Consider the following 257,402-nt stretch of genomic DNA (forward strand, 5'->3'; position numbering starts at 1 on the left):
AGCAAACAGTACAATAATTAATCACTGTCAACATGTCAGTCACATGAAAAGCACCTTCAGCCAATTATGCAAACGTGTCCCTCATACTTCAGAAGGCGTGAGCACGGCTACCTGCTGTTTCTGTCAAGGTCACACTTTGAATTCACAACGCTTTTCCCATAGTATAGAAGTTCAAATCTATTCTGATGGTTCCTTTAGGATTTTCAAGCCTTTGTTCAGCAACCATTATCAATGAATGAAATGCTCACTTTATATCTCAAATGAGTACTTCAAATATAACCTTTGAATAACCTCCAGTAATTGGTTGACAGATGACATACATGTGAGTTTGGATGTAAAAATTGTTCCAACAAAATCCAGACAAGCACAGAGATGTAGAAATTAATGATCAAAAAGGCAAGCCAAGGCACCATTCCAGAAGCCAGCTGTTCACAGGCTTTGTTTTACAGAAAATATTTTAGCTTGTAGAATTTAAGGGTACCTCATCACATAATGCAACATATTCATGCCTTCATTAACTTCTTACAGTATTAAATGTAACAGCAAACTGCTAGTATTAAGGGTCTTTGGGATTCGTAACAGTCTCAAATACATACATAAATGTATGTATGTCTATTCAAAAGAACCGTAAGAGATGTTGCTGGAGGTATGCCAACACTCCCAGCAAGAAAGCAGTCTCTGGGAGGAATGCAACTCCAAAGACCCATTCTCATAAATCTCTCAGGAGGCAGCAAGTACCTAAGCTTTCTTGTCCCTTTACTATCTTGCTAACTTAAAGCTGTAACCACACCTTAGTTCTCATCTAATCTCTCTCTTTAGTCCTCACTTTTGCATCCTCAGAGTCTGCAGGCCACCCAAAGGAAACCGGCATCTAACCTACACACATTTTGGACTCTGGTGCTGATGCTGCATTTCAGGAGCTAGCTAATACCATATGCAATCAATGGTGATTTTATGTGAGCCAGAAGAAATTTTTCTGGTTGACTCTTCTCTACTAAAGTAATCCTGTGTCTTTACACATCACAGCAACTTGAAAGGGGTTGGTGACCACTCAGGCAAGCATGAAAAGGTGCATTTGGCCCAGAGGCAAATCAGCAGCTCTCTGTAGAAGTTCACCACTGGGCAGCAGCAGAGGCAGCAGCTGGTACAGAGGGGAAGGCATGCTCTGAGGTTAGCTGTGACCTGTGAGAAATGGTTTTGTACATACTGCAGCATAATCAAGTAGTTTTGAAACTTTGAAAAGGATTAGAGAAGAGATCAAGAGCAAAACTGAATCTCCAACACAGGAGGGATGGTAGACCGGCTTAAGATGCTCAATAAAGAGGTCTGCTTCACACTCCTACATGCCCACAGCATGCAGTTTCAGGAATAGTGATTTTCCACACTGAAACTGAACATCTAGCCTACAAATTATTCAAAGCAAAGTAGGTAGCACTCTCGTCACTGGCAGGGAAGGACTGTCCAGGACCCTAGCGAGAGAAAGATACTGATCAAAATCCTGCTCCTCAAAGAACAGATACCATGGGACAGGAGTTCAGCTCCCTGAAAACATGAAGTGGAAGCAGCATCTCTCCAATAATCACACAAAAGAGGGGCAAAAAGGTGTTCGAAGTGCCCTGTGACTGGTACAGCAAGGAGGTGATCTTTGTCTTTTAGTTTCTTAGCCTTTGAGGAAGCAAGAAGGCTGTTACCACTGTACGACCAGCTACAGACTTGGGGCCTCGCCATAAGCCTCTAGCAGATGAAGAGTATTATAGGCTAAACATTGTATAATCTGGTCCTCTAGTAGAAAGATGACTTCCAGTGAAAAGGAGTTATTGGCAGATTACTGTTCAGTAAGAGCTCGTTCTTTATGTGTGCTCTTATATGCCTTCTCTATTAGCTATGAAAATTGCTGCAGTAGGACAAGCACTGAAAAAAAAAAATGGTTGTCTGTGTCTTTTTTCAGTGTTCAGAGAAGTGGACATCTTTAAAATGGAAGTCAGAAGGTATTTAATACAGACCATTACTCTCCAATACTGCGCATGCATCATTATGCAGTGTTGAAGTGACTACTTCCCACTCCTGTGCACAGACTTCAACATTCATTTGTGTTTAAGTCTTGCACTTAAATTACATTTGCACCATCCTTCTGAAAAGAAGGGACTTCGTAAGGGAACTAAACTCTGCTTGTACCTGCTCCTACTTCCTTAATGCAGCCAGAATGGTATAAGGAACATCAGTGTACACTAAATTTAGTCTGTGTGAAGATGTCCATCTTTCTCAGAGGGAGAGATAGATTACTCTCATATGCAAGGTTTTGTAATAACAAAATGTCTCACCTAAAATTGCAGCTTAGTTGGTAGATTGGGTAGAAAGAATTATTCCCATGTAGATTCTAACACTGTATTTTAATAAATGTTTTAAATAAAGGGAAAGCTACTTCCCATGCAGTTTTGCTTTGTTCTAATGAAATATTTACCATGCTGTAATTGCAGTCCATCCCTCAGGCAGAGGGATACTGTCAGCCATGTAATAAATATTCTACTATGCCTCAGCTGGTCTTTTTGAAAAAGAAACTTCTCTTGGTAGGTAACAGTTGTTTGACAATGGGCTGTTCCGAGATGAGTGCTAGAGTTTTGTTCACTAAATGGATTTTAGAAACAGCGGGGGTGTAAGATGCAGCACACATCATCACATTTTGCTAATCATTTACATCTTTAAAAAACTTTACTACCTATGCCTCACAGAGGAGAAATAAGCCACATCACTGAGTCAAATCACCGAATTACTTCTCAACTGCAAAAGTGCTTAATAAAGCCATTTAAAAAAAAATACAAGAAATTTTGAAATGAAACAGGAAAGCTAGAGAAGGCTATTGAGGAAAACACACAGAACTAGATCATCCCCCCACTGCTCTGCTACTCCACTTAAATCAACTGAGAGCCTAGATCTTCCTTCAGTCAATGTCAGAATACTTTTTTTTTTCCTCCCTATCCTTTCAAAGCTCTTTCAAAGGCACAAAATCTAATTTAATCAGAACAAAGGACATCAAAACAGGTCTGGATTTATTTCCACACCTAAGTCTGTAGTCAATGTGCAATAACACCTACAGTGCACTTATCTTTCAGTCACTTCCACAGGTCGTTCTCATCTGTTTCACTACTGCTGATATGGGCCCAACCTCTTCAGGCTCATGTCAGTTTTCAGTCTCAGTTTCCACAAAGCAACTTTAAGTACTCCTGTAAAACCAAATTACTTAGAATAGTAGAAGTTCATGTGGTCCTCTCAAGAAGGCAGAAGACCTCACAGGAACTCCCATGCTGCTTCCCATCTCCATTACTCAGCACAGCTCCTCTGTCATGGAAAAGAACATAGTGGGAATGGCAGGAAAAGAACAAGAAACAGCAGCAAGAGTGAAGCTATTCCATTTCTCAGTTCCCCCTCTTAGTCCCTGCCTTTTCTTACTGGGCTTTGATCTAATACTTCCATCTGACAAATGGAGAAGAACAGAGGATAGCCAGGAGGTAGCAATAAATATGCAGCAGTACTTTTCTGCCTTTAGTTTCCACCTTCATTCATAGCAGGAAAATTGCCTCAACATATTCCTCCTTACAGAATGGGGATGAGGACACTTTATGCCAAACAGAGATGTATTTGTTTCCCCTTAAAAGAAAAGATCAGCCTCTCACTTCTGTATTCAGAACTGCATATTTACAGAGTTGTTACATTGCCTACAACCAGACTTTAAATATTTATTGCTTGTGTTGTTGAAAAATAATGCAATCAGATGACAAGCAATCCTCCACAGATTCTCCCTCTGACAATATTTCAAGCCATGGGGGAAAGCATGCTACAGCTGTCTGGTACCTTACTCCACAAACAGCTCTGTGGGGACAGATCCTGCTTAGGTACTGGGTTCCTCCATGCTTGGGCAGGGAAAGTTCAGTGAGCAGTTGAGTTCAGTGTTTCACATCTCATAGAAAAGATCTACAGGCTTCCAAATCAAAGCAGGGGGAGAGAAAGGAGAAATGCAATAGTAATTTCCACTTTTGAATACTCTTGATGTGTCCCACAAAAGATTATGTTGGCTGAGTCTAGTAGGGCTCTTTATCTGCAGAGTCTGGACCGGTCAGTCTGCCAGCCTAGGAAGAGGCCTCCCTCCTCCCCATGTCTCCATTAAAGAGACATCCTGACCAGCAATGAAGACAGGAATTACAAAGAATGGGAAACATTCAGCTGTCCTGACGCATCCCACAACTCAACAAGTATTTTTCTGTCCAAGAACAGCCGTCCGTGTCACTGGAATAGAAAGCAACAACACAAGAATCAGCAGAAGATCTCAAAAGGGTCATATAACAAGTGGTGGCCGCCGTGTCACCACTGCTCACCATACCACCTCTGGGAAACCACTGGCTCCCTCCATGGTCTAGTATGTTCCGGGAACTGTGGAACAATTTCTGCTCATTTTGTTAAATATATGGAAGATAGAGTCAAGTGCAAAATGCAGCGCCTTAACTTCCCCCCCACCGTTTCTGGTGATTCAGATACATGTCAAGCTCAGCTCTATAAGGGTGTCCAATCTCTATTGAATTGTCTAAAGTGCATGATGAATTTTACAAGCAACTTCCAGAAACGGAAGCTCTGAACCAAAGACTGTTAAATACAAGAAATTTATCTTTTTTTTTTTTTTCTAAAAAGATAAGAGATACCTGCAGAAAAGTGCAGATGCATAAGTAGCATCTTAATACATATGACAAGTCAGAAAGCTTTCAATACTAATTTGATAATTTCTCTTGTGGCTATAGGCAGGAGAAGGTTTTTTTTTTTATTTTTTGTCTTACATCTTGGCAAGTTCAACACTGTTTCCAGTTTTTCCTGTCTGGGTCCTGCAGTTATGACACTCCTGATTTACTTTCATATACGGTGAGAGTAGGAATCTTTTTGTGCAGAGCATGAGTTGCCAGAGGCTTGTTGGCTTCTTCCAGAAAAGATGAAGTCATTACCTGCGATACTCTGTAAATACAAAGAGATGAGATCCAAGCACACCATTCATCTCACAAATAGGTGGTGATGGGCCAGCTGAAAATGAAAAGAAAGTCACTATGAAAAGACTATAAATAGGTCTGTTAGCAGTGATGCAGCACCCAGAAGTGAACTCCCTAGCTGGAAGTACAGGGATACTCAAATAAGGGACAGAATTGCTCCTTGCTTCTCTTGCCCTATCACAGGACAGGGAAAATTAATTTTTCCAATGCATTTTCACTCTTAGAAAATATGCAGGAATGCAGAATTGCTATTTATGGCTTTAAAAAAATCTAGAACAAGCAAAATGTTGGCAAGGACTTTAAACACAAAGAGCCAAACCCATGTTATAAGATAGCCATGGAGAACAGAAATAAAGGTGTAATGGATAAAGAAAGGTACAATACCAAAATTTCATCATTTCCCAAATATTGCAAAAAACAGAAACCATCCAAGAAAAAGTTATTTGCCCCAAAGTACATAGGCTAAATGCACACCAAAATGAAAAACAGTCAAGAGGAAGACAAATTTTCACATCTCTCATAGAAGAAATGTTATACCAGCTGGCAAGCAAGGATTGAGAGCAGCAAAGGAAACCTTGAAGTAATGCCAGTGCAATAGCACAGAGAGAGGACAAGGGTAGGAGGCTAGTGATGAGCACTGCGCTCAGAAAACATGCTGGGAAAATGCCAGAAACGAGTGGCAGACAGGATTTTCCTTCTACTTAAACTAGTTTCATTCCTTGAGATTCTACTGTGCTGAACTGGGTTAGGTCAGTTTTACTCCTGAGAGTAGAAACATTCTCAAAACCTTTTTGTGCATCTGACAGCTGGTATTACTTAATTAGCCCATTTTTTTCAGATTTTGTAATCATTTAATGCTACTGGATTGGACTACTTTATCCAGGCAAGATAAGGGATTTCACAGGCTTGGCGAGACGTCCCCTCATGCCCCCTGCTTTGGTGGTATCCCAGTCTGGGCATAGCAGACCCACTCCCATTTGCCACCCACCACATCCTCACAGGGCAGCAGCCACGGGAGACTCCAATGGAATGTGCTCATTTAAATGAGGAAAAACCACAGATTTTCATATGCAACGGTAGTAAGTATATTAATAGCTGAAAGGTTTACTGCAGGAAGATTTCCTCTCTCCCTCATGTCCCAGGCTCTACCACACAGGAGAGCTATGAGCTGCTTTCACCTTGCGTGAGCAAGTCATATCTTCAGGGAACAGCTTCAGCAACTTACCTTTCCAGAAGAGTCAGACCCCTCTTCTCATGGGTAAAAGGGGACAAAGCCAAAAATCCAATGCCCTGTCTAAGATAAAAATTTTCTCTTGATGACAAAGGTAAATGCCATCAATTTTTTCTTCTCTTTGGACAAAATATTTAGCTTTCTTCCTAACCCAAACAGCTCAATAGTCTGTATCAGGCTTACCTCTGCAGAGTTGGAGAAAGAGGGAAATTAAAATTCCTCCCTCCTCAGCTGCCTCCAGTGACTTCCAGCTGCAAACCCCACACCTCACTTCTGAGACTACTCCTCTGTGTTTGTACACGGTAGAAGCCAGCTTTATACGTCTTGTTTGGCCCAGCACCCCTTGCTACCTCAGTGTACAGGTTTCAACAGCTGTGCCCCAAACATAACCACCCTTCCCTGGGACACCCTTTCCAGGCAGGGTGTTTGTGGGGCAGGTTCCCGTTTCAGCAAGTGTCTCTCTGCGGCCAGCACAGCAGGTCCCAAAGCTGAAGCATCTCTCCCTCTGCATTGACCAGAAGGTTTGGCCTCAGACATGGGCACAGAAGGGAGCTGTGCTATAGGATGTACCGTTTTCATCGCAGAAAACCTCATCACCTCCAACTCGGACCACTTTTCAGGGCAGCTGTATTCGCTGCGGTGCTCTTCAAAGGCTTCTCACTGCCAAAAGAGTTGTTGACATTGTAACAACATGATGCTATACCCAGCAAGGAGAATGACAAACAAATATAGTCCCAGATGAAAAACAAAGAAAAATTAATTAAACATGTGTATAAAAATAATTATGTGCTGCAAAAGACACATGCAAACTGACATTCTACAGATGACTCATACTTTCCTACTTTCTTTTCAGTGTTTCTTTGAAGTCTGCTCTTACTCATGTTGAGGAGAGCATATTTGCTCACAGAGCCACGCTGCCTTTGTTAAGAGCGCTCACCCTGATCACAAATTCCCTTCCCTACCAGCACAGCCACATCCACTGTGACGGAGCACCTAAGATCTCAAGATGGCCTCACTAGATCTCCCTGTGTCTTCCAGAGCTTTTTCAATCCCTTGAAATAAAAAAAAAAAGCAGCTCAAAAAGAATACAGAACTGGAAACAGGCAGATTAATTGGACAGCAGCTTCTTTACAGACTGCTGCAAATGTTCGATTAAATTAGCTGTGACCTTGTAAGCATGAAATCAGCTTGATCACTATAACTAGGTCTGTATGTAAAGACTAACACTGCAGGAAGAATGGGATTGTACCAGACAATAAACCAAAGTTATTTCTTTTTTTCTAAGCAGCTTTATCAGGAACCTCAGAGGCCTCATTATAGGAGACACTGACACTCCTACCCCTCAGCTCTTTCACTTTTGACCAAAGCATGTAAGGAAGGAATTTTTAGACAGCCCTTGCAATGCAACACTCATTGCAGTCACAGATCCACGGGTGCTGCTTGTCCTTTGAGGCTCACAGTATTTCACCCAGGGAGTTGGATGGTTGCACTTTACTCCAAGAAGTCCTGGTAGCTTATATCACCCTGCAAAAAGCCCCCTCTGTAGCTGTCCTGATACTAAGTATCCCTCACTAACCCCCCCCCACCTTTTTTTTTTAAATTGTTCCCAGAAAAGATTTGCTGATGGGGAGCAGTATTATCACAGCAAGATGGGGATGTATTTCTGGTAAGCTTTAAATAAGGGAAGGAGTGGGACTGGTAGAAAGGGCAAGACATGCCAGGTATCCAATAGAAAACACCCCACAGCTGCTTTGGCTGTGGGAAATGATGATGATCAACAGCTGGTGCCACTGGGGATTGAAAGGGGATCAGAAGAGAAAATAGGGCCCTGAGCAAGGAAGAGGTTTTCAATTTAGATCTGAGGCATGTAAAGCAGAGAGAGCTAGCAGTGTTAAGCAAGACTGTTTAGCAAGTGATATTTTCTAAGGAATTGACAGAGCTGGTATTATGAGCCAGGAAACCAGGAGAAGGCAGTTGCAGAAAGGAGAAGAGGGACTGAGAGGGAAATGAACGAGTGCTCTGGGGTATTTGTTCCCTTCTTCTGTTTGAGAGAATACTTCTTTCCAGCAGTAACAACCTCCCTGCAAAGCAAGTGGGACTGAATGTTTTAGTGCGGCTGCAGGATGCTGCCCTGCTCCAGTGAAGCACTTAAGCACATACTTACTTTCAAGCTTAAGGGCAGTCCAGAAAGCCGACAAGACCACACACTTCCTGGGAGAGAAATACAAATAGAAATGCTCTGCTGGATTCAGACCTGGGAACCGGCTTCTGCCTTCAGCTCCAGTCACACAACTTTAGTGGGGACTGGACTGACAGCTGGGAAACACCACCCTGCATAGATGTTAACGTAATGAAAAAAATCCTCACCAAAGGAAAGCCACTAAAGTCAACTAATATATTTAACTTTTATGTAATAAAGATGTAGTTTCCAAGGTAGTTTTCAATGAGCGCCTGGGTATATGCTGTACATCCTTCTGCCTCTGCCACTCCTTAGGAAATAATGGTTTCTAAAAAGTGCTTATTGCTTACAGGGATCTATACATTTTGTTCTGTGTAGTTTGAATTGATTTACGTTTATTTTATTTTTACACTTGGACTATTTCATTTCTTAAAACTACTTCTCTGCAATGACAAATCAACAACAATATTATAATATAGGACTTGATGAATAAAAAGATGCACAGAAGGAAGAAACCATCTGGTTGAGCGGAAGAATATCCATCTTCTGTACAGGGGGGCAAAGACTATAAATAAAAACTTACTGATCTGAAAGGACATTGGAAAGTACTGGTCAGACTCTGTTTTACTGTTAGCCATGCTTCAGTACATCCCCCTGCAAAACCTGCATGAGTTGATGGAGAAACAGTCTGTGTGCTTATTTATTTCTTTATATAGTTTCCAGGCAATGTAATTACAGCACAAGGATCATTGTTTTTGGATCCTTTGCAACAGTCTGTGAAGGAGCAAACAGGTATATTAAAATTTTTAGCTCATTTGGTGATTGCAAAGATGTCTCAGAACCGGAACCATTAGCTAGATCATCGCTTTTCACATTAGGCAAAATTATGGTATTTAATAACATGGGATTTTCATAGAATCATAGAATAGTCTGCATTGGAAGGGACCTTTAAAGGCCATCTAGGCCAAACCCCTGCAAGAAGCTGGGACATCTCCAACCAGATCAGGTTGCTCAGAGCCCCGTCCAACCTCGCCTTGAACTTTTCCAGGGACGGGGCATCCACCACATCTCTGGGAAACCTGTTCCAGTGTTCAACCACGCTCATTGTAAAAACTTTTTTCCTGATGTCTGACCTGAATCTACCTCCTTCTATTCTATTTTAATCCTCTTCAGGTTTGGTGGCATCAAAGCAACCCTAATTTTGCCATTGATTATGTTAGCACCCTTTGGTTTCAGGACAAGAAAAAAAATTTAAATCAATTTAATGACTAACCTCTTCTATTCTGATTCTTCTTTTCCTATGTCATTATGTGTCTGAAATGAGGGGAGTATTCCAGTATTTACATCAAGGATTTGTGAGCACTTCAGGCAGTATGGATGAAACATGCTACTATCATAATTCTTACAATACCATGTCATGAGAGTGTCCACAAGTCAAATAAAATTCATATAAGTTATTCTTAAAAGGTGAGTTGGACTTAGAGATTATCCCTAAATGATCTGAGAACTGAAAGCCAAACAGAAACAAATTTTAGAGAAGGAAAGTCTCAGCTGAATTCACGGGCCTTCATCCCATAGTCCTCCCACCCACACTGCCATGTGGAGGTGGCAGGAGTCTGGGGAACACAAGGGTGCAGAAACTTGATCCCTTTCAAATCAAGGAGTGAGGCGGCATGTGTAGGAAAATACATGTGCAGGAAAATAAAGAGAGTGGAGGACTGTAGCATCACACAGCATTCTCAGAGGAGACAGCACAGTCTCGTTCAGGAAGACACCACTCAGCCCACTTGAGTCAGAGCAATGGCAACTGCTGGGGGTGAGGGTGACACTAGATGCTGCCAAGGGTCCTTCAAAGCTCCTGAGAGCCACTTCTCAAAAAAAAAAGATATATTTTGGGGATGGTCATTCAGGGGCACCTTAAGAAATCTCTGGCTATTTTTCTGTTTTACATTAGACATTGGGATTTTTTTTTTTATGGTTCTTCAGTAAAAAAACACTGACAAAGAAAGATGTGACAAGTTTTCCTTCTGAAATCATAACCTGGGAAGCATGAAATGGCGAGTTCTGGTACCAATGGGTGATAGATAAGCTCCGTGGAAGCATGAGGCGGCCACTGACCGTGGCAGGACTTTGATGCTGAACAGAAGCCTTTCAAAGCCCAGAGACACCCCAGCTGTGGTCCCCTGATGCCCTGGCCTTTGCCATAGTCCCTCTCACCACAGCAAAGGCAGCTGAGCATGTAACTCGATTAGGATGGGAAAAATGTGCACACTCCCCGCCACTCCCCTGAGAGCACGAGGGACAATGCGGCCAACAGCCAGGCGCAGGGGAGAGGGGGCTGTGTGCTCGCAGGCTGAATTTTGTACCTCTGAAGATTTGTTACAGGGTTGTCAACAACAAGCAGACATCTCATGGCATCTCGCTTTCCACCTCACTTCAGTGCTCCCAAACTCATCAGAGAAGCAGTCTGACTAACAGGAGTCATGCAGCGAAGGGTGGTCTCAGTTTACGAAAGATTTATGAGTGACCAAAAAAACCAAAATGCAAAAAAACCCCCAAACAAACAACAAATACCAAACATTCAGTGCTGTATACTGTTGAATACTCTGCTAATATGCATAGCAAATTTTATAAGCCAGGTCTCAGCCTCCTGCAGCCGGCGCTCCCTCTTGCTGAGCAGTTTTTTTTTGTCCGTGGATGGCATCCCCAGGGTGGACGACCGCAGGGCTGATGGCTCCAGCTGCCTGAACACAGGCTCTGGTTTGGACTTTATTTGATACTTTCTACCACATAGACAAAGACTACTGATGATTGAGAGAGCTGGTCTGAATGTTGTAACCTAAAGTAGTTATCCTGGTTTTATTTAATGGCGGGGGGCGGGGGGGGGAGGGAGGGTGGTGGTGGGTACAGTGGCAGTTTCTGTAAGAAGCTTCTAGAAGTTTTTTCCCCTTTGTCCAGTGGACTTGGCCGGGCCTAGGGTTGACCTGCTGCTGGCCAGGGCCAAGCCAATTGGTGGCAGAATGTTCCCTGATTATGCCTCTGCGATAACGTATTTAAAAAGAGGAAAAAAAGAGAGAAAAAAAACAAAAAGAAGATGTGAAGAAGCTGGAGCGGAGACAGAGAGGGGGAGGCGCGAGCCTTCTGGGCCTTGTGGCCCTCACCCTCTGGCCTCCCGCCAGGCGGCTGTCTGGGCTTGATATGACCCAGCCTGGCTGCAAGAAGTGGAGAGATGTGAAGAGAACCTGAGAGGCATCTGTCTGCCAGTTGTGAAGAATTTTTTGTGAGAGGAAGGGCTGCAGATGCCAAGGTCAGTGAAGAAGGAGGGGGAGGAGTAATGCTGCTCCTGGCCAGAATTCCCCTGCAGCCTGTGGTGCAGCCCATGGTGAGGCCGGCTGTCCCCCTGCAGCCCATGGAGGTCCAGGGAGGAGCAGAGATCCACCTGCAGCCCATGGAGGACCCCACACCCGGGCAGGTGGAGGTCTGAAGGAGGCTGTGGCCCATGGAAGGCCCATGCTGGGGCAGCTGTTCTGGAGGGACTGCACCCCGTGGAAGAGATGACCCACGCCGGAGCAGTTTCATGAAGGACTCCCCCCATGATGGAGCAGGGGAGGAATGTGAGGAGTTCTTCCCCCTACCAGGAAGCAGCGATGTAAAGTGACATGTGATGGACTGACCATAACCCCCATTCTCTCTTCCCATGAGTGCCACTTGGGGTGTTGGGGAGGGTGGTAGAGATAATGTCAAACCTAGGAAGAGGGAGGGGTGGGGGGAGGTTATCTTGTTCTCTGTCTCATTATCCTGCTTTGTTTTTAGAAATAAATGAAGTTTTCTCCAAGTCGAGTCTGTTTTGCCCGTGACGGTAACTTTAAGGATTTTTCCCTGTTCTTGTCTCAAACCTCGAGCCTTTTTTCTTATATTCTCTCTCCCTGTTCTGGAGGGTGGGGGGAGTGAGAGAGAGACTGCATAGTCGGGTCCTGTTGGGGGCAAAACTGCGACAGTAGTTTTCAATGAGAAGGTGATCATTCAACAAAAACATGCTTGTTTGTTTGTTTGATTTTTCCCAGCAGAATTCTTTGATGCCAATGCAAATTCATTCAGGAAAAAAAAGATGAGCAAAGCATTATAGCTTTTTGGAACGAAGTTTTGATTTTAATCTGAAACAACTTTTCAGTTTGAAATTAATTTTCTGTTAGGAAAAGGAAAACAGCCGAAAACTCCGATGTTTAAAACATATCAATTGCAACAAACAGTTGCTTCTAAATGCCCTTCTGTGACAATCTCTGAACTGCTGAGGGTTTTGCTTCAGCTCAGGTCAGAATACATTTCAAAAAATACCAAATACTCAATGAGCAGAGAAAGCATTTTCTCAGCATCTCTGATGATGGGAGGTCACAGCTACTGCCTTGGTAATAGCTCAGGTGTTATTTTACATCTTTGCACCAATGGAAGCGGGCACACTAGCAATGGTGATATTTCAAAATTTGGAAAGTTAATTGTCCAACCATCATTGGCTTTCAACAAGTGTAAAGGGCAGCGGGGCTGCTGCCCAAAGGGGAAGATCAGCCAGGAGCTGAGCATCATCTATGGTCATCAGATCTTTTGGCTTGCTCTGTAAATTGCAAAGATGGTGCAATGCACTACTTCAAGGAGTTTGACAGCTGAACTATTTTTTTTCTAAAATCAAAAGAACCTAATCCTCTAGGACTGTCGTACTCAGCAGAGTATCGGGGTCACTTGGGACTGGCCATATGAAGAGGCTCGAGAAATAAGACTCCTTGGTTTGTGTAAAAGGCAATATACTTTCTACCTAAACTTGTAGTGAGGTTTGTGTAATTATACATTGCTCTAAGGATATGGTTACATTTCTCTTCTTGACCTTTAAAACAGGAGGTCAGGACGCACTACAAAGAGGCTTATTAAACTTAAGAACCGACAAAGGTTGCAAAAATCATTTGCTAGTGCTTGCACAGCTCAGTGAAACTGTACATAAATATTATTATACAATCAAATAGAAAGATGATAAAGCCAATAATGAGTTAGTGTGTTGGCTGATGGTGAATCATATAAAGGAAACTAAAACATTCAGCACTGAGATTTTTTTTTAATACAATTTAGGGAAATGTCTAGTTTGTAATGGAAGATGTGGATTCAATATTCCTCCATTGTCTTAATTTTTTCATTGGTTATATTAGACAAGCTTTAGCATCATTCTTATCAATCACACAGTCTCAAAGAAAACAACTGAAAATAAGGTCAATGAGGCAAAGAGAAATATCTCATTGTACAGGAAATTTAGTATTTTTCCCTGTTTGATTAGTTGCATTGCTGCTATAGCTGAATTGTCAGCTAATTTTCAGGTAATGCCTCAAACTTGTAAATACATATTCATATGCATATTGACTGTAAAGGAAGCTAGCCTCTCAATCTGAGTTATGTACAGGCACAGTCTTAGCAGTGTGAGCATCCAAATTATTGTTAGTGTGTATTATGCAATGTCACAGAGCTGTAAGAATGATAGTTTTGTGCTCTCGGTTTTGAGTTTGAATCTGCTAAAATGTATATGTCTGACATTGTCTTCATTTAGCTAATGCAAACATTTCATATGCTTCTCTGTCTGCTGAGATTTGAAAATACACAGCTTTAAATGCTGAATTTTTGTCCCACAGAATTCCTTTAGGCTCCAGAGATAATGGTATCTAATTATAAAAATACCGCTAACAATGTGCACTGGATGCGAAGAAAACCACTGACAATCTTCTCCTGCCCACAGTAACAAATTAATAAAACATTGACAATGTCATCTTCATTCTTTCCTTATGGATCCAATACCAACATTTTGGCATTAGCCGTTTTTATTACAGAAATAAGAATATCTGCAAAACTAAAATTGAATTGATTGGTAAGGTAAAAAAGGCAGCACATTAAAATTTGAAAATGTATATACTAAATCTTAATCAATATCTTAAATTGACAAAGTCAGAATTATTTATAAAGCTTTTCCCATTAAGTTTTCAGGAACTAAAGGTGAGAAATCACTCCCCTGCTACATGAATGTTTTATTATATTTACCCACCACCAATATCAATCCGCTGTAATGCCATTGCTCCTTAAGAAGGTAGGTATGTACTGTGGAAAGCAGCCAATCTTCTCTGCACAAACTCTGGCTCATGGTGGCTCCTGTCTGGTGCCCCTTGCTAATGCTAGCCCGTTAACGCCTTGCTGCCAGAGACTGACAATGAATGACACTTGCTATGGTGAGACCTTCATGATATCAAGGCCAGATTAAGTTATTAGGACCTTTTATCTATTCCTGAAGACGTAGCTCCAGAAGGCATTTGAGTATAACAAAGTCTCAGCATCATAGAATAAGCCTGCCTGAGTCTAAGTGGAGACCAAACCCGCAGAGAACCCAGAGGACAGGTAATAAACTTGCATTTCCCAAGTTATGTAGGGTGATGGGAGGGAAAAGTGCCTCCATCAGCACTCCAGGCAAGAGACCTGGCTGTTGTCAGCAAGAAATGGATACTGCTGCTGCTGTCTTGCGCTGGAGGAGCTTCGCTCCCTGTTCTGGGAGATCAGGGAAGCCCAAAGCTCTTTTCCTCACCCATATGGAAGGAAGCTCTGCCACTGCCAAGAAGAGAGTCAGGAGTGGTGCATGGATCATTTTAAGCTAAGTTTGTACTGGTTGCAGAAGAAGGAACGCCAGTGCTCTGAATATAGCTAAGTAACTTCTATGAACAAGGCAGGATGTCCTTTCACTCTACAGAGCTCAGCTTAGAATCCAGGGTTTTGTACAAAAGCCTGCTGTAGGGGACAGTTACAGCCCAAACCCCTCCCCGTCTCAGTAATGGATACTCTGTCAGTGAGAGACAACACGTGGAGGACAGCGTGCCACGCGCGTGGCACTGCACAGGCATATTTCAGGATGAACGGGCACCTTTATAGGTAACAGCTACGTTATGTAGAGTTGTGTCGTTGGAGACAGTTGGGTGCTTTCAACCCTACAAATTGCCTTTCGCCACCTGAGTTCCCAGGTGAAATGCAAATAAGCAAACCTAATGCTTAAGACAAGGAGACTCATTGGGTACCAGATTGTTCATGTGTAGATAAAGGCATGTGGATGCATGTGGGATTTCAGCCTGGCATGGAGGTTTCTGTGCTGAACAGGTTTTGTTTCTCTTGGATCATTGGTGGGGAAGGAAAGCTACACTGAGTCTGTAAGACCCTTTGGGAAGAGCCTCCAAATGCACAGCCAGGCATGGAAGCAGTGCAGGTTCTGCAGGGCATCTGGTGGAAATAAAGGTGAACAGCATTTTTTTTTCTTGGCTGCATAAGGTACTATTCCTTACATTTGTAAATCTTTGTAAATTTGTGCATTCTGCTGCAAAGAAGACAAAGCCTCTCAGTAAACAAGAAGTGCTTACATATATGTGCAATGTGCTCCTGGGCTGCCAAAAAGTACTCTTGGGAAGCAACCAGAGTCACTCGAAGGCCTGGTCAGTGTTTTCTTTGGAAGGTTGCTGCTGGAAATTGCTGCTGGAACACTTTCAATGAGGTTCTTTGTTTCAATTAGACATATTTTTTTTCCAGAAACTTTCCAAGGAACAAGAATATTTTTTCTCCAAAATACTAGCTAGCCAAAAACAAAGTACTTCAGCCAAACCTCAGACTATTTAATTAGAAAATTCTGCAGTGCTGCCTCCCTGGAGTTTTAATTCAGTTACTTTTTATCCCCATTCCCCTCTCTGGGCCAAGTTCTCTGCTTATCCCACAATGCACTTGGAAATGTCAATTCTCACTTAGAAGCTATGAGGCATCCTGATATTGGGGCATTGGGGTGAGCTCCAGGATATAGATTCAATGGAAATATGACACTTGGACTTTAGCAACGCTTCATACTAAAGTTTTTACCATGATGTGACTGAAGCTTTTTTTATGTATTTAGGCACCTACTGAATCAAGATTTTACCTGTGGGCCAGAGTAGGGTAGGGTCTGGGAATTCAACCAGCAGAGTATCCTCTAGATTATCAGACAAGGTGAAAGTGATTACTGGCTGTCCTTAAAATAATAAAACTCTTCCCCATAGTAGACCTTTACACCACACCAAACCAAAACAGCAGCTTCCAGAGGCTCTCAGGCTGGGTACGTGTAAAAGCTGTCCCAAGGTGCAATGAGCTGCGCACTGCAGAGATGTAATCGGAAGGAGCAAGAGGTACGTAGCAGTAAAGACCACCATGTCAGCCAGCACACGAGAAGGTATATTCCTGTATGAAGATTTGATTCCTGAGATGATGAATTCTCAGTGGCAGTTATAGGATGAGAGCAGTAGCCTATCTTTCTTCTTTCTCTACACTTGTTGTGAGAATAATATACTTCAAATAGTTTTATTTTCCTCCTTCTTGAAAGTCTTCTGTACCCACCATGCTGTGCTAAAAACACAGCAGACACTAGCAGGGAGAATGTTGCCTTCCTGTCACCGCTGAAAAATATTTTTCATTCCCATAACATAAACCATCAAACTACATAGGATAATTTAAAAATACAATCCTATCCTTAGTTTGCAGAAACAAAAGGTGTTGGTTTCCTATCTTATTAAGATATTGACTATTAATTTTCTTCTACTCAAATGCAAACATGAAAGTTCCTGTCACTCATGGAATAATATTTTATTTTTTAAAATTTACTTTGGAAACTATTTGCATTACCTACAAGTCAAGCTAAAAAGGAGACTTTCAGCTTTTTCCTTGCCAAAGCAGATTTACCCTTCAGCACCTGTAATGAGAAGTTTTATTCAACTATTTATATGGCAGTTAGTGACTATAAGGTATCATGATATATATGTTACCTAGCTGAATATTTCTTATAAGTGCCTGCTGAAAACTGCTCACATAAAAAAGCATGAGGCCAATTTGGCTCCAGTTGGCATTCAGCTGAAAGCAGGCTTCTGTGCGGCTGCCTGGGTAGGCACACATTCACATTCTTGTATAAAACATTTCCCTTCCACCGTCATTCTTGAAAACATACTTTTCTCATATCAGTGTTCATGAATACCAAATAAAAGGCAAAGACATTGCCCTCCAAGGAAACTCTTCATTTTTAGTTAAATGAATACTTAATGAATCTATTTAAGTACTTGCCCCAGGATATTTCTAGAACTATCTGTGAATAGAAAACTGTAAAATTAAAATATTAAGTGTTAAACTTTTTATGGAATGGGATAAACCTTTCTTCCTCTTTCAGGGTGCAATAAAAGCCCTGTGGCAAAGCACAGAGCAGATGGCTGCTGATGGCGCAGGGGGGTGGGCCCCTGGACGCACTGCCAACGCTAAGGCAAAGCACAGAACACCCTTGGCTGGAAACTCTTCTTTTAGAGGGTCTTCTGTTGGGAAAGGAAGAGTAAACACAAAGTCCTTAGGCTTTTTGATGCAACAGTTCAGCTTAAGCACATCTGGGCTATTTGCAGGGCCGGTGCTGGTGAAGGTGCTGGCCCATATCTGAAGGAGTGCAACTGCGATGAGCAGCAAAAGTTACTACTGTACTTTAGGGGGGTGAGGGTGTTATGTGTTGTTTTACAATGCAGAGATTTAATTTGTAATATTAATAGAAGTACTTAAGGAAAATTAATTCATTAAGAAACTTCATGCCTGCAGGAAGATGACAGGTATTACCATTTGATGCAGAAAGAGGCAAAGAAATATCAGCTCTCAGAGTTTATCTCTTAACTCGGATGCTGCCCTTTCTGAGGGTTCCCCTCTAGAAGACGGGTATGAGCCTTAGACAGATTGCTTTGGTGTTTGCTGGAGAAGGAGGAGGAGGAGATGTTCAAGAGAAATGTCTGCAGAGAGGATCCTGCCGGGGTGAGGGGCAGGCTGGGGTTACCCAGGTGCCTGCAGTATGTGCGGGTGTGCTCTGGGACGTGAGCGCCAATGCCATTGCCACATGCTGCGATCAGCAGCAGCTTCACCTGAAGGAAAACTGCAGGAGGGAGACAAATATATTTTAGCCATTTTTTTTTTTTTCATTGAGAATGATCAACAAGCAGAGTTTGCTGATTCCTTGAAACTACAAATAAATAAATATGAATAAAAAAGCAAGATCAGCCACATTTGGCTCCACTGAACTGTGCCACCAGTGCTTCTTGCTCTCCTCAACACCTGCAGCTCTGCCAGCACCATCCAAACACAAATGTCTCCTCAACTACCCCAGCGTGCTTGGTGCCCTCTTTCAGTGATGTTCCCTGCTTGTTCAAATATCTGCTCATTTTCTCACCTCTCTCACCCTGTCTTGTTTTCATTAACATGAGATTATTTTTGCTCTTTTTTTTCCCTCAGACTTCATATTGGATTTCATTTTAATTTATTTACTGACCTTTTCCCTTCTCCAGATGGTTTTGTTATTGAATGTGCGACACCACAAGAGACTAAACACCTCTCTTTACAAGGGGTGCTTCTCAGGGTTTTCCAGGCTTGCTTTTATATCCTGCAATGAAATTCTATATTTTTGAGACCAGCCCTAGCACCTGCAAACAAGTGAAAAGCTCATTGCTGATTCCAGAGGGACAAGACTGATCACTAAAACCAATGAGGCTCTAGGATCAAACTTTTTACAGCTCCAGCTGACTTCAATAGCAATCCCCTTTGTGCATCTGAGGAAGCAATCCAAACCACAAATCAGTAAACAATTCATTGACCTATTTTTAGGAGGATATGTCAGAGTTAATGGGCAACGTACTTAGGCAGCTTGAGGCAGAATTGAGGTCTCATATTTTTAATGCTTCATATATTTATAGGTATTGAACGCTGAAGAAAAATGGTGATCATCATCATTGTACATTCCTGCCAAAAACACAAGTCAGAGAATTTCACTGCACCGACTTTAGTTAACGTACATGTCAGAGAAATGTAAAGGGTTAATTATCCTCACATTTAAAATATATTCTTTATTTACAGTCTGGATTTCCCTTAATCCCCTCGCTACAGGCTCTCTGAATTTCTCTATTTAACTGCATAAACCTCTCTTGCTTCTCTCAGTGTAAGTACTTAGAGAGCGTGACCAGATTTTGAAAGCCATAAAGTCTGTGAATTTGCAATATTTTGTGAGATGCCTCAGTATTCCTTTCATTTGCTTCTTTTTTTTAAAAAAAAAAAACAACCTATAAATAGAGCCTTCTTTCTGCAACCACTCTCCAAAGGTCACCTTACAATGTTTTGCTATTTCCCGTATTAAGCAGCAATGCTTTTCAGCTGACATTCCAACTTCAAATCATGCATATGAGCATGATGTGAGCTTGCTTCTGAATACAGTGAGAGGGCTGCAAACAAGACTTGTGTATAATTGCTGAGAAAAATAACATCCATTGTCAAAAAGGGCACTTCATCAAACAAAATTTAGCTGCATGAATACAAGTGTCTCCAAATATTAGGTTCATGCTAAAAATATAGCACATTTATTAAAAATATATATTTATAAACATTGGTATGAACACACACAGATGTTAAGCAAATGAGAAAGGAAAAATAACCACATAATATATTTCTCCCAACATTTTATCAGGTTTAGGCAGACCTTGCTCAATGGAATTGTTTTTTTCATGATTGCACCATATGTTCATTCTAAATAAAAAGCTTGTCAGATTCAATGTAAGTAAAAGCAAAAACCAAGAGGAAAAAAATCATTTGACCTAGCAGACACGTGATCTGTGCTATGATGCTATCTTTGAGTTCAATCTTTGCGAGTATACAGTATACATTTCTAGTTGTATATAGTGTACAGTTTCTTTCATTATTTTTTTAATTGTGTTAAAACAACATATCCATGGTGGATTTCTTCAAAGCTACAACTTACATAATTGCAGTCATTTTCCCCCAAACTGAAAGGAAGAGGGCAGGACAGAAGAGTTAAGCTTGTTACTGTGTGAAAAAGTCTTGTTAAATTAATTGTGCTTCAGCCTTCGCTGCCCGCAGGCAGTGCTTTTATGATGTGTTAATATAATACACAGTCAATTCTGATTAAACAACTTGTCAATAGTCACCAATGTTTGCCGTTACTTTTAATGGCTGTTTTATCTGGTCTATTTGCATGCCTTCTAGTTTACAACGTTGTGTAAATATACACAAAAATGATCACAATGAGGTTCAGAATTGTCCCAATAATTCCAAGCATTGCCAAAATGGTTTCTTCTTTGCTTTCCTTTTCTTGACTGCCTTTATCTTCCTCATTTCCACTAGTGATTACCATCTTGGTGGCCAGTTTCTTTATCCTCCCCTTCAGGATAACCTAGATTTAGGAAGAAAAACATCAAAATGGATTGTTAGTTTGAGTTTCCAAGCTCATATTAACAGTGGAGCCAATTGTTGAATTTTTGCTCCATAACACTTCGTATTAAGAATTCACCTTAAAAGGATCAATATTTTTACTAGCTACTTAGTAAATGCTTAATTAAAATGATAGTTCAGCTAGCCTGTAGATGACATATAACCCTGCGTAACACCCTTTGCTTATGTGCCAGCAATCATTCATAACACATATAACTCATCTGCAATGTCATTATAAAACTGGTTAGAAGTGTACGAATGAGGTGTGACTCCCATTGGCGTCAGTGGAGACATTAGGACTGCAGGAGACCATCCTGCCAAGTTGCAGAGACCCTGGATTTATACTTCAGTTCCAAGAAGCAAGTGGATGAGGGAAAAGGGAAATAAAACTGGGAAGACTTAATCTCTTTTTAATAGGAAAAATCACCAAAGACAAAGGCATTTTGTCTCCCGATGAGAAGGAAGACAGCAGTGACTTCGTAATAAATAATTCAAAATAAAAGCAAAACCAAAATAACATCCATCTTGGCTTTTATTTTGCTCATTCTTAATGTACGATGAAAAGTTACTTGCAGTGCAGTGAGCTGAAATGTATCGATCTGCCTGCAGGGAGAATACAGCCGTTACCCAAGCAGCAGCCCCAGCCTCTGAGCTGCTTAAAAAAAAAGAAGATTCTTCCAATGTGGGACCAGCCCTGGCTCCCGGCACTGCTGGGGCCACAAACAAAGAAGCTCCCTTGGTCTTCCAGCCAGGTGCTGAGACCTGAGTAAACATTGGATTGTTCAAATGAGAAATGGATAAATTCTATTTATCTGTACTTATCTCACGCTGCAAATTCTAATCTCATGGGCAAACCAGATTGCCCCAGAAAACTGAAAAAGGCTGGCTGGTTTCCCGAAACCAACTGATCTGCCAATAGCTGGGTTCAGGCAATGCCCTGCTGTCATCTCCCAAGCTGTAAACCATATCCCATGATGTTTCTGCTGCAGGAAGCAGCAGTAGGATAGAGCAAAAAATGCTCCCCAACAGCTCCTGCCTGTAAGAGGGGTTTGGTTGGAGGAGAAAGCGGGCACAGGCTCTTCTCTCATTCCTCTCTCTGCTAACCTGCAGTGTAAAACCACTAGATCCCATGCAGTGTGGATGTTCAGGGTGGTGAGGACTCCCTGAGATCCTATGTGGGCGCACGTGCCCCCCAGCCAGTATCCCCAGAGGGGAACCCTCAACTGCAGCTCCACCGAGCTCCTGGGCTGCACAGCCACGGAGCAGCAACCAGGACACCGAAAGGATGGGAAGGGGTGGGAGACGTGAGGAAATCCTGCAACAGAGAAGCTGAGAGGAAAAACAGAGGATCCAGACAAAACAACCTGTATTATGTCATATCCACAAGTTGTTCGTATATAGGACAGCAAGTAACTGCTGGCAACTTGCTAAAATAGGTGTCACAGGTACAAGTCATTAGTGGTGAGTAAGGCAGAAGCGGGGGTTTGCGGAGGTGCCACTGGCCTTTCTACTTACACTTGCATTAGCATTTACCTGATTTGACTTAGCGTCACCAAATGATTCAGAGGAAAACAAGAACGAGGGAGTCAGTAACCTGAGGGTTCCCATAGCAGATGCAAGTCAGCAGGAGCAGGAGGCACCAGGCAGAGGTGTACTGCATCAGACATCAGAGCTTGCTGATCCTGCGGGTAGCCTGCCCCAGGAGAGCAGAGCTTCAGAGGCACCAGGTACCTCCTAAGGACAGGACGCTGGCTCCTACTGCCCTCCTCCAGTTTCCATTCCAGCCCACAGAAATTCCATGGTCCCCACAGTTCCTCCAGCCACAGCCACCTGCAACTCCTCCTGCAGGACCTGCCTCTTCTAGCAGCAGAAGGGCTGCTATTTGCCCCCAGCTCGTATCCAGAGGAGGATTTGTTTGCATCTGGTGAGTGCCCTCCCTACCGTATTAATTGCCACCATGCAATTAGTGATGTCTTAACAAGCAAATTGGCTCTGGGAAGTCTTAGGAGAATTCCTACCAAAGCCATTTACATTAACCCCACAACCCAAGCACATCCACGCCATGTGGCATCAGACCACAAACCCACATCCCAAGCTATGACACGCAACCATTACTTCACCCACAAAGCCATGAGTCATTTGGATATTGTGTTCTTTTCCCCTTCAGTAACTGGGAGGTTTTCCCTCTGGCCAAATGTTTGCATTTCACTGTTTATTTGGAAAATCAAGTGGGATCACAAATATGATCTGATAAAATCCCAGGCCTGGAACACAAGGATTTGAAGGGAGAGTGAAGTCTTTGCTGGCTGGTTCCCACAAGAGCCAAGTGCTCTCGATTCAGCACTCTGGCTCCCACAGAAATATGGTCACACCCAAGCATCTGTGGGTCAAGCCCTTCTGGCTCTGAAGGAAGCCAGAGAAAGTACAATGGGTCTCTCTGCATCCCACGGTTTGGGCAGAGTTTCCCATTCACATCAACATAAACCCACACAAAGCAGTGCAGAGCCCCAGCTGGGGTCGATTTGCAGATGCACTGCATCCACTGACACTTAACATGCACATGGTGACTCTGCACCACATGTGCTAGACAATCCTATTTCCAGGATTAATGTGAGCAGCATAGGAGCATCTGAAGCTCCCTTATTAACATTCTCAGCCTTTTCTTAATAAATAAAAACTGTGCAGCATGAAGTTAGTGTCAAAGTCTTTCCTACAGGACACTGTAGATCCTAAAATTAACATAAATCTAAAAAGTAACTAAACAATTCACAAAAGAAAAAATCTATCAAAGGCTGTTAGATACAAAGACAAAGCCTCTGGCTTAGGAAATCCTTGAATTGTGAAATTTCTGGAAGCTAAGAAAGTATTCTGGGAAAGTACCACCACATGCTTGCCTTGTTATTAAAGTCTTACCCAGGTATGCATTACTGGTTACTGTGAGAGAGGGGGTCCCTGGGCTGCACGATCTCTGATCTGAGGTTGCACAATTACTTTTCTCTTCTCTGCAAGTTCCAACTGTTAGCAAGGAGATACTGACTGGTTTCAAATCCAAACACTGCCAGTGTGACTCACACTGCCAGATTATATCTGTCTCACTAAGGGGCCTTAACTGAGGGAGAAGGTCCTCAGTGTGATGTAGTGAAATATGCATGGAGAAGCTGGTGACTGAGGCCATGATGAACATTAAGGAACAACAAGGAGGCAACAGTAGTTGAGAGTTTATACATGGGCTGATGCACAGTGCGATTTGTTGGAGGTCATCTCTGTTGCTCCAGCCATGCCTATGTGCTGTATTTTGCTCACACTATGATGCAGCCTGGGACTGCATGAAAACTGCATCCTTTTTGGATGACACTGCACCCAAAGATGTGCTCCAGGGGCTCTTCATGTGCTATAAAAAAAGTGAAAGAAATTTCAGTCCATGGGAGCAGGGGTCCAGAGAGAAGCTGGTCTGAAGTAAAACCCCCAAAACAGAGGTAGTGTGGACACTGGCATCATCAGTTTCCCTGGAGGGATTGCTCCAGCAAGTCCACACTGCTCACTGTTTTATACATCACCTAAACTATGAGAAGGAGACAGCATAATAGGCTTGGTATTAAGAGGCATTTAACATTCAAACGGGACAAGACTAGGACCAAATACAATTATATTAGTACTTTGCCAAATATAGCACTGTTGAAATCAAGGTAAGCATTGACTTTGAACTTTGAGGAGACCAGAATCAAAATTACTTCTCCACATTTAAGGATTGTCCTTGGGAGAAGAGGAGCACTCTCCTAATGGCAGACTCAAGCCTTTAACCTTCACGAATCTCATGCTCGGAGCGGTATTTCGGCCAGCTGGGGTTTGTGGGTGGGTTTTGCTACTGGGAAAATATTTGCTGTCAGTTTTAGTATAATTGCCCCAATTAAGAAAATAGAAAACTCTTCTGGCTTTCTGAGTACCTTTTTTCAGCCTTTATTATTCTCTTCTGGAAATTGATTTCATTTATTTGACATTGTTTCTTATTTTTAAGATTGTTGTGACACACTGCTCCTTTTGTACTTTTCTGGTGGGACTTCATGCTTGTCAGAAGCACTCCTTTTCCTTACACGGAACTGCTGATGGAAATGCTGAGGTAGGAGGGACAGAGAGCACCAGTTCTTTAATAACGATCCGTCTTATTTAATTACTACTTCATTAGGAAAGTGCTTTCCTGCTACATCAAAATTAATGTCTTTCCTACTCAATTTTTTAAGATTCATCATTAACCTAACATCAACCTTTTCAAAATAAGTGTTCCAAAAAGTTATCCACGTAAAGATATTTATTCCATGTATTCTGCATTGCACAGGGGAGACAAGGACAGTTAGGAGGTTAGGTCCCTCCTTGCACTACTGATGACTTTTTACGCATCTGCATGAAATCCACTTAGTCTTTCTCTGCCTCAGTTTCTCATCTGTGGGATTCCCTAAAGAACTGCCCAGATTATGTCAGAAAATGATCGATAACAAAAGTAAGGCCCCACAAACACTTCCAAAAGAGGGAGCGGCTAACATGAAAAATTTCAACTCCAGCAGTGCTATAAAATATAACCACTACCATCTCCCCAGACCTGTGGGACCTGTTGCATATCACAGCCATTGCAAACAGTCTGGTGGGCTAGGCAAGCACTCCTAGCGAAAGGAGATAATCCTTACTCGTCTTTTCACTCTCAGCGTGAGCAGTGACTGAGCTAAAGGTGATGGCTTAGTGGCAGGGCTTTGGAAAAGGCAGCAGCAAATCTGTGTTTCTGAGTGTACTGCGGTGTGTTTGTCACATCAAAGATACAAAGCACATCCCTTGTGAAGTACCTGCCCCAACATATCTATCCACTTTTGAATATGCTGGCACCTTGACTTGCTCTTGAAACAGTTTCGTAGTCTTAAATCATTTCTCTTCTAAGTCATGTTTTATGAGGTCCCCAAAGAGGCTGCGAGTGGAGGATGCAGCCAGCAAAAGCAGAGCTCCTGGGGAGTCAGTGGAAGGGAGGACGGTCCGGGCTCTGCCAAGGGCCCTCAGCGCTCCTCCTGGTTAGCCCCGTGCTGTCATGTATCATCTGGCACTTTGAAAAACAAGAATGAAAACTTCTGAGAAGCTCCCAGGGTCAGATGCTCAGCTGGTAGAAAGCATTCTCCCTCCCCTGACTTCAGCTGAGCTATCTCTGTTTACACCAGCTGAGGATCTGATTCCTTTTATCCAATCTAGCTTGAATATCAGCAAGCACAAATTTTGTATTCTTAATCCATAATCACAGACAATCACCAGCCAAATTGTTTTGATATTTAAACTTGTTTACAGTCCCCAGGCTATTAGTTGTGATGACACATTAAGAGATAAGAGAGCTTTAATTTTCTGAGGATAGTTTCACCCTCTCAGGATAAGAAACACACAGTGGAAACTTGTTTTGATTAGCAAACTGAAGAGGGCACAGGAATCGTACAAAGCGGAGCGCGAGTTCAGATGCTGCTGGAGCTGACATCTTCCCTTATCTCATAAAGAAGTGCTCCAGCTACCAAGCAGGAAGGAGAGGCTCCTCGAGGGTTTTACCCCACTTGAACATCACAGCCAAACAGAGTTTTGTTCCTTTCTTCCTAACAAATTCTTTTAACCTCATTTTCCGCCAAGGACAGACTTGGGAAAGCTGGGTACTGGACTGAAGTTCTGGACAGGCCCCAGGCAAGGTGCTGAGCCTAGGGCAGTTCAGTGGATATCACACCACTGCCAGTGGCCTGTGGGAGGACGGCAAAGTTAGCACTCACATTTCTGCTAGTTAGTAGTGTTTTTTTCTAAGGATTACATTGGCGTATTCTTATTTCTGTAATTACTTTGCATCCACATACAGTCCTTGTGCCATTTGAACTGCATAATTCCTCTTATAAACTCCACTAACCCAATGTGCTGTCAGCTATCAGTCAAGGTCCTGCTCAGAGAAGTACTGGAGGGCGCAGGGACACACATTTGCATTTATTTTGAGTTGGATTTCACAGAACTGAAAGGCACCATATAAATGCAGGATAAGGCCAAGAGCAGCTCTGGGGCCATAAGAAGCTTCACTAAAAGCTCATTCAGACGCAGCTGCTTGCACAGGCAGTGCACAGTACGTATGAATAGCAGATGAACTGAAATGGAATGAGAGGAAATTAATATGCATTAGAGACCAGAATACCCGAGAAAAGCAAAGATTGCCAGAAGAGGAGGGAGAGGGGAGAAAAGGAAAGGTGCCCAGGGAGAGGTCTTTCATTAGAGAAAAAAAGACCAGAAAGAGCAGGAATATGAGCCAGGTTCAGTAACGCTCCCCAGCAGTGAGCAGAGAGACCAGTGCCTAAAGCGAAGAGATGTCTCAGCGGAGAGAGGACACAAGCACTTATGTAGTCCTCAAGCAGGAAAATAAACCCACGTCAGGCTGCTGCTGTGCTGGCAGGTTTTAGTCAGTGGGAAATACATGCTATTTATAGCACTACAGCCAGGATATTTCCAAAGGTCTCAGCAATGTGAGACCTCCTGTAGAATACAGGCAGGCACTCAGCAGCAAAGAGTTTGTTCTGCGAGGGCAGGATTCAAGTAAGTGATGCATTTCAGGGCTCTTCCTGCTCTCCACCATGGGTCTGATCCACTTTGTTCTGGCAGCTGTTTTTGTCCCCCAGGCAGCTCAGAATTCGGAGGAGGCAAAGGACTTGCAGTCCGTTTTACCTTCCTTCTCCTGATTTATGTCTCTGGGACCACGCAGAACCCTGAAATGCTCAGGACATAAGAAGACCAGTTATTTTGAATACAGGTATCCCTACCTTAGAAACAAAGCTACGATCTGTAGCAGAAAAATGATCTTTAAATACCAGGCTGTTACTACAGACTCTCCTGTGCCTGCCTCTGTGCAGACAGTGCTGTCCATGAACTCACAAACAGCCTTTGGCTCCTCCACCTGCAGCAAGGTCTCCCATACCAGGATTCATAAGGCTTCACGAGTCCTGGTTCACGAAAGAAACCAACCCGACTGAAATGACAGTAAGTCACCCTTTAACCCATAGCCCTCTCCCCTTTGATACAAGGTGCACTATGAAGAATGAATTGTTATTGATTAAAATTAGCAATCTAATTAAAGTACAACTGGGAGTATTTACAATTGAAACTCTAAATGTCACAAATTCAGAGACTATTAATTTTCTGTGTAAAACCAAATGGTGGTAAAATTTCAGTATATTTCCTCTTAGTTTAGACTGGGCTATTTTGTGTTCACAACCCATTTTCCTGATGCACAGCACTGTGCTTGGTTGCTTGGTGCTTTAATGCTCAGAAGCAGAAGCATTTGACTCTCAGTTGGTTCTGCAGCACACACTTGTCATTTTCTTCCTTTAAATACTGAGTATTTCTTTTCAGACCTTTTGAGTCAAAAAAGTATTTCCTCCCTCCCACACTTCCCAAGATTAACTCCTGATGCCCTCTATCAGCAAGAAGAGAGGACAAATGACATGGTCTATGTTTATTTTGTTTGCATGAACCCCTCTGCAATGTGTGCAAATGTACTCGTTCTAAAAAAAAAAACTGATGATGCCTGTGCTCCATTTTCAGACAATTTACTGCTCTGCTGCAATGAACAGTTAGCATTGAAAGATAAAAGCTGCATATTGTGGACACAATGATGGGGAACAGATCTCCTAGGCTCCCTCAGCATCTTCTGTCCGCTGAGCCTCATCCTGGAGGGCCCGAGGGGCTCCTGCTCCTGAAGCAGCAGCTGCAATGGGGAAGGAGAAGGAGAAACAAACACCAGCCCTGAACAGGCATTTTGTGTCTCACTGCTGCTCCTTTCCCATCAGCGGGAACAGGACCAACAGAGCTAGCTGCAGTGGAGATTTCCTGGGACTGCCTTGTAAGGCGGCCGGTAAAGGCCAAAGATGCTGTGGTGTTAGTGGGTGTGAGAGCGGCCAAACGGATCCAGACCACAGTCCAGCTGATCAGGTGTCCCCTTGCCATTAGCTGATGCCACAAATGCACAGCACAAATGTAGAGTAGTGCTTACCCCACTGTACCTAACTGGAGTCCGGAAACCTGCAGGTAAAGGGCTTCCTTCCCCAGAGAAAGGATCTTTGCATTTAATATCTCTTCATAGACTTGTTTTCTCTAAGTTTGTCTAATTGCTGCTGGAACTTGTGTTCTTATTTTTTTTCTATACAATGTTGTCTGGCAATGAGCTCAAAAGATTATTAAGGGACATCTGAAGAAGTGTCCACTTGTTACTTGAACCTGTTACTTGATTCCTCATTATGTAATTTGAGAAATTGCGAGTAATTGGCTTTTATTCTGCAGGCCACCTAGAATGCTGAGAGTCTCTTACCATATCCCTGTAGTCATGTTTTTTCAAGACTGAAAATCATGGTCTGTCTAGTTTTTCCTTGTAGAGGAGCCCTTCCATGCTTCTAATTATCTTTCTTGCCTTTTTCTCTGCCTTTTCTAGTTATACTAGGAGGTTTTGGAGCAACAAAGGACAAAACCCTTCTGGACTGCTGGTATTAATGTGGAGCCTGTGTGCTACAGCCCCTGAAGATGCATTGTCCTTACTCCAAAGATTTTATAATATATACATACCAAGGTTTCTTTCATTCAAAGAAAAAAAAAAGAAAAAATAATGTTAACATCTCCCCTTCCCACATTCCAGAAATTATGACAGAATAAATATTTGAAGTCAGAGTTCTCTCTCTTAGTCCTTTGCTCATCTTCTCTGAGCTCAAAAAAAAACCGGAACAACAAAAAAATCTACAGTGAGCACACCTAGATGCTGGCATATTGAGATTACAAACCCCCAACTGTTAAAAGCCTTGAAATTTGCTTTTTTTTTTTTCCCCCAGATAAAAGTGGCATTAGTTGAAATATCTACGTGGAAGAATGAAATGTTTAAGTATCTCTTTCCATCATTTCAGATCTCAGCACCTCATTTTCTATTTCAAGGGCATCTTCAGGGTTCTCGTTTAGGAGCAAAAATACATTGAAGCCCTGAAAAGGAAAAAATACAATACTCAAGTCAGAGTGAAAGACAGGTCTCTTATCTGCCAGAAGGCACATAACCTCTGTCACAAGCAATTTGAAGATCTGCCCTCACCACTGCATCCTGGAATGGAAACTGAGCTGCTTCAGAAGACATTTAAGAAATATTAAGAGACGGAAAAGTGACACAAATTTGTATCAATTTTTTTTGCTATATAATATCTCTAAATTCAGCCGAGGCCAAAAGATAACAGCCTGTAATGGATCAAACTACCTTTACCTCAGAAGTGACCTCTCCTTACAAAACAAGCAAGCATCAGAAGAGCATCCAGAAGCCTGAGGGATGTAACACTAGTGTTTCTCCAGAAAAGAGCTGTTAGTTTGTAGGTACAACAACAATCTAGAATCTTTTACTTCCAATTATATCTTTATTCCAAAAATCAATTACAGCTACATTAAAGAGCACTGCAAATAGTTCTAGCCAACTGACACCTTCTGATTTAGGAAAGTTGTGTTCAGGATTTTTTATAACTTTAAAAAATTACAACTATTCGTTCTGAAATGATACATGCCAGCCATTTCTCTCAGGGATAGTATTTTCTGGGAAAAATTCCATTTTGCTGTTTACAGGAATGATGCTTGGAAACCAATCGTTTTATCCATACAGAAACCTGACAATTTTTTCTGTGATGTACTAAAGTATCTTCACTGCATTGGCCTGATATAAGTCCTGAAGAAGATCTTGTGCATCTGAAAATGTGTTTCTTTTTAAGTGATGAGTTTTATAAAATAAATTACCTCTATTGTATTTTTTTTCCTGTTTAATTACTCTCTTGTCTCAAAGCATCTTTGCAGTGCTTGAATAGGTTGAAATGACATTGACACTTGTTAATATGAAAATTTGAATAGCAAAAGGTTTGCTTTTCAAAAAGAAAATCTTTGGGTTTTTTTTTGTAATTATTTTGCAAAGACCAGCCAAAAATGCCCCAATTAAAGGTGATCCAGGATGAATTCAGCCTCCTTCTGTTCATGTGTTATTAGGTAGGTTTTAGCTAAGTACTATTCTGTCCACCAAATTCCAGCTTCAGTCACAGCACAGCACATTTGCCATAGAAGAGGACAGAAAAAAACTTTTGCTTGTAGGATGCCTCAATTTTATTTTTTTTTTCGCAGAATTTAGAAGGTGGCAGGAGGGCCTGAGAAGAGTAGCAGCAGTCTTTTGTCTGCAGGCATGAGATGTTGCTCTGAGGAATGGGACAACTCGTTCACACCACATTTTCCAAAGCTGCTCCCCTGTCCTGTATCCTTAATTTTCGGGGAGCCTGCCTTGCCCCTGGAGGCGTGAGCATCTGAAAGTGGCAAGTACTGGCCATGGCAGTGGAAGCCAACAGGAGCTGCAGTATGTGCTGCCAGGTACTCTAAAAAAAATTACATTGGGCACCCACAATTATGGATACTTGTAATCTTACTCTTTTTTCGCCTTGCGTTACCAGCTGTACTAGGGAGTAGCGATACCCAGAATTGCTATTAAGGTGCTGAAAACAGAAATAAATCAGTGTCTGCATGTGGCAAAGACCTGCACGGTGGAACACCCTGGAATGGCCCAGTGGGAAATAATTTTGCCTTCACAGCAGAGTCTGAGCTATGCATTGAACATTGAAAAGAAAATCAAGTATTGAACTCACAAGCTGTGTCATCTATTATGCTCACCAAGTGAGACTCGGATCCTGGGCAAAAATAGTCTGTGACTGATGCACCTGTGCAAGGTGGCAAATTAATGGAGTAGAGACAATTTTACTTGCAGCATTTTTTTAGCTTCAAGTGCTGAGCTGTGCAACCTTGATAATGTTCTTTTCATATACTGTTTTGTGTGTAATTATTACCCATATCAGCCCAAATTTAAAAATAGAGCACCTCCCTATTGAATGCCTCTTTTAGGACACAGTTGCAGCTGACTCTTAAAGGTGCCAATAACCTGCACCTCACGCTGAGGGCTACTGGCACCATGACAGCAACAGCATCCAAATTCTGAAAATTTCAAAGCCTCTTTCAAAGTCCTGGGATGAGCATTCAAAAATGGAGGCAGTCAAAAATCCCTTGCTGCTTTTGAAATATTAGACCTAATAAGATAAAATAACAGAGAGTTTGAGGGAGAAGTTAGATTCTAAAACAAAGTTATCAAAGTAGGATAACACTCCAGGCAACCAACTCCCACACCTTTTATCATCATCATTAGTCATTTATATTGCAGCAGCATGCGGCAACCCCTGCTGACGTCTGGACTAGAAACCAGACACTGATAGTAAGAATGATACCTAGCCCGAGCAGCTTACAAAATTACAGCAGGACAAAGTATGGGAACAGGGAGGGGAAAGAACAGAAGGTTGAAGCGAGTCACTGAAGGTTATTGTGCACAAACGCAGCACAGCCAGGAGAACCAGGCCCTCAATCCCCTCTGGCTTGTCCTCAGAGCAAGCACGGTGTGCGGGAGAGGTGGTGGCTCCACTTGCGCAGGTCCCACGTTCCTGGGGAAACAAGCTGGCTGTATGAGGAACAGCACATTGGGGAAAACACGAGTGAGGTGACACCTCTCCTCTTCAGGGCTCGATGTAGAGTTCTGTGGCACAGCAGAGAAGTGGGATTTGGGAGTAAAAATGTTGCAATTAACTCACCAAATGCTCTAGCAAGGCCATCAGGATGGGCAGTGAAGAAAGGAGTATGGGAAGAGCTGGATTTCCTAACCCCTGTGCACTGGTGTATTGCTGTAACAAGTGCTTGGTATTGCAAGTTGTGGATATCACAATCACAGAATGGTTGAGGTTGGCAGGGAGCTCTAGAGGTCACCTGGTCCAACCCTCCTGCTCAAAGCAAGGCCACCTACAGCCGGTTGCCCAGGACCATGTACGGCAGGCTTTTCAGTATCAGCAAGGATGGAGACTGCACAAGCTCTCTGGGCAACCCATGCCAGTGCTCGGTCACCCTCACAGTAACGAACTTCTGATGTTCAGAGGTTTCCATTGTTCAGCAAAGGGTGTCGCCTTGCATATGGAGCAAAGCCATTTGGTTTATTTTTTTTTTGTCCTATATCTTATTCCTATTCTCTTTAAAAAGATAAAAATGATGTGGCTGTAGATCTGGAGAGATTATTTGCATATGTCTTCCAACTCTGCACAGCATGTCTAACCACCCATGCTCTTTCTCTGTCTGCAGTGGGTACTGTACTATATAAGGAACATATTTTGATAGCTAATGTGATGCAACATACACATCATGTTGCCTCAAGGTCATGGTAAATTGTATCTGTTTATATGATGCATCTTGACATACTCTAATGTAGTGCCAGTAATTTAAAACAATGCCTATATAAAATGTGAATAAGACCAAGAACATAGCTACAAAACTTAAAACATTTCACTACTTTCTTATACTAAAAGTATTTGGCAGCATATTGGTAATTCTTAAGGATTTAGGGAGAGGAATGTGTATTTTGCTACATTTTTCTTCACTGGACACTAAGCCAAATTCTGTTCACAAAATCTTGAGTAAAATGATTGTTAAAAGGAAAATTAACCTGGATTTATGCCCCTAGATCAGAGAGCCAAATTTAACTCTGATCTTTTTTAACACATAATGCATTCTTTAAAAATATTCCTTGGAATAAAGAGGCTGCTAATAACAAATAAAATATTCACAGTATCTGATTTATGCAAAACTGGTCATTGGAATGGATTGTGTGTAAGTCTCAGTACCCTTATAACACACAGGGAGAGCACCGGGTTCCACTGAACTGGTGTGGTAAGTAAATTAATAGTAACATGCCAAGAAACAGTAGGTTGGTAATGTTTCCTTCAACTTAATTTTCAAAACAAAGTGTTTTTCTGTTATGAATTGTTGCCTGAGATCTGCTTGTTCCCACAGACCTGTTTTCTGTTCTACCAGCTGTTACAATACCCCTACAGGACTGATGCTTTCTCTGTTAAGATACTTTGCTCACTTTTTTAAAGTGTCAGTTAGGCTGTACTCATATTTTTAAAGCCAAATGGTCTTCTAGGGAGATGTTTATCCATTTCTTCCTCTTGCATGCTATAAGGTAGCATCAAGGAGTGCTGGAGTGAGCTGACTGGGAGCAATGAGCATATCAGTAAAAAAAAAAGCTTGTCGTCATGGACCACCTAAAGCCCAAGGAAGATGGCAGGCCTGCAGTGGAACAATGTTTTTCAGGCTCTGGTGAGAGGAAGGACTTTCACTTAAGAGGAAAAAAATGGAAATAAGCACTAATAATCGAAGAGATATTGAGGTTTTGCCAGTTCATTATATTTGAGGAAATTCTAATAGAAAAAAAAAATTGAAGCTCCTGCATGAGTAACATATCTGGGATTTAAAAAAAAATTAAAAAATTGAAAAGAGACACTTGGGCCAAACTCCTCAAAGGCATTTTAGAAGGACTAATTTAAAAGACTGAACTAAATATTAGTTGAAGTTAATCTGAAAATTTTGATCTGAATAATTCATACTCTAAGAAAAACTTCCAGATTCACTTCAGTATGTAGGAAACAAATGGAAGGCTGCTTGATGGGCAAAACTCAGTGCTGGTTCAATTCTGGACTGAGAAATGACACCTTTTATGAATATTCGCAGACACTGTAAACATAATTAACCTGTTCAATGATATCGTAGTATTCCTAGAGTTTATGATTTCAGAACCTATCTGTAACGCAAATTAAATAGGCAGTTGTACTGATTAATGTTGGATGTGAAAGGAATAAGGCTACGTGATTGAAAAGTTGAATGCGCAATGTGCTTTAAAATACAGCGTCATTGTACCATCCATCCAGAAAACCTGAGACAGAGCAAGATTAAAAACTTTATCTAAATTCATGAAGTTGCCTATTGAAGCTCTAGAGAACCAAACTCTTTTTGTCAGTTTCCAGATCTATACCCTGTTCTTTGGACCACACTGTCTCTCTGGACTATCTGGTTTAAACTGATGCAGCTCAGCTTCAGTTTATACCAGTTGAAGTCTTGCAGCATAAGCTTTTTAACAAGTCACTTTGCAGCACCAACAATTTAATTCAGCTTAACAGAAACATAGAAACAGAAACAGTAAAATGTCTTTTGACCTTTGCTGTTGGCTACAATCAAAACCATGCAACAAAAAGAGCAAAGAGGAAATGTAGGACATAAGCTCAAGATGATGAAAAAAATGTTTGGGTATGTAACACAGTATACATTGAAGAAAATATTCAAGAACAATTCATCCTCCTGAAAATATTATTCCCATAAGGCTGCAAGAGTCAGTGTCATCTTAGATTATGCACTGTACAAGTGCCAGCCATAGGAGAAGACCCACCCACAGGCCCTACACTCTTGGGCAGGAGGTCACTAAATACTAGCAGTTGATCTATGGCTCTAGAATCTCCAAGTAGTGGCAGAAAAGAACAAATAAAATGTGAAGATTTCTTTTTTTTTTTTTTTGCTGTTATATATACTATTTTGCTAAAGAAAAATATTAATAAATAATTAAGAATGACACTGTCCTGTTAATTCAATGTTAATCAATAAAAATGATGAATTAAAATAAATAAACACAACTCAGAAAAACATCCTTAAACCAAGGATTCTCCATTTCCTCCTGATACAGAAGCAACCTTCCAAAGATTGTTTGAAGTAATTTTTCTCTAGAGACCTTCCAGCTGGTTAACTGCATTCACACAAGTCTGTATAACTTAAGAACTCAAGCTGAGTCCAATTTTGCTCATGGTATCAGTCCTTAGCTTCGCCCAGACATCACTGATGCAGGTAACATATCCAACCCTTGTTCTCCTCACAGGGTTGGGACTTTGTGTCACCCTCTAAACCACTCTTTTTTACGCTGAAGCGGGAAGCAGTGCTGTGCATGCCATGGGTCTGACAGGGGATTTCCTTTTGTCACCCCGAGAATTTTTCTGTTGAGTTTGGCATGGGCATTGCCTCAGTCAGACCACAGACCTGGCTCTGCATCCCCAGAAGCCTTTCTAGTTGCAGTCTGACCATTTGAACCATACTTCTCAATTCCTTAGATCTCCAGATGCCAAGCACATTCCAATAATTCACACAGAAACTCTGCACAGTGACTGGCGACTGAAATGCAGCCAGCTCTCGAGTGAAGCACAAGCAGTGAAAAACCAAAAAGCCATGCCAAACAGTCCAGAGCAGAGGAAGGGATGAAGGTTTTTTTTTCTGAAGAGCAAGCATATGGCAAATTTATATAGGGGAATATCTTATTCCAGGAAACCAAAGATGTATCCTTTCTTTGCCAAAAACTGAAGAGCCTAAAAGCTCATAACTCTACATTAGTGCAGCAATTTTATTAGCTTTCCTGTATTTTAAAAACCCAAGACAAAAGTTTAATGCTTCTGACTTTGCTTTTTAAATAGGAAGTGAGAGTTACACTAGACAAACTCCAATTTAAAATCTCAGCGGGGCAGACAGTTGTGTTGAAGAAGAAAGCTTTTTCACGGTACAAGCCCGTGCGTTGAATTTAATAATGAACATTTTCTTTCCATAGATCCAATATTTGTATTCTTTTTGTTATTTGAAAACCTGTCTGGGGAAGTGTAAATCTGCCTGCATCATAATTACACTTGCCTACATTTCATGCCTATAATCAAACTAGGACCTATGGCAGCAGCCATAGGAAGACCAGACGATCTATTCTGGATGGGTTAGTAAGAAAGACTCTATAGTTATTTTTCCAAAAAGATAATCTATTTTATGGAGAAGAAATTAATTCTGTCAAATTTTCAGGAAGCTAAGGTTTGACGAGGAGTATTTTTCAGCTTGTTTCTGAAAGAAAACATTCAGAGGACTCCTGAGTCTGTCTTCACAAGCTTATGACTCTCTCTCTTCCAGTTGCTCCCAATTCCTTCTTCCTTTCTCCAGTCCTTTCCTCACTGCATCTTGCTTGGAGGGTACAAACCAAAGTAGGAGCTGCTTACTGGCAGGGAGTGGTTGCAGGTAGGTTGCAGACGAGAGCAGCATTGTTGCAGCTCAGTGTGGTCAGGGAGGAAAGGAAGATGGATGTAGGCTGGTGGAGTCCTTCTAAGAGAAAGCTTAAGGTTGCACAACTCATAGCTACGTTAAAACCCTCACAAATAATTCAAGAATCAGGCTTTTTATGGAAACCCGCTGGCAGTGTTTTACTTTGAATACCGCTGCTTCTTGAACTACAAATGTCAAAAGCACATCTGTAGTGATGCGCTGCTGCAGGCTGGCCTTGGGAAACCCTTCATAAAAATCTGTCAGTGAGGCTGTGTAACTTCCCTCCTCTGATGAAGTCATCCGCTCTGATCACCCTACGCTCTCTGCTCTTTCCCTGGGGCTAAAGTAAACATTACTGAGGAGGAAACCTGCATAACTTACAAGTGCACAGCACTTCACTGCATGCAGGTATTTGCAAATAATTAAGGAACAGAATAGCTTTCTCATGGATACTTGCATGCACACCATGCTTACCAGCATGAGGACTGTGCCACCATTCGTATGCATCACAATCAGTTAAGAACAAACTCTTCCACACTGCACTTGCAGTAACATTTTTGCTGCATTCCACTGCCTATTGCAGGAAGGATGGCAGAGTGGCCAAAGCACCCAGGAGGGGAATGAGGAGTTAGAGTCTATGGGGTCCCAGGGGGACACCTCCGTGAGCACGGGGACAACCTTTGCGGGCGGGAAGTTGGTCAGCATGCACAAACCTGGCTCTGAGAAACTGCATCTCCGTCTTCTCCGCTCATTAGCCCTCTGTCCCTGGGTAGGTGTTTTCTCTGAAGCACTGTATTTCCATCTTGTCAAAGCACGCTATGGGCTGCTTCTCCCTCACTGTTGCCAGGTGGCGATTGCTAACCAGCAAAACAGGGATTTGCAAAAATGATTGCTTTTCATAGATGGCACATTGCTCTCTCTCAAGAGTCATAAACCCTCTTAGTGCAAGTCTTTGTTGCCTTCCTTCTGTTTTCTCATTCCTGGCTTCTTGTAAATGCTAATTTTCAGGGTTTTTTTCTGTGTCAATTTGCTGTCAAAACTGTAAACACTGGAATATTACTAGTCATCTCATCAAAGGAAGATTTATAGATGTTTGGTCTTCATTATTTTGTTATAATTTTACACTTTTTTTTTTTAACAGCATAGTAAACAAGGTATTTAATACCTCCCAAACATGGCTTATAAATTCCTCCTGTTCCAACTTGCAGTCATTTATAACTGACATCAGTTATATCTCTGCTGCAGTCCTAGAACAGCTGCACACATAACTGTGCCCAAGGTAGGTCCAACAAAGCCAGGTTGGGAGAAGTCTCCCAGAAAGTACAAGGGGCCTGCACCCCCATGAGAAGCAGCTGCCTGAAAACACAGCCACAGTCCTGCTGCATCCATGAGATGCACCCCAAAGCCCACACCCTACCATCTTTCCTCTGCATTTTGCTTAATCCAGCTAGATCAGTGTGGGCTGGGTACATTTATACAGGTTGTTTAGTAAGAGTGTAAACAAACACCTTAAATAGAGATATGCAGTCATTTTATGAGGAAGAAGAAATCAGGTGCTTTCATTGTTCATAATTTGTGGCTGTTTTAGTGAAACTAAACAAGATATGTGCTAAATCTTGGAGATACCCAGTTGCAGAGCATCTCTGCTAACACCAGTGGAGATCTGCGTGCACAGGCATTGTGCAGAGACACAAAGATATGCCCTGAACATTTGCTGAAGCCCTAAATATGTGACAGATAAATGTCTGAAGCAGGAAAAGAATGGAAATAAAGTTTCAGGTAAAGAAACAAAGTGCAAAGCAACAGCCTGTTCATATTTTCTACCACAGCAACCTGTACCAGTGGTGATGATGAAACCAGCCAGTGGTGTGGTCCATCTGTGGAAGAGATCAGCAAAACAACTCTTGCTGACTCCACAAAGCACTGAATTAGGCTTTGAAAGCAAAAGTTGCTCAGAAAAGAAACAAAAAATGCTTTTTCATAACGAAGTCACCCAAATTGCTAGCATATGTATTGACCCCTTGTCCATGTGTTAGCCCCTGAAAATGACCCACACAGTAAGTTATCAGCCCTAGTAGCCTAAAGTAAGAGGACCATATGACAATGAAGATTCACAGAAAGTTCCTTTCGGCTGTCCCACTCTCATTTAGTAGCAGCTTGTACTGAGAACAGCCCCTGCTTCATGCTGCATCATTGCTTTCTAGCTTAGGTATTTAAGGAAAAGTATAGATAGACCCACAGGGACATCAGCAAGCATCAGTGGCAAATGATCTTTACTACAAAAAGCATTAAAGGTAATGAAAATATTAATCATTCATACCAGAAATCAACATAAAAATCCACATGTAACACTGAAAATTGGGACCAGGTAGGTGGTAAAGCTGCCAGTGAAACTAGTTACTCACCTTCTGGCCACCTTTTGTTGTTCTGTGTGCTTGCAGAGTTAGGTACGAAAGTTGCATTCACTTATACATTAATCCTCTAGAAACGGCTGTTTCTCTTGCTGTTTGTGCAGTATCTACCGCTGTCAGGCCCTCATATCAATAACTGATAACAGCTGCAACCTATCTCATGAGCACAGGACAAAAAGTCTCCCAGATTTCAAGCACATCCTCCTCTTGGGTAGGGATCACATTCTTGGAGGGGCTTGTGCTAAATCCTCACAGCCATCCTGAGCACCTGCAGCTCCTCTGGGTGCAGCAGGGCTAAATCCTGCCAAGGCTCACAGAAACAGCTTCTGCTGCTGCCTCTTGCCCACAGCTCTTGCCCAAACAGAGCACCGAGCTCTACTCAGCCTCATTGCTTTCCATGTGTCCTTCAGGACTCGAATTGCATGTGTGCTGTAACAGATCTAAGAGGTTTCCTTTGAGCTCATGGTCCTGCACAAGCATAAATCAATGTATTTATTGTATTCTAGGTTATGTGAATAAGCATCAGCCTTGCATATTTGTGCTGTATCACCCAATCGGTAAGCTAAAAGGAGGGCCAAATCCCAAGAGGGTTAAGCCAGTCAAGCTACATCAGTGAATGCCGTCTGAAAGCATAGACATTGTTTGGCATATATCTTAAACTGCCAGGAGGAACAACCAGTGAGCAATGCAGTACTTGACCTGTCAGCATGACACAGATCATTTACATAGCTTTTTACAAACATTAACAGATTAATCCTCACCTTGGGACACACAAGCAAGGTTCAGCAGCCCTGATGAACAGATCTGGAAGCTGACTCACATAGTGGTTGTAACCTGATTTCCAGGAGAATCCAGCATCTTTACATCTTATAAAAGCAAGGAGGGGATGGGGCTTCATACCTCCAGACCAGGACAAAGAGAAGTGTGAAGCATATAGCAGCTTTGGCCCAGCCATTTGGGGCTATGGGGAACTGCGGCTATAGTGTCTTTCTTAAGTGCAGATTTCCTGGCTCCTCTTCAATTTGCAATGGCTGTGACAATCCCAAGTAGGATGATAGCTCTCACACCAGCACAGAGGACACAGGCGCGTTCATGTGCAAAGCACTGCATTTCACACCCAAAGTGTAAAGTAAATCAAGCAGCTGAAGTGGAAAATTCTACCTGGCTGCAATTCCTTACCCAAATGGCTATCCAAAACGTCTCAGCTCATTGCATTTTAGTGGGATCTGTTTCTAAAAGGAGTAGCGGTCATCATATACTAACACATAGGTGAAAGTTGAGTCCTTTGCACAAAGCTTTGCACTTATGAATAGTAAGGGTCTGTGATGGATAGAGCCCACAAGATCACATTGACAGAGCTCACAGACCAAGAGAGAAAGTGAGACACGGACACGGCCCATGAGGCCATGCCGGCTTTTTCATTTAATCACCTGGGAGACATTCGTGCACACCTCACTTATGCGCCTGAGGGGTCTGTTCTTAGTAGTATCACCGAGGGCTGAGGAGTTGTCCAAAAGCCACAGAGGACTGGGAGATCAGGTCCCTCAGGTCCCTGGAGAGGCAGAACAGGGAGTGATCCCACAGCTGTGCCTCTTTGCAGGCGGGGCATGCATGTATGTACTGAAGGGGTGAGAGGCAGACATGTGCCAGGGATAGATGTACCCAGACACACTGTCATGTGGGTTAGCAATGCGTGTTCACATGGACTGGGACAGACACAAAAAGGAACAAGGGAGGATGTGTCTGTACAGTCATCTCCTAGAGATGTGTGGGCATGGAGGACATGCCACCAGATTCTTAAGACATATAGTAATTAATGTGTTGTAACTTGGTAAAAATGTTCAGGATTTGTCCCTAAAGAACCGGTGTCAGGATGGTCTCCTCTGTCTTATGAAGGAAATTGCTTATTGATCCTGTCTGTTTGCATCATATTCACACTATACTACTCCCATGCTTAACCTGCAGGCATCCAGAAAGGTTGTTTCTCTCTTCGTGCGCGACTTGACTTCTATAGGGAGATGCTGCACCTCCACGTGCGGCTTTAGAGAAGGGGCCACAGGTAGGAACAGGTTGTGAGGTAGGGAGCACTAGTGTTTCTGATGTTAAAATATCTGTGATGTCCACTTGGCGTGCCTTGTTCCTGTACTCATAAATCTACTGAAATTCAGATAAGAGATGACAAATTAATTTGGAGACAGATTCAGCAAAACTATTTTAGGCTTCTCTCTGTAACATTAAACATGGTCTACTTACTTTTTTTTTTTTCTCCAAAGTAATATAAGGCTTTATATCTATCTCTTCTTGTGAAACATCGCAGATGTGACTTGTGGTCTTTTACTAGCTTACTAAAATTCAGTGAGGAGTACTGGAATTATTTTGTGGTGAGCATGAATGGATGGAGCAGATGCTCTGTGGGCCCTTTGCATTAAACATCCATTGCATAGTTTTCAGGGTGGAGGCAGTGACTAGACCCAAAGATACCAGTGATCTCTTACAGTTCCATTAGAAAACACATAAACAAATGGAGGATTTGAGGGATAACAATTAGGAGCAGAAGTAACAGACCAACCCTTCCTCAATCAGCTCTGATGTGCTAGTGATATTAAAACCGTATTACAAGGTACATCACATTGCACACTCGGGATGTTCCCAGAACATAACACACTGAAACACTGAGCATTACATGACGCCATGTCAAAGGTGCTGTTCCCTTTATAATGAGTTAACAATATCTCAGAGTGGCTGCAAAGGAGCAGGTACAATGCAGATTGTCACACATTTCCATAGCGGTGTTTTGAGAATCCCTCCAGCTGTGCCAAGCTCCAGAACATTTTGATGCAACGTAAAGCATTTGCTATGGAACGAAAACACAGAAACCAAAACCAAATGGATATGACATCAGTGAAACGGATCACTCTTCCTAAGAAAAGCTTTGTTTTCTAGCTTTGATTAATACAGAGAACAAATACTCTGTTCAGCAGCACAGAAACAATACTATCCTAAGGGCCACTGTGGTCAGCCATTAAGAGCCACTTTCAAGAATGCTTTAAAAGCCCTTGTAGAATCCTACCTTCTCCTGCTAAGCATTTTGTACTGCTGCTATATTCAGTGAAAAGTTACATTTGCTGTGAATAACTGAAAAACCCTTTCAACCAGTTTTTGGTTTAGGCACAAAGTAAAAAAAGAAATTCCAACAACACACAGGTCACAGGTCTTAATAGCAGTCTTGCCATCTGCTTTCTCATCTAAAAAGTTAAGTACTTTTATTTTCAAGCATCAGACTTGCCTTCCTTTAAGGAAACTTTCTGGTACTCTTAACCATGAGTGTTCAGTAACATCTCTTTACAGACAGTATTGCTAGATTTTGGGATGTGTCAAAGTGAAGTCCTGATTTTTCTCATCAAACATATTATGGTTTCACATGGAGGAGAAAGCGATGCTTTTCAATATCTAAAGACATATGTATGAAATGGTAAGTCACAAGTTTTCAGAAGTCAGAAGTTAAGAATATAGCCTGTGTTAATATCCTCATTAAACAGGTAACAAAATATTAAGGCATGATTTGTATTCACAAACACCACATAGTTTTCTACCCACACCACTCTTTTCAGTCTAGCTTGGCTGAAAACTGGAACAGGCATTCCTCCACTCTATTTTCTCATACAGAGATGTACCAGACATCTGTACAGTTATTGCAATCTCTTATTTCATCAAAGCTTAGTGACCTCTTTGGCTCATCAACTTTTCTCCAGGCCTTTTCTTTCAGAGGCTTTTGTGATGAATGAAATTCTTTATTTATGTTCATGGACATCAGTGGTTCTCCAATGTTTCTTAGCCAACTAAAAACCACCTTACCTGTCAAAGTTCAATAATTATCCTACTATAATCATTAGATTTACTTTCCTGATCTATTAACGTTGCAGAAAATATACAAATATTTAAATCACATGCTCAGATCCTCAAAGGCATTTGGATCCCTTAGCACCCTGGGTTTAAAAAGGAACTAGGTGCCATATGATATGTTAAGTTATTAAACATCAGCATGTGTTTGAACTTAAAGACTTCTATGTATTCTAATATCCAAGGTTCCATGGAAAAATTGTCAGCTTAACTGGAAAAGCCTTTCAGAAGCTCTTTTATGATATTTACAGATAACTATGTCTAGTTTAGGACAGAGGGTTTGAGGTAGGCTGGGGATGACCCTATACACCATCACTGCTGATGAAAATAGCGTGTAGGTGATCCTCCTGGCTGCCCTGAGCTCTGTGTGTTGGAGAACCATATTTAGAAGCAAGTTATATCATTACTCACTATAATGGACTACGTATTGACTACGGCATTCCTTTCCAATCCTTTTCCATTGTAAGCTAGTAAAAATATAAGACTGTACTTGATGCAGTAGTGTGCATTTTAAATTTTCTTCTTAACATTTCTCAGGAATAAAACACAAGTGAGATGAGGTTTCCAGTGGAAGTACTGCTTTTATTCAGATTTTCATACTCTTCTACATTAATATGCCATTGGGTAATTGGGTAAGTATGGTACCTATCAGCATCCAGAGGTGTGTCACACCTGGAGCTGTGTAAGTAGACACAGCTTCTGGGATATTCTGCTGCAGAACTCATTACAAAACTCTGACACATTTGCAAAAAGCTTTTTTTCCTTCTTGACATGTACAAAATCTTCTTCGTTTTGTATTAAGATGCCAAGGAAGATTTTTTTCCTCAGTTTCAGACATAGTTTTAGCATCTAAGTACTTCTTGTACAAACCATTTTTTCCTTTTTCGTGAAGAGGATAAAAAGCTGAAAGATCACCTTGGACAGAGGCATACGGGGGTTAATAAGAATCACTGTTGGGTACTGTATTCTCTGTGTCATTTTCCTTGGGCACAAGTGCTGGATTCATAATGACCTGTGTGAATTCTAGATAGAAAACAATCAGTCTTTCATGTTTTAATTGGATTTTTTTTTCTGTGTTGAAACTTGACTCATTTACCAAGAGCCCTCAAAACCATTACATACCCCCACAGCTATCCCTAAACTCTGACAACATAAACAGATACACATGTACATCCTCCAGAACCTGTACGGCATGTTTCGGATATTTCTATTTAGTAATTTTCTGTTTAATCTAGGATATACTTCCTCTGTGTAGTAAAGCAATTACATAATTAGTGGTTACATTCAAACAGAATGGCTTGGGAGAGAGAAAAGAATTTCTAGGACAACTGTGTCAGACTGGAGAGGAAGTATGCATCAATAATTCCCTTTCACATTTGATACTTCAACTAGTATTAACTTAAAAGTCCAAATGCAAGTCATTAAGCAAAAAAAAATGAAAAAAATGAAGAGCAACCTTGTAGGGACAGTGATGAACTGAGAATAAGGACATTTGGGTTCAATTCCGAACTCTTCCCTTGCCTGTATAGCTTTGGGCAGTTTCTTTGTTCCTCAGTTCCTTATCTATTTAATAAGGATATTAATACTCGATTAATTCTACTCCTTGCCTGCATGCCTTTTGAAGGCCTCTTGAAGGTTTTTGTAGTAGAAGCTACCTCTTCTGTTATCTGTAAAACTCTCGGCAAAATGGAGGCCTGCTTTTTGTTGAAGACACAAGAAAAATTAAAGGAGGGAATTGCAATCAGAGCTTACAACTATCATGGACCTGGTAAAAACTGCTGTTTACTATCAGTAATATGGGGCTATACAATATGTAGTGTTAAAGATGAGCTTCAGAGGGCTTCTAGCTAAAGAGCTGACCTATGATAGCTAATAAATATTGGGACAGCTATAACAGATCTATTTAAAAAATAGACAACAAAACATTTCCCTGTCAAAAAAGAAAAATAGTTTAAAAGTGGTGCAAATTTTCATGGACAAAAACAGATAAATAGATATCAGTACAATTTTTCATAACAAATGAAAGTATGATTGAAAATCTTGTGTCATTTTGAAATCTGTATTTACATATATATGGATTTTTAAAAACATTATACCTTTTCAATTATTTATCCTGGTTTATGAAAAACACAGATGTTGACCTACTGAAATTTCTTGTCAGATAAATATTCTTTCTGTGGCTATTTATGTTTAAACAACAAAAGTTTAAGACTCACTTGGTTTTGTTTCAGGTTTTTTTTGCAGGCTTTCAAAAATCAGATTTTTGTTGCATCTTGAAACAGGACAGCTCAAGGCATTCCAAGTACAGGAACTGCTTACGTGTTTTATTGTTAAAGTACATTTTTCTTGGCTAGAAATAGTTGCTGCAAGTGTGGGAAGTCTTTCCATTGTTCAGTATATCTTCCCTGACAATGCAGATGGTTCAAGCTCTAATTCACACAGTTTATCTAAAGAAACAATTCAATGGACTGAAACGAAATACGTGTGCTTTCAGCATCAGATCTTTACTGAATAGTATCTTAAAATAAAAGGAAATTACTAATTTTACTTGCTTTAGAATTGACAGATTCAGCTGTTGTGGAAATATTTTAAGTAAATGATTAAAAATGTCACTAAAGAAAGAGTTCTATGTCACAGTAAATCATTGACAGAAATGTCTGCTAAAGACAACGAACATCCTGTATTGTGCAAAACCTTCTCTCTCAAAATTACACACTCTTTAGAAAATAATCCACTATTCTTGCTACGTATGTGTTGCTATTATAGGGTAAAAGAAACAAATGAACCTATAGCTGCATTAATGTACTGGGTACATTTTAACGGTTGCTATGCTTGCTTTTTCTAATCTTTTTCTTTCTTCCATAATGCAAAACCTAGAGCCAAAAAAAATCCCATGCATTGTATTCTGAAAAGGAACTGTCCTTTACAAACTACAATGAAGGAAATAATACATGTTACATAATATATATCCTAATAATATAGACCTTTGTCAGTGTGCAAAATTGCAGAGGGAAAGAAAAAACAGATTGTTTTATGCTTCCTGTTTCAATATATACCTATATGCTGTAGGAAGTTTACTATAATTATGATGCCATATTGTGTTTCTATATCCTAAAGATCAATATGTTCCCGGATCAAGTAAAGAGCGTATTAATTTAAAAATGAACATATTTAATGTAGTGGAAAGCTTGGTAAGTATCCTTGAAACTAATAATAGTGAGTACTTTTATAAGACTAGTGATATTTTAAAGGAATTCCTTTTTATTTTTTTTTTTTTTCATGAATTGCCTGAAGAATTGACAGTATCTAGTAGCAATGTTAATACTGTCACAAACATAAATAAGGCAATGAATGATTCCAGTAACAATACACTTCTCTCAGATTTGGAGACCGCTAATAAAAGTAAACTTTTGCATACTCTGATAATTTCTCACTAACAATGTATCATCTGTACAGTTGCATGATCTTTAAGAATGCAATTAACCTATTTTTCTTGTCCTAATTACAAGGCAAAAGGATTCACGTGGGTAAAAAGAAAAATTATTTTGTGTAGAAGGGAAACACAAATTATGCCCGAAGCCTAATAAATCTGTTGCCATGACAATCAAAGAGCCCGGTCTTATAAAACCTCTCATAATTTATTCACATGAGTAGTTCTTACTCATACGAGTTGTCCCATTGATTGAAATAGAACTGTTGATGTGAGGAGAGATTTGCAATGAGAAACTTGAATTTAGGATTTAGGATTTAGGAATTTAGGAAACTTGTTCACATAAAGAGGTGAGGGAAGTACTTCCACAAGTAAGAGTTTCTTTCAACAATGAAGATTGGAAGATTATATTTGTGGATTGTGTTGTCCTTCCTCAGTTTTCCGTATTGGTTCTCATACTAGTCACACATTTAAGATGGTAAAATACACAGAAAATCTACTTCAATACACATATATGCGTATTTTGAACCTTTGCTCCTAAAATCAAGGCTGATTCCTCTGAAACCTACTGAAAAATTGTCACACTACAGGAATGTGTTTATATCATCTCTGTTTCCTCCTACTGCAGTGATTTGAAAAAGCTGCATTATCATTCTGTCACTGAAAACTATGTTATGGAGTCCTCCATCAAACGAGGAGGAGATCTAAGAGAAACTACCAAAAAATTCCATCTTTTGAATAGGTTTTAAGCTCTAATTCTTGTCAAGTCCTCGTGTGGCCTGGCCTTTTTGCTTTGGCTCTTTGCATCCCTCCCACCCTCAAAACCTGCTGCCAGGAACCCATAATCTCCATACCAAGCTGAACAGCTCATGACAACCACGACACAAACCCGCTTCTGGTCCATTTCTAACACCATCAAAAGCAGTGGGATTTGCAAGGGATTGCCCTCAGAGTGGGGGCAGGCCCTTACTGCAGTTTGCTGTTCAAGAGGCACTCAACTTTCCCTCTTCCAAACTCGGTGATCAGCTAGAATGCATAAGAAAACATATATATCTCACATCACCACTCTTTCATGTTTTAGTTCTACCCTGATTTCTGAAACAGAGATCCAAGTAAACTGACTTTCTGGAAAACCAACCTGTTCTTCTGTCTCAGGACACTCGCTGTATAATTCCTGATCTGCTTGGCAGTTTCCTGATAACGACCCTAAATTTTGGTAAGCCGGGTAGTTAGTTAATAACATCACCTTGCACCCCTCTAGCATCTTTTATCCAGGAAGAAGAAAGAACATCACAGCTGTTAATGAAAAATATTTGGCAACATCCACAGAAGCTATTTATAATAATTCTTAACACCTCACTAATACATGACAAAAATTACTTTATATGAGAACATCTCGTACTGGATTTGCTCATTTTATCACTTGGGCCATGAAGAGTAACATTGTCATAAGTCACAGTGGTAATTTTTTGGCTTTCTGACGTGTGTAAAAGGATCTGCCTCCCACTGTGTCTAAAGCACAGCATCCAAGTCTGCATTTGATATTTGTTTCCACTGGGAAACAAAATAAAGTAAATCTTTTGTGCCTGCAGATCTTGCATACATTCAAAATCCCTCTGTAGCTTTTATTTACTCAGACAATAATTATGCAGAGCTAATCTTACATTGATACAGGACTTCTTTTACCTTCTATTTTTGCCTTCTAGTGGTCGCTGCACGAGTGAGGTGCAGGGAAGGTATAGCACCATGACCCCAGAGAGACAGAGAGAGACAGAGAGAAAGAGGAGGAAGGAGGAGGGGAATGGAAGGAGGGAAAAAGAGAGAGAAATGGCAAAGCAAATTCTTAAACATCTTCTTTAGCGTGGAAATATGTACAATACAGCTACTGATGTTCCAGTTCGAGCGCAAATGACAGCACAGGTGTGCACAAACACACACATGCACATACACGCTGTCACAAAGCAAGGGAGAAAGACAGAAATGATCTTACAAAGCTGCTGCAGTAATCAGAACACTTGCTCCTGGAAACAACCACACAAATAAATGTTCTTTCGTTAGCTTTCTACATTTTTCAATTTTCATTTGATTATTGCTCTTATTTTTAACTCTCACCATAACAGAAATACGGTTATTATTAAAAGGAAGCAAAAAGGCCTTACCATGCAGTGCATCAGGAAGAGATGAGAAGCACAGAGCATGCTGCAGAGATTAAGCTCAGCATGGCATTCAGATATCCTTTGGAATTGAAGAAAATTGTCCAACCCATTCTTCCTAACGAAGCAGACAAGTTTTCTCTAGGCTTGAATTTTTCACCAGAAGTCAGATCCTTACAGTGCATTATATTTTCTTCTTTAGGAGATATATTTCCTCCAGTTAAGTTTCAGCTCCGCAATGCCATTTCCAATCAGCTCTAAGAAGTTCTTTATTCCCAGATTCGTGGTGTCATCAGAGGGACTCCAAAGAAAATCAAAGAAAGAAAGAAAAAAAAAGAAAATAATACCTTACCGAAGCCCAGAAATTACTATGCAGAAAAGGAGAAAAAAAAAAAACCAGCCCCTCATTTATTCTATTACCTATGTGTTTCACAACAATCAGTACTACCTCTTTGGTCTCATATTTGCAGTGCTGATTACCTGTAATAAAGGAAGAGGCAAAAACTTTCCCAGTTCACACATGATGCATTTTCATTACTGCTGCTCAACTCTGCACCACCAAACAACCCTTCTTATTCTGAGGAATCTTTAAAACCATCTGACAAAAACATCGGCTGTCCCTTCCCCTTCCCAAAGAACATGAATATTAGAATTTCTAGAAAAGTGTTGGAGAAAGCTTGAAAAATAACCCAAAAATACAAATTAGATCTAAAAGCAAAGCCTTCAAAGCAGGAGAGTTCTTGAGCAAGGCGATACCTTGCCTGAAGGATATGGAGACACACGCATTAAGTCATCATAGGGAAGCAGAGAGGGATAAAGAACGGTGGCTAACGGGGGATTTGGAGAGGATGGAGTGGGACCGACTGGGTGTTAGGCGGGAGTGGGATCCTGAGTCACCCTCAGCCTCCTGCCTTCTCGCTGACAGCAGCTCGGGCTTCCCCTGCACTTTCTGCAAAGCATATTAATTGATTCTGGTTGCTGAGCAACTAACTCTGGGGAGCCACATCGACGGCTCCGGCGCAGCTTCAGCAACAGCAGCAGGGAGAGGGGATGGTCTCCCCAGCTGCCCTCCTCCTCCTCCCTGGGCTTGCCCACCCTCCCCAGGATGCCCTAAGCTGCCCTGCAGGGAAGTTTTGCAAGGAAAAGGGAAAAGCCCCCATTAGTGCAGCAGGGAGAGGTGGTGGGTTGCTCCCCCTGCCTTGCGTGGCACTGGCAGGATTCAAGCGAGCAGCCCTTCTTCACGCTGACAGCAAGGCTGCAGCCTCAAAGGGTATCCTCCACCCCACTGCTGCCCCGAGTGGGGTGCCTGGTCCAGGGGGGCTGGCACAGCCGTGGGAAACCCACCCAGGCATGCTGTGGGGTAGGCAAACCATGGTGGTACTGTTCCCTCCTCAAAAATAAAGCTGGGTTAACCCTCTAGTTCTCCAGGCATGCTGCAAAGATGTCATTAAAATGACCAGCAACTCCCATGGTTATGCCAACTCATGGGTTCAAAAGTGAGTTTCCAGTTGAAGCTGTGCCCACGTAAGCTCTGTCCTTGCAACAATGAGGTATACATATTACTTATTTCTGACGTCTTTATCATGTTGCAGTTCAGACAGAGCAGGCACATGACTGGCTGAAAAGACACACAGTAAACCAAAGCCACCATCCAGAGGAATTGATCTTTTTGTCAGAGACTGAAAAAAGTAGTGCTCTGACATAACCTCGTCATTGCTTTAACCACGGTTGTGTTTAAGGTCCTCATAGGAGAGAAGCAGCAATGAGGCCATTTAGTTTGGGCCCATAAAAGAAATGGGATAACTGGATAACTGGAGCTGGCTCCAAGGAGCTCCTCTAGAACGCCTCAACCGATGGCCCCGTAGGAATGACAGAGAGTATTTCTGCAGGGCTGATGCCAAGTAGACGGACCCTGAATAGGGCCTGACCGCTGCAATTTGTGGCAGGGCTTCCTCTGACTTCTGCAACTTTAGAGCCTGAAAAAAAGTCTCCTAAACAACACAGTGTGCAAAACAAGACATTTCTCTTGTGCTCTCGTTTTGGATAAATCCATAGTCAGATCATGGCATTTGTTCAGCACTGACTAAGCTGTCTTTCTCTTGCACAAGTAAGAGGTAAGAAGCGAAAAGACCTCAAGATTTCTCTCCCTGTGACCTGGCAGTAAGTGCAATATCTGATCTTGGCCAAACTGCTCACACGTGATTACTGTCAAAAACCTGAGCTAGATCAGCTCTTTATTTCTGTTATAGTGAAAGGACAAGTTAAAGGACAAGGCCCTGAGAACTGCCTTAGCTTGCAGTCACCTAAATAAACAGAATTATCTCATTCTCCCCTTAAAAAACTCCAACCTATAGCTTGCATATACTGCCTAAATGGCAAAGACAGAGCCTTTGTGCAAAGGGGATGTGTTATCTTAAGCAAAAGAGTAACTGTTCTGACAGTAGCTTAGCCCCACCATACTCTGCTTTCATGCTACAAAAACAAAAATCTGCAGTTTAGCCTCACTTTCTTAGCAAAGCCAGATGCTTCACTGGAAGGACCGCTGGATGAGGTGAGCAGAGCTGCTATATGAAACAGATAGCAGAACATATTCAGTTCATCCAGCATGTCTATTGATAGGAGCATATACAGGGTATTCCTAATCCCCCAAGTACAGCATGCAGAGAAATATGGGAACTTCGGTATTGATTTAGTAAATGAAAGTAATTTAGCCTCCTCCCAACAACAGAATATAGCAGGATATTCCTAAGGAAGAGATCCTGTAGTTCACCTACTCTGTGAAAATGTGTCTCCTGAGGTCTTCTAACATACTAAACATAGGTTACACACACTAAAACACACTAAAATCACACATAATAATCATAGACTGTCTTAATTTCTATGGTCATCAATTTATGCAATTAATATGGTATCACTGATTCTCCTATAATATGCAATCACTGATTCTCTTCTTCTGTCTCTTTGGACATTTATTTTGACTGTCTCTCATAGTACCTCATCTTTGTTCCTGGATAGGAATAAATCCAACAAGGTTTCCTCTAGCAGTGGTTGATGCAAATAGAGTATTTTGTTGTGTGTCACTACTCACATATGACATATATGATATTGCTTCCTTTAGCCAGCAAGTTTACTTGCTTGCAACAAAGTGCTGAGGAATGATGGAAAACAGGGTTGAAAGGGAGCTAAGCCACCTCTGTCTCACAGCAGGATCAATCACACACATGCTAGTCTTTGGAAATGGCTTTCTAATCAGTGCTTACGGGTCTCTTTTCTGGAGATTCCATGCTTTTAAAAGGTAATTTATTCCAGTGCCTCACTACTGTAACTACAAAAAGGGTATTTCTAAGCTCCATTGCTGCAAAGTTAAACACAATATTTATTGTCCTATTCACAACAATCAAGGAAAAGATCTCCTCCATTCCTCATTGGAACTATCTTTTATGTGTATAAAATTCATTATATCTCTTCTCAGTCTCTTCCCTTTCTAAACTAAAACCTTATCTGAGCCTTTACTCATCTATCACTTTTTAGGGAATGGTTTATCAGAAATTAGTCTCTGGATCATATGGGTACAGAAAACTGAAGATGAAATTGCATGTGTATAGGGATGCATATTAATGCATGCACAAGTAAAAGGTACCAAAGAGACACTGTCTGTCTTAGGACAGTGTCGCACAACATATAAACAGGGAAATATGGGGGGACTCCTTCATCTAGCTGTGATAATAAAGTTAAACAGTGTTTCAATATTCCTTTTTTTTCTGTCAATGAGTTCTTCCAATCTGTGGAAGAAGATGGTTCAATTTAAGGGTGTAAGGGAAAAAAAAGACTACTTTTTTCCTTTGAATTTGTATAATGATTTATGAAATACGAAGCAGACGAGGGAAGCTAGCACAAGATCTCAGGTAGATAGTACATGAAAAATATAGAAATAGAGAAAGGACTAGGGAGCAGAAGTGCTTGGGAGTGGTGAAAGGCTGGAAAACATATGAACATTTAGACTAAGGAAACAAAGAAGTGGAGATATTCCCCAAATTCTTACAAAGAAATTATTAAGTCTACATGAACATATTTCATCAAGCACATAGATTTGTTTCAACATGATAAGCTGTAGTTGTTTTATCTTTTACACTTTTACCCCTTTACATTCATGCCAGTGCCTTTTTTTGTCCTCAACAGTACAATCTTGAAAAATGGTGAGAACATTTTTTTTTTAAATTAATATTTTCATGTGCCTTGTTTTGTACTTTATTTTTACAATGAGGAATACCAAACAGTATTGTTGAAGCTCTCTTCATTGGACCAAATATCATAAAAAGTGCTAGGGAAGGGCAGTTGAAGGGCAAAGTAATAAAACGAAACCACCATAGAAAGGAAGCGAGTCAACAACTGGTGATTTCAAAATGAAAGCAAACTGTTTGGCATGTAAGAAGGAGCCATCAGATTATTTAAAAGAAATTGTAGGAGAGGTAGGTTTGGAGATGTCAACATTTATGCAAATTTTGTTTGTTTGTTTGTTTTTACAAAATGCAAATCTGTTTAGATAAAATTCAGTCTCTTACAGAAAGCAAGTACAGCATCTCTCAGTTACACCTGAATTTAATTTCATATAAATGCTTTTTATTATGGATTGGAAAGGCTGACTAATGCACATGTTCTGTTTCTATTACATTTTTTATTTATCTTTTCTCTTCCCACCTTTCTGTCCTTTCAATAGTAGCATTATCCTCTTTGAGAAAATGAGTGTCCTGTGAGCCCAAGAATCAAAGCAAGCTAGGACGCAGTCAGCCCTCATGCCCCCGGGGAATGGTACAACTGGTGTCACACCAAAACCATGTCAGTTCTGCAGCCAAATCAGACTGGCAGCATCCCTCCATGTTCAAGCCCTGTAGCCAGATAGGGCCCATACTGCAAGACTTTGGGCATCAAAATAATGGGGAGATGCAACAAGCCATGGCAACTGGTTGGGCAGAAGCCCACTCCAGATCTTAGACTGGCTCCTCTGTGTTGCTGAGACCTGATAACAAGACAAAGTTCCCAGCAAGACAAAATGGGAAGAAAAAAAGACTCATCCGTCATTATGTTCTAGTCCAGGGCATAGGAGAAGGGCCAAGTGGAAGGATGGCATTTGAAGAAGGCGAGTGAAGGCTGCAGCAAGCGCGATGTGGTGTACCAGTCTAGGAAAACGGTGCTTTTCTCTGGCCGGGTACGGATGCCCGTGCTGCAGGGAGGGAAGGCAGTGAGGGTGGGCGGGCTCCTTGCCGTGCTGGGCAATTACTGACCTCTAGCCTGAAGCAGAGCAGAGGCTCCTGGCGGGGGGGGGAAGATGTGGACACAGGGTGTTAGGCTTTAAGAGCTTGAAGTGGAAAAATCTCCCAGGAATATCCCTGCAAGTGTCAAGAGCAGGGAAGACAAGGGAACTGGGAGCAGAGGTGTGCCAGCACTGCTCCTTGCTCAGACCACCTCAGCAGCCACTGTCACCAGGAGATGCCTTCCCGCAGGGCAGTGCAGAGGGCTGCTCATGCAGGCTCTGAACTGAGTGACAGGGGAAACCTCCTCCCCAGTTCACCCAGCTGCCTGCCACAGCATTGCCTGGCTGCTAGAAGCAAATGAAATAGCTTGTGTACCAAAACATTGGCCTTCACCCCAATCGTAGTTTAACACTTGAAAGAGGACATCACTTTATTCTTTGCAAGCTGCACCTTTTCTCCTAACTGCCATTTAAAAACTGAATTAGATTTTTAAAAAGCAGTATTGTATGTAAATGATACAGTAATTTTAACGTAAATACAAAGATATGGACAGATCGTGGAAATTATTTAAAGTATGAAATAAAAGGTATAATTCAAGTATGAACAAAATTTTAATTAAAAATCTGTTAAAATAATTTGCAAAGAAGTCTTCTGGACTTGTTTCTCATTTTGACCTTTCAGTATCCTGTGTCTCAATTACTATTCAGTCAATTGCGGCACAAATGACTGAATTGATTTCTTGCCTTTTTAGTTTAAATGCCATAATACATGAATGAGAGTCTGGGGGTCAGTGAGTGCATTTCCAGATCATCATCATCAATTAATTAAAAATCTAATCATAATGAATAGATTTTAATTTTAAAAAATAGTTAAAAGCATGACAGAGGATGTACACATAGTTCCATCTATCTGCAGTATACTTAGCATCTCTAAAAACTATTTCTAATAAAATTTAAATATAACACTACTGTAATAATTATTTTCAATATTCTATATGACAACTGGTCTCATTCTTTTCTAGTTTCCATCAGTACAAATCAGACTAGGCCATCATAGCTGTCAAAAACTTGCAACAGTAAGAAAGTAGCACAATCAATGGTATATAAAGCCAGTAAAATGCACAATAATTTAGATTTGTTGTTCTATTTCTTTTTAAATAAATGCTGGTTTACTACAACTTAACCACAAACTGACTAAGGAATGATAAAAAGTTACAGCTTGTGGTTACTAATTGTTGGGCTTGCTCATACTTTCACAAGTTAGTCTGAAATAACTTTTAATGGATCTGATTTGAATTTCATTTATAGAAAATTAAACCTGCTACGCTCACTGATTTCGATAAAATCGTCCTTAATTTATATCAGCGTAGCTACTCACAATAGATACGCAGTAATAACTGTCCATTGCAGAGTTAGCTTCAGTTTAAATTCACTATGTACTGGTAACATAGCACAGCTTCCCTTCCATCACCCTAACACTAAAAATAGCACTTCAATATAGCTATATCAAAAATATATGCGCAAAAATGTGACTACCTGGCTAGTAGCACAGCCATATTCACTGCAGAAAATACATACACTTTCTTTAGAAAAAGAAAACCTAGTATGAAATGAACTTCTTAGCACACAAATGGAACGTAATGAATAACCTCAACTTATTTAAAAAAAAAAAAAAGGGGGATATCTTGACCTAAAATGCCATTTTGTATAAGCAAGATGCAGTGGCAGTTGTATTTTTTGGAGCTCATCAATACTGAACGCAAGTTACACACCAAAACGAGTGGTCTGTTCCCACTCCTCTGAGCTAGGTAGCAACACGCTCCCTGATTTCTATGGGAAGAGGACTGGGCTCCGTTCTTAAGAGAGTAGCACAGTCTCAGGTAAAAACTGTTTAGCCTGTTGCACCAAATGGAGACAGACTTGCACCTCTAATGCTGCTTAAATAAACCAGTTCCACATGTGCATTAAACTACTCCAGAAGACAGGTACTATTTTCTGAGAGGCTGTGATGTGTTTGCAGATCTGTGTTCAAACCAGAATCTCATTAGAAAAACAGTAATCTTGCTGTACCGCCGTGTAGTAAGATAGGACATGCAACGCCTGAATTCATTGACTCCCAAGGGTGATGATCTGCCTGAAATCCTTTTCTAGATAAGCATGTTCACACACGGTAAAAAACCCTCTCAAGCGGCAACAGTTATTACTGCTGAATAAATATTCACATTATTTCTCAACAGGCAATATACCCACCAAGCAAAAAAATAATAGTATGCTAATGAAGGATTAGACAGGCACTGGCTAAATTAGTGCTACTACAGTTTTGTTAAGCTCTTGGGTGTGTATTACATGACATTACTATTTAAAACCATAGAACAAAAATTTCTTTCTCTCTCCTCTTTTTTTCCTTTCTTTCTTCTTTCTTTCTATAACAGAAGAGGTGGAGATTTCCTTTCCTGGGTTAACTTCCAAGCATTAAGAAAAGTAACATAACCTGAATATTAATATGATACACACCTAGAACTCTTAATTACTGCACTACACGCAGGACATTGCTAGAATGAATAGTGCACAGCGGCCAAAGTAGTCCTAGACTCTAAAATGCAGAGTATGACTCTTGGCGTGATACTGGACAGTAAAAGTACACAGTAAAAGTGCTTTAAGGAATTTGACAGTAGCCAGACTTAAGTAACTGCTGGCGTTTCTATTCTGAATACCATTGTTCTCCAGAATCACAGTATTTTGGCTGGTAAAGCCTTTCAAAACACGCCTGTTTATTATTTGCTTCACAAAAGACTCATCAGCTGGTTTGGTTTTCTGTTTGCCTCTAGCAGAGGTATCTTTGTAAGCAGCCTTCTGGTGAAAGTCACTGGGAACAGCTCAGCAAGACCCTGAAGTTCAACAGAGAATGCCCCTTAGCTAGGGGGAAAGCAAACTCCATCAGCCAATTCTGTCAGGCTCTTTTAAATCCTTCCTAAGTAATTACTTGTTCTATTGAGTAATATTTTGAAAACTTTACAGATGAATAATGCACAGATATTCAAAAGGATGCATCAGAACCAAAAGAGAAAAGCAAAATGCACAAATATAGATCCACAAGGTATTCTGAGGTATCCCTTTTTACAAAAAAAAAAAAAAAAAACAAACAAAAACAAACAGACAAACCAAAACTGGCCTAAACATGTCAACTATTAACAACACATCTATTTCTTAAATATTCCATTTTTTTAGGCTTTTCCTTGGTACTGGTCTCTGTTTAATTAATTAATCACAGTGTTTGCACATCTTGAATGCTTTGTTTTCATGTCTCACTCCCTTTTGTGGATTGATCTGCTGTGAGATTTTAATGAGAGCCATTTCTCATGGTTTTATGCAGAATTATTGCATGGCAGAGAAAGTGATAATAACTCAGTCTTCTGTTAATTACACATCTAATTATTCTTAGAATTTTATTTATAATTATGTCTGCCAGCAGGCTTTGTTTCAATTATCATAGTCTGACTGGAAATGGAGCTTAAATTAATTGCTTCCTGTAAACAATCTTATTTTAAAACAAAAAATTAGCATGAATATTTATATTTTAGACCAAAACACTCTCTTCTCTGATAGTCATTCTTGTAAACAAAAATCTTAGCGAACCGTGTAAAATCTTTGCCCTTCAATAATGGTAATAATACTTAAAGCTAGCAAACATTCTCAGAGGACAACCAAAAAACTTAATTAAGACAAAAACTTGGTCAAAAGGTCTTTTTTTTTTTTCCCCTAAATGGTAATCAGGGCTTTTATGTCAAAAGTCTTCAAATAGGAAACTTCACCTCTAGAGGCACAGCAGTGCCATTACTCAAAGAGAATAAGTATTCTTTCAAGGGTGAAAAGGAAAGAAATATCTATTTTTGATGCTGTTAGAATCCCCCTGGTGAGCGAAGAAACCCCTTGTTTACCACAGTATTTCTACAACAATGCAGAACTCATCTGAAGGGTAAGCTGCACAAAGATCTCAGTTCAGGAAATAGTGTTTTCAGGAAAAAAAATTGTTCAGCAAAAATAATATTTAAAAAGTACAATTCTGTACATATTGTTGCATTTATCATGGCATTTTTTTAACCAGAGTAATCAATCTAGAAGTAATTATAGGATAAGAGAAAAAGATTTAAATACAGATATTTCACTACATACAGATAATTGATGTACAGATCCTCTTCCAATAGTATATAAATGTATACAATAGTTGCATATGTTAGGGATTCATTTGAAATGAGACTCAATTCTTGGCTATGGAAAGCAATAATATTTCACAGAAATTTTTCAGCTTATAGGTAATGGATTTATAACCCGACAGACAATGTGCAAATACTGTATGTTTAAAAATAAAGAAATACAGTTTGCCTTCATATTGAACACATTTTCCTTCAACATCAGTCTCTGGCAAGCCCCTGCTCCCTTACTAAAACAAACACTGGAAAAGAAGCCCATGACGCTTACCTGTTTGCCTTACAGGAGACGAAGAAGTTTAAAACATCAAAGTTCTCATGACAATCAGCCACCAGCATTTAGCTTACATGGAAATAATTAGATTCTTCCATCTTTCAGCTTTCTCAGTAAGTGAAAGCTGGTGATGGATGCCAGCAGCCTTGTTAAAATATCACTGTAATCCGTTCAGGCTCTGGAGATTGCTTAGAAAACCAAGTCATAAACATGCAGTGCCTATAGCTTCAAGAGCAGCTCAGCATTTTCCAAGCATGTACACATCTTCCGTTTCCAATACTGTATTTTACAGAGCACTCTACCTATCGTGAACTGAGCAGAAAGAATACAGTTGTTGAAAATAAATTCTACCGGAACAAAAGTGGTTTACATGTTTAAGCTTTCTCACATCAAATAGTTATGATTTTAGAAAAAGAGACAGCCTTCAGGTTTTTTGCTTGTTGCTCTTTCCTCTTAAAAAAAAAAAAAAAGAAAAGAAAAGAGCAAAAAAAGCAGCTTCAAATAGAGAAGCAAGAAGCAAAGAAGAGAATATCGCAGTTCAAGAAGCAGAAGGCAAGCATGGGTGTCTTGTGATTGCTTTCAGTTAATACTCCTCAGGGGAAGATGGAAAAAGCACAAATACAGCAAAATCTGTCTTACAGAGTAAAAATCTGTTGTATAAGCCACTCTTTGACAAAGTAAAACAGCATGTGCATTTACTTTACCATTCCAGAGTGCAAAGGAAACTGGAAGCTTTCTATTTTTTAAAGGCAAACAGGTAGGAAGAGGGAAAGAAAAATCAGTAAATGCAACTACTGTAATACCTTCTGCTCCCCTGAGAAATGTTACCCGATAGCTCTAAAATCTATCGGACATGTGTATGTGAAAGCAGCATTTATCAGCACCGCAGAACATTTTTTCATTTCCAATATTGTCTGGAGCATATGTGGAGAATGAACATTCAATAATGCTGCAACACTTAGATACAAATAAACACATTCATGACTACTCTTTCTATAGCCTAAACACACCAGGTCTTTGGACTCCCTGGAAAACACAACTATGAAGGTTGTTATAAGAATTACAAGTGCTGAACACTTTGGAATAACTGACCCAATTACTGGCACCAAGCAATGGGAACTTCAGCCTAAAAACCCTAATTCAAATCCCACTGAAGCACATGAAAATAGATTTTGAGAGGCTGTGGATGAGAACCTTTGCCAGCTGGCTCCTGTGTACCCCGGCATCACTACACAGCTAGACCACAAAGTCACCAAAAACATCTTGGAAGCAGCTGGTTGAAACCCTGCTCTGACCTGAAGCTCTCCTGGATGTAACAGTGCAATGCTGTGGCTGAATTTGCTCAGATAACATATGCAGCACAAACACATGCCTGTTCCCTTCAGGGCCAAAACCAAAACATTCCATTTATTTGTACGATGAGTCCAGTCACAGACCAAAATGCCACTGAGCCAAATGCTATTCAAGCATAAAACAAAGAAAGTCCCCAGCTGCATGAATTTACAGGCCAGCTGCCACCTTTCATACTTTCCACACACACTGCCCACCTGCAATGCCACCAAATCTTGCAGAGCAGAGGGTTCTTGGATCGAGAGCAGTCCTGAGGAGAAGGACTTGGGGGTGCTGGTGGACGAGAAGCTCAACATGAGCTGGCAATGTGCTCTTGCGGCCCAGAAGGTCAACTGCATCCTGGGCTGCATCAAGAGGAGCATGGCCAGCAGGTCGAGGGACATGATTCTCCCCCTCTCCTCTGCCCTGGTGAGACCTCACCTGGAGTACTGTGTCCAGTTCTGGAGCCCCCAACATAAGAAGGACATGGACCAGTTGGACAAGGTCCAGAGGAGGGCCATGAAGATGATAAGAGGGCTGGAGCACCTTTCCTATGAGGACAGGCTGAGAGAGTTGGGGCTGTTCAGCCTGGAGAAGGGGAGGCTCCATGAAGACCTTATAGTGGCCTTCCAATACCTAAAGGGGGCCTACAAGAAAGATGGGGAGAGGCTGTTCAGTAGGGCCTGTTGTGATAGGATGAGGGGTAATGGTTTTAAAATAGAGGGGGGTAGATTTAGATTAGAAATTAGAAAAAAATTTTTTACAATGAGAGTTGTAGAACACTGGAACAGGTTGCCCAGAGAGGTGGTGGATGCCCCATCCCTGGAAACGTTCAAGGCCAGGCTGGATGAGGCTCTGAGCAACCTGACCTAGTTGGGGATGTCCCTGCTCCTTGCAGGGGGGTTGGACTAGATGACCTTTGAAGGTCTCTTCCAACTCTAACCATTCTATGATTCTATGATTCTATAATCGAAACCCTTCTAAATATTAACACTACCATACTTTGGGTTGTGGTTTTTTTTTTCCCCCATAGCAGAGTTTGATCTAGCCCTTTCCAATCAGTGGAAACATCACGTTTTGGAAAAATAAAATTAAAATTAACCCCTATTTCTATTATCCCAGATGATAGAGAGGCTGCAACCAATGTGCATCTATGTGATACACTGAAAATATGAAAAATGGAAAAATAATTGTCATGTTTAACATCTGAGCTCTGAGGAACTGCATATGCCATATACAGCAAATCCCACATCCTTGGCACAGAAGAAATCATTGATAGCTCAGGGCTTTGCCTGAAAAAACTGCAGCACTAAGTTTAGTTTGCATATTCCTTTCTTTGTCATATTCACAAATCTATATTTTGCTGCAATCCATGTATTCTAAGCTTATATATACATAGAAAATTGCCTGTCCTTTGATAACGTCTTTGCTACTGATCTTCTTGTAGGGGAAACATTTGCCCATATGCCCCTAGGTATTAGATATGCTGGAAACTCCCTCCATATCTGATGCCCAGGTGGAGGGCAAATACTCTTCCTGGATGACCAGCAACCCCACTGCCTCTGGAAGAGCTGCAGATAGGAAAGTGGGAATGCAATTTTTTTGAGCATTTCAAAGGAAATGCCAGCCTGCCACTCAGTCCACCAACTTTCAGTGACATCTTGAGTTGCATCAACTCCACTTCTAGGAGCCTTCTAGGTCCCTAAGAACATTTCCCTCTTCCTTGTCAACTCTGCAATTTTGCTGGGTGTTTGCTCCTTTCAGGAGTCTTCCCACTAGCACAGGGCTGCTCTCCAGCCAAGCCTTTGACCGAGCATCACATGCAGTACTCCTGCAACTAAATGCAGTATAACAGGTGCACCATCAGCATAAGCAGAACTTCCACCCCAAAAGAAATCACCACTGCCACTGATGCAGCATGCAGTGCTTTCTGCACGCTAACATGTATTTCCCACTATGGTGGATTGATACCACAGGTGAAGGGTTACCCTCAGCACCATCTGCATGAAGTTTCTGGCGTTATATGGCACAAATCTCAATGCTCATGCTGTTTTCAATTCACATTCAGCTTATAAATGCGCTTATCATGCATTCTGTCTTTTTCGAATGCCTGGGTATTATTTTGGGTTCCCAGCCTGAGAAATCTTTGAAGCAGTCTGATGTCGAATGGACTTTTGAAAGGCTGGACCATTTTAACATTGGGCAGTAGGAGAAAAAATTAGAAAAAGAGATCCAAGATACCAGTAGCTTCTTTCAGAAACAGAGGCCAGTGGCCATGAAATTTGTCACTATCTTGTTAAGCATCAAGAACTTCAATGTTTTGACACTAGAAAGTGTACCTGCCTCTAAAAATTGTTTTGAATGTCTGAATTACACCTCTTCCATCAGGTCCAATAATCCTTGTGTAAAAATGCTTGCCTTATATTTTGTACAAAATACAGCCAGCACTCAAGTGTATGTTTTAGGAATAGAGGTCAATGTGTGTATGTCCCAAGCTAGGATATTAATAACACCAGAGGATCTATAGTTTTCCATGAGACATAGCATTTCAGTTACTGACTGTAAAAAATTGAATTTGTTCCAAGGGTTGTTTTTGCACAGGAAGGTGACACTACCCTTGCAGAGGGCTTATGGGTATCCCCCTCTTGTCCTCGGAGAGGCTGAGTGTCCCAGGAAGGACTCTGAGCTTCTTCAGCTCCTTAAAAAGTCAGCAGGAACTGAGTGAGGGTATGCAGCCCCTAACAAGCATGATATATATATAATGCTGTATGGTGTCATTTGGATTTTCCCACATACTGTTCCAGCATGAAAAACGCCTTTGACAGACCAGAATAAATTCATTTTAGATAATATGTACATGTCCCTGAGCACCAAAGACCTCCAAATATACTTTTTCCTTGTATCCTGCTCAGAGAATCCTTGCCAAAGCAATTCTCTCTATGTATCTTGGCAAATTATTGTCACTAAATAATATATCCTGCACAATTTCCTTGGTGAAATGTAATCAAATGGCAAAATATTCCCAAGAAGAAAATGTTAAAAAACCGTAACAACTACTAAAAGTTAGAACTGTCCAGGGTGCAGAGTCTTGTAAGAAGAAACAATAAACAAGGAACACAGAGAAACACAGAGGTGGAGACTGGTGTCTTTATTATGTTACTTTTTTTCCTAACAAGAAACATAAATCCTGATGCACTCTGTGCATATCCATAGTCATATCTGGAATAAATTTATTTGTGCTTAAAGAACAAGACCCTGTACATAAGGATGAGGAAGTTGAGTCAGCACGCTTAAGATTCAGTTTTGGCTTAAGCTGAGCCATATTTTAAAATAACAGTTTGGGATCACTTCTAGTAGGAGCAAGAGCAGCAAGAAATGCAAAATCTATGTGTGGTTTTGATTAAGCTCGACTGCTTGCTAAACCATTTCCATTATGTCAGATATAAAATCAGTTCTAACACTGCAGAGCTGGCCAGGTTGCCATTGGGCTATCTTGAGATAGTCCACTAGAGACCAAAGTATGTTATGTTCCCTGTAAAAGAGTAGAACACGTATATAAACACATCTAGATCATGCCAATCCATCTGCCAACAGGAATATAAACTGACAAACAACTTTTTATTTATTGTCCTATGCTCAGTGTTCAAGTGCCCAAATATCTAAGCCAAGCTTGAGAAGAAGGCAGCATTTTTTCATGGTCCAGGAAGAGAGAGAAACTCCTTCATCAAAGAAAAATTACTCTGATCTTTGAACTGCTTTAAGAGAAGGTTGCAATACATTTTTTGCAGACATCAAGCATGTGATGAATGAGGGGATACTGTAATAAGCTGTCAGGATACACGGATATAACGTCAGTTTTTTTCTCATACTTTTATGAACTATTTAGGGTACAAGAGACATCACACTCTGTAGTAAGCTAAGTCCATCAGCTCTTGAAAAAAAACTCTAAAGTCTTTGATTACCCTTCAGCCCCCTAAAGATAAAAGATAAAGTACAAAATGGAGGTGGGACAGAAGGAAGATAGATGATCGAATGCCAGCTCAAGGATCAAAGTAGTTGTGGGAAGGCTTCGGGCAACGAACAGAAATGTCAGGGGAAAGAAAGCTGAAGGAAGAGTGTTAGAGAGAACAGAGATATAGGCTGAGGAGGACAATGTGTGATAGCATTGAAACACATGCAAAAGGACGAAAGTGTGAAGCAAACAACCTGGAATGCTAGTAGAAACTACCTAGAATCAGGTAAGGAGGAAGAAGATTCCCCAAACTGCAATTTGATCATGCAATGGAATTAACTACCTGGATTAAATTCTCTTCTGATTTACTCTCCAGGAAGAAATCACCGGCAATAATTGAAAAAAGAAGGTGAATATTATCCTAATTTGGTCGTTCATCTTTTTAAACAGTTCTAGGTAATCTTCCAGGAGTAAGATTTTACTGAATAGTTTATCTGAAAGCATTTCTTTCAGTTCCTTGGTGTTTGCTACATGACATACAGGTGCCTGGAATCTGGATTAGAAGCAAATTGATTTCTCACTGAGGACACAGGCGTATTCTTGCAAACTGAGCTGGAGCAATTTCAGAAAATACTTCCCCACCCTTTCAATACCATTCATAAATTAAAAGTCACCACCAACAAGCTGACAAAGGGGCAGTTTAAGCTATCCAGTTTTGCATTGAATGTATGTGGGTTAGGTGTGCTCTTATGGATGGTTACTGTGTCTCAGCTGACCAGAATGGCAATTTCCAGCTCATAGCTGGTGAGCAGAAGTCACAAGTAGTAGCTCTTTAACTTATTTTGACCCACACAAACATACCAGTTTATATTTTTCCTTGCTTCAGTTTTAATATCATACATTACATTTTCCATCACGTGCTGCTCAATCAAGGCCTAGTGAGTGTCAGTGCTGCCCAACTAGAATCCCAAATGGATCACAACCCTGGATGCAATGGCAACAAAGTACTGAACAAAAAGAGTGGTTTAAAGAATACAGGCTTATGGGATAATTCAGGTTAGAAGCGATCTCAGAAGGTCATCTAGTCAACCTTTGCCTTTGATCCAGTTTTGCCTGTCTGCCTGCCAGAAGCACCCCCCTTTCTCTTAAGCATAGCTCTAGGAACAGGCTTTTATTAAAGTACATATCTTGAACAGATGCGACAGATTTTGTTGTTCTTTCTTTTCAATTTTTCTCTAATTTCATACCTTCAAGAAATGACAGTGCTTAAATATTATGAATATATTATAATAATTCTCACCATATGCTAGTCTGTAAGCTTGATAAACCATAGGAAAAAAAACCCCACAGATATTTCGTATCAGTTGCTGTCTTGATATATGTATTGCATAGGAAAGATTTTTGGGTTTGTGAAAAACAGATCACATCTGAAAGATTCAGCCCAGTCATCCATTCATGGTAACATTCACATTACAGTGAGCCTGTGACCATCACCTTTTACTGAGCACTTTGAACAGTATGTGCAGCAACATTTTTTAAACTCCATTTGAACAAAAAGAAAGTATGTTTGCATCTCATGTGACTCCTTTACTCAAAAGAACCATAATGTATCAATCAAGCCACATATAGAGAGGAGTATAATATCACAATGGGTCTGCAGTCCTGTTTCTAATTAACATGGCTTAATGAGATACAATGAGCAATCTCACTGTGTAAGCACACTCATGTGACTGTCACATAAAAATAATCTGGAAAGGTTAAAAGGATTTCAGTCCAAAAATCTTGCTATTTTTTCATCATCACAGCTCAATTTCATTTCAACTTGCAACTTTTGAAGGGAGCAGTTGAGAGCAGTATTTGAAGACTGAGAGCTAGTATCATCATTACTCATATGCAAAAGAGACATAATATTTACTTCCCACAAAAAGACATTGTGATCCTTTCATTATAATTAGTAAAAATGCTTTGCAATCCATAGATGGAAAACACTGCCTAAAGTAAAAAAAATTCTTATTCATAAGAAAGTTTTTGCTTTTCAGTCCACTTCTAGACTACCATTCACATGTTTTGCCCTTTCTTATTCCTACAGAGTCTTCTGCTGTTTGGTCTTTAGATTGTACTTTTGCCCTTATCCTTGAAAGCAGATTATGCTGGGTTCTGATACAATGCTTTGCACATTTGCCCTACTGAATATCAACTAGCCCCACCATTTAATAAAGTTATTAGGAAGCAAAATTTCAATTTCATAAATGCTAGTAACATTTGCATTACAAAATAGCTTCTTGCAGCCTTAGCTCTGCATTCCTTAACGATCTCCACTGAAGAGTAACACTGCTTGACTTCAGTCTACCAGATTTCCCGCCTAGTTATTCTATTTTTTAAGAATATCTCTTTTGTTTATCCAAGAACAACAAAATACAAAACTTAAGACAGGCAAGGAATAAATAAATATTATTGTTACCCATATCTGTACTGTAGCACCACTTTGTCAAGAGAAACCATCCTGAATCTTATGTCCTGAGGCATTAAAGCACAGGTCACAATAACTTGTGCTCACAAAAGATCCCATGGCTTTTCCCATAAGCTTCAGGTGACAACTGCAGAACCTTGGACAAAATCCAACTCAGGAAATTGCCTTCTAAATACATCAAATAATTTCTACAGATTCAACTGAGTAATGCATTTTTCTCCACTCTCCATCTTAAGCTCCCGTTGCTGGGCAGCCTTCAGGAACACAAACATTTTACCCAAGAGTTGTTTCAAATTCCAAACACTCCTAAATAGTTAAATTTCACAAAGTATTTTAGCAACTGAGTTCAAACGAGCTGTAAAAGCTCAAGCTTTTCTATTTGCTGTCTTAAAGAAATAACTTCATGTGCTAACACAGTATTTTTCTAAACTCTGTATCTAACTTCACAATTGTTTTTTCTTATTCATTTTTATTTATTTTTTCTCCTACAAATGATGAAAAATTATTTCTTCTTTAAGCTAGCCTGTTACAGTCTGACTGTGAATTCTTAGAATGAGGAAGGAAAAGATCTGTTTCTTTTTTTTTTAACAGAGCAGATTTAATGGACAATATGTTTTTAGTTGGTTATCATAAACCTGAATTATTTAGAGGAGGACAGTGATCAAAGACTAGATACTTTCAGCTGCTTGAAAATGCAAGTAGAGACCCTGAATTAACTTGTAATGCCATTATGAACCTGATATTTATGGGAAACATTAGGACTAAGGTTCTGTGAATATTATGGCTGAAGGTCTTGGAAAAAATTAACTCAGTAAAGCCACCAGAAAGCACCATCCAGGGCTGCTGTTCCACAGCAATGTCATGGTTGGACATTGTTTGCCTCTCTCCATCAGCAGCCCTTGGGCAGTGACTCCTTCTGAGAAGGCCTCTCATCTCAGCCACCTCTGATCCAGTAGGTTGAACAGAGTGGGGCTTATTGTCAATGAAGGGGGGTTTGTCCATCTTTCTTGGTGCATAAGGAGTGTCACACTAAATCACTTTTAATAGATTTGTTTTGCAGACACATGCCTAGACCTGTTGGAAATCTCAAACAGTTCCAGAAATCTATTTCTTTGTACTAGAAGGTATATTTTTAAAGCTATATCTTTTTAAAAAAAACATTCTGTTTCCACATTTCACTTGTGAGTTTTCCTCTATCTTATGATACTTGGATAAAAAAGATCTTCACAATCTGTGATGAAAATATAATCTCGTCTAAAGACAAAGCCATTGAGGTTCTTTTGGTCTGCATAGGCTTATTTCCTTCTAACTGTGCACATTTTTGTCCATAGCTAGTTTTAGATAATAATATTATTCTCTGTGAAGTATTTCAAATGATATATTGAGTACTTATTCTATCAAGCAGCTGCCATAAAACAGTCTTAAAATGGAAGATTAAGATCTCAAAAGTCAGTCAGTGACAGTATTATAATTGCATATACCAGCTTAATAGAGACATGGGCATACGCAGTTTTGAATACCATTTTAATATACTATTTCCTCAATATAGCATCTCCTTATGATCTTAAAAGTACATATGAAACTCAGCATGAAATAAAGACCAGGTAATATTTTCACTGATAACCTCAGAAAAGAGAACAAATTTTGTCCATGCATTTTGAAATTCCAAGTATTTAACAAATTACAACTTCTAATATGTGCAGGTGATTTAGAGTTTTGATGGGGAGGGAGACCTGGAGGGGTACATTTTTGTTTAAATAGGATAATGATATTTTAGAGGAATGATCATCTATGAGGAAAGTCTCATTTACTAGGAATTATTAGTCCCTAAATGCAACCCTAATAGGATACACAGTAAGTTGCACACTAAACAGTCCTCTTCTCTAAGGTTATCAGGAACAGTAGTATACTACATGATAACGCATGTTCTTTCATTAATCTTCAATATTCAAGTTTGGTTTTTTTTCTTTGCAACTTTAATGCTCTTCTAACACTTTGTTTTGTTTTTGTTTTAACGCTTATGAAGATGAAGAGGACCAATTACCAATATTTTCACAAAAATATATTTTGTTTCATAGACTGTAGAATAATTTAAGAAGTATGGATACATATCAGGAACAATTACCTGGTTCTGCAATAGATTTAATCTATTACATCGAATTACTCTTTCCAAACACCTACTATACAATCTTCTCCCAACCAATTCTCATAAAATACAATAGCATTGTCTGGATGATCATTACTGTTGTGGTTTTGTTTAGTGAGGGGGAGCCTAAGGTGGTAGCTTCTGTAGGAAACTGCTAGAAGCTGTTCCCCTTTGTTCAGTGGACTCGGCCAGGCCTACGGCAGACTCGCTGCTGGCCAAGGCCGAGCCAATTGGTGATAGAATGTTCCCTGATAACGCCTCTGTGATAACGTATTTAAGAAGGGGAAAACAGAAAAAAAAAAAAAAAGAGAGAGAGAGAAGAGAAGAGAAGATGTGAAGAAGCTGAGCGGGGGCAGAGGCGCAGAGGGGGAAGTGCGGGCCTCTTGGGCCTTGCAGGCCTCACCCTCTGGCCTCTCACCAGGTGGCCGACTGGGCCCGACTTGGCCCGGCCCAGCTGCAAGAAGTGGGGAGGAGATGAGATGGATGATGTGAAGAGATTCTGAGAGGCATCTGCCAGCCTGTTGTGAAGAACTTTATTTGTGAGAGGAACGGCTGCAGATGCCAAGGTCAGTGAAGAAGGAGGGGGAGCGGCTCCTGGCCAAGATTCCCCTGAAGCCTGTGGTGATGACCATGGTGGAGCAGGTTGTCCCCCTGCAGCCCATGGAGGCCCACGGAGGAGCAGAGATCCACTTGGAGCCCATGAAGGACCCCACACTGGCGGAGATGGATGCCTGAAGGAGGCTGTGGCTCGTGGAGGACCCGCTGGGACAGCCGTTCTGGAGAGACTGCACTCTGTGGAAGAGATGACCCATGCCAGAGCAGTTTCACAAAGGACTGTGGCCCATGGGAGGGACCCCAGAACAGAGCAGGGGAGGAATGTGAGGAGTTCTTCCCCCGACCATGAAGCAGTGGCGTAAAACAACACGTGATGAACTGACCACAACCCCCATTCCCTCTTCCACCTGTGCCGCTCAGGAGGGGGAAGGTAGTAGAGATAATGTTAAGCCCTTGAAGAGGATGGGGTGGAGGGAGGTTATCTTGTTCTCTGTCCCATTATCCTGCTGTTTTTAGTAATAAATGAATAGTTTTCCCCAAGTCGAGTCTGTTTTGCCTGTAACAGTAACTTTAAGGGTTTTCTCCCTGTCCTTATCTGAAACCTTGAGCCGTTTTTCTTACATTATCTCCCCCTATTCTCTCGGAGGATGGGGGGAGTGAGAGAGAGACTGCGTAGTCTGGTCCCGATCGGGGTTGAACTATGACAATTACAAAGAGTTATATTCTGATTTAAACTGCGTCAAGCTGAATAAAATAATAGAAATTCAGTTCTCATTTATACTTTAATGCAAAATTTGCTTAATAAATTATCATTCAGTGGAATTCCACAAAGCTTTTCAAATGAAATCCTGAACAAGAAGAGAGTCCTCAGTCGTACTGAATTTACAGAAAGGTTTCCTCTAATTTGCCAGTTTCTTAGCATGCTGTTCATCTCACAGTCTTTACACTTTCAAGTATGTATATATCATAAACTACAGTGGTATACATAACTAAACCCAAGAAAAGAGATTTTTCCCCCCTTCTTTTTTTATTCCAGTTTTTGCAGACTTTTGGTTCAGTAAGTTATTTAAAACTTCAACCTTTTCTGCTCTCAAAACTTATTTATTCTTGTCTCTCCTCAGTGAAGTTATAGGGCTAATTTATATGCAGTACATAAATAAAAATTCTACAAGAATCTGCATAAATATTTCCCTGTCCTTTTATACAATATCTCATTGTTACAGTACTTGATTTCTCTACAGTTTTAACAAAATACTTGTTCTGTACTTCTTAATAAATCATGAGAGAATACCTATTAGATAAGAAGCAAGAAAAGGTGTGAAAAGTTAAAAATGCTGATATGGATTTTTTTTCCCCATTTTCCTAAGGGAAAAAAAAAGACATTGAAAAAAAAATCCCTTCTATCCATTTATCGACCTTAGAGCTTATATTCTGCATAGTTCAATTCAACACAGAACATAGATGATTTGCTCATCAAAAACTTGAAAGCTGCATGGTTTTCCATCAGAAGGGCATGTTATAAAGAATAAGGCAACAAACAAATATAATTTTAGCAGTTTTGTTGGCCTATGCTGGAGAAAGTTATAACAAATATGTCGTATTTTTTCCTCTAGTCTGATATTTCCCACGCCCTCAAAAGATATTATATTTGGGCTTTTGTATAAGAAGGAAAAAAAAAAAGAAGAAAATAAATAAAAGAAAATAAATTTTAAAGGATTTTAGAAAGGAGAAGAAATATTAATTGCTTAACTTAAAGAAATATAAAAACTTCTAAATTATTTTAAAGTAGCGGAAGTATACCAAAAGCACTTTTGGGATATTTTTCTGTCTTACCTGGGAATTGACTTTAGTTTTACAGTTTCAGTTTTAAAATCTAGGGATGAAATTCTGTTCTATTTCCCTCTAGTGTCCACTTTCATTGAAATAGGAATTCATTCAGATTTATCGTGAAGTAGCAGAACAGCAGATGACCTTTTAAGGCAGCCACTCATTCTTCTTGCAGCCAATTATGTAATTCCTGAATTTGACTTCCAGTGCACATGAGGCACAAGATGTGTTTTAGGTAAGAATAACAGAGACAAAGATGAAACACAGAGAAGGGCTGTATTCAAGCATCCTACAAAGAAAATTCCAAAGATGTTTTCAGTTTTGGTATCTGCTGCTCTGTGAACACACTTTTTGAGATCAAAATCCGTGAATGCAAGTGAGACTTATCATTTACTTCCCAGTAGGATAGGTTTTAAACAACATTTACCAATTACTTCCACAGAAAAAGGCGAATGTCTATTTGAAAGGTGTCTGTCTGAGGTGATGCTTTTGCAGACTTTGGCAATTTTGCTCCAGTTGTATGACCTTTGAGAATGTTCCACTATTTTTTAGTTCTTTGGTGTTGGGAATATCTCTCAGAGCAGAAGAATTAAAAACAAACAAACAAACAAACAAAACAATTCTAAGCAAAGCACTGCTAGAATTTTCTGCCTGTCCCTTTTCCTTCCTATTAACAACACAAATTTTATTTAAAAAAAAAAAAAACCCCAAACAAATCAAAATAACCCCAGGCTTTTACTTAACAGCAAGAAGTTACATTTAGCAATTGCCATATGGAATGAGAGTATACAATTTATTGTGTGTTCAGCCCTGCCATCATTACTAAAGCTAATCTCTGGCTGAATTCAGTGGGAAATATCTTGGAGATTAGCTCATTGAATTTAAAGAAAGGATCTTGCTCCATACTTCTTCGCACTAAGAACTAAACTCACTTTCACATAAATTAGTAGATCTTTCCTGATCACATTTGAGAAGAAGCATTTGATTGACATGTGTAGGTATAACGCCTCCAATTACTGTGGCTGAATAATCTTCCCTTTTAGCTAAACAAGTTAACTCGGAAATAATGTATCAGTAATTCAGTTATGCAGGTTTTTCTTTTGTGTTGGTTTTGTACTAACCGGGAAACAGTAACTCCAGGTTGAAAACAGAATTTTCTGTCCTTCCAACCCTCACTGCATTCAGTTTGCCTACAGCCTGAATGCATCTTCAGCTACTAATAAACAAAAAAGTGATGTATCCACATACATCTTTTCCTGTCTCTTGTCAGGTGCTCCAGTGAAAACAGAATTATAGGAAGTACTTAATAGAAGACTCTTTTGTAGTGAACTCATTATCTTCTGAAATGTCTTTATTTCAGTACAACTTCCTTTCCATTCACATGATTTGTATTTCCTGTCACAGTCTAAGGAATTTCTGTATTATTTCTATCTTGTAAATCCATCATATGAGATAGGTTTAAGGAAGTCAATAATATTCTATTTCTTTTTTTCTCCATTCATCTTTAGAAAGAACATTTTGTTTGAACTTCTGTATTAGTGATGAAAAAATTGACTGCAGTTGTGGAGAAGAACCTAGTTATTAAAATCTAAATTTATCATAGAAAAGGGAAATTCTCATTGACTTTTAATGTAGTATCCACAAGATCTGATAAGTGATTCTTTTTGTTCTGAGTTTTGTCTTTGCTTTCATAATCTTGGGGTTTTTTTTCTCTGAAATACTACTATTTATGGTCTGTGAAGTATCCTGGATATAACATTTAAAGTAATAATTACATGGATCAGAAAAGATGTCACAAATGTTTTGTTAAGTTGTTAAATTCAAATCAAAACTTCAGATTTTAAGAAAAGACTTGTATATTTTTTCCTCCTTTTCAAGGAGAAAATATAGGCCACTCTCTGCTGGAGAAACTTTATTGAAGTCATTGGAGTTATACCAACAGACAATTTGACTCAGAAAGTATCAGCATTTGAATGCTGCTATATTGCCCAATTTAATTATTTAGCAGACATAAGTCTATATATCTTGTTCAGCTCTCACTAAACAGTAAAATAAAGGACATGTTTCTCTGTGTATCAAGGGTATACTGATATTCTTTTGAATCCCAGGAGATGGAGGAATAAAGACCTGCTAAAATGTTGATGGTGACATATTTTGTGTCCGGTGACAAAGTTCAGGTGGATGAGGCATTTTCTGGGCAAACAGCAAAACCATGAAGAGCACAGGACAGGTTTGTGGTGGAACTCTTTCATCATCCAGACAACCACTGGGAAAGGAAGGTACCAGGAACATATTGGCAGCAAAGTCTTGAAATGTCCTGGTGACATTTTTGTTTCTATGAAACGTGAAGAAAGTAAATAACGGAAAATGTCTTATGGCTGTCTTTCTTGCCAGCCTGGAAGAACTAGTTGAGATTGTGCAGATGCAAAATAACTTGTCTGAGAGTCACCATGAAACAGATGACAGAGTAACCATCCTCAGACAGTTAGACAGGAGAACACTAACATAACAAATCATGGAGCTTAGGACAGTAGAGTGCAGTAAACACGGGGAGGTGGAAGTGCTAGGTTTTTACATAATGTCAGTAAAAAGTAGAAAAGGAACTGGGGAGAGCTGGTAGAGGTGTTAAAAACAAAAAAAAAAAAAAAAACCAAACCACAAAAAAAGGGACAAGTCATAGGCACAAAACGTCCTGAACTAGAGTATCACCAGTCTAGGGATAAAATCAGAAAGTCAAACATAACTGGTGAGAAAACAAAATATAGGAGAAAATATTCCATATTTACATTATTAGTAGTAGAAGATTAAGAAAAATGTTGGTCTCTTCCTTGATAGGAAACTTGAGAAGGTCACAGTGTTAATGATACCTTTGCTGCTGTCTTCACTAAAAATGTCAGCTGTGATCTTACAGCTAACAAAACTAGCAGCAGAGACAGAGAGATGAGCAATAAAACCAAAACAGTGGCAAACAGATTGAAAAATACGTAAATGAGAGGTTTTTAAGATAAGATAGGCTCACTGAAAATTCTCTGTGTGTATTTTCCTTCAGCCAGCTCTTTATCACAGGGCTGATAAATGATTACCTTTTGAAAACTTTTCAAAAATAAGTAAGGCTCCACAAAACTGGGAAAAGGCCACTCCAACACCTTTTTTTTAAAAAAAGGAGAAGAGGGGAGAGACAGGAAAGAGGAGAGAAAACCACTCAGCTTAATTTCAGTTCCAGAAAAAAACCTGGAACAAACAGTCAAACAAATCATTCACAAACACCTAAGAGACAGTAAAGATATAGGGGGCGGCCAACATGGACCTTTCAATATCAAATTGCTAAGATGTAAAAGTGGAAAATAAGTAGACAAAAATAACCATAAAACATCAAAATTAGATTTCACTGAGCTGAGTATCCTTTCCCTAACAGAAGCCACTAGCAAGTGTCAAGGAAGAATATGAAAAAATATAGTAAGTATATACTTAACTTCCCTTTGGTAGGCTGTCCCAGTTTCAACAAATACATATCTTGATGACTTGGAGCTGGAAGTTGTATCAACAACTATGTTGGGCTATCCCATTCAAAATGAAAGGATATTTTAAATAAAGTTCTGCAGAATCTGCTATTACACTATATTTTCATAAATTATTTGCATGATATTAGATATAGAATATATATATTGAATATGGAGACCATACCAAAATAGAAGTTTCAAGTGCTGAAAGGTCTAGGACTAACACTCCAAATAATCTTGACAGGTTAGAGAACTCTCCTGCAAAACCAGAACTCATATTGGGGGGAAAAAAACATACAAAGTTATACACTTACATTACACTACACAAATGGAGGATAGGGAACGACAGATCTGCACGGCTGTAAAAAGTCCAAGGGTTAAAGCGGATCAGATCTGAGCGTGTGTCAATAACATTGCCAAAGGCAAACATGCCGCCTAAATGAAAGGCTGTCCACGAGAGCTGGTGCAGCATCCACTGGAGTACGTTTTCAGTTACAAGCACTGCTCCTCAAGAATAGTCTAGGCTATCTGGAAGAAGTTAAGAGAGCAGTAAAAATGATAGAATTAAAGAATATATTGTTCAAGAAATGTTGAAGGGGTCATTTAATCTAAAGGAGAGAAATCTGAAAGGTGATTTAACAGTTTTCAGATGTACAAAGGGTAGCTGTAAGGAAGAGACTCAGCCGTTCTCCACGATCCCTAGCAACAAAGTAATACGTTTCACACTTAAATACCAACAAGGAAAATTTAAAGCAAGACACTAGAAAAACTTTTGAACAACCAGAATTGTCCACAAAAAACCAGCTCGTTCTCCATCGCTGAGGCGTATTAAGGAAAGAGTTAGGCAAACACCTACCAAAAAAAGGCTTAGGTGTAAACGACACATCTTCGGGCAAAGGGGGATAACATCCCAAGTCTCTTCCTGCTTTATTTTCTGTGAACTTATAAGTTGATTTTCTCTATATTTTTGGATAAAGACAAATAACTACTAGAACAAATCACTCATGGATGCAATAGATTCTCATTTACTTCTGGTTGCATTTGAAGATATGAGTCCCTCCTATGAAATATATTGTCTTGCAACAGAAGATTATTTGGCTTTATGTGGAAATTACTGACACTGACTTTATGGTTCTTCTTCTGAAGGAGGCTAGACTACATGGCTCTAATGGTTTCTTTTTGCCTTAGCATTTGGGGAACTACAAATAGACTAACTCAAATATTCACTCAGTGTACTATCAAAGATATTACCGAATTTTTCTTTCACAATGCTATACATAAGGCTCCAAAAAGACCAGAGGCAGTGGTCTCAAACTGAAATATCATAAATTCTGTTCAAACTTCAGAAGAAAACTCTTTTACTTTGACAGTGGTCAAATACTGCAACACATTGCCCAGAGATGTGATGGAGTCTCATCCCTGGAGATATTCAAAACCCCTGCTGTAGCTGACCCTGCTTTGAGCAGAGGTTTGAACTGCAGAGTCTCCAGAGGCCTCTTCTAACCTCGACCTCCTATGACTCTGTGAGATGCTGTGAATCCTCAATTGCAACTACATTAAATGTATCTATTACAGATCAATCAGGTGAAAACTCTGAAGCATTCAAGAATGAAAGCAAAAAAAAACCATGTGAAGAGCATTTTCTCTCCTGTTGTGGTCCACATGGAGTTTTTGTTCTGCTGCATCCTAATTATTTTTGTTCCAATTGGATGTATTTTCAAATGAAAATTAGGCTGTTTTCTACTCTCAAGAGTGTGGGAAAGGGAGCTGCTGAAAGCTAAGTTACAGGCTTTGTAACATGCCACCCTATATGTATGCGATAAGCAGTGATGCAAAAAAACTATAAGGCTTGGTAAAAGGAGAGCATGATGAAATTCTCCACATGAATTGGAGGTTATAAAGACCAATTTAGCAAAATATTTTAGAATAGATAATATGAAATTACAAATGAGAAAAACAGAAATTTGCAATGGAATATGCTTAAAAGCAAAATGGACAAAATATTGGAAAATGTTCAGTTTGCATAGAAGGACACGGAATGGAGGAAAAACCAGAAGGAATCAGCTTCCACAGCCTAGTGAGGGATGCTGTCACATTCTAGACTCACCACTGAAATCTGGAGTTTTGCCGTATGCAAGTCACATCTTGTGACTGATACAAACTCAGTCATCCTGTAACTGAGGGTTCATCAATCATGATTCTTTTTAAAGACTCTTAAAGAAGGCTTGTATTTACTCCCAGGACAGTGGAAGCAGGACATCCTAACTAACCCTCTTCCCCATTGAGCTGATTTTTTTCAGAACAAAAATCACCTCCTTTGATTTATCTGATCCTTCAGAAGAAACCAGAGACATAGCACAAAAAAGCTCTTCCCATGATGCAAGGAAGAGTCAGATGCTTCTGAACAGGAGTGACAATCAGCAAATACATTGAGCACTGTGCCAATCACAGGTAATAGCAACAAGATGGCATGCTGTCCCCTTGCTGAAACTGTGCACTAAAAGCTTGTGCGAGTCAGAGACTTACAGACTCAAACTGTCTCTTAGATGTTGGCATTTATAGCAACTATTTTGGAAATAGAAGACTCCTTAATTAATTTAAATAGCTGAAAAATGGAAGCGGTGATTGTCCTTTATGTTATAGATTAGAAGTTAAGTGCTTTCATGCAGGAAATAGAAACTCTGTATACAAGACCTTCTCCAGCCTGCTGGTTCAAACTCAAAATTTCCATCTTCCACCACCATAGCTTAACCTTATTGTTAACGAAGGCTTGGATGGGAATCACTTTCCTGCAGAAATTGTGTCAAAATGCAATAAAAAATTCACAGTTCTCATATACTAATAAATTTACTACACAAATTTACTAACAAATTAAGAATGTAATTTCATTTGAAAATGAAAAATAAAGGCAAAGCCACTATTAAAGAGAATTCATCTGTGAATGGCAAATTGCCTCCTGGAGCAAATGCACTCATTATGCTTAAAGAAAGGATGAGATCTCCCACAGTTAAATAAAACTAGGAGGAAAAATAATTGCTTGATAAATCAGAGTAATTAAATTTTGCACATGTGAATGCTACCGCACCTCTGTCTTCAGTGCAACAAGGCCAGCCCTGTAGCACAGAAACAGCACATAAAGCTCAGCCCTTTACTCCCTGAAAAATCTATTACTGAAAAAAATGGTGCACCTTTTCCTTGTCAATAAGGAATGGGAAATCATGCCCCACAAAGCTACTGGGATCAGAGCATTCAAAAACAGTGGTGACTCTTCTAATATTCCACCAATCAATAGTGTGTCTTCTAGCATTTTAAAAACATCTTATTGTAAAGCAATAGACTCTGTTTCCCTTTGGGAACCTGCCTGAAGGCTCATTTGTTAGTTGGTCTGCCTCATATGTTAATTTTTGTATACAAGGTAAACACCTCTGTTTCCAGTTATAACCTTCCATAGGACAGATACTTCCCCACAATACTTTAGACTTTATAGGCACTCTGATTGCTCTGCATTAGTACTGAAAGAAAGCTTCTGCAATTAACCTTTCAAATTCTAAAAATTCATTCTCGACCATTGGAAATATTTTGTGTTTAGGCTATCTAAACAGAGTTATCTAAAGGCAGGCATACACACATGCATTAGTTGTTCATCCATCTGCTATACTCAGCAGAAATCTAGCCAATGCAGCACAGAGCACGGCTGGGTTCACCCTAACCTAGGGAACCAGTAGCTGCTGAGCTGAATCACTCAGCTCCAGTGACTCCAGGCTTGATCTTTATCGACTCTAATCAGGGCTTTGATACCAAGGGCTCAATTCATCGCCCACACTGAGGGAGACAGTGCCGTTTGAGTTGAGACAGTATAACCTGCTGTCCTCCTGCTGGCAGTGGTTCTCCCAGCCTCGTCAGTGTGTCCTGTATTCTCTAGGGCATCTGAAACGGCAGCAGTTCCTGTGCGTGGGTGATGGAAGCAAGCCTCTAGCCCACAGAGTCCTACAGGTAGGCATAACAAATTGAGGTTTCTCAGATGCCAGCTGAATCTCTGGAATTTAGAAACTCGAGCAGAAGTTGTATCTGGAAAGGCCATGTTTCTGCCACAGTGTATGCAGCACTCATAAGAAGTGGCTTATAATGGTTTCCCTCCTGTAATTCAAGAGAAGACTAACAGGAGAAAAGCACAGCACAAGCTCATTCATATATGTTCCTCAAGAGTATAAGGATGTATGTACAGCATATGCTGTCTTCCAAACCAATCAAGCAGAAAGCACCAGTAATCACTTTCAAAAGGGTTACAGAAGAGTGATCTTGGGGCTTAAGGGTCATTTTAAGGCATAGTTACATGTTCATATTTAGATGGCCATGAGTTAACTCACTCCATGTTTCCTCCAGTTTTCAAGCCATCTAGATGCATTATCATAGTATTTGAGCTAAAAATTCACACCTCTCAGCTTCTTCATGCAGGCTTAGTAGATGGCAAACTTGTCTACACTCCAAGCTGGAGCTGGCCTATGCTGCAGTACCTTGGAGCATGGATGGCATCAGCTAGTAACCTTTGATCATTTAGATGTATTCAGACACTTCGGTGCTGACCCACCTTACAGCAAAATCACCACAGTTCTGGTAAATTAAGATGTCAAGCAACAAAAGACTCATGATGCACTGAGGCAATGTATCTACATAGAAACACAACTTCATTTTTTGACAGTTCATATCTGACAAAAAAAAAAAAGAGAAGTTGCCATTCATTAAGAGAATCTAAGCAAAACATAGTTATTTTGTCAATAGCTTAATGTTCTGTAATAATCAGTTCCCTAAACCAATTTCCCTACAAAAGTTCAGACAATCTCACTACCCATGTGATCTCTGTGAATTTAGTCTCATCTTAACTTCTCCACTGGGATTTTTGTAGAAATTGACCATAACAAATGTGATTATGGATGCAGGTTTACACAGGTCTAGTTCCCAATGTAACTTATCCATTAGGTGCTTAGCTGTTCTATTAGATTAGATACTGCTAGATGACTGAGTAAGGTCTTTGAGCTTCTTCCCAACATGCATCTTGTGTGTATGTGTCATGTTTGGTGAAAACTATGGTGTCCACCGAGAGAAAGAAAACATGCAGCAGATGCTTGACTGTGTTTCTCTTCCTACTTGATTGTAGTGACTGCTCTGAGAAGTAAACTATCCACTCAGTAAAATAAACTGCTGCAAATGCTCACTATGGATTATATAATTTGATTATTACCTTGCTCATTCTCTTTATTTAAACAGCTTTGTTCAAATTCCCCTACCCATCGATATACTCCTGAATTTTTATCAGCTATATCTCTTATCTCTGGGCAAAGCCCACACTTCCTTTTTGCTCCCAGACTGTTTTCTCTCTTTTCCAAAACCAGTTCTCAATGTCTCTACGTAGGACTGTTTCACTGATTTTGTAAGGCACTTATACTTGGAATTAGTTCCTGCTTTTAGACTAAAGACGACATGTTTTATAAAGTATTCAGTCTCTAAATCAGACAGTGGGAGAAAAAAACTCTGACATCTCCTACTTTCAGAATTGAAAGAGCAACTGATGTCAAAAAAAGCAAAATAAAGAAAGGTGACTTTACAACAATACAGTTCACTGGGACACTGACTTTTAGGGTCTATGTCCAATTTATCTCAGTGCAGGTGCAGGGGAAGGAATGCAAAGTAAGACTAATGACCATGGCAGAAGCATACGTAGCAATTCTTCATCATCATAACAAAGCATAGCACAATTATCAGGAATTTCAGATGCCTGTAGGCTTAACACAATTACATGGAAACAAATTGTTTGGTCTGCTCAGTTAGAAGTGCAAGAATGCTGGACCGAAAAATAGAAATGGATTGTTGCCACCTATACACACAAATCATCCTTTTATGATATGACAAATGTACAATTTGGCTTTCTTTTTCTGTTTGTGCACTGAAATTGTATTCAGTGCCTGCTCAAATAGGTCTCCATGCTCTGTAACAGAACATGCCACAGAAAACACAAGAAGCAGCAATCTGCTGCAGGGGTGGAGGAGTTAAGGGATAAAACCATGACGCTCTTCCTGTGCTCGCCAAAGAGTTTAATACAGCAATAGTTCTCAAGTAAGACTGGAAGAAGGGAAACATTTAATTAGTTGGAATTTAGTTACTTCAAAAACTTTGTCTTTGCTTGGTGTTTCTTACTGAGAAAATACTAACATCAGCATTATCTTGTGAATAATTTGGTTTGGTCCTGTTCCTGGTTTTCAGCTACCCGGAGAACAGTTTAAGTTACTGTTTATTTTACTTTCCTCCTGGAGGATCACTATTCTGCAGGAGAATTAAAGCTACGCAATTCTTACACAGACATTCCTTGCACTTCTGATAGCAGAGAACAACATTGATTCTGAGTAAGCACTAATTACAGACAACACTGGAAGTAGCTGCTAGGGGCTCACATGCCTCAGAGACAATACTAAAGATGAAGTCACTGTTGGAAGGAGCAGATAGGTTGCATTTGCTATCATAGATGTCTACTGTGTTTCAGTGATCATGCCACTTAGGTAAAGTGGGACTTTGAGAGCAAAAGTCTAATTAAAATACGTGGGCGTTGTATAACCATGCTTGAAAGGCAAATTTTCTGCAATATTCCTTAGTGACTAGGAGCTGCCTTTCTTTAAAGCATTTATACAGCTCAGCTCTAGCAATTTAATGGTTGGGAAATGATAAGAAAATAAATTAGATTTTGGTACATAGTGGTCAAATTAATTTCAGGGGTATATGTAACTCTTAGCACTAAAGATCCATAACCACCTCATGACCCATATCAACATTAAAGTCTCAGTTTTTCAGGGAAGGCTGGATACCACACATCACACAACTGCTTTTTAGAAGACATCATCATGCTGCAGAAATGTCTTGTATACAAATGTCATGTTTCAGGGACTATCTTAGCTACACTAGGCAATCCATCATGGTTAGGACTGCACTGGTGAGACTCCAGGGACACATATGGCCTGGAGAGAGGATTTACCCCTTCGTCCATTTTTTTGTTTGTTTTAATTGATTTGTCTCAGTCACTTTCATGTTTTTCTTCCTTTCATCATTTACTTCATTGATTCTCTTTCCTCCTGTTTCTCTCTTTCCTGGTTACTTCTAGATTAGCACCAGCATGGGAACCAGCATGGGGAGCCACACTTGGACATTTTCTGCTGAGTAAAACAGTCAAACTCAGCAAAGACAAGATACTCTTGTCAGAAGCAATGGGGAAAATTGCTAGGAGGGTCCATTTTGGGTGTCACAGGTTTGGTTATAATCTGTCACAATGCTGCAGAGTCCAGGTAACAGTGCAGCCAGTATGCACTGCCAGCACTTCTCTAAATTACACCCATGAAGGAACCATGTAAGGTGCAAAGATACTTAAGCTCACTCACGATGCTGGAGCCTGGTTTGCCAGCACTGCTTTACTAAGGGGTGATGCACAGAATTCTGGTAGTCTCCAGCAAGGAGGAGCCTACTGCAATCAATAAACACCTTACAGGGGAAAATATATCAACTGTTAAAAAGAGCCTGAAATTAATTTCACTGGATGAATGAATTCTGCCAAGTTCTTTGAATTCTCACAAACCAGTTCAATCTACCCTTAATTTATGGATCTACTTTTTAAAATGTAAAAAACTTCGAAACAAGATTTTGTTGCATTTGAAAATCATTCTTGTTGTGTTCTGTACTTTCTGATTTCACTTCCAAAGAATTTTGTGATGATTAACTCACACCTTATGTGGTGCCATGTGTAATGCTTCCTTATGAGCATAATTCAAATTGCTATTTTCATACCATCTTCCTCTCTCTCACTCATTTTGGTTTTTACTGCAGTGTAACTAGAAGTTCTATACTCTCACTCATATGAACAGAAACATTTTCAAGAAAATATTTCTGGCTCCTTTTGCCAACTGACTGTCACTTCACATAGATTAGTGCAATGGCTAAGTTAAAGTATCCATCTACTATAGCTTTGCTTCCAGTTGCTACAGAGGTCACTTTCCCACAAATTCTGCTGGACCTTCATCTGCAGAGCTTAGGCACTCATCAAAACAGCAACTGACCAAAAGCTGTTCACTAAAATACTCTAAAAAAATTTGTGGGGTATTTTTTTTGTTCTTGTATTTCTGATGGGAATGAAGGAGTTTTATGTGAACTCTTCAAATGACTGGTTAGTCAATAAGGTATACAGCAAGCATTCAGTGCAAACAAGCAAGGAGGAAGCCCATCTCTTCACAACTTTTTTAAACAACAGCACAGTTTGATAGGTTGACTAACTACTGAGTTTCACCAAGATCACTCAAAATAAGGTGCAGCACTATTAAACCTTCATTCTGGATATCAACAGAGAAGGAGAACTCCTATAAGTAACTGATCATGGATAGAAACAAAATAATTTGTTAGAACATTAATTATTCTTGACCTAAAAAATGATGCAGACAGTTCCATTTAATTTTGTCATTTCAGTAGAAGAAAGAAGACTAAAGCTATGAAGTTCCATAATTCTGACAGTGATGTAAGAACACATATCACATGCACAGAAAACCTATAACAAGGGGAAATGCTGAAAAATCTAGGAGGGATGAAAGTGAGAGCAAAAGAGATGCAATCAAGGGAGAACTGAGGCTTGTCTTGCATTTTAGTTGTCCTCGATCACATCAGTAGTAGCCTCTTACTGTTCATCAACTCCATATCCCAAACCTACTAGATAACAGTAAGAAAATTCAGAGAGGAAAATGATACTACGAGAAGCAGGCATAGATGAGGCACTTATTTTCCACAGAGCATTCTATGCACTAGTGTCCCTACAAAGAAAAATCCCAGAATGAAAACAGCAAGGTTTGTGCAAATGAGTGTATGAGGTGAATAACTTTTTTGAGCCTATTCAGCCAGGCCTGACACTAGGAAACTCTATCATAGCAAGAAATACAGTCTAAAAGGATTTATTCAGAGTATTAAGTCCACTTCCTTGTGAGAGTAGGACTGTTCTCAAAATACTCTGAGAAGCAGTTTCTAGCTGAGTTTTAAATGCACGAAACAATGGTTTTCCTATTCCTTGCCTTGAAATATATCCAAGCTTGGGATTCAGTGTTCAGTGGCTTTTGCTGTTCTCCAGTTACAGATGCTACATAGACAATAGAAACCCAAAATTTACATTACCTGGGCATATACTGGTGTGCTTAATTGGTAAAAATATTTTCTTATCTGCATTTAGGGATTATATAGATGCAGCCTCAATAGCTGCCAGACACTAGCATGGAAAGGCCTTAGTCTTCTACATCACAACCTGATCACCTATTCTTTTATCCTATTACTTCTACATACGCAGCACCTGGAGGAACATCTCCAGACAGACTCTTCCTCTTTGCTGTCAAGGTCAGTTACAGACATTTGTAGATATTCACCTATCCTTAGTCAGTAAGCTGAAAGACAATTCACTGTCTTTTGTACTTCCTCATCTAATAATGCTTCCCTCTGAATTGTGTTCAGTTCACTGCACTGTTAATTAGCTTTTATGCATTACCAGGGATGGATGCATCTCAGCAGTGACTTAAGTGATTTCTCTATAGCTTGTGTTTCAGTTTCCATTCATAAAACACTTCAACATATATTAGTCAAATTTTTTCCCCCTTGTAGTACTTTAGCATTTACATAATATCTCTCATTCTAAAGTGAAAAAGGGCAGTGTATCTGAGGAAGTAAAAGTGCAAATATTAATATTTGTCTTTGCCTGAAATATTCAAGTTGCCCAGGATAATATAACATTTTCCGAGTGTTTGTCAATACAGTATTTTCTACATGTCATTTGGATTATTAAGAAGTATAGCTGAATTTTGCCTTAATTACCAACATAATGGGAACTTTTTACCAATATTGTTTTAAGCCAAAATTTAATAAAAAAAAAAAAAATCCCAAACCTTACAACCACCAAAATACCTATATAAGACAGTCATGTGTCACTGTCGCAAGGGTTTCTTTAACAGACTGTAAACAGCACACAGCTTTTCATGCACATTTTCAGGACGTATTTATAGCTCACATACACTTTCCATTTTTATTACCTAATTATTAGAGAGGTAATTTGCATTAGTAAACAGTTCATATAGTGTCTGAACCTCTTAGCACTACAATGAACATGTCTATAAAATTACTTAGCTACATAATACCAGAATGTTTCTGACTTACACAAATGTTGAGTCATTTAGAGATTTAAAGCAGAGGTTTCCCAGACTGGTGATCTACAGACTCCTGCCAGTGGTCTGCAGCTGAGGCTTTATAGCTGTCTGGTTACATGGTGCTCATCCCCTATGGACAGTGGGGAGAAAAGAGATTAATGAAGAACAAACATTGACCAAGAAAAAAAACATTTCAATTAATCAATAACAGTAAAACATTATTTTGCTAAAGACTGTAGCCCTGCAGTTTCTCCTAGTAACTTTCACATTTGATTATGATTTTGCCAATCAGATTGCTTATTCTGAAGTTTTGTCTTTCAACTTGTTTTCTCTTTTCCAATCCACCTATTTATGAGAAAAAGACTAGAAGATGGTAAGATATTTTTAACATGGAAAAAGTTCACAATCTCAGAAACACGAAGAAGAGATGTGTCAGTTGGCTTAGGAAGAAGCTTGCTGATGATCAAAATGCAAAAACTGAGAGTACAAGGAATGGAAGCAAGAAAAAGGCATACAATCACACGATTTGGATCCAAATCAGGAAAGACAAAGCATCTGAAGCTCAAATTATACATGCTGACACAAGGAGGGATTCTACAGGTCCTTGAGCCTACAAAATAACGCTCAGTGAAAACGTGGGTGTGCTGATGAGCAGAGAAGAACTAGTAGTGAACAACACTGGAAAGGCTGAATGCCTTTTTTGCCTTTGTCTTCACAGGCAAAGCCCGCTCCTGGACCTCTGCATATAGTTTGGATGCCCACAGAGGTGGCCAACATGACTGTGAGGCTACTGCCTATCACCTGTGAAAAACTGCAGCAATCAGAGGAGGTCCTTGATGACTAGAAAAAAGGTTAACATAATGTCCATTTTAGGGGAACGATGGCTACAACAGGTATCAAATCACCATTCAATACACAAGGACCTTAATAAACTCAAAGACTAGGACAGCAGAACCTTCACTAAGTTCATCAAGGCACAGTGCAAATTTCTGCCCCTGGGTAGGAATAGTCCCATGTCACACCCATGTCACAGTACAGCACAGGAACCTACTGGGCAAATAGCAGTCCTGCAGAAAAGGACCCATGAATGGCTTATCACAGTCGGTTGTAAAGAAGAATTGTATTTGTACTTCCATTTCACATGCCATGCTCTCATCTCTGTCTCTATATTATACTGCTTCCTTCATTACGCTGTTGCACATGACTAACACCTACTAGGATCCAGCTCTCCATGCCTTCACACCTCCCACCACATGTGTTTCACCATCTCCAGCTCTTGCCTTCTGCATCCCAGGTCCGTGTTAAAACCTGAAAACACAAATCTAAGTGCAGTCTTGGATGCTGCTCAAAGGTCCTAGGTGCATGCTAAGGAGTCACGCAGGAACAAGTTTCTGTTCCGCTTCTAATTTACCTCCTACCCTGCTGCCTTAGCGCAATCTTTTAGCTCCACGGCATGTTTGAGATAAAAAGCCAACCTCTATTAACTGAGAAGAGAAACATCTCAGACTACATCACTGTCCCCAGAAGGTAAGAGCCTAAACACAAGCAGTGAGGCACAAAGTTATTGTAGCACAACTATTCTTTAATTACTGCACATCTATGGACTATTACCTCCAACGTCTTCAGAATAATACAGAATAATTTGATTTAAGGTGATTTATCTTATTCTTAAAGGTGATTTACCTCATTGTTAAAGGTGGTTTACCTTGTTGAAGCTAGGTTACCTTCCTTGTGTGTTAGAGTACTGAAACAATTGCTATAGTACAGCTGGTGCATATAACTTGGCAAACATGATAAAAATGAAAAGCATTTGGCAGGACAGGTTTGGACTGTGGGTGGCTGAGGCCTATCCTGCATAGTGGATGGCCAACTGAGAGGTCCTTAGTGTCTACTGTTAGGCAAACTGGAATCATATCAACACCGGAAACTGGGTCCCCCAGTATACCCTGGCAGTAGTGATGCACATATGGTAGGGGCTCAAAGCTCTTTTGGGCAGAGGAGACACTTAACTTGAGCCTCAAAACATTTCAGAGGCCAACCCAGCCACACAGCCATCAATCAGAAAGGAGACAGGTACCAACCTAGAGTTCTAAGAAAAATAAATGTGTATTTTTTCAGTTCATTTTGGTCTAAAATGTGATTAGTTTCAGGATAGCTTCAAGTATGTTTTTTTAATGAATAAATGTTCAACAATTTTGTTTCATACTACTCCAGTAAAACATGTTATAATTTCAGTATATATCATTTGCATAAACAGCTGATGAATTTGGCACAGGATTATATGTGTAGAAGAGTTTCGGCCTTGGTTTTGTTAAAGCTGCCTCTATAACGTTTGCAATACCCCTTTATTTCTCTGTCATTGTCTCCTCATTCTATTTAATGTTATTAGTTCTAATTCCCATCCTAATAAACTCACATTAAGAGTCGCAGATAAAAAGGATGCAGAAACAACGTATACTACTACATCAAAAATAGGCCTGCAGATTGCTGGTCTCAAAAACACACTTCAAAGAACTTTTTTTTTATTTTTAAACCAAGGATAGATAAAATCAAGTTCAGGAAAACATTGAAGAATACTTGTTTATTAAAACATAAAAACTTTTCAATACCGCAAAATGGAGTCTCAATTGCTCAAAGATCACAAGCAATTCCAAACTTTCTCAGGTCTAATGAAAAACTGCTCTGACTATATTAGCTATCCAAGTATTACAACTTCCACTGCAGGATATAAAAGATTCATGTCAGTAGAGATTTAAGCTCACGGAAGTAGAACAATACTTAATGGCTAGTGAACTGCATTGGAATATTCCTTAAAGCAATTTCTCTTCTTCTATGTCTATGCTACAATGCATTTTATTTCACCCAACCCATGTAAAAACCATGAATTCTTAAACAGGTTAGGGGCTTACTACTACCCCAAAAGCCAAGCAAAACTTGTGAGCATCCACAGCTAGGTGTGTGCTTCATAGAGCAGACTGTTTTCAGAAAAGTAAGAAATTTTGATAATTACTAGTTAGCCCTAAGCTTATAAGAAATAATGAAAAATCATAACTCTGATGAAAACAGTAAATTCAGTAGGAAGAACATTTCCAGAAATGTAATTTTGGGCACTGAAATACACTGTAGTGAGAAGCAAACTTGCATGAAAGATACACTGCAGTTCTTTCTAATGCCTCTGTTTCAGTTTTCACCTAATGAGACATCAATGAACATGGAAACAATAATTACATTGCCTTCCTATATTTCTGGTCTTTTCTGGTCTCTCGGTAGTTTTTCCTTTCAAACATATAATGCCACAGCTGCATTCTCTGAATATTTTCAGCTTGAATATAGAGCTCCTGCAACCTGTTTTATACTGTTTATGCCAGGTAATAACCTAAAAGAACAAAAACAGGCTAACGTTTTGAGAGATGCTGTGAGTATAGCTTTCTAGCCACATGCACATAATCAGAATTCACAGTGCTATCTGTGAAATCTCCGGCTAATCTAGTGCTTAGGAAAGTACAAAAATCTTAATTTAGTTCTCCGTCTTTCACGTGAATTTATCACTAACTTTCTATTTCCTCTAGTTACCTTGATGTTCATAGGAAAAAAAGCTTGTCTTCAGTTGCCCCCTAGTAATTTTTTAGGCTGTTCAGACTGTGCTGCTGCTCTTACCTAACATACAGTGGGGTCAGGTAGGTCAAACATTGGAAAATTGGGGTTTTCTGCCAGGTTTGATGGATGGCATCGTTCCTTTCAGAGCAAACAATTCTGTTTTCCCTAGCCTGTAGATTTCCCTTCTGTTGTTTATCACTCTGCTTTTCACAGATATCACACTTATCCATGTACATTTTCACTTAAGCAGACTTGTCTGGGTAACCAGTGTATGTCCTGCTCCAGCCTCACTCTGCCTTTACCCGTATTCCATGTTGTCAGCAGCTACCCGTTGGGACTACTGCTCCCACTCTAACTCCAAATCTGTTTTGGTACACATAGCTCCTCCCTTCTGCCATCTCCAAAAACAGAGCATGTTCCTATGCTACTTCATGCTGCCACAAGAATTTGTGCGGGCCCACACCAAAACATGTCAGGGAACTGGTGCAGGTCAAAGCTTATTAAGCAAAAAAATAGCAATCCTTTTTCTTCAGCAGTGCATTATGCCATCTTCAAGTATTTATATTACTGTGTCATCAGCATTAAGAACTCTAGGTTCAGAAAGTCTGAGCAACCCTGAGTATGAACAATTAATATTCTAAATATCCCTTAACATACTCATCTTGTTAGAGATCATAGTGTCTGAAGCAGGAAGAAGTCCTTCCCAGCTTCAGTTTATCTGCCCGCAGTCTGATTTTTGTCTCCCAGGACTTGTCTGGGAACCATCACAGCTCGTTAGCTTAGAGTTAGTGACCTCTTCTCTGACAGCTCCTTCTCCAAAGGGGAGGGTGATGTGTCCAAGACCTGGGATCCCTGGTTCAGCTTAACCTGAAACACCTCCAGACCTTCTCCCATGGGTTCTCAAACTGATCCACATGTTTTACTTTCCTATGTATCCCTTATGTTGCCTGTTCATTTTCTGTGAGCTGCAATTTTTAAACATTGTTGAGACAGGCAGGCATCACAGGTCATTCTATTTCTGGAGACCAGTGTGGACAGACAGAAGATAAATGTATATTGTGGTCTTTCTATGGACTTCATTTTTGTTCTTCAACATTTTAGTCTCCTAGTTTTAATAGATAGATAGGTAGTCAAAACTTGGAGGGTCTTTTGTCTCACAAAAGAAACATGATCATCATCACTCTAAATATTCTACGCACGTGTAGTGATCCATACCAAGCCTTACACTTTGGAAGGTTTGTGTATCAAAAAGTTAATTAACAGATATAGTCCATTTCCATATGTCTTCCTCTAAAGGTTACTGCAGCAACATTTCCTGAATATCCTTTAACAATTTAATGGCAGCCTGGCAGTGGTATCATGACAAATAAATTTAAGTGACATACAGATTGCAGTGGCAGAATACAAAGTATAATGAAGCAATGTACTTCTTATGGAGATGGGACGTGAAAAACATTGACCTGTGGTCTTACGTCTTTTTCATAAGACAAAAGCTTTCTTGGTGATAAAAACAAATCAGTCAATGTTCTGAAAGACCAATATAATAAACCATCAGGGAAGCTATTCTGCTGTGTTAACTCCATTTAGCAAAGCAGGCGTCATTATTATTCCACCTTTGTACTTAAAGTTTGATGATAACATTAGCTGTACTATGATAAAGTAGCCTTCTTGATTAATGGGAGATACCTCCAGAAATGGCAGTGGGACTCAACTTAGAAACATATGCTGTCTTGCTGGTCATATTAAACAAAGCCAGCCTGACATTAGGAACACAGGGCTGAACTTAAATGACAGGACAGAATATTAATTGCAGAGAAGCTGAAGATAGTGCAGTGGCCCCGCATGAAATACTGCCAACTCAGAGATTGTTCGTATTAAGACAAGCGACTGGAACATGAGGTGGATGAAAGAGGGGCCACAAGTGCAAATATTTTGCATGGGAAGGGGAAAAAAAGGGAAAAGAATAAAAAGTGCCTCCAGTCTATGATTCCCAAACTGATTTTCAACAAATGAATACTATACTGCTTTGCAATAGAAACAAAGTTGTGCCTCATAATTTCCTTTGCAAGGTAAAGAAGTTGTATTGCTACAGGCACTGAGACTGGGAAAAATGAAATGATTTACAGCAAATCTGTGGTACAGCTAGAAGAGGATCACAAGCTATGATTACAAACTGTGCTTTTGACTGCAAGCTCGTCTTTCCACACACACTCAGCAGCCACCATTTCCTGAGGAACTGAAACATCATAATGATTCTTTTCTTTATCAGCCCCACTCTCATTTGCAAGGATCTCTGCCATTCTGGTTTCTAAATGAGACAGTATTTGGAAATATCAAGGTACCATGGCAGATAGCATTGAAGTATTTCTGATCTGAACTGGAAGTAACTTGCTGGGATTTTTTCAAGAAACCCAGAAGACCTCCTTTTTAACCACTCCTTTCCTTATCCTGCAGTGAGTTTTGGAGACTTTACACACGTAACAAATCAGTTCTGTCCTAATCTATACCACAAACAACTCCACTAAACCTAGTCAGGATTTTGTCTGATTGCACAAAGTCCAGTCAAATAAGCACAAAAGTCAAACAAAGGCTGTCAGCTGTGACTTTCTGGAATATACCACAGAAAGTTCTGAACCATTTGCTTAATAAGGGGATAAATGGACGGGCAGAGCAGAATAGAAGGGTAGAGAAAAGGAGGTAAATGAAAGGAGCAGATAAGATGGGCAGAGCTGAAGATATGCAGATATGCAATGTTTCTGCATGGTTAGCAAAATATAAGGTAGTCAGTCTATGACTGAAAGGGCTGCATAAAATGAGAGTGTTTGAAAGTTCTGCACAAATTCAGAAGAGTTGTTCCTGCTGATGCAACATGAACAGTTAATTATGATGGACATGATACTGAGAGATCCCACTTGAATTCCAGTCTACCAGGTGCTGTACAAGCATATTGGTACACAATTTCATGCCCTATCAGCTTAGGATATGAAATGATAGGGGTAGACAATAAAACAGAACTGAGAAAAAAAAAATGTCAATGCCCCTGTTATTAGATCTGTGTGTAAAACTAGATTATGAATCAATCTACCAAGAACAGCTGCAGGTACCATATCAAAATATATCATGGCAAGAAAATCAAGGGCTTCACCCCCACAGAAGATGAAACACTCAAGTATCCCGGACTGTGGGAAAAAATCCTGTCTCAGCAAAGAAGAAAAAAATTACTATTAATCTTTAACTGACAGTAATATTTCACTGTGACTCCTTAAAATCTTAATGGCTTTTCAAGGGGAAACTTTAAATGCTCTGGTATTTTTTTTCATATCATATGTCTTAAAAAATAAAATTAAATTTCCAGTGGAAAACTGAATTTACATAATCTAGATAACAACTGCAGTTTCAATTCCCCAGCAACAATGAATGTCAAAAAGCACTCTATGATTGCAAAAGAAGTGTGCTTTAAGAATTTGCCACTCATGCTAGTGATTACAGAATGTTGTGTACTTAGATCAGTTACTACCATTTGGATAGGTTTAAGTGATCCTGTGCTTGCTTATAGTCGTTAATCAACCTTTCATGAAACACGCATGTTATTCACAAGCTTGTGATCAATTAGACTTCAAATAGACTTTCAAAGGGACTCCTAGGATTTACAAAAATAACATATCAGTTTTTTTTTTAAGCCTCAGTTTGTGCAGTTGATATACATTTAAAAAAAAAAATTCATTTTGTCTAACCTTTGTAAGAGCCTCTGAGAATGTTTTTGTCTCTTACCATCACTCTTAGGACAGCTCCTTCTGTTACAGAACACAAATACCACAGCGAGATGGCAGAGAACACAGGAATGTGCATTGTTCCTCCGTCTGCATCCCGTGCTGCATCTTTCATATAGGTTCAGCACAAAAACTTAAGAAAGAGAGAATGCAATCATGTTATTGTATTTCTTAGAGGCTGATTAGGTGGGTTGCTCAAAATTATGGTAGTCTGTATAAATTCCCGGTGGGCTGGCTCTTGTGGCTTCTCTTGCTAACGAAATACGGTGATGTGACTCCTTTCCAGATGTCAGCTCTGCAACTCCTGCAGAAGCAGAAACAGCAAGCCTGGTTCCCCAGGGCTCATTCTCTCACCATGCAACATCCTCTCACATATCCTTTCTGTTTATCCCTTTTTTTCCCCATGGCAAAAGTGGCCTCAACTCTGTTTTTGGGGCAGCAAAATGCAGTTTTGCTTACAGTGCTGAGAAACCTTGAATCAGCTTTTTTTTTTTAGAAAGATTACACTGTGCCTTTCTCCAAATGTAGCAAAAAAAAAAGTGTGTGATCAGACACACTCTTTCTCTACTCTCCAAAATGGAAAAAATAAATACAAATGTTAAGTAGATCTCCTATTTCGGCACTGTCATAACTTGGGGAAACTGTATAGACAAACTGAAGGTAAACTCCCAGTGAATCACTTTACTCTGGAAGGATTTATTCTCTCTTGATACCAGCTAAATTTGTCTGGAATGCAAAGAGAGGCAAAAAGATCTCATAAAGTCAGATAATCAGAAATAAACTTAGCAATCCAAAGCAGATGAATGCATGTCTTGCCTTTTTATTGATTTAGCTTTAGCTTCTGCACAAAGACCTCTGCAAAACCTCAGAAAATTCAGCCAAGGATAGTATAGCAGTTGACCCCATTAAGGGAGTACAAGGATTGTAATGTGTTCAAGAGTCTCAATTCCTCAGTCTCCTAGATGATTTGCAGACAGGGAGAGGAGCAGTGGGACATCCTCTCTCCAGGCATTAGCTCCTTCTAGAAGGTGAACCACAGGACCATGGCCCCAGACACAGTAACTCTGCAGAGATTACTTCCACTGCTTTTCCAAAAACACTTCTCAAAAAACATTCCTCTTTGTCATAACACAACCTTTGGTAAGAATACATAAGTGAGTTAGTCAAAACTACCCATAGCATAGGCCCTCTGGACCTTCGCGAAGTGCAACAGGAAAGAAGTGGCCATTGTCATAATTAACAGATGTACCTAATGTGCATTCCAACAGCAGGAGAGCTCTGACCTCTGCACCACAATATTCTCCCTGTCCAGCACAAAGCAACAGCCTCCTTGTGCCCTAGGCAGGAGCCATATGACTCCTTCAGGCCGGTTTAGTTTGTGCCCAAATCCAAAAGATACTATTTTACTTTTCTCTGGTTCAAATACTACAAAAACTTTTTTTAAAAAAATCAATCTTAGATATTCTACTGAATGATTTGACTCTATACCAGCCTGACTGACTCACTTTCCAGAGGTGTCTGTGACACTGAGATGTTTTGAATTGCCCGTGTTATAGAGGGGATGACTGTTTACAGGATATTATGTATATAAGCAGTTTTGCTCTTTTAGTCTTAGCTCTGTGAACAGGGCTAGCCCTAAGGCAAAGCCTAAGGCAGAAAGTGAAATACATTTTTCAAAGGCTGTTTGTTAATTGAGCCCTAAACTGCTTCCCCGTTCCTTGCCAGTTTTATCCTAACAGAAGAACAAATCAATGTTAAGGCACTTTGTCAGATGCTGGCAGCTCAGACTACTCTGAGCCACCTTTCACTTCCTTGGCAGTTGAGATCTCTCAGCACTACACAAATTTTACTCAGCAGGAGTAAAATTTACTCACAAATTTACTAACAGGATTCAGCCCTAAATGGGCTGCAATCTGCATATGAATATTTTAATTACATGCTGCTATGCAGAATGAGAACAACCAGCAAATCATAAACAGCTCAACTAAGAACTTGTAAACTGTGTGACAGCAATGGTTTTATAATTTCAGCTTGTTTATTATGCTTTGGGCATCTCTCTCTGAAAGGTTGTGATTGAGGGCACTGCCAGACAGATGCCTTCTTTGCAAAAGAAAAGTGGCAGGAGTTTTGCCAGAACTTTGCTGCAGTCCTGCACTCAGTGCAGAAAATGGTGAGAAAATGAAGAGGTTTCTCAGACCACAAGACTGAAATTCACCCTTTTCCTGAAGGCCATTGGACTCAAGGAGCGTGATCAGTAGCTTTTATGAAAGAAAAGGTCTCCATATGGCAGCAAGAAGAGGAGGAGAGCAGAGAAGTTGTTGAGTGCCAGCCAGGCTCTGCTCTCAGACCTGCATCAAATGTACTGGGGTGACATGAGGCGCCCAGCTCTTGCCCTCTTTCCACGCTAACACTGCACAGGGCAAAAATTAGGCTTTGCTGAGGACTGAGCCAGCTCCCAAAAGCAGAAACTCTCCAGCCAGCATGTTTATGCATTTCACTTCCTCTTTAGGACACTGTGATCCACTATGTACATCAACAGATAGCTTTCAGATTTTCTTTTGACTGGTGATGCAATGGCTTTTGGCAACTGGCATCTCCTTTGTCACACCCATTGCTGTCCATGCTGCTACAGTGCTCCACTGATTGACATTTTACATATTAAAAAAAATAATTTAAATCTTCCTATTTTATTACATGTGGGGCTTTCAACATACTCCCAAGATTTCTGGATGCCATTACAGCTTCTAATGCAGTTTGATGGCAGGTTTTTCCTAGTTGCATACTCCTGTCCCTGTAGTTCTTCTGCTTCCGAGAGTTTCAGCAGCTCCATTTCAGAAGTGTCTGGTTGTCATCTGAGAACAGGTGTCTCTGCTGAGGACAGGAGCTCAGGATGATGTCTCCAACCAATGCCAACTAAAACTTGTGCCTGTTGTTTCGGTTCCAGTGTTACCAAGGTTCCAGCATTCAGTAGCTATTCATTTCTTTTAATGGGTAGAGCGTAAATATTTAATAGGCAGACTCAGTGTCAGGCTACCTTCTGTTCTTGTCCAGGACAATAAAGGTGAGCATATCGTCCAGTAAGCATCAAATACATGAGAGAGCTTAGTAAATTCTCCTACTTCTGCACTGGTAGAATTTTGTCTCTGCCATAGAGTTGGACTTGAAACTTCTTTTAATGGTCACAAAGATTAATTACATGTAAGTAGTTTTAATGGTGTCTTTCTAAGTCACCAGGAGGCTGGAGAAACAAATCAAAGCTTACAAGTGAATGAAATTTAATATCCAATGTCAGCTATTGGTGCCAGCATCGAAAGAGTGTCAAGGGCCCGCTTGTTAACATCAGGACACATCAGACAAGTGGTGGGGGTGCAGGGAGAGGTAGGGCAGCCCAGAAAGGAGCCAATGGGTTGCAGACAATCAGAAGATAAAAGAAGAGTCAGGAATAAAATAGTATGGAGGAGCTTTGTTGAAGAGGCACAGCCTAAGGCATAAAGGCGAAAGATAGGTAGTTACTAGAAGTCTGCATGGAGATTTGACCTGCAGTAACATACAAGGGGATGGTGAGGCTGTTAGGATGAAATGGAGTGAGGTGACCCTGGCAGAGGGGTCCCTATACTGTGGGTAAATGGCCTCTAAGGAAGAGCTTGACTGAACAGCTATCCAAATACCTTGACTGAACAGAGAGAAGTTCAGTAATCCAATAGGAAACAGCCTAAAAGACATTTTCAGTATTTTGTTGTTGAGTCTCACTGCAGAAATATTTTTTTTTAAGCATCCTTCATCTCTTTACCAGCCTACCAAACAGCCAGGCAAAGCTGGGATATAAGCCTGTTTGGAGCAGCAAGCGTCAAGGTGATTTAGAGGGAGAGAGAACTGCTTGGCTAGTTTTCCCTGTCTTTATTTTTAACTTAGCAATGAAAGGGAGGGAAAGTTCTTGATAACAAAAATAAAAACATTCCATGCCTTTCAGAGTCGTTATCACTTCATGAAAAGGGCTAAGCCAGAGTGTAGGTAAAAGCTCCAAGATGCCTCAAAAGATAAGGAATCTGACACTGGCATGATGTTTCCAGTTTAACATTGACGTCCTACTTCCCCAGTATTGAAAGGTTCATCAGTTTCCAAAAGCTTCTAAGAGTTTAGAGAATGAAATGATTTTTTTTTTTCCTCTTTAGATGGTCTACTTTAAACCATCTACAATCACACTTTTTTCTCTTGAAAGTCATTGTACTTTAGTATTAAAAAAGTTCTAGGTTGTAAAACAAACAAAATGAAAATACAGTATCATCCTGCAGATCTGGCTTGCTTTTCATCAAATGTTGCTGTATTTCCTAAAAGCCTTGATGAACCCAATGAGAAGCAAAGGTTGACACAGGGACCAAGTGAATCTCAAACACTTAGTAGAGCTTTGTTCTCACACTGAAACTGTGAGTGGATTTGGCTGAATTTTGATATAGGTTTGATGCTTGTTCACGTCCCTAATTCAAAGTAAATTTCAGAATGTGTGAAGTTACAGACTCCTATGGTCCATTAGTTTTACTAGATTTTATTTCATGCACACTGTGTCTATACAGAGACATAAGAAGATCTAAAGAATTTCCAAATCTAACATAAATGTGGTAAAGTACAGGAAGACAAGAGAGACTTAAATCGTAGAATCACAGAATCATAGAATGGTTAGAGTTGGAAGGGACCTTCAAAGGTCATCTAGTCCAACCCCCCTGCAAGGAGCAGGGACACCCCCAACTAGATCAGGTTACTCAGAGCCTCATCCAGCCTGGCCTTGAACGTTTCCAGGAATGGGGCTTCCACCACCTCTCTGGGCAACCTGTTCCAGTGTTCTACAACTCACATTGTAAAAAAATTTTTTCCTAATATCCAATCTAAATCTACCTCTCTCCATTTTAAAACCATTACCCCTCATCCTATCACAACAGGCCCTGCTGAACAGCCTCTCCCCATCTTTCTTGTAGGCCCCCTTGAGGTACTGGAAGACCGCTATCAGGTCTCCCCGGAGCCTCCTCTTCTCCAGGCTGAACAGCCCCAACTCTCTCAGCCTGTCCTCACAGGAAAGGTGCTCCAGCCCTAGGATGTCTGACCCAGTGAACTATTTATAAACCTAGACTGTGTCCCCACAGTCTTGGTAAACCTATGTCTGGTAATCTTTACCATTATGAAGAATCGTATCATCATCAATTTGACTCTTCCCATCTTTGGATAATACATTTTCCCTGGCAAGATCTTGGATGTCACAACAATGTTTACATAAGTCCTCTGTACTGTTCAAGACAAAATGTATTAAAACATTTAAAGATACAGGTTTTTTAAATTATGAAAAATAGCAATAGATGGCCCTGACATGAGTGCATGGCTGAATTCATTCTAAGGACTCTTTCTTCAAGACATCAGTGTTAAGCCCCTTGAGCAAATTACCTTCTTTGTACTCACTCTAGGGCCATCAGTTAAGCCTTCATATTTGTCAGTATGAGTAATCAAAAATCATTAGTACAGTCATAGAAGAGCAGATTTGATCTCTAGATTCAGAAGTGTTTGCAGTCCTCACCAAAAGAGGCCTCTCCCTCCTGATTTAGCATCAAGTTGCAAAATAAACAATCGGGGGAAAATCACATTTCTCAGCTTGGGCACTGCAAACAAAACCTAAACAAATGAGTGTTTATTGAAATGAGTTTGTCAAATAGTGACTTCTCACTAATGGACTATTCATATGTTTGTTACCTGTGGATCGTTAGTCATAAATAATGTACTACACTACACAGAGAGTGTTGACAGATTCCCTAATGGCAATCAGTGATGACGCAAGTGTTCATCAGAAAGGAGTTGAAAGTGAAAATTGTGCCATATATATTCATCTTCCAAAAAGTCCAACAGATAACAGCACATGCTGAATTTTGGTTCACATTATGCTCATTAGAACTACATTGTAAAGACTGGATTGGGCACACAAGTTATTTTGGTTTTGTTTGAGGTTTGGTTTTTTTTTTTTTGGCAGAACAATCTGAATATAGAACAGTTTCAGTCTTGAAAAGTTGCCTAGACCTGAAGAAAAACAATCTAATGCTATGTAGTAATAGGGATTCAGGACTGAAATCTATTAGCACCTATATTCATAACTTTTTGACAACACAGTCAGCACGTTCCAGTATTTGAAGTGAAGCTTGACCAGGTCTCCTCTTTGCCATAACATTTTAAGCTACTAGTTTATTTCATTCCATTAACAAAACACAACTGATTTTCTGATTATAACAAGGGGACAACTGGTTACAATTATGTGTTCCTGTAAATTTGAAAGAAGTCTGAGACAGAGAAGCTGAAGGAGACAGGGAGCAGTGTCCATTTCTCACCCTGTATTAACTCCTCTACTGACTTTCTATTGTGGGAGACCTTAAACTCTAGAGAGGGATTTATCTTACAGTGATGTAACCAATATGTATGCCTCTCTCTAGTTGCTTTAAGCTCACTAGAGGTGAGAAATACATATTTTTAGGCAGGATTCACTCAATTATTTTGCACACCTGCTTTACAATACAATAAGACTTCACTCAAGAGGGTTTCATTCCTCTACACTGACTGTAAAGGGAACCTCAATGATTCACTTAGAAGCTGAAGTTTATACTACAGATCTCTAAGTTTAGGTATGCAAAAGCTTTCCCTAGGTCTATAGAAAAAGCACATAAACTTTTCCAGCATGGAAAAAGATAAACCTTTGCCAGAGGAGACTGCAGGAATGTGTCAGAAAAAGAACTATGTAGTTTTCTGTTTGATGCTCTGTGATCAAGGTGATATCTGGCTCACGCTGTGCAATTTAGCTGTTTAACCTGAAGAACTGAGATCCACTTCTTGCAAAGCCCAGGCATTTTGGGTGTACAAGCGTCCCTAAAATGTAAGTCTGAAGTAGAAGGCTTTGGAAGCCTGACAAGGGCAAATCTGAGTCTCCCACTTCCCAGGAAAATGATGTAACCTCTAGGTAATCCTTTAAGGTGGTGGTGATGGCAGGGACACTACTGTTGGTCATGTAAATGAAAAGAGTCAATACTGACCAGTTTTTTTGAAAGAAAAAAAAGCAAGGTCCTGGCCCATGAAACTTGCAAGGATGGAGCAAATAGTGCTGGAAATTAGGATGGATTTCAGAATGTTTCTGCACTTACTGTTACTGCTGGGAGCTCCCGTTTGTATTTCATTTTGGATTGCCATGTCTCCCCAGGAATCCTGAATCCCACTCTGCAAGCCATTTACCTCACCAGGTATGTTTTGTGAGACCCAAGTCCTTTACTGGATGTAGCCCAAACCCTATATGGGGCTTGGACTGCCCCTCACTGATATTTTGGAAATAAGATGTCTACAGACCTTTGAAAACTGTGCCTTTATACCACATTGTAAAGTCAGGAATTTCTGTCAGTAGGTAAACAAACAACATAATACAACGAAATTTTTAGTCCCACTCTCGTTACTCTCCTACAGTATATTTAAGTATTCTCTTGAGCACATTATCAGATATATAATAAAACTATAACCGATGATAATGATGAGTGATGAGAGAAAAGTATGCTGGCAGGTGTCTAATAGAACATAATCACTCAACAGGAAGCATCCGGTACCATTTAGTAACAACGTTTCTCAAGCTTAGTATTTTTTTCAGATTTCAATATCTGTAAGTCATCCATCCTGGTTTTTTTTCCAGTTAATAAAATTTTTCTTCCTTTTGTCCACAATTATTGACAAGACTATTATCTAAATGAGTATTAGCTCTTTCTTAATTAGCAGGCAATTCAGCTGTGAATCACACACAAAACCTTGTCTATTTTAATAAATGGTTACATTGCTTTGCCAGTGCTGAGCAATTAATTACTTAGAAACTGCATTTGGTTTTTCATGTGGTATTTTCCTTATATTTGCATTGTGTACTAACCCATGCCACTGTCACATAGACTGAGAGTTTTATTCCCAATCTATGTTGCTTATGAAGTATCAAATCCCAGAGCCAATTAATGGCTTGGAACAAGAATTCTTTTGTGCCCTCAATTTTCCATCTTCTCCAAGAGCAGCCAGCTGACATCTGTCTGCTTCAGTGGGGTCCAGTTACCTGTATATATGTCTAGAAACCTGTACGCCTCAAAATAATATTTGAAGATCTTTACTTTCAGGTCATTCCACTGTGCTTTCCTATGGCTATTTAGTATCTATAAACAAGGCCTGGGACCTCAGACCTGATTCTTCTTTAGTCATTCACAGCAGTGAATATCAAGCAGGTCTAACCCTTCACAGCAGCTGCCCAGGACACATTTGTCAACTTCAACAGGGCTGTACTAATTTATACCAGCTCCAAACCTTGCTTATGCTATTTTACATTCACTTTCCATCACACGCATGATTACACAAGCTGCAGGGCAGAAAAGTGAATAATTCAGCCCTCTTCCGTCCTCCACCCACATCTTTTATTTGTATATAAAACACCTACTCCATTCCCTGAGATATACAGATATGCAACATCAGTAAACTAATGAGGTGTAGGCTTGAGGCGTGTCAACCCTGTGTGCCCAAAAACACCTACATTTGGAAACATGGGATTGCTGATCCAATGCTGTTCGTGTTTTTGTTAATTAATAATAAAAACACATGAAAATATAACACTGTGTCCCCACTGTTTGTAAGCCAAAATACCTCCATGAAACAACAGTAGGTAGCCTGGGTGGGCAATCTGCACAGTCTGTCCCAGGTACTAAGGCTTTTGGGAATGGCTTTTTATCATGCACCTCAGGAAATGTTTGTCTGATCAATGAACACTGCACATAGGCTTTCAGAGCATATTGCAGTCCCATTTCCTGTATGGCTGTTTTGACTTGCCAACTCAAGTAGAAGAATGCAAGTAAATTATATGAGTATTTTGCATTTCAGTGTTGAACACATTATGATTTTAATTAGAACAAGAATTGGTTTGCAACAAGATCTGACAAGCTTCTTGCAGCATAAAAGATGTCAAGGGTTCTCTCATTGAAAGTGGAGCATTGCAACTGATTCTGATTCATGACTTGCCACTCTTCCCTGGACCCTTCAGATATCTCAGCTGTGAGCTTCCTTTTTATCACAGTCACCCATCTTTCTTCTCTGTCCTCTTTCACGTGGCTGCTCAAACTGGTAGTCCACTCTCTGTCTCCATATACATTCTGTTGGGCTTGAAGCTTATTCTGAATCCTTCTGTGTTCTCAGTCTAGGGAAATTCACCCAAAGTCATACACTTCTTCAAAAGACTTGCTTGCACTCAAGATCTTCGACCCATCCTTAACTCCGAGCACCAAAGAGTTTTACCTAAGGTGAAAGATTTAATATGGGATGTACCCACACAGATGCAACCATCATCCCACCAGTAAGGGCTGTCTGTCTTGTAAAGGCAACTGCTGTATCTTTATCAGTCGCACACAGCAAATCAGTAACAAACCTTCAGTGTCTTTCCACTGAGCATTTAAGGGTGCTTCATAAACCACTGCTTACATACAGATGCAAAAACATGCCTGTGAGCGTTTGTAATTTTCAGATAAAAACTCTATTAGTCAAGAGGTTTAGCAAGATCTTTAACGTTACATAGCAAGTCCATAGCAGAGCTGGGAATACAGTACATACATTCAATTTCTGACATTGTATTTGCTACTTAACAGTCATGTCTTCTTTGTGTTTGCTACTTAATAGTCTTCTTTTCTTACCCCTGGAAGCTGCCTGGAACAGCAGCAGGATGCAGCTTCAGTGCTCAGACCCAGTTTTGCTCTAATTCCTGTTCCCTTTTACCCATCAGTATACTGCTAAGAAATCTAGCTTTGAAAAAGAATAGGGCTAGATCCTCAGCAGGTATAAAGCACCTGACCTCCATTACAGTCAATAGCTAGCCTGGTCTTCAGCATAAATAAAATGATTATTATTACATTTTTCTGTCAGGTACATAAATATAATTTAAATCCTTTGTAGGATGCCTTCTTTTATTAAGATGACACGGCATGTATTTCTGTAGATGAAGTCTCCTTCACTAAACTGTCAATTTGCTAGTTAACATAGGCATTCTTGTCTGCCTGACAAAAGGCTGATCAAATGTTCTTTTTACTTAATCAGTCTATTTTTATTCATATATTAAATATTGTCTCAATGATCATTTATCTTACATATAGAGAAACCACTATTTACTAGCAGAATATGCTTTTCTAGTAGAAGATTGACATACCGTAGTTCCTGAACTGGTAGGTTGGATTGCTGATAAACTGAATAATCTTATGTCGTGGCTTAACCCCAGTTGGCAACTAAGTACCACCCTCCCAGAGGGAGAGGGGAAAGAAGCAGAACGGTAAAAGTAAGAAAACTTGTGGTTTGAGATAAGAACAGTTTAATGGTTGAAATACAAAATTAATAATAATAATAATAGTAATTAAAAGGAAAGCAAGAAAAAAAAAGAGAGAAAAACAAGTGATGAAACTGCTCACCATCTGCAGACCAACGCCCAGCCAGTCCAAGTAGTGATAGCTCGCTTCCCGGACCACTACCCCCAGTTTACATGCTGAGCACAACATCATGTGGTATGGAATATCCCTTTGGCCAGTTTGGCTGTGCCCCCTCTCAGCTTCTTGTGCACCTCCAGCCTTCTCCCTGACAGGGCATGAGAAGCTGAAAAATCCTTGACTTAATATAAGCACTACTTAGCAACAGCTAAAACATCAGTGTGTTATCAGCATTATTCTCATACTAAATCCAAAAAACAGCACTATATCAGCTACTAGGAAGAAAATTAACTCTTTCCCAGCCAAAACCAGGACACCTTAGAAATTTTGTAGAGGTCTTCAATAAGCCTCACTAAAGTGCTGGCATCAGCATGCAGGCACATGCGTGCCTCAACCTCACAGCTGCCACTCAAATGCAATCCTGTTGAACTAATGATAGCTGCAGTGTCTCATCAAAATGCAAATTACATAACAAAGGACTGCTCTGATAAATGACACGAGACAAACAGGGTAGTCCATAATAAGACCAGGATAAGGAACTCTGACTCTTTCATTTGTAGCTGTTATCAGTACCTAAGGAACAGAACAGAGGTTCATTAGTCCTATTGTTGAGATGGACCAACAGAGACCAAGAAGTTAGTTGTCTCACCCAAAGCTAGAGAGGCACTGTTGGTTTAGATTAGGATCTTCAGCTCCTGGTCCTGCATTTAAATAAACATTTCTATTAATTTAGTCACACGTCTTGAAGCCTCTCTCCTTATTGAAGCAGTGAGATTGCTTAACCCCCAGATGCTATTTTAGTCCTGGTTTTGGCTGCTATTGTGAAGATGGCCAAGAGAGGGCACCCGGCCCTTTTCTACATAGCTCCCCCTGTGCGAGCTCCAACGAACTGCGTGGGCCCAACCAGCTTCGCTTTTGGGCAGAGATTCTCACTTGCAGGAGAAAACTAACTTGCCCACTGACCCGTGTGAATCAACCAGCTGCCATGCAGCAAACGCCCAAAATGCTCTAGAAGGGAATTTCTGGCCTGCTTGCGCAGGTGTTCCTGATGAACTGGGTCCCATGCAGAACTCCCATGAACAGGTCAATGGGCACCCAAAGTGTTTTCTCCATAAATACCTGCTTTTACTTAAAAGTGAGATTCATCAGAAATAGCCCTGATTATTTTCATGCCTCAGATGTTCCAAGAAGCAAGCATATGTGCTGGTGATGAGGCTGACAGGACAGGACAGGTTTATTTGCTTGCCCTTCTTGATATAGTAAGTGGCATTTGGTAAATTGTTGTCAGACCACTAAAATCTAATAACATGGATCACTACAAGACCATTACAATCCCTGAACACTACCGGCACTAGATGAGTGAATAATAACCATGGCATCTTTGACAAAGGGATATGTAACCCTCAGGGTATTCAGGGACAAGGTGTGATTTCCAAAACTTGGTCAGGAGAGTAATCCAAAATTATAACGCCATTGGCCAAAAAGCCCTCTCTGTGGATTTTAAAGATTTGTGACAGTGATAAATAAGATCGGTCTCTAAACCAACACTTTTCAATATAATTTATAAATGCTCTGTTCAAAACTGCATGTCATTACAATATAGAAGAATACTGGTGTACAGACACATCTACTTTGATGCATACATACATATATTAAAATATAGATATTTCCAATCCAGAGATGAGATGAAAAAAATCAACATTAATAACATCTGCTTAATGGCACTTTAAAAATTCAGTTTCCTAACACAATGTACCTGCCAAAGTGTTCAACTGATTTTACGTCATGTCAGGGAATAGCTGGCAATGCTTTCAGCTGCACAGGAAAGCTGGTAATCAATGAGAAGAAATGCAATTCACCATGCTTGATAGGTGAGCTAGTGAGGCAGTAATACTTCTGAGAAAATGTCAAGAGTGATGTGGGCACCCTCTGTCTGTCTTGAGTGCTGAAGCCAGACCTGCTTTTACAGGCAAACTGACACTATAATTACCAGACTTTTCCATTGATATCAGGCAGAAATTATTAATCACAGTCCAGCAGAAGGTAGGTAAGATTGCTCCATAAATATACATTTCCTTGTATTTGGAGCTGCAAAAAGGGATGTTAAATTTAGATGGGTTTTCACACCTCAAAAACCTTTTCATCATTTGCAAATAAAAGAAGACATACACATATGAAGATACTTCCTTCAAAAGAAGCATACTGAAGGTAGATACTAGATCCAATTTTAAATCTCGTTATTTTTAAATACTGTTCACAGCAGAAGTAATGTAACCACAACACATTTAGGTAAGAACTGGAATAATCACTAATCTGTAAAAGTTCAAGTGCAGAAATCATTGATGTAAAACCTCAGCTGTGAGGGTTATATTTTGCCTGAAGCAATACCTGCCAGTAGTCCCACCGAAAAAAAGAGTGTATTCTCAGAGGAATGCTATTAGGGGAATGACAGGGAAAAAGAAAAAAAGCTTGAACTTTAAAGCATCAAGTATAAAATTCTCATCGTGGCTTTCATAGATAGCTCTGACTGACACCACGAGCTCCTACCACATGTCTCAGCACATCTTGGCCTTGTTAGTAATGCTGACCCTTGTCTCAATCACTTCTCTTCCTCAAGATCCAAGACCTGTCCAAGTTACCACTCCTGCTCAGTCATCAGCATCCACCCCATCTCCTCACGTCATTCCCCCTTAAACAAGCCTCAGCAGCAGCTGTGTGAACCAAGGACTAATTTTGCTTGTAGAAACAGCTGCATCAGGCTCCATTAGTGCTCCATTTAGGACACTGCTTGGTTCTCCTGTCCCATTCTGTGTCAGGGATTTCAGATGATGGTCTGTGTAGGGCCACTGTGGGAAATTACAAGCGGCACACAGCTGTGAGAATGCGACCTTGGAGAAGGGAGCTAGGAGGGTTGTTATCTCAGTGAGGGGAACTAGGAGGGTTGTTATTGAGCAGTGTGTTGTTCCAATCCGGGAGCCGCCGTTAACCAGCAGGCCTTGTTGCATGCATTGGCCACGTGTGCATCAATGCCTAGTCAGTGCTCTTCCACTGCATCTGCTGAGGGTATAAACAGAGGCGGCTCAGAGAGGAGAGAGAGAGAAAGGACCCAGAGCACTCTACGAACAACAGGGGACACCCTGAAGGTGCTGTGCCTCCCTCCCTTCTCTGCTCTGACCCCGCTGATCATCATCCTCCTGCTCGGTGGTGTCTCCGGCATAGTCAGGTTGGTAAGACTCTCATAAAGGGAAAACAATACACTGGTAACAGCTTATGCTAAGAACTGTGACTGCTTATGCTGGTAACTGCTTATGCAAGGCTATAATAGAGCAATAAATACTGTTGTGTTTTTAAAATATCCTATGTTGGCTGAATTTTGTGCACAGGAATCCTACAAACCAGTTATATGTTCACGCAGGTTTTCTGGGTCAGGAGCTCTGCTTTTGTTCCAATCGCACTGTTAACACTAAACAAAGAAATGATTGCAACAATGGAAGTGGCATTTTGACTAATTCTTGTGTGTCTCAGTACCACCACACAGCAGCTCAATGTCTGATAACCACGTTCTGACTCTGAGAAGCCCCTCAAGACACAAAATAAACTCCAATGCCCAAGAAAGAAGAGACAAAAAAGTATTTGCCAGTAGCAAATTATGAGGACCCAAAAGTACTGTCCTCCAGGCCTCAAAAGTACTGTCCTCCAGGCCTGTCCTTAACCAAGCCTTATCCCCTCCCTACAAAGGCCTATCAAGCAAGATGTCCCTGTAGCAAAATTTGGCCACTAGACATCTGCAGACTACCAGTACATCATGGTGGAGAAAAGGCCCTCAGCTCTTCAAATCAGGGCTCCCCATATTTCTGCAGCTCTGCTATGGATGTATCTGAACATCTTTGTCTAAAAATACCTTGGGTGTTGAAAAAAAACGCCTCAGAACACCTCTATTTTCAGACAGGAGAACAAACACAGGGACAGTCAGCTGTACAAGAGACTCAGACCTTCATGGCAGGAGAGCAGAAAGACACTGTTCTAGTAACCAAGCTGAAACTTATTTAGAAAGAAAAAGCCAGACACAAACTGAATTTCTGCAAAGTGATATCTGAAACACACCCAACTTCTCTATAACTATCAACATGGGGCAATTATCATTAAACAGTTTCTCCAGAGCTGCCAAGACAGTGTTTAAAAGCAGTTATGAAGACTGTCCAAGCAAGGAAACAGTGACAGCCCCAAGGACAGTACAGATGCTTACAAATATCATGGAAAGAGGTCAGAAGCTAGAGCTGGAAGGGCTTTCTACACAGCTATCTACATTTTGCTTTTATGTTTTCCTAGATAAACGCATACGTAGGTACATATCAAAAACTCTGTCTGAAGGCTCATGCCAAGTACATCCCTGTTGTGTTCACATGATATAAACAGGCTTCCTCCATAGGGCTTGCCTTTCCTTTTTACTGAAGTTGAGATAAAAGCTGCAACCTGCTTTATCATGGTGTTAATCAGGCCTAAAGGCGCACCTTCTGCATCACCACTGACTGACAGGCATCCAGTACATCAGGAAAGAAAGGGAATTCCCCATTATCTTCCTTTTATTCCTCACCAGGGCTCAGAAACCACTAGGAGTAGAGCAAGTTCCTCATCACTGTACCTCTCCCCACCATGTTTCCTGCCATTTTATACCAGTAAATGCTGAGTTTCACTTCTTTAAGCTTCAGTGTATCAGAAATAGTGTGGCCAGCGCAACTGGGAAGTGATTGAACTCAGCACTGGTGAGGCTGCACCTTGAATGCTGCGTTCAGTTTTGGGCCTCTCACTACACTGAGGTGCTGAAGCATGTCCAAAAAAGGGCAACCAAAGAAAGGCGTGCCCAAATAAGGATCTGGAGAACAAGTCTTATGAGGAGCAGCTGAGGAAACTGAGGTTGTTTAGTCTGGAGAAAAGGAGGCTGAGGGGAGACCTTGTTAATCTCTACAGCTGCCTGAAAAGAGGTTGCAGCAAAGTGGGTGTTGGTCTCTTCTCGCATCTAACAAGTGATAAGACAAGAGAAAGTTGCAGCAGGGGAGGTTTAGATTGGATATTAGGAAGAATTTCTTCACCAGAAGGGTTGTTGAGCATTGGAATAGGCTGCCCGGGGAAGTGGTTGAGTCACCATCTCTGGAGGTATTGAAAAGACGTGTAGATGTGGTACTTAAGAACACGACTTAGTGGTAGACTTGGCAGAGTTCGGTTAATGGTTGGACTCGATCTTAAAGGTCTTTTCCAACCAGTGATTCTATGATGCTATTCTAGGGTCTTTAGATTGCACAAATAAAGACTGCTGCTGTATTGGCTACATCCATTTAGTGATTCACAACAGTGTCTGATTTTGAGGACTGAAAAGAAAGAAAAGGAAAAGGAAAGGAAGCTAAGAGGAAAAAAAAAAGTAGCCCTTACAGAAATTCTGATTACCTGCAGCAGCAGAACAGATCATTTGAGTTAAAGCAATAAAGGAGCAAAGTCACTAATGGGAAAGAGGCCATCTCAGGCTTCCACACTGCTCCCCCACAAGCAGCTGCTTCCCTCCAGCATCTGTATGGGAAATGTAATGTGGCTAACTCTGCTTTTCAAAACTGCACTGCAGCTGAATGCCTAAAGAAGGCAATGTAAAATTCCCATACAGAGTTGAACTGCTTGCAGAAAACAGAGGATGGAGGCCTATCCACTAAGGCCATTTGAGCTGAGAGTTGCTGAGGAACTTTTAGATTTGTTGCAACTGCTGCTGTTCCAGAGACAGCAGAATAGCATCCTTGAGGGACACAAGCCCTGGTCACAACCCCTGGTCCTCATGGAGGACTGCAGCCACCTAGATATCTGTTGGAAGGACAACATAAGGAACATTTTTTTCAGGAATTAAACTGAAAAAGCTGATTTCTCACTCAGGGAGAACAAAAACAGAAGAGTTCCTGGAGATAAGCAAGGAACAACAACAAAAATAATTTTTAAAGTCCCTTTGGTTTGAGTCATAGATGAGGTATCTTTGACAACAAAGATAGAAGATGTGTGGGGTGTGTGTCCTCATCCTTTATCACACCCAGTCTTGGCTGGTAGCTGATGGGAGTGTCTTGCTCCCAGGGCCGCTTTGTGTCAGCCTAAGGCAGCCTGTATGTGAGGCTGACCTGGGGTGAGATCGCCTGCATACCGCTGTTGTGTCACAGCAAGCCAAACCCTGCTGCAATAGCTCTGAATGTCTTTAGAAAAACCTCCCTTCTATTCAACACACACTGTGAAACAGTAGGGGAAGCATTTGTCTCATGGTTTTAGTTTGACTAAAAGAGCCTCTTTGGAGGCTCTGAAAAAAAAAGTCAAGGAGCTGATTTCCCTGCTATAATAACTACTCCATTTTTGTTTGACCCAGACAGTTACTTCAGCTTAAAGGCAAGAGAGAGAGAGTTCTCACGGATATTAAGTTTTATATCCATGTCAAGCAAGCTGTAGTTTCTGTTTTGCATATTATCTTTTATTAGTTCTTGAAAGCACTGCAAAGAAGAAAGGTCATACATGTGGAATGAAGCAATTTGCCACAAACAGGATAGAGTGGTGCTTATACAGAGTAATGCTATTTACAGTGTTTTTTATTTTCATCAAACAATGCATGAGGACCTCCTCTGTCTCAGTGAATCAGAGCACATGAGTGTTTCCTGCCCGTTCCATCACTTCAGTTTTCCTGTTGTTTCTCTGCAAGCCTCACACTCTTGGAGGTGAAGCCATGGTACAGGAACCCAAACAAGACCTCTCCCAGCCCAGCAATGCAGCTGGGGTTGCACATGTCCTCTGCTGCTGTCTCTGGGTTCACATTGGACCCATATTCTTCACATTTGCCCAGAAAAAAAAAGTACATTTCCCTTAAAATATATTAAGCATACAGGACCAATTATTTCTCTAAGCTTCCTTATAGTTAAAGCAACAGTTTCCAGGCTGTGTGAAGTATAAAGTTTGTTTCCTCAGAGATGGGGATCCATACATTACACCAATCTCAACTCCAGTTTTAAGATTCTTTCAACCAGCTTTCTGTGTCCTTTTGCACAGTTGCATAAGCAGGCCTGAGACATGCTATAAAAGCTAAATGAGGAAGTTTCCCTCTTTAATGTCGGCTTCACAGATCTAACTTTGGGACAGAAATGCTGGTATAGTCAGGCAAGCTTTTCACAGAGATGCATTTTGTTCAATTGTCCAGCTTACCCACATGATTTGCAGGGTTATGTTTTCCACAGCCTTTTACAGACGCTTTTGCATTTGAATTGCAGCATAATTCTTTAAACATGATGCTAAGCAACAAACAGAAAAAATCCAAACTAATAAGTTTAAAACATGATGGACATACCAGTTCTCAATGCAATGCTTTAGCTCCTGCTATGAAATCTAAATACTACCGTGGAGATGTTGTGGTATCAGCTACAGGCCACAGAAGCTTTATAGCTCTCTCAATATATTGAAATATGATGAAAGCTAGCCACATTTAAAGAAACTTTTTACATACTAGCTGCTATACATTGCTGGCAACACTTATAAAATACTAATTTCTTTATAGCTAATTTTGTTCTGATTCATCTATTGCTTAATTAGGATTTTACTCAGGAGCAGATGGCTGTTTTCATTAAATCATGATGTATTTACCCAAATGGAAGCAGCTGTTTTTTTGAATACACTGTAATTTATTTCCTACATGCCAGAAACCACTCTGAAGGGAATCCAGACTACAATCATTCAGTTTGTTTTCATTGGAGCTTATTTACAATAAACTTTGAAAGTTTTTAGCAAACAGAAGCCAAATATAGGTGACATTTGTTAACAACAAGGGCAAATTTATATTATTGAGCTTGGTACTAAATCTATATTCATGGGAGTACTTCCAGATATACATAGATGATGGTCCTATCATGCTACCTGCATACAAACATCAGTAAGAGAAGCCAACATGCAAAGAGCTTCCAAAACCTATAACAAAGCAAACGCAGAACAAGAAAAAAAGTTGAACTTTTTTTCTCCCATTTCATGATGGAAAACAGCAAAGAAACTTGAATGACAAAGAACAATGTCAGAGTCCCAGAGACTCTTTCTGGCAGACAGGAGAATGAACCTGCCTCTAAAAGGACCTCTCCTTTTTCTCGTGCAGTTTCACTGAACTGAGCAGGTAGCACAATTGGCAAATGCCACATACTCTGATATATTTTGTGATTCTTTTCAGTGCATTTAAGAAAAAGAAAGCTTTTCTTAAGAAAGCTTTTTCTGAAATCACAGGGCTCTAGTCTTCTCTCTACAAAAGAGAGCAGAATTGAAGCTCCCAGATTAGGTTCTTGTTACTTCATTTACCATGCATTGGTATGCAGAAGTCATGAGAGAGGCTGATGGTGCAGATGATGATCAAAAGCTCCTGCTTTCCTATGCAGAGAGATTTCTGTGGCAGAACCTAAGATCTCTTTATGCATCTAAAATTTCAGATGGTCCTCAAAGTACCGAGGGAGAGCAAGACCTCCAGATGGTAAGTTCCAAAAATATACTGTTTAAGTATGGTTTGGTAACCAGGCACTGATCTTACGTTCTTTGTACAGTATTACTCCTTCTGGATCCTTGTTCCTCCTTGTCTGTTTCCCCTACCTCCACAGCTCAGTCAGAAAAGTATATGTCAAGACTATGTCAGAAAAGTATATACTGTGATTCAATGCAAATAGAGACAAGAAAGCCTCTGGAGGCGTATCAAGGTATATATATCCCTCAAAAGTTTTCTCCCAAAAAAACCCATTACTGAGTTGCCTTAGTGTGCTAGCATTTTCCATTTCCCACTTAAATTCAATTTAGAGAGAAAATGTTGTTTCAGCTTGTGTGCTTGTTGGCAAGTTGCCTAACCCAAAAGCTAGAAATTCAGTGACTGACTTCTAAGTCAACATTCAAAGAAGGTTTTTGAAAAGGATTAGATTTTCTTTCGGAAGTCAATTTAATTTGGAAAAAGTTATGGGACAGGAAACCCTATTAATCTAAAATATAGGACACTAATTATTTGGAGAAAAAAAAAAGTGTAATTCTCAAAACATTGTATGACGTGCTAGCAGTTTGCTGAGCCTTTCATCATTTTGTCGCCTGTTCCATTAACGTGTACATTTATTTTATGGTTCCTTTTCTCTCAAAACTGGAGAACAAAAATATTCAGACTTATGTATCTAGCATGTCTTTATACCATTCCTTAGATAGAAGGGAACAGTGCAGATAGACCACAACACCTCACTTTGGTACAAACAGGAATGACAGTACACAAGAGTGAGGGCAGAGGATTTTGACTGAGAAATACTCCTGGGAAAAGGAGGTACACAGACTATTCAGCAAACAAGCAAACATCCTACCACACCCTCCTGTTTGTCTGCACTAGGTCTTATTTAGGATACATCCACCTTCTCAGCAGGTAAGAAAATCATACTTTCCTCCATTCCTGTCAAAACAGCAGAACTGTCTTTCTCAAACTTGCTTTCAAAACAGTTCTTAAAGGAAAGGTATTACCTCAGGGAAGGTACCGAGTGCTGGAAATTTCTGTTCACTTGTATTAATAGAGAATTGGGATTCCACCCTGCATAATTTACCTCATCCAAAAAGTGCTTACCTACTGAGACTGAGCAATTAAATAATCATTATTCCAGCTCTCTTACATCAGTGATGTGGAGCAGGCTCTTGCTGCCAGGGACAGAACTAGAGCCTCACAAACTTGTGGCTTTCAGAGTCCCCATGGCTGCTTGGGTCAACATAGAAGCCACCTCCCAATGACTCTTCCACCACTCTACTTCTTATTCCTCTATTTTGTTTTTCCCTGTCTTTCTCTTCTTTTTTTTCTCTTCCCCTTCATCTTTTTTTCAGTTATATTCTTCACACTCTCCTTTCCTGCACTTCTGCTTCTCTGTAAGTAATGCCAAGGAGTAACCAGTCCTTGAGGACAAAACCGATTGTGGAGAAGTGGCTTGTAATGTGGTTGCCCTACCCAGAACCACCACTGACTTCATTCCATATCATCTACACTATCCTTTGCCAGAAGGCAAAGAATGACACAGTGTGCCATGTCCTGCAATATATCTCCCCCCACTTTGTTTCCCCATTCCCAGCACCAGCTGTGGCACCAGACTACAAGTTTTCACGTGTAACAGTGGAGCTGCACCACATGCCCTAAAGCTAAGGGCATTAATGAACAATATAATTAATGAACAATACGCATTAGGTGGTACCTGTAGCACATAGAACATCATTTTGGTCAGTAGAAAAAGTGGTTATTTTGGATTACTCTTTTTAACAGAGGATGGATGTGAAAATAAATAAGCCCCACCAACTTCTTTCAGAGAAAAATTTTCTTGTATTTCACAGTAATAAAAATGTAACTGCATTTTTTAATGCATCTGGCAAACACAGCTAGAGTGATAGTAAAACTGACATGCTGAAGTAGCAGTGATATGCTAAATTTGACATCTTACTCTCCCTAATGCGTCAGGACACTAGAACCAATCATTCATAAAGTCTCCTTTGAGATTTATGGAGATTAGGTTGAAGTGACAGTCCAGGGTTGCTGTTTTACATCTATTGGAATGTAAAGCCAAAAAATAAAAGTATTCAGTACAGGGAATCTCCTAGGCAAATTGTGTTGCAGTGTTAGGTCAACAAAAGCTAAAAATTAATTTAAAATAACATTCATACAATTCTGTTTCCAAACAAGCAGAATCTACACAAAACATTCATCTTTTCAGCTATTTTTTCCATGTAGCCTAATATAATCTCCAGATATTTGTCAGGAAACAATTAGCTGATACAACTCCTTGTATTTTATATTTCATCTTAGTTCTTACTGCTGGAAGGAGACCCAGAGAGAGAAGGAGAGAAAGACTGATAAACAGCATCTGCTCTCTCAAGTAAGATAGCTTCACTGTTCGTTGACAGGTCTCTGCCTGATTATCTTACTGCATTATATTAATTTATTTCAGGACTTTCTTTTGAAGTGAAGCAACTTCTTCCCTCCAAGACAAAACTGGAGTGTAATTCTGAGACTATTCTGCTCCAGGAACTAGTTGCTTCAGGCAGGATGAGCAGAACTGTGCCCAGCTGAGATCTCTCCATCTTAAAGAGTCATTCAGCTCTCCCATCAGTCTTTGAACCTCCATATACTTTCATGCCACCTCCAAGGGCAGGCAACATACACCTTAGGCTTCAAACTACAGGAACACACCTCTGACAGACCGTGACACTCCTCAGAGTATTTCAGGAACTCTGGTAAAATTACCTCCAACTCCTTTCTTTCCATCTCCCCCCAAAAAGGACATTTTAGAACTAGAGGAGCATAAAGAAAACTGCTGTGGAAGGAACTGAAGCTATTCATACAGCGCCAGGTACCACTGAGCCCCAACACCTCCTCTCATGTTGTCAAATACAGTATGGGAAAAGATGTGTTTGAGAGTGTGTGTATGTTATTACTGGAAACAGCAAGGGGATACAGACTGTATTCATTATATTTGTACAGTGCTTAGCACAACAGAAGTCCAGTTCTCCAAGGACTTTTGAAAGCTGTCTTGATAGGGAAGGGATGCCATTCAGAGGGACCTTGACAGGCTGGAGAGGTGGGCCCGTGTGAACCTCATGAAGTTCAACAAGGCCAAGTGCAAGGTCCTGCACATGGGTCGGGGCAATACCAAGAACAAATACAGGCTGGGCAGAGAAAGGATGTAGAGAGCCCTGAGGAGAAGGACTTGGGAATGCTGGTGGACGAGAAGCTTAATATGAGCCAGCAATGCACTCTTGCAGCCCACAAGGCCAACCGCATCCTGGGCTGCATCAAAAGAAGCGTGGCCAGCAGGTTGAGGGAGATGATTCTTCCCCTCTCCTCTGCCCTGGTGAGACCCCACGTGGAGAACTACGTCCAGCTATGGAGCCCCCAACATAAGAAGGACATGAACCAGTTGGAGAAGGTCCAGAGGAGGGTCATGAAGGTGACCAGAGGGCTGGAGCACCTTTCCTATGAGGACAGGCTGAGAGAGTTCAGGCTGTTCAGCCTGGAGAAGAGGAGGCTCCGCGGAGACCTGATAGCAGTCTTCCAGTACCTAAAGGGGGCTTATAAGAAAGATGGGGAGAAACTCTTTAGCAGGGCCTGTTGTGATAGGATGAGGGGCAATGGTTTTAAAATAGAGGGAGGTAGATTCAGACAAGATATTAGGAAAAATTTTTTTTACAATGAGGGTGGTGGAACACTGGAACAGGTCTCCCAGAGAAGTTGTAGATGCCCCATCCCTGGAAACATTCAAGGCCAGGTTGGACGGGGCTCTGAGCAACCTGATCTAGCTGAATATGTCCCTGCTCCTTGCCGGGGGGCAGGGGTGGACTAGATAACCTTTGAAGGTCCTTTCCAACCCTAACTATTTTGTGAGTCTATGATTAACTCATTCTTTAAGTCTCACAACAGCAGCAGCAGACCCACTGCTGAGGAGGTGCTCCTTCTTCTCTGTACCATGAGTAAAAGGAATCTTCTCCTCTGTATTGCATACCTATTGTACATTTATAAAAGCTGTACTTCTGCACAGAAACTTCAGTCATTTTGCTTTCATAGTGGCTGACAAGAGGCCTTTATGAAAAGATATTTTTTAGGGCATTTTCACTTTTTTGAGATATGATAATTTTCTTCTTATTATTACTTACCTGATATTCTTGTGGAATGACAGTTCTTAGATGTTTGGGACTATGCCCTAGCATCTTCCACAGGCTCTTCATCAAGATTTAACATGCATGTGAAAGACCAAATGCAGGGGCAAACAAAGCAAAAGAGAAAAAAAAGAAAAAAAAAAGGCAAAAAAAAAAAGGTAAAAAAATTCAGCTTTGCTTTTACATTCAGATATATGCAAAGTTGGAGCAAAAATACCCAGAAGAAGAACAGACCAGAAAGATCACCAAAGCCCATCCAAAGCTGATACTGTTCTTTTCTTTGGACATGCACTGATCTAACTTATATTAACCAAAACCAAAGTAGTAAGGAGTGACCTCAGTGGGATAGAGGGATCAGAGCAGTAGCAAGAATTTTGGAATTTTTTTTTTTATTTCTGTGTTTATTAAGTTGGCTGTCTGAGCTTTCTCCGAGTTAATGATGCAAATGCAATTGCAGTTCAGTGCAACACAGGGACTATCCCAGTTGGAAGGGCCTCATTTAAAATACACTGGCTAAGATCTCATAGCCCTTGGTTGCATTGGGAATGCACAGCTTCAAATTAGCTCAAAAAATGCTGTACAAGAAAGCCAGAATCATCATGTTTACTACTTCACTTTGCTGAGCCTTCGAGTGACTTTGTGCTTGCTATTGCATTTCAAAGCATACGTTGTAGTTCTGAGTCCTGTTTCCTCAACAAACTCTCAGGTGTTTTCCACACTGCTTGTAAGTTCAAGGATCTGAGAATTAAGGGATATTTATTACTGTGGGAAACACCAAACTTTACTTCAGGCTTTTAGAGAAAGAAGCTGAGACCTGAGTTCCTACTGAACATTTCCAAAGGCTGCTGACGATTTGTTTCATGTTGCTGAAGCAACTTTTAAAAGGCAGCACTTGAAAATAATATTCTATTTTCCTTGAGATCTCAGTAAAAATTCACAACAGCAGTAATAATAAAAGAAATAAGATATGACCGAGCATGATACTGCCTGAATCTTCATTTCCTGCATAAAACCCAGATTTTTAATAAGTGCAAGTTTGATTTGATATAGAAAGAAGTTGCTGTCCCTGCTGATCAGGTTTGCAGACTGAGGGTCAATGGTGATATACTCTGCTGTTTGAAATTAAGGACAGTGATCTCAAGTAATCATGTTACCGCTTCCTAGCAGGTACTTAATGCATAAGCTAAACTTCGGTACCTGCCCATCTGAGTGTCTCTCATTCAGCCTAGCTGCAAATAAAATTATTGTGACTGCTTAATTGTTTACCACTTGCCACCTGAGCTGGTAACTGACTATTGCGTGTGATCTTACATGCACACTAATTGTGAATCAAAGTGCATCACCTTAACCCACCGCATATTTTGTGACTCTGCCAGGCCAAGAAGAGGACCTTGGTAGATTCTGTAGCTTAGTTGGTATAGGATAATTTATCAAGTCATGGTAACACCATTTATTTTTTGTAAGTTTTTGTCTATACTCAAATGAAGGCCCTGTGAGACTAATTCATTTCATGTGAGATATTGTAGGTAATACTTGAGCTATGTTTCAGACCAACTTCTGCAAATGAAAATAGTTGTGTGAGAGGCACTGCTAACTCAATCCACTCAAAATTCATGGACCAGACTCAAAATAAATCAGACTGCCAAAAAATTCTGATGTTTCTTACTTGCCTTCTGGGTTTGGTTTTCTGTTTCTTTTCTAAATCCCCCTAGAAGCTTTTCACATTTTTTTCCCCAAACTCTACACACTGAAGTCCTGCTCTTTAATCTATGATCTCTGAGATGCTTCAATTTTCATTCAAGAGCAGCGACTTGCAAAAAGCTATTCATTATCATGAGGCTTTAGGTAAAAGCATAGAAGATATGAACTCAACATGCAAGGCCTTTTAGTAGCATGTACTTCACTAAAGTCATATGTGAATGGATATTAGAAAGAGTAGCACTTTAGTACAACAGCAGAGGACCTAAATCCAGAGCTAAGCATGACATTTTCTTGCCTGGATTAAAGGGGCTAAGACAATAAAAGCAAGGCTGATTTTAAAAGGTTAGGGTTCCAGTTCACAGGAAACTTGTGAAAACACCTTGGGTGAACATTATCACTTTCCACAGAAACAGACAGCCAATCAGCAATAAAAAACAAAGTACAGTTAGCCAAAGGAGAGAAGCAAGTCTCTGACTCCGAGCTCCAGCCTGAATTTACATCCATGGACATTCCCCAGGGTTGGATTTAGCATCATGAAATTAACTTTCCCAAGTGAGAAAAGACACAGGCTCCTCCTCTAGCAGGATCTAACTCAGCAACCCTTTTCAGGCCCTCAGAAATCCTTTTCTGTCAGAAAGGATGTCTTAAATTACACTTCCAAGACAATTAATGATCTTCAACTTCTGAGTGGCATGATGAGATAACCCTTTTTAAAAAGGCCACCTATTTAACATTGTTTCTTTAATGGTGTGACTGGTTATACCTCAGCGTAATTGATCCCCTGCCACTTTAACAGTTGCTGTTAGTGGAATAAGCTGTGTAATTGATGCATTATTATTTTCATTCTTCTTCATTATGAAGATTAAGGTGCACTGCAAGTTAGAGTAATTGCACATTTCAATTAAATAGTTAAGGAGAATGGAAATAAATAACTCTAGGATCTAGCGCTGATGCCTTTGAAATGTACATCAAATGTATATACATAAAAATGGGTTGGTTTTGGCAGGGGTAGAGAGGTGGAAAGATATGAAAACAAGTGTGTGTTTAACTTTTTTGATTTTCATTTGTTCGTTTGTGCACCTCCACAAGTCTCTAAGATCTTCAGAGATGTTCTATCTCTGAAAGACTGTGAGATAGAGATGTACTTTTCAATTTTCCACAGAGAAGCTTAGCACTCGATGCACTACAGCTCAGCACTGTGAGAACTAAATGTTGCAGTGGTTAAGCATCTGGAGGATCTGCCTTCCTTTGCACTGTGAGTAAAGATGACGTTGTTCTGTCCGTACTCTGACCAAAAGCAGCGTGACCATGCATGCCTTACGCAAGGCACCTTGCTAATGCAGTCAAAGCTGGTTGTCTCCACATTTGATCACTAGGACTTCACAGCTACCTACACGGCACTATGGCCTCACATATTTACAATCCTATGCCCCAGAGTGGAGCCACCTGACCTTATCAGCTAAGGAGGTTCCCTCTGCAACATGTGGGAGACCAGATCAACCATGCATTTTAAATAGAATCCTCAAGAAGGTAGCGGGCTGAGGTGGGAGTAGACCAAGTGGGTGATGCACAAATGAGCACCACAGATCAGTCCAACAATAATGACACCAGCTGTGTATCAAAGCCACCAAGTTTCCAAGATTGAGTGCAACATCTTTCGGCAAACCAGAATGAATCAGCAGTCGTAGTATGAAGGACTGTCAATAAGGGTACCCTTACTGAAAGGTCTATGTTTAATCCCATTTCGTTTGGAAAAGGAGACTTTATAGGATGATTCTTATTTGAAGAGACAACCCTGTCATGGGGGATTTCAGTGGCAGCATTGAAGAAGTGGAAGACAGGAAACAATGAGAGAAGCTTCTTGATTGAGAGATGAAAGACTTTCAAATTAATAATCTTCTGTTGCTGACATTGAACCGGCCAGACCTTCCTGGCTTCTATGTGGTAGAAAAGGGGGGAGAGGGTGTCTTTTCACTGCCCCCTGAATTTCCATGCCCTGCTAGTCTTCCTGGACTGTAAGAAAGAGCACAGAGCTGCTTATGCAGCTAAAGGACACTGGTCATTGTACTGAGAGAAGGGTTCTGTCTTGAGAAAAGATGATCACATCTTCACACAAAATGGCTTGTAACAAATACATAATAGGTTTTGATCCCACAAGTAAAACTTTATGTAAGTTACTTGAGAATGCTGAATGATATATCTGCTGCCTTGTGGCAGGAGAAGGAAGAAGAAGCACAGCCATAGTATCCGAGGTCTCTAAGGACATAGCGAGACTGGATGGGATAAATTGGTCCATATCATAATGCTTCTGAAGACCACAATGCTTTAGGGATTAAGCTGACCAAATTACTATTCTTTTAATTCTTCATTCTAAAATAATTGGCATGTTATATCACATATGTAGTGAAAACATATATTGCAGACAATATTCACAGTCATAAATGTGGATCTTGGTAACCAAACTGTCATAAATGTTGCTTTTGCTCTCAGAGAGTGGACTCACACCCTTGCAAATGGCCAGATCATTGACAATCTTAGAATGACTGTATAGGAAATAAGAACAGTATCTATTGTATAGTATTCCAGTACACTGCAAAAACAGATCAATAAGACCACCACTCTACTGGTGAAGCGGTAAGGCACAGGAAGGTACAACACAATGGGGTCAGCAGGCCACACAAGTGCAAAATATAGAGTTGACGGGAACTCAGTGGGGTACATTTAGTATAACCAAGTCTCTGCCTTGCAGCTTGCACGTCATTGCTATAAAAGTTTCCGTTATTCTCCCATGTGTTTTTAACATAAGATTGTTCAGCATTTTCAGACAATAAAATAACCTTTCATCTGCATAGTTTAAAGGTACAAACCTACCTCTTTAAAAGAAATTATTTGCAAGGTCTTTCATCAACACACACTTCATCTTTTGCAACTGTGAATTTGCATTAACGCACACTAGCAAATATATTTTAGCATGAATTAACACTCGTTCTTTGGCCATTTTTGAGGTTTTATCCCTCATACTCATTTTCCTGACAGCTCACATAGTGGGGAGGATGAGTATAGGGAAAGCTCTCTCAGAAGCTAATTGCCAAATATCCCTTTGTGCAAGAGCTGAGGTTGAGGTGTACTCCAATTCAGTTGCAACTTGAATCATGTCCTTGTATAGGCTTCACAGGCTCCTGAGCTTGCCAGAGCAACATTTAGACTAAGTGATAAATTGCAGAGACAACTAGTTCTCTGTGGCAACGGCTTAGTTGCATAGACAAATTTATTTGAACTGCCTGAAACAGCCTAACTCAATCTGTGTTAGATGGGCAAGCAGATTGCAACAGCTTTCAATTACTTCCCAGTCATTCATGGCTGAATCAGAAACCTGCTGCAACAGAGAAGATCCTTTTTTTAATTTATTGGTGTAATATTCAGCTCACATGGTCTGTGTCTTTGCAGTCATCCTATTTGGGGCTACAAAGGAAGATTCCTCTTGCCAAGGTGAACAGACCCCCTTTTCCACCCTGGTTCTCTTGTGAAGATTATCTCTGCATATCTCATTTTGTGACATTATCTGGGCAATGGATATAGGTGACAGACTGTCTTTTCCAATGATTACTCTGCATAAGACTGAAATGGTTCAGGCCAACTGTGGTTTTGGCTTAACAGAGACATTTGTACTACTATCTACAGATGACCTTTAGATGATCAAACAGTCCTGAAAGTATTTGTGATTTGCTGAATATTTTGGTGCTTAATTTCTGCAAAAGTAGAAAGTAAATACTGGCCACTTCCTGTCTGTCTTCTAAGAGTTTTTTTTTCTGCCATCTTTTCTGGAACTCATACAGGATGCAATACATCTTCCAGCAATGCACTGAGCAATAACAAGTTATAATCAGACTAGTGGCAGACTGCATAAAAACAAGAATATGTTAAAATTTTTAGAGTCTAAGCTCAAGAACATATTAGTCAAACCTGATGCAAGGGCTTTTGAAACAAGGACACCAAGTGGCTATGTAAATATTTTATTTCATTCTAGAATTAACATCTCCCACTAAGCTTTTCTCTACCTTAAAAATGCAAATGTGACTGGTCACAAGAGTATATATTTCTATCCCATCCATCATACACAGGCATGCAGACAGCAGACACAGGAAAAGAAGATCAGTGAAACCATTCAGCACGTAGCTGGGTTCTCCAGTTGTTTGTTATGCATGTGTTACATATCTGTGGCTAAATCTGAGCACATGTAGTCACTTCAAGCTCCCCTTTTCCATAGCTAGGCATACATTCTGTTTCCCTAAAAACTACAAATAATTACATGATGGATTTACAAAAGAATAGCCAGACAATAGATCCATTTAGTCTTGTTCCCTTTCTTCTTTCTACAGTGAGTAGTGGCAGATGTTTAGTGTAAGAGTTTACAGCTTAGTTATTTAACTAACTACATATTTAATGTTAGGGATGAGATTCAAGCAACCTAACTTCAGTCTTGGAAGATCTAGATATTTACTCCCAGCTGCATGTTGAACCATACTCTCTGGTCAGATGGTGACCTGCAGATAGCAATTCATATCCTGCAAAAGAAGTATTAAAGAATGCACTTGATAGTCCTCTGGAGGTGCCAGTCTCTCCATACTGACTGCAGAAAAAGCCTGGATACTGATTTAGCTATTAAAATTTAACGGTTTCGCCCAAGAGTTAGGCAAGAAAAGTCCTGCCCCAAAAACTAGCACAGAAGCAATAAGAGCGGGTGGTTGACTTCAGCTTTATGTAGTCCCACTGCTCTGCTTACTGGATCAGCTTGCAGCTTCTACATGACACAAGAATACTCAGCAAGCAAAAAAAAAAAAAATTCAACTCTCCAGGAAAAGCAATTTGTTATATACACACATTATAGGACCTGAACCACTGGATTTACACCACAGGAAAACATTAACCCCAGATTTACAGAAAGGTGGAGTTAGGGAGCTGCCCACTTGCAAAGAAAAGGACGTGACTGGAACTGGCCTCCCCAATAAATGAAATATTTCTTTGGATGATCCAAGGATGATTCTGTAAAATACTGTTTCTAAAATTACTCTGCAGGTAATTTACAAGGAATTACAAGGGAATTACAAGGAAAGAGAATGAGAGACATAAAAGCTATATTAATTGCTTATGTCTAATACAGATTATCGGAGGGAAAAAAAAAGAATCTGATGGTGGCCAGTACATGGAGCATATAACAAAAGAGCAAAAATATTTCCATCTGTGAAATTATAGTGCTACAAGAGCTTTAAATTTTTGTGAATTGGCTAGCATTTCCCCAAAAAAAAATTTCTATGGCAAATTTCAGATTTTCCTTGAAAATTATATTTGTAAGTTAAGCTTAGTTTTGGTTTGTAGTTAATTTTCCCTGAATTTGTCTTGCTTCATGCCTCAGAGAAGCTTTGAGGAACAGTGAAGTCTAAGCACAGAGCCAAGCCCTCTGCAAGGATTGGATCAGTGTAGGAGGGAGGAGGGAGCACTGGGAGAAGCAACCTCAGAAACACACTCTGCCTTATGTTTATAGGTTTTTTATTTTCTGTGGGTGAGGACTTGAAACCACTCTGTCTTTCCAGCATGCACATATAAACATGACCCTGTGGTTCAAAATAAAATGCTTCAAAGAGGACTTCATGTCATCTCCTGCTGAAGGGTAAAGGACCAGCAAAACCTTCCAGCATGAGTCAAGACTGGTTTTATAAATGCAGCTAACAAAGGAGTGAATCCCCTGTGACAAGTGCGTGAGGTGTTTGTACTAGACAAATTAGAGGTACAAAGCTGTGTGTTTAATTCTGGCTGAAAGCAATTGAGAGGTACAAATTGTACCAGAGGAACTTTCTAAATTGAAGGGAACATAGGAAAGAAAAACACCACTAAAATGACCTCCACACAATGACAATTGAGAGATGATAAAAACGTAGCAATTTGGAAGGAGGGGGAGGGAACAAGGCTGGCAGAGAGACAGACAGAGAAATAGTCTGAAGTTTTTAATAGATAATTTGGTTTTGAGAAAAGAAAAGCCCTGCTGCCATGTCTTCTTGGATTATTTCCAGTGTTACAGATGAACCTGTAGTTTAGTGAATACAAAAGCCAGGACTTTTTTTCTTTTTTGTTTTTTTTTCCCCCCTCTTTCTTTTTTGTATTAGCACAAAGAAAGACAGTAACCACGTCAGGAAAGATTTGCTGGGTTTAATTGAGCTGCGGTTGTATCCTTTCCTGTGTTTTCTATCACGTCAATTTTCCAAGTGGCCATCAAGTTTTTGTCAGCTGAAGCAACCCAAGTATACAAGGCTGACATTTAGAATAGCTCCAGGATTTTCCTTCCTTCTGGCAGCACTATCAAGAGGGGCTTTAAGCATGCTTAAGTTGACTTTAAATCAAGATGTCAGCTTTGAAATTAGGCTGTCTTTGGCATTCTTGTCAATAATGCTGAATTTGGCTTAAGCCCTATACACCTTCATGCATTAGCCGGCCAGTATTTGAAGCTGTGTTCCTCTAATAATTATCACAATCTTTTGTCCTTTACTGAGGATTTAGGACCTTTACAGATTTGATTAGGTGATGTATTTTTTCTCCCATCCTCCTTTAACAGCAAAGCAAAAAAGTTTTCTGTTTGAGGTTTGGGGAGGGTCGGGGTGTTGCAGTGGAGCAAGGACATAACAAAAAGTGAAGAGATGGAAGTCTTTATATTTGTGTGTTTATATATCCTTATGTCTATTCTGTAGCAGAGGTGAATGTGAAATGTCTTCCCATCACCAAACACCCCTGGAGACTGAGGTGCTCATGACACTCTAAGGCAAAACTCCTGCAAATGCACACCGGGAGCTCTGTAACAAGTAGCTGCTGGATAGCCCGACAAGACAAAGGAACAGAATTATGCAGAAGTTTTCCTCTTTCATCAGTTCAAGCCTATTGCATTACTGAATTCCCAAAGTAGTTTGTTATCATGGGAGTTTTGGGAGGAAGTCCAACACCCAAAATCAAGATTTAGCTTTCTAGGTCATAGCTCATTCGAAGAGCCAAAGCCCTGACCATAGAGCTTTGGGGAGTTCTGCTTCAGTCCCTGAGGAATATAGGAGCACTTCTGAATTGCGGTTGCTGATTTACATTTGCATTTCAAAAGTCAGGCATCTGAAGACTTCAACTATCCAAACTGAGGATTTTTTTCTTGTTTCTATACCTTTTGCATTTAACACTATGGAGAAATATTTCAAAGCTTCTCCAATGGCATAAACTGGCATTGAAGTCAATGAAACCGAGACAATTCAGCCTGAATACATAAACTGCACTTTTGACTCCTACATGAGAGACAATTAATCCAGATTAAAGGAGAATAAAGGGGCAGAGCGCAGTAGCTATTGCAGAGTGTTTCCCACATGGATATAGTAAGAGTGTTTACAGAGGAGCTATTCTAGAATAGTCGCCCCTGAATACATTTATACTTTAATAACTTTTCCAGTTAATTGCATGGTGCAGACAAGTTCCTAAAGCAAGAAATTAGTAGTCACTGTGAACAGGACTGGAATATTATTCCTGTCCTGAATTGAAAACAGTGAACTAAGACTCTTTTCTTTTCTATACAGTCTCATTCCAGAATACCCAGGAGTGTTTCAGAATGTGTAGAACCTTAGGTATGGACATGTACCTGAGAAAAATTTTAGAAGGCAAAGAAAACCCTAAAAAGTGGCAAGAGGTGAATTTCATAGAAGTAAAATCTAACTGTGGACAAGATTTAGTCAAAACAGTAAAAACTCATTTTATCCAATCCTGTAAGGAAGAGAAACACTAATCTTTCACTAGCATAAAGCAGGATATGAACAAGAAGACTCTGGAGCTGAATGTTTATAGGGTACAGGGTAAAGCTTTTAAACAGTAAACTTAGTGTAGCTCTGACAGAAAAAGTTCATCGCAGTTTCATGGAGATATTAGATGACTTCTCCAGTCACTTTATTTAGTGAATTCCCATTAGTGTCAGTTTTTTCATCAGAACTGTTTATGGCAGCTTCTTCCAAAATGACCTCTTAGTATTCTGCAGGAGTTATTACTTAACTGTTATGCCAAATCAGCCCTGAAATAAGTCATGGACCCAAAATGCCATTAGTATTAGGAAAATGCATTTGAAAGAAATGTTATTTTTCCAACATCCTAACAGAACACAAACCCACTAAAGCAAAGGAGTGAAAGATTAAGCCATCTACTAATACCACACAGCAGAAGTCAGCACATCAGCCCAATCTGAGCCCTCCTGTTCACTCATGTGTATACCAAGGGGAGAGTTAAAACATTCCAGTTCTATTGGTCACTGCAGTGGGCAGTATCCGAAGACGGTAGTACTACAAAAAAAAAAGTGTTTACAGAGCAGTTATCAAAATTGGCGTAGGAAGACAGGCAAATTCAGAGTAATGATTGTGATGTGGTGTGCTATGTACAGAAGCAACATTGAGATGGAGATTTGTACCCAAGACAGAGTCAAATAGGAGAACTTATTTTCTTGCTTGTTGCCTTGCTTACTGGGTCCATGTCATTTAGAACTTCAGCTTCTCTCTAATGAAGTTCAGTAAGGATGGGAACTGGGCTGAAAGGGTGAATGGTTGAATCTTTGGGGAGACAGGAGCGCAGTTGTGGCAAGCAATGGTTCCACTTGCCAACAGCTCTAAAGGAAATTCTTATGTGTCAGCACTGGGCAGGAAACTCTCCTCTGTGATACAATAAAATTTGACAATAAAGAGTAGTTTGTGCCAGGGAAGACTTTGTGTTCTCCTTATCTCTATCACTTATATGGCATGCAGCACCTCTCATAAAGTTTTGGTTTTTTTTTTTTGCTATAAAAAAGGTGAAATTTCACTAAAACAGCCCTACATTCTACATTTAAAGCCAAATATCCTTCATTTTACTGAAGTGAGGTTTTTGGTGGCTAGACAGAGTGTTTAACACTCTACTGAGCAATGAAAATACCAAACTGAAACCGAAAGCTGTCTCTAGCAGTGTAAGGACAAACAGCACAAAATCTTCATAGAATCAGAGATGATTAAAGCTGGAAGAAGCATGCATGAAGCAGGCACTCACATTTCATAAGATCATAAAAATGTTGTCAGGCAAAGACCTCAAGAGGTTGACAGGCACACACAAGGACAGGATATCATAGAATCATAGAATCATAGAATCACATGGTTGGATGGGACCTATAAGATCATCTAGTCCAACCGTCTTCCCACTACCATTGCTGCCACAGCTACTAAACCATATCTTGTAGCTCCTCATCAAGCTGCCTCTTGAACACTGCCAGGGACGGTGACTCCACCACCTCCCTGGGCAGGCCATTCCAGTGCCTGACCACTCTTTGGGAGAAAAAGTTTTTCCTCACGTCCAATCTAAACCTCCTCTGGTACAACTTGTGGCCATTTCCTCGGGTCCTGCTTGTTGCCTGGGAGAAGAGGCCAAACCCCTGCTCATCACAACCTGCCTTCAGGAAGCTATAGAGTGCAATGAGATCTCCCCTGAGCCTCCTCTTCTCCAGACTAAACAATCCCAACTCTCTCAGCCGCTCCTCATAAGACTTGTGCTCCAGACCCCTCACCAGCTTTGTTGCCCTTCTCTGGACACGTTCCAGGGCTTCAATGTCTTTCTTGTAGTGAGGGGCCCAAAACTGAACACAATACTTGAGGTGCGGCCTCACCAGCGGCGAATACAGGGGGATGATTACCTCCCTGCTCCTGCTGGCCACACTATTTCTAATGCAGGCCAGGATGCCGTTGGCCCTCTTGACCACCTGGGCACACTGTCGGCTCATGTTCAGCTGAGCATCAACCAACACCCCCAGGTCCCTTTCCTCTTCACAGTCCTCCAGCCACTCAGCTCCGAGCCTGTAGCGCTGCATGGGGTTATTGTGGCCAAAGTGCAGGACCCAACACTTGGCCTTGTTGAACCTCATCCCATTCAGCTCAGCCCAGCAATCCAGCCTATCCAGATCCCTCTGAAGGGCCTCCCTACCCTCAGGCAGATCAACACCGCCACCCAACTTGGTGTCATCTGCAAACTTACTGAGGGTACACTCAATCCCCTCGTCTAGGTCATCAATAAAGATATTGAACAAGATGGGCCCAAGTACTGACCCCTGGGGGACACCACTTGTAACAGGCTGCCAGCTGGACTTGACTCCATTAACTACTACCCGCTGGGTACTACTGGCTCCCTAGCCAGTTCTTTATCCAAAGAAGGGTATACCTACCCAGTCCACGGGCAGCCAGTTTCCCTAGGAGAATACTGTGAGAGACCATGTCAAAGGCTTTGCTGAAGTCCAGGTAGACCACATCAACAGCCTTTCCCTCATCCACCAGTCTGGTCACCCAGTCGTAAAAGGAAATTAGGTTGGTCAAGCACGACCTGCCTTTCGTGAACCCGTGCTGGCTGGGCCTGATCCCCTGGATACCACACATATGCTGAGTGATCTCACCCAAGATGATTTGGTCCATAACTTTCCCGGGTACTGAGGTCAGGCTGACAGGCCTGTAGTTCCCCGGATCCTCCTTACGGCCCTTCTTGTAGATGGGAGTCACATCAGCAAGACTCCAATCCTCCGGGACCTCCCCAGATAACCAGGAGCGCTGGTAGATGGCCGAAAGCGGCTCGGCAATCACCCCCACCAACTCCCTTAGCACCCTAGGATGGAGCCCGTCCAGTCCCATGGACTTGTGGCAGTCCAGATGGAGGAGGAGCTCTCTAACTGTCTCCACCTGTACCACAGGGGGTGTATTCGGCCTGGCATCCCAGACTTCCAGATTAGGGCATAAAGTGCCCTGAGGATAACTGATCTGCCTATTAAAGGCAGAAGTAAAGAAGGCGTCGAGGACTTCAGCCTTCTCCTTATCCTCAGTGGTCACATTCCCCGCTGCATCAAGTGAAGGGTGTAAATTCTCCTTATTTCTTCTCTTACCACTGATATATTTGTAAAAGGATTTCTTGTTCTCTTTTACTGCAGTGGCCAACCTGAGTTCATGCTGAACTTTTGCCTTCCTAACTTCCTCCCTGCATACCTTAGAAACTTCTTTGTAATCTCCCCAAGTAGCCTGTCCCTTCTTCCAGAGGACATAGATTCTCTTTTTCTTCCGGAGCCTCAACAATAGTTCCCGGTTCATCCACACCGCTCTTCTTCCCCTACAGCTCGCCTTACGGCATTCAGGAACAGCCTGTTCTTGTGCCTTTAAGATCTCCATCTTGAGGAGCGTCCAGGCTTCCTGGACCCCTTTACCCTTAAGGAGCGACTCCCAAGGGACCCTTGCAACAAGCGTCCTGAACAAGTCAAAGTCCGCCCTCTTGAAGTTCAGGATAGCCGTTCTGCTAGTCATCCTTCTGACATCTCCAAGAATAGAGAATTCTACAATTTCGTGGTCGCTCTGCCCAAGACAGTGCCCAACCTTCACCTTCATATAAACCACTTATATTAAAACAAACAGAAATTTGTCGACCATGTACCTAAGGTCCTCAAGAGAGGGAGACTCTGCTGTACTCAGGCACAGACTTCACTACCCTTGCATTAGAAAGAGGTCGAACTTAAAAGGAAATTAATTCTTTCTTTGTACAATCAATACCTATTCCATCATTTCTTATCCGTCATACATATTCTCTTTTTTTTTTAAAATCTTTAAAGCTTGTTTCTGTTGTGAGGCAGCACTCTGCCCACCTTCCTAACAGAAGTCATCTCTCCCCTCCTCAGTATGAACAGATGTCCCACTTTACATTCTCTCAAGGGCAGGAGTTTGGCTTTTCTTTTGCTAATTGCAGGGCATCATGCGAGATGATGGCTCTTTTCCAAGTAATAATAATGCATTCTCTTATCATTCTCTTTAGCTGTTTAACTTTTAACAGAGTTTAAAAGTGTCTGGTGTCCTTCTGAGCCATATCATGTACTACAGAGTGAAAACTTTCTTGCCATAAGAATATAAAGCTGTGTACTTTTCCATTATAAAGTACTGATCCTGCAAACACCTCTGGATTCTACCACACTACTGGGAAAAGTAGATATATTGTTAATGTGTTTCATTTGGACCATGTGAGCAGTCCTTCAGTCCTTTTATAACCTCTTGCATGCATATGAGTCCTTTTAAGTGCATTAACTTGATTTAGAATAAGCAATAACATAATAAGGATTTGAGATTCTGAAGTTAAGGTTTATTAAGAAAGTAAATATTAACTGTGATCGTAGATGGAGAAAACTGAAGCACAATATACCTCATGTAAAATGACATAACCGATGCAAACAGTAAAGGAATTTAATTCTCCAGACTCCTGTTTGCACACCTCCACAATGTGGCATCTCCTCTTTTAAATTAAGGAAATAGGTCTTTTTAAAACGTCAAATTATGGATTCTGAGCAGCATACTTTCATGAGATAAGAAAAAAAAGGTTGGACTTTAAATTTGAAATGCACTTAAAAAATAGCTGAAGTGTTCCTATAGTTTTGGAAAAAAAAAAAAAAAAGAAGAAGAAGAATTTATTTAAAAGCATCCATTTTCATTAGTTGAGTTCCATTTTGACTGGTAATCAAATATAGCACCACTGCTGGTTTCTTAAGGATGTTTAGATGACCCTTCAAAATGCAGAAAGCTCCAAGATCAAACTATCATTTAATCTCATGATTGTATAGACGGGACAAAAATATTAATGTTCCTCACTTAAAGATAAAATAGGGAAGAGGTGTAGCACAGAATATAACTCTGTATGGCTGAGTAAACATAAATTATATTAGTTCTCAAAAGCAGTCAAAAAATCCTAGGAACAACGACAAAAGCAAAGCATTGCAGTCCGGTCAGCCGCAGCTGTTCACTATATTTGCTGGTTCCCACTGGAAGTTACTGCATCTCTTCCATTGCCCCTTCTCACAGGATTTTAAAGGCTGACCCATGCAAAAGGACACAGAGGATGGCTCTCCACACCTTGAGGTGAATGATCTCCCTGACATGTCAGGCAGAAAGCAATCCACAGTCCTGCTAAATTAGTCCCAGAAGCAGCCAACTACACATCGTAGAGTACGAATCAACCACTTCTTACTCCTCCTCTATTCCCTGTTTATCACAAGCCAAAAATATCTGAACAGAAGTCTTGGTTAGTAAGAGATTAAGTGACCAATGCAAAACTAGATTTTTGGGAGAGAAACACGCTGATGTTTTGGAGGAGAGACAGCTCAAATAAGTCAAATCAGTGTGGTGAACTAATTAATTCAGAACTAGAACACTGAGCAGCAAACATTGCTGGAGGAGGGAGGAATAGTTAAAGGATGCTTACAAAAAAAAAAAAAAAAAAAAAAAAGCCTGGCTATAATACCATGTTTTGGAAGTTGTCACTACCTGAGAAGAGAGCTACTGTGAAGCTGGATGGTGGCAGGACCTGTTGGTGCTCAAGTCAGAGAAAGCTAGGAATTAAAGGAGACCTTGATCTTAAGCAGTGGCAGAGGACAGCCTCACAGAGAGACACTCAGCTTAAAGTATGAAGTATTAGGATTGATCTTTTAGCTCAATTTAAAAACAAAACCAAACCCAAACATTTCCACTATGCAAAAAATAAACGTAATTTGAAGTAAGATTATCTAGAAGACCAGACTGCTTCTGACCTGTATCCACCCTGCAAAACAGCAAACAGCAAAATAACTCTGTGACTTCTTCCAGGAAGCAAAGTCCCTCTCCAGGAACACCTCAGCTGACAATACCAAAAGGCATGCAAGAGATAGTTGCTACAAGAAACAAAAAGTCTGCCAAATGCTCATAAGAAGTGCCAGGACTGGGGCAGAAGCACAGAGTTCAATTCAGCTATAATGATGTAAAGCAACACAAGGCTCCTGGAGCTGGGGAAGGAGCAGATGAGCCATGTTAGTCACTCTTGCAGCGAGTGCTGTGGTCTAAACCAAACTCTGAATAAAAGCTGCTCTTGCTTTCTGCAAGATTAGATTCTGTAAATCTCAATGTTAATGAGGATCTAGTTTATGCAATTAATAAAAACAAATTTCTTGCTCAAATCCCAACCCAGAATCCTTATTAAAGACTGAACTGCCACAGAGGTTCTTTGGGCTGTTGTCTGTCTACAAACAACAAGGTGAAACCTGGTTTAAGCAAGCATTTCGGTTGTGTCCAAAGCTGCTCTCATCATGAATGCAAAGGTTAGAAAAGCTTTGCACTTTATGCAGCCTGGTCCAGGAAGGAACTTTCTAAATTCTCTGTGCTAATGAACATTAAAAGCAGGATATGGTTACCTATATTCACAGATTTGCAGCAGCAAGTTTCTACTGAATGAAATGAGAAATCCCTGCCTTGTGCACAAGGGGAATTACATAGACATTGGTATTCAGTCAGTGGTGTGCCACACTCATGCTTGCTTCACACATACAGTTCAGCTCATAGAAACATAGAGACACAAAAATACATTGTGCTCAGAAGTCTCTGAACATAAAAAAGTATCTTTGCAAGACTTCAAAAATAAATACAAATTTTAAAGCAAGTCATATATTCCTTCTCATCCAAAGTGACCCTGCCAAACCATTTCCTTTCTCTTCCTTTGGGATACCCATACTGCCTTTAAAAGTTCTAGAAAGATGCAGCCTCAGGGTAGTCTTTGGAAAAAAATCAAAAGATAAGAAAACCAGTAACTTACTTGAAAAAAAGAAACTCAGTGCTAAAATGAAGCAACTTCCTGTTGGAAAGAAATTTTTATCACTGGATGCTGTTATATTCTCCCCAGACCCACTTTATTACTCTTTATTAGTGAGAAAACAAGAATGGCAGATATTGCATTCTGACGCTAGCCATCAGTGCCTGCTGTTGCACTGGAGCCAAGAGCTGCACGTTGTGAGGGCACAGCAAACCTTCCTCCGCAGGTCCAGAGTACTGGAGTACTCAATCAGCTTTCCTTGGGAACTACTCTCCCAGCTAAGGTTTTTGTTCAATTTTAATTATTCTTGATGAAACTTTGAAATACAGAAGCCTGCCTTTTCTGGGTGGGCATTAGAAGACATTTTCTAGGATAAAGGTTTTACCCCCCAACTCCTTGTACCTTACTCAAATATGCCTTGCAAACAGATATAGTTGCATGTTGGCTCTACCACCCTTGAAGGATCTGATTCTCAATTTTCCATTATTTTAGTCCTTTACATGAGTACAAGGTGGGTAAAAATAACAATCAGAATAACTCTTTCCCTTGGTTTACATTTATTAATATTAACAGTTAAGCCACACCTGACACTAACATTTTTACTCATTTACTTCATTTGCTTCCTGGTCTTAATTTTTCCTGTTCTTAATGTCTTTATTCTGTACTAGAAAGACATTTGTTCCAGTTTCCCTTCTAATGTCTGTATTTTCCTGTCTTCTTACAATTCCACATCAGAGATGGGTGATATTTTTCAGCCCCATATTTTCCCCATTGTTCTGGGGAACATCCCCAGAACCTTTAAATTCAGCTTGTCTGCTTAAGTTCCTTAAAAATAAATGACAGCCATTTTAAGAGTCAACACGTTTCATTTTGACATTTTCAAACTTCTCTGCTACAGTTACTGCTCATTTCAGCATGTCCTTCCATGTTGAACACAATAAAACCCCTTTTTCAAGGTTCCCATCCAAATTTAAATATTCCATCCCCCTCACACACACATTTTTTCATAACTTCTACTGAACTGAAAAATTAATTACTCACTCGACCCCCTAGCCCTGAGTGGGACTTGGCACCATCCCACTAACAGGAGATGGGGCTAAGGGCATGTCTGCGCTGGCGAGAGCGGGCAGGGCGATTGTGGGGCCGGGGAAGCTGCAGCAGAGGCACCTGCGCCAGCGGAGCTCTGGATCACCTCAGCCACAGCCCTACGGAGCTCTGCTGAGCTACCAAGCCCTGATTTTGAGCAAGGTTTATTAGCGCAGGCAGACCATTACACAGATGCAGCTATGCCATTTCCCATCCCCAGATGGCAAGCGCTCTGTGCTGACTTTTAAATGATTAGCAAGTCCTTGCTGAAAAGCACAGTTTATCAGGGTAAGGCTTCCACGCATGATGCGGAGGTCTGGTTGCTCTGATGAAGTGAGCGTTTACCGAGCTTTGCTTGCCAGGAAGGGCTTGCCATTCTGCGTGTACCATTTCTGTCTGCTTCAGGCCCTTTCCAGACAGAGACTTTTTTTTCAGGTGGAAGCCCCAGAAGGCCAGACATCGATGTTTTGAATTATATAGCTAGTTTCTGCTTTCCACAGTGAGGGGTCACCTCCCTGCCAGCAAACTCATTTGTAACGCTGCACTTGTAAACTCCCAATAAAAGGTTCTGATGGAACCACGCTTCGGTGGGTAGTGGGAATAAAACTGCATGGCCTCCTTCTCATTGTAAAAAGCTTCCAAAGACCTACCACTTCAGACTGAAGCTTCAGTGCGTGGATGGATATGAGCCCGTGCAGGTGAGATTTACTATAAAACCTGAGCTATTTTTAGGTCTTATCAACCTAAAGGAAAGCATCTTTAAAAGTCAATCTACAGAAGAATCTCAGTGATAGCGTGAAATGTTAAGTACATGTTTCTTTCCATGTTGTTCATGGAATTTCAGCGCATTGATTCAAACCACAGAGGTCAAGAATATCTAAAGAACAGTTTGAGGGGAAAGAAAAAAAAAGTTGTCTTATTCCAGGGGCTTGCCTTAAATACATGACAGAAGTTATCACAAATAATTAGGCTGATATTTGCTTCCAGTTACAATTGCCTTTTGAAAATTTCTAGTCTTGTTGTAGACTGTTTAATGGGGTGACACATACCACAAAACTGCCTCCAGGACATGTGAGATTGTTTATATTCAGGTGCCAATGCCACCCTGGAAGCAACTAAACAGTAGATAAAGATTGATTTCGTTTCAGATTTAAAAAAAAAAAAAAAAAAAGAAAATACCAGAAAACAGAAGAAAAAAACAAGAAAATAACTGGCAACATTTAAAATAAATCAGTGAGAGGGTGAGAAATCAATGGGTACATGATTTTGGAGCACTTCTTTTGAAGTTAGCGAACACTGGTCGCATTGAGACTCTGTCCGTGCTGAATGCAAGGGAGGACCTTGAGACGTCCTTTGAGACTGGACACCACAGATCTGTAAGCATGGCCCTGGGTACCACTCCGGCAGGGCTCCCGAGCACACAGCATCAGCAGAAATGCCTGGAGTTTCTACACCAGCGCACGGCGGGTCGCTGCCAGCAGGGCCAGCCCATGCCCAAGAGCGTGCACAGTGCTGGGATTTGCTCTTAGTGATCATGAAGGCAGATCTCAGCTTAAGCTGTTACTTGCTATTTCTACCAAAAGCTAGATTTGGTCATAACATAGATAGAAAAACATACCCCTTTCTTCTAGACATCTTCACCATTTCCCCACCAGACAGTCTGACTGACTCTCCTGAGCAGATCACTGTCCCCTGAGTGCAGGAAATTGATACAATTGTGTACAAAGGAAAAGATAAAAAAAAAAAGCAATACAGCCAGAAGACATTTATAATGCATATATTTTGCATCAAGAAATGTGTTTTATGTCAGAGAAGGGATAAGAGACAGGCCCTAGAGACAAGGTCTCCCTATTCCTTATTTGTAAGCACATCCTCTTAAAGAGATGCTGAGAAATCTCAGATTTTTACTAGATTGAATCTCGTACTGCATGTTCAGACCAAGTGTCTGTCTTGTCCTTGGAGCAATATCCCAATGGGAAGACTCTCACTCTGCCTAATAGAAGAGGTTCATCACGTCTCCAAAGTTTGTTAGCATCACTGGCACTCACAAATCCTCTTACACTGGGCCAACTGACTACAGGGTTTATGTAGTCACAGGTTCACTAGCCCTGTTACCACACACACACACCAAACATCATCCCAGCAAAGAGAAAGCAGCTCAGCAGACACACTGTCATCCTTCTCCTTCGGCTGCCCAGATCCCATTCCAAGTCCAGGGTAGCTCCTCTGCACTGGGCCCTGTGCACCCATGGCTGCAATCTACACCACCATCGTGGCATGGGGATGCCCGTCTGTCTAACCCGGGATGGCGATGCAGCTGCTTTACACAGCTAGCTTTCACATTCAGCTCCATGTGGCACACGATGGAGCTGAACGTGTCTAGTCAGTGTCACTGGACTGAGATACATGGAACATTTATAAACACCAGCTGCCTCAAGATCTGCTAAAGATCATTCTTTTAGAGGTGTTCTTGTGTGTCTTTACAGCTTGTACATTTTTAAAAGATCAGGATTGGTTCGGAAGATCCCAGTGGGAGAGCCTAGCATTTACACAGGTCTCCTGCAGTGACTCTGGATAGGGAAGTCCTAAAAGCCTTATTTCCTGGGTGTGAACCTGCATCTTGTAGAATGGAACTCAAGTATGGCTCTCATGTAGCCTATGAAAACATTGTAATAGATAATCCATGCATCCTCAGAGGCAGTATCACCAGAGTATAAGCAGTGCTTGTGTTGCCCGTATCTCAAATGTCCCTTTGTAGAACCTGCTGTGTGAGTCTATTTGGGCCATGGAAATTTCCCCTGATGGATGTCTGCGTAGGCTGAATTTTGGAATGTTCCCAGCAGAAATATATAACTGTTTTGCTGTTCATGTTCAAAAAAAAAAAAAAAAAGAACCAACAAAACCAAAAACAACCAACTCTTTCAAGGTGACACATTCAGAAGTTCTGCTCAACTTTTAAGAAGGAGCTTGGTTTTGGAAGGGTATTGAATTTTCCCATTTCCAGGAAAAACTGCCAAAGTTTTCACAGTTTCCAAACTGAGAAAAGTCACATTTAACACATAATCACTGAAGGCTTATTTGTGTTTGGCAGCTGAATGGTTTGCAGATTCCATCTGGACTGAGCATCCCCAGCCCAGAGACGCAAAGGTTGATCAAAGCTTCTGCCGAAATCTCTCAAATCTCTCCCACCAGCTGCTCAGGGTCATTTGTAACACTGGCAGAGTTCCTGTAGGCATTCAATATGCAGCCTTTTGCCTAAAAAGGGAAGGTATTTGATCTTAAAAAGTGGTAATATGACACACCACTGCATATTGCCATGCCTCCAGCAGTGACTGTAAAGCTGTGTGGAAAAAGCAAGTTTGTGCCTAGCAGGAATTAGAGCTATTTATTAGCACACCACAAGGCCTTCATGATACTCAGATAGTAAAAATAGGAATCTACAGCCTAGATTAGACGTGGAAATGAAGATAAGTTAAAGAAAAGGTTACAAAACATTAGCCTATGGCATTGTTTTAACATAGATATACACCTACTTAAAAAGGACTACTTTAACTGTGCCAAATAACAAAGCTATCTAAATAAAGGCTGAAAGTCTTCACTGGGACATGGATGATGGACATCTAGGCTCCCGCAACAGTCAGGGGTGGGAAATAGTTAGTGCCAGGACACAGTTCATCTCTCCTTGAGGCAGACATGCAAAGCAGAGCAGATAAGTGCCTGTTTCCATGGATGCTGCAGAAAGCTTTGGGTGATCTGCTAAGATGTGGCTTGTCATACACACATCTGAAGCTAGGGAGAATAATTTCACCAAAGCAGCCAAAAAAAGGTGAAAATTAACAGAAATTTTTAAGATAACTGAGGTAGGAATGTTCCATTCCCCTTCAATCAAAACAACAAGTCTTGGAGCAAATCTCTCAAGCAATCAAGACTTTCCCCACTCCTGCCCTCCGTCCCTTTCCTCCCTCCCTCCTGCCTGTGCCCTCAATTCAAGTCCCCATGGAAACTTCTCTCCATCTGTGCTGTTTAGCAAGCATTGAGAAGATTTGGCTCAGGGAAATAGTTGTGTTGCTGGGGGTTTTTGGTGAGGTTTTTTTTTTTTTAATTACATAAGCACCTAGCTGAGAAAGATCTTCCTCAGGCCTCTGTAAACATCTAGTTCCCACAGGGTACAGCTTGGAAACTCAGCAAGGTATTAACATAATCATTCCTCATACTGGTAATTTGATATTTTTCCCTATCCAGCTTCTTTAATTCCCTTCAAAAGAATTTGCAGCTTTACAACTTAAGCTGCAATCAGGTAAATTATTATTTTAAAACTTTTTAATTACTTTTTTTTCCCCACCTTTTTGTACATGTCTGACTTTCACCATGATTCATTCCACTGTGCCTGACCATCACCAGGTTTCAGCCAGGTGATTAACAGGTACTGCCTGGCAAGGAGCTCTTTGGACATCAGGTTTGACAGATGATCATGATGGAATGGAGGGGCTACACAAAGCACCACTACTTTGCATCACCCACTCTAAGCATGCCCTCCGGCCCTCAGTGCTGCAGGAAATGGGAGTCTTCGCCTTAGAGTAAATCCCCCCATCCCTCAGTATTAGGGTACCTCATAGAGAAGGCCAGGCTTGAGTTTGACTAACGGACCAAAGTTTGGGGCAGGATGCACTCCACATAGTTTAGAGACTAATCACATAAGTTTCCTCAAAACTAAACCCTGAATGATAAGGTCCTCCTGGAGCATTTCACAGCCTTTATCAGGATCAATCAAATTTTTTTTCTCTCCACCAACTCTAGGAGTCTAGGTGACATTCTTAACACAAGAATATAAAATTTGAATGAAATTAATCTTAAGTTTTGGTGACTTCAGAAGTCAAGATACTAATTTACATTTTATGTTGTTCACAGACATGGTGCAGATTCCAGTCCACGGACAGCCCACAGTCACCACTCCTTTGCATCTTTTACCATTCAATCTTTCTATGAATTTTCTGCCCTGAGTCCTGAAATTTTATATTCCTTGGGAAGAAACACTATGTAAGTACCAAATCCTAAGGAAAGTATCTCAGAAATTTCTGTTCCACCTTCAGCATTTTCCAGGTTACCTGAAGACACAACCATCACTCATTTGTGTCAGGGTTGAGTCTGCTGACATACCATATGTGTAAAGTAGACTTCTGTTAATACCCTGGGAAAATTCAGACTAAGCTTTACATCAAAGCATTTGGGAAACTGGCCTCCCAGCTTAATTAGCTGACCTCTTTGCCTTAGAAAACACCTTTAGCAATTCAGCTACGAGTAGTATAAAAATTTCTTTGAAAAAAGAAAGCATCAGTACGAGCACCAGTCATTCTGCCTCCCTAACTTATAACCGTAAACCTACTGGAATACACTGTCAATACAGCTGCTAAAAATTCCCACCAGACCTCAAAATATGTAAATTGATCACTGAATTTTTCATTTTTAATATTCGTTCCCGTACACACAGATGTTCTTATTTTAGGAGAATGTTTCATAGCTTAACACACATTTTTTCAATATATTTTTTAAAGCTTGCAATAAAGATATATTAGAAGAACAATTTCTATGTAAGATTTCTTACTGAAGACAGATAAATATTCCAGAGATGTCCTTGATTCGTCGGTCAAGAGGAGTATAGATAAATCTAGAGCCTGTGGACCCAGCTGCTAATTGCTTTTCTATCAAAATCTGATCAGAGTGATAACCAGGCAAGAGCTGGAAGTCTTATTTAACTGACACGTGTTCTGGGTTACCACTGTGGAAGAAAGTGTCAAGCATGAAAGCAGGGCAGTATCAGAAACAGTATCTTACCAATATCCTATTAGCAGGAAAGAAAGACACACTGAGAACAGATCAGCTTACCTACGAAAAAAAAAAAATTAACAGGATAAGAAAGAGGAGATTGGATAAGGTTCTGAAAGAAAAAGAAACTGAATGCAAAGCTTAGTTGATGTTGATACCTTCATACTGTAAACACAGAAATGAGAAATAGGAACTTCAAAGTTATAATGCTTGCTCTATCTATGACCCTGAGCAAAATTTACAGTCTCTGTGCCTTCCTTTCACAATCTATAAAATGTAATAGTAATTTTAAAAATCCTTCCTGGACAGCGTTAGCATGAAAATTTTACATTTTCAAGAAAGAATTTTAGAACCTTAGATTAGTCCATACTATTATGTCCATTTTTACCTAAATCACTTGATTGTATGTCTATGTTTTTTTTAAATCATATGCATTACACAATAGGACTAAATACAAACAACTATCTGATCCCTAAACCCTTCAGGATTCAGGCATTGTTATTTATTAAGATGCTTCAAAACAATTAGTCTATTACATGTCTGGGCTAGTGATGTTTATAACATTTTTATTTCCTAACAAACAATTATATTGCTATAATGGCACTGAAGTACAGATTTAAATTTAGAACCTTCCCCCCACAGTGGATATATTAAAACTGGATATTCTGCTTACTTCTACTAGAAACCAACAAATAATATCATAAGTGGCGTAATAGCTAAAATACATACATATCCCCTGGACCTGATGAGATCAGACATGCATAAAAGCCCCAGAGCAATATTTTGCAGAATAAAAGCTATTTCAGACATACCATATCAATTCACCCACTTTCGTTTGTACTATGACAAGTCCAGCACCAGCAAAATAGTTGTATTGAGAACAAGGTGTATTCAACAGGTGACTCAATTTATTTGACTTGCTGGGTCTCTTTGTGCCCATACAATAAGGCTTTGAATGTTAACTTTGCACTTCATTAAAAACTTCAGAAGTGTAAGACTAGCTAAAACAGCATATGTACTAACAATAGACCTCCATATCACAACAGACATTTATATAAATTGTAGTTTGAGGCAGTACAAAACAAATGCGGTTGATCCAGAGCATTTCCACATTTCCTCCTTAAAAGTCCTCTGAGAGTATTAACAAATAAAATTAATCGTGAAAAGATTTGAAGAAAATGACACTTGATTGCTCAGCAGATATCAGAGGGTTGTGAAGACAGAAGTCAGAAGCAGAGATCTGCTGGAGATGAGAGGACTGTTACGCAAGAGCTAGCATAAGGATAAAGGGCCATCACGTTCTTGTCAATGATCAGATACTAGGATCACAGACCAAGTTCAGTGCACTGATTATCACCCATGTATCTATCGACATTTAAAATAAACCAAATGAGGATTAGGAGCTGTCAGGATCTTGATTATTCTCCATAGATATGAATAGTTTATGCAATATGGAAGAAGCTGGTAAGTACATGTAACACATGGGTAGAGCATTCTGGGGAATTTACATCCACTAATGTATCATGAACCAGTGAATATGACCCTCTATTATCTCACAGAAACAAGTTAGATTCAAAAGTGATCTTTACAATTCACTGTTAAGTCATTAATTTATTTCTAAATAAACGTAAAACATTTTGCTATGATTTTGCCTACCTGCTTAGCTGTTACATCTTCAAAAAAAAAAAAGGTGTAGATGGTACTTACCATAGGAGATAACAGCTGAGGAAGAACAATGCCAACATATACCTTAGAACTTAGTAGTTTAGTAAGAACAGGGAGAGGATACAAATACTCTCAAGTCCATACTTACAAGTCCATATCTCCACTTTGCAGGTGAAAGTTGAACGGCTCATAACTGGCCTTACTTGTCTAGGCAAGTTCATTTAGGTGCCTAACAGCTGTTTGGTTTTACCTAGAAAGTTTCTACAAGAACATATGATGGATTGGATAAAGCATATTGGAGTCAGGGAAGTGCAAGCATAGGATTCCAGGGTTTTGGTATTGGGAGATTTTGTAGACACATTCACAATTTTTTTGTGGAAGTATATTCCACCATCCCTCAGAGCCTGGCCAGAATGTTATTTAATAATTCCATTCTACACTAGAAGATATTTTCTTAGATGAAATTTTCACAGAATTGCCTAGACTTCAAATGCTACATAGTTCACTGACCTCTACATCACAAGTCAACTCAGCAGGGTCTAACGGGCACCAAAAGGATTCTGCCCATGCCTGAGCAAGAAGCATGTAGTTTACCAATATAGCTCAGTTGTTATAAGCACACATCCCTTCAGAACAGATCCATCAAACTCTCTCTATACTGACTGTATTTGCACTTATTTAAAAGTGAGCCAAATTTCCCCGTGACTCCATACAACATATTATTGGATTTTAATCTCCTACTTTGTACAGCTGAAACTGGAAGCCTTCCTCAGCTGTAGTCATAACAAGCCATGCCACTGTTAGTATACACCTTTCCTACTATGCTTGGTCCTTCAGAAAGTTCTTTTATAGATCTATAAACTTAGAATCATGGAATCATAGAGTCTTTAAGGTTGGAAAACACCTCCAAGATCACTTAGTCCAACCATCAACATAACACCACCATGCCTATAGTTATTTGGGAGAAGAGACCAACATCCACCTTCCCAACTTCATCTTTGCACTGAGGTTGTAAACATACTGAGATCTTAAACATACAGATCTCTTCGGCCACTGAAATCCAGTCAGACTCAGCATTTTCTTTGCAGACACAGCATCTATATTAAAAGTAGAAAAAAATTAATAAAGCAACTGGATTCTGCCTTCCCAGATTCATTCCACTAGTGTCCACATGTGCTGCAGGCATACTGTGGTGAATGAAGCCAAGAACTAGTTTTGTAATCCACTTGTCCCAATTTCAGTCCATTTGGGCCATTCCCTTTTCTATTGAAATTAGGGCTGTATCCCTCTTCAAAGAGCAGAGCACATTCACTGGAACTCAGGACCTCTGAACAACAGTTATTGAGCATAGATATTGTAGGATATTATTTTTAAAACAAACCCAAAGAGTATCTAATTAATATTTCTAAATGGGAGTGCAAGACAGTGTTTGACTACATTTACACTTAGACAATGTGGTTTAGGCATGGAAAAGATCCCTGTAATTTTTACTTGAGTTATATGTAGAAGAAAATCCCTGGCTGTTGCACATATGAAGGTTATTCCCTTAGCAGTCATTGAAGGAGGAAATAAATACTTTAGAACACTATATTCGTTTCCTGGCACGTGCTGTGCTTCAGATAGAAATTCATTTGTACCATTTTTCTTTTTGTTGCCTGTTTTTATTTGTCTGCCATGTCTTTTTGGAGAGTTAATTCAGTAGAGATCATTTTCTGCTCTATGTTGCTGTGTTGCCTCATGTAATGTCAGCCTTGAGTCAAGTTCTTAGCTATACAATAACTTTAAATTATTAACTGCCATGACAAACATTTCAGGAGAAAAATATTTACTGAGAACAGAAAAGGTGACAAAAAAAAAAAACCCCACAAGTGCAAATCATTATCTGGCACTTACATTTATGGGCATTTGTGTCTTTATTTTTTTTTTTTTTTAAAGGACTGCATCTGTCAACAGCACATTGTTACAAGTATAGGAGTAGGAGACTGTTAACAGAGTACCTCATCCTTATTAAAGCTATTTTAACAACTTCATCTCTAGCTTCACCCACCTTTCCCCATCCTTGAAGTTGATGCTTCATTTTTCCTCTGCTAGGCTTGTCAGGATGGGTTCATTCAGAATTTAAGAATCTAGATGAATTGTATTCTCCTTCTCTACTGTTTTTAACCACTCCTTGGTCTCTTGTGAGTGAAGCCTGGAAACCTGCTTGTATTCCGAGATGTACTTGTACATAATAGATGAAGAAGCCATTTGAACTTCTATTGTACTTGGTTTTGTCATTCCAAGCAGTAACAAGGCATTAACCACTATCCAAAGTTAGCATATGTCCGCTCAGAACAAAGGCCCTATACATCTTACAGGTTTAGGGACACAAAAATGTTGCATTTAGCCCAATGTTAGTATGATCTCCCTTTGAACAAAACATTCACGATATTCACTCAGTAGCCCAGATCAGTGTTCGTTCTCCCATACTTAAAAACAGCAAAGGACTAGAGGAGCCCATAGGGACCACAGTCCCGGCATTACTGGCCATCGGCACAAGAACTGGCCCATTTGATAAACCAGGAACAGGCACTATTATCCACAGGATCAGCCACCATCTTCCAGCAGGTTGGCCTTCTGTTCAAATGTAAACCATGATGCTCAGATCAACATCCAAACCCCAACCCCCTTGAGCAGAACCACCAGCCCCAAGGGGAAGTTCCAGGCACAGGAGAAACCTACCCAGATATGAAAAGCAGATGAGATGTTTCATCCAAATTTAGTGTGAGAACTATAGCAAACAAACCCCACTTCCCAAAACCAAAATAAAATTAAAAAAAAAAAAAAGCCTAAGAAAATAAGTAGGCAGGACATGCCCTGAGAAGGGTACAGGGGAGAATGAAGTCAAGACCCACACAGCACAATGATGAATGACTAGAAAATATATTCTGATAAGTTTGACCTTATATCACTGTAACTCAAAATACTTTCCATATCAAAATTGAACTCTTAGATAGAAAACAGGGAAAAAAATTAATTGGCTTTTGTGAAAATGGCCAGGTTTAGCAGACTGCAATTTTTTTCTGGGATGTAAATCTATTTCTCTATTCAGATAAAACAGAAAACAATTACTCACAGACAGAACGCTTTTAAATGCCTATCTTTGGCAATCTAGGTCTCAAGAATAGCTTATTGCATTGTTTCTCAGCGGTGAGAGAATGTAATTATTTCCTTCAGGAATCTGTAGGATAATAAACCAACTTCTCATTTAGTAACAAGTTTGAGAATCAGAAAATCATTTAAGTTGGAAAAGACCTGTAAGATAGCCAGGTCCAACTGTAAGTCTATCACTGCCAAGTGCACCCCTAAACCATGTCCCTAAGCACCACGTCTACACATCTTTTAAATACCTTCAGGAATGGTGACTCAAGCGCTTCCATGGGCAGCCTGTTCTAGTGCTTGACAACCCTTTTGGTGAATAAATTTTTCCTATTATCCAATCTAAACCTCCCCTGGCACAATTTGAGGTCCTTTCCTCTCATCCTATCACTTGCTGCTGAGGAGAAGAGACTGATACCCGTCTTGCTACAAACTCCTTTCAGGTAGTTATCGATAGCAATAAGGTCTTCCCCAAGCCTCCTTTTCTCCAGGCTAAACAACTCCACTTCCCTCAGTTGCTCCTTATAAGACTTCTTGTCTAGAAATTCAAGTGAGAAATTAAAAAAAAACCACCAACCTAATTTATGTTTCATCCAATTGCACACAATAATCATGATAGAAAGATTCTTCTGATTTCAGTTACTTTGGACATAGCTTATCTGGTTACAACAGTTGTGCAAAGATACTCAGAGACTGACTTCCACCAGGGACAAGCTTGGCATGCTCAGAACAGGTTGAGGCCAAGGCAGATCTCATTGCTTACAGAAAGATACATAAACTCGTATCTCAGCTGTTCCAATATTGAAAATATACATGGGCAAAGGAAAGTCTACTGGATATGTATTTCAATTGCACTGGGAGACTTTTAAGCTCAAGGACAACTGTGGAAGGATTGTATACAAATTTCAGAGTGCAGCTCTCAAACAAGCTTTGAGAGGAATATATTTCATTGCATGGCTACAATGTGCATTGTGGTTTAACAAAGGGAAAATCTTTTGTTTCACAACCTACTTTAAGGATGCTGACCACATTTGTTGTAGTGAGGTGTGGGATATGTCCTTAACACTCACTGTATAATCGTGTATGGAGGCTTTCCTCCAGCACCTCTCCTTGCTTTCTTTTTTAAGCTTTATTAATACAGGAAGAAAAAAAAAAAAAGCACTCAAACACTACCTAGGCAAACTATCAGGAAGACAGAGACTCAGTCAGGCTTGACATCTCAAAGGGCATCACAGAAACACAGGTAGTCTGAGTCCCTACAGCAACTGCCACTGCTGTTGTCACTGTGTGACCAAAACACATTATATTTCTTGTCTTGTGGTCTTCTACCCCACTTTTCATAACACATTGCTTTGCAGATTAGAACCTCTGACTATCTCAGTATTTTGGAAGTAAAATTGTAAAATAGCTGTTACACATCAGCATCCTCGAATTCCTTTGTTTACTTTTCCTGACTATGTAGTTGTTTTTCCCATAGGAAGCTCTCTATGCATTGAGGAGGCTCTGACAACGTAGACATACCATTTGATTTTAAGTTAATTCCTTCCCTCTATTCATGCACAGTTGTTCTGCATTCACAAAGGACTTACTAAGCCACTTCACTGCAGGAAAGGATGGCTCATGCTGCAGCCAGAAAATGTTAGAAGGAGCACAAAAACCTCTGTGCTGTGAAGCTCCTAATCTTAGGTTTTCAGTAAAAGGGAATCCTTCATGAGTGTCATGGAAGAACAAATTTATGAATGCACGAGAAAAAGATTGTGTGGGGAGGTTTGTGGTGTTTGGTTTCGTTTGGGTCTTGGGTTTTTGTTTGTTTTGTTGGATTTTGTTTGTTTGTTTGTTTATTAACATGCAAAAGCTATTTCAATAGTATTTGTTTTCAACAACATTTTACTAGATAGTTGACTGACGCACAAACATTGCACCAGCTGGAGATGCATCTTCTCTTCTTTCCAGCACCAACTTCTTCTGTGATTAAGGGCAAGTGGTGGTGGAGCTAAGAATGTATGAGAACTTGGAAACACCTTAAAACACTTCAGACATCTCCTGCCAGTGGAATCAGTCAAAGGTGAGAAGAGGAGTTCAGGGGAACTAGTTTCTCCTCACCTTTGTATTAAGTGATTCTGCTGTTCTATGTGTCCCGTTACAAGGCAATTAACAAAAATACGGCTTGGATATTTTTACAAAACTTATTCAAATTACTCTAGGAAGTATTCCTCTAAAACCATTCTTATTAAAACCATGCTTCATTTCAGATTCCGTCGCATTGCTGAATCCATGTTTCAATGCAGTGACACATTTAAATGTAATTTAAATAAACATTAAGGATTGCAAAATTCCACAGCATCCACTTAGCTCATTTAGCCCCCACTTCATGCTTATCCATCAGCAATAAGAGACAAAATACCACAGCAACTGAAAGAGGTTTCGAAGGTTTTATAAGCAACTGCAGTTTCTTCCAGTACTTTTATTGTTCAGCATCTATTTTCATTCCTCGTGAGGGAAATCTGAGACCAAAAACATTTCAAGTCCATTCTCCTGTATTGCAGCATTTGGTTTTGCTCCTCAAGCAGTATTTGAGGGCCTTGTGGTTTTCTTAATTCCTGTCTATCAACTAAATATTTGCAGAAGTCCAGAATTTGTGGTACATGCTTTGGATTGCAGCTCGTACTAGATCCATTTGCTTCTGATGAGGAGCACGTGTTTAGATCCTGAAGAAAAGTGTTCTGTGTTCTGTGTGCTGGAAGGAGCAGCAACATTTGCTTTCATTACTTAGTCTGACTGCTTTTCTGTACAGCAAATAGAAATAAATCCTTGCAGCTGGAGGAGAATAAACTAAGAGATGAGAAGAAATTCAGATGCAAAGAACAGCCCTTAAAGTAACCAAAAAGAAAGTAACACTTTGTGCAGCAGATCCAAACGGGGATGTGAGATACACAAAACTAGAGGCAGGGTGACACAACACAAGATAAAGTTTAATGAAGGACTGTGTTTCAGCACAGGTGGAAAGATTAAGAGTAAAGAAAAAAGAAAGACTTTATTAAAAACTATCCCCTGATACGGATCAAATCATGCATATAAACATGCTTTTAATTTGTAACACTATAGCATTTCAAGTGTTTCATGAGTTGTTAAATTTAACAAGAGCTTTGTTGCTTTAGGCTGAATCTGTTTTGTTTTTGCCTAAATTACTGAGCCAAACACAATGTGTGGAGTTTCAACTCAATGCAGTGTTCATGTGTTATCATTTTCCCTGCTTAATGTTTTCTTACGTATGGACTCACTATCAATGGGAAGTGATTAAACAAATCAATTAGTTGTCGGCTACATTTGACTATTCTTTCCTCATCTTTCAGGAACTACGTGAAGTCTGATGAAACCTCTCCCTTTTAAAATGTCTCGGTCACTTCTGCATGCACACTTCTCCTGCGTGATTCAACCACAGGAGAGTGAATGCCACCAAACTGCTCTCTTCTTGTATGGACTTGCCAACTGGTGTCTCAAAACCATTTAAGGCTTCAGGAAGAGGTACGATGATACATTTGGGTTTTATTCAACAAGCTTTGCAACAGGAAATCACACCATGTCAAAGTTTCAGGCGTATATGGTACTGTATCTTCACAGAACTATGAAAGTATTTGAGCCAACAAAGGTGAGTCACACTGTTGTTCACTAATGCTTCTTTGAATGCAGTTTCAGAAATGTAGCTGTTGAGTCTATAAGAAAAATGAAAAAAAACCAACTAAAAATTGCTAGTGAAAAATAAATTTAAGTCCCTTTCTGTATGTTTTCTCACACACTAGAACAAGAAACATAAGAGAGAGTCCTGATAAGTCCAGTTTTACAGCTGATACTATAGACTAAAGATTATTAGCAGGCAATTGATATGACCTTCAACTCTTACACAAGATGCAGCTAAAAGGAACTATTCTTGGTTAGGCACTCAGACAAGAAGCCAGCCTGGAAACTCAAACAGTTCTGGAAATAAATGCTGGTAAAGCAGTATTCTTAACTGATAGGTATAAATATAGTAACCCAGCACTCCTCCAGAGAGCACAGAGCAAGCTGGGGACCATAAAATTGCAGTCCAGCATCACTGCCAGAGAGCCCAGGGAATTGCTCCCATGTTGTCGTGTTGGTAACTCTGACTCCATAGCCTATTTTAAAATATTGTCTGGTTATTATTCCAACAGTAGCAGTGCTGTTAAGGCCATGGAAATTGAATTTACTGGTATAGGGAAAAAAAAAGGAAGAAAAAGAAAAGGCAAAAATATTAAGACAACATAAGGCTAGATTCTGATTGGAGCTATATACTGCACACGTACATTAACCCCAGTGAGTTCAGAGTAATTACACAAGGTTGCTAAAATTAGCATCTTGCCCACAGCACCGAGCAAATTAGAAATGCATAGGCACAGATGAAAGGAGAGACAGGAACTGAGAGCAGCAAGACACTGCCCCCATTAATTTTTTGCTGTGCTGCTGGCAAGCAAAAGGAATTCAGGAGAAAAAGCTGTTCTATCCTAGCCGCTCCCCAGGAACCTGAGCAGGAGGGTGCCAGGGTGGAAGGTACGTTTTGACAAAAGAATGGAGCATAGTGGAGAGCTCAAGAAGCCTTTCAAAAGGAGAGACAGTGAGTCTGCCTGCCAGGCAGGTTTTTGCAAGATCTCATCGTTCTATTTATAACACCACATGCCATGTTGTGTTACATCACACCACGGGAGATGCACACCACATGCAACAAAACACATTAGAAACACTGTGGGTTCTCCCCAGAATAAACGGCAACAGCTCGCAGTAGCAACTTAGAGGTAAGTTTTCAGGGAAGGATATGAAATTCCTTGGCAAAAATTTGTAACCTTCGGAGTTCACTTTCACATTCTGCCAGCACAGCACTTGGAAACTCACAGCGTCTATCAACATCCCCCTGTTTTCCATCCCCACTTTTTTCATTTGTTCAGGGTTTATTCTTGTCTTTTCCTCCGAGAACAAACTGCAGTGTAAGCTTTCCTATATTTAACTGTGTTTTATCCCTCTGCCTACCCAGGAGCTCATTCAGGGATCCTTTCTCACACCATTAAAGCAAACAGTCACAGGTAACTCTTCAGCCGGTCTGGAGTGTCCCAGAAGTTCTGGAGCGATCCATGGGATTCACTGCACTCAGGACATAGCTTTGAATAGCCTGATCTAGTTAGACCTGTTCTGAAGAGAGAGTTGGAATAGATGACCTCCAGAGGTCCCTTCCAACCTCAATTATGATTCTATGATTCTCAATATATTCCCTAATGAGGTAGGTTCAGTAGGTTTTTGCCTACTAAAATCATTAATATTACAATCAAGTGTGTCACCCAAATTATTTATAGTATTTTCTTTACTTTTATTTATTGAGGTTAGAGTCCTCTTAAAGTAGAATGGGCAACACTAGTTAAGACTGACTTCTAGAAATGTTTGCTCTTCACAGAAGAACGACTGATAAAAATGAGAATGAGTCCAAGGACTCATTTTAACTTCTGAAATCTGCATCCCAAAAAGTTTTAGGAGCTCTGGATCAGTGTAGAAGCAAGGTAAGATTGAATTCAACAACTGAAGAAGAGATGTGCCATCACCTTCTAGGGCTTGTCCATAAACAGACAACTTTGCGTATGTATCAGTTATGTCCTTAACCAAAATGGAAGATAATCACATAGTTTAAAAAAAAAAAATCATCACTTTGAAATTCTTAGGTAATTATACATGAAAATCCTTATTAAATATATATTACCATGTTTTGAAAAAAAGTACTATGTGAGCACAGCATTCATTGAAGACTGTAGCACAGCAAATGTGCGCAGTGGCACTGAAGAAAGGTTGCATGGGGCATGTTCAATTGTTATCCCATAAGTTCTGTATGCTTGATGTTGTAAATTTCTTGGTATTTGTTTAGTACAGTATTTTTGAAAGGAATATTATTTTCTGTAGCACGTTACCTGGGACATAGAGAAGGCTGAGGTACTCAATGACTTTTTTGCCTCAGTCTTCACCTATAAGGGCTCTTGTCTCGCAACCCAAGCTGTGGAAGGCACAAGCAGGGACTGCGAGGATGAAGAACTGCCCACTGTACTAGAAGAGCAGCTTCGGGATCATCTGAGGAACTTGAAGGTGCACAAGTCCATGGGACCTGATGAGATCCGTCCGCAGGTCCTGAGGGAACCGGCAGATGAAGTTGCCAAGACACTGGCCATTGTATTTGAGAAGTCGTGGCAGTCTGGTGAGGTCCCCGATGACTGGAAGAGAGGGAACATAACCCCCATTTTTAAAAAGGGAAACAAGGAGGACCCGGGCAACTACAGGCCGGTCAGCCTCACCTCTGTGCCTGGCAAGGTCATGGAGCAGATTCTCCTGGAAATCATGCTAAGGCACATGGAGAGCAAGGAGGTGGTTGGTGACAGCCATCATGGCTTCACCAAGGGCAGATCGTGCCTGACCAACTTGGTGGCCTTCTATAACGGGGTAACAGCATCGGTGGACAAGGGACGAGCAACGGATGTCATCTACCTGGACTTGTGCAAAGCTTTTGACACTGTCCCACACAACATCCTTCTCTATAAGCTAGAGAGACATGGGTTTGATGGATGGACCACTCGGTGGATAAGAAGTTGGCTGGATGGCCGAAGTCAGAGAGTGGTGATCAACGGCTCGATGTCCATGTGGAGACAGGTCATGAATGGCGTCCCTTAGGGGTCCGTGTTGGGCCCGGCCCTATTCAACATCTTTGTCGGCGATATAGAGAGTGGAATAGAGTGCACCCTCAGCAAGTTCGCCGATGACACCAAGTTATGTAGTGCCGTCAACACGCTGGAAGGGTGGGATGCCATTGAGGGAGGGACCTTGACAGGCTGGAGAGGTGGGCCTGTGCCAACCTCATGAAGTTCAACCAGGCTGTCGTGGTTTTGTTAGTGAGGGGGGGCCTAAGGTGGTAGCTTCTGTAGGAAACTGCTAGAAGTCGCTCCCCTTTGTTCAGTGGACTCGGCCGGGCCTAGGGCGGACCTGCTGCTGGCCAAGGCCAAGCCGATTGGTAGCAGAATGTTCCATGATAACACCTCTGCGATAACGTATTTAAGAATGGGAAAACAGAAAAAAAAAAAGGAGGGAGGAGAGAAGATGTGAAGCAGCTGAGCGGGGGCAGAGGCGCAGAGGGGGAGGCGCAGGCCTCATGGGCCTTGCAGGCCTTACCCTCTGGCCTCTCGCCAGGCAGCCGATTGGGCCCGACTCGGTCCAGTCCGGCTGCAAGAAGTGGAAAGGAGATGAGAAGTGAATAAGATGTAAAAAAGATCCTGAGAGACATCTACCAGCCTGCTGTGAGGAATGGCTGCAGACGCCAAGGTCAGTTCAGAAGGAGGGGGAGGAGTAATGCGGCTCCTGGCCAGAATTCCCCTGCAGCCTGTGGTGACGACCATGGTGGAGCAGATTGTCCCCCTGCAGCCCATGGAGGTCCACGGAGGAGCAGAGATCCACTTGGAGCCCGTGAAGGACCCCGTACCGGGGGAGGTGGATGCCTGAAGGCAGCTGTGGCCCATGGAGGGCCCGCTGGGACAGCTGTTCTAGAGGGACTGCACCCATGGAAGAGATGACCCACGCCAGAGCAGTTCCACAAAGGACTGTGGCCCATGGGAGGGACCCCACGCTGGAGCAGGGGAGGAATGTGAGGAGTTCTTCCCCCAACCATGAAGCAGCGGCGTGAAACAACGTATGATGAACTGACTGCAACCCCCATTCCCTCTTCCCCCCTGTGCCGCTCGGGAGGGGAAGGTGGTAGAGATAATGTTAAGCTTGGGAAGAGGGAGGGGTGGGGGGAGGTTATCTTGTTCTCTGTCTCATTATCCTGCTGTTTGTAGTAATAAATGAATAGTTTTCCCCAAGTCGAGTCTGTTTTGCCCATGATGGTAACTTTAAGGATTTCTCCCTGTCCTTATCTCAAACCTCGAGCCGTTTTTCCCTTATATTTTCTCTCCCTGTTCTCTCAGAGGGTGGGGGGAGTGAGAGAGAGACTGCGTAGTCTGGTCCGATCGGGGCTGAACTACGACACAGGCCAAGTGCAAGGTTCTGCACCTGGGTTGTGGCAATCCCAGGCACAAATACAGGCTGGGTGGAGAATGGATTGAGAGCAGTCCTGAGGAGAAGGACTTGGGAGAAGCTCAACATGAGCCAGCAATGTGCCCTTGCGGCCCAGAAAGCCAACCATATCCTGGGCTGCACCAAAAGCAGTGTGGCCAGCAGGTCGAGGGAGGTGATTCTCCCCCTCTACTCCGCCCTAGTGAGACCCCACCTGGAGTACTGTGTTCAGTTCTGGAGCCCCCAACACAAGAAGGACATGGACCAGTTGGAGAAGGTCCAGAGGAGGGCCACAAAGATGATCAGAGGGCTGGAGCACCTCTCTTATGAGGACAGGCTGAGAGAGTTGGGGCTGTTCAGCCTGGAGAAGAGGAGGCTCCGGGGAGACCTGATAGAGGTCTTCCAGTACCTCAAGGGGGCCTACAAGAAAGATGGGGAGAGGCTGTTCAGTAGGGCCTCTTGTGATAGGACGAGGGGTAATGGTTTTAAAATAGAGGGAGGTAGATTTAGATTAGATATTAGGAAAAAAGTTTTTACAATGCGAGTTGTAGAACACTGGAACAGGTTGCCCAGAGAGGTGGTGGAAGCCTCATCCCTGGAAACGTTCAAGGCCAGGCTGGACGAGGCTCTGAGCAACCTGATCTAGTCGGGGATGTCCCTGCTCCTTGCAGGGGGGTTGTACTAGATGACCTTTGAAGGACCCTTCCAACTCTAACCATTCTATGATTCTATGATTCTATGATTCTGTGTCACAGTTCATCTTGGAGCAGGGTCTCCATTTCATTTAAGAGGTAGAAAACATGGAAGAAGTAGAAGTTTTTGCATTAATTTAGCAAATGCGATAAGGTTCCTAGTACTGCAGCATGATGAAAATTTTAATGAGAAGACAGAAAAAGGAAGCAAGCCTAGAGTTATGTAAGGAAAAACAAACAGATTTTAGAGATACTCTGGAAAAAGGAGCATCAGGATTTCATGCTGGCGTTTTCAGAAAATGTGGTATTATCTGTATTTACTTTGGTAAGTCAAGTAAGTAGCCAACCATCAGACTCAGCTCTCAGTGCCTATTTAGTTAGCTGTCTCAGATAAGCATGGTTTAGTCCGCAGCATTTGTTGATTCTAAGCATAAAAGGATCTCATCTCTCCACTTCAGTTAATAGGATTATATATGCTTAGCAATTTGCAATGTGACAAATGCCACACAGAAATCTTTACTGAAGTAATTGTTTAGTCTCCAGATTTTGAGTCACAATCATAGATAGCTTTTGCCCAGAGCCTGTATTATGGAAAAATAAATAATGCCTTAGGCTGCCGAGCAGAGCAAGTGAAAATAGCTTTGTAATCAGTTTGTTTTAAACTTAAACCATCTAAAGCTATACCTGCTTACAGTACATGTTGCCCAAAGAAGTATCCAAAGAAAGTAAGTGGTGTCTCCATGACAACAGATGGGATCACAACAGCTTTTCTGAGGAAAGGCCCTGGCTCAGTGCCCCTTGCCTGGACCTTTCCATCACATCAGGTCTCATATTATGAGTTCACTGGAGTGGAAGAGCCCCAAGGAAGCAGTGATCCATTGCTGCGTAAAGCATTAGACAATAGTGGAAATTCAGAAAAGGGTATTGAGTCAAGACTAATGCTTTCTCTTTCTCCTGTTCTGTATACCTTAGGAGTATTTTGGAAGAAGACAAGAGAGATGCAGGTGTGCTCTGACTGAAGGCTGGTATGTGAACCTAAGGCTGTGTGTTTGTGCAGCAAATGCTGCAGCAGGTTGGTGCCCTTTAAAGGCAAATGTTCAGGACTCCAAACTACTGCCTGTGTTTGCATTCACATCAGTACCTGAACCTGACAAAGACCCTTTCAAAAAAATAAATCTATAATCTCCAAATAGACATGAAAGAGACTGCATAGGTGCCTGCTGCATTTTCAGATCTGCACTCTGCATTATTTCACTAACAGGTGGGTGAAAGCAAATGAGTAGAACAACACACTACCTCCTCTTTCCTCTCCCAATACCAATTTCACCCTAAACACACACTTCACACCACCAGACCAGATGGAGAGCATGGACCAGTAAAAGAGCCGTTCCCAGTCAGACTCCTCATGCCTCTAGCTCTCCGTGCACTACTCTCTGAAACAGGGTCCCACAGACAGAGCGCTGAGCATCCCTGACCTGCTTTACACAGACTGACACATCCTCTGCCATCCAGAGGGACCTTGACAGGCTCAAGAAGAGTGAACCTGTGTGAATCTCATGAAGTTCGGCCAAGTGCAAGGTCCTGCACACGGGTCAGGGCAATCTCAAGCACAAATACAGGCTGGGCATAGAATGGATTGACAGCAGGCCTGAGGAGAAGGACTTGGAGGTGTTCGTTGATGAGAAGCTCAACATGAGCTGGCAATGTGCACTTGCAGCCCAGAAAGGCAAGCATATCCTGGACTGCATCAAAAGAAGCATGAACATCAGAGCAAGGGAGACAATTCTTTCTGTCTATTCTGCTCTCATGAGACCTCACCTGGAGTACTGTGTCCAGTTCTGGAGCCCCCAACACAAGAAGGACATGGACCTGTTGGAGCGAGTCCAGAGGAGGGCCACGAAGATGACAAGAGGGCTGAAGCACCTCTCCTATGAGGACAGGCTGAGAGAATTGGGGTTGTTCAGCCTGAAGAAAAGAAGAAAAGGCTCTGAGTAGACCTGGTAGCAGCTTTCCAGTACCTAAAGGGGGCCTACAAGAAAGCTGGAGAGGGACTTCTGACAAGGGCATGTAGTGATAGGACAAGGGGTAATGGCTTTAAACTGAAAGAGGATAGGTTTAGATTAGCCATAAGGAAGAAATTCTTCACTATGAGGGTAATGAGGTACTAGAACAAGTTTCCCAGAGAAGCTGTGGATGCCCCATCCCTGCAAGTGTTCAAGGACAGGTTGGATGGGGCTTTGAGTGACCTGGTCTAGTGGAAGGTGTCTCTGCCCAGGGCAGGGGAGTTGGATATAGGTAATCATTAAGGTCCCTTCCAAACCAAACCATTCTATGTTTCTATGATTGAATTAGTACTTACTTGGATGAAAATCCAGTTTACTAGCACTTATGTTTAACAAGGACCAAGATTTGCATTTCTATTGGATAGCTGGATGAGTCAGGAGTACACAAAAAAAAGTGAAAGGATCAACACAACCTTAAGTGACATCCACAGGGTCCTAAAATGGAGAATAAAAACTTGCTTTTGTCCACATTGTTCTTGTGCAACAGAATCTGCTTAGCTTCCTGCCATTGACCACAAATTAAATTATAAAATATATGAGTGAATTCCTACAGTATTTTTAGTTATCACAATTGCCATGGAAATTTTAATGGCAATAATTGTTTGGGGAAAATGTTGAGGCAAATAAGATTTTAAGTTTTTCTAGCTGTCTTCCATGGCTGGAGAAATGCAGATAAGCCATGACAAGTCAGCAGATAAGCCATGACAAGTTGTTCCTGCAGCCGTGCACCTGATTTAATCCTGGGTCTCCATTTCAAGGCAGTTCCTCTTCAGTAAACTCCTGATAACTGTGGCTTCATCCCACACGTGATATGGCCAGCAGAGAGCAAGCACTGGCTATTCGGTGGGAACACCACCCCTACAAAGACATGAGCTACTGGAGACCTTCCCCAGCCACTGCAGCAGCATGTTTTGCCTCCAGTCGGAGAGATGTGGCCACAGGCATAAAGCCAGTGAACTGCATGGAGTGGTGACTAATAGCACACTGAACTCAAGCTAGAAGATATTTCGCATGACTAAGTACTACTTCAATAGGAAAATAAACCTTTATCCAGAACCACCCAAAAGCATTTGTCTCTGGTGTAATATGGTTCCCATCACAGAATACAAGAGTTCTGCACTACAAACTGGGAAAGGAATATTGTCCCCATTTTGGGACCCACCTGAGCTACCATTACTTGACAAGGTCCCATTTGCAAATGAAGCTGCATGCACTATCTTCACCCATCACATGGGCAAAATAAAAAACACATAAAGCCTCATCTTTTAAATTGAATCCAATACTTTTAACCTCTTGCAAGTGTGAAGTAAAAAGCATGCACACGCTCAGTTGACAGATGGTAACCTCAGGAAGCAGCAGTTCAGCTGGGCATCTAAGTCAGCAGTCAGGGAGCCGAGCTGCAGAGATAGGTCACAGGTCATGTAGAAAATCCACAGGCAAGCAGAGAACTCAGCATAAATTTCTCATGTCTTCAGTCACTATTCTAATTATGTGGCTTCAGTTTCAAGACTGAAGGCATCTTTTAAACAATTACAACATCAACAGTTTTTATTATGTTGTTTATTACTCTGAAAGGTTTATGTTGCACATTTTACTGAATCAATGTTTCCAATATTGTTCGTCTGGACAACAACTGATGTTTTCACAGCCAACAATACAACAATAGCTCTCAAGGTCTCTTAAAACCCTGACTATTTATTGATAGATAAAGTTACAGTTTCCTAGTACTTTTTAAGTAGTCTTTCATGATCCAAATATACCATAAGCTTTTTCTTATTTGTCAAAATATAGCATCACAATAGAAACACAAGATACATTTGGGAATTAAGACAGTTTCATTACTTTCACATTATTTAATTTCAGTGCATTTGTTTTCAATTTACTCCTACTGTAAGCATAAGTGGTATGTGTTTGTCCCTCTATAGATTATGTTTAGGACTTGGAGCAGTCTAGCCCTGCAACCTCTGACAAAACATTTGCCACTTCATCACAAATTCCAATCAAGCCTTCATTTTTAAATTATCAACACTTTAAGCCAAGGAAGTTTGTAGACAAGGGAAAAACACATCCTGCATTATTTCTTGCCCTGAAACATAGAAGTTAATATATATAGCACAGAAAGTATTCAATGTTGCATAATAAACCACACAGAGTAGGGTCAAGAACGCAGATCCCACATACTAAAACCATGGGCACTTATGTACATGGACAGACAAGACACCCTGATAAGCAGCTTGAGATGGTCCATCTATTATTGGCTATGCAAAATCTTACAACTCATATGTATAGGTAACAACTTTCCACGCAGCAAACCTACTTGAGCATTTTCACTGTTCCACCTCTTCCCCCTTCAATCTTTAACATAGGCCCCTGGATATTCAGCCCGATGATCTGCCACAAGAGAAGTTCCAACTTGCACAAGGGGTAAACAGGCATTTAAGACAGTACACGTCAGGCACTTTCAGAAATGCTCACAACCACCCTGGGTATATTTTTATTATTAAAGTCACTATGTAAGCCTTTACTGACAGCCTCCTCTCTGCTGTTTTTTAGACCTGGAGCTCTTCAGGTGGGAAGAGAGATTTCATAAAGGCCTGCAAAAGGGGATTCCTGGCGTAATTTCAATTGCAATGTAGATTTCCTTGCAAATGCCAAGATTACACCTGACCTGTCACATCCTGCAGTTTTCCTGCTGTCATAATCCAGGCTGCAATTTCTGCAGGTGACAATACATCAGAGGAACAGTCAAAAGCCACACGCTGCTCTGTTCCAGTAACATATGCATGAATGGAACCGACTTTGGTGCAATGATTGTCCCAAGTCATTTCACCAAAGAGCACAAGTTAAGTGAAAAGATAGTTAAAGGGAAGAAAGGGAGATCTATTCATATTGCAGCCCTCCTAAATACTTTTCAAATATTTAGCTTCCAGAATTAGGCACTGGTGCAATTCAAATACTAATTAATCTCTCACTCCCATCTAACAAAAGACATCAAGCACACAGAAAAACAGGCGATTGAACTTAAGCCATAACTTCAGCATGAAACGGGTTTGTCCTGCTAGCCTGGTCTCCAGGTGCATGTCTTTGCCATGTCCTACCCAGAAGTCAGGAGGAGAGATAGTGTCATCACCTCTTCTCACCATTGCTTCCATTCCTTCTGAGAGGAGACTCAGGCATGTGGAGAGGGAAAAGCTCCCTCGTGTCCAGCCTGGCACTGGGGCTCAGAGAGAAGAGCAGTCCCACCCACACACCAACGCATCGCAAGTGCAAACCCTATGATGTCTTTACAGGGACTGATCAAACATGGGACAACCTGATCCACCATGGCACTGAAACAAGTCCTGTTCAGAGTGACGCTCCAGTTGCTCGTTAATGAAGCAGTGGTTTTGCTGTGATATTACACAGAAGTGTTCAACCCGAACTGGTTCCAGTTAGAGCTTGCTTTTAATTAGGCTACAGAGACTTTAATAGCACAGTGGTTACGACTGCTAATGTTTTGTTCCACTATCAGATCTTAATAAATTTGTGAAGCAAAGCTCCCTGAAAAAGAAAGAAAAAAAAAAAGTAGAAAAAAGCTTTGAAGAATTCCATAAGGAAGACTCAAAAAAGATTAACACCTTGAAGAAGTCCTGCATCAGAGAATTAACTGCAAGGTGAAAAATAACTATACTGTGTTCAGAAATTAAAGGTTGGATGTGACTCTAGGGCTGTATTTAAGAAGTTCAGCAAGGCAAAAGTTTCTTCTAGAACCTATGAAACACTATGTATAGCATGAACTTAGGTTTTATCTGTTTGTTGCGAGTGCAGTTTTGTTTAACTGGAAGATAAAAGGTTGTTTCATTCCTTTTCTTGGCAGAGGGAGAAAGGAGGGGGAGGGAGCAAAGAAGGGAAGGAATTAAGAAATTAGAGCCCAAAGTTTTCTGTTGTGGAGTCACACAGTAAACCATAAAGCACTACACACACCTCATACAATGTTTAAAAGAGGCTGGAGAAGTGAAATCATATTATTCCCTGAACCAAATCTTGAAGAAGACAGAGAGAAACTCTATTTTGTTCAGTGCTAAGAACCAGTTCGTACCAACAGCAAGAGGTTGTTTTTAACACCGTTTTTTTCCCATGCTTAATGAATACATCAGATCTCTGCTCTAGCCCTCGTTGTAGTATAAATAAGCTTTTTAAGAAGACAAGTCAGCACGTATTTTAATAACTTCCCCTTCTGTGTCCTCCCACATCGGCAACAGGGAGGACACGAACGCTGTTTCTGCTAGGATGTGGGGCAGACTATCTCACATTTCCAGAAGCCCATTCTCTTCCACAGCAGACAGTCCTGTGTGGAGGATATCAGCATTCTTGCTGCGCTTCAGGAGCCATGATATATACCTCCCTGTTTATCGACAACAACATGGACTGGAATTACCAAGCCACTGACTCTGTTTCTGGCTTCCTGCAAGAAAGTGATTTAACTCTCACCTTGCAGATTAACTTTAACCAGTGGGAAAAGTGAGTAATCTTGTGATGAAAGTCCCAGATGTTCTTATTTGTAAAGTTTCCTTTGTCTTTGCTGTTCATTCTTTGCATGATTCTATCTCCTTGGATGCTCTTCATATTTTATTTTTTAACTCCAAGCGTTTCTATGTCTCCATCATTTTTTATTTTATGTAGAATTTACACTTTTTTCTGTCCAATTCAGATACATTATGCATTAGCTTGGTTGAAAACTTCTGCAAGTTCTCCAAGACTGCATAATGGTTAAAATAAGCTGATTTCCCACACTAGTCAGCCCAGCAAATTTAATGTCTCAAGCACTGTAATAACATGGTTTTAAATAGACTGCTGAAATATTAATCTTAGCATTCATTATTCTTCCACTCTTCCTCTAGTGTCTGACATTTCTTCTCATGCTGTCCGATGTTCTCGCTGCCTATCTTTCAATATCCTCTGGACATCATCACATTCAAAGGATGACTCACATGTTGGGAGTGCTCTGTGTTTTAATCCTCACTGAGTTCCAAAGGAACACGTTCCTTATTCTTCACATGGAACCAGTTTTCTTTGAAACATCTGACCTGCCTTTCAAAAAAATCTCTTCTTCAGGTTTAAAGATCTATTTATATTAAAGTTTGTAATGCTGTAGGTACCTTAGGTGATCAGACTGTAACAGTATCTTCTGTCCTTCGGCTTCGTATTCCTCTAGTTGTTCTATTAAGTCACAAAAAAGTAAATGAGCCCCTCAGCAATTCCCTTGCTACAGGCAAGGCATCAAACTCAAGGACACTGCAGAATGGGATAGCAAGCAGAAGCAGTAATACTGGAACAATGGTTTTAGAAATGGAGAAAGATATTGTTTAAAGAGGGACTCTATTCAGGAAATCTTTTACAGAAGTTTTATATTATATCCCAAGAACAGATTGGCATTCAGGCTGAGCTTTAATTTGGTTACTTATTTATGATAAGCAATTACTCAATGCATAGAATTTTGTTACATATGTATTATAAAACCATTTTCCTAATTATGGTTTTGTGTTATCTACTTGATTTAGTCCAAGGGTTATAAATTGCCCATGAAATAAGAAATAAGAAGTCTTCAAAACACCCAAGGAGACAGGTTCTAAACAAATTCACCATTAGGGAAGCGGGAGGAAAAAAAAATTCAGTAGCTAATTTTAAGGCAAAGACACTTTTGCAAGAGGAATGGCAGTTGCTTCCAGCAGCAGGATGCCAGCTTTGGTGAGCAGAAAAGCCTTCCTGCTCCTTGTAGCCCTGTTTCTACCTTCGGCAAGAACGTACTCAACACAGCAGAGTCGGCAGATGCAACACTGTCCCTTTGGGTCTACTACATACCTGTCACTTTATGTACCTATTACAGATTTAAGGAGATCCCTCCCTCAATAGGAAAGTTCTTTACAATTCTTTCAGGAAACTCATCTTTTACTCATTAAATCTTCAACTAGACCACACACATGCACAAAAAATCCCACAAACCACAAATAACGCAAACTGTGTTGCAAAGAAAGCAGCATGTAGGCCTAGGGGAGTTTCAGGCTCCACATCAGCATAGAATCATAGAATGATAGAATCGTTAGGGTTGGAAGGGACCTTCAAAGGTCATCTAGTCCAAGCCCCCTCCAAGGAGCAGGGACAGCTCCAACCAGGTCAGATTGCTCAGAGCCCTGCACAACCTGGCCTTGAATGTTTCCAGGGATGGGGCATCAACCACCTCTCTGGGCAACCTGTTCCAGTGTTCCACCACCCTCATTGTAAAAAAAAATTTCCTAATATCTAGTCTGAATCTACCTCCCTCTATTTTAAAACCATTGTCCCTCATCCTATCACAACAGGCCCTGCTAAAGAGTTTCTCCCCATCTTTCTTATAAGCCTCCTTTAGGTACTGGAAGATTGTAATAAGGTCTCCCCGGAGCCTCCTCTTCTCCAGGCTGAACAGCCCCAACTCTCTCAGCCTGTCCTCATAGGAAAGGTGCTCCAGCCCTCTGATCATCTTCGTGGCCCTCCTCTGGACCTTCTCCAACTGGTCCATGTCCTTCTTATGTTGGGGGCTCCAGAACTGAACACAGTACTCCAGGTGAGGTCTCACCCGGGCGGAGTAGAGGGGGAGAATCACCTCCCTCGACCTGCTGGCCACACTGCTTTTGGTGCAGCCCAGGATATGGTTGGCCTTCTGGGCCACAAGAGCACATTGCCGGCTCATGTTGAGCTTCTCATCCACCAGGACTCCCAAGTCCTTCTCCTCAGGACTGCTCTCAATCCATTCTCCACCCAGCCTGTATTTGTGCCTGGGATTGCCACAACCCAGGTGCAGAACCTTGCACTTGGCCTGGTTGAACTTCATGAGGTTGGCACGGGCCCACCTCTCCAGCCTGTCAAGGTCCCTCCCTCAATGGCATCCCTCCCTTCCAGTGTGTCGACGGCACCACACAACTTGGTGTTGTCGGCGAACTTGCTGAGGGTGCACTCTATTCCACTGTCCATGTCGCCGACAAAGATGTTGAACAGGGCCGGGCCCAACACGGACCCCTGAGGGACGCCACTCATGACCAGTCTTCACATGGACATCGAGCCGTTGACCACCACTCTCTGACTTCAGCCATCCAGCCATCTCCTTATCCACTGAGTGGTCCATCCATCAAACCCATGTCTCTCTAGTTTAGAGAGAAGGATGTCGTGCGGGACAGTGTCAAAAGCTTTGCACAAGTCCAGGTAGATGATATCCATTGCTCATCCCTTGTCCACCGATGCTGTCACCCCATCATAGAAGGCCACCAAGTTGGTCAGGCACGATCTGCCCTTGGTGAAGCCATGATGGCTGTCACCAACCACCTCCTTGCTCTCCATGTGCCTTAGCATGGTTTCCAGGAGAATCTGCTCCATGACCTTGCCAGGCACAGAGGTGAGGCTGACCGGCCTGTAGTTGCCCGAGTCCTCCTTGTTTCCCTTTTTAAAAATGGGGGTTATGTTCCCTCTCTTCCAGTCATCGGGGACCCCACCAGACTGCCACAACTTCTCAAATACAATGGCCAGTGGCTTGGCAACTTCATCTGCCGGTTCCCTCAGGACCCGCGGACGGATCTCATCAGGTCCCATGGACTTGTGCACCTTCAAGTTCCTCAGATGTTCCCAAAGCTGCTCTTCTAGTACAGTGGGCAGTTCTTCATCCTCGCAGTCCCTGCTTGTGCCTTCCACAGCCTGGGCGGTGAGACAAGAGCCCTTATAGGTGAAGACTGAGGCAAAAAAGTCATTGAGTACCTCAGCCTTCTCTATGTCTCACATAACCAGGACACCACTTTCCTTCTGGAGGGGGCCTACATTCTCCTTGGACTTTCTTTTGTCCCCTACATACCTATAGAAGCTTTTCTTCTTGCTTTTTTATATCCCTGCCCAGATTCAATTCCGTCAGGGCTTTAGCTTTCCTCACCCGATCCCTGGCCACTCGCACAGCCTCTTTGTAGTCCTCCCAGGCTACCTGTCTCTGCTTCCACCCTCTATAGGCTTTCCTCTTCACTTTCAGTTGGTCCAGGAGCTCCTTGCTCATCCACACCGGCCTCCTGGCCTTTTTGCCCAACTTGTTCTTCATTGGGATGCACCTCTGCTGAGCTTGGAGGAGGTGCTCCTTGAATGTGGACCAACTTTCCTGGGCCTCTCTTCCCTCCAGGGCTGCCTCCCATGGCACTTTGCTCATCAGGTCCCTGAAGAGGCTGAAGTCCGCCTTCTTGAAGTCTAGGGCTGAGAGTTTGCCATGTAGTTTCCTCGCTGCCCCGTGGATCCTGAACTCCACCATGTCACGGTCACTGCAGCCAAGGCTGTCCTTTAGTTTCACATCCCCCACCAGCCCCTCCCTGTTGGTGAGCACAAGGTCGAGCATGGCACCCCTCCTTGTCGGCTCCTCTATTGCCTGCAGGAGGAAGTTATCGTCTACGCATTCCAGGAACCTCCTGGACTGCCTGTGCCCTGCTGTGTTGTCTTTCCAATAGATGTCAGGGTGGCTGAAGTCCCCCATGAGGGCCAGGGCTTGTGACCGTGAGGCTGCTCCTATCTGGCTATAGAGCACCTTGTCTTCTCTGTCCTCCTGGCCAGGCAGCCTGAAATAGACCCCCACCGTAATGTCCTCTGTCCGTCCCCGTCCTCTAATCTTGACCTATAAGCTCTCTGTCAGCTCCTCCTCTATCCCCAGGTGGAGCTCCACACACTCCAGCCGGTTTCTGACGTAGAGAACAACACCCCCTCCTCGTCTCCCCTTCCTGTCCTTTCTAAAAAGCCTATACCCCTCCATGTTGACACTCCAGTCGTACGAGTCATCCCACCACATCTCCGTGATGCCAACAAGGTCGTAGCCCTGCTCGTGTGCACGCATCTCCAGCTCTTCCTGTTTATTCCCCATGCTGCGTGCATTGGTATAGAGACACTTCAGCTGGGCCCCCAACAAAGCCAACTTGCTGGCTGGAGCGACAGGAGTTCTTTTGAACCACAGTTTAAGTTCATTTGCACATACCTGTGATCCTTCCTCAGCTTCTGGACCCTCGGTGCTGGCACTGGCACCATGCTGACAGCAGTGGGCTGAACTGTGCTCCCCCTCCCCCAGCAACACTAGTTTAAAGCCCTCCAGATGAGCCTGGCAAGTCTTTGTCCAAGCACACTCTTCCCCTGCTCGGTTAGGTGCACACCGTCTGCCCCTAGCAGCCCGGGCTTCTCAAAGCACGCCCTGTGGTCAAGATACCCAAAGCCCTGGCTGTAGCACCACTCCCTGAGCCATGAGTTAACCTGCCCTTTCAGGTCCCTGCCCTTCGACCGGGAGTCTTTGACTGTTGTACCCAGGGCCCTGAAATCCTTTTTGATGTTTCTCAGGCCGCTGCCGGCTGTGTCGCTGGCACCCGCATGAAACACCAGTAGTGGATAATAGTCTGTGGGTTGTATGAGGCTAGGTATTCTCGGTGACATCCCTGATACGAGCCCCCGGGAGACGGCATACCTCCCGAGAGAGCGCATCGGGTCGGCAAATGGGTGCCTCCGTACCTCTCAAGAGGGAGTCACCCACTACTACCACGCATCTCTGACTATTAATGAAGATCAAGACTGGACTCCTGTATGCTGCTGGCAAGTGCCTTTTGGCTCACGAGTTGAGCCCCCCACAATTCATCCAGCACAAGCCCTACGCTGTGCTGCAGGCATTATCTCCTGGGCACAAGCACACAGTCGTGACCCTGGTCTTCTCTGAAAGAGTGAATTTCATCAAAGCTGAGTGTGCAAGACCTGACATTGGCCTGCGAATTTGACCCCCAGAACAAATAAGAGATTCAGTGTTCACTGCTTAGCCAGATGTTTCTCCTTCACAAGAATGGGCTATTTTATGGTTGCCAGTTGAAAAAACCCAATTTTAACTACTAAAATTGATCCTTAAGATTCCACTGTGCCTTGGTGACATGCATTAATACTTCTTCCTTTCCTTGGGGTTTTATGCCCTACACAGGAGGGAAAAGATGAACACACAAACTAATAGAGTAGAATATCACTTTTTCCTCAATTACTTACACTCCCCATTGCAGTCAGATGCCTAGGAACAGAAGATAAAGATACCAACCTAGAGTAAAAGTATCTTCTCCTAAATTCAGCCAGTCACCTTCTGTCACCGTCAGACCATGCAGGGATGATGAAGGAATCAGCCAAAGATACTCTCTTTTACTTTTTTTAAAAAAAAAGAAAACAGAAAAAAGTGACTGCAGTGGATTATTTTGGTCAAAGTGACTGACATTCATATTTTCCTCAAAGCACTTTTATTACCTCTGCATACAGGTTTCATAATAACCAGCAGAGGAGAAGCAAAGGCATCAGGAAAGTTCAGCTTAAAAGAATTTGAGTCACAACTGGTAGCCTGATGGAAAACATAAGGGCTCTTTATATCATTTATAGAGTAGGCTAATGAGTGGAAGAAAAGTATATAGACTTAAAAAAAAAATAAATTGAAGAGAGAAATGTACACTTAAAATTTCCAGCCACAAACAGCCCAGTTCAGTTTTACTTTCAGTCTGCAATTATCTAAGACCTTATCTCATTTATATGGTAATAACTTGTCTCATATCAACTCAACAAGCAGAGATAGCAGCTACGAAGTGCTGACTCCTTGAACGCTCCGCAGGCTGAAGCCTCCCAGCGTGGGTGGATGGACCTCGCTGGGCTCAGAGCGGCAATTAGACTTGCCAATGAGCCAGGCCTAGCAATGTTGTAAGAAGCATAACAACAGCAGGGATTTTCTTGTTGATATGAACTGAATTTAACTCTTTGTAGTTTTGTGTGCACTTGGCATGAAAACAGTTTGAGAGATGCTTATTTGCCCAGGGAAGAAGAGACTTACTGCAGCAGTGTGGAAAGAACTGTTCTTCAATAAGGAGCAGCAAAATTTCACAGCAAGGTTCAGAAGTTGTTCCACTATAATTACTATAGCTGCAAAGCTGTGTTTTCTCTAAAGTTCTAATTAAACATAGACAAAGTGAGAAAAGAGGCCAAAACAGATCTAGACATTAATGAGAGAGAAAGGCTTTGGCCTTTTGCAATTTCAGAGGTAATTACTAAGGGATGTAGTATCCCCTTGCTGAAGCAGAGGAGGTGCACAGAGACCTCGGGGTTCCAACCAACCCTACGGCTCTCAGATACAGTGAAAAAAAAAAAAAATTAAATCTAGTCATGTAGCAAACATCAAGACAGAACAAAGATCTGGAATATAAGTACCCCATACAGATCACAAACATCACATCATTCTCCTTCTTGAAAGTCCAGCTACTCTAACAAGCTCTTTCTTTAAAGAAATTAACTGCAGTTTTGCCCATAACCCACTACCCATTTTGGGGCGTAAGAGAACATTTCATTTTAACAAGCTCCCATCACGAGCTAGATAGCGAAGTGATTGTATGTACCCCAGCTCCTCACTGCAGAGTGGGTTGTGTTTTAGCAACTGTAGTCATGAAGTACATGCTTCCAGCCCACCCAGAACAGAAAAGGTTTGTTTTAAGGTGGAGGGGTTCAAAGTGTCTTTAACGAAATCCAGGCAGGATATGGTTTGTAGTCTGTGCTTTCTAAAGGAGTTCTGTTCCTCCCACTAAAGAGAAGTGTATTTTGTAATTTAGGAACAATAAGACAACTGATGTTATTTGTGGAGGGGGGGCGGGGGAAAGCAAATGGGAAGACCAAAGTTTGGCTTATGGCCCTGTAATACTAGCACACAATGTGTGGTCAGATTTCAGGAGGATCAGGTCTGTGCTCACTCATTTTTCCCTTTGCAGTTCGTAGGAAGGGGAAGCCTGCTCAGATCACACTGCTGAAGACTGGGAGTCAGGTGTTTTAGGAATACCACTTTAAAATGCTTTGAACTCAGAACACTGAGTTTTATATGGGGTTTACTTATTGTGTTTAAACAAAACACAGCTATTTGTATCAAAATAGTATTGTATGCACAGGATCGCTGATGGTAAAATACATGATTTAACATCGTGTATGTTTGAGGACTGCATTATCCTTTAACTTAGAGGATATTACATGTGAATGCCTTAATTTCTACCACACTGCAGTAAACCCTAAGCCACATAGTCCAGAGAAAGAGTCTTTAAAATGCCACTTAGAGTTTCTAGCCATCAGCAAGGGTTGAGTTTGCATCACTTAATCTCTAAAACCATCCTCTTAGCCATACATGCTTCAGGTACGTGTTAAGAATGTGAAATTAAGGTTAGCAGTTCAGAAAAGCTCTGAAAGGGTTCTAGAAATCTTCCTGTAAGCACAGCTCTGCCCACCATCTCAGCAATAGCCGTCCAAAACCATCTCTTTCCACCCCAGCATAATCATAATGCCCTCAATCTCAGTCATATCACAGACTGATGGAAGTGCTAGATCATGGACTGCTGTACTGGGACTGAGAGAAGTTGGTGTCAGGGAAAAGAGGATGGAAATACTTTTGTGACGTGTTGGTAAAAAGGTGGTAGCCATCAAACAATAAGTCAGCTTTGGACAATCTGAAGTAGCCTTGGGGGAAGCATGTGAAGAGTAGACAACATAAGCAAGAATATTTTGCTTTAGTTGATACAAGCAGAGATGAGTTTATAGGCACAGGTCAGGAGGTTCAGCTTTTAAACTTGAACACAAAGGATTCAGTCTCCTGCCAGCTCAGAAGCCAGGGAAGAAATTTTCTGGCAGTAAGCAGCTGCAATCTTGGCCATCATGGGTGGGGAGGGGGGGGGGGAGTAAAAATAAAGTGTAAGCAGGCATAAAACTGCTTATCAGTTGAGAACAACAGCATCAATAATGAATTTTCACTATTAATAAGTCCTGCCTCCAGAGTTTTTCCAGAAAGCTTAATAAATATTTCATTTTCTCTCATTATGAGAAGGAATCCAAAAGACGACCCTGAAAATCTTGAGGAAAGGTGAAAGAAACTGTGTAAAGTGCAAGTTTTTTAAATGCTAATAGCTATGAGGAAGCATTAATGCAGTTTAGCTTTGACTGCATCAGGACCAGAATAGCCAATTAATGAGCAAGGCGTCCAGCGTAGTCCTATTAAATGCTTCTCAAGCATAATAGGGTAGTATTCCAAAAGCACTGCAACCACCACACCTTAGTCTTCAGCAGAAAGAGCATTGCCTCATTTTGATTTCCTCCCACCCTAACACTGGTAGTTAAAATGCCACACAGCCCGCCCATGTTCATGTAAGGGAACCATGGAAAACATCTCGCTTCTAATTCCTCGAGCACAAAACAAAAGGCAACACTCTCATGGCAGAATAAAAAGCATCTTACAGTCTGGAAAGTTAAAAAAAAATGAGGATAAACTTAATTTGAAGTTGTGATGAAAAGCTCAGTCTCTAAACGATACCCATGAATGAAATTTTCATGAAATTTACATAAATGAGTTTTTATGAAATTTTTTATTAGGCAAGGACAATGAATATTTTGTGAAACAGAATCTTACTTGAGCAAGTCAGGTTACTTTGTATAAGCAATGCATACCCTGCTAATGACTACACCCTTGAAGAGAAACTGAGAGACAGATAAAAAAAGGAAACACCTTGCCTGGGAAGGTGCTGAAAGCTGGGTGATTGTCAAAGGAGCATGAAGTAAGCAAGAATCTGCACAGGAAAGACAGAACCAAGACAAGCAACGGATAACATGGCAGACATGGCCCTGAAAGAGCAGGATGATGCGGTAAATCTGCCTGAACAAAGATAGGCTCAAGGAGAGCAGACCCACTGAAGAAGCCCAAACAGATAAGGAGGGACCTGGAGCATGAGAACATTTATTGAACTAAGGGGATGTATGTCCTTGCAGGTGCATAACATTGATAAAGGTTGTGAATGGTCAACAAAATTCCACTAATTAGTGTCCTCAAAGTGTATTCTCATTATAACATGAAAACCACACCTCTAGTGCTAAAACTTGCCCCCTCCTCAGACAAAGAATAAAGACCCCTCCTCACTGAGCATGCGTAATAAATTTAAGAAGTATTGTATCTTTAAACTGATATAAGAGCTAACCAGTTGTAGTTAAGGAGGCGTGAACAAAAGGCAGAACTGTTATTCTGAATTGTATAAATACGTAATGCTAATGTAACCAGGTGTGCTAGCTTTGTGGATTTACCACCTAGCACCTATCCCTGTGCAGAAGTGAAATAAAGAAATAAATACCTCTGCTCTATGTGTAAGATTGGTGTACTGCACACCAGGTAAGCAAACTCAGATTTGGGACAACATAAAGGCTTTAAATGAATAAGCTAACACCCACACATAAACATTTTAAATATGTATTCAAAGTCCTCTTACGTTCTAGTGCTCCTCTGATGATTAAAGCTAATTCTCCTCCTCAGTAAATAATTCAGTAGCAAAAAATTGCTTGGCCTGGAAAAAGCTGAACAACGGGCCAAGACTTTATATAGTTGCTCTTTTCTGAGAAATTTTGGCCTCAATCTTGACTTTGTGAGGAAAGGTTTATGCAAAAGAGGAAGTCCTGCAAAAATGTTGAAGTGTTTTTGTTCACAACTGTAATTTACAATCAGCATTTTCTGACCTTTATTCTGTTAGTGGAAGAAGAAATAGCCAATGGCGTGAAAAGAGAACCCAGCAATGTAATTTATATAAGCTACTGCCACAGGGGAGTAGTTTTCTTATTCAAGGGCAAAGAACTGTTTTGCTCTAGTTGTGGTCAGAGAGGTTCATCCTCTGGTAAGGTATGCTGGTATGACAGACTCGGGAGTGCAGGTATCTAGGAACTTCGTTCAGAGTAGGCTCCAGAAAGCAAAATACTGCTCTGTGTTTGGGGGTGGGTTTTGTTTATTTAATGTTAGAACAAAGATGCATCTCTATAAGCACTCAAGAGTAATCTGATTCAGAGTGAGACTAACACTAATAAAGTACTCCTGAAAAAAACAGGCAAGTCAAGTTTTGCCCCTCCTAGAAACAAACAGTTTTAAAACAGAGACTATAAAGGAGGGTAAAAGCTTCCCCAGGTTAATTCCATTAACTCTGATGGGTCAGAAGATGGTTTGTCCTAACACACCAGTAGGCCTGTTCCAAAACCCATGGGAACCTTTTGGATAAGACCCTAAGAAGGGACATACTGGACAAACACACATATACACAAAAGATATTGGTTCTTTATATTAAAAAAAAAAATGCAGGAACTTGAGCCACGTGTGTTTTCAATATTGCTTTTGTCAGGTGATTACATAGATCAAGAAAAGACACCACTGAGTCTCAAACAACCGTCACAGAATAAAACCTCTTTGAGTGCACCTGAGCCTTCCTTTCCAGGCAGCAAAATGCCAACCCAAGCAGCTTCTCTGAAAAATGAAGCTATTCATAGGCATTTGCAATATATTAGCCCATGATACTGCAAAATGCTCAAGCCACCCTGAGAGACATACTGCTTAGATACATACACATAGAACAAAGGAGAAGTGCTCTAACAGAAATGAGATGCACGGAGATATTTTAAAAGAGAGATAACCTTTACCAGCTAGTTTGGAACAACACTTTAAATCTTCCCCCCAAAAAAGAAGCATTGGGAACCTCTAAAGTTAGGAGGAAACCAAAGACAAGCTATTCCAGAGCCTCACCTCACCCATGTTATATTTTCTTCAAGCCCAAAAGTGCTTCAGTCCAGCTTGTTCCTAAACAACTTTAAGAAAAAAAATATATATTTCTAGACAGAATTTTCCACAAATAACTCTTGAAGAAAAAATACCAAAGAAGCAAAGATTTAACTTTATATTATTTCAGAGAAAAATCAGAAGAGCAAGACTACATATATATGTAAACTGACCCACTTCATTTAGAGCTTTCTCCATGAAAGCAGTTTGCTTAGCTGCACAGACAAAACTTCACTGATGATACCTTTTAACCGTGATCTTGGCACTAGAAACAAGGACCAACACAACAAAATGCTTCAATCTAGAGGCATACTACTTAAGACATAAAGTCTAAAACAGATCTAAAACAGTTCAAGAATTGTAAGTACAAAAAAGAAGACTTTAAAAAAAAAAAGGAAAGAAGCAACAGTCACTATAGAGCATCTTCTAAGGAAATAATTTTGCACAAGGGAAGACCACATGCAGTTACCCACAGCTGTTACATTTTGTAACTAGAAGCCTTCATCAGTTAAATCCCCAAAACATCAGCCATTTCTAAACCCTTCATTTGACAAATTTTGTCCCCAACATTTTCCCTTTACCCCAGCTCCACATCACATCAAGAGCAAGGTAGGCCATACTTGTCTCCCAGGGATAAGAAAAAAATCTTGTCTGTTCCAAACCAGAACTACCATAGGCTGCCCCATTAACTGCATCTGAAGGCATCACCTGCATTTTCCCCTGACAACACAGCACCATTGCTCAGCCGAGGTAACTCGGTACAGCTGCCTTGAGCCCTGGAGAAGGGCAGCACTCTACATCAGCTGAAACTCCATCCCAGCTCCTCTTTGGCAGCAGTACCCTCCTTTCAAATGCTCGCCCTTTCAGCTGCCAGGATACCACAAAGGCATGCTCCTGATGGTGATGGGGCCCCAGGTTGAGCTAGTTTTGCAGACAAACAACCCACAAAGTGATCTCAAGCATTTTCTTGTTTAACATGGCTATTTCTTCTTAAAATCTAGCTCTACAGAAAACCCTCCCCCCCTTTTTTTTCCTTTGCATCACCGTAGTGATGCACGTGATACACGATTGTGTATTTTACTCCTACAGGCTTTCCCCCTAGAAACGCTGACCTTTCAGCTGGACCTTCCTTGTGTCTTGGGGGGTGGAGGACAAAGTGACAGGCATGTTCTTGGGGTACCACAAGTACATGTCTCTTCGTCTGATCTATTTTTATGAATGAAAATGCTCAGAAAGATTCCTGTATTTTTGAGGGGACAAGCATTTCTGCAAAATTTCTTGCTGGAACTTCATATACAAAACACTAGAGAAATCGATCTGGGTACTGCACGCAAGAACTCATTTCAAAACAGAGGCATGGAGGGGCTTATGGAGGTGATCAGAGGAGCATTTTTTCATGACAGAAGGCTAGAAAACTTGTCTTGCACAGTGAAATACAGACTGAAAGAGGAGAGAATTGCAGTCTGTATGGTATCCAAGAACTAAGTACCAGGAGAGGAAAAGAACTATTTAAATGAATAGAGGTATTGACCCAAAAATACTGAGTGCAAACTTGCCACAAACACATCCATCCTGTAAACTAGAAGAAAGATTCCAGTTATTAAGAGGATGAAGTTCAGGAACTCTCTTCCCATAAGTCGTCTTTTACAAAGAGGTAAATAAGGCAGAAAAAATTAAGCCCTCTATTCAAGATCATGCATAAAGTTCGTGTCAGACGTGGGAATAAGATACCAGAGACTTAAATGCCAGGCCAGATCCTTTAAAACAAAATCAATATTCTTATCGGTGAGGGTCAAATGTGTTGAAAAGATGGTTTGCTGAGCCAAATTTTGCAATCCTGTGTAGGTGAAGTGAGAAAAGGAAACTAATAGGAGAAAATAGATTAGTTTTTATAATATTAATACACTGTTAATAAATAAAAAATAAATTGTTAGTGGTAAATCATTACCACTAATCTTCGGAGTAATAAAAAACATATTTTCATTTATAGAAAAGATTTGCATTTCTGACACAGGATATTGCCTCAGGATGCTACAGAATTAATCAAGATGCTATGGGCAGTCTTTTCATTCTTTTTCATGGTGCAGAGAAAGTAATTATTGATATCTGTGTAATCTGTTCTTCTGGGTTGTTTTTTATTCCTTTTAAACTTTACTGTTGGAATTATCAATACAGTCATGTCCTCAGGAAATAACATCCATGCTTGTAAAGTTCAGTTCTAAACACACCACCTTAGACACTTCTCTTTCTTCTGAACCCCTTTTGATTTGGGATTATCACCTGACTGTAATTTAGTTTTTTCCCTCAAACAGTGCTTGTCAACCTGTTCACCTGGCTTTTTCTTTCTCCGTGTCAGAAGAAATCAATGAGGATTTCCATTTGGGGATTCCCAAGGGTGCTTCCCTTATTATTAGTTTCATTGTCATGCCTATATTATCTCAAACCCTATACACTACTTGCTTCATCAGATTTCTCCAAATCCTAATTCCAGTACCAAAATCCCACAATTTTTTATTTCTTAGTTAATCCTCAGTTGCCCACTTTATGCAAAGAGAGAGATGTATTTGCTATAAAGGAGCGAAGGTCTTTAAAAGTGGCATTTGTTTGGTTCCTCAGGTTCCTGTTGCCTCTCCCCACCCCAGAAGCAGAGACCATGTTCCTGCTATAAACATGTCACCATCGCCGGGAGGGACACAGTGGCACAGGGTCATGCACTCTCCCCAGTGCTCCCTTGTGCTCACAGGGATGTGCATTGCCTGTTGTGGGGACCTGGATTCCCAAACAATATTAAAAATGCACTCCCAACCTTCTTTTCCCCTTGGCCTCACACAAGGCAGAATCTTTCACATTTTCAAGTAGCCCTAATGTCGTAGTTCAGCCCTGATCAGGACCAGACTACGCAGTCTGTCTCTCGCTCCCCCCACCCTCCGAGAGAATAGGAGGAGATGATATAAGAAAAAACAGCTCAAGGTTTGAGATAAGGACAGGGAGAAATCCTTAAAGTTACCGTCACGGGCAAAACAGACTCGACTTGGGGAAAACTATTCATTTATTTCTAAAATTAGCAGGAGAATGAGACAGGGAACAAGATAACCTCCCCCCACCCCTCCCTCTTCCCGGGCTTAACATTATCTCTACTACCTTCCCCTCCCGAGCGGCACGGGGGTGGAAAAGGGAATGGGGGTCGCGGTCAGTTCATCATACGTTGTTTTACACTGCTGTATCATCGTCAGGGGAAGAACTCCTCGCATTCCTCCTCTGCTCCAGCGTGGGGTCCCTCCCACGGGCCACAGTCCTTCGTGAAACTGCTCCGGCGTGGGTCATCTCTTCCACGAGATGCAGTCCCTCTAGAACAGCTGTCCCAGCGGGCCCTCCACGGGCCACAGCCTCCTTCAGGCCTCCACCTGCTCTGGCGTGGGGTCCTCCACGGGCTGCAGGTGGATCTCTGCCCCTCCGTGGACCTCCATGGGCTGCAGGGGGACAACCCGCTCCACCATGGTCTTCACCACGAGTTGCAGAGGAATCTTGGCCAGGAGCCATATTACTCCTCCCCCTCCTTCTTCACTGACCTTGGCGTCTGCAGCCGTTCCTCACAACAGGCTGGCAGACGCCTCTCAGGATCCTTTTTACATCTTATTCACTTCTCATCTCCTCTCCACTTCTTGCAGCCGGGCCGGGCCGGGCCGAGTTGGCCCAGTCGGCTGCCCGGCGGGAGGCCAGAGGGTGAGGCCTGCAAGGCCCATGAGGCTCGCGCCTCCCCCTCTCTGCCCCCCGCTCAGCTGCTTCACATCTTCTCCTCCTCTTTTTCCTGTTTTCCCCTACTTAAATACATTATCGCGGAGGCGTTATCACGGGACATTCTGCTACCAATTGGCTCGGCCTTGGCCAGCAGCGGGTCCGCCCTAGGCCCGGCCGAGTCCACTGAACAAAGGGGAGCGACTTCTAGCAGTTTCCTACAGAAGCTACCACCTTAGGCCCCCCCTCACTAACAAAACCAGAACACCTAACTTTATGAAATGTCACCATTCTTCTTAGCTTCTGATTCACACTCGAGTTAGAAAGTTGCCTTGGGTAAGAGTAAGCAACTTTGTGCTCTCATCTTGACCTCCCAAAACTGGGACTAGAGAGTGCACTTGATGTATCCAGTCACCAAGTTGTGGACAATATTTGAAGGAGAAGCAGGAGGACAGGCAGGCCACTTTTACAGCAAAGGTTGGTCCTCGATGGCCACGGCGACGCTATTTACATTCCTAGCTTCTCTGCAGCCATTTCTGTCCTCTGGCAGCTCCAACTAGCAACGTTTCCAGCCTCCCACAGGAGTTTGGTCTGAATGATGCCATCTTACTGCTTTTTCTCAGTTTTTTCACACAACAGCAAGACCCTTCATTTCCCCCTTTTCCAGCAAAACTGAAGGACCAGCTTCTCACATTCAGTTAGCGGGGTTGGAATGGCAATTCCTCAACATAATGCAGTCTTAAGACAAATTGTGCAAGGATGCAGAGGGGAGGGTTATTCCTTTCTTCACACAGTTGCAGAGTTGGTGAGTTGCCCTGTCTCCCTGGAACCATGTTTACAACTTCTCCCTCTCCCTGCTTTTCCGTCCAGTGCTGCCATTGACACCCAAATGCCTGGCCTCATGAACGCCAATGGATAAATAACCACTGCAGCTTTGCAGAGAAAAATGCTCGACTAGACATACATCAGTAAAACTTAAAGACTTAGAGTTTCAAGAGGTATTTAATAAATATCTAAATATTTTTAGAAAGATGGAGCAGAAAGGATTTAAGTATGTCTTGGACTTAAATTCTTAGGTGATTTGGGGCATTTTTCCAATATAGTGATGCCGAACTTGGACTTTTCAAGTCAATGCATGGAACTGTCAGAGCATCCTTGCATGCTGCACAGCTTTGTCCCAGTGCAGGCCAAAAGCTACCGGGAACTGCTTAGGGCCTCCTGTGCAGGAGCTGGAGCATCTTCCAGAGAGGCAGATTGCACTGGGAGGTGCAGGACTCATGTGTGTACATGATGACAGAAGGAGCTTGCTCTAGGCACTGAGGCGAGGGAGGATCCAACATCCTCTGCTGGTCCCTGGTCCCTGCAAACCGGGAAGGCGCCAGTATGTTGTTCTCACAAGTGTGTCGTGCAAGCATGGAAGAAAATACCACATCGCTGCCTGCAAAACCTGGCATCACGCTGATGCAGTACCACAGAGGTAGAGATATAGAGCTCCGCTGCTCAGCTTGAACTGACAATTAAATGCCATGCTGGGAGCTGCCACGGGGCATGCTGAGCTGTCCTCTTCAAAGGGCTTGTGTTGCGTAAGTGGACCAAGGGAATTGCTAAACCACAGACAATGAAAACAACTTTAAATGAGAGACTAAATGAAAGGAAAAAAAGTTGCCAAAATGTCAAGGTTAATGTTTTCATAAAACTAACCAGGGAATGGCTAGACTGTATGAGTATAAACTTTAAACTTAATTAAAACTTTTAAAGTGTGAATACAAAACTAACTTCAGTCTAGACAGTCAATAAATCTATCCTCCTTAATGAGATACTGGTCCTTTTGGTATTTCTGGTCAATTTTTTTGCTCATCATTGTAGCTATGTGTAACTTTGAAACTTGGATTCTTGTCTGTCAAAACCAGAGGGGCCGTGCAGAGCAGGACCACAGCCTCCCGCAGCTCCTGCTCCGCAGCCTCCTGCATCCCTGGCTGGGCCAGTGGCTCTGCCCCCAACCTGGCTACAGCTCTGGGATGGGCAGCAGCCTCCAAACATGCACACCAAGCCAGGAAGTGACCAATCACTGCCCCTACCCTTAGCTGGACCATGATGATTTCTGCGGAGGGTCTGAGAGGTGGCTTCCTCCTTTGGGCTGCCTCCAGAGCCCAGGCAGAGCTGTGGTGCTTTGCAGGAGGAGGAAGCCACCTCTCAGACCCTCTGCAGCTTCCACCTCCTTGTCTACAGACTGGCAGTGGCTCAGCTATTTGGACAGCCAGAGACAGAAGAAACAGAGTCTGCAGTGCCTCTGAGAAAGCCTGGCACCGTTAGGTCTCCGGCAGGTTTTAAGAGATCAGTATAAAGAGCTCTGGGATCTTGTTTTCTTGCATTTTGTTGTTAGCGGGCCTCATCCTCCAGAGTAAGAGGTATCCATAGATTATCTACTTAGGCATTTTACTGATCTTTCAGGCAGTTTTGTCCTTGAAATAAAATTGCTTTCAAATTGATTCTAAGAAAGGAAAAGAAAATGGTAAGAACTCCCCAGGATCTCAAATTGTTTAGTTATTACTGGCTCAGTGCATACCATACTTTTACATACTGTCCCTCCCAGTGTTTCCTAGAAGGAATGTATGTGTGGTCTGAAAACACACAGGGCAATTGTTCTTCCTTCCTTCTTTCCTTCTAAATGTTGCTCATACTTACTTCTGTGCTCAAGCAGAGTTTGGTTAAATTGTCAAGACTTTAGCGGAATCACAACACTTTTTGCTTAAACATTCAAACCACCCTAGACAGACCCTTTTTCTTCACCTTTCTAACCTTTGTCAAGTCTATCATTGTTTTCCTTGAACAAAAATTCCAATTTTGTGACCAACAAGTACTTTTTTCCCCCTCTCTTTTAAAATATGTCTTGTTCAAACACGCTGTTTGCAGCCTGTGCTGCCAGCACACCACGGCTTTCCCCAGGGCAGGATCTGGCCTTGCACTGTGCTAAAAAATGATGGAGCTGGGAAAAAGGTGTAAGGATAATCAACGTGTTCATAACCAAGACTGAAATCACTGTCTCTGCCATCTGCTCCACCTTATAGTCTTAAACTTGGATTGAAATTTGCCTTGGTCTGTCTGACTCTACCTCAGCATGAACTCCACATCTGTATTCCTGATAAGTCCATCAGCATCGGCTCAGCATTGTGAATAACAGGACACTAAACTGGTATTGCAGCTCTGTAACAAAGTAAGGATATTGGAATCTTACATCAAAGACATTTTGTTAGGGAGCCACAATATTAATTTAGCATTTTGTTATTCACGGTGCTGAAACAATGCTGTTTCACATGGTTCAATTCACAGAGAGCTCACAGACACAACCAGCACATGAGCAAATACAATCCTGGGTATTCAGTGAGAATAATTATAACCAGGAAGACTACAGCACTGAAAGTTTTCTTCAGAGAGGTCACTAAGCAAACAGATTAGATCAAAAGCCCTTATTTTTTTCTATACAGAAGGCACAATCTGAAGTTTAATTTCATTTTCATAAGACAAAACAAAAAAGTTAAAACAGTACATAAAGCCATGAGCATATTGCAAATATCCCTACTGAAGAAAAGCATAAGCTAAGAGCCAGGATACTTCAGATTAATGTTAAGATGTTTCAACTTATTAATAGTTTTTAAGTTACCAAAGCTGCCCCTATTAAAACAATGTAAAGATCTTCCTTTCTTCCCAGAGAGACTTCAACACAAGCCATTATTTTTTTTCCTCTAGCACATAAAATAATGGACTTAATGCAAGTAAATCCTCTCTGTTTTTTCTCAGTTACTGGTGAGGAATCTCAGAGATGCAACAATGTGTGACAGAGCAGTAAACAAAAATAACTCTACAGGAGAGATGTCCTGGCATAGTAAATCAGCACTGGATGTTCCCAGGGCTGCCGCCTGCGTTCGTGGCTTTCTTTTATATTACAATGTTGTGTTAAATTGAAATGTGATGATGTTTTTTAACCAAGACCTTTGCTCAAAAATATCTTTTGTTTCCCCTTTTTTTTTTTTAATATAAAGATATGCCTTTCCTAGCTGTGATGGCAATTCTGTACCATATAATCTGCCTGGATCTGTAGACTTGAAAATTTTACCCGTGCCACTGAGACATATTTCTGAAGAAAGGGGTGCAGAGATTCAGAGGTATCTGTGAAGGTGACCTAATCCAGCCAAAACACATTGGTCAAAAGGAGAGAGCAGTCTCAGAAACACAGAAATAGCAATAGCTCCTAGAAATTTTGGCCAGAAGGAAACACAACAGGGAACCTATACTCCAGTGAGGGGCACCCATCAAAACTCTTACGTGCATGCACAGCTTGGGGCAGGAGGTACCCTGAGGGGACATGGTCACTGTTTTGCTGCCTTTGGCATGGGGTCAGAGCTCATCTTAGAGAAAAAATTAGAGCTCTGATACAGATGATCACCACCCCAAGCCTCCACACCACAGAAGATCCCCATTGCCTAATAGTGCTATAACAGTGGGTGGTCAATCACCACAAGCAGCAGAAGAGATTTCAGAGCCTTGCCCTCTGACCCTAAGCATCCCCATCCCAAAGGCTGACTGTCAGCTTAACAATGGGGTTGAACCATTAAAAGCAACTGCAGCTTCTTCAGGAACTACTGCTGCAGTTAGAAAACATCAGAAAGCAGCATTTTGGACCCAACTTAGTATGAACTTGGCTCTTTTACCAAAAGAGTGAGCAGCAAAGCAGTAAAAGACCACGCACATCTGAGAGATTGGAAGCTCTTGACTTCCCTTGGTTGACCCCCAGCAGGTCCTGGCCATGGAGGTGGCTATCAGCTCAGCTTCTCGGGCTCACACATACACAAAGCCATCTCCAGACCAGCCTGGGCTGTAGGCAAGGTTCAGTGTTACCCTCCTGATGGAGAAGGACCAGGCACAGAAAGGGAGGTGGCAACAAGCCAGCAAGCGAGGGAGAGCCCTGGAGAGGACAAGCTGAGAGACTTAACGCTGTTCAGCCTGGAGAAGAAAAGGCTCCATGGAGACCTTATAGCAGCCTTCCAGTACCTAAAGGGGGCTTATAAGAAAGATGGGGATAGATGTTTTGCCAGGGCCTGTTTTGATAGGACAAGGGGTAATGGCTTTAAACTAGAAGGAAGCAGATTCAGACTGGACATAAAATTTTTTTTTCCAGTGAGAGTGGTAGAATACTGGAACAGGTTTCCCAGAGAGGCGGTAGATGCCCCATCCCTGGAAATACTCAAGGCCAGGTTGGATGAGGCTCTGAGCAACCTGATCTGGTTGGAGATGTCCCTGATCCTTGCAGGGGTGGTTGGACTAGATGACCTTTAAAGGTCCCTTCCAACCCAAACTATTCTATGATTGTATGAGAGCTGCCCCTGGTGCAGCCCAAGCCAGAGGGAAAAACACCTTCAAGAGATATCCCAGCCCTTCTCTGCTTCCTGGCAGAGACGAGGCAATCAGGGCTGCTTCACCACCTTCAGCATCCTGCCATCCAAAAATTGCCTGTGCTGAGAGCTGACCTGGGATACACGATCACTTGTTGGACTGAGTTTTGGATTTTGTTTTACTAAGAATTGCTTGACTTGGGAGAATTTATACTTGGGTATTAGAGAGACATAAACAGCCATAAAAATTCAGCTCTGCTTGTACGAATAATCCACTGATGTGTGTTAAATGCACTCTATTGCCGCACTGAAGTCAATTTGCAATTGATCATATTGCATTCCTAGTGTCAGCAGATATGAAAACATGTCATTTACCAATGCTTAATGAACCTCTATGCTGACAAGACATAAATATCAATAAGCAGCTCTCCAGTTAAGGAGGTTAACCAGCAAAGTACTGAGAGAAAACATTAAAGAGGTAATCATCTGGCAATTGCTGTATAGATGGAGCAGCTGCCCTCAAGGATGACTAAACCTATGCAAAGGACCATTACAGAAAAAAAAAGGAGGGAAAAAAAAAGGCAATTAAGTCCATGGTATAAACTGAAAAATTCTGTCTGAATGAAAAAAGTAATTGCCTTTCTGGATTGCACTTGTACTCTTTTCCACAAGTACTTGAGGTGATCTGCATAGCAGGGCTCTTTGACTATGCTGGATATTTGGAAAGGAAAAGGCAAAGCAGCAACTTGCTCCAATGTTCTTCCTCTTAATTCTTCCTGGTAATGCTGATCCTTCCTTCTCTCTTTTTTTTTTTTTAATATTTGCAGTGCTTTCATGGGTATTTTAATCCTAAAATATTCCTTTTTTTTTTTTTAGGACAAAGCTTTCAGTTTCCTGTGAAGTTAAAGGAATGCAATAAAGGGAACATTACCAGTGCTTAGAAGCACTTTATGAAAGTAAAGCACAGCAGATTAAACTTTGCTTTATAGTTAATGGAGCAATTTAACAGCAGCTACATTCACCACTGGACTGAACATAAATTTCAAGTTCACTTCAGATTTTAAGCAGATGTAAATAGTGTTTATATTTAATCTATGAAGCCCAAGGCAGAAAGAGTTTTCTGAGCAACCAGAAGGGTTTAACCTCTCACAGCTCAGATATACCTGCTACTCGCCATTCTGTGCCAACAAGGAAAAGGACGGTACAATTGAAAGTGCTGCTACAGAATGCTGCTGGCAGAAGTCACATCTCCTGTGTGAGATCCCCTGACCTGGACATCCTTTTCCCATTTCATAACCATTTCCCATCCCAGGCAGATAGCGACTATCCTCTGCCTGCAGCAACCACTGACCCGTACCCCAGCCATTCTGGGGGCAGGGGTCCCCGTCCTTGCAAGCTGCTTTCCCTTGTCCAGAGGACCCCAGCAGCCGCCTCACCATGAAAATCTTCAAAAATTGAGTAAAAACTCAAAGCATTTGCATGGGTAGTTTTAAACTAGGATTTATATTTTTGTAAGGATTCTGATAACTTCATGATGGCCAAGTTCCAAACCTCAAGTACCAAAGAGAAGATGTAATGTCGACGAGATAGAGGTTTCCAACATCTCTTTTACTGCACAAATTAATTGTTTGTGATTAAATTCAGTAGGTGTAATTGTAGAAAGGCTTCCCAGAGGGTTTCAAAATGCACTGAAGAATGCAGTATACAATGAAACAAGATGGCACGGAAGCCTTCACTTCTGTTGCTAACATTTAATTATGTGTCATCTACTGTTTGGCCAACTACAACTTGAACCAAACATGAAGAATGACAGAATTGCAATAAGCAGTACAATCATAATATTAAATTAACTATGTCCTCCGAACTAACTGTGGTTATGCACAAGTAACTCCGGAGCATTCCATGTCACACAGCAACATACCAAAAAAAAAATACAATTGCTTTCAGATAGGATTATGGATGGCCAAGCAATTTCTTTGTAACTCACACCTGAACTTCAGAGTCTTTGCCCACTGCAGTAAGCTTTAATCAAATTAAAAATTCGCTCCCAGGTATAATTATATCTCAACCTTATAGAGATATATTATTATTATTACTGCTTTGTATAGAGAGGAAAAAAAAGGCTTTATGTAACTCTGTGCTTGATTTTTCAGATATTAAACAAAGGAGGAGGTTTTGTTTACACTGAAGGATGATATTTTCCTCTGGATTTGCTGCCCTCTAGATATCAGTATAAAACTGCTATGTTTTTTAAATGGATTTTGCAATAATCTGCTTTAGCTTAGGATGCAATGGGGAGGGGATAAATGAGTACAAAGGCAGGGAAGAGGCAGTGTTTGAATAGTTTGTCACGATGCTTTTTACAAAGACAAGATGTCTTCAGATGATGTAGTTGTCCAAAGGAAGGGGGGTGGCTGTATGTGTCTATGGGGGAGACAAATCAGTGCTAAAGAAGTGCTGGGTGGTTGCCATTACGGGACAGAGTGCTCCATTTGCTCTACAGAAGGAGCAGTGAGATGATCAGCGCATCATTCCCACATACTGCTCAGCCAGTGGGCGTTAGTGCTGATGTAAGAAAACTGCGTATTTCTTCCCCAAAACTGTGTCTCTTGAATAACACAACTCTGAAAAGGTTTTCTCAGTGATGCCAAGCTCTGAGTTCATAGTGCCACTCCAGACATTCCAGGTTTGTTTGGTTTTCTCTGCAGCAGAGACCAAAAATGATTAGGAGACTTTGACAGATGCCTATTTGCTAAATTCTCCTTTTCCAGCCCTGTGGTAGTTCTGATCTTCTGGTAGGGATCTCAACAGAAATTTTTTAGTAGAGGGATGTGCAGGAGTGTACAGGCACATAATACAATAAGAGTTTAAGAGAAAAATGTGAATCAAAACAAGAGCAGTACTGGTGATTCATTGTAAGAAAATATTAATAAGATGAGGATTAAGTAAGAAGGGCAGCCTATAAATAAAAGGTAACCATAACTGCATTCTTCAGCTTGTTCAAGGCCAATTGGGCCTCTCTAAATGAGGTGAGACAAATAAATTGTTCCAATTCTCTATTTTGTGTCTTAACCAGGGTGCTTACTTCAGGAAAGACTTTAAAAAAAAAAAAAAGGACTATCTTATTATTAGATGGAGAAAATAACCCCTTTAGTATTAGATGGAGAAAATAAGGCCCAGCTTTTGGAACCCCAAATCTTCATGCATGTATCCTACCTATCTTTCAAGTAATTTGACTCATACACAAACTTTTGTGTAGACTTCCCTCCAGATCAAATTCTGTAAAAAAAAAATTACTTTTTTTCTCAGGTTAGATGTAAACAGTCCTATTGATCACAAAGAAACAGCCATTGCGCTGCTTGCATTTCAGTGTCTGCAGGATCAGACCCTGGGATCTGACAGCTTGACAAAATTAAATGTTGGCATGTAGAAAGCACCATTTGTCAGGGGAAACTAAGAGAAAAACCAGTTATTAACTCTCAAGGTCATTGTAGGGTGGTCAATATTATTAATTGCATGTGGATAAGTAGACACAGCGGTTCAGCACTTTAGCAATTATCTGAGATTCAATACAAGTATTAAATACTAACACTATTCAATCATAGGTGGTTAAGAAAATAAGCTCCTAATTCTGCTCCCTTTTTGCAGGTGAGAGAAGAGTTCCTTCAGATGAAAGTATTGCTGGATACCCTCAGCCCTGTGCTCAGACCAAGTGTGTATGGGAGTCAAACAGGTAACATTTTGACTGTCTTGTGTTTCTTGACACTGGAAGAAGAAATCTCCAACTAGCACAAAATCCCCTGCCTTAGTGACATTTCCAGCCCTACCAGAAGCTTAAAGTTCTGAAATCCACCTGGACAGCCTGTTACCAAGAGATTACAGCAGGACTTTACCTGTGTTGGAACAGGAATCAGCAAATACACATGAAAATATGCATGCAAGGAAGAGCAGACTGAAAGGACGTACTTGCTTACCCAGCACACAGCACCACAGATGCTTCTAACTAGGGTCCTACCAATAAGCTAGAAAAAAAATCCCCTCTCAGTTTCCTAACTCTATCACATATTCAAATCCAAATCCAGGTTTCACTTATCTTTTCAATGTCAGTTCTAAGTTCTATAATGTTTTTCTACTCAGATGGCAAGAAAACATAAATCTCTAATTTTTAAATGCATGAACATTTAATATCCTATAATGTTATCATAACTAAAGTGTTATTTCTGTCCTATTGTCATGCCTTCGGCTGTTATGAGACTCCAATTTATCTGATTTAGTCACTTTGTTCCTGGGCACCGGCCTCTTTGTTATGGATGCTTCCTCACTCCACTGCTTTGGGGAATGGAAAGGATGCTGAATGCACACCCCATATTTGATTAAGCTGGGCCAGCCAAGAGCAGACAAATTCCCAAATAAAGATAATTTGTATTAAATTTTGCAAGTGTCCTCAAAAATATCAAATGCCTTTTTAAGTCCTTGGCCTGAATGGCCAGACCTTGGCTGTTCTCACCAAAACTGCTGGGAAGAATAAGCACTACACAGTTGTTAGTCATGCCACTTGTCGCTTGCCTGAAAAGTGCTCATTTGCCGTGGTGATATGCAGAGATGAGGAACCTGAACAGAATAAAAGTTCCACTCTTGCTTTAGACCAGAATCTCAGGTGGATATTAGTATTTATAAATTCAAAGACTGCCACTGGTTCAGAGCTAAATATCAGGCATTTATCCAAATTGAACCCAAGACTTAAACCTTTTGACACAAGCCTTCCTCTCCACCAGGCATGTGTGTAATGAATACATCTTTTCTTGAAACTTAAAAAAAAAAAAAAATCAAACTACAAAACTGTATCAAATGAGCTGGAAAAATACAGAGAAAAGGAGGCATTCAGTGAGAGCCCAGAAGCCATAGCTCTGACTTCTGTAAGTGAAGGATGAGCAGTGGCTTCTCTATAGGAGAGTTATTTTCCTGTCATGATCCAGACTAGTAGTGAAGGTGGGTTCGCTTGTCAAATGTATTATTCCAAAAGAAGGATGATGTTTTCTAGTGTCAGAGTTAGCCACCCACAATGTGCATGGGGCCATGATTTTCCTCCAGTTCCATTGCCAGTACCAACTGCTCCTCCCACCAGCCTAACCTGAGTGAAACCTCTCCTGCCAGCAAACAACGTCCGCTAAGGCACCCGCTGCCCTGAGGTAGGAGGACAGATTGATGAGGTTGCCTAAGTTTGTGCTGATGTATGAAAGCTGTGACAACATCCAGAGTGAAAGGTCGGTAAAATCAACTCAAAGAATTTCGAGAAAAGTGGGTATGAAGGCAGAGGTGCTTTATTTCTGGTCTATTTTAAACCAATTCTGCCCATGGAAATATGCAAGTACGAGATTTTAGTGCTGGTTTAAAGAAAGCAAGCTGTACAGAGGGCTGAGCTGAGGGAGGCACAGACGTGGAGGGGGAGAAGGAAAACAATTGGTATGGATTCATTAGAAGTACCACATTTTCAGCTACACTGCACAACCGAGTTATGTTATCTCCCACTCCAGGATGTTAAAAATATCCCTGTCGCCTTCTCTCTCTGTGCTTCCGCAGCTTCTCTAGTATGGGACATCCTCCCAAGTGTTTCCCCAGGGGACACTGGCTGCTCTTCAGCTCAACACCATAACAAAAAATTAGTCCCAGTGAATGTAGCTGGGCCCATCACCATGTATGGTGTGGTACTAGGTACCAGGGTTCTTCTCAACAGCACATGGCATCTGACAAGAGGGTGTTCCTCAACTGGACACAAGCACAGAGGAGTTCAGTTATGGACTCATGCTGCAATCACACCCTACTAACCTAGCAGATTTCCAGATCATCAAGTAGTGATGGCGTCACAGTTTATTTGCACAGAGCAAACCTCGATGATAGCTTTAGTAGACAGCACTCTTGACTACAATGACCGGCACACGTAGAGGTAAACTTGGACTGCCTAGCAGACTCCTATAGAGAGCCTTGTCTTCATGGAGTAGAGCTGAGACTCAGGAATATCGACTCTGTTCTTACTCTTGCCAGAGAGCTCTTGTGCAAATCCCCTGCCAGTGCTGGACTTCAGCAGCCTGGCACTGTTCCTGGCATTGTATTTGTTGTGACCCTCTTTTCATTACACCTTGTAAGATCACTCAGGATCTTTATAAACAAAGCACCACAGGAATACAGACAGTAAACTGTCAGTGTTGTGTTGTTGCTTGGTTCCCTTAGAGGTCCATACAAATACATATGCCCCTCTGCATGGATCTAAGCTCAGAATAGTGACCATGAGGAAACTGCTAGCTGCCATGATCTGCTTGGCTCTTTCAGCCCAATAGCTCTACGCGCTCTACTTGATAAATAAATGTGCATTTTTCTCTGTATGTGTAAATAAAGAATAAATAAGTGGGATCCATTTAAAGTTCCAGTAATTCTCAACATCCTTATACAGACAAAAAGATAAACTAATCAAAGCACTCACAGAACATTACATTCTGGATGATTATAGAGGCAAAATAATATTGTTTAATCATATATCAAGCTGACACTATCATCTTCTCACCAGAGCCATCAGCCCATGTTGGTGAGAGTTAGATTGGTATAAGTGAAATTAATCCCACTGGAGTTAACTCATTTTACACCCATTGAGGATTTACCTGCTGCTTTGCTGCAATGACTTCCACTCCCCCATGTCCCCAGGGTGATCAGTGAATTGTGGATTTATACAGTCCCTATGGCACTTTTCAGACATCCATTGTTGCTGCATTTTTTCTGTTGTCCCAGTTTTTCCCTTTCACCTTCTTTTAAAATTTTGACTATATTATAATTCACTTAAGCTTCTAAATGAGACTTATCTACAAAGGGCATCTGGGTCAGCCAGCCTTAATTTGAAAATGTCATTACTCCCATGCTAACCTTCCCCCATCAATCCCACAGCAGCCATCACCATTTGTATGTCTCCCAGACCAACCATAGTGAAGTTGTGGTCTTTTCATCTTTCAAAAAGGAGGAAAATAGGGGGAGGAGATAAGAGACCGCTAGCTGGGCAGTGAAGACTGAAATTGTCCAGAGAAACAGAGCAAGAAAGTATTCTCATTTCCACTGATTTTTTGGGCTACAAAGGTGTAAAGTTTTATCTGGAGAAGGGAAAACAGTAAGCTTTCAGTTTATGCTTTGCTCAATTCCAACTACCTTTAGGTCAATTTCGTTTTGCAAAGTTCAGAAATATTCAAGATGCTCCTCAGGTTCAGAATATCATTATGGGGTCTCCCACATGGCCTTTCCTGCAGGTGACTGAAGAAAGCTGTTTCTAGGTCAGTAGAGTTTAAAGGATTACATTTGAACTAAAAGTGGGATGCTTTTCACTTTCTTAACCTGAAAGTTAAACAGCTAATATGCCTAGTCTCTCTCTGTAGTCAGTTTGATGAAAGGCACTTTCAGAGGGCAATTCGTTTCATCCTACAGTCGGTATTAAAGCCAGGCTGAATATATTGCCCTCTGCAGCTGCTTGCCTAGATATTTAACTCATTAAATGTCTTCAGGAGCTGGATCTGTATCTTTAGCCATAAGGGACTGCATTCAGTTGGAGGTGAAGATGCCTCCTTTCAGGTGTCTAGATGAGAGTGATATGTCCGAGTTGCCATCACTGGGAGATTTTGCCAATACAGTAAGCAGACCTTTAAGAGATTCAGCATACCCTCAAGCACACAGCTATGTTTGATTGTGTAAATTGACAGCTGGAGGTGTTCAGTGTGGCCTGCAGCTACCACTCCAGAATGGCAAAAGTCCTGTGCCAAATCTTCAGCTCTCTACGGATGTCCCACTTATTCCAGGGCATCTGAAATGGCACCAGACACCTAAGTTTAAGCAATTGAACTGAGCCCCTGGTGCTTGCACAGCTCTCTGAACCCCATTGCCAGTACCGATGGGTCATCATTGACTATGATCAGAGTACAAACAGCCATTTCACACATAGAGACCTCCATGTAGATGCCAATGTCTGCCCAACTCTCATGTTAAAACCCATCGAGGTTTTACACACCAGTTGTGACACAAAGGCACGACAGCAAAGTGCTTTTTGGCCATCCCACCATGTGTAGCCCATTTTCCCAAGAACAGAGAGACAGTACAAACAGACCTAGAGTCACTGGCCACTTGTCACTGGTGCTGCAGAAACAGACTCAAGGACAAACCTTACTCAGTGGGTTAATCAGTGTCAGTTCATTGATTTAAAAAATTAGGTTAAGTCATTGATGTGACAGGAAACAGAGCCTGAGCCCTGGAGGAAGCATCTCCAGCAGAGTCAGTAACAAAGCCTAAGAGTCTCACCATTCCTGCTCCGGCATCATGACCATGGCCTACATACAAACTGCTGTAAGAGGTCGGGGTCTCCTCCTGAACTGTTTGCTCTGCCCTAATCACAAGCAGAAAGGAATGCAACTGCCTCTGAATTTAATCAGAAAGCGCACAGGCTTGTATTATTATGATCATAAAAGGGATATATATTTGTTGAGCTCCAGTGGGGCATATCAACCAAAGCAGCAGTATGTTTTGAAAAATAGTAAATCACTTTCTCAACAGCTACACTGAACTTCGGATGCCTTCAGCTACACTTCAGTGTGGTAAAGAAAATAGGTACTTTGGGTTCAAACTTATTATCATTCAACTGCCTGTTTATAATGGTAGGAGACACTTAAAATATGAGTCAAGGAAGTGCTCTTCAGTCTCATGAGCCAATCTAAAGTTAAGTGAGTGAATCGCTCATCTGAATTCAACTAATAGGAGGAGAAAATCTACTCTGAGAAATCAATTATAGTTCTATATCTCCATCCTCCAAGGTCTGGTCTCAAAGTCAAGTAAGTCTTTAGAAACCAGTCTCCAGAACTCACTGGGGATGTTCTGCATGCCAGAGTAGGGTAAACTTATTAAACTCATTTTCAGAAGATCTAAATGGAGACATTCAGACTGAAAAAGCAAGATGTCAACATAGCATGGTCAACTGCAAGTAGAAGTATAAAAACCAGAAGGTAAAATTATGTGCATCAGATAGACTTTAGCATTTGAAATTCCAATCAAAGCAGGACAGTGAACAGAAAGAAGTCTTAATCCAACTGCTGATACAGTGAAACCTGGATTTGCCTACTGAATAAAACTCAAACTGATAGGTTCCTGTTGACCTCTCAGGATACCAGCTCCCAATACTCCTTAGGGAGGATGTTGTAGAGCTCCATCATGCACTCTTTATGATCTCCACAAGAAAAATGAAGTGTCAAATAATAATGTAGAGGGGGCTCAGGTGCAGTATCCTGTTTAGGGCTCCACCATTTTTGCTGAACTTGAGGATTACACTTCTGGGTGAATTCAGTTTACCTCAAAGTGGAAATGACTTTAAACAGCAAGGTTTCAGTACTTATAATCCCTGAAGTCCTTGAAGTAAGAGGGCCCCTCTGAAATGAGGAGCCTTTATTTCATCCACAGTGCTAGATATACTACATAAACCACCCCTTTACCTGGATTTGGAAACACTGGGCATGATTTTCAAAGCAACCAAGCATGTAAAATTCCAGCTGAACTCAGCAGTTCTGGGAAACAATCTCACAATAACTGACCAGACAAAATAATACATCTCTTCTGAGAAAAAATTGCTTTAATTTTCCTTTAATTTTGGCTTCTCCAAGTAGAAAACTAGATAGCAATTTCTCAACTTACCCACCAACTCAAAGACTCTACCTTAAGCCATGAAGGGGAGGAGGGGGAAGAAAAAAACCTCACAAGCTGCATAGTTACAGTTTGCCTTATTCTGACAGGTTGATCAGAAAATATATCAATGTTTTTCTGCCAGCTGGAGACAAGCCAAACATGCACAACTTGGACATCTTAGAAGAGTTCACAAGATGTTATTGATAATTAAAACAAAGCTTTTCCCCAAGACAGTGCCTATAATCTCTATTTCCCACTCCATATTCCTGCTGCTGAGGAGGAAAATTTTCTTTGTCTTAATGATGAATAAAGTGGGTTTGAGAATTCCTCTAGGCAACCATCACCAACCTCTTATTGTGTCATCTAGCCCAAAGTAGTTTTAAATATGGGAAGAGATGTCAGAGCTGTCTGCTGTTTTGCTGGTGTAGAAGTAAGAAGATCACTGCATGTTGATCTGAGACTTGGACATGGAAACTAGCTAAAGAAACATTTGATGATGGCATTGGTGTACAAGTGGTTCAAGTTTTTTGTAGAGTCTTAGTTCTCTCAAGCTTTGCCAGTTATGGGTGTTCTCATAAATGGAAAGGAAGGACCCAAACCTACTGACCCTGAAGTGCTAGCAACTCAACTCTACGGTGGATTTCGCACCTGGAAAAGCCCACAAGCCTGCATATCATCAAACTGTCATGCCAAGCAGCTGAACTACTGTGTGATAGCATGAACCACAGCATCCCATGGCGTTAGAGAAGGAAGACTTTTCTCATGGAAGAGCACAGAAAAAGCTCAGCAGCAGGACCATCGGGACTGTTGGAGAGCTAGGTGAATCAGCCATGCTGCTCTGCTCCATGCTGCCATGGCTAAACTGAGTTTGCATCTAAATTAGCTAATTTAAAGGTGTCCTGGGCACCTCTGCACCATCCTTTCCTCCCTTCTGTGACTGCACAGAAAATTCAACGGAAAAGGTGAAACACAGTCTTTCTCAAATCTACAGTCGAGTTTATCACCGATAAATACAGAATTTCTCCAGGCATCTTGTGGCTGATGCTGCTGCAAATACCCAGTGAAACACTAGAAATGCTGTTTGCTGGAGCTTGCTGATATGAAAATAATTGCACGGCACAGAGAAGAGAGAAAATCGTCAGGGTTATTCCAGAAGCCTGTAAATCCTTTTTTTTTTTCCTTTAGTTTGTATCATTTAATGTTATTCTAAATCAGTATTTTCGTATCAGCAGAGCACACTGCGATGTTCAGATGTACAGATCTCCAGAATGAGGCACAGCATCCTGTGCCTTCTAATTAGCTGTGCTGGCACTATTGACTCTGGCTGGGCACCAGAGTCAGTACAGCTGTGAGCCGACAGTGCTATTAGGAGGCAGGAGCAGGTACAGAGGCAGATGAGCAACAGCAGCATCACGCACCTGGGAAAGGGAGGCAAGATCCTAGGAATGAGGGAGGAATACATGGAACCAGAGATCAGAAGAAAGGGAGGAGGAGGACTGGCAGGCAAAAACAGAAGATAAGGGAGAAGAAGCGGAAGCAAGGAGGTAGGAGTTCTGTTGTCTGTCTAAAAGAGCAAAGAATCACTGGTTGAAGTCGATGAAAACTGCTGATTGCTAACAAAAGGTTTGGGCATGAAATATTTGCTAATTTTTTTTTAAACTGTTCCACATAATCCTACTGCCTCTTTTTTCCCCAGGTAACGTGGGCAGTTTTTCAGCCTTTGCTGGCAGCATGGAAGCAGGCGGGTACCTTTGCAGCAACATGTGGGAACAAAGAACACAATGAGAATGCCACAAATCATCCCGATTTGCATAAAATGAAGATAGAAAAAATACATTATTAAGGGTAAAGGTATGGATTCTAATGACATTTTCCTCTCCATTCATCCAGAGTATTTGCTATAAACATACTGGGGTGTTGTTTAACGATGTAGACATTGAAACTGTATCTAATGAATTCACGCATGGCATTTAGGGGGGTGGAGGGATTAATACATTCCCTCTTCTTTCTTCTTCTGAAGTCAGATTCTTTGCCATGTTCATTTTCTCTTTCCCTAGTACCAAGTTCCTCCTGTTACGTAGCTAATTCAAGATATCTTTTAAAAATAAATAATACTATATGTACCTCTAGTGAGTGACACCAACGAAGGTAAAGAGGATTCAGCCAACCAGCCCCTGGCTTTACCTAACAAGTTGGAGCTTCTTAACATTTTTGTTAACATTTTTCTTTCCCCAGGTATGCACCCACCACAAAACTGCTATCTGGGCCCTACTTGCAGGAAGGTCCCCAAACCACAGCTGCCACTCTGCCACTGACGCTCCTCAACTCCCAGTTTCTGCCCTCATGCAGTTTCCCAGAATGGCCTTTACATCCTCTGAAGGACTTCAACTTTAAAAGCAGTGTGTCAGCTTTCTAAACAATATTCACCCTTTCAGACTCAAAAACCTAACAGAAATACAGAAAAATACTTTAGCCTCTCTCAGATGCTGGAAACAGATCACTTGTCCACTTCCTGGGTTTCTCACCTCCCAAGGCAGCTGAAAAAGGGGCTTGGTGGCCCTTGAGTTGGATCACAGCATCACAGAGCAGGAACAAGTCATGGGACTGATGTAGCATGGGGATGCCGAGGATGGCCAGGACTTTTTGGACATGCAGCCTGGCATGGCCACATCAGCCAAGAGATATGCAGCAAGCTCCCCTCTCTTTGATTCACAGTATCCTACATAGGTGAAAGGTCCTTCGAGGTTTATCTCACAGTGGTTGCTTCTTCCTTGTTCATGACAAGGTTGGCCCAGTTGGAGTTACAACAGATGAATGATGAGGCATGATTTTTCTTTGCAGAAGCCTTGCTCTTTAGCTCCTATCGTGACACCATCTTCCCTTTTTTGTTTGTTTTCCCATTTTATGTTCCATTTTCAACCAGTTTTTAAAACAGAAAAGTATGTCTGGATAAAAAGAGTGTGCTTCCTCAAATCATGTCAATCCCATTTTTAACTTCAGGTATAATTGTTACTCTCCACTTCTCAAATGAAGTAGCTGTTTATGATTAGGGAAGGTATTTTTTTGCTGCAGATCAGCTATTTCATACTATGCTCCTTCAGAACTTTTCAATGTACCATCTGGAGCTGATGATTTGCTGCTTTTTAAATTATCGATTTGTTCCAGCTCCTCTTCTGACACATCTTGATTAGCAGAAAAGAGCAGGTCCCAGTAGGTATTGCTCTGATATTTTCTGTGCTGAAGAGTGATGCACAGAAATAATTTAGATTCTCAGCAATGCCTTTATCTTCTCTAATTTCTGCCTTTAATCATCAGTGATTCAGTTTCTGAACTATCAATTAATTATTCCTACTCTTCTGACTGACGAATGTGAAGCATTTTTATTTTACACCTTTATCTATTTGCAGTCCACCATATTTCCTTTTCATTCCCCTTTCTTCTAGTCTTTACACTAACATATTGGAAAACTAAGGTTAGATTTTCAAATTTGGAAGGATTCCCATTTGCCTCAAAAACGCTTTCCAGCCCTGCCATTCAGTTATACTGGTTTCCTCTTTGACTGCCTAGTAGTATTTTTGTTAGCAACATACATGCCTTCTAAACTCTATTATTGTTCTTAAGTGGAATTCATGGTGTCTTTAAAGATTTTTCTTCCTATACTTTTCCCTCAGGGCCTTTCTTGACTAACCTTCTCAACATGACAAAAACCCAGATGTTCTGAAGTTCAAATTTCAGTCACTTTTCTGTACTTTATTTCCCACTAAGCTACTGAACCATGTTATATTTACATGCCTGTTAGCAGCTTCAGACGTAATCTGGCCTTGAACTCCTTCCTGCATGTGGTTTAAGATTAAGAATCAAAAATTAGAATATAAAAAAAATGGAAGTTTTGATCTGAAATTCCATACCTACTTATGGCTCTGGCCCAGGATGAAAAAAATAGGCACCTACGCGCTGTTTCAGACAAAGGCAGAGACCAGGCAGTAGCTGGCAAACCTGGAGCATGTAATTCATACCAGTTACAACCTGGTGGTAGAAGCTGCCTTTCTGCAACAGCGTAGTGATGACAGCACTTCTTTCTGGACATGGAAAGGCTGCACACAAAGAGGGTCAAGCCAGCATCAACCATCTCAAACGATGCACTCAGCCACCAGGCAGGGCACCAGGTGCCATCAGAGAAGAGAACACATGCTCTGCTACTTGTTGGCTGAGAAAGAACCGTGAAGCTTCCGGGGTGAAAGGAAGCCTCACACTATAGCCTGGTGGGCTGGGGTCTCAGAGGAGAAAGGTCTCCTAAGTTTGAGTCATTGTGCTGATCCTTAGGACTTTAGTTTATCCCAGAGTTCAGTGCAAAATGGCCCCTAAACAAAAATTTGTAGCTTAACTGTCTGATGCCTGCTGAGACTCCCCTTTAATACATAGGAAGAGCTTATCTTTCTGAGGCAGAGATGTGCAGGACCACACTGATGGAGTTAAAGTCATGGTCTGAGGCCTACACCACCTCCTGCTCACAGCACTCGCTCCTGAGGCCTGGGCTTGAGGAACACCCAGGCCAAAACCTAAAATGTGATTGTTCTTCAGTGGAACAAGCTGAACTGTACCTCAAGTCCACATATAAAGCAAAGGTATTGGAACAGGCTTGCTTCAGGCTACTTTATTTCTGTTATGCTCCTTCCTGAATTGAAGCTTCTTCAGTATTTTCTTCTGCTTTCCTGCTGCTAACACACCAAATTAGAGCCAGGCAACAGAGTTCCTCAATCCCTTCCCTACCCAGCTCCCTCCTCACACGCCGCCAAATGATTTCTTATGCAGTAAAAGACATGTCAGCTGAGCTTTGAATCATTTATTGTTAGCAAATAGTTGGAAAAAAAAAAATTAAAGTCAGCCTACCCTGGCCATGGAAAAGACAATGAGAATTAGTACTGCTCTGTCTGCCACAACCCCTGGCAAGGCTAAACACTGAATTGCTGCTAATGGTTTAGGAAGAGAGGAGATGAAATGCAGCACAACAGACATAATCCTCAAATCCTTTACTGGCCTCCCTGGAGGGTCCACATCACGTGTGACTTGGCCATCCTCCCCGCGGACGGCTCGCTCCTCACCAACTGCTTCACCGCCGGCAGCCGCACTCACTTCAGCCACAGAGCACTGGGTGCAACAGACTCAAAACAACTCCATAGCAGAAGCGTGGCTGCATTTAGTGAGGCCTTTTAAACCATCCAAATATCTGCGGTAGGCTTGCTGTCTGCTTCTGTGCCTGAGTGTAAAAAGACCTAATTTTGGTAATACTCGGTCAGATAGAAAACATATCAGGGTAGAAGACTTGGTGAAATAGAGCCACTGATTTATATAAAGTATAAAACCCTGCTCGCTGTCTGGTTACGCATGCAGAAATGCTGAGAGACATAAGCCCTCCCAGAACTGGGGAAAAGGCCTTTACTGAACTCTTCCATTAAATATTCTGCAAATACCCAGTCTGGTGACTTTGTGCTGCTACACCCACTGCCAGGGCATGTGCTGACCTAATCCAGCTCCTGTTGTTCTTTTCTGACCACATATGAAGCCTCTGAACCCAAACAGAGGATGTCAATAAAATAGCAAATCAACGGAAAATGTCACTACAATCATCTGACCTCCTGCTTTGCTAAGCTACCTTGGACTGAGAGAAACCCAAATTCCCCGTTGCCACCTCAAATTTTCCCATTCTGAACCAGCTGGAGACCCACATGCTCGCTGTGGCCCACCAGTGCGGGAGGGCAGCAGGCACCTCATGCCCCAAGAAGCGGGGTGAGGGTGCCCCGGGGCTGCTCACCCCATCGGGTGCTTGCAGCACCTCTGCTCTGTGCATCCCACACCCACAGTGCACCGGAAGCAAAATGGCATCGCGCCCCACGCTTAGCCCCACTTGAATTCTCTTTTGCAGAGCAACAAAACTGCTCTTGTGCTTACCTGTCCCAGACATGTGTATTTGGGGATAGGCCGCCTCAGAGGATGGCCAAGGGAAGCTGGCAGCTGGTGGGTCCCTGAGGAGCCCCGACAAGCAGGCGCGCTGCTCCCCACCCCTCACAGCAACGCAGCGGGCACTCGGCAAACGCTTGGCTTTGGCACGGTGCTTCTCAGGCGGTTGCTCCGATGAGGGCAATGGGCTGTGAAGCTGCTCCCCGCCTCGGCATCACCATCACGCCAGCCACGCAGTCCAAGGGAAAAACATCGCCTTCAAGCACTAGCGTCATCTCTGTGGAGGGCGTAGGGTTGTCTGTCTGGGAATGGCATTACACACCAGACCAGGATACACTCCGAGTTCAACACTGACACCTTCTTCTCCCAGAAGAAAAAGAGGACCCCGAAGATATACCGTGCAACAGAGATGGAAAACAGGGAGAACCGCATTGAAAGATGCTTCTGGGTCAGGGCTGTGCCGCTTCCCCGGTTCAACAGCACCATCTCCTGGGTGGCCTCGGCCACTCGCTCGGTCTGCCGGCCGCTCACCCCCAGAGAATCACCTTCCTCTGGAGCCACCTGAGATTTTTAGTTTATTTGCTCTTATTTGCTTTCCTTTCAGATAGTATCGGTCTTCTTGCACCTGTTTCCCTTTACATATTGCTGCTTCTCTCTCATGGAGCATCACAGACAGAGGAGTAAATGAAATACTGAAGGAAATAATGTCTTAGATTCTGTATATTTTTTTGAATCAGCAGTACAAAACAGTCTTGAATGAGCTGTGAAGGTTTGAGTATGTACCCAGTCTTCATGGACCACATCCTCTTTGTAACAATCAAAAAGCACCACCTCTCAGAGAATACCTAAATTTTCTTTAAGTAAAAAATAAAAAAAAAAAAAAACAAAACCCCAAACCAAAACTAAAACAAAACAAAACAAACCACCAAACCCTAAATTTACTTGAAGAGCTGTTTAGTTTTTAGACAAGTGAAATGGTGGATAAGAACAGAAACGCTAGGTTTCATAGTATTACCATTCAACGGGGAAATTGTGTCTGATGCAGTATTTCAAAAGATACTCCTTGTAGTGTGTATTTGAAAGCTCAGAAGTGCTTGTTGAGATACACCTGTACAAGCATGTTTTTTTCACTCACTGGATCATAGGTTTAAGACTAAAGGCTCCAAAACTTTATTCTCTCTATAGCTGTTAGAGTACAAGTAGCAAATCACTTCTCTGTATTTCAGGTTATATTAGTTTGTGAAACGAGTATTTGAGTGCCCTACTTCACCATTTGGAGGCTAAATTGTACATAAAATCCTTCAGGCTTTGAAAAATGTGCTTATATAGCAAGCAAAGAAAGTATAATTCAATGATCTTTTTCTAATTCAACGCTCCTCCAAAGCCCCTTTTGACTCAATTCACTGTTAAATGCCAAGTAAAATTTTACAGAAGCTCATCTTTAAAAGATACAAAGTAAGCCCCCTGTGCAAGCTTCTCCTTAGAAGGGACAACATATAACACGTAACTGCAACAACACAGACATACATGCCAGCAGCTTCATGTGAGTGTAGGAGTAGCTTCATGGCTTTTTAAATAGAACAGCTGCACCAAAAAAAAAAAAAAAAAAGAAAAAAATAAATCATGTCTCTCTGTTGTTTGTTAAAACTAACTTCTTTAATTAGCAAAGCTGTTTCAAAATTAATATCAAACTTGGCCCTTGGATTCTTCTTAGGTCCTTACAAACCATCATTACCTGCACATATTTAAGGTAAACAAGGTACTTTGGAAATTACAGCATGTATTTCAACAGCTAGAGAAAAGTTTCTGTGACTCCCTCCATCTTCAAGGAAGTCAACTGTTTTTGTTTACTCTGATTCAAAAGCTCTTAAAACATAAAAATCATTTGAGTATAAAAGTCACCCTTAAAGGGTTTTCTTTCTTCTTGAAAGGGGAGGACAAGCCAGCAGCCTGGTGTCCTGCAAGCATTTGTGGTGTCTGGTTAAGAAAGATCTTCACCACTGTGAAGATATGAATGCTTGCCCATCATATACAGCACTGCACGTTCCTCTCAGCTACACCCTACAATTACCACAAACTTTATGCAGTACTGTCCTGTTTTCAGCAGGGATGGAGTTAATTTTTCTCTCAGTAGCTGGTGTGTTTTGGATTTTGTGTGTGAAGAATGTTGATAAACACCCTGATGTTACGAGTTGTTGTTCATGAGACCAAGGACACTGTCTTGCTTTCCAAGTCTCACTAATGTGCACGTGCAGGAAGCTGGGAGGGGTACAGACAGAATAATTGACCCAAACTGGCCAAGGAGAGTATTCCATGCCATAAACGTCATGCTCAGTATATAAGTGGGGGTTGGCCAGGGTGGGTATCTGCCTTCCTGGCATCCACCCCTCTCTCTCTCGTTCGCTGGCATCGCTCCCTGTACCTTGCTGGCTCCTTTTCCCTTCCTTGCTTGCTGCTCAGTTTCGCTTCTGTGATCGCTGCTCGGGACAGGCTGTATCGGTCATTGGGACATCGGGTGGTGAGAAAACGTACATTGTTCATTTTGTCTATTTTAATATCCTTATATTCTGTTATTATTGTAGTTTTCCTTTGTTATTTTAGTAAACTGTCTTCATCTCAACCCATAAGTTTTCCTTTCTTCCCAATTCTCTCTCCCTCCCACTGGGGAGGGGGAATGAGAAACTGTGTGGTAATTTGGGCTAAACCATCACAAGTACAATGGTCTTTCTAATTAAAACCGCCTTTGTTCCCAGCCTAATCCCTTACTTCCAGGGAAACAAGGCATGTGCAAGAAGCTGGATGATAAATTTATAAGTCAGAATCTCTTCCCTCACTCCTAAATCAATCAGAATATATAAGGTTACAATTCTGCTTTTGGTAGTTTCAGACAAGAATGCAGAGAATCTTCTCAAGAAGAACCATAAAAAAAAAAAAAAAAAAAAAAAAGCAGCCACACACAACCTGGAAACGGCTCTGGTTTTCCCCTCTCTGTGAAACAGCACAAATGTGTGCCACCAGTACTGGGGTTCTTGTTTTTACTTTAGCTTGAATCAGTTAAAGCCTGTACATAAAATGTGAATTTTGGCATACAGCTTAAAAAATTAAAAAAAAAAAAGTAAAAAATAAAAACTGAATCCACTTAGCTACTTCAGTCCTATTTTCTGTGTAACAAAAACCTGTTTTCTGCAAGAGATACGTCAGGCTAGACCTGAAGTACTCAAATCAGTCAGGAGTTTCTACAGCTGTCATCAGGCCACATGAGAGGCAGCAGTGCTACAAGACAGAACTGTTCAATGAAACATGCGGCATCCCAACAAAAAGTCAAAACCAGGTAATGAACAACAGCCTTTTCTAGAGCAGTGTTTTCATCTCAATCCTTTCAACCAAAAGCAAGCTTGACCTACCCCCCTGCACAATTAACAACCCCAAACCTTCCAGCTCCGCTTTTCCTTATTGTCTTCCCACCTTTGCCCACAGAAACTCTTTAACAGGTAATGCGTATCTTGTAACTAATGAGCATTTTTTCTTACACAGTCCTGTAATAGAGATGCCCTGGTTTCTGCAGAAGGGACACACAAACCAGATTCGACAGGGATTTATTGCTAAGGCTGACAGTTCTGCTCTTAGATGCAGGCACTGACAGGACCTCAATGGGATTCTGGGTGCCAGCTCAGGGAAGATTTCACTTGGTACAACTGTCTGATTTCTCAGTCCCACACTTGATTGTCTTCTACACATTCTATTAGCGTTGACAGACTCCTAGAAAAATCCTGCCAAAGATTTCTAGCTCACTTTTTGAGAGAACCACGGAACTCACTCAGAACATGAAAGTAAACCCTTGTGTCATCAGGCTCAAATAAAGGCATTTTTTTCAGAGAGTGGAGAATATTGACCACATCTGAACATATACTAGCAAAATCAAGGCAAGGACAAGATCATTGGGGCTAAGAAATACACTTGCTACGTAACCCACTAAGATGTTCTGGGTTGCTAATAGCTCATTTTCTCAGGGAAACTTCTGGTTTAACCGATTGTAATTCTCTCAAATCAAAACTAACATGTCTAGGTAACCCACTTCCTTATGCTTCCCTACCACGACCAGTTCAAGAAGAGTAAATAAAACCCACCTCCTTTTCGGTGAAGGTTTAACCAACCATCTTTTAGTACATCAGATCGATTTTGGAATATGAATAATCTAATCGGCTTAAATCAAAACACTTTTCTTTGTATGTAAGAGGCGAGAAGTCGTAGAAGATGCAGAGGAAGAACTTAATTTATGATCTGGTGAACAAGTTGGTCCACTCAGCTCAGCCTTTTACCACAGCAGCAGCACCGAGGGCATCTTCAGAATAAAATGTAAGTAATAACAATAATGGTTTATAGTTTGGCAAACATTCGTAGAACAATCCTGTAATAACAGAGTAACAGTAATAGATAATCATTTGCACACGTTCATCTCATTGTAAGCCCTCAGCAGTGCAATACAGCCGAAATGAGTCCAGAAGCATCTCACCAGAGGAGAGCCAGCCAGAATGCCAGCCCGGTACAACACGCTAAAACCGTAAATAGCGGGAATGGGACTACATGATATTTTAGAGCTGGCAGCTCCATACAACCAGCCTTGATCTGTAGAAGGTGGGAATGCTTGTGCACAGCCCTGACACCAGCCTTATTCTTACCCCAGCAGACCAAACTCAAGACCAGGCAGCTTTGCTTCTTTCTTCACCAAAGACGGCAAAGGCAGCTCCCCACCTTTGCTCTTGGCTGTCCTTCTCAGCGACTTCAGCCAGTCTTCCCCAGCCATGCTCCTGAACACTGTTACCAATTTGGTTTCTGTTTTACGGCAGAATGATGGGGGAGCACAAGCAGCAGTGCCAGTGGTTTTTCCCCATCATTCCCCTCACCTCCTGTGACAAGCCACTCCTCCTGGGGGGAAAAAAAAGTCATCCTTTCCCCCATAGAACCCTTTGCAGCCTACCAACCAGAGACTCCTCATGGATCTTTCCAGGTAACACCAGGCCCCCAGTACTAGCTCAGCACAGCCACTGATTGTCACCCAAGACTCCAATATCATCAGTTGCCTTCTCTCACTGCCAAAGATCATGAGAATCATTGAATCAGAGAATGACTGAATGGTTTGGGTTGGAAGGGACCTTTAGAGATCATCTAGTCCAACCCCCCTGCAAGGAGCAGGGACATCCCCAACCAGATCAGATTGCTCAGAGCCCTGTCCAACCTGGCCTTGAATGTTTCCAGGGATGGAGCATCCACCACCTCTCTGGGCAACCTGTTCCAGTGTTCCACCACTGCCACTGTAAAAAAAATTTTCCTAATATCTAATCTGAATCAGTCTCCCTCTATTTTAAAACCATTACCCCTCATCCTATCGCAACAGGCCCAGCTAAAGAGTTTGTCCCTGTCTTTCCTGTAGGCCCCTTTTAGGTACTGGAAGGCTGCTGCTAGGTCTCTCCAGAGCCTCCTCTTCTCCAGGCTGAACAACCCCAGCTCTCTCAGCCTGTCCTCATGGGAGGTGCTCCAGCCCTCTCATCATCTTTGTGGCCCTCCTCCAGACTCGCTCCAACGGGTCAATGTCCTTCTTATGTTGGGGGCTGGACACAGTACTCCAGGTGGGGTCTCACCAGGGCAGAGTAGAGGGAAAGAATCACCTCCCTCAACCTGCTGGCCGTGCTTCTTTTGATCCAGCCCAGTCGGCTTTCTGGGCTGCAAGTGCGCATTGCCAGCTCATGTTGAACTTCTCATCAACCAGCACACCCAAGCCCTTCTCCTCAGGGCTGTTATCAATCCATTCTCCACCCAGCCTGTATTTTTACCTGGGATTGCCACGACCCGGGTGCAGGACCTTGCACTTGGCCTTGTTGAACTTCATGAGGTTTGCACAGGTCCACCTCTCCAGCCTGTCCAGCTCCCTCTGGATGGTATTCCTTCCTTCCAGTGTGTCGACCGCACCACACAGCTTGGTGTCAGGGACAAACTTGCTGAGGGTGCACTCTCTCCCACTATGCATGTCACCAACAAAGATGTTGAACAGGGCCATACCAACCCCTGAGGAAAGGCAGGCGCAAATCTCCCATCTATGAGAGGTCTGATTTTTTTCTCAAAAAAAAAAAATGGGCCCATTTGCAGCAGCATCCCTTTTAGATTGGAAGCCCATCTCCCTTTTGCCTCTAGGTTGAGGGACAGCGAAAGCTGATGACCAGAGTGGAGAATACTTCCCACATTCTAAAATTATCAGCCTAAGTGAGAAAGAGTTTCCTGGGGAAAATACTTAGTCAGCTCCCAAAATAAACCTCTTTGTGATCATCCGAAATTTTAAAATTTAAGTAGACTGACCTTTTTTTTATTGCAGTTGGACTAACATGAGCATTTCCATAGATGTAATATGTAAAACGACTACTCACACACACACTGCCTGGAAAGATATGGTTTGTATGGGAACAAAGGCAGAAGCCACATTTTACACGCCCACTCTCGTGGCTTTGTGACACATGCTTTACAGTATTACTGTTGGTTTTACTTGCTCAGTCACAACACATTCCAATCAGGCAAAGAATTTATATAAACACTACTATACATGTTATGCAAAAATTTGACCAAATAATTAAAAAGTCAAAGGAAGCAGAGACAGTAGAAAAACTATTCATAGTTATGGTAAGAGCAGGAACTCATGCTGGGAGAAAAATGTTGCTGCTTAGAGGAGAAAGATCTGACTGCTAAAGTTACCTTTACGTTAAACTACTAGCAGGTAGTACAGAAAGACATTCAACTTTCACAGAAGAATAAAGAATGGAGCTCTACGAAACAGCAGATCTGGGGGTTTGGTTTTTAATTGATTTATTTAGTAGCCAGACTAAGAGTTCACCATAGAAGCAGAAAATAGTTTAACCTTCAAGTTATCTTATTCTTTGCTGACTGCGTACATCCATTTCAATAGGTCTTTTGACACAAATAACCAAAGACTTCTGAAATTCACTTATTTTTCCAAACATTTTTGTACATTCAAAATAGCAATCATGAAAGATTGGATATACAAAAGCTTATTTAATTTTAATTCAAAGAGAGGTAACGCTGAAATGCTCAGAACTAACCTTCATCTCTGCCTACAGCTTTGCATTTCATCAGTGTGATGTGGTATACAAACAAAATGTCTCGCACTCCTATCTCCCTGCTTAACAGCCACAAGTCACTGCCTCTGCATGTAACTTATTCACACTCGGCAGTCCTTCAGCCACCTCTACCAGTACCGGGCAGCTGCGATGAACAAGTGGATACACTGAGCATGTAGACACTGTATTTAATCCTGGTGATGCTGATTGCATTAAAACTACACAGTAAGCTTACTCTAACCAATTTGGTAAATTCTGTGAAGAATGTAGCCGTATAGTTTCTCCACTGGACAGCTTGCTCAAGTGGATAGGAGAGATTTAGAACTGGAACTTCCATCAAATCCCTCTTGTCTACAAGTTCCAGTTCTCACTTCCTCTTCCAATGACCACTCATAATTTTTCCTTTCTCTAAAACACATTTTCTATCCCATGCAGTAGAAAATATTTTAGATTTCAAATCAAGGGTAGTATCAGTTTCTTAGAGTAGTCAATTAAAATGAAAAGGAACTATTGCAGACAATCAACATAAAATACAGTTTATTTCAAATCATTTGCCTAATTCACATGCAAACTGGTTTATATTAATAAAAGTGAACTGCATTTAGAAACAGCTTGGTTAACTTTTAACCTTAGCAGGACTACTATACAGCTGAAGCTACACCGGTTATTATAATTTGCTATAACTTAGGGAAATGTGGTTAGATAGGCATTGAAGACTTCAGAGACTTTCCACAAAGCAATATTTATCTATTCAGTGGCCTCTCTGCTGCACTCATCTTATCTATATGAAACATTTCATCTATTAATTCCACGTTTGAAGACCATATTCTTTGAACCACAGCAGTCAGGAGAAAATAAGTTGAAATATAACAAATACAAAAAGATAACCTAGTAACTAGCAAATAATACAAGATTACCATAGTAGCTGAAGTATTCTCCTGTACTATTTCAAGCTAGAATACTGAAGCCTTAAGTAATTTCCGCATTTTAGCACTAACATAGAACTCCAATACACAAAGTATATAAGCAGAGAGAAAAGCTGCTTTGTAAGAGGTAGAAAAGGTTTTATAAAATCTTTAGGCACAATTCTTAGCAATCTTTTAAAAGCCATCAGAATGTTACAAAGTAATAATGACCATTATTCATGTATTTGTACAAGTCTGTTTATTTTTACCCTTTGGAATAAAGGCTACTTCATGCACTCTCATATAATCTTTTTTCTTCTATATTGTTTGAAGATTATTTTTCTTCTATATCATATGTGGTTACAGAATTTTTACAGGCTCTCAGGAAGTCTTATCATCAGGAGTTATACAGCAAAATAGATGCGCTATTACTTAACACTTTTTCAACAGGAGTAAGGGAATGCAAACAGTGTTTGCACAGGTTCATATATCAAAGAACAGACAAACACACATTCAAAATCCATAAAAATATTAGTTCTTTTGGTTTACTCCCGCCTCAATCAAGAAGTGAATGCCTTTAGAAGTAAGCTTTTTTTTTGTTTTTCTTTTTTTTTTAAAAACACAATTTCCACAAATGTGTGCTTTACAGTGCAGTGGTTATATTCAAATCTTCACAATATCCATAAATCAAAATACCAAGATCACTACATTTACCATGAGCTAACAGACATTCACAGATAAATCTTAGTGTCAGTTCAAAAAGATGCCTTCTTTGAGCTAAAGTACATAAGGCTTTACTGGTAACAAGTTCTTATCGAAGATTTGCTTTATTCCTGTCATAGCATATTTTTTTTTCCTTGTTTTACTTTTTGTCTTGGTCTTTTTCTGCATCCAGAAGTGCTGAACGGATTCCTAACTTCTTCAGCTCTTCTACAAGATCTCCATTCTGATGCATCTGGAGGAGTATATCACAACCACCAACAAATTCACCATTGAGGTATACTTGTGGGATGGTAGGCCAGTTAGAGTAGTTTTTTATTCCTGCATAAGAGAAAAAAGAAAAAAAAAGTATTAAAAGGTTTTCTCTTCTCTTTAAATAGAATGGGTTTTTAAACAGAATATATTGCTTCAGCCTGAAAGAACTACTGATATTTTAATTTCTTTCCCATTGAGGCAAAAATGTCTCTATGTAACAGAAGCACTATCAGAAAAAACATATTAAAGTTAGGTTTGGTTCTCATTCCAGCTCAAAGATGTGGGTTGAAAGATACAGAGTCAGCTCCTATACTCACTTCAAACAGAAGCTGCAAAAGTGTAGCGTCTCTTTTCCCTTCCAGGAAACAAGCAAATTTTTCAATCAATTAAGGAAATGAGAAGTCTTAAAAACATTGAGAACTGTTTACGTTCAGTTAGCCTTTGTATTCCCCAAAAGCACTTTAAATTATTTTATGTTCTTACTGAATTCATACAGTTATACTAACTACAGCAATTTCAATTGCAAGACACACTCTCCCCTCATTTCAAATTGCTTTATCTTTCACTGCCAGACCTTACAGCCCACGGGAGGGGCACAAAGGCTGAAGTCTCTTAAAAGTACTCACTAAACAAAACAGAGCTCAAGTCACAATTACGAAGTCCACTATTACAGTTTAAAATTGTACTTCATAGAAGACAAATGTAGGACCATCCAAAAATATTAACTGATCAGCTAGTATAAATTGAATCCCAACTTGGACTGAAAGATATAATGAAAAAAATAATACAGAAGAACTATTATAAATAACTTGCTAGCTTTTAAATGACGCTTCAAACAAAGCCATTATTTCCGTAGTAGAGGAAATAAGTTAAATTTTACATCTGCATGCTCTTATACCAAGTCCACCAGCACTTGCTTAGGTATCAAGTTTTGAATTCCACATTTTAATACATCTTTCAATATGCAATACCTATTATTTTTCTACAAAGGCACAACAGCCCATATAGCAAATTTAAGCCTACAGGCAATAGAGGTGCCGTTTCAGATCATCAGAGCCCATTCAACCTCGGAAGCCAAGCCTCTAAGCTAGCGGGCACGGGCTTTAGCACAGGCTGTCAAAGTACTAACAGCAAATACTAAGCCTGTATAGCAGAAAACACAGGGGAATTTGCTTTCCCCTTAGAAAACATTTTAACTTCTGAAGATTATAGAGGTAAAACCCAAAATATCTGTGAGAAAAAATAACCATATTAGCAAATTATGTTTACTTTATTGGAGCTTAAAACACTTCCTTTTTAAATAAATATGCAATGGAATTACAGTTTTAATGCATAAAAGATGAAAGAGAGCTAATAATTCCCTTTAGTCAAATACCAGTGTGTTTTAAAAAAATCCACTAGAATAACAGTAATCTAGGAAAAAAAAAAAAGTTGTGACAAAGTGTTCCTATCTATGAAGTACAGTATCAGCTAGGAGATTTTATTTTTACTTAAGAACTTGTGCATGGACAAACAATCCTTCAAAAGCCCAAAATAGCAAGTTTGGCGTATAAGTCAAGGCCAAAAGGAACCCAGAACCATCTCACCTCATCTCCAGCACCATCACCTGTAACTCCTTTGTTAGCGTTTCATTAACACATCAGTGGTTTAGATATAGTTCGCAGAAATTATAAGCTCTGATGTCAACTTGTGTTTGGCAGTACTTTTCCTAAACACTCCTTGGCCTTTGAGCATTCAGAAGCGTTCAAACTGTCCCAAAATCTTTTAACCCATAACAATGGATTAAATGAAAAATTGAGTCCCAATACTCAGGCATGTTAAGGATAACCCTACTCAAAGGAGTCACTGCAGATACAAAATAGGGTTTGCTTTTGTCAAAGTATTGTAATGATAAACATGAGCAGAGAACCAGGGGCTCTGCATCATAAGACTACTGCTAATAAGCACTCCAGGGTAATATTTACACCAATTACTCTTTCACAGAAATATTTTCTTCAAGGACCCAACTGCACAGACATACAAGTGCTGACAGTACTTCCAAGGTTCTATCCAACTTCAGATAAAAATATGAATATAAACAAGCTTAGTTGCTCTCTATGCTGCACGTCATGTGTTGGACAAGCTGCTTTAAATGCCTTCATGCCAGCGCTCCACCAGATTACAAACTGACACCTCCAGAACCGGCTCACCAGCTCCTGGCTTAGTTGAGCGGTTACTGATACGGTTTCAGCAGTGTTAAAGCATGTTTGCCTGGTCTATGCTTGCTGCACTCAGGATGCGCTTCTGTGATCAATCCTTCAGCAATACGGACACCCCAAGGGATTTCCTTTCCCTGCTCCCTGTGGATTAACACTTCCCACTGCGCTTCAGAAGCTGCAGCTCCTGCTTTGAACCACTGTTTGCTTTGTAAAGCCACACTCCACGGATGAGGTTTGCAGTTTGACAGCTGAACTAGCACACGGTATGGTGGCTGTGAAACCAGAATCAGTGCAAAGTGCTAAGAAAAAGCACACCTAGCGCACTCCCACCCCATTTCCCCAACTCCAGTTACCAATTCTCAGTCTCTCTTGCCAGCATTAGCACTAACGAACAATGTGCCACATCAAGAACTGACCCATGCAATCACTCTCACTCCCACCACACTTCCTCCAGAAAAGTAACACATTTTCATGGAGATCATTAGTACTGATGCAAGCATGATTGAGTGAAGGCTAGCCCAAGGGTGGGAGGAAGGATCAAGACCACCCTCTTGGCAGCATCCCATACTTAAGGTAAGGTAAAGCAACAATGAAAGTAATCTGAGGGTGAACTACCACAACACTTCAAACCAGTTTAAATCACCACCACACATTCCAGTATGTAATCCCAAGCTTCTTTGCCACCTTAGTGACCTGAAGCAGCCAAACACTGTCCATCAGCTGAGAGCAGGATCACTTGTGGCAGAGCCAACTTCGAGAAATTTGAATAGCCATGGAACCACAGTCCAAGAGAGCGCCGAGGTCTCTCAAATTAGCTTTAATAACGAAGGATCTGCATCAGAGAAGCATATCCTCGGCTAAAGTTCAGATAAATCACATGAAGTTGCAACAACTATGTGGTTTCATCAATCGGAACGCTTTTAGGTGAAGAGGCAAGTAGGGGAGTTGCTTTGGTTTTACAGCTTGCCATATTTTAGCACAAGGCAAGTTTCAGCAGCTGAACTATAACAACCTGAAAATAAGGTGTTTCGACAGATACAGGAAAGAAACCAACCAGCACTTCACACATGCCTGAATCACCATCTCTGCAAACAGCCAGCTCCTACTACAAATGGTATAAGTATGTATATATATATATACACAAACATTTCAATTATCTTCAGCTGAATACAAAGCTGGTGACCAGCTCACATACAGTAATCTCCTCGCAGATCAATCTTTAGCTTCGGAAAGCGCTGCATGTTGCCTGTTAACTTTTCAGCACCTGAGGCCAGCTCCAGGGAGCTACTGCTGAATCACACTGAGGGACTGACAGAGCTACAGCTTCCAGAAGCCCTGCCCTCTCCTCTGTCAGAGACTGCTATCCACAGAAGCAGGCATATACTGGCTTTCTACGGTGCAGTAGGTAACACAGTTGAAGCAATAAGACAGCCCGCTGGCCTCAAAAACTGCAGTGTTGTTCTCCAACTCTTCACTTCAAGGCTCTATATCCCTGGTGCGGGCTCTGGCACTCACCTCACAGCACAACAGGCTAGTTCACCTTGCACGCCCAGTGATCCAGCTAATAAATCGAGCTGGCTCTCCACGCAGTCGGACAAGTGCCAAAGCCAGTGCATGGAAAGGAACAGAACAACTTATTTAAGCACCTGGGAACCAGTAGGATATTGTGCAAGTGTACGCTCTGTTACTGCATTCAGCGCAGCTTAGCCAAACAATCCAGATCAAACCGCCAATTTCAATTTAAAGCTCAAGTAGCCATGAGGGCAATGACCTCTTGGATCACCTAGCACAAGCCGGAGTTCATGTGGAGGAAACATTTGCTGTGCTCAGAAAGGAGATGTTCCTGTTACACAGGAAGAAAACACTATATGTATTTACACAGTCAAGATCCCAGGGATTATAACTGACAAATGCATTGCCTGTTCAAGGGCTCACAAAAGCCCCACCAATGAAAAGTGAAATGCTGATGGTTTGATTTCAAGGTTTTGTTCCCTCCTTTTCAGTTTATGAGTTTGTTCTAGTAAACCATAAGTTTAACAAATTTAGATATGTAAATAAAGTTTCAAAAACTATCATGATTTGCTCACCTGCCAAAGGCAGTAGAAGATTTACTTGAACAAAACCAATGTTTGTTAACAAAAAAATGTCATCACACTCAAATTCCAGTATTTAAGTTTGGACACCATACAATTATACCTGTGAACTGAAAAGCAAGCAAGGATCAGGAAAACGAGCCATTTGGCTGAAAGCTGATAATAACTGACTTAGTCAGACGACACCAAAAACTCAGGAGAAGGAAGTCATGCAATACATCCCAGTATGTGGATTTAAAGCATATTTTAGTGTGTTCTGGACAAGAACTGTTAATGTCATGCACCTGCAAGACTACTTACTATGTGCTTTTTTGTTGTACTTTCTCAAATAACAACATAAAACCTTAACAGTCAGCTATGCACATTGAGGAGGGAAAAAAGGAAGAAAAGCATTAGGAAAAGAGAGAACTAGCTTTCTACAAGTAGCAAACAACCTTACACAGAACAGCTCCTACCACTCAAGAAGTAACGGTGAAACTATTACTAAATATTTCTTGTGCAAATGATTAGTATTATTTTGTACTTTATCAAAAGAACCCAGCAGGCAGTGCCAGCAGGGAATACAGTGGTATAAGCCATTCATGAAGTTTCACCATACTGTTCACAGGGAAGAAAAAAAAAATCTGACTAGATAATGAAGTTACTTAGGTCCCTTGTAACAGAGCTTTGTATCTATTAACTAGGCAAGGCAGCCTGGCATGAAAAGCCTGATCTCCAAGAGTTGGCCCGTAAGCGTAACTGCATTCTGTAGATAACCAAGACATTCCTGGGCTCAGTAACAGCTACAGGAACCAAACGGGGATGCCCACCCAAAGCAACCTCCACAGCACATCTCTGCGATACGTTTCAAATTCCACAAACTCTCAAGCCCCTGGCTGTAGGCCTGCTTATAAAACCCAACCAAACAAACAAACAAAAAAACCACTCAAGCAAGCAAGCAAAGGTGAGCCAAACCAAGTCACACAGGTGACACGGGGGCAGGGGCTCGGCAGGGTGTGGGGCCGGCTGCCCCAACGGCCCCCACCAGCCCAGAGGCAGCCCCCACCCCAGGAGGGTCACACAGGCCGCAGCCTTCCCGGCAGGGAATCCGGTACCTCGGGGTTCTGGCTCTGCCCCCGAGCAGCGGCGTTTCACCAAGGGAAGCCGCGGACCGGCTCAGGATGCGTGCAAGCCCCGGCTGCTGGGGGGGGGGGGGGGGGGGGGGGCGGGGAGCGGCACCGAAAGGTGACCCTCGGCAGCCGGTTCCCCTGGCCCTGCCGCCTGCCCCGGCCCGGCGCTGACCTTGGCGGAGGTCGGGGTCCTGCAGGACGTCGTGGGCGCGGTAGTCCTCCACGCCGTGCAGGCGCAGGATCTGTACGACGGCGTTGCTGAAGCCGCAGAGGGGCTGCGACGGGCTGCCCTTCATGAACACCACCACTGGGTGCGCCCGCACCAGCCGCTCCACCGCCTCCCGCGACCCCGAGCCGCCGCCGCCGCCGCCGCCACTCTCGGCCGCCCCGCCGCCGTCGGCCGCCGCCCGGCTCAGCGGCCGCCCGGCCCGGCCGCGCGCGGCGACGGCACCCAACCGCCAGGCCGCTCGCACGACGCCCCTCATGCTTCTCCGACCGCCCACCCGCGCCCACTGCTGGGCCCCGCTACGCCCCGCCGACCCTGAGCCAGCGCCGACCGCCTATTGGCGGAGAGCGGGAAAGATCGCGGGCGAGCTTCTCCTCCACATAGGTCTAACCACCCGCCAATCAGCACCGACAGCCAGTACAGTGAAGACATAACGAACCTCGTCCCACCCAGCAACCCTGAGGGTACCTTGCTTTCCTATTTGTAGAGAGCACTGCGCTGCTGCCCTTGCATTGGGAGGCGTCTTGTCAATCTAAGTGATTTGATACTCCCCGCCCACTCCCCGGGCGCGATTGGTCAGGCTTCCGCGGTGCGGTGTTTTGCTCGGGAAGCCCTGGGGGCGCGGGCTGAGCGCGTGGCTCCTTCCGCCTCCGGGTGGCGGCCGGGCTCGTGTGGGGCGGGCCCGGGCGCGGCATCGGCCGCCTTGTGCGTGGCCGGCGGCGGGGGATGGCCGCGCTGCTTTTCCCGGCCGCAGCCCGGCTGCCGAGGGGCAGGCTGCCCGGGGGCACCGGCTGCCTGCGCCCAGGGCCGTTCTGCGGTGGCCACGCGCGTACCGGCGCGCGAGAGTGGCAGCGGTGGGCGCGTGTGCTGCCGGCGGAGGCGGGCGGAGGAGGCGTTATGCGGGCGGCTGGCAGAGCGCGGGGCGGGCCTCTCTGCTCGGTAGCTTTGGCTGGGTCTGGTGGCCTGTGCGACTGCACTCGCGCCGCCGGTTTGGGTGGATTTTTAACGGGGTGAAGCTGGCGACTTACAGCACCGAGAAACCGGCGGTTCCTGGCGCGCTTTGCTTTGGTAGCAGGAGAGGAGCCCGAGTGCCCGGCGGCTTTGTGCCGCTTGGTCTGTCGCTGGAGCAGCTGGCAGGAGCGGCAGGAAGAGGGAGAGATGGAAGCGGGCTGGCTGCCTGTGCGGTTGGTGCTGGAGACGCGCAGAGCTGCCCCGCATCAGCGAGAGAAGCGCCGGGTTTGGAACACGTCCTGCAAAGGGCCGTGCGTGCAGCCAGCTTTGAGCTCCTGGGCAGATGCCGAATTCGTTCCAAGAACTTTGAGTGGAGCGTGGAGGTTTCCTACAGCAGCCAGGTCCATCCTGTAAGTAGAAGAAAGTGTTGAAAAGATTTCGTCTGTACCGATCCACGGTGTCTCACAAATAACAAATCAAAGTGTGTTTCTGCGTACTCGTATACCTCGCAGCTCTGGCATCTGGACGTTTTGTATACTGATAGCCATTCGTATTACTTGCATTTGTAAGCAAGAGAATTTTTTTCCACCCAGTTCTGCTCATGCGAGAGCTTACAAACAAGACCAGCTTGTCTTCTGCATTCAGAAGACTGGTGTTTAGTTCTTGATCTTTGTGGAGTCGAGTTGATGCTCAGGTGACAACTTGTTTATCATTTTATATGAAACCACCTTCAGGCGTTGCTTCTGTGGCCTTTTACTTAAATTTAATTGGAACAAATTCCAAAGGGAATTGTGGCAAACTTGCAATTTCTCATCCCACGTGAATAGCTTATGAATATAAAATAAGTGGTGCCACAGTATTTAAAAGTGTGTGTGTATATATATATAAATATATATATATGAAGAAATACTTTCTGTTACGTATCTAAAGGCAAGGTTCATGTATTCTTGATGACACTGTGCATTTTCTGTGTTGGTATGTTTTGGTTTTTTTCAGCAGAACATCAGAAGACAGGCATGGTGATGCTGATCAAGACACAGAAAAGCTATTGCTTTCTGTGGTCTGTATATTGTGATTAACATGGTGCAAGGTTTTCAATATGAAAAGAAAAACCAACTGACTTTCATTGTAGCTATTCCTACAAGGAGACTATTCATAAAAAATAAAAAGTGCAATAAGGACATCAAATTGAAGTGTAATAAAGTGCTCCTTCCAGAATAATGTAACCACAGTTGAAGTTTAATCCTCTGTAGTCCAAGAGATGCCCTTGGTTGTTCGTACTTGGGGCGTACCAGGCTTGCAGAGAGAGCACCTGTGTGAGGAAGCCGAGGCGTGCCTGCAAGAGTCGCAGCAGCAGCATGCGCAATATTCCTCTCGCAGTTACAATTCTGTTGCCACGGAGATAATGACTCATCCCATGTCATTATTGATCTGTCAACAGTAAGAGCAATTATGCGGTCTGATATTGTTTAGCAAATAGAGTAACGTCTGCTGAACACTGAAAAACTGCTATAATTAGAAAGCTTCTCTGTGGTCTGTGTACCTGGGACAAATAAAAGTACCTGAATTTATAGTTAGTCACTGCGGTTTTGTGAGATTGGCCTGTGAGATAATATTAAGCTTAACAGAATGCTGTTTAATATTTATATAGTGAGATGCTTTTGGATTATGGAACATGCAGCACGCTATTAGTGGATAAACACTTTTCTAGAACAGTTAGCCCAGGTGCACGCTAGAAACCTGATCCAGTCTTCTGTCAGTCTAAGTGAAACTTCTTGTATTTTCCAGATAATGGCTTAAATCACCTGTTCAGAAGAAATATTAATGGGACTCCCGTAAGACTCCTGACTTCTTGCTGATGTTCCTGTTAGGAGACTTATTGTCAGCTCAGTTTGAAAACAGTGATGAAAGCTGCGCTGTTCAAGCTACTGGGCTTAAACGCTCACAGCCACAAATCAGATTACTTCCAGGCATTCAGCTGCTGAACAGAATTACTGGTTAGAAGTTGGTGGTTGGAGGTTCTTATACAGTGCACAGGAAGGTAGACATCTAAGAATGATACTGTCAGCAGAAAGTTTTTTGCTTGTGTTGTTTTTGAAAGGAGGAGGGCTAAATTAGCTGTTGAGAGAGATCAGAAGAGAAGTCCTTTCAGCTTATCAGAACAGGACACCTCCTGGTGTCCATGTCAGATATCTGTGTGCCTTTCTGACTTGCGGTAGTGCCTGGAAGAGAAGTCCCTTATTGTGCCTTAACAGTTGAGCTCTGCTTAGGCAGTTTTATTGTCTCTTGAAGCTTTTTAGGGAGACAGCGTGAGCTCCAGCTGTTCTGCGTGCCAGGTGAATAATTTCAGCATACCATCAAGGCCACACCTGGCAGCAGCAACGTGTTCTCAGTTTTGAGACCATTAAGAATGCTTAAAAGGTACCAACAGTTCTGGACTGCACAGTTAAAACTTGTGTGCGATACTGTTCTGGTTTTATTTAGTTGGGGGGGGGCTACGGTGGCAGCTTCTGTAGGAAACTGCTAGAAGTCGTCCCCGTTTATTCAGTGGACTCAGACAGGCCTAGGGCAGACCCGCTGCTGGCCAAGGCCGAGCCAACTGGTGGCAGAATGTTCCCTGATAAAGCCTCTGTGATAGTGTATTTAAGAAGAGGAAAAATAAAAAAATAAGAAATGAAGATGTGAAGAAGCTGAGCAGGGGCAGAGAGAGGGAGGCGCGAGCCTTGTGGGCCTTGTGGCCCTCACCCTCTGGCCCCGGCTGGGCGGCCGTCTGGGCCCGACTCAACCCATCCCGGCTGCAAGAAGTGGAGATGAGATGTGAAGAGAACCTGAGAGGCGTCTGCCAGCCTGTTGTGAAGAATTTCTTGTGAGAGGAAGGGCTGCAGACACCAAGGTCAGTGAAGAAGGAGAAGGAGGAGTAATGCTGCTCCTGGCCAAGATTCCCCTGCAGCCCGTGGTGCAGCCCATGGTGAGGCCGGCTGTGCCCCTGCAGCCCATGGAGGCCCACGGAGGAACGGAGATCCACCTGCAGCCCGTGGAGGACCCCACACCGGGGCAGGGGGATGCCTGAAGGAGGCTGTGGCCCGTGGAGGGCCCGTGCTGGGGCAGCTCTTTTGGAGGTACTGCACCCCGTGGAAAACAGGCTCATGTCAGAGCAGTTCATCAGGGAATGTAGCCCGTGGGAGGGACCCCATGATGGAGCAGGGGAGGAATGTGAGGAGTTCCTCCCCTGACGACGAAGCAGCGGTGTGAAACGACATGTGATGAACTGACTGGAAACCCCCATTCCCTCTTCCTCCCTGTGCCCTTCAGGGGGAAAGGCAGTAGAGATAATGTTAAGCCCTTGAAGAGGGAGGGGTGGAGGGAGGTTATCTTGTTCTCTGTCTCATTATCCTGCTTTGTTTTTAGCAATAAATGAATAGTTTTCCCCAAGTCGAGTCTGTTTTGCCCATAACAGTAACTTTAAGGGTTTTCTCCCTGTTCTTATCTCAAACCCCGAGCCTTTTTCTTATATTATGTCTCCCTGTTCTCTCGGAGGGTGGGGGGAGTGAGAGAGAGAGACTGTGTGGTCTGGTCCTGATCAGGGCTAAACTATGACAGATAGAGATGTTTCGTTAGCATTCACAATTTAGGTGAAAAGTTCCTGCTTATGTTGAAGATGTGCTAGTTTGACAAAGTTGTGCACAAGCAGCAGAAATCTAGAAATGCTATGGGGGTTTTACTGGCATAGAAACTCTGCTCCGATGGGAAGCTGAGATTTTGGAATCTGAACTGTCTGTAACTTGCCGGTTTGGATCTAACCAAGAGACCTATGAGCAAGTTTGTTTCTGAACTAGATGGGTAATTAAATAATATTTATGCCTTTATAGTGTATGCCCAAGAGGATATTTGTGTTAGCTCTAAAATGCAGCAGTCTGTTTCATAAATTACAGAAGTGAAGAATACTCGTGAAGTTAGCTAGGTCAGTTTAACTGGTGGGTGATCTCCATGATGTAAGGCAGTTTATTTCACTTAGATCGTGTAAGGATGCCTTTGGCAGAGAGAAGGCAGGCTAATGATCAGAGGAAAAATATCTGGGCCCCGCACGTAACAAATGGAATGGAAGATCATGTTGAAGCCTGAATGTGGACCTTTAAACGAGACACTCCTTAGACTTCAAGCTTGCTTCTTAGTGACACATCTCAATGTGTGCCTCTTCGTAGTAACACTCTGCTTTGTGAGTTGTGAAGCTGTCCTGGAGCAAGGACCATGCAGGCAACCCTCACGTACCCTATAGCTAAGACTAAAAGCACCAGGAAGGGCTACGGGAGCTTTCTGTACTGGAGATATCATGGCAGGATCTAAAGCAGAAACATCATTTATGTGCTCTAGATTGCCTTTCAGAGTAGGCTCGTTTGCCTTTGCTGACTGTAAGGGGAGCTCAGGGGAGAGAGTTTCCTCCGTCCACCTTCCTTGTGTGCCCAGGAGTGGCATACCCTGCCCAGACACATCTCTTCCTCTGCAGTCCGGGGCAAACCCATTCTTTTCCTGTTGGTGCTCTCGCTCTGTTGATGGTTCGACTTGGTGATCTTGGAGGTCTCTTCCAACCTTAAGGTTCTATGACACTATGATTCTATGGTTCTATGATGCTAAGGGTCAGCGAGTTCTAGAAATTGCTCTGAGACTCGCTGTAGACTCTCTGACCCTGTAGCTGATTGCTTCAGCCAGAGCCTCTCTGCCCAGCGTGGGGGAAGGAGGGAGGACAGGACACAGTCGGCCTCACGAGACAGCCCAGACTCATGTCAGGTATTGCAGGCCACAAGGTTACAATGAAATCCGCCTGGGCACTGGGTCAGGGTCTGGGCTAAATTTAATCATCTGTATGGTGCTAGGTGTAGGAATTACTTGGTCAAAATCAGTCAACGATGTTACGCAGGCACTTGGAGTAATGAAGCTCTTCCCTTTCCTTGCAAACCGGTGATCTTAATATTGACATAACATTTTTGATGGCTTCCTGCGTTGGCTGCTTTCATGGAATGCCAGTGTGTGGGATGAGGATCTGTGTATCTGTGGTTTTTGGACAGCAAATCCTTGTGCTCAGAGGGGAGCAGTATGAGGGCAGAGTGTGAGTGGGGTTCTCCTCATGTTAGAGGACAGTAGGTTTTATGCTGCTTCTTAACCACCTTTGATTTCCCTCTACGCTTTGGAAGCATCAGGACTAGGATAACGTAAGGTCTGTCTTGGCTACTCCACGACTGGAGTCCTGAAGCCAGTTTTAAATATGATACGGATGTTGCCAAGAATAGAAACCTCTCCTGGGAGATGAATGCCGCTCTTCGTTGGAGTCTATCCAGCAAATGTACCAGCGTTTTTGTGTCACAGTAGCGTAACTGGAATCACCACAGCTTACGCTCACATACTCAGAAACTATTTGCCCAGACATGTATGCATGTGAGAGGGGAAGTTGTAGCGGACAGTGCCCCTACAGCTGCCGGATATAATGAGAAATGGTAATGTGAAAATGAGTTGATTATCAGCTGCAAAGAGGTGTGTGCTCTTTTCTGAGGGTTGGGTTATTATCGTTCAGAGACATCGGTTCTAGAGCAGTCATAGTTGGAGAAGGACACAGCTATCCAGGAACCCACTGAAAATAACCGATCTGGAATACACGACAAACTCCAGATTAATCTCACTTGAAGCTCTGAATTAAATCTGGTTACTGTCATGGAGCCTCCCACAATTCCCCACCTTCTTTCTCTTTCCTGCTCTATTGTCCCTTGAGAAAGCTGCAGCGTGAATGTGTTCTCTGAGCTTGACTGAATCGTGATACTGCTACATTTTTTGGTATTGCCATTAGGAAGGAAAACCACAACATCATTAGCATTTCTTCCTTGCTCCTTTAGGTTGCCTGGAAGGCATTCCTGTTTAGGTCTTAACCAAAACCTAACTCCTTCCCTGCTTCTCACCCTTTCAGCTTCTGTGGATGCAATGACTCAGCAGCTACTGGATGAATTTGTCAGTAGCGTGGAGAATGCAGAAGCTTGGATGAAGGCCATCCAAGAGAGACTGGGGATCACTGACAACACCAAGGGACCTCAATCTGCCCTAGAAGCCAGACTGAGAGAGACTGAGGTAAGGGAAGAGTGATGTTTCAGTTCAGAGGTTGCTGTCACTGCTGCTGTGGTTACAGCAGTTATTGCTGTGAGGTCTGGAGTTTTCCATCAGGAAACCATCAGCTGCCCCTGCTTCCTGAATGTGGTCCTATGTGGATGGGTTTACATCAGTATTCCTTCTAATTTTTCCATCTGCAAAACATGTACAGCCATTGTAGAAAAAGAGGATGGGAACTTGCTTGATTTTAGAAATTCATCATTCTAAAGAATAACAAGTGTCTGTCCTCCTTTCCTGTGTGTACCATATCCACCTCCTGCTTGCTCCTCCTGCCTCCTTTCTGGGCCCGGCTTCCCTGTCTGGCTCACGTCTTTGGACGTGTTTTTGTAGCTAACTTAAAATGTTTTCAAGTGCTATGTGGTTTGCAATTCAGTCCTTTAGGGTGTTTAAGAATAAACAAATCTGAAGAGAAGGTCGTATTTTCTGTTCAGGAGAAGCTTTGCAGCAGGGACTTCATGATTCCTGGGTAAAACCAAAGTTTAAATGGCAACAATTACACTTGCTTTCTTTTCATGCTTTCTGTCTTTGTTTTCTCATAGCAAATACGTGCGCTGGAACCAGAAGGCAGCTTGAAACTCGACTTGATTCTGGTGAAAGCAAATGCTGCTCTTTGCAGCATCAGTGAGGAGAAGAAGCACGAGGTGCTATCTAAACTCAAAGACATTAAAGCCTTGTGGGAAGAGACAGCCATGTACATGACTCACTGCCACAGGTAAGACAAACGTACTCTTGGCACAAGACTGCTCTTTGGTGTGTTGAGGCAGTTGCCTCACACAGTGCTTTCATAAAGTGCTGCCTGCCTTTCCCTGCTGTCTGCACTGCAGATGGCGATCACTGCTAATCCCAGTCCCAGAGCGTGTGGGGGACTGTGTGGGGAGAGAGGGTCGGTGGGACCTCAGTGCTGTCTGCCTCCTTCACAGCCAGCCCACCTCATGGTCTTGGATGATCAGTGTGGCCAGGCACAGGGACCTTGTACAGGAGATTTCCTCCCCAGAGCAGGGAGGACTTGGGAAGTGAAGCTGGACCCTCTGAAGTCAGAGCAGCCTGAAATTGCTGGGAACCTTGTCCTTTGCTTTGAAGGCCTTTTGAGCTTGCCAGTCTCCACTGCTCCCATCATACTTTCATCTAACTCATCCTTCTTGCTCTCCCCAACAGCCGCATCGAGTGGGTCTGGGTGCACTGGAGCGAGTACCTCAAAGCCCAGGATGAGTTTTATGCATGGATTCACAACGTGAGGGTGACCTTGGAGCGTGGCATTGAATTGCAGCTTGGCTTAAAAGAGAAGCAGCGGCAGCTGAGCCATGCTCAGATTCTGCTCAACGATGTCTTAGATCGCTCAGTCCTGCTGGAAAGGCTGCTAGAGGAAGCTGCTTTCTTGTTCAGGAGGGTAGGTGACCCCAGCGTTGATGAGGACGTTCAGAAGAAGATGAAGCTGGAATACGAAGGACTCAAGCAAGAAGCTCAGGTACGCCTGTAAAGAGTGGGCAGTGTTCAGATCTCTTCACTTCAGCTGACCAACAAGAACAGTCAGACCAAATGTGGCTCAGCCTTGTTGTGAGGGGTGCCAGACTGGACCGGTGGGAGGCGACTCATGATATGCAGGCCCTCGTAGGATCAGGGATTGTTGGTTATAGTGTACACACACAGTAACTTGGGAATTGAAGCCTGCTTCCCATCAGCTTAACTTTGCTTCCAGGGTCTGTGGTACCACCGCAGGATAGTTTCTGACCTGCTAATTGAGTCAGTATGAAAGTTCCTCGGCTGTATGATTTCTAGGGATACCTTGAAGTGGATGGTCACTTTCTGTACAGCTTGTTGAAAAAAATGAACACTTTGAAACAATTTGCGTGCCCCTAGCAGAGTCTCTATTACTCTCCTTTCGAGAGATGGGTAAAGTCAATCAGTCGTGTGCTCGTCTTTATTTGAAACCAGCATGGGGAACGTAACTGCTTGTCTCCCAAAGCAAAAACTAGGAACAGACTTCTGTCTCATTTTCTTTTTCTAGTGAGAGAATGGGAAGCTTTGGAAAAGAGAGGCTAGGAATTCACTGGAGAGGAGCTTGCACTTGGTCTCCTCAGACAGTAGCCATGGAGAGCCTGGACACAGAATTTGTACTTTTGTGTCCTGTTTCTTCAGGTGAACTGTGAATTGCCGTGGAGGGCAACTGCTATTGGGGCTCCTGGAAGGGGATTCTTGTTTATAACTTCTGGGTTGCAGTGTAAAGGAAAAAGGGCCAGATAAGCACTGTCCTCACAGCTTCTGATGTCTTTTGTTACAGAGCAGAGTGACACTGCTTGAAAAGATAACCAAGGAACATGAGCGGTACAGCGCTAAATTCAACCAGTTTCAATCGTGGCTGAATGGTGTGACAGCAAGATTAAACTGCTGCACTGGACAAGCAACCAAGTCTTCAGCAGAGGACAAGTTAAAGGCCCTGAAGGTCCTTAAACGATATCATTCTGACAAGAAGCCAGGATTGTGTCTTCTCCATGCCCGTATATGTTTCTCAAACCACACAAGGGTGTACTAGAGGAAATAATTACACAAAGAATTGTAACGTGGGGTAGGGGAGAAGAGTTGTATCAGGTCTTAAACCTGTTAGCACATAGCGTTCTCCCATCTGCAGCACGAGTCACAGGCTAGTGACTTCCAAAGTGGGGCCATCTTGAATTCTGAGTTGCTGCTGACCTTGTCTTTGCCTGCAGAAGCTGCAGTCTTGTGTGCCTAAAGGTCAGCGTCTCTTTGAGGACCTTCTTCGTCTCCATCCTGTCATTGGAAACTCTGAAGATCTGGAGGACCTGCGTTACCGATGGATGCTCTTCAGATCTGAACTGAAGGAGTCCATGAGTTCACCGGTAGGTGACAGCACTCAATTCACAGTTGCTAATCTCTGCCGTTGCTCTTTTAGGTTTCTTCACATTACAGGTTGTAATTCAAGAGTATATGTGTGTGCCTGCTGAATTAAACACCTCCCTTAGTGAATGCCAGCAAAGACAGAACAAACATAGCCGTATATTTATAAATACAAGCACAAATATTCCGGTATTAAAGTAAGAGTCGTGCGCAATGTTGTAAGCTATGCTAGGAATAGTTCTCAAAAAGGAAAGTTCCAAAGAGAAGAGCATTTGGCTGTTGCCAAAGATGCATGCAGTTGGGGACTGGGAGGTGTTTGTGTGTGTGAATATTTTGGATGTCCACCTAGTTCTGGGCCCATGGATTTCTAGTTTTTTGCCCTTTCTCCACACAACATTCTCCATTGAATTATTTTTTCAACTGTTCCTGCAGTAAGAATATATTTAGTGTTCCTTATTTGTGTCTGCTGCTGTGAGACAGTGATCAGAACAGCCACTGACTGAACTCAGAAGGACAGAAGGACCTGGTCCTTTTTGAGATGGTCTTTACAGGCTAAGGATTTGGAATGAAATAAAGAAGAGGTATTTTAATGCAAGAACCAAATGGTTTAAGAAGTTACTGAGTTGTTATATATCAGACATGCTAAAGATGGCAGAATTCATCCTCATTTCTAAGACCCTCCAAGGCATGCTAAAGATATTCCCATGTTGCTAGCATAAACATACATAACTGAGATTTTTCTAGCTGAACTACTTACATTCTGTGTTCAAGATACCTTGATCAGAGGATTAGACTGAACAGGTGTGCATTTGGTCCTTTCTGTACGCAAGTGCTTTGGAAGGTATCTGAACTCGAACACCTAAAATTTGAGGCACTGGAAAATGTTCTGCTTTGGGAAACCTTGACTTCAAATCCAAAGCTGACTTAGAATACAAATCCTTTCAAGTGCATGGAGAGTAAGCATGACCTCTATTAATGAAGAGCATATTTCTAAGAGGTTTTTTTTGCCTTTGATTGTAATGAGTTATGCTTCGTTGACCAAAACCTTGTGTAAGCATAAATATAGACACTAGGTGTCAGGAAAGCCAAAGCTATTGCTGCGAGGACTGCTCATCTGATGCAAATGCTCAAGAAGCTGAGAACTTTTCAGCTTTCTGCCTAGTCTGTGTTAAAAAGCTCATTACAAAAGATCTCCTGCTGGTTCACTCTATCCAGGTGACCATGAATTTGAAAGAAACGTCCCCTGTGAGGTGAATGGTCATTTACAGGCTCCACTCTTCAATGGCATCTCAAGTCCGTGCTTTTTTTATTGCTTTTTTTTCCCTTTTGAACAGAGTCCTGGAGCTTTGAAAGAACTGGACAAATTCAGAAAGGTACAACAGTTTCCTATCATTAAGCTAAAACTTGTTTAGCAGACATTTTGCAGATAATTATTTTAAATTAGAATCATAGAATAGTTTGAGTTGGAAAGGACTTTTAAAGGTCATCCAGTCCAACCTCCCTGCAACGAGCAGGGACAGCTCCAACTCAACCTGCCGGCTCATGTTGAGCTTCTCATCCACTAGTACCCGCAAGTCCTTCTCCTCAGGGCTGCTCTTGATCCACTCTCTGCCCAGAGACTCTGTCTGTGCTTGGGATTGCCCTGACCCACGTGCAGGACCTTGCACTTGGCCTTGTTGAACTTCATGAGGTTTGCCCAGGCCCACCTCTCTTAAACTTTTCCAAAGATTCTTGAGATTCATTTGCTTATTAAGAGCCTCTCTTCAAGAAGGAGTATTCTCTCCAGATTTGAAAAGGAAAAATATTACAGAGTTTTTACTTTTGAGCTATGCTTACTGTTTCTCTAGAAGCCAAATATCCATCTCCTGGGAAGTAAGGGAACTCAATTTGTAGACATCTACATGCTATAGTAACTTACTTCATTTTTCAAAGGACACTAAGGAAGAACTCAAATCTCTCTCTAAAGATTTTAGGGCCCAAGTGCCTAAAACAATTTGGAAACTGGGACTTGTAATTCTTTAGACACTTCTGAAAAAATGGCTTGGGATCATTCGGCCTACCTTCTTTCTCATGCAGAAAAGCAGAGAAAGTCAAGAGGTTTGTCTGATGTTATTAGACGAATCCCTGTTGTAAGCAGCAGAATTCCTCCTGTGAAGGGTTTTCTTTTGGAAGTGATGGCATAAGAAACAGAAGCAGTACAGGAGATGAGAAGGAGAAGCTTGAAGGAATCAAAATGCTGCCAGTTTCTTATGAAATCCAAGCAGCATTTCTGATCCCATTTCCAAGACTCTCCTCATGCCGATGAGATATTCCTCTGGTACTCCAATGTGGAGTAGCATCTCCAGTATTTTTCCCCAGCAAAATCCTGACCAATTTAAGGTAGTTCTCACACATCCCCTGAATAGTTTTGGCTGCAGTTCAGCCTTCCTTGAAAGCCCCAAAGAGCTTCTGTTCTTGCCTGTCCGGCTCAGCATTAAGTGTTCGGTACTCCTGGTCATTCAGTAAAATGCAAATGATACTCAAACGACGTATGGTGACTGCTGAAGTCCCAGGAAAGTTTATCCTTGACAGTATTGCTCTTAAGTACAAAATATATTTATTGGAACAGCTCGCATTGCTTGTGAGTGTATTTAAAACTGGTGGAGTATTCCTATGTTTTTAACTGGATTCAGTTAAATTTAATGAGCAGCTCAGCCGCTCACAGCTGGTCACGCACTCCCCCCACAGTTGGATGTGAGGGAGAACAGGAAGGGTAAAAGTGAGAAAACTCGAGGCTTCTTACATGAAGGAAGCAAAGGAAAACACCATGGGTTGTTCTGCCCCTCTGCCTGGCAGTTTGATGTCACTGAAATGTACCTCCCCAGGCCTTTATTGTTCTGAGTTGCTCTTCGGTTTGTGTTTTTCAGGAGCGCTCTGGAGACACACGCTCATTCCTGCATCGAGTGTGCTGGGCAGCACTACCGTTGCAACTGCTTCTCTTGCTCCTCCTGCTCCTGGCCTTCCTCCTGCCCATGGCAGAGGAGACCGACAGCTGCATGCGGGCCAACAACTTTGCTCGCTCCTTCAACCTGGTGCTGAGATACACAGGCCCGCCTCCAACCTGACTTCTTGGCACGGCCCGAGGTGACTCTCAGAAAGACACACTCTTTGTTTTTAGCAATTGTAAGTGTAGATTTTAGGGCTCCTAACAAGGCCATCTTATAAACTGGATAGGTCACATAAATGCAACATAAGATTAGTCCAGGTAATTAGTCAGGTATTTGAGCAAAATTCATATTTTTACAAAATTTTATTATTATATTTAGAATGTATATATAGAGATGATGAATGTGTATGTATGTACATATATCTATATAAAAATGTGCGTCTGTGGTCAAACTAACACCCACCATTCACTCATCCACTGTTTCAGGATAATCCTCTAATGTTTCCGTTTCTACCATCTTTCAGCAAGGAATACTGAATGATGGTTTTCTTGTGGGGTTTTTTGGGTGTTTTTTAAAATGAGGTTCTTGTTCTTTACAACTGAAGTCAGAGCAAGGAGGAGAAAATGTGGGCATGCACCAAAGTGCAAACTGGAGAGCAGGTAGAGTAGAATCATGTTTGAATTTATTACCATTTTTCTTTTCCAATTACTGTGGTCTCCAGCCCACCTGAATCAGGAAAGGTAGAATATAGTAGAAGGAAAGCTGAGGAAAAAAAAATATTTTTTTTTAGTATCTCTATAGCAGGAGAGCTTTGAAAATCAGGTCCTAATTTTCTGTAAGCACTGAATAAAACCTTGTATCAGTGATCCTATCTGTAAAAAGCAGTGGGATTTTTTTGCTTGTGTATTTTTGGGATTTGTTGGCTTTTGGTCCTGAGATGATTTTATTTTAATGCTTTGTTAAACTGATGTAATCTGGTTGTACCAAAGACAGGCAAGGACAGAGTTCTGTATACTCTAAACTCTAAGATGAGGACAACTTGTATTTTATTTACCTAACCTTATGCCTGATTTATCAAATTTTTGAATGTACATTTTAACATTGCCTTTTAATGTAAAAGCAATTCTCACTTTACTGTGATGAAACCATTCTTAGTGGTGTTTTACCTAGTTGACTCCTGAGAGAAAGGTAATTCCTAAAACTTTGTGCCATTTCTCAGAGCTATGCCTTGTTGTCTCATGGCTTTAGCCAGAGTAGTAATCATGCAAAAAAAAAGTTAACAGAAGAAACGGTGTCTTTTCCCATCCTGGCTGTGCTGCAGGAGGAACTTGTCCTGCAGTATCCACTTGTATCAATGTGGTATATTCAGTGTTGTTTTCAAAAAACGTTTCAAAATATGATTAAACCTGTTGTGCAGGTAAATTATTTAGTAGTTGAGAGATTGAAAGAGGAAGTAATAATTCTTTAACAAAGCCATAAAGCCATGAGCTGAATTAATTCCTGCTGTAACTTTGCTGACACCCTTGGTATTACTCGGGGAGGAAATGTGATGCTTTACAGCCACATAACTAATTGGCTGTTCATGAGGATGTGTTTCTAATTACAATTACTGAATGTTAACAGTGCTACAGAAATATTGAGAGCGCCTTGTATATAAAAATATTTTTGTAGCAGTTATGGCCATAAATGAATGTACTAATTTCAGTTTAAAAGCAGAAGCCAAGTCTGTAGGTTTGCTGAGGGGCCTTGTGTGGTCCAATGCAAATCAGGGAAGGTAACAGATGAAGAAGAGAGGTAATTGCTGGTCCTGACCTGTCAGAGCTGCTCCTTTGTGCACCAATTCCAACTTCCCGTTACACTTCCAAGTTATCTACAGCAAAATTTCTTCCAAGCTAAACAAAATCAGGGGCGTTTAGGAACTTAGAAATGTCTGCTTAATTTCAGTGTCGATAAGCCCCTGGTCCAATTCATTCTTAATGGATCAAAATTAAATGTTTTAAACATATTTATCTAGTTGCTATGGCTTCACCTGGAGTGTCAGACACTTTATCCATCAAATATGACAATTGAATAATATTTTTAATTTTAGATTTGGATCACAGATCCTTCTCATCACACTACTCCCTCCCCCACCTTTCCCAAGTTTTGAACTCACTGGAAAATCCGTTCCATAATACGGTGGGTAAATGAATTACACTCACAGATGGCCTCTGGAGATTTCATACATGCTGTAATTCATTTGTTCAGGAATGAAAAAAAAAAAAGCAAAAGACCCATGTCTTGTGAGGGTATTATCAGAGACAGCAGATCAGACACTGTAACGCTGCCTTGCACTCTGGATTCAACCCATTTCCTCAGCTTTTATGACTCAGCATTTACTATTTCCAGATTTGAAATTTTTTAAGTGGAACATCAACATCCACAATGAAAATGATTGAATGCAAGGAACTGCAGCAGTTACAATTTATTTTTACAATCCTGAGTGAAACTCCTGTGTGCTGTTGTAGAGAGGTGCTCAAGAATGGCCATCTTCTGCTCTGGCAATAGCATTTCAACTGTAATTAGCAAAAATAACTTAATGCACAGATGACTGTTGAGAATTAGTTAAACTTGCAGCAGCCCTGGAGATCCTCAGGTGGAGAATGCTAGAAAAGTAAGAAACATAATACAGAAGACGGTACAGAACTTTACTTCTGTCGTGGTTTTGTTAGTGAGGAGGGCCCTAAGGTGGCAGCTTCTGTAGGAAACTGCTAGAAGTCGCTCCCCTTTGTTCAGTGGACTCGGCCGGGCCTAGGGCGGACCCGCTGCTGGCCAAGGCCGAGCCGATTGGTAGCAGAATGTCCCGTGATAACGCCTCTGCGATAACGTATTTAAGAAGGGGAAAACAGAAAAAAAAAAGAAGAAGAAGAGATGTGAAGCAGCTGAGCGGGGGGCAGAGAGGGCAGCCTCATGGGCCTTGCAGGCCTCACCCTCTGGCCTCCCGCCGGGCAGCCGACTGGGCCCCTGAAAGACATCTACCAGCCTGTTGTGAGGAACGGCTGCAGACGCCAAGGTCCATTCAGAAGGAGGGGGAGGAGTAATGCGGCTCCTGGCCAAGATTCCCCTGCAGCCTGTGGTGACGACCATGGTGGAGCAGGTTGTCCCCCTGCAGCCCATGGAGGTCCACGGAGGGGAAGAGATCCACTTGGAGCCCGTGAAGGACCCCACACTGCGGGAGGTGGATGCCTGAAGGCAGCTGTGGCCCGTGGAGGGCCCACTGGGACAGCTGTTTTAGAGGGACTGCACCCGTGGAAGAGATGACCCACGCCGGAGCAGTTCCATGAAGGACTGTGGCCCGTGGGAGGGACCCCACGAAGGAGCAGGGGAGGAATGTGAGGAGTTCTTCCCCCGACCATGAAGCAGCGGCGTGAAACAACGTGTGATGAACTGACCGCAACCCCCATTCCCTCTTCCCCCCGTGCCGCTCGGGAGCGGAAGGTAGTAGAGATAATGTTAAGCTTGGGAAGAGGGAGGGAGGGAGGTTATCTTGTTCTCTGTCTCATTATCCTGCTGTTTGTAGTAATAAATGAATAGTTTTCCCCAAGTCGAGTCTGTTTTGCCCGTGACGGTAACTTTAAGGATTTCTCCCCGTCCTTATCTCAAACCTTGAGCCGTTTTTCCTTCTATTTTCTCTCCCTGTTTTCTCGGAAGGTGGGGGGAAGTGAGAGAGAGACTGCGTAGTCTGGTCCGATCGGGGCTGAACTACGACAACTTCTTGAGTGTCTTGTTCGGTGTGAGTCATAAAGCCCATTTGCAGGCAAGCGTTAGGGTCAGTCCCCAAGACTCACTTTTGCCTCTGAATTCAGGCCAGCGGTTATGGGAGGAAGAGATGGGATGACTGAGGCATCAGCCATCGGGGAAGAATTCATCGTGCAAGAACTGCAGAGAACTCTTCTCAAGAGTGAATCAAACTCGTTCCTGCCTGTGCAATGATATAAAAAATATCACAACGTGGTCAGAAGTAGTGTGGCGATTGAACTGCCCGCACTGACACACTGTCAGTGTGCAGGGCCAAGCTGCAACAGGCTGAGAGAGTGAATATTTATCTTTTCTCAGTATTTAGCCCTTTCTGAGTGACATTTCATACCTTTCACCCCAGCCTGCAATTCAGCCTCACGGCTAACACAGCCCAATGGGCGCCCTAATGAAGATACTCGTCCAAACGCCAGGTACGCCAGCTGGCGCGGCCATTTGAGCAGAGAAGTATCGACCGAGGGGCCCCGCTCTGTGCTGGGACTTGCTCTGGATTGGAAGGAAACCACCCCAAAGCCTCGTCCAGCATTTCCACAGGCAGGCGCCTAAGGGGAGGCTGAACATCCCAGGGGGACTCCTGACCCCCTGAGACTTCTGCCCAGTGGATGAAGGTCCCTGCGTGGAGGTGGGTCACCTGCGTGGCACCCTGATGCTGTGGCAGGGGCAGTACCCCGCTGCTGGAGATGCTGTGCTGAGTCCCCGTGGGAACACCTCTGCTCATCCACCTCAGCAGGAATTTAGGGAACCGGGAGGTTGAAGTGCTGGCTGAGCCTTCCCAGGGTTCACCAAAAAATTGTAGTGGTTCTCCACTCCTCCAGGAGTAACTGCCTGTGGAGCCCTTCGGTGTCAGAGATCGTGGCAAAATGTGCCTCGTAAAGATTCAGGAAAGAAACCAGCAGTTACCGGGATGCTAATGAGAGCTGTGCATCGGCACAGGCAGGCTGCAGTGACTACTCTTCAGAGAAATCAGCAGCGGTTCGACTAATACGCTGCTCGCTCACTGCATGTGATGGGCGTTAACTTCAAATCCGAAGCCCTCAAAAAAATCCCCTTTGTCATAGCAGGTTTTGGATTGAGGGCAACTCCCCAGAGAGAGAGCGTCAGAGGCCAGTGCCGTAAGAACTCATACTGAATCGTAACGTGATTTAGCAAATACACATCCTCTTTGGGTCCAGCAGAATTCTACTGAAACAAATGTACAGTCTTACAGAAAAGCTAACATTTTCTTTTAAACCTTGCAGGGCCAGAGTGATGTAGGTACATTCAGCACAACCTTCGTCCTGGGGTACGTGAGCACAGAGGCAGGCAGCAGGAACATTTATCCTTGCTTCACTTGTTCTGGGTGTTCCTAAGTCAGTACAAATACTCTGATGGCAAGAAACAAGCACAGCAAAAATGTGAAACCACTCCCTAGAATAATTTGAAAGTCCTTAAAAAGAAATGCGTATGTGTTTATTTTCTGCATTATAACTGCAACATCAACTACAACGATAGTTTCATTACAAAAAAGGACAAGTGCAATAAAATACTCTGGTTTGATAATCTGATTCAACACAGCTCATTGGTAACAGTGGAGCATCACAGAAGAGTCAGAAGGCTAGGGCCAGGGGTGACAAATTTCCAGTTTCTTTATCCTACTTGCAAACAGCAAGGCCACATCACATTTTACTTGTCATCGAGGGATAAACTTTTGGAATAACGTGGCCTGATCACAGAAGCTGCCAGCTGCCCCTTAATTCCCCAATGAGTCCATCGGAATCAGATTTTTTTTTTTTTTTACTTGAGAAAATATTATGCCTCTGACAGGGCTGAGGAATAGACCGTGTTTTGCAGGCAAAGAGCAGAAATCCTTCTGTGTTACACCACAACCAAGGTACAAAGCAAGGGCCTGTGCTTCACAGGTGCACAGAAGCCAAGGCTGTGAGTTACTTGAACTATTTTTCTGGAATGAAATCAGGCCATTTTCTGCAATGTTTCACTGCAGCTTTCTATTATGTTCATCTGTGCACGGGGCTTCAACTGATTTAAGTTGCCATTTCAGCTATGGAATAAATCCAGAATACACAGGAGGAGTCCGCAGTGCAGAAAAGAAGACAAAAAGTTGTCCTGAAATACTCAAAATACAGCCTCTTCCCTAGTGAAAAGGCCCTGTTCTTCATTGGACAAGGGCCTTACTCTATCACTGCTGTTCACACATCATAGGCTCTTGTTTTTCATATTTCCCATGGAATTTCATGGGAGTATTTGTGACATAAGGTCCCAAACAGTGTGAATAAACGATAGAGTCAGGCCCCAAACTGGCAGCATTTCTAGGGCCGATTCTCCCGACTTCCAGTCGAGATTTTTTAGAAAGTGTCACATAATGCTGCCCAGCCTTTTGAAACAGTGACCTGATTTCTTTCTGTACATCTTGCGTGGCATAACAGTAAGGATGACTCAGCTATAACGATTTAAAACAAAAAATAAAGTCAGTCTTTTTATGCAGCTGCATTTTTATACAATTACATAGAGTCAGTATACAGAAGCTTACAGCTTTTTCCGATAATTCTAGCAAATAGGAGGATATTTTTGAAAAAAAAAGTGTTTCAAAACTACATGGAAATCTGTAGAACAAAATATACACCAATATATCATTTCCCAACACAAGCAATCAGTGGTTTAGAAAAATAGGATTGTTACCGTATTCTGAATCAGAAATTGCAAAAAGAAAGGATTGAAAAAATAAGTTCAGCTTTTCAAAAAGCCAGATTTTTAATAAGAAAATAGAGTGGTCCGCATTTCCCGGAACAAGCCAGAAAGGTTCAGGAAAGGTCCAGGCAAGACAAGGAGTCTGACTTGGACTTGATATCAGCTGTGATAACATGCACATGTACAGACAGCTGCTTGGCTCCAGTACTGTTTACCTTAGAAACGAGCCTAATTTATCACAAATGTATTTAAAAATCATAAATAACATGACAAAAGTGGGACTGGCCCCTGCAAGGCAAATAATTGTATTCATACCAGCAGAAAGCGACATCGATCCAGTTAGCTTCCTGTGACAGGTACAAGGTATTTTGTACCCAGCTGTCACATTGACCAGCACTCGTAGAAACACAGATTATTATTACAGACGCTGCTATCAGCTCCGATACATAAACAAGGAGAGATGGTCATGCTGTAATTGACCCCAAGGTTTTTGTTCTACTTGAATATTACCGTTTACAAGAAGCTGAGGCGGGGTCCTGAACTCAAGCCAGGATCTCAAATGCAAAATGCACAGGGTTCACGGGAAGGTTTCTGATCCCACTACCAACCTTTGGAAGTGGCTAGGAGCTCTGAAGAATTTTAAAACCCTTCACAATATGAGTTTCTCTTGTGGACTGCCTCAGATTTCCCCTGCCAGATATGGGTGATCTAACAGGGACATAGTGGAGAAATTTAGATTCCCCATCAACAGATCTCTTGTTTGAGAGCATTCACATTTTAGTTCCAGGTCACTTCAAACAGGAGGTGGCAAAATGGACCTCAATATTCGCTGATGTTTACATTAAAAGCAGAGAACAATTTGATTGCAGAAACTTCAGTCCAGGCTGTTCTTGATAACTTTTTAATGCAACAATTAGAAATTTTCACTGATTCTGTTCAATGTGAGAGTAAATCCCTTAACTTTAATGGAATCTTTGTGAAATAGATGGGATATTTACTTTCTACGGGAGTCTTGGCACATTCTTTTTAACCTTCTATTAGCTTAAAACCGAACAAAAGCAGAAAAACGGATGGAAGCAAGATGGATGGAGTGTTGGAGAAGAGATCCAAGCCTGTTCCTAATCCAGCCTTGGTAATTAAACTGGGCCCGAGACAGCCAGCTGCTTTGCGAAGTGAGGACAGGTCCCCTGTAGAAGCACTGTACATGGGAGATACTGTTAGCAAAGAACAATGCAGCTTCTGGGCCTCCTACCACTTTTCAAGGTCAATGGAGTGCTGCGTCTTACCAAAGGCACCGACAGAAAAATGCAGCACCCGTGTTACTGCTTGTGTAATTGCTCCAGAGTGGTCCAGTACAGCCAAGTAAACGAATGAGAAGGAGGTATGTTGCTGGAAGGGAAGCTCTGAGGCTGGGCAGGTGCAGTGGGCCACCCTGGAATCACCCAACAAACTCAATTAGCACAAAGTAAAAGGAAAAAAAATGGAAAGAGTGATCCTGATCTAACAGAATACATCTCCTGAGACCAAAATGACCGTCAGGGTCTTGGAGCAAGACAAAGGTTTGTCTTTTGCCTTCCAGTCAAGCACGTGTACAAAGTGGAGGCTGGCGTTTGAGGACAGACGCACAGTTAGTACATGCAGCATCCAGACATCTTCAGGCTCAGGCTGTGACTCCCAGGTTAAATTCTTACAGGGTCTGACCCGGGAAGGTGATGGGAAAATCATCTTGGGTGCTTTCTGCCATAGAGTCTGAAGCCCTAATTGACAGCGTATTACAGCTCATTAAAGCTCATTAAAACACATACCTCTAAACTCTTCCAGCTTCCTTTTGAGACACCATTTCTTTTAAAAGCCACACTTGAAAGTTACTTTGAAGTGGAATGTCACCTTTCTTGAAGTAGAACAATAATTACACTCCCCATTACATATACGCACACACACATATCCATTTCATGGCAACGGAAAGTGCCGTACAGAGGCATTCACTCACATCTGTGCTGAAACCAAGCCTGTGGTGTTCCATGCTTATTGGACTTGACAAAAGAAAGAATTTGATTTTGAAGGCGGGAGTCACTTCAGGAAAAACAACAGCTCCTGCCCCTGAATTCCAGCTGGAGGCCTCCCGGCAGAGCGCTGGTGAGGCTGCCTGACACCGCAGCCTGCCTTCAGCCTCCAGCCTCTCCAAATTCACCTCTCCCTGGTAACAGACAGCTTCTGATGGAGCAAAAAGGAGCCAAAATAAATGCTTTGCTAGAGGGCTTGATAAACGAGTTGTGAAATCAGTTTGGTAAAAGGGATCTTTTTCTTTTTTTTTCCTTCTTTTTATTCGCCAGCTCAAAGGGGGGTCCTGGCTTACTAGGGTGAATAACAGCGACACTCAAACCCTCCGGGCAGCTCAAGGGCACACACCCCGGAGCGCACAGCCCCGGGCCCAGCAGCACACGGCAGCGCTGATACAGGCAGCGACAACGTGAGGATAATGGAGCTGAAACTGAAAGTCCAGCCCTCCTCACTGATCAAGGGGCAATTTTCTGCAGGCAGTAATTGGATTACTCATCAGAACCTGCTGAGAGAGAAAAGGGTCTGGGCAGGCTCGGAACAATGCTAATGGCAAGGCTTTCATTATTAATAATTAATTAAGCGACACCCTCGCACTCCCATCTGCAGAGGTGAATATTAAGGGCAGTCCCTGAGCCAACACGGAGGTGGATGAGGGCAGGACATGGCCAGGAGACTTGGAAGAGGTGGCTGGCAAGGACCAGAGTCCCCTCAGATCATGATGGAGGCTGTTTTGACGCAGGGGGCAGCAGAAACAGGCAGAGCGGCTGCAGGAGGAACTGTAACGGGGGAAAAGGACCAGATTTTTTGCTCTACATATGGAGGAAGAACTGGCACTGGAAACAGTTAAGAGAAAGGTGACAGACATGATGAAGGGCATGGAAGAGCTATTACACGAAAAGACACAGAAACTGCTTGGATTATTTACTTCAGGAAAGAGAGGAAGCTGAGGCTCCTGTGCTCTGATAAAAGAAGGAAAGACAAAGCCTGGTCTGGAGAGGGCAGCACTGGTCTTTCTGCTTCCTTGGATGCAACACACAGGGGCCACGGAAGGAAAATCAAACAAGCGCCGCCCTCCAAACAAAAGGTTTCTGATTCAAAACCGATTCAGGGGAATACCTTTTTCACCCACTTGTAAGAAGGATGTGGAACTCACTGCTGTCAATGGCTCTGAAGCCAGAAAGCCACTGGTGTTCACTAAGGCACTGAACAGGCTCGCCCCCCAAACCCAGAACACTAAGGCAACACCTGGCGCTTACTTGCAAAGGAACAGAAACCCTCCTCCTTCAGTTCTAGAATGAATTCCTAAGGATTGAGCAGAGACCTTCATGTCTAGCTTCCTATCTCCAATAGCATCTCCTGCATCTTTTCCTGGAGCATCAGCGCCTACCACCTACCATTAATCTGTCACTGAGGGGGTTCATTTAGCAGTTTCTTCTGTATTTAATGAAAAGAAAAATCAATCCACTCTCAAGGCTCAGATCTCAGCTAGAGTGAATCGCCCTGAGGAGAGCCTCCTTCCACAGTCAGGGATGAGAAACTGCACATTGCTGACGGCCAGTGTCAAAATTATGTCTGGTGGACCAGGACGGCAAACCCTTGCTCCTGTGTCCTGAGTCCAGGGCCGCTCTCATTATCCAAACCTCCATCTTCATCTCTTGCATCAAGGTCTCCTGCTGCTTCCACTGAGGACATGTTGTACCTTCACCTTCGTCTCACCCACGGTTTACTAGGAGGAGGGTGGATAGCTCACAGGTACAATGAACTCAAATCTGGCACTGGCTGAAGTAGGTTACGTAACAGAGGTGCCATTTAGGCTACTCCTTGGATTGTTACATTCCTGACACACATTCCTTTTCTTTACAGATCTACTGATATCTCTCTGGTAGACACACAGTCATATTTCACATTGGATAGACAAGAAATAATTTTTAAAAATCAACTGTATGATGGATTATTCCATCTGCTACATTCAAGAATCTTTGGGTTTTTTTTCATTTTACCATTGAGCAAGCGCAACATGAACCACAATTCTTAAACATCCGTGTGCAAGTCAAAAAGCCCAAAACTTTCTACACAGTGACCCAGCACCTATGACTGATCTGTTTATAATGCAGTATAACCAATAGATAATTATGTTTAAACGTGGCAAAAATAATAAGATTGGTTTCTGAATGAATCGTTGATGCCTGTACCAACAATGCTATCTTCAGTGTTTTAATAAACTAGTTTCTGAGAGTTGCCAACCACTGACAGATAGATTAATGCAATGAACTTGTAACGGCTTAGAGCAGGTCAGTGATCTGAGAGCCACTGAGAATGTCCCTGTCAGCCCCCAGCGGCTCTGGAAGACGCTGATGCAGTTCTTGGGGCAAACGCGGGTTTTCAGCTGCAGACTAGCAACTGACACTGTCCAACGGAGAGTCAGGGCTCCAAAAGCAGTTCTTACAGCCAGCTGGGTACGCAATCTATGATCTGAAAGACACCTACGATGCCTGGCAAACGTGTTTATTGGGGTATTTAGACCAGCACAAAAGGCAACACTGTTTCTCCTGTTTAATTTCAGTGTGTAAGCTTCAGTTATTCCAAAAGGTTTTGTTTGCTGTGGGAATCTCTGCCATACAGCAGCTTTATTTTTTCTTGAGAAAAGATGACTGTGTACTCTCTTGTCGACACAATTTAAAAGAATTCCTGTATATCAACTCACTTGTCCAGTCTCTGAGGTCCTAATGAGATGTGAATGCACGCGTATCAAAGTCAAACATTTCCTATTTAACACTGAAGAAGAGATCAGGTGGAGCAAACTCCTGAGCAACTAAAGAGAAGACGCTATTTCTTCTGATGTGCAGAGATTACCAACTGCCTATCTAGTGATGGCCATTTCTTGGAGACATTTCTTCTCTCTGAGGTCTTCGACTACCCTAACGAAAAGGATTGAGGAGAAGCAGAAAGCCATTCTAAAAGCTCTGCAAATTATCCAGTGACCGGTAGGTGTTTTTATGAGTTAGGCTAGTACCTTTCTTTTCAGCCTCAAATGTTTGAGTTCAGTAAGTATCTCAGGCAGGGCAAACAAGCTGGTACTTGGAGGAAATGACGATTGCTCTGGAGATCCTGTGCTAACAGGGGAATATGACATTTTTAAGGTGTGGGCATAGAACTGAATATGTTTTTCATACAGAGATTTCTGCAGATGGCATATACAAATAATATTTAATACAATCTAAATTGCTAGCTGCAATCAGGGAAAGGGCTGTTAACAGACGTGTGACACAACAGCAGTTTTCTACCTCACTGCATTGCAGTCATGGAAAATGCTGCCGAAAGCATCTGGCTACAGAATCCATTACAATTTACAATTAGGCTTGCTTTCACTCCAAAGGCTCAGTTTGAAGTATGCCTTCTTACTTGAATGCATGGGCACGAGAGTGCAGGATTTGGCCTTCAACACCGAAGGGTCCTTAATATGGTCAGTCAGCTCCTGGGTCCAGTAGTGCAGGCCCAAGAGCCTGGAGAGAGGCACAAGAGCTCTGGCCTGCGAACGGGCTGGGTATCTGCATGCAGTACAGGCTGCGTGGCCTGAACCAGATGCGCAGTTTACAAGCTCAAACATATTCCATCTATTTTAGAGGGCTTTAGCACGCTCTGAGAGTGGTACTTAGAGTGAAGTAGTGCAAGCCCTCAGTTGTGGATGCTTATCTGTTTTGTGAATCCTAGGTTTTTGGCAAACCAACCTACCACAGCACTAAAAAATAGGATGATGATGCAGTTGTTCTGTTATGGTCCTCTGTGCAGAAATTCCCCCCCCGGCCTTGCATACTCCTGTGGCGTCAAATGCATTTGTGACCCCATAAAAATCATCCAGATCAGAAAGGCTGTAAGAAATCTAATGTGAGATTTTGTGCTTTCATACAAGAAAAATTGTCTATCTCCCTGCTGATTTTCTCTCGTGGCTATATTATTCCTCAATATTTTTACTTTCTCACTGGCATTTTACTTTCATCAGCTGGAACGGCTCAGTAAAACTCAGAGAGGTGCAATGTAGCTACGCCACAGAAAAGTGCATGCACAGGTCCACATGTACACAAGCACATGCAGCAGGTTTTGTTACTGTCTCTCTTCCCCTACACTTCTTTTCTACTGGAACATCTAATGTGAAATGGAGATGTGTGTGATTATTATCTCCTTGCTGTGCAGCCACAGGGGCTTCTTCCCTCAGGGCTGGCAGCAATGTTTAGAGGAGCATTGCGGGAATGTGCATGATTCTTGAACAGTGAATCGGGGAGAGGAGGAGGTATGCCCTCAGCCACCAGAGAGAACCATTGCAGAAAAGGAATTACTTTGCCTCATTCTCTGATGAATTGTAGCTCCTCTCCATCTGGCTCCCTCATGAAAAAAATCACAGGCCTTACCTTCACTTTGCATTTAGGTGTGAATGTCTTACTTATTGCCCAGAGTACATCCTCTCTCCTCGCATTTCTGCTTTCAGCCCGTCTCTCTCTGCTCTCCAGACCTCTTCTCTTACCTTCTGAGAGGCAGGTTTTAGTCCCTGAAGGTGATCAGAGGGCTGGAGCACCTCTCCGATGAGGACAGGCTGAGAGAGTTGGGGCTGTTCAGCCTGGAGAAGAGGAGGCTCCGGGGAGGCCTTACAGTGGCCTTCCAGTACCTAAAGGGGGCTTATAGGAAAGACGGGGAGAGACTGTTCAGTAGGGCCTGTTGTGACAGGACAAGGGGTAATGGGTTCAAAATAGAGGAAGGTAGATTTAGAGTAGATATTAGGAAATTTTTTTTTTACAATGAGGGTGGTGGAGCACTGGCACAGGTTGCCCAGAGAGGTGGTGGATGCCTGTCGTAGTTCAGCCCTGATCAGGACCAGACTACACGGTCTGTCTCTCGCTCCCCCCACCCTCCGAGAGAATAGGAGGAGATGATATAAGAAAAAACAGCTCAAGGTTTGAGATAAGGACGGGGAGAAATCCTTAAAGTTACCATCACGGGCAAAACAGACTCGACTTGGGGAAAACTATTCATTTATTTCTAAAATTAGCAGGAGAATGAGACAGGGAACAAGATAACCTCCCCCCCACCCCTCCCTCTTCCCGGGCTTAACATTATCTCTACTACCTTCCCCTCCCGAGCGGCACGGGGGGGGGGAAGGGAATGGGGGTCGCGGTCAGATCATCACGCGTTGTTTTACACCGCTGTATCATCGTCGGGGAAGAACTCCTCGTATAACACCTCTGCTCCAGCGTGGGGTCCCTCCCACGGGCCACAGTCCTTCATGTAACTGCTCCGGCGTGGGTCATCTCTTCCACGGGTGCAGTCCCTCCAGAACAGCTGCCCCAGCGGGCCCTCCACAGGCCACAGCCTCCTTCAGGCCTCCACCTGCTCTGGCGTGGGGTCCTCCACGGGCTGCAGGTGGATCTCTGCCCCTCCGTGGACCTCCATGGGCTGCAGGGGGACAACCCGCTCCACCATGGTCTTCACCACGAGTTGCAGAGGAATCTTGGCCAGGAGCCATATTACTCCTCCCCCTTCTTCTTCACTGACCTTGGCGTCTGCAGCCGTTCCTCACAACAGGCTGGCAGACGTCTCTCAGGATCCTTTTTATATCTTATTCACTTCTCATCTCCTCTCCACTTCTTGCAGCCAGGCCAGGCCGAATTGGGCCCAGTCGGCTGCCCGGCGGGAGGCTAGAGGGTGAGGCCTGCAAGGCCCATGAGGCCTGCGCCTCCCCCTCTGCGCCTCTGCCCCCGCTCAGCTGCTTCACATCTTCTCCTCCTCTTTTTCCTGTTTTCCCCTACTTAAATACGTTATCGCAGAGGCGTTATCACGGGACATTCTGCTACCAATCGGCTCGGCCTTGGCCAGCAGCGGGTCCGCCCTAGGCCCGGCCGAGTCCACTGAACAAAGGGGAGCGACTTCTAGCAGTTTCCTACAGAAGCTGCCACCTTAGGCCCCCCCTCACTAACAAAACCAGAACAATGCCCCATCCCTGGAAACATTCAAGGCAAGGCTGAACAGGGCTCTGAGCAACCTGACCTTGTTGGAGCTGTCCCTGCTCCTTGCAGGGGGGTTGGACTAGATGACCTTTAAAGGTCCCTTCCAACCCTAATGATTCTATCATTCTATGATGCTTCCTCCTCGGAGCCTCTATTCTTGTCCTCTCTGCTCATCAGGACTTCTCTTTTAAGGCTTTACAAATCGTTGGACACCTCTGTTCTCTATCTTCAGCGAGTCTTCTTTCACATCTGCCTGTTCTCCCTTGTTGTCTGCCTACAATGAGCTCCTTCCTACTACGACTCCCTGTTCTACCCACGTTTGCTTCTTTAGCAAAACCTTTATGGCTCTGTTAAAGAATTATGACTTCCTCTTTCAGTCTGTCAACTACTAAATAATTTACCTGCACAACAGGTTTAATCATATTTTGAAACGTTTTTTGAAAACAACACTGAATATACCACATTGATACAAGTGGATACTGCAGGACAAGTTCCTCCTGCAACACAGCCAGGATGGGAAAAGACACCGTTTCTTCTGTTAACTTTTTTTTTGCATGATTACTACTCTGGCTAAAGCCATGAGACAACAAGGCATAGCTCTGAGAAATGGCACAAAGTTTTAGGAATTACCTTTCTCTCAGGAGTCAACTAGGTAAAACACCACTAAGAATGGTTTCATCACAGTAAAGTGAGAATTGCTTTTACATTAAAAGGCAATGTTAAAATGTACATTCAAAAATTTGATAAATCAGGCATAAGGTTAGGTAAATAAAATACAAGTTGTCCTCATCTTAGAGCTTAGAGTATACAGAACTCTGTCCTTGCCTGTCTTTGGTACATCAGATTACATCAGTTTAACAAAGCATTAAAATAAAATCATCTCAGGACCAAAAGCCAACAAATCCCAAAAATACACAAGCAAAAAAATCCCACTGCTTTTTACAGACAAGATCACTGATACAAGGTTTTATTCAGTGCTTACAAATTTGTTCAGAAAATTAGGACCTGATTTTCAAAGCTCTCCTGCTATAGAGATACTAAAAAAAAATATTTTTTTTTCCTCAGCTTTCCTTCTACTATATTCTACCTTTCCTGATTCAGGTGGGCTGGAGACCACAGTAATTGGAAAAGAAAAATGGTAATAAATTCAAACATGATTCTACTCTACCTGCTCTCCAGTTTGCACTTTGGTGCATGCCCACATTTTCTCCTCCTTGCTCTGACTTCAGTTGTAAAGAACAAGAACCTCATTTTAAAAAACACCCAAAAAACCCCACAAGAAAACCATCATTCAGTATTCCTTGCTGAAAGATGGTAGAAACGGAAACATTAGAGGATTATCCTGAAACAGTGGATGAGTGAATGGTGGGTGTTAGTTTGACCACAGACGCACATTTTTATATAGATATATGTACATACATACACATTCATCATCTCTATATATACATTCTAAATATAATAATAAAATATTGTAAAAATATGAATTTTGCTCAAATACCTGACTAATTACCTGGACTAATCTTATGTTGCATTTATGTGACCTATCCAGTTTATAAGATGGCCTTGTTAGGAGCCCTAAAATCTACACTTACAATTGCTAAAAACAAAGAGTGTGTCTTTCTGAGAGTCACCTCGGGCCGTGCCAAGAAGTCAGGTTGGAGGCGGGCCTGTGTATCTCAGCACCAGGTTGAAGGAGCGAGCAAAGTTGTTGGCCCGCATGCAGCTGTCGGTCTCCTCTGCCATGGGCAGGAGGAAGGCCAGGAGCAGGAGGAGCAAGAGAAGCAGTTGCAACGGTAGTGCTGCCCAGCACACTCGATGCAGGAATGAGCGTGTGTCTCCAGAGCGCTCCTGAAAAACACAAACCGAAGAGCAACTCAGAACAATAAAGGCCTGGGGAGGTACATTTCAGTGACATCAAACTGCCAGGCAGAGGGGCAGAACAACCCATGGTGTTTTCCTTTGCTTCCTTCATGTAAGAAGCCTCGAGTTTTCTCACTTTTACCCTTCCTGTTCTCCCTCACATCCCACTGTGGGGGGAGTGCGTGACCAGCTGTGAGCGGCTGAGCCGCTCATTAAATTTAACTGAATCCAGTTAAAAACATAGGAATACTCCACCAGTTTTAAATACACTCACAAGCAATGCGAGCTGTTCCAATAAATATATTTTGTACTTAAGAGCAATACTGTCAAGGATAAACTTTCCTGGGACTTCAGCAGTCACCATACGTCGTTTGAGTATCATTTGCATTTTACTGAATGACCAGGAGTACCGAACACTTAATGCTGAGCCGGACAGGCAAGAACAGAAGCTCTTTGGGGCTTTCAAGGAAGGCTGAACTGCAGCCAAAACTATTCAGGGGATGTGTGAGAACTACCTTAAATTGGTCAGGATTTTGCTGGGGAAAAATACTGGAGATGCTACTCCACATTGGAGTACCAGAGGAATATCTCATCGGCATGAGGAGAGAGTCTTGGAAATGGGATCAGAAATGCTGCTTGGATTTCATAAGAAACTGGCAGCATTTTGATTCCTTCAAGCTTCTCCTTCTCATCTCCTGTACTGCTTCTGTTTCTTATGCCATCACTTCCAAAAGAAAACCCTTCACAGGAGGAATTCTGCTGCTTACAACAGGGATTCATCTAATAACATCAGACAAACCTCTTGACTTTCTCTGCTTTTCTGCATGAGAAAGAAGGTGGGCCGAATGATCCCAAGCCATTTTTTCCAGAAGTGTCTAAAGAATTACAAGTCCCAGTTTCCAAATTGTTTTAGGCACTTGGGCCCTAAAATCTTTAGAGAGAGATTTGAGTTCTTCCTTAGTGTCCTTTGAAAAATGAAGTAAGTTACTATAGCATGTAGATGTCTACAAATTGAGTTCCCTTACTTCCCAGGAGATGGATATTTGGCTTCTAGAGAAACAGTAAGCATAGCTCAAAAGTAAAAACTCTGTAATATTTTTCCTTTTCAAATCTGGAGAGAATACTCCTTCTTGAAGAGAGGCTCTTAATAAGCAAATGAATCTCAAGAATCTTTGGAAAAGTTTAAGAGAGGTGGGCCTGGGCAAACCTCATGAAGTTCAACAAGGCCAAGTGCAAGGTCCTGCATGTGGGTCAGGGCAATCCCAAGCACAGACAGAGTCTCTGGGCAGAGAGTGGATCAAGAGCAGCCCTGAGGAGAAGGACTTGCAGGTACTAGTGGATGAGAAGCTCAACATGAGTCGGCAGGTTGAGTTGGAGCTGTCCCTGCTCGTTGCAGGGAGGTTGGACTGGATGACCTTTAAAAGTCCTTTCCAACTCAAACTATTCTATGATTCTAATTTAAAATAATTATCTGCAAAATGTCTGCTAAACAAGTTTTAGCTTAATGATAGGAAACTGTCGTACCTTTCTGAATTTGTCCAGTTCTTTCAAAGCTCCAGGACTCTGTTCAAAAGGGAAAAAAAAGCAATAAAAAAAGCACGGACTTGAGATGCCATTGAAGAGTGGAGCCTGTAAATGACTATTCACCTCACAGGGGACGTTTCTTTCAAATTCATGGTCACCTGGATAGAGTGAACCAGCAGGAGATCTTTTGTAATGAGCTTTTTAACACAGACTAGGCAGAAAGCTGAAAAGTTCTCAGCTTCTTGAGCATTTGCATCAGATGAGCAGTCCTCGCAGCAATAGCTTTGGCTTTCCTGACACCTAGTGTCTATATTTATGCTTACACAAGGTTTTGGTCAACGAAGCATACCTCATTACAATCAAAGGCAAAAAAAACCTCTTAGAAATATGCTCTTCATTAATAGAGGTCATGCTTACTCTCCATGCACTTGAAAGGATTTGTATTCTAAGTCAGCTTTGGATTTGAAGTCAAGGTTTCCCAAAGCAGAACATTTTCCAGTGCCTCAAATTTTAGGTGTTCGAGTTCAGATACCTTCCAAAGCACTTGCGTACAGAAAGGACCAAATGCACACCTGTTCAGTCTAATCCTCTGATCAAGGTATCTTGAACACAGAATGTAAGTAGTTCAGCTAGAAAAATCTCAATTACGTATGTTTATGCTAGCAACATGGGAATATCTTTAGCATGCCTTGGAGGGTCTTAGAAATGAGGATGAATTCTGCCATCTTTAGCATGTCTGATATACAACAACTCAGTAACTTCTTAAACCATTTGGTTCTTGCATTAAAATACCTCTTCTTTATTTCATTCCAAATCCTTAGCCTGTAAAGACCATCTCAAAAAGGACCAGGTCCTTCTGTCCTTCTGAGTTCAGTCAGTGGCTGTTCTGATCACTGTCTCACAGCAGCAGACACAAATAAGGAACACTAAATATATTCTTACTGCAGGAACAGTTGAAAAAATAATTCAATGGAGAATGTTGTGTGGAGAAAGGGCAAAAAACTAGAAATCCATGGGCCCAGAACTAGGTGGACATCCAAAATATTCACACACACAAACACCTCCCAGTCCCCAACTGCATGCATCTTTGGCAACAGCCAAATGCTCTTCTCTTTGGAACTTTCCTTTTTGAGAACTATTCCTAGCATAGCTTACAACATTGCGCACGACTCTTACTTTAATACCGGAATATTTGTGCTTGTATTTATAAATATACGGCTATGTTTGTTCTGTCTTTGCTGGCATTCACTAAGGGAGGTGTTTAATTCAGCAGGCACACACACATACTCTTGAATTACAACCTGTAATGGGAAGAAACCTAAAAGAGCAACGGCAGAGATTAGCAACTGTGAATTGAGTGCTGTCACCTACCGGTGAACTCATGGACTCCTTCAGTTCAGATTTGAAGAGCATCCATCGGTAACGCAGGTCCTCCAGATCTTCAGAGTTTCCAATGACAGGATGGAGACGAAGAAGGTCCTCAAAGAGACGCTGACCTTTAGGCACACAAGACTGCAGCTTCTGCAGGCAAAGACAAGGTCAGCAGCAACTCAGAATTCAAGATGGCCCCACTTTGGAAGTCACTAGCCTGTGACTCGTGCTGCAGATGGGAGAACGCTATGTGCTAACAGGTTTAAGACCTGATACAACTCTTCTCCCCTACCCCACGTTACAATTCTTTGTGTAATTATTTCCTCTAGTACACCCTTGTGTGGTTTGAGAAACATATACGGGCATGGAGAAGACACAATCCTGGCTTCTTGTCAGAATGATATCGTTTAAGGACCTTCAGGGCCTTTAACTTGTCCTCTGCTGAAGACTTGGTTGCTTGTCCAGTGCAGCAGTTTAATCTTGCTGTCACACCATTCAGCCACGATTGAAACTGGTTGAATTTAGCGCTGTACCGCTCATGTTCCTTGGTTATCTTTTCAAGCAGTGTCACTCTGCTCTGTAACAAAAGACATCAGAAGCTGTGAGGACAGTGCTTATCTGGCCCTTTTTCCTTTACACTGCAACCCAGAAGTTATAAACAAGAATCCCCTTCCAGGAGCCCCAGTAGCAGTTGCCCTCCACGGCAATTCACAGTTCACCTGAAGAAACAGGACACAAAAGTACAAATTCTGTGTCCAGGCTCTCCATGGCTACTGTCTGAGGAGACCAAGTGCAAGCTCCTCTCCAGTGAATTCCTAGCCTCTCTTTTCCAAAGCTTCCCATTCTCTCACTAGAAAAAGAAAATGAGACAGAAGTCTGTTCCTAGTTTTTGCTTTGGGAGACAAGCAGTTACGTTCCCCATGCTGGTTTCAAATAAAGACGAGCACACGACTGATTGACTTTACCCATCTCTCGAAAGGAGAGTAATAGAGACTCTGCTAGGGGCACGCAAATTGTTTCAAAGTGTTCATTTTTTTCAACAAGCTGTACAGAAAGTGACCATCCACTTCAAGGTATCCCTAGAAATCATACAGCCGAGGAACTTTCATACTGACTCAATTAGCAGGTCAGAAACTATCCTGCGGTGGTACCACAGACCCTGGAAGCAAAGTTAAGCTGATGGGAAGCAGGCTTCAATTCCCAAGTTACTGTGTGTGTACACTATAACCAACAATCCCTGATCCTACGAGGGCCTGCACATCATGAGTCGCCTCCCACCGGTCCAGTCTGGCACCCCTCACAACAAGGCTGAGCCACATTTGGTCTGACTGTTCTTGTTGGTCAGCTGAAGTGAAGAGATCTGAACACTGCCCACTCTTTACAGGCGTACCTGAGCTTCTTGCTTGAGTCCTTCGTATTCCAGCTTCATCTTCTTCTGAACGTCCTCATCAACGCTGGGGTCACCTACCCTCCTGAACAAGAAAGCAGCTTCCTCTAGCAGCCTTTCCAGCAGGACTGAGCGATCTAAGACATCGTTGAGCAGAATCTGAGCACGGCTCAGCTGCCGCTGCTTCTCTTTTAAGCCAAGCTGCAATTCAATGCCACGCTCCAAGGTCACCCTCACGTTGTGAATCCATGCATAAAACTCATCCTGGGCTTTGAGGTACTCGCTCCAGTGCACCCAGACCCACTCGATGCGGCTGTTGGGGAGAGCAAGAAGGATGAGTTAGATGAAAGTATGATGGGAGCAGTGGAGACTGGCAAGCTCAAAAGGCCTTCAAAGCAAAGGACAAGGTTCCCAGCAATTTCAGGCTGCTCTGACTTCAGAGGGTCCAGCTTCACTTCCCAAGTCCTCCCTGCTCTGGGGAGGAAATCTCCTGTACAAGGTCCCTGTGCCTGGCCACACTGATCATCCAAGACCATGAGGTGGGCTGGCTGTGAAGGAGGCAGACAGCACTGAGGTCCCACCGACCCTCTCTCCCCACACAGTCCCCCACACGCTCTGGGACTGGGATTAGCAGTGATCGCCATCTGCAGTGCAGACAGCAGGGAAAGGCAGGCAGCACTTTATGAAAGCACTGTGTGAAGCAACTGCCTCAACACACCAAAGAGCAGTCTTGTGCCAAGAGTACGTTTGTCTTACCTGTGGCAGTGAGTCATGTACATGGCTGTCTCTTCCCACAAGGCTTTAATGTCTTTGAGTTTAGATAGCACCTCGCGCTTCTTCTCCTCACTGATGCTGCAAAGAGCAGCATTTGCTTTCACCAGAATCAAGTCGAGTTTCAAGCTGCCTTCTGGTTCCAGCGCACGTATTTGCTATGAGAAAACAAAGACAGAAAGCATGAAAAGAAAGCAAGTGTAATTGTTGCCATTTAAACTTTGTTTTTAGCCAGGAATTATGAAGTCCCTGCTGCAAAGCTTCTCCTGAACAGAAAATATGACCTTCTCTTCAGATTTGTTTATTCTTAAACACCCTAAAGGACTGAATTGCAAACCACATAGCACTTGAAAACATTTTAAGTTAGCTACAAAAACACGTCCAAAGACGTGAGCCAGACAGGGAAGCCGGGCCCAGAAAGGAGGCAGGAGGAGCAAGCAGGAGGTGGATATGGTACACACAGGAAAGGAGGACAGACACTTGTTATTCTTTAGAATGATGAATTTCTAAAATCAAGCAAGTTCCCATCCTCTTTTTCTACAATGGCTGTACATGTTTTGCAGATGGAAAAATTAGAAGGAATACTGATGTAAACCCATCCACATAGGACCACATTCAGGAAGCAGGGGCAGCTGATGGTTTCCTGATGGAAAACTCCAGAGCTCACAGCAATAACTGCTGTAACCACAGCAGCAGTGACAGCAACCTCTGAACTGAAACATCACTCTTCCCTTACCTCAGTCTCTCTCAGTCTGGCTTCTAGGGCAGATTGAGGTCCCTTGGTGTTGTCAGTGATCCCCAGTCTCTCTTGGATGGCCTTCATCCAAGCTTCTGCATTCTCCACGCTACTGACAAATTCATCCAGTAGCTGCTGAGTCATTGCATCCACAGAAGCTGAAAGGGTGAGAAGCAGGGAAGGAGTTAGGTTTTGGTTAAGACCTAAACAGGAATGCCTTCCAGGCAACCTAAAGGAGCAAGGAAGAAAAGCTAATGATGTTGTGGTTTTCCTTCCTAATGGCAATACCAAAAAATGTAGCAGTATATCACGATTCAGTCAAGCTCAGAGAACACATTCATGCTGCAGCTTTCTCAAGGGACAATAGAGCAGGAAAGAGAAAGAAGGTGGGGAATTGTGGGAGGCTCCATGACAGTAACCAGATTTAATTCAGAGCTTCAAGTGAGATTAATCTGGAGTTTGTGGTGTATTCCAGATCGGTTATTTTCAGTGGGTTCCTGGATAGCTGTGTCCTTCTCCAACTATGACTGCTCTAGAACCGATGTCTCTGAACGATAATAACCCAACCCTCAGAAAAGAGCACACACCTCTTTGCAGCTGATAATCAACTCATTTTCACATTACCATTTCTCATTATATCCGGCAGCTGTAGGGGCACTGTCCGCTACAACTTCCCCTCTCACATGCATACATGTCTGGGCAAATAGTTTCTGAGTATGTGAGCGTAAGCTGTGGTGATTCCAGTTACGCTACTGTGACACAAAAACGCTGGTACATTTGCTGGATAGACTCCAACGAAGAGCGGCATTCATCTCCCAGGAGAGGTTTCTATTCTTGGCAACATCCGTATCATATTTAAAACTGGCTTCAGGACTCCAGTCGTGGAGTAGCCAAGACAGACCTTACGTTATCCTAGTCCTGATGCTTCCAAAGCGTAGAGGGAAATCAAAGGTGGTTAAGAAGCAGCATAAAACCTACTGTCCTCTAACATGAGGAGAACCCCACTCACACTCTGCCCTCATACTGCTCCCCTCTGAGCACAAGGATTTGCTGTCCAAAAACCACAGATACACAGACCCTCATCCCACACACTGGCATTCCATGAAAGCAGCCAACGCAGGAAGCCATCAAAAATGTTATGTCAATATTAAGATCACCGGTTTGCAAGGAAAGGGAAGAGCTTCATTACTCCAAGTGCCTGCGTAACATCGTTGACTGATTTTGACCAAGTAATTCCTACACCTAGCACCATACAGATGATTAAATTTAGCCCAGACCCTGACCCAGTGCCCAGGCGGATTTCATTGTAAGCTTGTGGCCTGCAATACCTGACATGAGTGTGGGCTGTCTCGTGAGGCCGACTGTGTCCTGTCCTCCCTCCTTCCCCCACGCTGGGCAGAGAGGCTCTGGCTGAAGCAATCAGCTACAGTGTCAGAGAGTCTACAGCGAGTCTCAGAGCAATTTCTAGAACTCGCTGACCCTTAGCATCATAGAACCATAGAATCATAGTGTCATAGAATCTTAAGGTTGGAAGAGACCTCCAAGATCACCAAGTCGAACCATCAACACCATCATGCCTACTAAAACATGTCCTGGAGTGCCACATCTACATGTTCTGTGAACACCTCCAGGGATTGTGACTTCACCACTTCCTTGGGCAGCCTTGGGCAGCCTGTTCTAGTGCCTGACCACTCTTTCCTTAAAGAAGTGTTTCCTAATATCCAACCTAAACCTCCCCTGCCGCAACTTGAGGCCATTTCTTCTTGTCCTGTAACTAGATCTTTGGGGGAAGAAAACAACACCTGCCTCCCTACAACCTCCTTTCAGGTAGTTGTAGGGAGCAATGAGGTCTCCCCTCAGCCTCCTCTTCTCCAGACTAAACAATCCCAGCTCCCTCAGCCACTCCTCGTAAGACTTGTGCCCCAGACCCTTCACCAGCTTCGTTGCCCTGCTCTGGACACACTCCAGCAACTCAACATCCTTCTTATACTGAGGGGCCCAAAACTGCACACAGTATTCAAGGTGCGGCCTCACCAGTGCCAAGTACAGTGGCACAATCACTTCCCTACTCCTGCTGGCCACACTGTTCCTGATGCAAGCCAAGATGCTGTTGGCCTTCTTGGCCACCTGGGCACACTGCTGGCTCATGTTCAGCCAGCTCACTACCACCACCCCCAGGTCCCTTTCTGCTGGGCAGCTTTCCAGCCACTCTTCTCCAAGCCTGTAGTGTTGCATGGGGTTGTTGTGACCCAAGTGCAGGACCTGGCACGTGGCCTTGTTGAACCTCATACAGTTCACCTCGGCCCATTGGACCAGCCTGTCCAGATCCCTCTGCAGAGCCTTCCTACCCTCGAGCAGATCCACACTCCGGCCCAGTTTGGCGTCATCTGCAAACTCATCCAAATCGTTGATAAAGATATTGAACAGAACTGGCCCCAGCAATGAGCCCTGCGGATCACTGCTTGTGACCAGTCACCAATTGGATTCAACTCAGTTCACCACAACTCTCTGGGCTCAACTATCCAGTCTTTAACCCATCGTACTGTCCAAGCCATGAGCTGCCAGCTTCTCTAGGAGAATGCTGTGGGAGACGCTATCAAAGGCTTTGCTAAAGTTCAGGTGGATCACCTGCACAGACTTCCCGTCGTCCACTAGGCGGGTCACCTGGTCATAGAAGGAGATCAGGTTGGTCAAGCAGGACCTGCCCTTCATGAACCTATGCTAGCTGGGCCTTATCCACTGGTTGTCCTGCAAATGCTAGGTGAGCACACTCAAGATGATCTGCTCCATAATCTTCCCTGGCACCGAGGTCAGGATGACAGGGCTGTACTTCCCTGGATCCCCTTTCCTGCCCTTCTTGTAGGTGGGCATCACACTGGAAAGCCTCCAGCCATCTGGGACCTCGCCTGTTAACCAGGACTGCTGATAGATGATGGAGAGTGGCTTGGCAAGCTGCTCCGCCAGCTCCCTCAGTACTCTCGGGTGGATCCCATCCAGCCCATAGACTTGTGCGTGTCCAGGTGGCGTGGCAGGTGGATAACTGCTTCCTCCTGGATTGTGGGGATTTCATTCCCCTCTCTGTCCTGGTCTTCCAGCGCAGGGGGCTGACCACCCTGGGGATAACTGGTCTGACTATTAAAGACCGAGGCAAAGAAGGCATTAAGTACCTCAGGCTTTTCCTCATCCTTGGTGATACTGTTCCCCCCCACCCCACCCAATAAAGGGTGGAGATTCTCTTTCACTCTCCTTTTGTTGCTGATGTATTTGTAGAAACATTTATTGTTATCCTTAACAGCAGCGGCCAGGTTGAGTTCTAGCTGGGCTTTTGCCTTTCTAATTTCCTCTCTACATGACCTTACGAGTTCCCTCTGCTCTTCTTGAGTTGCCTGCCCCTTCTTCCAAGAGTGGCAGACTCTCCTTTTTCCCTTGAGTCCTAGCAAAAGCTCCCTGTGCAGCCAGGCTGGTTGTCCTGGCATGGGGCGATACCTGCAAGGAAAAAGTATGTTTTCTGACTTATTTTCTGCTTGGGGGGAAGAACAGCTGTTGACTCTATCTGAAATTTGGCAATATCTGTCATTTCTTTGCAAATGCTCCTAAAGCTGGGATAAATGATTACTGGGTAAGTGTTAATGAATCAAAAGCATTTTCCCCATTTCTGCTGCATCATGGGGACTAAAGGATTGAGCAGTACGCCTGGACATGAAGTACAGGTCTCCGATCAGTACAAGAAATACAAAGGAGACACAGCAGCTCCTGGAACAGACCCAAGCTGTTCAGCTGTGCAAAGGCAGCATTCACAGACCAACCTGCAACAGCAGCAGACCATTAGGGCCACCTGCGCATGGTGCCACAGCCCCTGTCCCAGGCCACAGCCTCAGTCACTGGGACCCACTGTGCCAGGGAAAGCCTCCCCTTCATCACAGGTGAGACTCTCGGACCAATTTGTGCAAAACTGTTTTTATCACAGTCATTTTCAAATGCATGTAACTCTTCAAAACAGTTTTTCCTTTCAATGCCACTTGAATTCAGTCATTTAGTAGAGGTAAGGAAGAAGTCTGGTGCTATTGTCACTGAAATCGGGAATCGAAACTCCGTAACACCAATGTAGCGTATGAAGCAGGCGTTCTTTATTGCAGCACTGGATGCACACGGGATTTCTCCTCCAAACGTGCATCCCAAGTTGAGCAAAAGGTATGATGTTTATGCATCATAGACATACATATTCATAGCATTCTCGAGGACTTGGTTACATATTCATTAGTTTTTCGAGAAATCAGTAGAATACGTTTCCACCCACATGAACAGGTTATTCCCCGGTCTTTGCTGCCATCAAGTGTCTGTTCTCAGCAGTCGCAGTCCCTCTGGTGCTCGTTTACTTCACCCGGTGGTCGTTTCCTTGTCTTCATCTCTCTGTCCGCTGTGGAGACTCAAACCTTTGTCTTACTTTATTCTTGCTGCCAAGGCGGTTTCTTGCTGACTTTTCTTTTTTGGTTCCTGAGGTCCCTGGTTATTCCCCTTTATCAGCCTTGTCTTAACTCATCGCTCTGCTTCTAAATTCCTGAAGACCCTGTGTCTCGGTTTCGGCTGGTGTGTCTGTACTCCCTCAGGACACACCTAGCTGACTCATCTCAGCACCTGCTGGGGCACTCTGAAAGCGCCTCGTTGTGTTAAATTTGTGACCCTGCTGTTCTTTCTCTCAAGGTTAGGAGTTTATATTTTCACACGAGCATTACATTGTTAAGCAGGGTTCCTGCATGGCTATAGAGTAATTACTACCCTATTATAAAGCTACTTCATTTCTATTATTTAATAATTTTATTCTGATTAGTCCTTTATTCTGCTAAGTCTCCTCTTCATTATTCCAGGTGTCATTAGATATTTATAGGACACCACTGCACAAGTCCACACAATTTCCCGTAACCGATTTTCCCGCTCCCCGCGCCGCCGCGCATGCTCAGTCTTTCCAGTCGGCGGCCGCCGGGGCTCCTCGGCGGGACGGAGTGAGAATTCCTCCTCGCCGTGTTCAGTCGCTGGCCTCTCGCTTGCTTCAGCTCCTGATTCGTGCGCTCGGGTAGCGTGCTTAACAAGACACAGCCATTTCACAACCAAGACGACGTGTCTGTTGCCCTTTATCTGGTTACAAACGCCTTGAACCTGCCGAGACAGGCAGGCTACGAGTGGAGCCAGCACGGCCTGGCACACGTGGAGCAGACAGCAGCACTGTCTGCAGATTTCATTTTCCATCCTCTCCGTAGCGTTACTGCAGGGCGCTGAGCAGAACTGACCCCGCACAGCCCCCGCAGCACACCCACACGGTACTAAACGCACGTTTCGCGCGCCGCGCCCCGCCCCGCCCCGCCCCGCTGATGCTGCCCCGACCAACGGCTCACCCGCCCCCACCGCACAACCTCGAGACAGTGCCGACCGCCTATAGGCGGAGAGCGGGAAAGATCGCGGGCGAGCTTCTCCTCCACATAGGTCTAACCACCCGCCAATCAGCACCGACAGCCAGTACAGTGAAGACATAACGAGCCTCGTCCCACCCAGCAACCCTGAGGGTACCTTGCTTTCCTATTTGTAGAGAGCACTGCGCTGCTGCCCTTGCATTGGGAGGCGTCTTGTCAATCTAAGTGATTTGATACTCCCCGCCCACTCCCCGGGCGCGATTGGTCAGGCTTCCGCGGTGCGGTGTTTTGCTCGGGAAGCCCTGGGGGCGCGTGCTGAGCGCGTGGCTCCTTCCGCCTCCGGGTGGCGGCCGGGCTCGTGTGGGGCGGGCCCGGGCGCGGCATCGGCCGCCTTGTGCGTGGCCGGCGGCGGGGGATGGCCGCGCTGCTTTTCCCGGCCGCAGCCCGGCTGCCGAGGGGCAGGCTGCCCGGGGGCACCGGCTGCCTGCGCCCAGGGCCGTTCTGCGGTGGCCACGCGCGTACCGGCGCGCGAGAGTGGCAGCGGTGGGCGCGTGTGCTGCCGGCGGAGGCGGGCGGAGGAGGCGTTATGCGGGCGGCTGGCAGAGCGCGGGGCGGGCCTCTCTGCTCGGTAGCTTTGGCTGGGTCTGGTGGCCTGTGCGACTGCACTCGCGCCGCCGGTTTGGGTGGATTTTTAACGGGGTGAAGCTGGCGACTTACAGCACCGAGAAACCGGCGGTTCCTGGCGCGCTTTGCTTTGGTAGCAGGAGAGGAGCCCGAGTGCCCGGCGGCTTTGTGCCGCTTGGTCTGTCGCTGGAGCAGCTGGCAGGAGCGGCAGGAAGAGGGAGAGATGGAAGCGGGCTGGCTGCCTGTGCGGTTGGTGCTGGAGACGCGCAGAGCTGCCCCGCATCAGCGAGGGAAGCGCCGGGTTTGGAACACGTCCTGCAAAGGGCCGTGCGTGCAGCCAGCTTTGAGCTCCTGGGCAGATGCCGAATTCGTTCCAAGAACTTTGAGTGGAGCGTGGAGGTTTCCTACAGCAGCCAGGTCCATCCTGTAAGTAGAAGAAAGTGTTGAAAAGATTTCGTCTGTACCGATCCACGGTGTCTCACAAATAACAAATCAAAGTGTGTTTCTGCGTACTCGTATACCTCGCAGCTCTGGCATCTGGACGTTTTGTATACTGATAGCCATTCGTATTACTTGCATTTGTAAGCAAGAGAATTTTTTTCCACCCAGTTCTGCTCATGCGAGAGCTTACAAACAAGACCAGCTTGTCTTCTGCATTCAGAAGACTGGTGTTTAGTTCTTGATCTTTGTGGAGTCGAGTTGATGCTCAGGTGACAACTTGTTTATCATTTTATATGAAACCACCTTCAGGCGTTGCTTCTGTGGCCTTTTACTTAAATTTAATTGGAACAAATTCCAAAGGGAATTGTGGCAAACTTGCAATTTCTCATCCCACGTGAATAGCTTATGAATATAAAATAAGTGGTGCCACAGTATTTAAAAGTGTGTGTAGATATATATAAATATATATATATGAAGAAATACTTTCTGTTACGTATCTAAAGGCAAGGTTCATGTATTCTTGATGACACTGTGCATTTTCTGTGTTGGTATGTTTTGGTTTTTTTCAGCAGAACATCAGAAGACAGGCATGGTGATGCTGATCAAGACACAGAAAAGCTATTGCTTTCTGTGGTCTGTATATTGTGATTAACATGGTGCAAGGTTTTCAATATGAAAAGAAAAACCAACTGACTTTCATTGTAGCTATTCCTACAAGGAGACTATTCATAAAAAATAAAAAGTGCAATAAGGACATCAAATTGAAGTGTAATAAAGTGCTCCTTCCAGAATAATGTAACCACAGTTGAAGTTTAATCCTCTGTAGTCCAAGAGATGCCCTTGGTTGTTCGTACTTGGGGCGTACCAGGCTTGCAGAGAGAGCACCTGTGTGAGGAAGCCGAGGCGTGCCTGCAAGAGTCGCAGCAGCAGCATGCGCAATATTCCTCTCGCAGTTACAATTCTGTTGCCACGGAGATAATGACTCATCCCATGTCATTATTGATCTGTCAACAGTAAGAGCAATTATGCGGTCTGATATTGTTTAGCAAATAGAGTAACGTCTGCTGAACACTGAAAAACTGCTATAATTAGAAAGCTTCTCTGTGGTCTGTGTACCTGGGACAAATAAAAGTACCTGAATTTATAGTTAGTCACTGCGGTTTTGTGAGATTGGCCTGTGAGATAATATTAAGCTTAACAGAATGCTGTTTAATATTTATATAGTGAGATGCTTTTGGATTATGGAACATGCAGCACACTATTAGTGGATAAACACTTTTCTAGAACAATTAGCCCAGGTGCACGCTAGAAACAGGTAATTATATGTTACCTGGTCCAGTCTTCTGTCAGTCTAAGTGAAACTTCTTGTATTTTCCAGATAATGGCTTAAATCACCTGTTCAGAAGAAATATTAATGGGACTCCCGTAAGACTCCTGACTTCTTGCTGATGTTCCTGTTAGGAGACTTATTGTCAGCTCAGTTTGAAAACAGTGATGAAAGCTGCGCTGTTCAAGCTACTGGGCTTAAACGCTCACAGCCACAAATCAGATTACTTCCAGGCATTCAGCTGCTGAACAGAATTACTGGTTAGAAGTTGGTGGTTGGAGGTTCTTATACAGTGCACAGGAAGGTAGACATCTAAGAATGATACTGTCAGCAGAAAGTTTTTTGCTTGTGTTGTTTTTGAAAGGAGGAGGGCTAAATTAGCTGTTGAGAGAGATCAGAAGAGAAGTCATTTCAGCTTATCAGAACAGGACACCTCCTGGTGTCCAGGTCAGATATCTGTGTGCCTTTCTGACTTGCGGTAGTGCCTGGAAGAGAAGTCCCTTATTGTGCCTTAACAGTTGAGCTCTGCTTAGGCAGTTTTATTGTCTCTTGAAGATTTTTAGGGAGACAGCGTGAGCTCCAGCTGTTCTGCGTGCCAGGTGAATAATTTCAGCATACCATCAAGGCCACACCTGGCAGCAGCAACGTGTTCTCAGTTTTGAGACCATTAAGAACGCTTAGAATGTACCAACAGTTCTGGACTGCACAGTTAAAACTTGTGTGCGATACTGTTCTGGTTTTATTTAGTTGGGGGGGGGCTACGGTGGCAGCTTCTGTAGGAAACTGCTAGAAGTCGTCCCCGTTTATTCAGTGGACTCAGACAGGCCTAGGGCAGACCCGCTGCTGGCCAAGGCCGAGCCAACTGGTGGCAGAATGTTCCCTGATAAAGCCTCTGTGATAGTGTATTTAAGAAGAGGAAAAATAAAAAAATAAGAAATGAAGATGTGAAGAAGCTGAGCAGGGGCAGAGAGAGGGAGGCGCGAGCCTTGTGGGCCTTGTGGCCCTCACCCTCTGGCCCCGGCTGGGCGGCCGTCTGGGCCCGACTCAACCCATCCCGGCTGCAAGAAGTGGAGATGAGATGTGAAGAGAACCTGAGAGGCGTCTGCCAGCCTGTTGTGAAGAATTTCTTGTGAGAGGAAGGGCTGCAGACACCAAGGTCAGTGAAGAAGGAGAAGGAGGAGTAATGCTGCTCCTGGCCAAGATTCCCCTGCAGCCCGTGGTGCAGCCCGTGGTGAGGCCGGCTGTGCCCCTGCAGCCCATGGAGGCCCACGGAGGAACAGAGATCCACCTGCAGCCCCTGGAGGACCCCACACCGGGGCAGGGGGATGCCTGAAGGAGGCTGTGGCCCGTGGAGGGCCCGTGCTGGGGCAGCTCTTTTGGAGGTACTGCACCCCGTGGAAAACAGGCTCATGTCAGAGCAGTTCATCAGGGAATGTAGCCCGTGGGAGGGACCCCACGATGGAGCAGGGGAGGAATGTGAGGAGTTCCTCCCCTGACGACGAAGCAGCGGTGTGAAACGACATGTGATGAACTGACTGGAAACCCCCATTCCCTCTTCCTCCCTGTGCCTCTCAGGGGGGAAGGCAGTAGAGATAATGTTAAGCCGTTGAAGAGGGAGGGGTGGAGGGAGGTTATCTTGTTTTCTGTCTCATTATCCTGCTTTGTTTTTAGCAATAAATGAATAGTTTTCCCCAAGTCGAGTCTGTTTTGCCCATAACAGTAACTTTAAGGGTTTTCTCCCTGTTCTTATCTCAAACCCCGAGCCTTTTTCTTATATTATGTCTCCCTGTTCTCTCGGAGGGTGGGGGGAGTGAGAGAGAGAGACTGTGTGGTCTGGTCCTGATCAGGGCTAAACTATGACAGATAGAGATGTTTCGTTAGCATTCACAATTTAGGTGAAAAGTTCCTGCTTATGTTGAAGATGTGCTAGTTTGACAAAGTTGTGCACAAGCAGCAGAAATCTAGAAATGCTATGGGGGTTTTACTGGCATAGAAACTCTGCTCCGATGGGAAGCTGAGATTTTGGAATCTGAACTGTCTGTAACTTGCCGGTTTGGATCTAACCAAGAGACCTATGAGCAAGTTTGTTTCTGAACTAGATGGGTAATTAAATAATATTTATGCCTTTATAGTGTATGCCCAAGAGGATATTTGTGTTAGCTCTAAAATGCAGCAGTCTGTTTCATAAATTACAGAAGTGAAGAATACTCGTGAAGTTAGCTAGGTCAGTTTAACTGGTGGGTGATCTCCATGATGTAAGGCAGTTTATTTCACTTAGATCGTGTAAGGATGCCTTTGGCAGAGAGAAGGCAGGCTAATGATCAGAGGAAAAATATCTGGGCCCCGCACGTAACAAATGGAATGGAAGATCATGTTGAAGCCTGAGTGCGGACCTTTAAACGAGACACTCCTTAGACTTCAAGCTTGCTTCTTAGTGACACATCTCAATGTGTGCCTCTTGGTAGTAACACTCTGCTTTGTGAGTTGTGAAGCTGTCCTGGAGCAAGGACCATGCAGGATGGCCTTTGTAATAGAGGAGAAGAATTACTGTTTGGGATAAGCAAGCTTCTTGCAACTATTCTGCCTGACCAGAGTCTGTTAGACCCTTGTTCCTTACTTGCAGCTGGTAGCGATGCTTGAGTCTATCAGTATTACAGAGAAGCGTAGTTTTATAGACATCTCACTTAGGTGCAGAGCTGAGAAATGTTACCTCTACTGACAACACCTCTTGCCTCTTTTCACCTAGGAGTTATGAATGCCAGAATCTTTCATGAGCCTCAAAAACAACCTGAGCAAACTCAAGAAAGTAAAATTGACCTGCTAAATACAAAGCTGATGTTACTGGATCAAGTCCTGAGCCGTAGGAAGCTCAGGACTGGGACTGGGACTGTACGCATGTCCTGCGCTTTGCTTCCTTGCATTTGCTTTTGACGAGCGTTGCAGAAACGTGGTCCTGGGCTCCGAGTTTCTGATTTAACTTGAGATGGTGGTAATTTGTACAAATTGTAATTTACTTAAAATGCTGGAGATGTCTTCTGGTCTTTCATAATTGTGGGAGAACCCCAGGGCCCTCTCTGCCTGTAAGAAAGTGTCTTGTGCCCCAGTGAAGTTCTACTGGCATTCTCTGTGTATAGCTATGATGATGGAGTGGTTTTGTTGGCTTAGCTTGTTTTAGGAACATGCAGTTGTGGTGAGGCAAGAAAAGCTCTGATTAGCGTGTATTTCGTGTCCAGGAGGGGGCTCTGCCAGCTGTTATTACTGGAGTTATGCACTTCCCTAAAATGACAGGCTGTAGTAACTGAATGCTCCTTGCCTCTGAGAGTGATTACACCTGTTCTTCTTCAGCACTTTTCAGTTCCCTTATTTCTTCTACATAAAGCTTTAAAAAAAAAATCTACAGTAAGGTATTTTTCTGTCTTGTTTTGAGAAATGCACCTCGTGTTACAAAAACTCGCCTCAGCTTTAATAAACAGCACTGTCCATTTGATCTCCTCTGTGGCACAAGACAGTACTAAGCTTTTGTCACCACATGGGAGATTCAGCTGTATGGGATATTTCCCCAAGTAAAAAGGAAAGAGTTTTGCACCCATCAACGTATTTGTAAAGTGGATGGAATTGTTATGGAGAATTTTAATTACAAAGGATTTTTTAAATCGCAGTATTTTTTCAACTTGGTACTACAGTATTTCAATAAAGATTTTATTTTTTTTCATCACGTACTCCTCAGTCTTTCAGTTTTTTTTTCTATGAATGTGCGTACACATTTTAACATATTTTTAAGTTCTCGTAATGTTCCTTTGAAAATGAACTGTAGTCTAGCCAGTGCTGAGACCCTAAATCACATGAATTGCTGTTGCTTAATCTTTGCTTGACAAACCTGTATTAAAGTAATTCTGGGGAGCCTGGAAGCTTTTTATTAAAACATTCGTCTTCAGTTGTTAGTGTTACCAATGTAATTTTATGTTAGATGTAACATAGGTAAGCTCTCTTTACTGTCAAAATGGTGAGGGTAATTCTCAGCTGTATACTGCACACTTGTGGAAGTGCAGAAGTGATATTTTAAAGCAGGGATGAGAAAGAGCTTAAGTGAGTAACTAAACTGAAGTTAATCATTGCAATCAATAATATTTCTTGTGAAAAGATGTTCCTTGTCCCAGCATTATATGAATGTTGTGCAGAATAAAATGACCCTCATCTCACTTGCTTACATCTTCTCGTATGGATTGAAACTTCCAAGCTTTTATGCCAGTTAAGAGTTGTTTTGAATCAAATTTCCCACATGGGTTGTGCAGTGGTTTGTGCTCTGCTAAAGAGAGCTTGAATTTGGGTGAGGCAGATGTGCAGTGTGATGCCTCTTAGATAACAACTGTGTGGAATTTTAGGGCTTGAAACTTTACTGAGAACTGATTGACAGGAATATGCATGGAAATCTGCCCATGTTTGTCTGTGGTATGAGGTTCTGCAAAATCTTACTTGTATATGTACAAACTCAATTGAGATAAAAGTATGTTGGGCTTTTTTTCCCCACTGTACGTGATGCTGTTCCTATATTTCTGAATTTTTGTGGGCTAGGCTGGAGTCCATTTCCAGTAATGGAAGTAAGGAGAGGGTGTGCAAAGGTGTGGGAAGCTGGGACACAGGCAGAGGGGAACTATACTTCTCATCTGACCAGCTACACTGGTTGCTCCTAGAGGTGGGCAGGACAGTGTCTTCTTTCCAAGCCTATTCCAGTCACGTCTCTGCCTGTTCAGAGGAAGAAGATTCTCAGACCAGATGTGTAACCTACCAAGACAGAGAGTGTGGAGGGGATAATGGGACTGACTAGGAATGTGGGTAAGGCTGTAGCAACTAGGTCTGATGGCACAGAGAGCAGAAACAGCTAGAGCAGTGCTGGATAAAAGTAGGAATCAGTGCTGGATAAAATTAAGAATAGAAGACTTCTGGGTTTAAAAAAAAAAAGTCTCTGCCACAGAAAAGATGGAGGGTTATAGGACTGAAAGGGCTAAAGTGGAGTGGTGCATGCAAAGTAGGCTTCCCCAAGAGCATGGAAATGCAACCTTCAAGCTTTTAGGTAAGAATCTAGTGGCACCATGTCGCAGCCTTCTGTGCCACCAGTCACCTTAGTGACCACCCTTCGGTGATGACCAACCAGCTTGTGATCTTTCAGTCTCTCCCTGCATAAGCTACCAGAGTTGCATTCTGAACCAAGATGGTTTGTGCAAGCATCAGTGTGAATTTGCATTGTGAAGATTTTTGTTGATTGCCTTCTAAGGCAACAAGCATGGAGGCAGGTTGAAGTACAAAAACCTGTATCTCTTGAAAATCTGGCTGTTCAAAGAACAGGCGAATTAATTGAGCGAGCACTGCCAAATTCCCCTTATAGATGCTGTGATTTTCATGATTCCCATTGCTCACATACAGTGTTTTTAATGCTCATACCTGCATGACACAAACATACAGGTTGGTATGGTGGCAGTTACTAACCATGCACTTCTAGAGGGCAAGCAGTTCTTCCACAGAATAGGTAGCTTCTCCACAAGTGCAAGTGTATGCACCTGTCCTAAATTTGCATTAAAATAATTGTGTGGAAGCTCTCTCTAATGCTTACCTTTAACTTAATTTCTTGGAATCCAGTGATTGAAGTTTCGGTGCTGCATGCT

General features: G+C 42.2%; 4 protein-coding genes, 1 long non-coding RNA gene and 2 other non-coding genes across 9 annotated transcripts; 4 read left to right on the forward strand and 3 right to left on the reverse strand.

Moving 5' to 3' along the window:
* Nucleotides 1–19,856: 19,856 nt before the first annotated feature.
* TUNAR (transmembrane neural differentiation associated intracellular calcium regulator) lies at nucleotides 19,857–194,630 on the reverse strand. Of its 3 annotated transcripts, XM_086749358.1 has the most exons (5): nucleotides 194,240–194,630; nucleotides 84,391–84,510; nucleotides 48,670–48,964; nucleotides 41,140–41,232; nucleotides 19,857–20,714 (listed from the first exon to the last, which is right to left on the reverse strand). In XM_086749358.1, exons 3-5 carry the CDS (start codon nucleotides 48,706–48,708, stop codon nucleotides 20,529–20,531), a joined length of 318 nt encoding a protein of 105 aa, XP_086605484.1. In that variant the 5' UTR covers nucleotides 48,709–48,964; nucleotides 84,391–84,510; nucleotides 194,240–194,630; the 3' UTR covers nucleotides 19,857–20,528. The 3 variants fall into 3 exon arrangements, 2 of the variants coding, with proteins under 2 accessions (XP_086605484.1, XP_086605485.1); XM_086749359.1 differs by lacking the exon at nucleotides 41,140–41,232; XR_015258728.1 differs by lacking the exons at nucleotides 41,140–41,232; nucleotides 48,670–48,964 and having other exon boundaries at nucleotides 20,622–20,714.
* A 7,257-nt stretch (nucleotides 194,631–201,887) lies between these two features.
* Nucleotides 201,888–209,208, reverse strand: GLRX5 (glutaredoxin 5). The gene is made up of 2 exons (XM_086749506.1): nucleotides 208,825–209,208; nucleotides 201,888–203,318 (listed from the first exon to the last, which is right to left on the reverse strand). The coding sequence occupies exons 1-2, from the start codon at nucleotides 209,135–209,137 to the stop codon at nucleotides 203,140–203,142; spliced, it is 492 nt and encodes a 163-aa protein (XP_086605632.1). The 5' UTR covers nucleotides 209,138–209,208; the 3' UTR covers nucleotides 201,888–203,139.
* Nucleotides 209,209–209,352: 144 nt separating this feature from the next.
* Nucleotides 209,353–212,108, forward strand: LOC147600500 (uncharacterized). Its single transcript, XR_015258729.1, has 2 exons — nucleotides 209,353–210,239; nucleotides 211,618–212,108. It is a non-coding gene; the product is annotated as an uncharacterized LOC147600500 (long non-coding RNA).
* On the forward strand, nucleotides 211,074–211,346 carry LOC147600501 (small Cajal body-specific RNA 13). Its single transcript, XR_015258841.1, has one exon.
* A 3,597-nt stretch (nucleotides 212,109–215,705) lies between the features above and the next one.
* LOC147600502 (nesprin-3-like) lies at nucleotides 215,706–228,199 on the forward strand. The gene is made up of 8 exons (XM_086748303.1): nucleotides 215,706–215,940; nucleotides 216,519–216,691; nucleotides 217,135–217,444; nucleotides 218,258–218,419; nucleotides 218,685–218,834; nucleotides 220,167–220,205; nucleotides 221,739–221,955; nucleotides 225,605–228,199. Exons 1-7 carry the CDS (start codon nucleotides 215,797–215,799, stop codon nucleotides 221,934–221,936), a joined length of 1,176 nt encoding a protein of 391 aa, XP_086604429.1. The 5' UTR covers nucleotides 215,706–215,796; the 3' UTR covers nucleotides 221,937–221,955; nucleotides 225,605–228,199.
* A 9,615-nt stretch (nucleotides 228,200–237,814) lies between these two features.
* LOC147600503 (nesprin-3-like) lies at nucleotides 237,815–244,185 on the reverse strand. Its single transcript, XM_086748488.1, has 7 exons — nucleotides 243,946–244,185; nucleotides 243,195–243,367; nucleotides 242,442–242,751; nucleotides 241,467–241,628; nucleotides 241,052–241,201; nucleotides 239,681–239,719; nucleotides 237,815–238,144 (listed from the first exon to the last, which is right to left on the reverse strand). The coding sequence occupies exons 1-7, from the start codon at nucleotides 244,087–244,089 to the stop codon at nucleotides 237,947–237,949; spliced, it is 1,176 nt and encodes a 391-aa protein (XP_086604614.1). The 5' UTR covers nucleotides 244,090–244,185; the 3' UTR covers nucleotides 237,815–237,946.
* A 7,047-nt stretch (nucleotides 244,186–251,232) lies between these two features.
* Nucleotides 251,233–251,505, forward strand: LOC147600504 (small Cajal body-specific RNA 13). Its single transcript, XR_015258848.1, has one exon.
* The last annotated feature ends 5,897 nt before the right edge of the window (nucleotides 251,506–257,402 follow it).

Source organism: Chlamydotis macqueenii, chromosome 5 (assembly GCF_036417535.1).
Source record: "Chlamydotis macqueenii isolate bChlMac1 chromosome 5, bChlMac1.mat, whole genome shotgun sequence".
In the NCBI taxonomy this organism is placed as follows: Eukaryota; Metazoa; Chordata; class Aves; order Otidiformes; family Otididae; genus Chlamydotis; species Chlamydotis macqueenii.

Bases quoted from the DNA above. Each gene is read 5' to 3' on its own strand.
- TUNAR (XM_086749358.1), bottom strand. From the start codon at position 48,708: ATGCTCTGTGCTTCTCATCTCTTCCTGATGCACTGCATG. The intron at 41,233-48,669 runs GTAAGGCCTTTT...CCTACCTGTGGC, and splicing joins TCTTCCTGATGCACTGCATG to CCCTTCTCTAAAGCCGCACG. The intron at 20,715-41,139 runs GTTAAGCATGGG...TCCTAAATCTAG, and splicing joins ACCTTTCTGGATGCCTGCAG to GTTATCCTGAAGGGGAGGAT.
- GLRX5 (XM_086749506.1), bottom strand. From the start codon at position 209,137: ATGAGGGGCGTCGTGCGAGCGGCCTGGCGGTTGGGTGCCGTCGCCGCG. The intron at 203,319-208,824 runs GTCAGCGCCGGG...TCTCTTATGCAG, and splicing joins GGACCCCGACCTCCGCCAAG to GAATAAAAAACTACTCTAAC.
- LOC147600502 (XM_086748303.1), top strand. From the start codon at position 215,797: ATGACTCAGCAGCTACTGGATGAATTTGTCAGTAGCGTGGAGAATGCA. The intron at 215,941-216,518 runs GTAAGGGAAGAG...GTTTTCTCATAG, and splicing joins CCAGACTGAGAGAGACTGAG to CAAATACGTGCGCTGGAACC. The intron at 220,206-221,738 runs GTACAACAGTTT...TGTGTTTTTCAG, and splicing joins AACTGGACAAATTCAGAAAG to GAGCGCTCTGGAGACACACG.
- LOC147600503 (XM_086748488.1), bottom strand. From the start codon at position 244,089: ATGACTCAGCAGCTACTGGATGAATTTGTCAGTAGCGTGGAGAATGCA. The intron at 242,752-243,194 runs GTAAGACAAACG...TCTCCCCAACAG, and splicing joins TACATGACTCACTGCCACAG to CCGCATCGAGTGGGTCTGGG. The intron at 241,202-241,466 runs GTCCTTAAACGA...CTTTGCCTGCAG, and splicing joins ACAAGTTAAAGGCCCTGAAG to AAGCTGCAGTCTTGTGTGCC.